The 277,332-nt window shown below is 42.1% G+C and overlaps 2 protein-coding genes and 1 long non-coding RNA gene across 16 annotated transcripts; 2 read left to right on the plus strand and 1 right to left on the minus strand.

Annotated features, from left to right (window-relative positions):
- Positions 1–16,001: 16,001 nt before the first annotated feature.
- Positions 16,002–155,722, plus strand: MARCHF8 (membrane associated ring-CH-type finger 8). 13 transcript variants are annotated; one of them, XM_017962767.3, is made up of 9 exons: positions 16,002–16,148; positions 19,858–19,908; positions 69,827–70,006; positions 114,713–114,763; positions 146,034–146,122; positions 146,366–147,211; positions 148,946–149,126; positions 151,083–151,230; positions 151,805–155,722. In XM_017962767.3, exons 3-9 carry the CDS (start codon positions 69,905–69,907, stop codon positions 152,107–152,109), a joined length of 1,722 nt encoding a protein of 573 aa, XP_017818256.1. In that variant the 5' UTR covers positions 16,002–16,148; positions 19,858–19,908; positions 69,827–69,904; the 3' UTR covers positions 152,110–155,722. The 13 variants fall into 13 exon arrangements, with proteins under 13 accessions (XP_017818256.1, XP_017818255.1, XP_017818261.1 ...); XM_017962768.3 differs by lacking the exon at positions 16,002–16,148 and adding an exon at positions 16,156–16,650; XM_017962766.3 differs by lacking the exon at positions 19,858–19,908.
- Positions 155,723–167,519: 11,797 nt separating this feature from the next.
- LOC108587581 lies at positions 167,520–168,174 on the plus strand. The gene is made up of 2 exons (XR_001906306.3): positions 167,520–167,856; positions 167,996–168,174. It is a non-coding gene; the product is annotated as an uncharacterized LOC108587581 (long non-coding RNA).
- On the minus strand, positions 168,052–228,766 carry ALOX5 (arachidonate 5-lipoxygenase). 2 transcript variants are annotated; one of them, XM_021943220.2, is made up of 14 exons: positions 228,510–228,766; positions 219,943–220,141; positions 215,308–215,389; positions 199,929–200,051; positions 190,474–190,580; positions 189,471–189,643; positions 185,656–185,802; positions 173,512–173,715; positions 172,715–172,801; positions 170,948–171,126; positions 170,628–170,749; positions 170,337–170,437; positions 169,880–170,050; positions 168,052–168,335 (listed from the first exon to the last, which is right to left on the minus strand). In XM_021943220.2, exons 1-14 carry the CDS (start codon positions 228,657–228,659, stop codon positions 168,324–168,326), a joined length of 1,857 nt encoding a protein of 618 aa, XP_021798912.1. In that variant the 5' UTR covers positions 228,660–228,766; the 3' UTR covers positions 168,052–168,323. The 2 variants fall into 2 exon arrangements, with proteins under 2 accessions (XP_021798912.1, XP_003903645.1); XM_003903596.2 differs by having other exon boundaries at positions 168,052–168,661.
- Positions 228,767–277,332: the final 48,566 nt, after the last annotated feature.

A 277,332-nucleotide genomic window follows, 5' to 3' on the forward strand; every position in this document is an offset into this window, starting at 1 on the left:
CAGTATATTTTAGACATTATTTTATTCTACTCTACTATTAAAAATGAGGAATTAGCTTAACAACACATTACCCCAATACTTCCTAATTTTTATCAGTGTATTACTGTGTTCAGGCTGCCATAACAAAATAACACAACCTACAGAAATTTTTCTGAGAGTTCTATAAGCTAGAAGTCTCAGATCAAGGTCCAACAGGGTCAGTTTCTGGTGAAGGCTCTCTTCCTGGCTTGCAGATAGCTGCCTTCTTGCTATGTCCTCACATGGCCTTTTCTCATTGTGTACACACAAAGCGGGTTGTAGGTGGGAGAAGAGCATGAGTGCTATCTGGTGTCTCTTCTTAAAAGGACACTAGTCTTGTCAGATCAGGGCCCCACCCTTATTACCTAATTTAATCTTAATTGCTGTCTTAATCCAAATGTAGCCACACTGGGGGTTAGGGCCTCAAAATGGGAATTTTGAAGTGGGGAGTACATGCATTCAGTCTATAACATACTGGCTGTGGCCTGCCAAAATCTATGTTCTTGTCACATGTAGATATATTCCATTCTATCCCAAGAACACTAAAAGCCTTAACTTGTTTAAATATCAACTCTAAAGTCTAAAATCCAAAGCCTAATTTAAGCATAAATCAGGTATGGCCAAGACTTCTGGTACCATTCAGTCTGAGGCAAAATTCCTCTCCAGCTGTGAACCTGTGAAACCAGACAGTATGCTCTTCCAAAACACAATGATGAGATGGGCATAGGAAAGACATTCCATCTCAGAAAGGAGAAAAAAGAAAGAAAAAAAGGATGACAAGTCCCAAGCAAGTCCCCAAACCTGGCAAGGCAAATCCCATTAGCTCTTAAGGCTGTAGAATTATTCTTTTTGGTTTGATGCAATGCTCTCCAGGCCCACTTGGGTGGCATTGTCACCCTTATGGCACTGGGCCTCAGCCTTGTCCCTGAGACACTGGTCAGTAGGATCCTAGCCTCCCATGAATGAAAAGGCCTCATCCTTTGAAATGGAGGAGGAAGTAGCCCTGCCTCTTAGGCCTGTGGTGACAGTGGCAGGCTGTGGTTCGCGGACAATATTTGAATCACTTTTGGGGCCATTCTTCACTTTTTAAAAGGGTAGCTCATGCTCATAGCCAGATAGCTCTGTTGTCTGTTTCTGTAGAATCTGAGAAGTCCTATAGCTTTCTTTCATTCCATTCTGATTTTCCTGTCCCCTTTAGTCCCAGCTGGCAGTATCTCTGTTGGTACAATCCCATCTCTATTCTTGGCTTCTGCTCAGGTGGCTGATTAAATCTGTGGTTCATACCCACACTAATGTTATCAAATGGTTGTTCAACCACACCTTTAATGTTCTCTTCAAAACAAGCTTTCTCATTTCTTTGAAATGTGGATAGGCTGAGAATTTTCTATATCTTCAAGTTCTAGTTTCTTTTTGCTTAAAATTCCTTCAGTTTATCTTCTTGCATTTTAAGTGGTAGAGAAACCAAGTTGCTCCTTCAATATTTTGCTTAGAAATCTCTTTAGCTAAATTTAGATCCAGTTTCATTGCTCACAATTTCCGCCTTCCACAAAACACTAGAACACAACTCAGCTAAGTTATTTCCATTTTATAACAAGAATCTCCTTTGTTTCTATTAACCTGTTCTGCATTTCTACCTAAGACTTCACCAGATCGGGCCTTTAAAGTCCATCATGCCCATGAACATTCTGTTGATGATGATATATATATTCTGTAAGAATACAGAGGCTTTCTCTCTGGCTCTCCTCTTTTCTTTCTGAGTCCTTGTAAGAGTTACCTTTAATCCAATCACCTGTTGGACCACAGCTATCAACAGTCCTTCAGGACACTATAGACTATCTTTTTTTAGCATGCATGTTAAAACTACTCCAGCCTCTCACCATTACCCAGTTCCAAAGCCACTTCCATATTTTTAGGTATTTGTTAAGAAATACCACACTTTTTGGTACCAAAATCTGTATTTATCTGCTCAGGCTGCCACAACAAAATATAGTTGGTCCTCCATATCTAAGGGTTCCACATCCATAGATTCAACCAACTGGGGATAAAAATATTTCCGTTAAAAAAGGATATATTTGCATCTATGTTGAACATGTACAGACTTTTTTCCCCTCTCATTCTCTAAATAAGGCAGTGTAATTACAAGAGGATGTGCAGCAGGGTGGGGGCAGTGGGGAGAGAGCAAGCTCTTCAGTGTTCTTTCTTATAAGGATATCAGTCCTATTCGATTAGGGCTCTACTCTCATGACCTCTTTAGCCTTAATTACTTTCTTACTCCAAATACAGCCACACACGGGTTAGGGCCTCAACATAGGAATTTGGGAGAGGGGGGACACATACATTCAGTCCATAAGTCAGTTATTTCAAATTCCCTACTTTACTGCAGTTAGACTAGTCCATGTTACCACAGCTTTTACCTGAGCTATTGCAATAGGTTCCTAACTAGGCTCCCTGAATTACTTCTATGCCCTTTACAGCCTGTTTCTATACTTAGCCAGAGTGAGCTTACAGAAACAAAACTTTGAGCACATCAGTGTTTGAAATATTTCAGTGACTTCCTTTGTTCTTAGGATAGACTCTGTGTTACTCTGTTTGGCCTGCTATAACAGAATGCTATAAAAACTACAGAAATGTATTTCTTACAGTTCTGGAGATTGGGAAGTCCAGTATCAAGGCACTAGCAGATCTGTTGTCTGGTGAGGGCCTACTTCTTCATCGGTGACCATATTTTCATTGTGTCCACGTGGTGGAAGGCACAAGGGGCCTCCCTCTTGGGTCTCTTTTATAAGGGCTCTAATCCCATTAATGAAAGCTCTGCTGTGATTACCTAATCACTTCCCTAAGGCCCCATCTCAAAATACCATCACACTGGGAATTAGATTTCACCCTAATGAATTCAGTGAATTTTAGGAAGACATAAACATTCAGTCTATGGCAGAGCCAAATCTTTAAACTTTCCTCTTCCTAGTAAGGCTTCTTTGGTGTAGCCCATTCTTACTTCTCCAGCCTCATCTTGCACTATGTCCCTAGGTTTCCTGGGATTTGCCTAGATTCACTTTCTTTTAGCTTTTCCAGCCTGTTTTCTCTTGTTAACACCCACTCTTCTTTCAGATGTCAAATCCATCATTACTTCCTGAAGGAAGCCTGCTAGGATATATTCCTATCTAGGTCAGTGCCCTTCCTCTTGATACCATTTTCCTTCCCTGAAAGGAAATCCACAACAGGTTTAATTGTGTGAGCCTTTGAGTCGCACAAGATGGCAAGTCCATGAGAGCAGGAATTGCTCTCCTGCCCATCTATCCATCCTTGTTCCCAAGCCATCACCAGGCATTGTGCTTAAGCCCTCAAAAAATATTTGTTGAATGAATGAAAATGTTTTTAAGAATGTACTGAGTCTCGGCTGGGTGTGGTGGCTCACGCCCATAATCCCAGCACTTTGGGAGGCAGAGGCAGGTAGATCCCCTGAGGTCAGGCGTTCGAGACCAGCCTGGCCAATGTGGTGAAACACCGTCTCTACTAGAAATACAAAAATTAGCCAGGCGTGGTGGTGGGTGCCTGTAATCCCAGCTACTCAGGAGGCTGAGGCAGGAGAATCACTTGAACCCGGAAGGCGGAGATTGCAGTGAGCCAAGATCATGCCACTGCCCTCTAGCCTGGGCAACAGAGCGGGACTCCATCTAAAAAAAAAAAAAAAGAGCCAGGCGCCGTGGCTCACGCCTGTAATCCCAGCACTTTGGGAGGCCGAGGTGGGTGGATCACAAGGTCAGGAGTTCAAGACCAGCCTGGCCAGCATGATGAAACCCCATCTCTACTAAAAATATAAAAAATTAGCCAGGCGTGGTGGTGTGCACCTGTAATCCCAGCTACTTGGGAGGCTGAGGCAGGAGAATTGCTTGAACCCAGGAGGTGGAGGTTGCAGTGAGCTGAGATCATAAGAAGACTCCATCTCAAAAAAAAAAAGAAAAAAGAAAAAAAGAATGTGCTAAGTCTTTTTAGTGATCTATCCACTTTAAGTAGTATCTGTTAGCCCTAAAGCATATTACATTCTATTAACTTATAGCCTTTTCTGCCTTGTTTTTAGAATTGACTTAAAATCTGACACTAATAAAGTTAAAATATTACATTTTTAGAAATATTTACTGAAGATCTAATTAGTATGAGAGTATGATATCTTTTCTGTAATCCAAGATCACTAAACCTGTGATAGGCAAAGGTTCATTTTCTAAACAGAGAGATAAAACTGATTCCCCTTAAATTCCTTCATTTGCCTAAAATTATGCCATAGTTTATTTTGCTTTTTAATTTCTTTTTATTGTGAAGCTCATGGGTTTTTGTTTTCCCGTTACTTTTCTTGTTTATTAATGTCATAGGAAAAATATAACTGGATCTTATCATCAGATTAAGACTGTCCCTATTAAGGCTACTAATCATATAATTAATATATTGAGAATTATTATTCTTGAAGACATTTTTCACATAATCATTTGACTTTTGTCTTAATTTAGTATTCTTATAATTTATTTTGAAATACTTTCAACTTTATACAAAAGTTATAAGTGTAGAAAAAGAACTTTCTTGGTTCCCAGCTACTAATATTTCACCATATTTGCACTCTCTGTCAACACATGTTTAGCAATTACCATTAGCCTTTTTCTGAACCGTTTGAGAGTAAGATGCAGACATCATGCCCATCCATCTGTATTTCTAGTATGTGTTTTCCCTGAACAAGGACACACTCTTACCTAACTCCTCCTTTCTTTCTCTTTCCCCTTCCTTCCCTTTCCCTTCCCCCTCCCCCTTCCCCCTTTTCCCTCCCCCATTTAGTCCCCTGGGGACTGGCTTTTGTTTATAATTTCTCATATCCTCCTCCACTCCTCAAGTTCCCTCTCTACCAGCCTCAGAGTACCCTTCTTTTGCAGACTTGGGGGTTGGGAGGTAGAGTGGGATCCCAGTTTTGGGGAGAAGAGGGTCTCCCTTAGGTGACATTGAGCTTTGACTTGTGTCTCCCTGGCTTTGGGAAGCCATGGGAATCAAAATCACACTACTTGGTTTGTCACATGCACATAGGACACAGGATTTCAGTGCTCTACCATTTTGGATGCATACTTTCACTTAGATTTTATCCCAGTGATTCTTGAGAGTTGTCCCAGTTCTTTGATTCTTTAAGCATACATACTTTTAAATTTTTTTATCCAGCATTTTCAGTTTGAGGAGTAGCCCAATTAACCTATTCAGCCTTATTCCTAGAAACAGATGTTTTATTTTAGTTGAATTTTTTCCAATTCATTCTCTTGGATTCTTTGTCAGTCATAATTTCTTTCTTTTATACTGTTGACTTTTCTCAAATGTTTGAGAATTTTGTACACAGCAAGGAAGTAAGAATATGACCGATTAGCATGGGTGGGGCCTAAGGATAAGACTGGAAGTATTGCTTAACTTATATATACTTGGTAACTATGCTTTATTTGGTAATCTTTTGCAAATTTATTCATTCAGATGTTTATGGAGTGCTTCCCAGGTGCATGGGACTGTAATTAGTGTTTGGAATATAGTAGTAAATTAGACAGGTGGAGTTTACATTGCAATATAGGCAGGCTTTAAACAACTAAGTGTGTCATTATATAATTATAATTTTGATAAATATTATAAAGGGGAAGTATGTGGAGCTATGCAAGTATGCAAGACAGGCACCTGACCTAGTACAGGACTCTTGAAGTTGAAACTTCTGAAAGAGTAATGAAAATTAGCTAGGAAAGTGGTAAGGGAGGTGATGGGAGAGAGGCCTAGGAGAAAAAATATATATGGCCGGCCCTTCGTATCTGTATTAGTCTGTTTTCACACTGCTGATAAAGACATACCCAAGACTGGGCAATTTACAAAAGAAAGAGGTTTATTGGACTTACAGTTTCACGTGGTTGGGGAGGCCTCACAATCATGATGGAAGGTGAAAGCCACCTCTCATATGGCAGCAGACAAGAGAAGAAGTGTTTGTGGAGGGAAATGCCCATTTTTATTCATTTATTATTCTTATTTTTGAGATGGAGTCTTACTCTGTCACCCAGGTTAGAGTGCGGCGGCACAATCTCAGCTCACTGCAACCTCCCCCTCCAAGATTCAAGTGATTCTCCCGCCTCAGCCCCTCGAGTATCTGGGACTACAGGCATGTGCCACCATGCCTGGCTAACTTTTTTGTACTTTTAGTAGAGACCAGGTTTTCCCATGTTGGCCAGGCTGGTCTCAAACTCCTGACCTCAAGTGATCTCCCCACCTTGGCCTCCCAAAGTGCTGGGATTATAGGCGTGAGCTACCACACCTGGCCAAAACTCCCATTTTTAAACCATCAGATCTTGTGAAACTTACTATCATGAGAACAGCAAGGGAAAGACCTGCCCCCATGATTCAGTTATCTCCTACAAGGTACCTCCAACAACACATGGGAATTATGGGAGCTACTAGATAAGATTTGGGTGGGGACACAGAGCCAAATCATATCTGTATCCATGGGTTCCATGTTCATGGATTCAACCAAGGATTGAAAATATTCGAAAAAATAGATGGTTGCATCTGTACTGAACATGTATAGAATTTTCTTGTCATTATTCCCTAAACAACACAGTATAACAACTATTTACATAGCACTTATGCTGTATGAGGTATTATATGTAATCTAGAGAAGATTTAAGTTATACAGGAGGATGTTTGTAGGTTGTGCAAATACTATACCATTTTATATAAGAGACTTAAGCATCTGTGGATTTTGGTATCTGTAGGGGATCCTGGAGCCAATTGCTGACAGATACCAAGGGACAACTGTATATTCTGAAGGACTTTTTCCTAGTCAAACTTTATTCTCTTTATTTAGGAATGGGTGCCCTGCTGAGAGACTTCAGCCTATACTTCATTGATCAGAATCTGTTAAAAGGGTAGCCTTTCCATTATAGCAGTTTCAATCAAGGGAGAACAAGTTTGGAAAAAAAGATTGAGCTAATGATCTACAATATCTGCTACAGAAGATGATTTGATTCCAAAAGAGTATTTAAGGTTTGTTGAGATAGAAGGAAAATGTAAAGAACAAAATCCTAATGAAGAGAATGTAGGAACACTAAATCAGCCCAAAAACTCATATCCAATTTGCCCAAGAAAGAAATGAAACATTTTATTAAATGCATAGAATAGAAAAAAAAAGAATAAGGTTGAGGTTTTAGTCTATATAGTATTTTAAAATTATAATCATATCTTTAGTATTTAATGATATTCAGTTCTACTTTACCACAACTAATATCAATAGAATTACTTATAAAACAAAGACCTTGAGGGGAGAAAAGGTTGATAAAGGATAGAATAAATACTAATAGACTTTAGTCTTTAATAAAAAGAAACAATTACAGATAGGATTAAAAAAATAAAATCTGGTACCTTGCTGCCTGTAAGAAACACCTGAAGTAGAAAGATACAGACAAATAATAGGCTAATCTTTTACTGTTAGCTCATTTCTTTGTACTGGTAAATCATGTTTTATTATGTGAATATATTTCGTTGTGATGTCAGCTGAGAGGACCTAGACACAACCATATCCTAGCAGCAATGAGCACAGGTAGTGCCCATATCTTACTTTCTAATACCATTCTCTAAAGAGGGCACATGGCTCCTTGGAGAGATGCCTGCTTGTGGAACTGGGGCAGGACTTTTTTTTTTTTTTTTTTTTTCTTTTTTGAGATGGAGTCTCACTCTTGTTGCCCAGGCTGGAGTGCAATGGCGTGAACTTGTCTCACTGCAACCTCCACCTCCTGGGTTCAAGCAATTCTCCTGCCTCAGCCTCCCGAGTAGCTGGGATTTCAGGCATCCGCCACCATGCCTGGCTAGTTTTTTTGTATTTTTAGTATAGACAGGGTTTCAACATGTTGTCCAGGCTGGTCTTGAACTCCTGACCTCAGGTGATCTGCCCGCCTTGGCCTCCTAAAGTGTTGGGATTACAGGCATGAGCCACCGCGCGCGGCCAAAAAAATATGTCTTAAAGTGCCAAAGAGTAAAGAAGTACTGAAAAAAAACCCCAAGATAGCAAAAAGTTACAAGAACGATGGGGTGTGCCAGGGGGACACAGGAACCAAATGAAAGCATTCTCAATGGCTAAATCTAAAACAATTTGAGCAACAAAATACAGTAGTATTGGTTTATAACTCAGTATAAAATAAATATCCATGATTCTATACTGATATAAATAAATAGATTAATAAATAAGGGAGAAGGGCCGTATTCTCCACACAGAAGAATTCTGTAGATACTCCACTTCCAAGGAGGAGGAGGAGAAACGCCTCAAGCCTTAGGTGTGGGCTATGCATAATGACTTTCTTCCAAGGAGTCCAGTCTGGAAATGGGGAAGAGTAACTTTATTTTATTTTTTTTTATTTATTTTTTTGAGACGGAGTCTTGCTCTTTGCAAAGATAGTTGAGCTCCCATACATCTCACACCCACTCTCCCCTATGAACATCTTACGTTACTATGGTATACTTGTTACAATTAATGAACCAATAATGAGACATTATTTAAAGTCCATGCTTTCTTCAGATTCCCTCAGCTTTCCTTTTTCTGTTTCAGGACCCCATCCAGGGTACCACATGGTATCTGTCAGCATGTCCCCGTACTCTTGGCTGTGACAGTTTCTCAGACTTTCTTTCTTTTCGATAACCTTGACAGTGTTGAGAAGTACTGGTCAGGTATTGTGTAGAATGTGCCTCAATGGACAGTGTCTAATGTTTTCCTCATGGTTACACTGGGGTTGTGGGTTTTGAGAGGAAGACTACTGAAGTGTCATTCTCACTAATGGTATCAAGTGAACACACTAGCAACATGATTTATGCCTGCTGATGTTGACCTTCACTACCTGGCTGAGGAGTTTGTCAGGTCTCTCCATTATAAAGTTACTCTTTTCCAGCCGGGTGCGGTGGCTCACGCCTGTAATCCCAGCACTTTGGGAGGCCGTGGCGGGCAGATCACGAGGTCAGGAGATGGAGACCATCCTGACTAACATGGTGAAACCCTGTCTCTACTAAAAAATACAAAAAATTAGCCAGGCGTAGTGGCGGGCGCCTGTAGTCCCAGCTACTTGGGAGGCTGACGCAGGAGAATGGCATGAACCCGGGAGGTGGAGCTTGCAGTGAGCCGAGATTGCGCCACTGCACTCTATCCTGGGCGACAGAGCGAGGCTCCATCTCAAAATAAAATAAAATAAAATAAAGTAGTACCTATTAAGTTGTTGAGAGCACCATCAAAGCTGTCATTACTAAAATATTTATACTGCTATATTCTTTGTTCCAGAAAGGATTGAATATGGAAATGTCCATGTTACCAAGAGAGAAAAACTATAATCTAAAACGAGAAAAGACGTCAGAAAACCAAAATAAAGGAGGAAATGGAAATTAGGAAAAAAGTGAATACTGGAAATTGAATAAAATTGCAGTTGTCCTGAGATATTTCAACCAAATTCACATCAACCTTACCTTAAGAAAGAAAAGCAAACTTGCAAAATTATAAATGAAAATAAAGTTCAATGCAGAGGAGTCTAAAAATTTATTAGAGAAAGTTAGCAAAATGAATACAGCCCCAGAAAGATTTTCTTTGAACTTTTTCATTAAAATACAGTATTCAGTCATTTAATAGATATTGATTGAGCCTCTGGTAGGTGTCAGGCTCAATTAAATACTGTGGATACAGTGTTGGAACTAAACATCCTTGCTTTCATCACACACTTACATTCTAGAGGAAATAAACAAAACAAATATGCCAGATGGTGTTAGGATTCTGCATTCATTTGTAGGACTGCCGTAACAAAGTATCACAGACTGAGTGGCTTCAGAGACAAATTAATTTACTCACATTTTTGGAGGCTGTAACTCTAAGATCAAGGTGTCAGAAGAGCTGGTTTCTTCCGAAGCCGCCTTGCCTTGCAGATGACCGTCTTCTCCTTGTGTGCTCTCATAGTCTTTCCTCTGTGTGTGTTTGCGTCCTAATCTCCGGGTTTTTTTTTGTTGTTGTTGGTTGTTGTTTTTGAGATGGAGCCTTGCTCTGCCGCTCAGGCTGGAGGGCAAAGGTGCTATCTTGACTCACTGCAACCTCCGCCTCCCAGGTTCAAGTGATTCTCCTGCTTCAGCCTCCTGAGTAGCTGGGATCACAGGTGTACTCCACCACACCTGGCTAATTTTTGTATTTTTGGTAGAGATGGGGTTTCATCATATTGGTTAGGCTGGTCTCGAACTCTTGACCTCGTGATCCATCTACCTCGGCCTCTTTAAAGTGCTGGGATTACAGGGATGAGCCACCGCACCCGACCTAATCGCCTCTCCTTCTGAAGACATCTGTCATATTGGATTAGGGCCCACTCTGATCTCCTTTTTTAATCTCCTCTTTAAGGACCCTATCTCAAAATGCAGTCACTTTCTGAGATCTGGAAGTTAGGACTTCAACAAATGAATTTTGGGGGTGGAGGGACATAATTTAGACCGTATCAGATAATACATTATGCTGCTGTAACAAATGAATCCCCAAAGCTCAGTGATTTAACACAACAAAGTTTATTTTTCCACCATGGAAAACTCACTGAGCCAGGCAACTTCCCAGGACAGCTGACCTAGTCAGTGACTCAGTGATTCAGGCTGTGTCCACTCTGTGACTTCGCCACTGCAACATGTGGTGTAGATCACTGCAGCAGGCCATTGGTTATAGGGCCTGACCCAATTGCAAGGGTTATATGAAGGGGGCTGGTAGCAAATAGATATTTTTAATTTGCTATAAATATCTCTGCCAGAGATGGCAATAAGTGCTAATAACAAAAACCAAGCAGGGAAAGGTGACATTGATAGGAGTGCTGTTTCACAAAGAAAGGTCAAAGGCAACCTGAGAAAGTCACATTTAAAGAAGCCACAAAGGAAGTGAGGAAATGGAAGGAAATGTTCTACTCTTGAGGAAAGTAAGGAACAGCAAGGAAGCCAGGTGGCTAGAGCAAAGCAAGTAAGAGGACGATGAGAAGTAGGGGCTAGATCATGCAGGACTTTAGAGCCAAGCACTTTTGGATTTTATTCTGAATTGGGAAAATATTGGGGTTGACATGCTCTGACTTAGGTTTTGAAAAGTCATTTTGGTGATTGTGTAGAAAAAAAAAAAAAAGACTGTAAGGAGGCAAGGATGGCAGTCGAGAGAAATATACAGCAGTCACCCACGTGGGAGGTCCTAGGGCTGGGTTTGGCTGGGCTGTAGCACGCTCCTGGATGATAGTTACATGCTCTCCTCCTTTCTCAAACCACCAGCACCTCTCTCCCTCTCCTCACACTCAGCTTTTATTTTATTAAACTATCAACAATCAGTAGAGAAATTCCACATGCATCCGTTACAGAAACATCAGGGGTTCTGTCTAAGTCTTGCAGCTCACTGCTGAGGAAGAAGAGTTTAATCACGTGTTTCAGCCAAGGAGATGGGGAGGTCAGTCTCAAATCCATCTCCCTGACTGACTAAAATTTAGAGTTTATATAGCAGGGAAGAAGTATAACAATGTGTTAGAAAACAGGAACTACGCAGGGGTAAGGAAATAAAAGTAAAGGCCTGGCATCTCATTGTCTGAATGTGGTGATCTGGTAAGTTTCAGTTCTTTGATACTTTTTGAGAGGCCAGGGGTCCTTCCCGAGAAAGGAACTCAGATAAAACAAATGTAAGTTTTGAGCTTTAAGAAAAGAAGGGTCATTTTCTATGTTTGGCCAAAAGAACTGTCTGTGGGGCTACTGGGTCAGTTTCATGTTCAACAACAAATCTACCAAGCTGTCTGTATCTGTGGCCAGCCATTCCTTTTCTCTTGTTTCTTCCTTATCTTAGGATGACTCCTCCAATCTACTCAAGATTTTCCTTCCTACAGTTGTCACTCTCTTGTACATCCAGTTACTACAGCATTTGTATTAGCATATAAATATTTAAACAGAAAACCTCAATCCCACATCTCTTACCTGCTATGATCCTATTTCCCTGCTCTCCTTTACAGGAAGAGAACAATGCTTGTATTTACTTGTCGGCACCATCTATTATCTCAAGAATCAGGCTTTTAACCCTACCACTTTATCTTAATTGCTCCGTTCCCAAGGTCTCAGTGATCTCTACACTGCCAGTTCAGAGGTCAATCCTCATCTGACTCAGCCTCTCAGTGCAAATGACACCTTCAGGCACTTCTCTCTTGAAACATTTTCTTCACTTGATCAGGACTCCTCTGTTCCAGTTCTCCTCTTACCTCTGTTTGCTTCTTCTCAGTTTCCTTCTTATCTCTACAGTGCCACATGTCTAGCCTTTCAGTCTCTTTTGCTGCAATTATGCAATTCAGACTTGTGAAAGTCCTAGATCAGTGATTTTCAATGATTTTCAAACTGTAGGCCACAAATGTTACTGGGTTAAAAAAAATCAATAGAGTTGGGAGTGAAAAATTTAAACAGAAGAAATCATGCATCACACGTAGGAATGGTAAATTTGTTTCTGGAAACTTTTAAATTATATACATGTATTCGGTTAATATGTAAAATGTATTTTGTATTTTGGGTTGAGGTCAAAGATACGAAAATTACTGCTCTGTGTGATCGCATCCAATCGTGGCTTTTTGAATACCACTGCCTAATCTTCAATTTATATCGCTGTATCTCTCCTCTGAATTCCAGTCCGGTGAACTGGAGTCTGGTGAAACTGTATCTTTATAAAGGTTATTAATAAAAAGGAAAAAGTCTTATATCAAGGCAAAAAAAAAAAAAAAAAAAAGGCATTTAGATTTGGGACCAGGAAACGTGAATTCAAAGTTGGCTCTACCACATACATAGCTTTTCAACACTTTAGTAGGTTATTGCTAGTTTCTTCCTTTGTTTGCAAGCTCCCCATTAGTCCTTACATTCATCTATTCTAGTGGGAACACTAGTATATCTGCTGTATTAGATTGGGTGCCATTATACAGCCATGCACTGTATATTTGTCATACATAACACATTTTATTTTTTGCAATGAAACTCTTTAAAGAACTAGAACATGGCTGGGCGCAGTGGCTCACACTTGTAGTCCCAGCGGGAGATGAAGCTGGCTGGAGTTCCTGGGTCCAGTAGGGACTTGGAGAACTTTTTTGTGTCTAGCTAAAGGATTGTAAATGCACCAATCAGCACTCTGTAAAAGGGACCATTCAGCACTCTGTAAAATAGGCCAATCAGCACTCTGTAAAATGGACCAATCAGGATGTGGGTGGGGATACATAAGGGAATAAAAGCTGGCCACCCCTGCCAGCAGAAGCAACCTGCTGGCCTCCCTCTTCCACAGTGTGGAAGCTTTGTTGTTTTGCTCTTCACAATAAATTTTGCTGCCGCTCACTCTTTGGGTCCGTGCCACCTTTAAGAGCTGTAACACTCACCACGGAGATCCGTGGCTTCATTCTTGAAGTCAGCGAGACCAAGAACCCACTGAAAGGAACCAACTCTGGGCACACCAGCACTTTGGGAGGCCAAGGTGGGCAGATCACCAGCGGTCAGGAGTTCGAGACCAGCCTGGCCAACATGGTGAAACCCTATCTCTACTAAAAATGCCAAAAATTAGCTGGGTGTGGTGGTGGGCACCTGTAATCCCAGTTATTCAGGAGGCTGTGACAGGAGAATTGCTTGAACCTGGTAGGTGGAGGTTGTAGTGAGCTGAGGTCGCATCATTGCACTCTAGCCTGGGCAATAAGAGCAAAACTCATCTCAAAACAAAAACACCACACACACAAACTAGAACAGGGTTGAATGGGTTCATGTATTTAACCATTTGGTGGGGAGTCAGTGTGACTGGCTCTGGAGATAACACTGGTCACTTGGCTGAAGCCTGAATTCTTATCTCTTCATGTCCCACAAACTCTAAGAGAGGGTAGGTAATTTCCCTATGTGGGTTAAGGCTAAGGAAAGGCAGTGTATTAGGAGTCCCCATTAACACAAGCAGGGAGGATTTGGAATTAAGCTGTTGCCACAAGGCCAGGATGCCTCTTGGAGTGAGCACCTGGTGCCCTGTGAGCAATTCCCTTACTGGCTGCTTTACATTCTGAGTGCAACGGTTTCATCCCAATTGTGCTTTGTTTCCTTGCTGGCAATCCCTTCCTTTTTTTGGAGACGGCGTCTCACTCTGTCACCCAGGCTGGCGTGCAGTGGCATGATCTTGGCTCACTGCAGCATCTGCCTCCGAGGTTCAAGCGTTTCTCCTGTCTCAGCCTCCCGAGTAGCTGGGATTACAGATGCCCGCCACCATGCCTGGCTAATTTTTGTATTTTTAGTAAGGAGGAGGTTTCATATTGGCCAGGCCATGTTGGCCAGGCTGGTCTTGAACTCCTGAGCTCAGGTGATCTGCCTGCCTCAGCCTCCCAAAGTGCTAGGATTACAGATGTGAGCCCCCACACCTGGCGGGCAATCCCTTCTTGAACAGCACTCCAGGTGGCAAGAATCTGGACCCAGGACCTGGACATGTTCAAGTTGTCAGCTCCCTTTCCCTCAGGACTCTGACCTCCTATACTAATACCCCGTTGGCAAAGACCATATATGGTTAATATTTACCCAGCACTGTATGTGTTGGGCACTTAAAAGTGTTATACAGGCATTACCTCATTTTGTCTCATAACCACTCTATTCAGTAGATGTCTTTTAGATAGCTGAAGAGAGGCTCGGAAAGGTTAAGAAAATTGCCTAGACAGTAGTGGCTGATCCAGGACTCACCCTATCTTTGCCTGCATGAGTACTGCTTATCAGCCCTGCTTAGCTCACAGATCCCTGTTAAACTACGAAGGTTCTGCCGCTTCCTGCAGAAGGATGATAGGATTCCATATCCATAGATCAGTCAACCAATTCTTTTGCTCACCAAGCCTGGTCTAGGCATCAGCTATACCAATGGAAGATATTGGTACTGCCTTCATGGAACACCTGCTGCCAGAAGCAGTAGAGTCAACCAGATTCTGGCAACCGGCCTTGATAACCTATTTTCCATAGTAAACGACAAATGGAGAAAATTCATCATTTTCTGTTCTTTGTAATACTGTATTCTAAGTGTGTTATAGAAATGAAGATGTTTTGAGCTTGCTGATCCAGAGGATATTTTGAGCACACTGTTTTGAACCTGACAATCTGCTCTTTACTTAGCCAACAATGCAAAGTGGTCAGAATTGTAGGGAAGAATTGATTAGCTATATGATAGATCACTCCTGGACAACAGAACAACTGTGGAATATTTGAGAGGATTTGCTTATAATTCACTCATGAATTTACTAAGAAATACAAATTAGTCACATTTTATGCATTATTATGGGACAAATAAAATTAGCAGTGGTTGAAACTATTTCTGGGAAGTTTGATCTAGGAAAATTGGGATTTGGTAGACAATGATGAAAGTGACAGAGGAATAATAAACTAAGTTTTACGTGGACAAAAGATGAATGCCGAATCAAATATTTAGACCTGTATGTACACAAAGATGATTTCTGATAAAAATTAAAATACAATTTAAAAGTAGGAAGTCGTATAAACCTCTTTCACATGCTTTCTCTGGCTCAGAGGGCTATGCTATGGGCATCTATCTTTCAGTCCAGATTACAGAGCGAAAGCAAACAAAAATCTGTCAAGGCAAAAACCATTACTACTTATTCCTTCGCTTTCCCTCCCGTTTGATAGCCCCAGGTAAGAAAGTATTTTCCACTTTCTTCTCCAAGTACAACATCCTTTTGCCAGACAAAATTTCCTTTTCCTTCCAAAACACTAGTATTAATAACACATGTAGTCAGGCCCACGACACACTAAACGACAAAGGCAGAGCTGGGGAAGTCTTCGGTTCCAAGCCTGGTGGGTCCTCGCCTGGGCACAGCGAAGGGGTGGAAGCACAGAGGTGTCGCGCAGCCGGCCCCCAGCGCGCTGTGGCCACCCGGGGAACGCCTCCACCCAACCCGGCCGGACACGTGACGCCCGCGTCACGTGACCTGCCAGTCGGCGTCCTCACGCGGAGGGGCGTAGGGTGTAAACAGGCAACGCGCTGGCGGATGTTCGGACCTGCTGCGTCCGCGTCTCGGGCATGCTGGAGGAGGGCCGGGGCGGTTGCGCCGCCAGCTCAGAGCCCACCTGAGGTAACTCTTGGGGCTTCTAGGATCCACTCTTCCACGCCGCTCGCAGCCGTCCCTGCTGGCCGCCAATAAGGGCGGCCGAGCCCCCGGCCCGGGCAGGGGGTGTGGCTGACGGCCGCCCGGTCCGCGACAGGTGGGCTGCCAAGGCCCCGGCCCTGCGCTGCCCCTGGGCTGGGGGCCCGGCGTGGAGCACGCGAAGAGGCAGCGCGACTCGGGGCCGTGGGTCCTTCTGCCCTGGTGCTGGCGTCTGCTCCTGGGGCCGGGCCGAGTCGAACCAGGAACCGCAGAAGCAGTCTGCGCCAAGGGCCCTAGGCCGGACGCCCGGGGTGCCAGGTCTTTTCCCTGACGGGCTGTGAGACCTTGAGCCCGTCAGTCGTCGTCCTTGGCCTGAGTTTGCACATCTGTAAAATGGAAGCTCGGAGTAGTAATCCGTGAGGACCTTCCACGTCTGATGTGTGATCTTGAGAGATCTGCGTACATTCGGGGTGCCAGAAGGAAAGCATAGGTAGCTGTTTTGTCCTTTAGTTGCTAACTTTTCGTTGATCTTTAAATCTGTTTTCATCTTAAATGATTCGGATTCCTGTTCACCTGGCTGAAGTTTTTAATAGAAAACTTATTGGGTGGGGGTTATAATGGTTTATGTTACCGTTTTCATGTTTCTTTAATGCAACAAAACCTTTTTTTTCTTAAAATCTATTTGGAAGCCCAGATTGTAAAAATAAATGGAACCCTTTTCTGCCTCATTATCACTATTCTCACGACCCACCCCCGCGCTAACTACCCTTAAGGACCCATGGAAGTCATAGGTTGAGGAGCTCCGTATGGAGTTGAGGAAATGTTTTGTGTATTTTTTAATTTGATAGGATCTGGAAAATGAATTCTTTGCATATGTGGAGTTTTCTGTTATCTTTCTCCTTATTTTGTTCGATTACATGCTATGTAATTACAGAGACAATTAGCATAACCCTCACATACCTTTTTTGGCCCCGAAATTTCTGATAAAGACGTTTCTCGTTCCATCTTTCCTTGCATCCCAGTCCCTGGGGAAGCAAGTGTATGTTTATAATAGTGAGACTTCATGCCTCATTGCTGATTTAGTTGCTCAGATACAGAATGGGAATGGAAGACTTTTGAGACCTACCGGATAGGTTAGGACATATCAGAAAAACATGAAAACTCTAAAAAATATGAAAACTGAAGGAGTATATGAACTCAAGTCGTTGAGAGTCATGGAATAATGTGAACATGCCCTCGTGTGAAATCTTGAGACCCTGGAGCAAGAGAATTTTGGATTTTGAGAAAATTGAGTTTAAGAGAAAAAGATGTTCTGTTTCATATGGTGAGTGAACATGTAAACAGTATGAGGTGGTAGTGTGTAGACAAAATTTTCAGGATTTTTTTTTTTTTAAAGAGTAACACATAGTTTCCTAATGGATTTTGGAGACTATGGTTTTAAGAGATGTACTGAAACTTGAAGTTTAATGTTAAAAGAGGGAAACGATACCCTTTTACAGCTTGTCTGCTTATTGCTTCTGTGAGTTGAGCAAGAATTGGAAGTGGAATGGACTATAAGTGATACCCAAGGTGACCTAGTGGAAAGGTTTTCTCTTTTCAAAGCCAACTTACTTCCCTGATCTTTGGCTTAAGCTTAAGCAAGTCATTTCCTTTCTTTGGTTCTCAGTTTCTGCTGCAAAATGAGGAAACTGGATTGATTACTATTCTACCTTTTGGCTCCAGCTAGGTTTGCCAGATAAAACACAGGATGCCTAGTTGATACGAATTTCAGATAAAGTGAATACATTTTTACTATAAATACTACATGGGGGCATACTTGCACTAAAAAAATGATTCGTTGTTTGTCTGAAATTAAAGTTTAACTGGGCTTGCTGTATTTATATTTGCTAAATCTGGCAGCCTTAGCTCCAACATTTTTGTTTCCTTTAAATTAGTGCCAGCTCAAAGCAGAGCTGGGAATGAATTGATTTAAGCAGCCAGGAAACGCTAATTGTTGTCAGTAGTAGCGTCTGGTTCTGGAAGAATGTCGTTGATTCACTTGTGGTTTCTTTTTCCCTTATGTAGCAGTTCCATTTCTACCATAATCACATAATGTTTAGGTTTATACCTTTGGTGGTAAGTAGTTTAAAATATCTGAAAGCAAGTTAAAAATATTGCTGAAATTTCTAAAAGTGGCTTCATTTTTTTGAGCCTTGAAATGGTATGTGCTTCCCCCCGCGCCCCCCCCCCCCCGTAAAAGATGCTTTACAACCCTACCTGTTCCCCAGGTTTGTGGTTGATTAGAAGACATTTTCTAAAGCCGTGGACTGTTCTGATGCCAAGTAATCAGGAAGTTCTTCTTATGCCTTCTAATTTTGTCCCCTGTGAATATGGAGTATGGAAAATTATCAGTATATACAGTATAAACATTTTATATTTTATCTGACAGTTGTCAGCTTTGTCTTTGCTGTATTGAAGGATTTTCAATTTTGAAATTCTTTTTCAAGAAGTGTAATTTTAAACTTTTCATTTTTTTTTTTTTTAATAACTAGACCAGATCCAATTTCTTAACTCACTTGGAAATGCCTGAATTTTCTAATTCATTTATTCAATCAATAGTCAATAAAAAATTTGCTTTTGGAGAGTCAGTTTGATGATGTGACCAGTGTTCTAGTTCTCCAGGTGTTTATTTCTGATAGAGGAGTTAAAAAATGTAATCTGAGGATAATATGATGAAGGCTTTGAAGAGGTACAAGTGCTATGGAAATTGAGAGGAAGGATGTGTGCTCTTCAGATTGATATATTGAAGAGAAAAACTCTGGAAGAGGTAGAAGTGGATTCAGGACCTGGGGGTAAAGGTGGGATCAGAAAGACAGAGGTGGACACAACGGTGGAAAAAAGCGGAATAAAGGCAGGGAATCTGTCTTCTCAGTTCTACAAAACATACGCTTTGTTGGATTTAAAATACTTTACAATATTGTGTGTGTGGTTTTTGGTTCACTGTGATGTTCTCATCTGCTTTATATTTGCTTTGAACTGCTTTGGTGTCTTTCTGTATTAAAAAGACCTTCAGTTGTCAGTGAAGCTCTTTGAAAAAGTGTTTATTAAATGTGTCACGCGTATAAAAGTATGTATTGAAAAAATAGAACATTACCAATAGCCTTGAAACCTCCTGTGTACTTCTTCCTTCCTCTCAAAAGTAACCAGCATGCTGAATTCTGTGTCTATCATTTCTTTATTTCTTTACTTTCTTTTTTTTTTTTTTTTGAGACAGAGTTTTGCTCTGTCACTCAGGTTGGATGGAGTACAGTGACGCCCTCTTGGCTCATTGCAACTCTGCCTCTTGGGTTGAAGCGATTCTCCTGCCTCAGCCTCCCGAGTAGCTGGGACTATGGGCATGTGCCACCATGCCCTATTAATTTTTGTATTTCTGTAGAGACAGGCTTTCACCATGTTGGCCAGAATGGTCTCAAACTCCTGACCTCAAGTGATCTGCCTGCCTCAGCCTCCCAAAGTGCTGGGATTGCAGGTGTGAGCCACTGCACCTGGCCTGCTTTCTTGATAATGTTATTTTACTTTATACATGTATATCCCCCCAAAATACTGTTTGCTTATGCATATTTTTAAACTTTATATAAATGGCATCATGCTATATGGATTTTTTTTCCTGCAACTTTTAAAATTAGTTACTAAGTTTCATCCATGTTTTTCTTCAAAGGTAAGAATTTCTCTGGAATATACGTCTAGGATTGGAGTAGTTGTTTGTCAGGTGCGTACACCAGTAACTTTACTAAATACAAATTGCTTTCCAATGTAGTTGTACTGTTTTACTGTCCTATAAGCAGTGTGAGAGTTCCTGTTTTTATCCTGTCTACGTGCTCCCCAGTGTTTGGTATGAGAAACCGTGTATCTATTAAAGGTCTAGTATCCAGAGTATTTAAGGAACTCTTATACTTCAGTCATAAAAGGAAAAATAACTAAAAAAAATGGACAAAGGATTTGAGTAGACAGTTTTTCAGACAAGACATACAAATAGCCAGTAAGCACATGAAAAGATGTTTTACATCATTAGTCACCATGTAAATGGAAATCAGAACCACAGTAAAATACCATGTCACACCAACTAAGTAACTAAGACGGTTACTAAGTGACCGTCTAAGTAACCATCTTAGTAAACTAAGATGGCTATGTATAATAAAAAAGACAGGTAATAATAAGTGTTGGTGACGTGGAGAAATTGGAATCTACATGTTGGAATGTAAAGTGGAGCAACTGCTTTGAGAAACAGTCTGGCAGTTCTTGAAATGGCTAAATATGGGATAAGGCATGACAAAGCAGTTCCACTCCTAGGTATATACCCAAGAGAAATGAAAACATATCTATGCAAAAATTTGTATGTACATGTTCACAGTAGCAGTAGCCATAGTAGCCAAAATGTTGAAACAACTCAAACATACATCAACTGATGAATGGTTTAAATAATGTGGTTTATCCATGCAGTGGACTATTATTCAGGAATAAAAAGGAATTAAATACTGACTCATGCTACAAATGGATGAACTTTGAAAACTTTCTAAGTGATAAAGTCACAAAAGGCCACAAATTGTGTGATTACAGGTATATGGAATGTCCAGAATACAAATATAGACTCAGATAATAGAGTACTGGTTACCTAGAACTGGTGTTGGGGTAGGGGTTGGGGAAAAATGGGTTTGACTGCTAAAGAGGACTGAGTTTCTTTCTGGGGTGATGAAAATATTCTAAAATTGATTATGGTGATGGTTGTACAATTCTGTGCATTTGCTAAAAACTATTGAATTGCGCACCTGCAAAAAAGCCATTGATGGAAAGAAGGAAATTTTTTTTAACAAAGATGCCATGTTTTATGCCTCCTGGAGAATCCCAGGTGGTAGGGACTGAGACTTGCCTATAGCCATGTGAGTGAGATGGAAAGCATATCCTTTTCATACATAGAGGCCTTCAGAGGATCCCACAGCTTGGCCAGCAGCTTGAGTGCAACCCCCTGATAGACTTTGACCCAGAAGTACCCAGCTAAGCTGTGCCTAGATTTCTGGCCTGTGGTAACTGTGAATAAATGTCCATTGTTTTAAACTACTGAGTTTTGGGGTAACTTGTATGCAGTATTAAATCACTCATACGTAAGTAGCAGCATTGCAATATGTTTTTTTTAAAATTTTAGTTTTCTGGAAAACTGTGGTGGCTAAATTACTAAATTATAGTATAATGGATTCTTTTTTTTTTTTTTTGAAACAGTCTTGCTCTGTGGTCCATGCTGGAGTGCAGTGGTGCAATCTCGGCTCACTGCAAGCTCCACCTCCTGTGTTCACGCCATTCTTCTGCCTCAGCCTTCCGAGTAGCCTTCTACAGGTGCCCGCCACCGTGCCCTGCTAATTTTTTGTATTTTTAGTAGAGACGGGGTTTCACTGTGTTAGCCAGGATGGTCTCAATCTCTTGACCTCGTGATCCACCTGCCTCGGCCTACCAAAGTGCTGGGATTACAGGCGTGAGCCACCGCGCCCGGCCTATAATGGATTCTTTCGTTCCTTATTTTGTTAACCACAATTCATAACCAATAGGCAATGATACACACATTTATTGAGATATCGTGTAAATTATTGGGGATAAATTATACTTAAAATGGCTAAAATTCCTTTTATTACAATTTTGAAAGTGTGTTATCTCTGTATAATACATTACAAGTCTTTATCAACCAAAACAGGCAATTTTAAGACAATATAGCAGTACATAACATTTCACATATTGTCATGGTTTTCTGGTAACTGTTTTATATTTAAAACTTATAAGTGGTATTAATATGTTGGAAGATTTACTTATGACTTCAGAAAAGGCACTCAAAAAAGAATCATCGAGGCAAAACTACAGTCTCATAGAAGCCAACCCATTCTTGTAGGAACTATATGAAAGGAGGTTAAAAAGATTTTTGTTCTTTTCCTTTGAATATTTCTGTTCTTCAGTTGAAGAAATGTTGTATGACCATATGGATAAGGAAAGCATTTCGAAATTTCATTTAAGAAATGAAGAGATGTGGCCGGGCGCGGTGGCTGAAGCCTGTAATCCCAGCACTTTGGGAGGCCGAGACGGGCGGATCACGAGGTCAGGAGATTGAGACCATCCTGGCTAACACAGTGAAACCCCGTCTCTACTAAAAAATACAAAAAACTAGCCGGGCGCGGTGGCGGGCGCCTGTAGTCCCAGCTACTCAGGAGGCTGAGGCAGGAGAATGGCGTCAACCCGGGAGGCGGAGCTTGCAGTGAGCTGAGATCCGGCCACTGCACTCCAGCCTGGGCGGCAGAGCGAGACTCCGTCTCAAAAAAAAAAAAAAAAAAAAAAGAAATGAAGAGATGTTTTCAAAGTTTGTAAGGATTTTCTCCTTTTTTTCTTACCTTTGACAAAATGAAAAAAATATATTTATTAGCATGTAAGGATAGCTGAAATGTTATGTGAAAAAAAGCCTGCTGAATTTTCTCCTGTGTTTTATTCTAGAGGTTTTATAGTTTTAGCTCCAATATTAAGGTTCATGATCAATTTTTAGGGGTTAATAGAGTGTTTGGTATGAGCTATGGCTCTAGGTTCTTTATTTTCCTTTATGAATAAACAATTTTTTAATTTTAATTTTAATTTTATTTTTTTGCCTGAGGAGGCCTTGGGCTTAAGTTAGCTGGTCTAATATACATTTTTAAATATCATTTGTTGAAAAGGTAATTCTTTCCCTATTGAGTTTCTTCCCCTTTCTCTATCCTTTGCCCATTGAGTTCTGTTGGCATTTTTGTTGAAAGTAAACTGGTGATGTATGTGTGGATCTGCTTTTGGACTCTCTCCTGTTGCTTTTGCTGTCTGTTCTTATGTCGGTACCACATTGTCTTTATTTCTATAACTTTATGTAAAGGTTGAAATTGGTTAGTATAAATCCTCCAATTTTGTTCTTTATTTTCAAAAATTTTCTGGGTATCTAGGTCCTTTGTGTTTTCAAAAGTATTTTAAAATCAGCTTGTTAGTTTAAAAAAAAAAAAAAAGAACAACTTGGGGTTTCAATTGGGATTGCCTTGACTCTGTAGATCAGTTTATGGAGAATTGCTATTTTAATGTCATTGAACCTTCCACTACATGAACATGTTATAGCTCTCCATTTATTTAGTTCTTTAATTTCTTGCAACATGTTTTTTAGTTTTGCAGTGTACAGGTCCTGTGCATATTTTGTTGAATTTATATCTTAATATCTTACATTTTTAATGCCATTGTAAATGGGATTAAAAATTCATTTCTCAAGTATTCCTTGCTAATATGTAAAAATACAGCTGTTTTTGTATATTGTCTTTGTGTCTTGTAGCCTTTCTAAATCCACTTACTAGTTCTGGTAGTCTTTTGGTTGGATTTTCTCCACATACAGTCATTGAATAAAGACAGTTTTACATTTTCCTTTCTAATATGTGCTTTCTGTTTCTTTTTTTGCCTTATTACACTTGTGAGGACCTCAAGTCCAATATTATGATAGAAGTGGTGAGAGCAGATATCCATGTTTTGTGGTCAATTTGAGGGAGAAACCATTTAGTCTTATATATGGTACAAAAAGCACTAACTACAACATTTTAAAAATGTTAAATTGGACTCAATAAAATTAAATTTTTATTGACTCAATAAAATTAAAATTTTATTACTCAATAAAATTAAATCTCCTGCACTTTAGGAGACATTGTTAAGGAAAAGAAACAGTATACTATAGACTGGGAGCAAATGCTGACAATTTATATATCTGACAAAGGACTTTTACCCAGCATTATATAAAAAACTTCAATAAATTAGTAAGAAGTTAGAGAGCTCAAATGGCAAAATTGGTAAAAAAAAAAATTGTGGAGCAACTTATCAAAAGAAGGTATTTGAAATTCTAGTAGACATATTAAAAATTCTCAACATATTTATTTATTAAAGGAAATTATAATTATGAACAACTTTTTGCCTACAAGAATGGTCAAAATGAAAAAGACTAACAATACCAAGCGTTGGTGAGGACGTAGAGCAATCAGAATTTTACATAAATTGCTGATAGGAGTGTACAGGCACTTTGGAAAACTGTTTAACAGTTTCCTATTAACTTAAACTTGCACTTACTGTATGACCTAGACATTACACCCCTGGGTATAAAATAAAACCTTAAATTCACAAATGACTTGTACAACAATACTCAGTGCTCAACACTGGAAACAGTATAGTCTATCAACAAGTCTGCAATGGACTATTACTCAGGAGAAAAAAGGAATGAATTGCACAGTGTCACTCTATGAAATTAAAAACATTATATTGAGCAAAAGAAGCCAGACAAAAGACTACATTCTGTATGATTTGATTCATATGTAATTCTAGAACCACCAAAACATTAAGAAAGCAGATTAGTGGTTGCCTGAGGTTATAGGTAGGGGTGGGGATTGACTGCAGAGGAGCAGAAGATAACTTTCTATGGTGATGGAATTACTTTGTATTTTGATTGGGTGGTGGTTATACTAAATATACACTTTTTATACACTTTTGTCAGAACTTAACATTGTACTTAAGATGGGTGCATTTTATTTTATGTAAATTATGTCTTAATATAGTTGTTTTTCAAAAGGGTCTAAACATTTATAGACAGAACATATACCTATGTATATATATATATACTGAGATTTTATGTAAAATATTTAAATGTATGTATACTCATAGGAAATGCCTAAAAGGATGTTAAGCAAATTGTTACTGATTATGTCTAGGTGGTGAGAATTTTAGGTGATTAAAAAAATGATTGGACTTTTTATATTATTTGAATTAGTCCTTTCAATGAACACATCTTTGCAAAAGAAAAGAAAAAAGTTTTTTTTTGTTATATAGACGTTTGATTATCTAGATTTTTTTTCAAATATTGAGTAGATATCACAATATTTATAAATTTTGTATAGAATGTAAGTGCTGTTATTTTGTGTGTTTTTTTTTTTTTTTTTTTGAGACGGAGTCTTGCTCTGTCACCCAGGCTGGAGTGCAGTGGCGCCATCTCTGCTCACTGCAAGCTCCACCTCCAGGGTTCACGCCATTCTCCTGCCTCAGCCTCCTGAGTAGCTAGGACTACAGGCACCCGCCACCATGCCCGGCTAATTTTTTGTATGTTTAGTAGAGACGAGGTTTCACCGTGTTAGCCAGGATGGTCTCGATTCTCTGAGCTTGTGATACATCCGCCTCGGCCTCCCAAAGTGCTGGGATTACAGGCGTGAGCCACCACGCCTGGCCAAGTGCTGTTACTTTGTAATCACCAGTTAGGAACAATCTACATTACTTTTGATGCCCTTGGTCTCTCTTCTCTGATCCCATTCTGTTATGTCCCCAGAGACATAACTGCTACCCTGAATTTTGTTTTTATTGTTTAATTGCTATAGTTTTATCACATTTGTATCTTGAAGATGTGTTGTTTTGCCCTGCATGCGTTGAACTTTATAACTAGAATTGTATTGTGTGTGTACTTTCATTTGCTTTTTTATTCTGTATAATGTGAGATTTGAGACTCATTCGTATTTTTGTATGGCTGTAGTTCATTGGTATCTCCTTGTCTTATTGTGTTACATTATGAATATTCCACAATTAGTCCTTTGTAGTATGATGAATGACTGGATTGTCAATTTTTTTTAAATCTGTCATGAGCAATGGTGATGTGAACATTGTGCATGTCTTTTTGTGCTCTTGGGTAAGAGTTTCTCTTTGTTTATGGTCAGGTGTATAGCTGCTGGGTTGTAGGATAATGCATTTCTTCAACTTTTCTAGAAGTGGTAGTTTTCTGTTGCTATATAACAAATTACCACAAACTTAGAGGCTTAAAACAACACTATAGGTCAAAAGTGCAGTAGGCTTGGCTGGGTTATCTGCTATGGGTTTTATGAGGCTGAAATCAAGTTGTCAGTAGGGCTGCATTCTTTTCTACAGGCTCTGGAGAGAAATCAACTCCCACACTTATTTGGGTTGTTGGTAGAATTCAGTTCATATGGTTGTAGGACTAAGGTCCATGTGTCCTTGCTGGATGTCAGCTGGTGGTCATTCTCAGCTTCTACAGGCCACACGTTCCTTGCCTTGTGACCCTCTTTCTTTCTTCGTCTTCTAAGCTGGCAGTAGGAGGTTGAATCTCTCTCATGCTTTGAATCTCTCTAATATTTTTTTCCTTTTCTAGATGGAGACCATTCTCTACTTTTAAGGACTCATATGATTTGATTGGGTCCACTGGGATAATCTAGATTACTCTTTCTATTTTATCTCCATGGTCGTTTCACAGCTATACTCAAATTAGTATTTGAATAACCAGGGGCAGGAATCTTGGGGGACTATCTTTAGATTTCTGACTACCACTCTATATAATACGTTGTTTTCCGCAGTGGTGGTGGCAGTATACATTTACCTTAGCAGACATTGGAGTTCTTGTTCCGTGTCATTAATATTGTCACTCAATATTGTCTGATATTTAGGCTGAGAAGTGGTATCTCATGGTGTTTTTAATCTATGGGTCCATATTTATAAGTAAAGACAGTTTTTTGTTGTTGCTTTTTAAAAAGTTTTACATAAATAATTTTATTCTGTATGTACTCTCTAACATATGAGGTTTTCCCTCAGATTTGTGCTTTTGTGGTTTGAGTTTTAATAACTACTGTATGGTGTTTTATTGTATGAATAGATCACAATTGGTTCATTCTTTCATTGATGAAAATTTAGATTGTTTCTTAGTTCTCCTTGTGAATGTGTGAGAGAATTTCTTGAAGATATATATAAAGACTGCATATATATTGGTAAAATCTAGAAGTGAAAATCATGTGCATCTTTCCTGTTCTACTGTATAGAGAGACTTACAAAAAGTAGATTCTTTCCTTCCCTCCATTCTTTTTTGCTTTCTTTTGTTACTACTTTTATTCAATCTGACAAGCAGATGTCTTTGTTTTCTTTAAAGGAGCTTACACAGGTAATATTACAATGCTAAAAAATTCAAATACTGTAAGTACATAAAGAAAAAGTCTCATCTGGTTATACTGGGTATTTTAATAAAAGTGGGATCATACTACATATATTTTGAAGTATGCTTTTTCACCTAGATCAGTACATACAGATCTGCATTCTCCCTTTTAATAATTATGTACTATTCCTTTGCCGGTTGACTTTTGTTTACTATTCTGTACTTAGTACCTAGCAATCAATAAATTTTTGTGGGATGAATGAAGAATATACGGGTACATATATTTGTGAATTATTCAACCCTTCCCCTGTTAGTGGATATTTAGTGTGCTCTGATTTGTATTTTTAAAAATGGTGTCACAGTGATCATTCTTGTATATATGTTTTTGAACATTTATGGATGTATTCTTACAGTCTAGAGCCCTAGAAGTGGAATTGCCTGGTCAAAGGGGATTTAAATTGGATAGTTGGTTGTCCCATTTTCTTTTCAATCTGTACTCCGACTAATGGTGTTTTGGTGCTCTTTCCCCTGTTCACCTGCCTACAACATTATCTATTACCAAACCCTTATTTTTCTGTATCTTAAAATTAATGTTGAAATTTTTATCAAAATAATACTTGGACACTTTAAAAATAGGGAGCATAAAGTCTTACAATGAAAAATAGAGGCAAACTTTTCTTGTTACAGTACCTATTTTTAATATTTCTAAACATGTTATTCCACTGTTATTTATTTATCCACTTTAAATGTTATGCATTGCCTTCTTATTTTGATAGTTGAGGATTTGGACATCTTAAACTCCTCATTTGCCTTTTCCCACTCTGACTATGGTTACATCCCTATTTTTAGTGAAATCAATAAGAAATATTTAGTGACAACTATTCATCTGCAAATCAGGTAGTAGTCTGTGACTACATTTCCTTTCTTATGTAATTTTTAAGTTAAATTACCTAGTTTTTTTCACCTGCATCACTTTTTAATACAGATTCTTGCTAGATGGATCATCTTTTCTCTCAGTCTGTATATTTTCATAAAACAAAAACTGTCAGTCCTTTCACACAACATCTGTACAACTTGGTGTACAGTTCTGAGGGGCAAAAGAGTTAGGAAACTTGAATTCTGCTCCTGACTTTTCTGAATAGCTTGACCTCTGACAAGCAGCCTTGCTTCTCTCTGCCTTGTTTACTCATTTTTAAAAATGGAATTAGGTTTGAACTGGCTGGTCTCTGATTCCTCTCAGTTCTGCCATTCTGGTGTTTTTGGTCTCCTGTTGAATCTTAATTGTATCACTTAAGTAGCTAACTGTAACAGCTTGTGGGGAGAGTGCATTTTATAACTTGGAGAAGAAAAAGGCTTGGGTGAGAAAGACAAGATAATATGGAAACTTGAAGGGCTGCTGTATAGAGAATAATTAGGCTCGTTTCACGTGATTCAAAACTAATACCTGTAGTTGAACGGGAGGTTCTCTTGATTCAGCGTAACAGACACACTCTTAACAGTTAATTCCTGTCCAACATTGAAGTGGGCCACCCTAAGTGATGGGTATTTCCTGACACTGAAAGGACAGAGGTCAAGGTAGATAGGCAAAATGATGCTTTAGAGACAGGTTGAAGTTATTTAAGCCCCAGCCAGCCAGGGATACTACCAGACGACTTCTCTAACCTTCTGGCCTCCCACAGGTGGAAATCAATGGCATAAGGTTGTTAAAATAATTTTAAAAAACCTATTATGGCTTGACTCATTCGTCATAACTTTAACCAAATTTTAATAATGATGATTCATACACTTTTTTAAAAAATTTGCATTTTTTTTTTTTTTGGTTGAAATGCCTAAGTAGTGTTCTTAGTTTTGAAATGTTACTCTTCTAAGTCTTGTGTAGTTCTTGATGATTCATCTGGGAAAGCAGCCCTTTTCTTCTTTTTGAGTGATCTTTGAAAACTTGACACTTCGCCTTAAACTAAGCTGGGAACTTTGAGTTTGAGTTTTTAGGTCCTGTTGAGATACACAACTAAATTTGTCATTGACTGTGTGTGTTGCCAAGTTTTCTGGAGATGTTTACCAGTCTGGGCAATTTTGATAGTATTATCTTACAGTTTTTGCTGTGAAGCAGTCTTTAAATATAAGATATTTATAGGAGCAAGCCTTTGGGGGAAAAAAGCTTTCTTACTAGTTTTATTAAATTAATTAATTAATTACAATGCCCTCATTCCCAATTCTTGAGGTAGAATTTTGGTCACCTTAGCATCTGAGTGAGGAGGTAATGTGTGTGTTTACATTTCCTGAACTACCTCAGGTCTCCTCTAACCACTGGGTGTCTTGTTCCTGCTGAATTGTACTGTACAGTAGACTCTACTGTACTAGTGAATGCATCAGTCTGTGGTAGGATTTCTTGACCTTAACTCTGTTGAGAGTTGGGGTTGGATAATTCTTTGTTGTGGGGAACTGTTCTTTGTATTGTAGGATGTTTAGTTGCATCCCTGGCCTCTTCCTACTAGGCGCCATTAGCACCCCCACAGTTGTGGCAATTAAAAATATCTCCAAGACACTGGCAAAATCCCCTGGGGTGATAAATTGCTCCTGTTGACAACCACAGACTTACGAATGCCGCTCAGTTGGCCCTCTGCCACGGTTAAGGTTTTCCTACTCTTGTCTGGTTTCTCCATGTTCCCAGCCTTGCTCACAGCCTCCTCTCGCCTGACTGTGCTCTGCTCAGCTAATTAGGCAGAAGTTGCCAAGTAGAAGGTGGAATCAGTGGGGAATAGGGCGGAGCTGGAGTCAGGTATGGCCTTGGGTAGTGGCTGAGCACTGCAGCACACAGATGGGTGTGTGTGAGTGTGTGTGTGTGTGTGTGTTTTTTTTTTTGTGGTAGCTAAGATTAGACTGCTAAAGCAAATGTTCTTTGACTTGAAAATAAACCAACGACATCACTGGTGGTCCTAGCGCACAGTACTAATCAGGTATGTGGTATCTTTATATTGTCTCAAGCCTGCCTTGGATTCTGTTGTTAACGAAAGAAAGCTCCAAGCATGTTTCCTCCTTAATGTTTTTATTTGAAAGAAGCAGAGAAAAGTGAAACCTGTTCTTGACGAACTTCATGTTCAATATAGTTTCAATTTTCAGGTGACTTAAATAGCTAGATCCATTTTTTGCATGTATGAAATGAGGTGGGAGAGTTTGTAAATTTGAAGCAGCAGATGTTTACTGAATGCAGCCAGGTATGATACTATGGCCTCAAGAAATACTTGGAGTGCACAGGGAGTGAGACAGGCACCATCATGTAAGCAGTGGTAGTTCACAGGTGGTGAGGGGTAAGATCTCATAAACTGGAGACTGGGATAAGTGTTCACATTCCCTGCTTATATTCATTTTCAAACAGTCACTGTTTATAATATGTCTGTTCTGAGCTTTATGAATTTTTTTTTTTTTTTTACTTAAGATCATCCTAACTGCCCATTTTGTAAACTTTATTCTCTTAACATTTATTATGTCATATTTTCTGATTTTAAATAACTTTTAATGACTGCATATTGCATTTTGTGGTTATATCCTAAGTGGTTTACTTAATGATTTCTGTATTGTTTAACATGGATTGTTTTAAAGAGTTTTGCTATTACAGTTATCATTTGATGAATATCTTCAGCATAAATTTTAGTCCACAGTTTAGATTATTTCTTTCAGATAGTGTTATTAACTAGAATGGTGTGGATTTTTTTTTTTGGGAGGGGACGGATTCTTGCAGGCTGGAGTGCAGTGGTATGATCGCGGCTCACTGCAACCTCTGCCTCCCGAGTTCAAGCAATTCTCCTGCCTCAGCCTCCCGAGTAGCTGGGATTACAGGTGCCCACCACTGCATCTGGCTAACTTTTGTATTTTTAATAGAGACAGGATTTCACCATGTTGGCCAGGCTGGTCTCGAACTCCTGACCTCAGGTAATCCACCCGCGTCTGCCTCCCAAAGTGCTAGGATTACAGGCGTGAGCCACCGTGCCTGGCCTGGTGTGGATATTTTTAAGGCTGTTGATTCATATTGCTGAACTGCTTTCCTAAAGGATTCTAATTAATGCTTCCACTAGCAAGGTGTTGAGTGGCCATTTTAGGGCATCCTTGCCAGTGTTGATATTTTCTAAAAAGAAAACGTCATCGGTTTAACAGGTGGAAAACATCTCATCTTTCATTGAATTTTTGTTTTTGTTTTCCTTTAAAAGTTCATTAGCTTCTTTTTTGCAATTGACTGTACATGTCCTTTTCCTATTAATCTTTTGGAGGTGTTACAGTGTTTTTTAAAAGCAATTTGCTTTATATAGCTTCTTTATATATGAAGGGTAGGGCTTTTTGTCTATCATTTTTGTAAAAAAACAGCTTACCTAGTTTTCCACTTATGTCTTTTGCTTTATGTGTAACTTACAGAAAAAGTACACAGGCCAGGCGCGGTGGCTCACATTTGTAATCCCAGCACTTTGGGAGGCTGAGGCAGGCTGATCACCTGAGGTCAGGGGTTTAAGACCAGCTTGGCCAACACAGTGAAACCCCATCTCTACTAAAAATACAAAAATTAGCTGGGCATGGTGGCAGGCTCCTGTAATCCCAGCTAGTTGGGAGGCTGGGGCAGGAGAATCGCTTGAACCCCGTAGGTGGAAGTTGCAGTGAACTGAGATTGTGTGTCTCAAAAAAAAAAAAACCACAAAGAGTATAGGGAATTACTACATATTATTTACTAAGATTCACCAGTTGTTTGTATTTTACCTTGTTAGCTTTATCACTCTTTCCCCCTTTCTTTATATGCATATATATAAATGCATTTTTTTGTGATTCATTTGAGTTTAAGTTGTATAGGTCCTAAGAACACTTCAACATGTATTTCTAAGAGCCAGGGTATTCTCTTGTGTAACCACAGTAAAATTACCAGTCAAGGAATTTAACAATTGGTACAGTGTTGTTATTTGATTTATAGTGCAATTTCAATACTATAATGTCCTTTATTGCCCTTTTGTTTTCCATGTCCAGTATCCAGTCCAGAATCACTGTGAAATTAATTGTCATATTTTAGTCTCCTTTAATCTGGAGTACTTTGTTAACCTCTCATTGTCATTCTTGACATTGATCTTTTGGAAGAGTACAGATGAGTTACTTTTTTAGAATGTCCCTCATTTTTTCCTTGTCTGAAGTTTCCTCATGGTTAGATTCAGTTCATGCATTTTATGCAAGGATAACAAAAAGTGATTTTTATTTTTCTCAGTGCAACATATTAGGAGCAACCTGATGTCAGTTTGTTCCAATATTGCTGATAACATCAAACAGTTGGTTAAGTTGGTGTCTGCCAGATTTCTCTACTGCGGTGATACTGTTTTTCTCTTTGAAGTTAATATGTATTGACACTGTGTTAATATCGTGTTCCTCATCAAACTTTCACCCACAAGTTTTAGCCTCCAATGATGACTTTCCAACTGCATGCTTCCTTCTGTAGCTATTGACTGGCATTCTACTCTAAGGAAGACCTTTCCCTCCTCCCTCCACGTCCCATTTATTTATTTGTTCAATTATTTATTTGAATGATTCATGTATGTATTTAGTGGTCTGTAATTCATTACTGTGATTATTTTGATACTAAAATCGTCCCAAATTCGGTATGTGTAAACTCTTTCAGACTGGCTTCTGTGTTCTTTTTATATGTCTCCACAATTCTTTGAGTACTTATTTACCTTCTGGTGCAAAAAGATGCTTTGGGCTCATTGTGTGTGACCCACCCCTCAAATCAGCTTTTCTTTTTATTTATTTATTTTTTGAGAAGGAGTCTTGCCCTGTCCCCCGGCTGGAGTGCAGTGGCGCGATCTGGGCTTACTATGAGCTCTGCCTCCCGGGTTCACGCCATTCTCCTGCCTCAGCCTCCTGACTAGCTGGGACTACAGGTGCCTGCCACTACACTCAGCTAATTTTTTTTTTTTTTTTTAAATTTTTAGTAGAGACGGGGTTTCACTGTGTTAGCCAAGATGGTCTTGATCTCCTGACCTCGTGATCTGCCCGCCTCGGCCTCCCAAAGTGCTGGGATTACAGGCGTGAGCCACCACCGCACCCGGCCTCAAATTAGCTTTTCTTAGAGGAGCGTTGTTACTATTAGTGGGGAATGAATGGTATTTGGAAATCAAGATCTGGATATATGACGTGCTTATTGCAACTGGTGTGTCATTATTTCTAGGCCTACTCAGTGGCCACAGCTAGGATATGTTTGTGTGTGTGTAAATACATATGTGTATATCCATGTTTTAATTTTTTATTAAACAATTTTTTTAGAGATAGGGTCTCTAAAGAGGGAGCTAACTCCCTCCAGCCCTTTTTTTAAATAATATTTTTAATTTTTAATTTTTGTGGGCACATAGTAGGTATGTATATATTTATGAGGTGCATGAGATGTTTTGATACAGGCATGCAATGTGAAATAATCATATCGTGGAGAATAGGGTATCCATCCCCTCATGCATTTATCCTTTGTGTAACAAGCAATCCAATTACACTCTCATTTTAAAATATATGTTATTATTGACTATAGTCATTCTGTTGTTCTATCAAATAGTAGGTCTTATTCATCCTTTCTATTTTTTTTTGTGCCCATTAACCATCCCCACCTTCCCCACAGCCCCCCATTACCCTTCCCAGCCTCCAGTAACCATCTTTCTACTCTCTATGTTCATTAGTTCAATTGTTTTGATTTTTAGATTCCACAAATAAGTGAGAACATGTGATGTTTGTCTTTTTGTGCCTGGCTTATTTCACCCTCTGGCTCTTTTATGAGGTCCCTAATCCCATTCATTAAGGCTGTGCCCTCGTGATTTAATCACCTCGTGAAGTCCTCGAGTCTTAATATTAGCATTGGCAATTTAGTTTCTTTGTTTTTCTTTTCTCTTTTTGTTTAGAGACAGTCTCACTTTATCACCCAGGCTGGAGTGCAGTAGTGCTCACTGCAACCTTGACCTCCTGAGCTCCAGTGATCCTCCCGCCTTAGCTTCCTGCGTAGCTGGGACTTTTAAGCTGGGACGCTTTAAGGTGCATGCTACCATGCCTGGCTAGTTTTTTTTTTAATTTAATTTTTATTTTTAGTAGAGATGAAGCCTCACTGTGTTATGCAGGCTAGTTTTGTGTTCCTGAGCTCAAACAGTTCTTCTGCCTTGGCCTCCCAGAGTGCTAGGATTACAGGCTTGAGCCAGGATACCAGACCGTGATTAAGTTTCAACATGAGAATTTCGGGGGACACATTGATACCCTAGCAACACCTATGTATACACACTTACATATTAACAACTATGATTTCATATTGATTCTATCCGTATTAATCTAACACCATGAGGGGGTGGTACTTCTTGCATCTTCCTTAGGTTGAATTTCGTCAAATGCTTTTCTTGCATCTTGCCCACACTCTGTGCAAATATATGCTATATTTATTTCTAGAAGTTTTATAGTTTTGGCTTTAGGTTTAGATCTATGATCAATCTCAAATTATTTTTTGTCAATAGTTTGAGATAGGGGTTGAAGTTCATCATTTTTCTGTATTGGATACCCAACTGATCTAGCACGGTTTGTTGAAAAGGCTTTTCATTCCCCGTTGAATTGCCTTGATGCCTCCTCTGAAAATCAGTTAACTGTATATGTGTGAGTCTGTTTCTGGACTTTGTATTCTGTTCTCTTGATCTGTTTGTTTGTCTTTAGGGCAGCACAATACTCTCTTGATTATTGTAGCTCTGTAAGAAGCCTTGAAGTCAGATAGTTTAAATCATTCAACTTTGTTCTTTTTCGAGATTGTTTGGCTGTTCTAGGTCCTTTGAATTTTCATATACATTTTAGAATCAAAAGCCTAATTTCTATAAAAGTGCCTGGTGGGAATATAGTTGGAATTGTGATTTGGGCAGAATCAACATCTTGACAGTGTTGAAATTTTCAAATTACAAACATGGTATGTATCTTCATTTACTTAGGTATTTAATTTCAGCAGTGTTTTGTGGTTTTCAGTATATGGGGCTTCCATGTCTTTTGTTAAGTTTATTCTTAAGTAATTTGCTTTTTGGTATTAAGAAATGTTTTTAAAATTTCATTTTGTTGGTGGAAGATAGAAATACAATTGTTCGGCTGGGCGCGGTGGCTCAAGCCTATAATGCCAGCACTTTGGGAGGCCAAGACGGGCGAATCACGAGGTCAGAAGATCGAGACCATCCTGGCTAACATGGTGAAACCCCGTCTCTACTAAAAAATACAAAAAACTAGCCGGGCGAGCTGGCGGGCGCCTGTAGTCCCAGTTACTCGGGAGGCTGAGGCAGGAGAATGGCATGAACCTGGGAGGCGGGGCTTGCAGTGAGCTGAGATCTGGTCACTGCACTCCAACCTGGGGGATGGAGCGAGACTCCTCCTCAAAAAAAAAAAAAAAAAAAAGAAATACAATTGTTCTGTATATTGACCTGCCATCCTGCAACTTTGCCAAACTTACTTAGATGAATCTTGCTAGACTGACATAATTCTTAAGAATTTATTTGTTAACAATTAGCCTCTGAAAAGAAAGTTTTATAACTTCCTTTCAAATATTTATGCATAGTATTTCTTTTCCTTGCCTATTACATTTAATAGGATCTTCTGTATGCTATAATGTTGGATAGACTTGGTGCAATTTCTGTCACCATCTTTGCCATGTTGCCAGTCTTTGAGGGAACGTCCTCAGAATTTCATTATGTTATTTGCTGTAGGTTTATATGATAGAGGAAATTTCTTTCTGTTTGTAGGTGTGCTAAATTTCTTTTTTTTTTTGAACCCAGAATGGATATGGAACTTTGTCAGATGCTTTCATCACAACTGGTATTATGGTAAATGAAATTGCCTTTTATACGTGAATCCAAATTTTATATTCCTGGAGTAAATACTGCAGTATCATGATATATTATTATTATTTTTGTAAGTTACTGATTTTGATCTTTCCATTGTTTTGCTGAGGATGTTTTCATCTGTGTTAATCAACTATGGTCATGTTTTATAGTTTTTTTATAATTAAAAATGTTTTGGTAATGGGTTTATGCAAACCTTCTAAATGAGTTGGGAATTGTTTACTCCTTTATTTTCTTCCACATGTGTCTGATAGACTTCACCAGTGAAACCATCTGAGTTTTGAGTTTTCTTTTTGTAAAAGGGTAGGCTAACCATTTTAACTTACTTAATAGATATATGGCTGTTTAGATTTTAAAAGTTTTATCTTGTGTCAGTTGTGGAAAGTGTTGTGCTTTTCACTCTATTATTAGTGCTGTGTGGTTTATCTTTCCATCCTCTTTATTTTAACCCGTGTCTTTATATTTAAAAGGTATCTCTTGTAGACATAATTGGGTCTTTTTTTTTTCTTCTCCCCAATCTGAAAAAACGGTACATAAAAGAAATCAATATGTCAAAGAGATACTTGCACTCCTATTTTTGTTGCAGCACTTTGCAATAGCTAAGATTTGCCAGCAACCTAAGCGTTCATCAACAGATGAATGGATAAAGAAAATGTGGTACACAGTGGAGTACTTACTATTCAGCCGTCAAAAAGAATGAGATCCAGTCATTTACAGCAATATGGATGGAACTTGAGATCATTATGTTAAGTGAAATAAGCCAGGCACAGAAAGACAAGCCTTGCATGGTCTCACTTATTTGTGGAATCTAAAAATCAAAACAATTGAACTCATGGACGTAGAGAGTAGAAGGGTGGTTACCAGAGGCTAGGAAGGGGAGTGGGGGGCTGAAGGGAAGGTAGTATTGTTAATGGGTACAAAAAAAAAAGAATGAATAAGACCTACTATTTGATAGCACAATAGCGTGGTTATAGTCAATAATAATTGCACATTTTAAAATAACTTAGAGTATAATTGGATTGTTCATAACTCAGAGGATAAACTCTTGAGCGTATGGATACCTTATTCTCCATGATGTACTTATTTCACATTGCTTACCTGTATCAAAACATCTAAAGTACCTCATAAATAGATACACCTACTGTGTACCCACAGAAATTTTAAAAAGGGTTCTTTCCCAGTCTGTTCAGTGCCACATTTTCCACATTTTTATACTTCTATTGGGGTGATTTTGCTGTTTAAAATGACCCCAAATGTAGGGCTGAGGTGCCACCTAGTGATCCCAAGTGCATGAGGCTGTGATGTGCCTATGGAGAAAACACATGTATTAGATAAGCTTCACTCAGACAAGAATTGTAGTGCTGTTGGCCATGAGTTTAATATAAGTAAATTAACAATAGATATTAAATGAAGTGTTTTAAACAAAAACACATACAAAACAAGATTAGGTATTGATCAGTTGACTAAGGTAGCAGGACCAGAGGCTTGCAGGGACTTAATACTATTTTCCCGAGAGCAGTGGTTCCATATTTGGTAACTCAGTGTTCATGATGACTTTATAGAGTATAACTACTATGAATAATGAGAATTCACTGTAGTTGGGTTTAGATCTACTAGTTTACTATTTGTCTTCTGGTGTCCTTTTTTTTTTTTTTTTTTCTGCTACTCTTTTTCTACTTCTTTTTGGGCTGATTGAATGTTTTTTAGTATTCCATTTAATGACTTTTTTTTTTTTTTTGCAGTTGCATCCTTACCCTTGCCTACTTAGAATTAACATACCACTTCTCATAAAATGTAAGAATTGCAATAACACAGTTCCATTCCCTACCCAGTCATTGTGCTGTTGTTGTCATATATATTTATATTTATTTTTGTATTTATGATGTAGGGTCTTACTCTCTCGCCCAGGCTGGAGTGCAGTGTCACAGTCTTGGCATACTGTATCCTCCGCCTCCTAGGTTCAAGCGATCCTCCCACCTCAGCTTCCTAAGTAACTGGGACTACAGGCATGCGCCACTATGCCTGGTTAATTTTTGTGCTTTTTGTAGAGTTGGGGTTTCACCATGTTGCCCAGGCTAGTCTTGAACTCCTAGGCTCAAGTGATTCACCCCCCTTGGCCTCCTAAAGTGCTGGGATTACAGAGGTGACAACCTACTGTCATGTATTTTATGTACACCTACATTATAAGCCCCATGATACAGTGTTATTATTGCTTTCAACAGCCAGTGAGTGTCTTCTAAAGAAATTAAGAGAATAAATTGAAAGATAGTTCTTTACATTTATCCACACATTTAACATTTCCAGTACTTTTTTTTTTTTTTTTTTGGTGGATCCTAATTTTTCTATGTTATCATTTGCTGGGGATTAATTTCCTTAGTTTTTATCAGACCATGTCTTTATTTTGTCTTCACTGTCGAAGGATGTTTTTGCTGCATGTGGAGTTCTGGGCTGATTGTTCTCTTTGAGCATTAAAGATGTTGTTACATTACTTCCTGACTTGTTTTTCCAATTAAAAAAAATCAGTTGGCCGTCGTGTTACTGTTATTGTCATCGTCGTTATTGTTGTTTATTCTTACTTTCAAGATTTTTCTCTTTTTGGTTTTCAGCAGTTTATCTACAGTGTGCTCAGGTGTATTTCTATTTGTATTAATCCTACTTAGTGTTCACTGAGTCTTTTGGATTTATAAGTCAGTATTTTTTGTTAAATTTGGGAAGTTTTTGGTTATTGCATCTTCAGATATTTTCTCTGCTAAAGTTTCACTTTCTTCCCCTCCACCTGCATTTCTGATTATATACATGTCATAATGATTGATATTATCTCAGAAGTTTGTGAGAGTTTGTTCATTTTTCTCCAGTCTTTTTTTCTGTTTTTCAGTGTGGATAATTCCTACTGGTTTGTTTTCCAGTTCATTGACTGTGTCATATTCAATCTACTGTTAAGATCATAGAGTGAATTTTTTGTTTTAATTTTCAAGCTTTTCTGATTTTGAATTTATATTTGTTTCTATTTTATACTTTTTTTTGTTTTTTTTTTTAAATTTTTTGAGATGGAGTCTTAGTCTGTTGCCCAGGCTGGAGTGCAGTGGCACAGTCGGCTCACTGCAGCTTCCGCCTCCCAGGTTCAAGCGATTCTCCTGCTCAGCCTCCTGAGTAGTTGGGATTATAGGTGCCTGCCACCACATCTGGCTGATTTTTGTATTTTTAGTAGAGACAGCGTTTCACCATGTTGGCCAGGCTGGTTTCGAACTCCTGACCTCAGGCAATCGGCCCACCATGGCCTCCTGAAGTGCTGGGATTACAGGCATGAGCCACCACGCCTGGCCACTTTTTATTTCTTTGCTGAGATTTCATACCTGTTCCCTCATTAAGACCATGTGTTGTTAACTTTCTCTTACTTTCAGTGGGTAACAGCTGAAATAAGCCTTATTCTGATATGGTAATTCTCATTTACTTTTGACTGGTGCTTACTTAACCTTTTTAGTCCTCATTTTAAACTTTTTGTGCTATTCATTGGGTATGTCTTATGTAAATAATATGTAACTGAAGTTTATGTTTTATAAAATAATCTTATTTGTCTTTTAATTGGCAAGTTTAATTCATTTACATAGATTATGATTATTGATATATTTGTAATGAATATTTGCCATTTTACTTTGTGCTGGCTGTTTACACTTTCTGTGCTCCTTTTCTTTTTTGTTCTTTTTAAAAATACAATTAAGATTTTTTCACTTGATTTTTTTCTTATGGTATTTTTCCTCTGTATTGGTTTGGAAGTCTTTTTGTGGTTTATTCTTGAGATATTATCATAGAGTTAAATTAACAAAGCTGAATGAACCTTATCTTTTTTTTTTTTTTTTTTGAGACGGAGTCTCGCTCTGTCACCCAGGCTGGAGTGCAGTGGCCGGATCTCTGCTCGCTGCAAGCTCCGCCTCCCGGGTTTACGCCATTCTCCTGGCTCAGCCTCCCGAGTAGCTGGGACTACAGGCGCTCGCCACCTCGCCCGGCTAGTTTTTTGTACTTTTTTTTTTTAGTAGAGACGGGGTTTCACCGTGTTAGCCAGGATGGTCTCGATCTCCTGACCTTGTGATCCGCCCGTCTCGGCCTCCCAAAGTGCTAGGATTACAGGCTTGAGCCACCGCGCCCGGCCAAATGAACCTTATCTTAATTGCCTGCCAAGACAAAGACTTTATCATCTCTCACATATGCAGAGGATTGGTTCCAGGACCCTCGTGTATACTACAGCCTGCATATATTCATATCCTGCTGTTGACCCAGCAGAACCTGCCTTTAAGAAAAATCGGGGCTGGGCACAGTGGCTCACGGCTGTAATTCTAGCCCTTTGGGAGGCCGAGGCAGGAGGATTGCTTGAGGCCAGGAGCTCGAGACGAGCCTGGACAACAAAGTGAGACAGTGTCTCAACAAAAAATAAAAAAATTAGACAGGTATGGTGGTGCAGGCCTGTAGACCCAGCTACTTGGGAAGCTGAGGCAGTAGGATCGCTTGAGCCCAGGAGTTCGAGGCTGCAGTGAGTTATGATGGTGCCACTGCATTCCAGCCTGGGTGGCAGAGTGAGACTCTTGTCTCAGAAGGAAGGGGAAGGAGAGAGGAAGGGAGGGAGGGAGACTTTCTGTATATATGTGGGTTTTGTATCCCTCATCTGTGTTTGGTTTAAAAAAAAAAAAAAAGCCCACCTATAAGTCAGCCTGCACAGTGCAAACCCGTATTGTTCAAAAGGTCAACTGTACTTTAATGACCTCGCCTTCCTCATGCCCTTAGCTTAAACACTAATTTTTGAGATTTTAATTTTCTCACTGTTGTTTAAATCCTGTTGCAAACTATTGTTATTTTTAGCGTAGGGAATGTTTGCTGACAAGTACTTACATGTTTAATACTTGAATGTCATTTCATCTGACATCTCAGATCTCCATTCTGAGCTCATTTTCCATTTTTCTACAGTATATTCTTTTGAAGTTTCTTTTTTTTTTTTTTTTTTTTTTTGAGACAGTGTCTCGCTCTGTCCCCCAGGCTGGAGTACAGTGGCACGATCTCGGCTCACTGCAACCCCCGCCTCCTGGGTTCATGCCATTCTCCTGCCTCAGCCTCCCGAGTAGCTGGGATTATAGGCGCCCGCCACCACGCCCGGCTGATTTTTTGTATTTTTAGTGGAGACGCGGTTTCACCGTGTTAGCCAGGATGGTTTTGATCTCCTGACCTCGTGATCCACTGGCCTCAGCCTCCCAAAGTGCTGGGATTACAGGTGTGAGCCACCGCGCCCGGCCTGAAGTTTCTTTCTTTCTTTTTTTTTTTTTAAATAAACTTATCTAAGCATGAGGTTTCTTTGGTGATCGTCTGCTGGTCATAAACTCTGTTATTTAGCTGGGAATATCTTGATTTCATCTTTGTTCTTGAAGGATAGTTTTGCTGTGCATATGATGGCACTTGACAAGTTTCCTTGACAGTTCGAAGATAATATTCTACTGTCTGCTGGCTTGTTACTGGTGAGAATTCTATAGTCAGAGCTAATTGTAGTAGTCTGTCTTTGCTCTCTGTGCTTTAAAATATTTTCTTTGGCTTTATTTTGCGATTTACCACAATGCCTATGAGTCTAGGGGTGGATTTCTTTTTGCTTATATTGGTAGGTGTACATTATGCTTCTTAAATCTAGATTTGAATCTTGTATCTGTTTTTGAAAATTCTCAGCCCTTACCTCTTCATGTATTGCTTCTCTTCTATTCTCTGTATTGTTTCCCACTAGGACTCAAGTTAGTCATGTATGAGTCCATCTCAGTCTATTCTCAATATCCCTTAATCTCTTTAGTATTTTTTATTTCCCTAACTCTGGGTAATTTCTTCCAATTTGGCATGTAGTTTGGTAATCTGTCTTTAGCTGTGACTAATACGCTGTTTAATTAACTCATTTGGTTTTCATTTTAATACTTAGATTTTTAATTTGTGAAAGCAATGTTTTATTGTTTCAAACTGGCTGTTCTTAGTACTTTGTTGTTTGTTCATTTAAAAATTTCTTTACATAATTTGTTATTTAATAATTTGTTTTGGCTGAGCGTGGTGACTCATGCCTGTAATGCCAGCACTTTGTGAGGCCGAGGTGGGTGGATTACCTGAGGTCAGGAGTTCAAGACCAGCCTGGCCAACATGGTGAAACCCCGTCTCTACTAAAAATACAAAAATTAACCAGGCGTGGTGGCACACGCCTGTAATCCCAGCTACTTGGGAGGCTGAGGCAGAAGAATTGCTTGAGCCCAGGAGACAGAGGTTGCAGTGAGCCGAGATCATGCCACTGCATTCCATCCTGGCCGACAGAGCCAGACTCTGTCTCAAAAAAAAAAAAAAAAAAAAAGTCTGTTTCATAATTACATTATCTGAAATGGTAGTGAAGGCAGTATCTGGTATTTGTTCTTTCTGCTTGCTCTGGCTCATAGAGATGTACTTCTCTATGTATATGGTAATCTTTTTATTGTAAGCGTATTTTTCCAGATCTATTTTCGTTCCTTTTTTGACATATTTTGTTATTACCATATTTGAATGCACTAGACAGGTGCCTTGCCATCATAGAGAACTGAAATTCTTTTCCTGTGTATGGAGATGACATGGTTTTATCATAAAGAACTGGGAAGGGACTGCTACCTTTTTCATACTCCTTTTTCTCTTTGCCTTATTTCCCTTGCATATTTAAATATATCTTATCCTTGTATGTATCTTATACGAGGCTTTTTTGATTTTAAGGAACAGAAACTCACATCAGTGTTCTTTAAGAATAAAGCATTTATTTTCAGATTACAAGGAAACTGGAGTTGAATAGCTGTCAGGATCCAACACAGTTCTAGGGAACAGCTGCACTTACTGCTCATTGCATTTCTGCTGTTCTCTTCATGTCTGCTACACTCTTCCTACGAGGCCAGATGCTGGGTCTGACCCACAGACCCTGGCTGAACGATGGATGAAAAATGCACTCACACGCAGGTATCCAGTGAAAGAACGGGCTAGGGGAGCGGGCTAGGGGACTGGGCCGCTCACAGACCCCGAGAAGGGTGCTGTAAAAAGTCAGCAGCCTCGGCTGTGGCGGGCTGGCACTGCGGGCATTTATTCAGCGCAGATTTAATAACAATGGCTTTGACTCAACACACTTGTGGGTAATCAACATGGTCGCCCTCCCTGGAGAGAGCAGTCCTGTGTGAGGATGATTAAAGGCCAGGTTCTGAGGCCTAAGTAAACTAACTTATCTAAATCAGTTTATTTACATCCCCTTGTTGTCTAACCTAAGCTTTCAGGCACTGGATAAGAGAGTCTGGCTGCCTTCAGCCAAATCCTTTTCCAAAGCTTTTGTAAAACCTCCTGGCCTTCCAAGAAAGTTTGCATCTTTCTACAATTGTTCCTACCACTCTGACCTGTCTTCTACAACCAGAAGGCTTCCTCATGTTCACATTATCTTTTCTCTATTTCATATCTCATTTTTCTGGTTCTCAGCTCCCTCTCACCTCATCCTTGCTTGTGACTATTTGAGGATCTTCCTTCACTCCATGTATTCTTTCAGCTTCACCTCCCTTTTAGTGCCTAATTTGCCAGCTTGCCTAACTAGCCTCTTCCCCAGCCAACAGATTGGCTATCCTTGGAGCAGCTGCCTGTCTCTGTGTTGAGGGGAGGAAGGATTCTGTGTTCAAATCTCACTGCCAAGGCCCCCTCCCTTGGAAGGGTGCTGTGATGTATACTTAGGGTGTATACTTCTAAGGTATTTAAAATTATTTTTGAAGCCACAAAGGTTATAAAAATAAAAGGCCTCTAACTTAGAAAATGAATGACCCAGTTGCAGAAAGATGTTTGGTGAATTAAAAATTTTTATACCATTCATTCTTGTGTGAAAACCATTATGAGTCTAATGCACACTTGGAATTTTTTTTTGTTTATGGGTTTCTAGCCAAGAAGGAAATGCAGGTTTCCAGTTATATTTATGGAGGTTTTAATCTCAAAGATTTAATATTCATGTTTATTGAAATATCAGTATACATAAGAGCATCTTCAATTAAATGAAAACAAATTCTTATGTGTGTGAGTTAGTAATATAAGAAACGGCCAATGAAACCCCATCTCTACTAAAAAATACAAAAATTAGCTGGACGTGGTGGCGCATGCCTATAATCTCAGCTACTCAGGAGGCTGAGGCCGGAGAATCGCTTGAACCTGGGAGGCAGAGGTTGCAGTGAGGCCGAGATTGTGTCACTGCTGTCCAGCCTGGGCAACAGAGTGAGACTCCATCTCAAAAAAAAAAAAAAAAAAAAAAAAAAGGGCCTTAGGGACCATTATATTTCTTAAAAATTCATTATATTGTGTTCTGTATTATAAAGTCAGATCAAAAAATTATAGCACATTTGTGATGGTAGACACTTAACTATCATCTATATACATACCACTGTATAGTTTACAAGTGATTTTCACATTTGTTATGGCATTCATTCTTACCCAGAGCCCTAAGTTGAAAAGCATACAGGCAGGTTAAATTTACAGTATGTTTACTAACTTCTAATTTCTGGATGATGACAGGGCTAAAGTTATTCATTCCTTTCCTAAAATTCATATTCCTCCTGAATAATTGAAATTGGCCTAAATTACTACATTTTAAACTATACCTTTTCTTTTTTTAAAGATGTATTTACTTGGAATATTACTCGGTTTAAAAGGCAAGAATTGTCAAAGCACAAGTGGAACTTTATTATAAATTCTATATTAAATTTTTCTGATTTTACTACATATTTCTTCCCTTTAGGCCTCGATGTGTTCTATTTTATTCAAAATAGAAGTTTGATTTGTGGTACTACATAATTATAAAAAAAATCAGTTAATATTGAAAAGGTGAAAGATCGTTTGTACTTCTACTCCCATTTTCTCTCCGCGTGCTCTCCGGTCTGACCGTTAGTAGCTGGGTGTTACACATAGATATACATATGTGTATTTGTATGTACACACAGCCTGTTAGTGCTGGAGGCAGAACTGAGAGCCACCACCTTGTGCCTGGCACCGGAAGTGCAGCCACTGTTGTAGTGCAAAGGTCATTGTGTTGATAGGGCAACTGTCATGGCTGTGGCCATCAGGATGTTCCTTATTACCCATGCTGCTGTCAGTCCTGTGTCTAACAGCTGCTGCTTTCCATGCTGCTGATTCCTTGAAGTTTTACTGTTCTTCAGAGCCTGTTGAGAATGTCTTTAATTTGATTGTTTTTCTTAGAATGAATCACACAATACCACTCTATCATCCCTTGCTTTTATGTAGGATAGTGTGAATGACAGATACCATGTTGTCCTCCAAGCCACTACTCTGTTCTCATGGTCTGTGGCTTTCTTTAGATTAAACCTGGACTCTTGCTGTAGAATGAGTGTCCATTCCCCAAGATCCCTGCCCCCCTGGAGATTTCTAGGTGCTTTTGGTTAACAGGTTGTTGTCTGCCTTGACCCTGCTAGTATCCTCAGTCATGTACAAAATCTCTGTCTTTCCTGGAGTTGTCCCAGTGCAGACTCAGGCTGGGAGACATGCTTCTGAAGAATAATGTATGAAAGTGATTTTTGAAAAAGAAGTGATTGACTAAGAGTTCATAAGATAATTAGAACTCTAGTAACACATTGAAAAGTATCAGTGATCACTGGTCACTGATACTGATCACTGATATTTCTTACATAATATACTAAGTTACTACCAAATTTATAGCCAAGTCATTTTTTTTGTAGACCTGCATAAGCATATTTAACTAAAAGTCTGTTGAATTTGAGATTTGCATATTGCTTCTCTAGGTACCTGACCTAAGGCCCCTATTAATTTGATTCTATGTGCTTACCAGAGGCCTTTCTATCATTGTTATGGGGCTACCTAAGCAGTGATAAGCCTTTGTTAAATGCAGACATGGAATGAGTCGTTCTGCAGCCCATGCAGCCTCCTCTTAGCTGTGGGCCTGCCTCTTCCTGTCTTGGTTCCTCACTTCCATTTAGAGTGACCCTGAAACCACATTCCAGCCCTATCTTCCTTTCCTCCGCACAGGAGGTCATATGGTCTTCTGTTTACAGTCAGACTTCAGACCTTTCCTATTTTCTTTAAGGACTGGTTGTTTTCCATTTGATGTTATTGTGCTGGTGATCCACAATGTATATTGTCAGAAAATAATACTTTGAATGCTTGTGGTAGCTAGAGGTCTGTGTAGGATAGAGTAGACAATGGGTAGGAAGTATTAAGAATAAACACCTTTTGGGCCAGGCGTGGTGTCTCACACCTGTAATCCAAGCACTTTGGGAGGCCGAGGCGGGTGGATCACCTGAGGTCAGGAGTTCAAGACCAGCCTGGCCAACATGGCGAAATCCCATCTCTACTAAAAATAGAAAAATTAACTGGGTGTGGTGGCACACACCTGTAATCTCAGCTACTCGGGAGGCTGAAGCAAGGAGAATTGCTTGAACCCAGGAGGTGGAGGTTGCAGTGAGCTGAGATTGTGCCATTGCACTCTAGCCCAGGCATCAAGAGTGAAACTCAGTCTCAGAAAAAAAAAGAATAAGCACCTTTTGTTGTTTAATGGTTACAGTTTTAGTTTTGCAAGATGAAAAAAATTCTGGATATCTGTCTCACAATACTGAATGCTGTACACTTACAGATAGTTAATTTGATAAATTTTATGTTTTGTGTTTTTTTTTTTTTTTTTTTTTTTTGAGACGGAGTCTCGCGCTGTGTCACCCAGGCTGGAGTGCAGTGGCGCGATCTCGGCTCACTGCAAGCTCCGCCTCCCAGGTTCAGGCCATTCTCCTGCCTCAGCCTCCAAGTAGCTGGGACTACAGGCGCCCGCCACCACGCCCGGCTAGTTTTTTTTTTGTATTTTTAGTAGAGACGGGGTTTCACCATGTTAGCCAGGATGGTCTCGATCTCCTGACCTCGTGATCCACCCGCCTCGGCCTCCCAAAGTGCTGGGATTACAGGCTTGAGCCACCGCGCCTGGCCTGTTTTGTGTTTTTTACCACAAGAAAAAACAAGCATTTTTTTTTATGGAACATAGACTTAAAAGCTTAAGTACAGGGTTTTGGATTTTTTATCTTTTTAATACTTGGTTCTATTTACTCATCCTTTACTACAAATTGGATCAATAGATTAGGGTTTTGGAAAGTTTAGCAGAGTAGAGAAGTATAGCAAACAGAATTCATTCATTTAACATTTATTGAGCACTTCCTGTGTAGCAGGCCCTGTGCTTTTAGTTGATAATTCAGAGAAATAAGGGACATGACCCCCAGATGCTTCTTGCAGAAAGAACTGGAGAAGCCATTTGTACTTAAAGCAGGAAATCCTGAAAAATTTTGTATGCCATTACCATTTTATTATTAAAGCATACAGACGTACAGTCATACATCAAAGTTTCAAAACTTTTATTATGGAGAATTTAAAACATACACAGAAGTAAAGGAGGAATACAGTGAATCGCCTTGTGCCTGTCACTAGCTGGCATACACTCATAGCCTCTTTTGTTTCTTTATATTCCTCTCCCAGTCCATTTTTGAGGGTACATTCTTGTTCCTTTCATTTTATCTGTAAATATGTTAGTACTTTCAGTGAAAGATAAGGGCTGTTTTTCTTAGAACAAATCACACAATACCACTATCATCCCAGAGTTATTTCACAATTTTGTGTATGTGTTTGTGTGCACTGTGATTTTTTGCATCAGGATCTAAACAAGATCTACACATTACATTCAGTTGATAGGTTTTCTTTAATATCTTTTAAGCTATAGGTTTTCCTTATTTTCTTTTTTCTTTTTTTTTTTTTTTTTTTTTTGAGACGGAGTCTCGCTCTGTCGCCCAGGCTGGAGTGCAGTGGCAGGATCTCAGCTCACAGCAAGCTCCGCCTCCCGGGTTCACGTCATTCTCCTGCCTCAACCTCCCGAGTAACTGGGACTACAGGCGCCCGCCACCTCACCCGGCTAGTTTTTTGTATTTTTTAGTAGAGACGGGGTTTCACCATGTTAGCCAGGATGGTCTTGATCTCCTGACCTCGTGATCCACCCGTCTCGGCCTCCCAAAGTGCTGGGATTACAGGCTTGAGCCACCGCGCCCGGCCTCCTTATTTTCTTTGTTCTTGAAATGTTATTTACTGAAAAAATCATGTCGTTTATCTTGTGTGCTTGCTCATACTATTATATATGAATTTTGCGGAATGACTTTTTTGCTTTGAAACAGTAGTGACCACTTATTCTTCACTTGGATCCATTATTTAATCATGGGCATGCAAGATGTTGCAATTCTTGATGTTGCATCATTCCTTTTTCATTTATTTGCTGGAATACTACTATAGAGAAGTTTCTTTTTACAAACTATTCAGTTACCCAGAGGTATAACTTATACAGGGAAGTCAGGTTAAATGAGTGACTCTTTCTCTTTACTTATAACTCTTGGAGGGTCCCTAGCATTTCCAAAAATGGCCAGTGTTTTTTCCTTTATTTAAAAAAATATCATTATAAACAGATGCTCTTTTCTTTTTCTTTTTCTTTTTTTTTTTTTGAGACAGGGTCTTGCAATGTCCCTCATGCTGGAGTGCAGTGGTGTAATCATGGCTCATTGCAGCCTCAACCTCCTGGGCTCAAGTGATCCTCCTGCCTCAGCCTCCCAAGTAGCTGGGACCACATGCATGCACCACCAAACACAGCTAATTAAAAAAGAAATCATTTTAGGAGAGATGGAATTTCACTATGTTGCCTCTAGGCTGGTCTTACACTTCTGGCCTCAAGAGATTTTCCCACCTCGGCCTCCCAAAGTACTGAGATTACAGGTGTGAGTCATCACGCCCTGCCAACATGTGAATTTAATATGTTTGATGATTTCTTGAGTTCATTGCAGTTATTTTTTAATGAGTTAATTAAATTAATTAATGACAGAGTCTCACTATGTTGCCCAGGCTGGTCTCAAGTGATCCTCTCTCCTTACCCTCCCTGGTAGCTGGGACTATAAGGCACAAACCAGTGTACCCAGCCGCAGGCCGCAGTTGTTCTTATTAATGATCAAATGGTCCCGTTTTTTTTTTGAGACCGAATTTCGCTCTTGTTGCTCAGACTGGAGTGCAATGGCATGATCTCAGCTCACTGCAACCTCTACCTCCCAGGTTCAATCAATTCTCCTCCCTCAGCCTCCTGAGTAGCTGGGATTACAGGCATGCACTACCATGCCCACCTAATTTTGTATTTTGTATGTTTTTTTTTTTTTGAGACAGAGTCTTACTCTGTTGCCCAGGCTGGAATGCAGTGGCGCAGTCTTGGCTCACTGCAGCCTCCACCTCTGGGTTGAAGCGATTCTCTTGCCTCAGCCTCCCAAGTAGCTGGGACAACAGGCATGCACCACCACGCCTGGCTAATTTTTGTATTTTTAATAGATACAGGGTTTCATCACGTTGGCCAGGCTGGTCTTGAATGCCTGACCTCAGACAGTCCACCCACCTTGGCCTTCCAGAGTACTGGGATTACAGGCATGGGCCCTAATTTTGTATTTTTACTAGAGATGGGGTTTCTCCATTTTGGTCAGGCTGGTCTCGAATTCCTGACCTCAGGTGATTCACCTGCCTTGGCCTCCCAAAGAGCTGAGATTACAGGCATGTGCCACTGCACCTGGCCCAAATTGTCCCTTCTTTGGCCAACGGGAGTGCCTTTACATTAGCTCCTGGGTCGTTTTGGCATGAGTGCCTCTGATGGCTTCTTGCTTTCTTGTGTGACAAGATGTCCAGGTTCGTCTTGTACATTAACAGCCATAGATCTGGAATTATCCCTTTCTTCAACCAGCTCTGGTTCCTTTCAGAGGGAAATTGTATTTAGTGACCACAGTCTGGAAACTACAGATTGGTTGTTATTTCTAGGCCTTTTCAGAGGATGGGGCTAGGAAATACGTTGTTTTTAAGGTAAAATATTTTATGAGTTTCATACTGATTTTTCCAATATAAACTTAGGAATAGATGATTTTGTTGAATTTCTTTAATTTTATATTTGTCTCATGCTAAAAATTTTGGTTCTAAATCATATTGATACCATTACTTATCAGTGTTACTACTAACAATATGATTACTGAAAATAGTTTAAGAATTAAAAGCACTTTCCCAAATTCTTTTCATTTTTAGGATAGATTCCTCTAGGGATGTCTGGTAAAACTATTTTAAGTCATTTGAAGTAATTCCTTTTTGTATGATTGTACCACTAATTCAATAAATATTTAGGTTCATTTCATGTTGCTCTTGAATTTTAGAGATGATAGTTTTTCAATTATTTTTTAAACAAGTAATTATGGAAAACATGTACATGGTTCCAGAGCTAAATGTGTAAAACAAGGCAGAATCAGAAAAGTCTAGCTCTGATTGTGGTTCCCTCTATTTTTCTTCCCTACGTTCCATTTAAAACATATGAGCAAGAGTGTGTGTGTGCGCGCACGCGCGCACATTCATGCATGTGCACACACATATAGTTTCTGCCTCCTAATCCCATCTTAGGTGAATGGTAGCTCACTACATATAATTTTCTTCTTGCTTTTTTGTCTTCCTATTATTTCCTGCTGATTATTCCATAGAAGTATATAGGGGCATTCTTTATGCCTTTTTTCTATTTCATTGTGTGAATTTACCATAGTTTATTGTCAGTCCCATATTAATGGACATTTGGATTGTCTTTAGTGTCTTGCTGTTAGAAACAGTGCTGCAGTGAATACCTTGTACATACATACTTAATTTTGTTGTTGTTGTTTTTTAGAGGGATATTTCAGTTTTAAATAAAACAACTTGACTTCAGGAGGTATTCAAGTGTAATGTTACTGCTACTGATGGATTGTTCTGGGAATAGTGGAGGATGCGAAAGGCCAGTCTTGTAATCTAGGGTAGTAATCTTTCTTTGAGTATTATGGGTCCTCTCAGTTCTGTATTATTGTTAAAAGCCACATTTATAGAGTAGCTTTTGTGTTTTCTAGTTTCACTCTGTTTAAGACTTCAGGAACGTTTGAAGCAATCGGAGCATAGAATTCTATCTTTTTTTTTTAAATTAAAAATTTTTTTTGTAGAGATGGGGTCTTGCTGTGTTGCTCAGACTGGTCTCAAACTCCTGGCCTGAAGTGATCCTTCTGCCTCAGCTTCCCAAAGCACTGGGATTACAGGTATGAGCCACTGCACCTGGCCAGAATTCTGGTATTTTAGAATTGTTTTCTAGTCTTTTATAGTTGTTTTATATATACTCAATTTGTCAAAAAATTTTAAGGAAAGTAATATGCCTGTATGGATGCTTTCCAAAGTATTCAACTTAGGTTTTATAGAAATAGTAGCTTCTTACTTTTGTAACCACATTTTTGTCCATTTGTGATCAGTTTACCATTGCAGAATGAGTACAACTGACATAGACAGGTTTGGAGATTAAACAATAGGTTTTTGATAATGTACACAACTCAACTGGTAGTAGCAGAAATATGCACATTGTAAGAGAGTAGCTTAATAAATATGAGCATTCTTTATTTTCTGGGCATTCACTAATATATTTTAAGGGAGGAACGATAGCACCAGTTCACTTCTAAAATTTTCCAGTTCCTAGTAGGAGCCTGGCACTTAGAAGATGCTTGGAAAATGATGGATGAACCAATTCATTGTTTGGGTCAGACTATGAAAATACGTGCTTGTCCATTTGTTTGCTTAGGATAAATGAATGAAATTTTCTAGGTCTTCCCAAAGGGATTTAAAATAAAGTGAAAATCTCTTAAGACGTGGTAGCTGACTTTAAAAACCATTTCCTGATTTACATTTATATTACTTTAAATTTGGTCTTGGGTTATTATTTTGATGATCGACTACAACTTTTTTTGGCTTTTATTATAGTTTTTTCACTAAAAGGTGTTTTCTAGGTGGAGAAAATGAAAAAGAATGGATTCCAGGATCATAAAGTGAATAATAGTTTGTAGTTTTTGTTTTTTTTTTAAACATTCTACCACCTGTGTGCCAGTTAGTAATAAAACTACTAGTTTTTAATAGACATTAACCACCTTTGGGATTTCACCATGGGAAAATGGGAGCAGTATTCCTTTTCTTTCTTCCAGCTTCTTTAGTATATATACATATCACAGTCAGTGGTGCAGAAGGGTTAGGAAACTGGAAGGATACAAGGTTTAGTCATAAGGAAGCGCAAATTAAAGTTCCTGGAATATTTTACCCCTGCTCTGTATGGAACACCTTAGGGAATACTAAGGAAACATGATGGTACAGAAGACTGCAGGGATTGCTAAAAAATATGCAACAGTCCAGGGAGTATATAGCCTTTTAAGTAGGCCAGGCTTTATACCCTGCAAGGAATGATCTAAACTGTGTGATATATTGTGTCAGAGTTCTCCAAAGAAACAAAACCAATAGGGCGTGTGTGTCTGTGTGTGTGTGTGTTTGTGTGTGTGTGTACAGATATACCTGTGTATATATATATAGATAGATAGATAGAGATGGGGGGACAGAGAGATTTGTTTTAAGGAATTGATTCATATGATTGTGGAGACTGACAAGTCTAAAATCTGTAGGGTGGGCTGGCAGGCTGGAGGCTCAGGGAAGAGTTGATTCTGGAGTTGAAGACTGAAGGCAGTCTGCTGGCAGAATTCCCTCTTCTCGGGGAGGTCAGTCATTTTATATTAAGGCCTTCAACTGATTGGTTGAGGCCCACCCACATAGCAGGATGTTTTACTCAGAATCTACCAATTTAGAAGCTGAGTGTGGTGACAGGCACCTCTATTCCCAGATACTTGGGAGGCTGAGGCAAGAGGATCGTTTGAGCCTAGAAGTTCAAGTCCAGCCTGGGCAACATAGTGAAACCCCATCTCCTAAAAAAAAAAAATTGCGTCTCTTAAAAAAATGTTGAACTCAGACCAGGGGCAGTTGACAGAAACTCTTGGTATCCTTTCTGTGTATCTTCCCACTCCCAATCTGTACCATGGTTTTATGCTCCTAATAACAGACTTCCGACTTATGGTAATATTATGTGCATAGGGCCTGGTGAATATTTACTTTCCAGTTGTCAGAAGAATTAGACTAAAACAGTTTTCTTGTGCATATCTGTTTTGAGAAGCAGGTCTGGCATTACTCCCATTGTGTATACATCTAGGAGAGGAAATTTCAGCTGAGTCATGTATTGACTTGAGACCTAGAGCAGGTGGATCACTTGTCCTCTCTGAGTGTTTCCTCGTCTGTAAAATGGGAATAAATCCTGTCCTGCCTTAAAAAAAAGTCTACCAATTTAAATGTTAATCTTATCTAAAAAAATGCCTTCACAGAAACATTCAGAGTAATGTTTGACCAAATATCTGGATATTGTGGCCTAGTCAAGTTGACATGTGAAATTAACCACCACTTATATTGAAAGACTGTTTTTATATGATTAATGTCCACCTGTAAAGAAATTGGGTAAGTGCTATGGGTAGTAAGGAAGGGAAAGGGGAACGTGTTTTGCTTGTAGAGAAGAGATGCTTTGAGGTATGGTCTGAAGGCCAGAGAATTTTGGGCCTGATAGGCAAAGAGGGAAGAACATCCCAAGAAGGTGGGACAGAATGAACAAGGGTAAGGTTGACCATGGCATTTACGGGGGTCCTTGAGAAGATTTGTCCTACCTGGACAGACATATCTCGGATGGTCAGGGGATAAGGTGAGTACTGAGGCAAATCCTGTTCTGGTTTTTCTGGTTTACTGCAGTATGTAGAGAATATGCTTGTTCCGGCCTGAGATGAAAGCTGGCTGGTGCAGAGCAGTGTATGCCATTGTGCTTATATGCTGCGTTGTACAGTGGCATGCTGAGAATTCTTTCTGTAGGAAGCACTTCAAATGGAGTATAATTGCCTTCGATTTTTCTGTTATAAACTTTGGCCACAGTTTCTTCCTCTGTCAACCTACTAAAGATGCTTCACAAGATCCATGTGTTTGTTAAGGAACATAAGATCTTCAAGAAGTATGGATTGCTAGAAGGAATTCTAGTCTCTAAACCTTGGGAATATTTTTGGATCTATTTATTAATGTTGTTCTGTAGTAGAAATAGAGTTGAGCACCTTTTCCCCCATATTACAAAGATCATAATTAACTTTGAATATATAATAGGTATGAAAACAGCTGAAAAAAAATTCTGCTGATAAAAACTATTATTATCAGAGGGAAAAGTAGGGAAAACAATATGTGGTAAATTTTACAAAATGGTTCCTAATGAATCACCACCCCCCCCACCCGTACCACTCCCAGCTCTGCCTGTTTGCAGTGTGACTTCACTTGTTTCTCCCATTGTCTTAGTCCGCGTTGTGCTGCTGTAACAGAGTACCTGAGATGGGGTAATTAAGAAAGTACAGAGATTTAGTTCTCACATTTCTGCAGCCTGGGAAGTCCAAGGTTGAGGGGCTCACATCTGGTGAGGGCTTTCTTGCTGTATCATCCCATAGTAGAAGGCAGATGGGCAAGAGAGCACATTCATGGGACAGAGAGAAGGGAAGGAGGCTGAACTAATTCTTCTATTAGGAACCCACTCCCATGATAACTAACCTACTTCCTCAATAACAACATTAATCCATTAGTGAGGGCAGAGCCCTCATGGCCTAATCACCTCTTACAAGTCCCATCCGTCAACACTGTTGCATTGGGGATTAAGTTTCCAATACATGAACTTGGGGAACACATCCAAACCACAGCACCCATCAAGTGGTAGAGTCTCTTTTCCCCCTTCATGACTTTGGTCTCAATCATGTGACTGGAATGGGACAACAGCGGACACAGTGTAAGCAGGGGCACCATGTGTAGTGGGTGAACTGTCTTGGGATACTGCTGCCACAATGTGAAAAAGCCTAGAAGAAAAGGCCACATGGAGAAGGCCCTGCCTTCCCTGCTGAGCCCAGCGAAGCAGCCTATGTAAGTCAGGTAAGGGCAGCAGAAGAGCTGCCTAGCCAATCCATGGAATTACGAGAAATAGGAAATCATGGATGTTCAAGCAACAAAGTTTTGGGTAGTTTGTTACATAGCAAGAGAAAATGGAACATCTTTTGGTAAGTGGCTGGAATCCATGCCTCCAGTTCTAATCTTGGCTTCATTACTGAGCCTTCAAGGAGGGAGGCAGAAAAGTAAATAGGTTTCTTCTCTAATGGTATGGTGAATACCCAGGGAGAACTCTGGGCTGCTGGAGCCTTGACCTCTCCTTCCCTTTCCTTATCTGTAGGGATCAGACACTGTTCTCTGCAGGGCAAGCACTGAGGAGCTCTTGTAGGAGTTCGAGAAGGTAGACTATTTCTTTTCTTTTTCTTTTCTTCTTTCTTTCTTTCTTCTTTTTTTGAGATGGAGTCTTGCTGTTGTCACCCAGGCTGGAGTGCAATGGCATGATCTTGGGTCACTGCAACCTCCACTTCCCAGGTTCAAGCAATTCTCTTTCCTCAGCCTCCTGAGTAGCTGTGATTACAGGCGCCCCCCCCCCCCCCACACACACACACTTGGCTAATTTTTGCATTTTTAGTAGAGATGGGGTTTCACCATGTTGGACAGGCTGGTCACACGAACTCCTGACCTCAGGTGATCCACCTGCCTCGGCCTCCCGAAGATTATAGGCATGAGCCACCGCACCTAGCCAAAGGCAGACTATTTCTGTGCTTGATGGATTGAAGGTGTTTTTCAACTCCGAAGGCAGTTAGACTCATACTTCTGTTTCTCAGAAGTGAAATACTAAAAGAACTCTAACAAATCTTCTCTTTTCCCTTTTCTTAACTTTGAGTGTTTTCAGTATTTTTGTATTCTATTACCAAGGGAATACTGTGGCTATTCCATAATTTCCGTGAGATGCAAACTCTTTCAGAAAGCCCAGACATTAGTCCAGGCCCTTTGCCCAGTAATCACACCTTGTTTACCTAATTCACATACCTGCCAGAGTGGTTGTACTGAGGTCTTCCCAAGTCGTGGAAGGAGTCCCGATAGCATGCACTGTCTGGAGCTGAGTCCTGCCTGCCCCACATTAGCATCTCACTCACACGCAGCTGTGGTCTCTCTCTGTTAGTCTGGGGATTCTAAATTGCATACACTGCCTTTCAGTCTACAGCCTGACAGCTCTCTCTCAGCCAAGCACTTGCATTTGGACAAGACTTCCAGCTTTAGACTTTGTTGTTTTCCTTAGGGGCCTAGTTTTTATGGAATTTCTTCCTACTGGGTAGCATTGTTGGCACACCTTGAATCCATTCTGCCACTCTTCTTGGCTTCAACCTCTGAGGTTGTGTGTTGGAAATACCTCGCATAGTCTACGAGAATAAAGATGAAAGAACATAAGGATATGGGCTATAGTTTTTAAATGCAGTGTTTCTTTTCTGTGGCTTGTGATACAAATTTGTAAGTGCACTCAAAATGGTACAGTTAAATACCTGCCATGAATTAGACCTGTTTGAGGCATATCTTAGTGCCTTAAAATAACCCACTTTTGAAATATCTAATTTATTATGTTTGCCAAATTTTAGGCAGATATAACCATTGCTTTGGTTAAGTGTCCCTCTGTATAGACAAAAAATACTTCAAATGTGAATTCCATGTTGTCTTCTATATCCATAGGGATTATAATAACTCTTCTTTACTACAACAAAGACGGGAACATATTATGTTTTATCTTAGTCCTTCCCGTAGCAGTGCCACTGTGAAATTAAAAAAAACAAAACCACTACATATTTTAGGTTCACCTGTTAGGTTGCTGCATGCTATCATATTTAGCCAAGCATAAGTTGTGCATTTTTATCCATTCTAACATCTCTGAAAGTGGCACCTTGGAATCCCAGGTTAGTCAGGGGCAGTTATGGTCTAGTTGCATAAAACTTTTTTGTTGGCACCTTCTGTAAGATCAGGCAAATGCTAGCAGCTGAGAGTCCTTGAAATATGGCTGTGAAAACTTGGGCAAGTTGATTAATTTCTTTAAGCCATGCATGAAAGGGGGATAAAATTTTGTTTCTTTCCCTCCTGGCACTGCTGTGAGATTTAAATGAAATATCATGTAAAGTACTACGATTTGCAAGTGTTTTCATCTAGTTTTTTCCTCCAGCATTATTACTCACAGGCAGTATGTTTATACTTTTTAGTTTCTTCAGATACTTTTATCTGTTTAAATCATTTATGTTTTGGATTTTTTTTCCCACTTATCTTCAGCATTGCATATTTATTATTGTTTTAACATTTATTGTACCCTTTATTACCTCTAGTAATGATCTGAATTTTTTTGGTGGGGGACAAGGTCTTACTATGTTGCCCAGGCCAGTCTCGAACTCCTGTCCTGAAGTGGTCCTCCCATCTCAGCTTCCCAAGTAGCTGGGACTACAGGTGCAAGCCACTGCACCTGCTAATGCTCTAAATTACTCTAGGAGAGTTAAAAACTAACGAACTTCAGTCTTTTGTGTCTGGGTAAACTTTAGTCTGTGGGATGTATTTGTCTTATGATTTCTTCACTCTTGGTAATTGTATATATATTTTATGGTAGTTACTTTTTTTTTTTTTTATTTGAGACAGGTTCTCCTTCTGTCACCCAGGCTGGAGTGTAGTTGTACGATCTTGGCTCACTGCAACGTCTGTCCCCTGGGCTCAAGTGATCCTCCCACCTGTCTCCCAAGTAGCTGATACCACAGGCGTGCACCACCACGCCCAGCAAATTTTTTTTTGTATTTTTAGTAGAGATGGAGTCTCACCATGTGGCCCAGGCTGGTCTCAAACTCCTGGAGCTTAAGCGATTCACTCACCTTGGCTTCCTAAAGTGTCAGGATTACAGGTGTGAGCCACCACTCCTGGCCTGCTTTATTCTTGTTGCATTAAAAAATTTCAGTTCATGGCCGGGCTTGGTGGCTCACGCCTGTAATCTCAGCACTTTGGAAGGCCGAGGTGGGCAGATTGCCTGAGGTCAGGAATTCGAGATCAGTCTGGCCAACATGGCTAAACCCCGTCTCTATTAAAAATGCAAAAAATTAGCCAGGCGTGGTGGCATGCGCCTGTAATCCCAGCTACTCAGGAGGCTGAGGCAGGGCAATTGCTTGAACCAGGGAGGTGGAGGTTGCAGTGAGCCGAGATCACACCACAGCACTCAAGCCTGGACAACAGAGAGAGACTCCTTTTCTCAAAACAAAAACAAAAACAAAAGTTAATTTTTATATTTTAAAATTAACTCATTGTTTTTAAAGCTAATAGTTTTAATAGGCCAGCCCACATAACAAAATTTGTATCAGACTTGTTTTTAGTGGGTAACATACGGAGACCTTGTGGTGTTTCTCTGTCATCTTCCCTGAAATTTCTCAGAGCTTTCAAGTTTAATTTTGGTCTTCATTTCAGTAAAAGGCAGGAGCAGAGCAGTCTTTATAGCTTTATAGCTTAAGGTTAGCCTTTTTAACAAGTGGTTAAGTGATAGTGAGACAGAGGGTGAGATGTGATGTGGCAGGGGGAGCCTTCTTTCCTGGGTGAGTGGAGGGAAGAAGGCTTTGAGGTGATACTAGTGCAGTACCATATTTGGGCTCTCGTTTGACTATTTGATAGCAAGCTTCTGTAACTTGTTATTGTGTCCGGAATTGGTGGGTTCTCGGTCTGACTGACTTCAAGAATGAAGCTGCGGACCCTCGCGGTGAGTGTTACAGTTCTTAAAGATGGCGTGTCCGGAGTTTGTTCCTTCAGATGTTCAGATGTGTCTGGAGCTTCTTCCTTCTGGTGGGTTCGTGGTCTTGCTGTCAGGAGTGAAGCTGCAGACATTTGTGGTGTTACAGCTCTTAAAGGCAGCGCATCTGGAGTTGTTTGTTCTTCCTGGTGGTTTCGTGGTCTCACTGGCCTCAGGAGTGAAGCTGCAGACCTTGGAGGTGAGTGTTACAGCTCATAACTGCAGTGTGGACCCAAAGAGTGAGCAGCAGCAGCAGCAAGATTTATTGCAAAGAGCGAAAGAACAAAGCTTCCACAGTGTGGAAGGGGACCTGAGCCGGTTGCGGCTGGTTGGCTGGAGCAGCCTGCTTTTATTCCCTTATCTGGCCCCGCCCACATCCTGCTGATTGGGCCATTTTACAGAGTTGATTGGTCTATTTTACAGAGAGCTGATTGGTCCAGTTTGACAGAGTGCTGATTGGTGCCTTTACAATCCTTGAGGTAGACACAGTCACAGAGTGCTAGTTAGCTAGATACAGGGTACCAGTTGGTGTCTTCACAAACCCTGAGCTAGACACAGAGTGCTGATTGGTGTATTTACAATCCTTGAGCTAAACAGAGTCACAGAGTGCTAGTCCTCCAAGTCTCCACTAGGTTAGCTAGATATAGAGTACCAACTGGTGTGTTCACAAACCTTAAGCTAGACACAGAGTGCTGACTGGTGTATTTACGATCCTCCGGCTACATATAAAAGTTCTCCAAGTCCCCATCCAGTTGAGGAGCCCAGCTGGCTTCACCCAGCGGATCCTGCACCAGGGCTGCAGGCTGAGCTGCCCGCTAGTCCTGAGCCTCGCCTGCACTCCTCAGCCCTTGGGCTGTGGATGGGACTGGGTGCGGTGGAGCAGGGGGCGGTACCTGTGGGGGAGCCCACCACAGCAGGGGGAGGAGCTCAGACATGGCAGATTGCAGGTCTGGAGCCCTGCCCCGTGGGGAGGCACCTAGGGCCTGGCGAGAAATGGCTGGCCAGCAGCGCGGGGGACCTGGCGCAACCTCCGCAGCTGCTGGCCTGGGTGCTAAGCCCCTCACTGCCCTGGGCCAGCGGTGCTGGCGGGCAGCTCCGTGTGCGAGCCCTCCGAGCCGGCCCCCACCCCCACCCCCGAGAGAACTCAAACCGTCCCCCAGCTTAGCCTTCGTTCCCACCTGCTGCATCTCCCTCCACACCTCCCTGCAAGCAGAGGGAAGAGGCTCTGGCCTCAGCCAGCTCAGAGAAGGGCTCCCAGGGTGCTGTGGCGGACTGAAGGGCTCCTCAAGCACCGCCAGAGTGGACCCGAGGCCTGAGGCTGAGGAGGCGCTGAGAGTGAGGGCTGCTAGCACATTGTCACCTCTCACTAACACCAGCAATTGGGTTTTTGACTCAAAGGTTGAAATTTCTCATCTATAACTTAGGAAACTTAAGTTTTCCTCTGTCTTAAAATGCTTTGATCAGTAATTCTAAACTACTTATACTTGTCATCTTTTAAAATTTTTCTTAAAGATACTTAGACTACATTCCGCTGTATTTGAATTCCATTTCAATTTTCAACTAAGTGCAATGTGGTCAATCTGCTGCAGATATTTAAATCAATGGGTTTCTTCCCATTTAAAATGAATTGTACCAGGTTGACAAACATTGAATTTTTGTTAGTTGTTTCCAAATCTCCACTAGGGTACTTAATCAGGATTTGAGACAGAGAATAGTGTTGCTTAATAGTTTGAGTTGCAAATGAAATTCTCAGCCCTTTTTGGCTGCTGTCTCAGAGAGATTGATCCAACCAGCATTTATTGAATAGATCTTATGTGATAGGCCACAGAAAGAGAGATACAAAGGTGAGCGAAATGAGATATGCTGCCTTTGGGGAGCTTACGGCTGAACAGGGGAGAAAGTCGTTAATTAAATAACTCAATAAATGTAACATTCTAACTGTGAACATTGTTAATGAAGTAGAGGTTCTTCATTGATCCTATAAAGAACTATGAATGTGGAATTTCCTCTGTCAGGATGGTCAGATGGTTGAGGAAGAATTAGTTAGCCTAGAAGGGGAAGGAAGAGTGTTGCAGGCAGAGAATACCATATAAATAGGCTGTGGTGGGAAGGTGCTGGGAGGTCTGAGGGGACTGAAGAAACACTGCTGTTGCTGGACTATAGAGAGAGGGGTAGTACAAAATGAGGTGGGATAGACACATAGGGCCTTGTAAGCTGTATTAAATGAGTATCTTGAGGTTTAATTTAGGCACCATAAAATTCACCTGTTACAAGTGTACAATTCAGTGATTAGTAAATTTGAAGCAGTGCGGCATCATTGTAATCCAGTTTGAGACATTTCCTTTGCCCCCAAAGTTCCCTCTTGCCCATTTGCAGGTCATATCATACCCACAACTACACCCACCATGAGGCAATCACTGATCTGCCTTCTCAGCTTTCTCAAGACACTTTATAAAAACAGAATTGTATAATATATAGTCTTTTGTGTCTGACTTGTTTCAATTTGCATAGTCTTTGAGGTTCATCCATGCTGTAGTGTATATGATTGGTTTGTTCCTTTTAATTGCTGAATAGAATTTCATTGTATAGATAAGCCACATTTTTATCTATTCTTTAGTTGGTGGACATTTGGGATATTCCCAGTTTTGGGCTATTACGAGGAATGCCGCTATGCACTTTCATATGTGTGTCTTTTTGTGGACATATGTTTTCATATCTCTTGGATGAATTCCAAGGACTGCAGTTCCTGGGTCATATGATAAGTTTATGTTTAACTTTTCAAGAAACTGCTAGACTGTTTTCCGAGTATCTATACCGCTTTATATTCTCACCAGAAATACGTGAGAGATCTAATTTTTCTATATCAAACAATTAGTATTGACTGTCTTTTTGATTGGAGCCATTCTAGTGTTTTTGGTAGTAGCCATTCTAGGGGGGGTATAGTGGTATATTATTGTGGTTTTAATTTGCAGCATCTTTTCCTGAGTTTATTAGCTATTCATATGTCTTCATTATTTTATTTTATTTTTTTTGAGACAGGGTCTCACGCGGTTGCCCAGAATGGAGTATATTGCTCACTGTAGCCTCGAACTCATGGGCTCAAACCACCCTCTTGCCTCAGCCTCCCGAATGACTAGGACTACAGGCACATATATATGAGAGCCTGGCTGTCATATATCATCTTTGATGAAACGTCTGTTAATATATTTTGTTTATTTTAAAATTATGTTGTTTGTCTTATGTAGGAGTTCTTTATTCTAGATACAAGTCTTTTATCAGATATATGATTGTCAAGTATTTTTTCCCCAGTCGTTGGCTTATCTTTTGTTTTATTAATGGTATCTTTTAAAGTGCAAAAGTTTTGAATTCAATAAAGTCTGATTTATCAATATTTTCTTTTTAAATAACATCTGCAAAGGTGGGCATTCAAGCCAAAGTTATGGATTAAATCACCCAGGAAAAGGGAGCACAGAATGAGAATCAGAGAGGGTTAAATGAAACTTTGAGGAATCTCTGCATACAATGTCATACTATAGGAGATAGATCTGCAGAGGTGGAGATGGAGCAGGAGGAACACTAGGACGGTGTTAGGTCATTTAAGTCAAAAGAGTATTTGAAGACTAGGAAGAGAGTAAAAGTATCAAGTCAAATAACATGAGGGCTGCAAAACAATTTTTAGGCTTAATATGGAGAGCATTGTAGACCTTACTGTACAGAAGCCAGATTGTAGTTAGTTGAAATGTGTATAGAAAGTGAGGAAATGTTGAATGTGAGTGTAGACACCTTTTCCTAGAAAAGTAGTATAGATGGGACAGTAGCGGGATATGAATGAGGAGTCAAGTGAAGTTTTCTTGCTTTCTTTTTCAAATTTTTAATGAGACAAGATAATCTATTTATTATCTAAATAATGATCCAGGAATAATGCCACTTTTGGAAAGTGTGTGGCATTAGGTGTTGATCCATTTAAGGTCACATGAGTCTCATACCTGTTATTCTTTTCATACTTTCTCTCCACTGAGTTCTTCAAAATATCTTCAAAATCTAAAAAATAAAAGTAATATGTGTACTAAAATACATGTAATAAAAGTAATACATTTCATTTTGAAAAATGAATTGTAAGCCCAAACTCTCTTATTCAAAACTCTAGGATTAGAAATATTTTGGAATTTAGAAATTCTTAGGTTTTTAGACAAGTAATCTGCTACATATACTGTAAATTATCAGATACTCCTATCGAGGCTTGGAGTAAGATGCCTTACTCAAATGCGCTATTTCTGCATTGAAGTATATATAATACTTACACTAAGTAGCATAAGTATAGTTTTGAGTAGCTTCCTGTCAGTTCAGATCAGGTTTTGGCCCCAAGGATTTCAATCAAGTTTTTTGTTGTTGTTGTTGTTGTTGAGACGGAGTCTCACTCTGTTGCCCAGGCTGGAGTGCAGTGGGGCGGTCTTGGCTCACTGCAAGCTTTGCCTCCTGGGTTCACACCATTCTCCTGCCTCAGCCTCCCAAGTAGCTGGGATTACAGGTGCCCATCACCATGCCCGGCTAATTTTTTGTGTTTTTAGTAGAGACAGGGTTTCACCATGTTAGCCAGGATAATCTCCATCTCCTGACTTTGTGATCCGCCCGCCTTGGCCTCCCAAAGTGCTGGGATTACAGGCATGAGCCACCGCGCCTGGCCTAGGAGTTCAATTAAGTTTTAGTGTTAATAAGCAAGGGTAGAGTGGTTTTTAAAAATTTTTAATTTTTGATAGTTTTCTGAATTTTAGAACTGTGATTAGGAACTTGATGTACCCAATGTCCTAGAATGAAAAACAGTAGTCCTTTGCTCTGGTCCTCCACAGTCTAAAGCATTGTTGTTGGAATGGGCAGACTCTTCCCCATAGGCAGCCACATGTGTCTTCTGAGAGTTGCTTTCATGTTTTCAAATAATATGTTCATACTGTTTCTTGACTTACAAACATTAGCTATTATCTGTTGACTTCCTTTTTTATCCAACCTTCCCTCTTCCCATCCTCCCAGTTTGGTTATCTCAGTGTTGCTTATATCATCGTAATGTTTACACTGTTGTCCATGTTGAAATTTGTACTGTTCATTTTAAAGCCAAATTATTACATTTTCTTTCTTCTATAGTTTTTGTTGTTGTTAGTATTGCTTTATATTTTCACTTGCATAATTTTTATTATTCATATCGTTAGTTCTTTTTAGGTATCCATGATTGTACGTGTCACTCCATCTTTGCTGTTGAGCTACCATGCCTGCCCCAAGATACAGGTTTTCTTATGTTAGGTATTGATATTGTATTTTAGCATTTATTTGTAGTACGTAATGACATAAATGACTGATTCTCTCCATGTATGTTCATGTGTCTTGATATACTGGTGACTCCCAATATGCATTTGTGAACATGTCTTTGGTTTCTTTCTTTTTTTTTTTTTTTTTTTGAGATGGAGTCTTGCTCTTGTTGCCCAGGCTGGAGTGCAATGGTGCATTCTCCGCTTACTGCAACCTCTGCCTCCCGGGTGCAAGTGATTCTTCTGCCTCAGCCTCCGCAGTAGCTGGGATTACAGGCCGCCACTACCACGCCCAGCTAATTTTTGTATTTTTAGTAGCGACTGGGTTTCACCACATTGGCCAGGCTGGTCTCAAACTCCTGACCTTGTGATCTGCCCGCCTTGGCCTCCCAAAGTGTTGGGATTACATGCGTGAGCCACCGCCTGGCCTATGTCTTTGGTTTCTTAAAGGCATGTGAAGCTCAGTCTGTCCACGTTGAGCTTACCTCCTTCCCCTGCTGCTTTTCTGTGCATCTCTGTCATGTGAGTACACAGCCAGAAACCATGGGACAGTTTAGATCCCTCACTAGGTTATGTTAGTCCTGCTTTTCAAATGACCTCACTTCTCCCTCCATATCCACTGCCTTAAGTCTGGCTTTGATCATTCAGTGCTGATATCTAGAATTGATCTCCTCACTCCTTTTACTGCTTTTTCTCTTTCTGTTTCTGCTAGCTGCTGTGCATGGACTTCTCATTTTTTACATGAAATTTACTCCCTATAAAAACAGGCTTAGCTTCAAGTTGTTGATTCTAACAATGCCAGTCAGGATGTTAAGATACAATTTACAGCAGGGAGGAGCAGGGTGCTGCTGGAGAGTCTGGCACCCTGCAAACAAGGGTACAGTGAGGCATGTGAACTCTTCCTGGGGTGGCCATTCCTCTGAGACGCTGCAGCTGGCATTTGTCTTCTCCTAGCTCCCCGCATTATTTGTCCAAAGCATTGTTGTTGGAATGGGCAGAATCTTCATTTATGTTGATCTCTGGAAAGAGCATAGAACAGTTTGACTGTGAAGCCATACTGGTTGTCTTCAGCATTGGCCTTTCCTACCACTCTCCTTTTAGGAAGGGGATGTCAACCTTGCTTCCTCTCAGAGTCAAGCTGCTTATGTATTGCACATAAATGTTAGAAAGGATTCACGGTCCCAGTTGTATAAATCTGTGTTTGACTGAGGCATAGGAGGTCAGAAAATAGTTCTGGAAAAACAAAGCAAACCTGCAGGTTTTTGTAATGCAGTGAGAGAAATCACTGCAAATGCCTGGGAAAGCCTGCCGGCAGATGTGCTGATGTTAAGAGCACCTATGTTTCACTCTTGTCACCCAGGCTGGATTGCAATGGTATGATCTCGACTCACTGCAACCTCTGCCTCCCGAGTTAAGCAATTCTTCTGCCTCAGTCTCCCAAGCAGCTGGGATTATAGGCACCCACTACCACACCTGGCTAATTTTTGTATTTTTAGTAGAGATGGGGTTTTGCCATGTTGGCTAGGCTAGTCAAGAACTCCTGACCACAGGTGATCCACCCGCCTTGGCCTCCCAAGTGCTGGGATTACAGGCGTGAGCCATCGCACCCAGCCTGGACACAGTCTTATTTGATCTTCACAGAAACCCTGTGAACTGAGTGGACATGATTACCCTTCCCTTTTACAGATGAGGAGACCAAACAGCTTAGAAATGCATCAGTTTGCCCAACATCCACAGTTAGAGCCAGGATTTGAACTTAGGTTTGTGATTGCTGACTTTGTACTCTTTCTATTGCCTTCTCAAAACTGGAAGGGTGAGTGAGATAGGGCAACAGTAGCCATCTCCTACTTAGGAGGCCTACTTAGCATAATTTTTTAAAGGTTCATCCATATTGTGGCATGTGCCAGTACTTTATTTCTTTTTATTGCTGAATATGATTCTGTTGAATGGGTATAGCTTATTTGATTTATCCATTCATCATATGATGGACATTTAGGTTGTTTCCACCTTTTGGCTATTATGAATAATGTGATACATTCATGGACAAGTTTTCGTGTGAGGAAATGTTTGCATTTCTCTTGGATGTGTATACCCTAGGAGTGAAGTTGTTGGGTCATACGATATTTAACATTTTGAGAAAGAGCCAGACTATTTTTCAAAACTGCTACATAGATCCCCACTAGCAGTATATGAGGGTTTCAGTTTCACAACATCCTTGCCAACACTTAACTGTTTGTCTTTAATTATGAACATAATTAAAGTAATATCTGATAGTTTTGATTTGTATTTCCATGATGGCTAATGATGTTGATTAACCCATTTTTCATTGGGTTATTTGTCTTTATTATTATTATTATTATTTTGGTGGAGATGGGGCCTCGGTATGTTTCATACACTGGTTTTGAACTCCTGGCCTGAAGCAGTCCTCCTACCTCAGCCTCCCAAAATGCTGAGATTATAGACGTGAACTACTTGCACCTGGCTTTGCCCTTATGTTATTGAGTCGTAAGAGAGTTCTTTATGTATTCTAGATACAAGTCCCTTATTACATATATGATTTGTAAACTTTTTCTTCTATTCTGTCATTTGTCTTTTACACTTTTTTTTTTTTTAAATAGAGGTTGAGTCTTGCTGTATTGCCCAGGCCATTCTTGAGTTCCTGGCCTCAAGATATTCTCTTGCCTTGGCTTCCCAAAGTTCTGGGATTATAGGTGTGAACCACTATGACTGGCTGTTTTTTCCCTTTCTCAGTGGTGTCTTTTGAAGCACAAAAGTTTTTATTTTGATGATGTGTAGTTTGTCTATTTTTTTCTTTGTGTGAGGAAGAGATCCAAATTTCTTTTGCATGTGGCTATCCAGTTGTCCCAGCACCATTTGTTGAAAACAGTACTCTTTCCCTAAGGAGTGATCTTGGCACCCTTCTTGAAAATCAGCTGACTATAGATACGTGGGTTTATTTCTGAACTCTAAATTCTATTCCATTGATATATCTATTCTTATTCCAGTACCACACAGTCTTAATTACTGTTCCTTTGTCGTAAGTTTTGCAGTCTGGAAATGTGAGCTCTCCAACTTTGTTCTTTTTCGAGATTGTTTTGGCAGATCTGAGTCCCTTGAATTTTATATAAATATTCAAATGAGCTTGCCAAATTTCTGTAAAGAAGTCAGCTCAGTTTTTGATAGAGATTGCTTTGACTCTCTGTATCAACTTGGGAAGAATTGCCATTTTAACAATATTAAGTATTTTGATCCATGAACATGGGGATCCATTTCTAGTTTCCTCAACAACCAGCTTTGGCAGTATCTCTTCTAGATGTGGATGTTCATGTTAGGTGTGCTGTATATTGCAAGTTAGCATTAGTCAAATTGAAGCCCTCATGCCTGGATTGTCAGGCATAGTGCTGAGGTTTAACTGTTACTCTTATGTAAAGATTAATTTAGTTGATATAAAAGATGTCTGGAAATTATGCAAAGAAAATAATGTGAGTAATATATGATTATACTCTTCATGTAAATCTTCACATAAAAAATGGTATGGCCTGTTTTATGGTTTGTTTGTAAACTCATTTTTATCCTAAATATGTCTGGCATAGGAGAGAGATTGTTTCAGGCAAACTTGTAAGTCTGTTGCCTTGTGGTGGTGGTACATATCAGAAGACTAACTTTAGTGGTAGTGAGGAGGGATGTCCTTCAAAACCGCAAAAATTGTGAGACCCTCTCGCATCTGTGTTTCCGTGCCATAAATAGCCCTTCTCAGGCTTGTCATGGGCATGTACCAATGATGTAATAATGATGATTATATGAGAAGCACCACAGGTAGCTACTGGCATGATAGGTATAGGGCTCTGGGTATGGTCAGTTTGACTAAGTATTCCAAGAGGCCCCATGGAGTTTGTCATCTGTAACAGAGGACTTTAGTGCATTAGTGATGAAAAAACTGCTTACCACTGCCTATTGTGATCTCTCAGGGAGTACAAGGCAGCTCCGCAGTAAGTGCCTCTTGTCTTGTGTGATGTGCTTGAATACAAACATTCAGACTGTTTCTTTGGCACAGTAGTGCTCCATCTTCCTCATCAAAGGCTTGAAACAGAGTAGATGGTGTGTGATATCTGGACACTAACATCACCTATTCTGTTTTCCTTTTTTTGTTGTTATTATCAATGATCACTCACCTGCTTACTGTAAAACTAGACTTTATAAACAGATTATTGTTTTAGCTAATTTTCTTCTATGTGTTGATCCCTCCCAGTTTTTGTTCCTTTTTGTTGTTCATTGATTCTAGAGTTGTGTGAAGGAAGCCATTTTGTGAGTCTTGGTGCCCCTCTGCTTGCTTAGGGACACTACCAAGAGTTGGCACCAGTCTTACAAACGCCTGCGTTTGATCCAGAGTAGAGTTTTGGGAGAGGTAGAGTAAGTGACTGCTTATCAAATGTGACCTTGGGGTTGTCAGGCCCTGTTGTTTACCCTGCATTTTCCTACTGCCTCACTTGTCCCCACCCCCTATCCCACCACATGGTTAATAAATGAAAATCTCCAAATTCAAGATTCATTCTTTTGGTTGAAGGCTTCCATTTTCTGTTAAAATTTGAACAAAATGAAACATTTTACTACATTAAATCGTCTGGATAATTTACATTTAACTGGTTTTGTATACAGAGTTGGATAGATCTCAGTTGGTAAGTGGGGAGAGAGAACAACACACAAGTCAATTATTAGACATTTTGGGGGATGCGTAAGAGAAAACCAGAAAAAGGGCAGAGGTACCTGGAATCACTGAAGACATCTTATGCATACACTTTAGGTTATTTTACCTAAAGGCAGCCTTTCTCATGGTTCTCAGGAATGTCATGGTGACCCTTCATATTCTCTAGGAAACCCTTTACAGCAGTATTTGGCAAACTACAGTCTTGTGGGCCAAATCTAGCCTGCTGCCTATTTTTGTAAATAAAGTTTTATTGGTACATAACTACTCTCATTCATTTACACTCTCTCTCTCTCTTTTTTTTTTGAGACGGAGTCTTGCTCTGTTGCCCAGGCTGGAGTACAGTGGTGCGATCTCGGCTCACTGCGAGCTCTGCCTCCTGGGTTTGTGCCATTCTCCTGCCTCAGCCTCCTGAGTAGCTGGGACTACAGGCGCCTGCCACCATGCTAGGCTAATTTTTTGTATTTTTAGTAGAGATGGGGTTTCACCGTGGTAGCCAGGATGGTCTCGATCTCCTAACCTTGTGATTCGCCTGCCTCGGTCGCCCAAAGTGCTGGGATTACAGGCATGAGCCACTGCACTTGGCCCATTTACACACTCTCTATGGGTGCTTTCATGCCACAGTGGCAGAGTTAATTAGCTGGAACAGACTTGGACCACAGTGCCTAAAATGTGTATCTTGCGCTTTATAGGAAATGTTTGCCAACAGCTCATGTAAAGTCTATACTTTTGGAAGGTTAAGTATGGATCATAGATATCTTGAATTTAATTTGGACTTCCTAACCTCTGATCTCACCATTATGTGGACTCACAGGCAGTGGTTTTAAGGAAAGATCACTGCTTATTTCAGGACAAATGCTTGGTCGTGATAAAAAAAGTTTAACTTCAAAAATATTCTTAAAATAAATGGTGTCACTGCTTTGTTTTAAACCTAAGTAGCCAATGGAAGATTAATCTCTGATTATATGTGTACATGATCCACCTGCCTCTTTCAGGTGGTGCCATCTTATTATGAGAAATGTTAGAATTTTCCCCTTAGACATTCATCTTCTATTGTTTTTGAAGACCAAACATTTATGTCACCATAACTTATTTAAATATACATATGAATATAAATATAAAATGGTAAGCTCACTCTTGGAAATTTAAAGTGTTGTAGCTGAGTTATGTTTATTCTCTCTTCATTTTCTCTCAGCTTGAAATCCATGGCCCAAAATGACTCTACCAGTGGAGACTCTCTTCTGTGAAGACAACAACCAGATAGGAGGTTGGGATGAGCATGCCACTGCATCAGATCTCTGCCATTCCATCCCAGGATGCCACCTCTGCTAGAGTCTACAGAAGTAAGACCAAAGAAAAGGAGAGGGAAGAACAGGTACTGGGAGAATATCTTTTTTAGTTTCATTACTTTTATTAAATTTTTATTAAAGATGACCTAGAACAATGCTTAAACTCTAAAGGTCAGGTTTTCTCTGTTAATATACTGATAAGCACACAAATAGTTGTACTCAGAAGGAATTGTCTTTTTGTAGATTTCTAGGTTTTCAGATTTTGGTGTAAACTGTTATGCTTATAAATGGTTATAAATGACTTACCTTCATCGGTTAAATCTGCCTGATTATTTTTGATTAATCACTGTGACTAAGTTCTTTGGATTCTCAGAACATGATGCTGCTAGTTCCCTATTCATTGTAGTGTGAAATTTGGACACCAGATGGCTGGAATTTCTTAATGTGTGTCTTAGTCTGCCCTAGTGGCTGTAACAAAATGCCATAGCCTGGGTGGTTTAAATAACAAGCATTTATTTCTCAGAGTTCTGGAGGCTGGAAGTCTGAGATTAGGGTGCCAGCATGGTTGGATTCTGGTGAGGTCTTACTTCCTGACTTATAAACAGCTGCCTTCTTGCTGTGTCCTCACATGGCATGGAGAGAGGAAGGAAGCAAGCTGTCATGTGGCTGTTCATACAGGAGAACTGATCCCATGGAGAGGGTTCCACCCCTAGGACCTAATTGTCTCCTCCAGGCCCCACCTCCAAATACCATTACATTACGGATTAGAGTTCCAGCATAAAAATTTTGTGGGAAACATAAACATTTAGTCCATAGCAGTGTGTATAAGAGGAAGCTATGCAAACTTGTTTGGAATAGAAAAAGGAAAATGTCCAACGGTGAGGCCAGGAAGGGAGATTCTTTCTGATATACACCCTCACTGCAGGTTTACTGTAGGTGGATATTTAATAAAGCCTTATTGAATTTATCTATTTGATGGGATTTTTAAGGTCTAAATAAATAGCATTAATCAATTATTTGTAGAATGGGGATTTTGATTGGTATTGGGAAGAAAGAGAAACTATTCTGTCTCACCTTAGTGTGGGGATATTTTGAACACCCAGTGGCAGCCTGACAATTCAGGGTGTCATGGAAACAGATGAGGTGGCAGAAGTGGAAGAGCAGTTGAACCAGGAACTTACAGGACCTCATGAGAGCTTCAGCAGCAGTGGCACAGGATGAAAATAGTGGTTGTGTTTCTAGGGTCTCAAATGTGGTATCAGGATTGATTTGAAAGGTAAATTTTTGTCCAGTGGAGCCTATTTGTATTTATGCAGCTTTTCCTGGCACAGGTTCAACCCAAAATCTTTTGCTATGATTTCTGATCCTCCTGTGCTTGGGAGATATTATTCCTTCTGAATCCCGTAAGAAGAGCGAACCCTTGCATTTTACTTAGACGCAAATAATCCACTTGTTTGCTTAGTCTAATCTGTTAACACACCCTCGCTGAAGCCCATAACTGTAATCTTCTACAGAGGGTTGATGACTTTTATACAGTTGTCAATACAGTTGATGAATGACTGAACGAATGAATGAATGAATATGAATTAAGTTTCAGTGATATGGGATCATGTCACTGTGGAGATGATCTATTATTATTATTATTATTTTTTTTTTGAGATGGAGTCTTGCTCTGTCCCCCAGGCTGGAGTGCAGTGGCACGATCTCGGCTCACTGCAAGCTCCACCTCCTGGGTTCACGCCATTCTCTTGCCTCAGCCTCCTGAGTAGCTGGGACTACAGGCACCTGCCACCACGCCCGGCTAATTTTTTGTATTTTTAGTACAGACGGGGTTTCACCGTGTTAGCCAGGATGGTCTTGGTCTCCTGACCTCATGATCCGCCTACCTCAGCCTCCCAAAGTGCTGGGATTACAGGCGTGAGCCACTGCGCCTGGCGAGATGATCTATTATTTCAAATACAGTATGAGAACCTTACAATAGTATACTTTCATTTCTTTCCTTCTGGCCTTTTCATTATTGTCTTTTAATAAATTTTAAACCCTAGAATATATTTTTAAAGAAATACTTTAAATAATTTTCTTTTAAATAATAGTAGATTCATGTACTCAGGTAATTACCATTTCTGGTGTATTTCCATATAACATTTTTCTTTTGTCTAAAGGACTTTAGCATTTCTTACAATGTGAGTTGGCTGACAGTGACTTCTTTCAGCTTTATTTAAAAAATATTTTTTATTTGTTGCTTGCATTCTGAAGTTGTGTTTGTGGATCAGTAGGTTTACAGTTTTTGTAGAATTTGGAGCTTTTTGGCTATTCTTCAGATACTTTTTCTGTCCCCTCATTCTTTATTTGGGGACTCCATTATACACATTGACTGGCTTAAAGTTGTCCACTGCTGCACTTTTAATTTTTTAAGGTTATTTTTTTTCCTGCATTTTATTTTGGATATTCCAATTACTTTGTTTATAATTTCATTAATATTTTCTTTTTCCATATCTACTCTGCCAGTAATTCCATCTTTTGTATTTTTCATCTCAGACATGTTTTTATCACTAGACATTTGGCTTGTATCTTTTTTATATCTTCCATGTCTCTATTCAACTTTTTTAGTATATGAAATAACAGCTATAATGACAGTTTTAGTGCTCTTTTCTGTCATTGCTGGCATGTGTGACTATTCTGAGTTTGCTTTTCTCCCTCACTTGATAACTTCAGTCAGTTTTATTTTCATTTTTGTTATTATTTTTTGGCTTATTTTTGAGTACAGATCTTGCTCTGTTGTCCAGGGTAGCATGCAGTGGCATGATCACAGCACACCGCAGCCACAAACTCCTGGTCTCTAATGATTCTCCTGCCTCAACATCCCAAGTAGCTGGGACTATAGACCAGCTATATGTATATGGCCTGGATAAGTTTTTCTTTCATTTTGTAGATTCCGGGTCTTGTTATTGCACAGGCTGGTCTCAAACTCCTGGGCTTAAGCAGTCCTCCCATCTTGGCCTCCCAAATTGCTGGGACTGCAAGTGTGAGCCACTGCACCTGGCCCAGTTTCGTTTTTAAGTAAAAATTTACTTTAGACTAGTTTTAGATTTATAGAAAAATTGTTAAGCTAGGATGGAGTATTTTCATATACCCAACACCCAGTTTCTCATATTGTTGTTATTTATAGATTTAGTACAAGTGCAGTGTTGTTACACAGATACATTGCATAGTGGTAAATATCACCTTAATAGTGTACATAAACACCCATGAGGTAATTTTTCATCCCTCACCCACTCCCATCCTCCCACCTTTCTGAGTCTCCAGTGTTATTATTTCACTCTGTATGCCCCTGTGTACACATTTTTCAGCTCCCACCTGTAAGTGAGAATATGAGCTATTTGACTTGCTCTTTCTGAGTTATTTCACTTAAGATAGTTACCTCCAGTTCTATCCATGTTGCTGCAAAAAACATGAATTCTTTTTTTTTTTTTTTTATATAGCTGAGTAGTATTCCATGGTGTGGATTACTTTATCCAGTCATCCGTTGATGGACACTTAGATTGATTTTATATTTTTGCTACTGTGAGTAGTCATGCAATAAATATTTGAGTGCAGGTATCTTTTTGATATAATGATTTCTTTCCCTTTGGATAGATCGCCAGTAGTGAGATCACTGGATCAAGTGGTATTTCTATTAGTTCTTTGAGATGTCTCCATATTTTTTTTCCATAGAAGCTGTACTCGTTTACACTCCCAACAACAGTCTATGAACATTCCCTTTTATCTGCATCCTTGCCAACATCTGTTATTGATTTTTTTGACACTTGAATGATAGCCATTCTGACTGGTGTGAAATGGTATTTCATTGCTTTTATTTGCATTTCCCTGGTTATTAGTGATGTTCAACTTTTTAAATGTTTCTTGGCCATTTGTATGTCATCTTTTGCAAAATATGTGTTCATGCCCTTTGCCCATTTTTTAATAAGGTTATTTTTTTCTTGTTGAGTTGAGTTCCTTATAGAGTCTACAGATTAGCCTTTTGTAAGATACATAGTTTACACATATTTTCTCCTGTTCTGTAGATTGTCTGTTTTCTCTATTGATTACTTATTTGCTGTGTAGAAGCTTTTTATTTTAATTAAGTCCCATTTGTCTGTCTGCATTTTTGTAGCTTTCTTTTTGAGGTCCTAGGCATGAATTCTTTGTCTTAGACCAATGTCCAGAAGAGTTTTTCGTGGGTTTTCTTCTAGAATCTTTATAGTTTCAGGTCTTTCAGGTCTTTATACTTTCAGGTTTTTAATCCATCTTGAGTTGATTTTTGTTTATGGTGAGAGATACGGCAACGATGTTAGTATTTTTATAGGAATTGCATTGAATCTGCAAATTTCTTTGGGTAGTATGGTCATTTTAATGATACTGATTCTTCTAACTCATGATCATGTTTGTGTCATATGCGATTTCTTTTATCAATGTTTTGTAGTTTTTCTTGTAAAGATTTTTCACATCCTTGGTTGAGACTATTCCTGGGTATTTTATTATTTTTTGGTAGCTATTGTAAATGGGATTGACTTCTTGGTTTGGTTCTTGATTTGGTTCTCAGCTCGATTATATTATTGTTGTATAGAAATGCTACTGATTCCTCCTCTCAACAAAAAATACAAAAATTAGCTGGGTATGGTGGCACGTGCCTCTAGTCCCAGTAACTTGGGATGGTGAGGTGGGAGGATCACGAGCCCAGGAGGTCGAGGCTGCAGTGAGCTGTGACCGCGCCACTGCACTCCAGCCTGGGTAGCAGAGTGAGACCCTGTTTCAAATACAAACAAACAAACCTCAACTAAACAAAAGAAATACTACTGATTTTTGTAGGTCGATTTTGTATCCTGAAACTCTACTGAATTAATCAAATTTAGGAGTGTTTTGGAGGAGTCTTAGGGCTTTCCAGGTATGAAATGATACCATCAGCAAACAGAGATAGTTTAACTTCCTCTTTTACAATTTAGATGTCTTTTCTTTCTTTCTTTCTCTTGCCTTACTGCTCTGGCCCGATAGGACTTTTAGTACTGTGTTGAATAAGAGTGGCCAGAGTGGAGATCCTTGTCTTGTTCCATTTCTCAAGCGGAATGCTTTCAACCTTTCCCCATTCAGTATGATGTTGGCTGTGGGATTCTTGTATATGGGTTTTATTATTTTGAGGTATGTTCTTACTACACCAAGTTGTTGAGTGATTTTTATCATGAAAGGATGCTGAATTTTATCAAATGCTTTTTCTGTGTCTATCGAGATAATAGTATGGTTTTTGTTTTTAATCCTGTTTATGTGGCAGATCACATTTATTGATTTTTGTGTGTTAAACCATACTTGTATCCCTGGAATATAACCCACTTGATTGTGGTGTACTATCTTTTTTGATGTGCTGTTGGATTTGGTTTGCTAGTATTTTCTTGAGCGTTTTTGCATCTGTTTTCATTAGGGGTATTGATTGATTCTGTTTCTGTTTTTGTGTGTCCTTGCTTGGATTTGTTGTTATGGTGATACTGGCTTCATAGAATGAGTTAGAGAGGATTTTCTTCAATTTGGGGGAACAGTGTCAATAGGATTGGTACCTGTTCTTCTGCTCCTGGTAGAATTTGGCTGTGAATTCATCGGCTCCTGGGGATTTTTGTTGTTGGGAGATTTTTGAAAAATTTTTTATTACTGGTTAAGTCTTCTTACTGGTTATTGGTCTCTTCAGGTTTTCCTTTTCTTCTCGGTTCATTCTTGAGAGGATGTGTGTCTTTAGGAATTTACCCATTTCATCTAGGTTTTCTAGTTCGCGAGTGTAGAGATGTTCATAGTAGACTCTGATAATCTTTTGTATTTTTGTGGTATCATTTGTAATGTCTTTTTCATTTCTGATTGTGCTTATTTGAATTGTCTTTCTTCTTGGTTAGTGTAGCTAGTAGTCTGTCAATTTTGTTTATCTTTTCAGTGAAGCAACTTTTTGTTTCTTTGTCTTTTGGGTTTTTATGAACTGAATTTCACTTAGTTCTGCTCTTCATCATTTCTTTTCTTCTGCTAGCTTTGGTTTGGTTTGTTCTTGTTTTTCTAGTTCCTTGAGGTGCTATGTCAGGTTAGCTTGTGGTCTGTTTTTTTCATTTAGGCATTTAACACTATAAACTTTTCTTTCTTCAATCTGTTTACAGTCAACACTATCAGCTTTTGCTGTATTCCAGAGGTTTTGGTATGTTGTGTCTATACTTTTATTTGTTTAAAAAATTTTTAAACTTCCATCTTAATTTCATCACTGACCCAAAAACCATCCAGGAGCAGGTTAATTTCCATGTATTTGTATAGATTTGAGAGTCCTTCTTGGAATTGACTTTAGGTTTTTTTCACTGTAGTCTGAGAAGCCACTTGAAATGATTTCAGTTTTTTAAAAATTTATTGAGACTTGCTTCATTCCTTAAGATGAGGTCTGTCTTGGAGAATGTTGCACATGCTAATAAGAAGAATGAATATTCCGTGATTGTTGGGTAGCTTGTTGTATAAACATCTGTTAGGTCTATTTGTTCTATAGTCCAAATTAAATCCAGTGGGTTTTTTTTTTTTTTTTTTTTTTTTCTGTCTCAGTGTTCTGTCTAGTGCTGTCAGTGGGGTGTTGAAGTCCCCCCTTGTGCTATGAAGGAATGCCCAAGGCTGGGTAATTTATAAATAAGAGATGTTTATTTGGCTCACCATTCTGTAGACTGTACAAGAAGCACAGTGCTAGCATCTGCTCTGGTGAAGCCTCAGGATACTTTTACTCATGGTGGAAGACAGAGAGGAGCCAGTATATCACTTGACAGTAGAAGGAGCATGACAGAAGGAGGAAGCGCCAGACTCTTTTAAACAACCAGCTTTTGTGTAAACTAATAGAGCGAGAACTCATTCATTACTACAGGGATGACACCAAGCCATTCATGAGGGATCTGCCCCCATGACCCAAACACCTCCCACTAGGACCCACCTCCAACATAGGGTATCACCTTTCAACATGAGATTTGGAGGGGACAAACATCCTATATCTCCCACTATTATTGCATTGCTTTCTAGCTCTTTTCTTAGGTCTAATAGTATTTGCTTTATGAATCTGGGTGTTCTGGTGTTGGGTATATACATATATAAGATTGTTATCCTGTTGAATTGATCTGTTTATTATTATATAATTACTTCTTTTGTCTTCTGTTACTGTTGTTGATTTATATTGTCTGTTTTATCTGATGTAAGTATAGCTACTCCTGCTTGCTTTTGGTTTCTTTTTGTGTGGAATATCTTTTTTCACCCCTTTGCCTTGAGTTGATAAGTATCTTTACAAATTAGATGTTTTTTTTTTTTTTGGTAAGCAGCATATGATTGGATTATAGTTTTAAAATCCATTTAGTGGATCTATATCTTTTTTTTTTTTCTTAAGAGACAGGATCTTGCTCTGTTGCCCAGGTTGGAAACTTGTGGGGTCAAGCGATCCTTCTGCCTCAGTCTCCCATGCAGCTGTTACTACAGGTGTGGCACAATGCCCAGCTAATTAAAAAAAAACTTCGTCACTGTGTTGTTCAGGCTGGTCTTAAGCTCCTGGTCTCGAGTTATCCTTCCCCCTTGGTCTCCCAAGGTGCTAGGATTACAGATGTGAGCCACTGTGCCTGGCCCCAATCTGTATCTTTTAAATGGTGCATTTAATCCATTTACATTCAAAGTTGATATGTGAAGATTTGTTTCTGTCATAATTTGATCTAGTTGCTTTATAGTCTTATGCATGTAGTTGTTTTTTAAGACCTATGAGTTTTATACTTTTGTGTGTTTTATGATGGCAAGTATTAACCTTTCATTTCCATGTTTAGAACTCCCTTGAATGTTTCTTGCAGATCTGGTCTAATGATGACAAATTCCCTTAGTGTTTGTTTGTGTGGGAAAACATTTATTTCTGCTTTATTTATGAAGTTTATTCTAGTTGGATATAAAATTTGTGGTTGACTATTTGCTTTTTTCTTTAAGAAGTCTGAGAATAGTACACCAGTTTCTTCTGGCCTGCAAAGTTTCTGCTGAGAAGTCCACTGTAAGTCTGATGTGACTCTCTTTATAGGTGATTAGGTGCTTTTTTAGGATTTTTCCCTTCACATTGACTTCAGATAGTTTGATGATTATTTTGGTGAAGTCTATCTTGCAATGCATCTACCTGGAGTTCTCTTAATCTCTTGTAGGTGATTGTCTAAATCTGTAGGAAGACTAGGAAAGTTTTCCTTCAATTATTTCCTCAAATAGGTTTTCCAAACTTTTTACTTTTTCTTTTCCCTCAGGAATACCTAGCACTCATAGATTTTCATGTTTTATTTAATCCCATACTTTTTGAGGGCTTTGTTCATTTTTTTAAAATTCTTGTTTCTTTAGTTTGCTCTGACTTTGTTAATGTGAGAGACCTGTCTGCACTCTCTGAGTTTCTTTCTTTTGCCTGGTCCAGTTTATTTTTAAAGCTTTCAACTGTATTTCATAATTTCCTCAATGAATTTTTCATTTTTAGGAGTTCTGTTTTTTCTTTTTAAAGAAAAATCTATTGCTTTGCTAAATTTTCATTAAAATCCTGAATTTTAAAAAATTTCTTTGTGTTGGATTTCAATTTTCTGTTGGATATCATTGAACTTCTTTAAAATCAATTATTTTGAATTATTTATCTGCTGTTACAAAGATCTCATTTTGGTTAGGATCCATTACTAGAGTTAGTGTGATCCTTTGTGGGTGTTGTAACAGTTTTTTCATATGTCCAGAATTATTTGGTTTCTTCTCATCTGGATAAACTATCTTTTTCTTATTTTTGAAATTACTTTTATTTGGACAGGATTCCCCCCCTTGAGGATATGACTATAATTTATGTCGTGTAGGGTCTTCTGACTTTGGTTCTGTGTACTTTCAGATGGCAAAATATTTCCTTGGTTATAGATAGCCTTAGTAGGTTGACTTTCTCAAATGCCAGTTGTAGTAGCAATGTATTGGGTGTATGAGCAGGTTCATAGTCTCCTGCAGAACTAGGGTGGCAGAGGTTTTGATATACTTATTCCTATGCTGTTTGCTTATGTCAGCAAATTTTGTATTGGGTTGTACAATTGGACCTCCAGGCTAATAGGTGGTGCTTGCAGGTAAGAGTAAGCTGAGGTGGCCACAGAAGTGTTTATGCTTGATCTTTTTATTTTTTTTAAAAAAAAACTGTGTCTCACTTTTTCACCCAGGCTAAAGTGCAGTGATGCAATCACAGCTCACTGTACCCTTGACATGGGCTCAAGTGATCCTCCTGCCTCAGCCTTCCGAATCAATGGAACTACAGGCACATGCCACCTTGCCTGGCTAATTTGAAAATTTTTTGCAAAGATGGGGTCTCACTTTGTTGCCCAGGCTGGTCTCAAACTGTTAGCCTCAAGCAATCCTGTGTTGTGGGTCTGCCACCAGGAAGAGTAGGCTCCTCTCAGTGGGAGCAGCTAGGTAGGCATCTGTGGGGGAGGTAGGCAGTTTGTACGGAGTGTGATTTGCTTACATCTCAGTACCACAGCAGCCTGGAGCAGCAGTGATGGTGGTGGCATCATTTGCCCTTTGGGTTGTGTAAAAGTACCTGGCCTTCCCTCTTCCAGCCTGACTTGCTGGCTGATAGCAGCAGCTTCTCAGGGCTCGGAAGCCTGTGTACTCCATGTGAGTTTGAGCAATGCCCCTGTTAGTCTCCAGGTAACTCACTCTGTTAGGCTGGAGACCTGTGAGGGTCAAGGGGGTCTCCCACAGCTAGCATTGCAAAAGTCCATGGTGAGAATATGGAACCCTGGGAGTCTCTCGTCTACCCTTTCCCAGCATCTAGAAGCTTCTTCCATCTCTCAGCAATCCTGACTGAGCACCTGCCTTGCTTCCTTCTCCTTTGTGATCAGTGATTCCTGTTACTTTTCAGTTGAATTCCAGTGTTCTGTTTCAGATTACCTATTTGAAGGGTGAATATCTACTTGCCGGTTTGGAGCTTTCCGTGGAAGAGGCGTGTACTAGCTGCATCTAGTTAGCCATCTTGAACCGAGCTTCCAGTTTCTCATATTATTAACATCTTAAAATAGTGTGCTGCATTCATCACAGTTAGTGAACTAATGTGAATACATTTTAGTCTTAAAGTCCGTACTTTATTCAGATTTCCCTACTTTTTAACTTTTTACTTTTTTTGTTCTAGGATCTCGTCTTAGGATGTAGCATATTACATTTTGTTATTGTATCTCCTTAGGCTCCCCTGGGCTATGACAGTTTCTCAGATTTTCCTTGTTTTAGATTACTTTGACAGTTTTGAATAGTACTGATCAAGTATTTTGTGGAATGTCTTTCTATGGGAATTGTCTGATATTTTCCTCATGACTAGACTAGGGTTATAGGTTTTGGGATGGAAGTCCACAGATACAATGTACCAGTTCATCACAACAAATCAAGTATACTATCAACATGATTTGTGACTGATTTTCTTGACCACCTGGCTGATATAGTGACTCTCAGGTCTCTCCACTATAAAGTTACTCTTTTTCTCCCCTTTTGTACTTTGTTATTTGGAAGGAAGTCACTATGCATAGCCCACTTTAAAGAGCGGGGAGTTGTGCTCTCCCTCCTTGAAGGTGGAGTCTCTACATAAATTATCTGGAATTCTTCTACATGTCTGGAACCCAAGTTGTAAGATTGTCCAAAAAACCCATTTTTCGACTTTCTGCCCTGTACTCCTTGATAATGAGATCCTGAAAGAAATGATCTGTATCCCAGGATTCCTGAAAGGTGATAGGCAAGAAGGTAATTCAGTGATCAATTTATTTTAAAGTAAGGTACATAGAAAATAAAAGTGGTATTTTATATATTTATAAACAGTCCTATTTTGGCCCTGTTGTCCTACTACTGAGGTTAAAAGGAGATTTTACCATGCAGCATCAGGATGATGGTCATGTAAACACATTTCATATTTGCCCTAAAAATACATGAATGTTGACAGATCATACTGTATTCATTTGTACCTAACATCTTTTGAAAAAATGACCTCACAATGTTCAAGTGATAACAATATTTTTAGACAGAATCACCACACTTTTACTATTAAAAATTATTCTCTTTTCTCTATTAGATAAATTCTTCCCTTTTAAATAATAAAAACCTAATATAAGGAACCTGGAGAAAACCTCTTGAGTTTTAACATTGCAGTATCTCCAGAGCCATATGGGCAAACTCCCAGTTTAATGCTTGAACCTACTCTGTATTATCATGGCCAGTTTGTTTTTAGGGCACCATTAGGGCATCAGCCCTGATGCTAACCCACTACTTCCAAAGACAGTTGCTTTGTGTCTTTTTTTTTTTTTTTCCGCTACCAGAGATTTGAGATCCAGTATAAGAATAAACTGTCTATAGCTTTCTCTTACTGACACTTTTACTTTTTGCTTCCAGGAATTGCCAGTCTTATCTGCAGGATAAAAATCCCTTATGCCACGTACTATTAGTTGAGTCTCTCAACATTCTAGTTACTGTCTTTTAGACCATTTCTAGCTTTTTTATAGAAGTATGTTTACATGAAGAGATGAATATGCATCTTTAAAATAAACCTGTTGCAGATTACTGTCTGGTTAGGGATCACCATCTGTGAGATCATTTGTGTGGCTTCTTGAATCATCCATCTACCTTACCTGCAAGGGCCGCAAGAGATTAATATGCTCATACTTGGAAACCAGAATTTCTTTGTCACCTGTTTACCTCTCCTTGGTCCCTGGAGTGATTCTTTCACTTCTGCTTCCAAGCATGTATTTCCTGTTTGGTAATCACAGCTATCACTGAAACCCCTTGGGACTATCTCCTAGTTGGCTCAAACATGTATACAAAGTTGTAGCATGCTTAACATTTAAGAACCAAAGATGACTTCTTTACTAAATGGTCATTTTCTGCTTTGTAAGCTTGTTTTCTTTGAGAATAAAGGTAAGTTTTGATGTTTTTCTAGAGATTAAAAAAGAGCATGCTATTATAAAACATTAAATTCAAGTTGACCCATTTGAACGGCTACATCTACATTTTCTTTTGCATATGTAGATTTTTGAAGCTTAAATGCAGATAAAATTATGTGCAGCTTTGAGGTCCTGCAATTTTAAATATTCTTAGTAAAAAACCAACAATATCAATTCCAGCTATTTTATATATTAGCAGCTTACCTATCTCAGCATAAAACTTGAGAACTGGTAATGGTTTGCTGTTTATTTATTTAGAGTTTAGAGATGGAAGGAATGCACAGAATAACTGTAGTTGTCCTCTGTGGATGTTGGTCTAGTGATAGTTTGCTAATTAAGAGTTCACATAATCTAGGTAAAACCAAGAGTCTTGTCTGGTTATGTGGTAAGTGAAGCATTTGCAGTTGATTTCAGTATGTTGCATATAAGTTGAGTCAAGGTGGTGTATGAATACGCTTGTCTAGGTATCACTGTAGGACTTGATGATTGTAATTTTTTGGTTGTCACTACTGTCTTGTAGCTGTCCTGTGTGAATTGGACAGCTAGGTGGCAGATAATTTTTCAGATTTTCTATCAGTAACTTGAAAATAAGAAAACCACTCAAATATATTTATTTATTTTTCACTCTTTGTTTTTTTTTATTTAGTTTAGAGACCGGGTCCCACTCTCACAGGCTGGACTGCAGTGGATGATCATAGCTCACTGCAGCCTTGAACTGCTGGGCTCAAGTGATCCTCCCATCCCAGCCTCCTGAATAGCTGGGACTATAGGCATACGCCATCACGCCTGGCTAAATTTTTTATTTTGAAGAGATGAGATCTTGCTGTGTTGCCAAGACTGGCCTCAAACTCCTGGCCTCCAGCCACCCTCCCACCTTGGCGTCCAAAGTGTTGGGATTGTAGGTGTAAATCACCCTACTGGGCCCCTAATTTATTTCTTAATGCAGAGATGGCAGTAAATAATACTACAGTCCTAGTATCCTGTAATCATTGTTAACGGCTTTCGATATGTGATGTTATTGAGATGACTTCCTTATTTTACACATGAATAAAACAGCTCCAAAGATAAATGCCTTATTCATGGTTACCTGACTGTATATTTTTTTCCACATTGTTTTGTTTCCTCTAAAAAAAATGATTGCACATGAATATGGTCTGCACACACATATTTTTTCATTCATCTGTGCATCAAATAGTTTTGTGTTTTTAAGAGACAGGGGTCTCATTCTGTTGCCCAAGTTGAAGTGCGGGGGTGCAATTATAGCTCACTTGGGAGGCCAAGTGTTGGGATTATAGACACGAGCCATCACACCTGGCTTGGAATGTTTCATATCTTCCATACCACTTTTGCATAGGGAATGAACTGTCATCCCTTTCATCCAGTCATCCTAATGCTGAATTTGTGTGTTTTTCATGTTTGTTTCTGAAGAACTCAATTTACCACAGTTCAGAAGCCTGTTTTTTTAAAAGCAGAGTAGGGGACTGCTGTTGGATTCACACTGTTCAGGTAATACGTGAACAGCAGTTGAGTTACAGGGACATCTTAATAGCATCTTTTGCCTCAGGGCTTTGGTTTTAAGTTAGGCTTAGGCTGATTAAGGTATAGTGTTTATGTATTACTAGCTATGTACGTAATTAGCACTTCTAAGCAGAGTCATACACCCACATTGGGAAAGATGTGCTCAATTGATTTGTATTACACCCCAGGATTGTTAACCAAGGTGTGTAGATGTCTGTTCCCTGAGAGGAAAGGTCTTTTCACCTAATTAGCAGTGTAACCTTGGGTTCTTACTGAACTTGGAGGAGACTGCTTATTTTATGGAAAGTGGTGGAGATGAAATGGTTACTTTGTGGTTACTCTCACAGTGTGTCCACTCCCAGGTAGTGTCCTTCTGGCCTCAGTGGCCCTCCCACACCAACCCACTGAGAGTTGTCACGCCAAATCTAACAGTCACAAGGCTAGCATCTTTTACCAACAAAACTTTGATAAAAACTGAAAATATTATTTTGTAAAATTAATATGAAGAGTTTTTTGGGGGAAATTTGAACTTTGAACTGCTGGCTTTGAAAAGTTGTTTATCATTAAAAACAGAGAAATGTGGGAGGACTATTTTAGATTATAAAAAACTAAAAAGACAACCAGTGTAATATGTGTACCTTGATGGAACCTGTTAGAAAACATAAATAACTGTAAGTTGTGTTTTTTGGACAACTGGGAAAGCTGAATATTTTCTATATATTAGATAATGATAGAATTATGGTTAATTTTATGCATCAGAATATGTGTATCAGAAAAGGAAAAAGTAAATGGGCAAATTTTATAACAGTTGATGCTTCTAGGTGAAGGATAGACAGGTATTCATTATACTATTCTTTTAGCTTTTCTGTAGATTTAAAGTTTTTCAAATCAAAAGTTTTGGGAAATAAAAGAATATGCTTGCCAAATGTGAGCTGAAGAAAGAGTCGCAGTAGACAATAGTAAACAGCAAATTATATGAAACAATTTAAAGGCCAATGGGCAAGTTATCTCACACTTCCTAGGTATTCATATAATTTTAAATCTGATTCTAAATTTTTTGTTATCTTATGTAAACATTGGTTTGCGCCATGTCTGGGAGGCACAGGCAGACTTTCCAAAAGGAGCAGAAGCATGGGCAGTTTTAAGGAATCCATTTTCAGATCTTTACCTTCCGCATACACTTGAGCCTAAAACTGTTCATGCACCCACATTTCTGAGCAGCGAGTTTTCCACTCTGAAGAAGGAAAGGCCCCTACATTTTACTATGTCCCTTAATTTTACTGCGCTGCATTGTCCTAGGGAATAAAAATCAGGTCATCAAACGAAGGAATACTTGGAATTATTGGTTTTGGGTAATCTTTTTACTGATTAATCAAATCATGATATACCTGCCTAGGCAATTTATCTTTTCCTGTCTTATTCAATAGGCTTCAAAACAAAGATATTTGGGCACATTCTGGATTCAGATATATTGTAGGTAGATTGATAAAAGTGACTTCATTCCCCATCAATTGTTCTTCAATGAAGAACTTTTGGGGGAAAGACCCTTAAAAGCAAAGCAGAATGAGTTTCAAGTGATGAAAATAGTTTTCTAAAAAATGTAACGTAATTAAAGATAAGTTGATTTTTTTTTTAGCTGTTCACAGGTTTAGTTGCTAGGATGGGTAATTAGAAAGCAATATACCTTTGAACAGCAACTTTTCAAGATATTACAGATAAGAGAGTTAAAAATATGTGATTTTTGTGATTTCTTGCATTTGAAATGTGTATCATTCAACAAAGTAGTTAGTGCTTTTTATCAAATCATATGAAATATTCCAATTATATTTAATCCTCATAAAATATTTTGTATTTCTATCTCCTAATAAAAAATATAATTATATTCTTGCTGTCAGACTGATTTGTTTTTAGAAGTACAGTAATTGCAGCAGGTTTTAAGCTCACTTGGTATTTGCTTCATGCCCCCTCGTGTAGCGGAATGGAATTTGTAGGCTAGGTAAGTGCTTAGAACATAACAAAAGTGCCTGATGGAGTCCCCCAGAAATCTGGTGACTAGCCCAGGCCAGAATTGTACTTGTCACCTATTTTAGACCCTTGTCCAATTCTAACTCTCAAGACTGACTTTGCTTTGCCCTGAACCACACATACCTTTATACAATTTATCCTGGCCAGCACTACTTCAGCATTGATTTTTTTTTTCCCCAGTATGAAAGGAACTTAATTTGATATTATTTAGCTTAAATGATGCTATATACTATGTCAAGTATTCACAGATGGCTTAAATGCTTAAGAATGTTTATTACTGTGAATACTGTTTTTTACTGTATTTAAGTAGGCCAACATACAGTATTTATAAATTGCCTCTATAACTCATATTTATGGATTAAAATTTTTTTATTTCAAATAATGGCTAACACTTACATATCATTTACTGTGAGCCAGGCACTGTCCCAAGAACTTCCCGTATGTTAACTCACTAAATGGAATCCTCACTGCAACCCTTTGAAGTAGGCATTACTGTTGTTGTCATGATCACTTTATGGATTGATTTGGAAGCTGAGAATCAAAAAGGTTGGGTATGTGGTAACTGATGGAGGTGGGATTTGAGTCTTGGGTCACTGTTGCTGAGTTTGCGTAGTTCTCATCACCTGGGCAGTGAGTGGTGTACTCCAGGTGCTGTTGTCCTCCTCAGGTGAAGGAGAGCTGCTGCTCTTATTTGTTCATGACATTCCCTCTGAGTCACCTGGGCTAGAAAGTAGGGAGCTCCCTTTGCTGTCTTTGCTCTTAACGCCCCACTCATCAATAAGTTTTACTGATTCCACCTCTGAAATGTTTTCTTTGTCCGTCCTTCCTCTCTGCCCTGGTGCTACTGCCCTATTTCAGGCAGCTGTGTAGGTCAGGGGTTGGCAAATCATAGCCTATGGTCCAAATCCAGCCACTGCTGTTTTTTATGACTTGCCAGCTAAAAATGGTTTTTACATTTTTAAATGGTTGGAAAAAAGTCAAGAGATTAATATTTTATGATACATGAAAATGATATGAAGTCAAAATTTCAGTTTTCATAAATACAGTGTTATTGGAATAGAGCCATGCTCATTTCCTTGTGACTACTTTTGTCTGACAATGGCAGAATTGAGTAGTGTAATAGAGAATATGACTTTCAAAGCATAAAATATTTACTCTCTGGCTCTTTGCAGAAAAAGTTTGCTGACCCTTGGTCTAGATTATTGCAGTAGTCTACTTACTGACTTCCCAAACCTTCCCTTATGTCTCCTTCCTTTCTGTTCTCATTTTGGTTGGATGGGTGGTAGTGGGAGGATATGAGAAACTAACATCTATATCTCTGATATGGTATTTATTTGATTTTGCCACATAGTCATACCTGTTAGTTGTTTATATATTTCTTTCATGTAATAGAGTAGGAACTCCTTATTGTACGGATATCTTATTTGTGAACAAAGGGATGGTATCCACATGATACCCATGCTTGATTGAAGATTTATTCAATCCTTTATGAATGGCACTTTAAATTTTTACTCACATATTTTATATTTTCATTGTAAGAGCAGATCAAAAAAGACAGCAGTTGGTAAAATCTGTCAGAAGTTTTTTTGTGTGTGCAGACACCCTTCCAGCATATCTTTGAGAACTTTTACAGTGGTGGGATCCTTGTTACTTATTTTGTAACACTGACAAAAGAAGTGTTACGAAGGTGTTACTAGGTTCTCTGACAAGTACAGTGGTTTAAAAGCTAAGCCATTTTGATTAGTATATAACACATGCTTTATTAGAACCATTCTGGCCTAGAGCAATGATAGGATACTGGTAGCTTTGGGAGTGCTCTTGAAAGTTACAAGAGGGCTCTGGAACCATACCAGTGTCCAAGGGTTATAGTTTGCTGCTAAACTGAGATCAGCAGGATTGGCATTACAGAGATAATGTGGAAACGGATTTCCATTCCACAGGACACTCCCTTGGGCAATCTGTTAGGAGTTGAGGAAGTCCCAATATTCTGGAAGGACCAGACAGATATACAGTAAAGGCCAGAGCAAACTGGATGTCTCGTCTAGAGTATTAGGCAATGTTTGAGGAGGCAGGTTTTGAAGATCATGGAAAGCAAAAGTTCTTCAGGTCAGAGTCTTTAGAGCAAGTGGTCTAGGCAGGGAAAATCCGTGAATGAGTGAACTGCAGGCAGGTAGGTTGATACTTTCCTACTGCCTCAAGGACATACCGTTGTTGTCTTAAGAGTTCTGAGGTCTTGATTGTAATGTCAGCAGTGCGAGAATACACACGTCATCAAGCTGCAAACTGCATTCTGTGTCATCGGAGCTCTCTTTTCTGTATTGATGTGGCACTGTGATCATAGAATCACAGATATTTGGGGGGCTGTCCAACTTTAGTGCAGAGTTCTTCTGAAGGTTGGAAGGACTTGCCTGATAATCATCACCTTGGTTTCATTGGTAATTCTTATGAAAGGCTGCCCCTCTAGTCATCAGGCCTCTTACCTCAGACAATCAAGAGCAACCAGAATTCTTTATGAGACACCTGGGATATGATGTGTGCTCATCACCTTTTGTATTAGCTGCCAGGAAGGCTAGTCTCTGGGAGAAGTACCTGATAATGCAAAAAAATTAAGTTTTAACTTAAAATATTCAAGAAACATAGATTGTTAAGATCATGATTATCTTAAAATTGGAGGGTTACTTTATCACTTATAATTAATATTGCCTAGCAGTCCCTTATGTTTGTTTGCCATTTGTCATGAAAAAACATTGCAAATCCTTGCCCATGTTATATATTTAAGATTTGTTCACCCAGACATCAGTCTGCTAAGGAGGACATGGAGAATATAGACTTTCATCAAGGTATACAAGAAAATGTTAAGGACACTATATTCCAGAGTCTTTTTTTCTGAAGTTTTAGTAACAGCAGTTATAAGCCCTTATGTTAGGCTGTCTTGTTGCTGTAAAGAAATACCTGAGACTGGTTAATTCATAAAGAAGAGGTTTAATTGCCTCATGGTTCTGTAGGCTGTACAGGAAGCATGACACTGGCATCTATTCAGCTTCTGGTGAGGCCTTGGGCTGCTTACAGAAGGCAGAGGGAGAGTGTTGTCTCACATGGTGAGAGCAGGAGCAAGAGGTCGGGGGAGGTGCCACACATTCTTAAATGACCAGATCTCCTGAGAAATCACTGTATCATGAGGACAGCACCAAGGGGATGGTGCTAAAACCCATTTGTGAGGGATCAGCCCGCATGATCCAATCACCTCCCACCAGGCCACACCTCCAACATTGGGAATTAGATTTCAACATGAGATTTGGTAGAGACAAATATCCAAACTATTATATGAGCCCTTTTTATAGAAGAGGTTCTCCTTTTACATTATATTCATATTACTATTCTTGGGATGGGGAATGGAAGGAAGCCCTAAAACATCGGTAGAACTGTTCATGTGTATAGTCCATAAGAAAAGTTTTTAATAACTTGGTTAAGTGCTAGTAGATTCACAACTCTACTGTCAACTAGCTGATACTCCAGGGAAATTTGGTGTCTATGTTTTGACTTGTTCATGTTGTACTACTCACCACTGTTGCCACCATTGTGCCAAACCGTCCTTTTAATTTGCTTTTACAAGCCAGTGTTCCCATACATACTGCAGGCCAAAAAGGATGAGCCTGGCTGTAATAAGGAGATACATATATATATCTTAGCAGAGTGAATAGATTTAGCTGCCTTGGCAGGTGACTGGAGAGCTGTCTGGGAGTGTTGAGAGAAACAGCTGGGGCTGCCATCTTATAGGATTGAGGCTTTGGATTGGGTTGGACTAAATGATCTTTATGTCACTGTTAATTCTGTGGATTTTTTTAAGCACTCTTGGCCACACTTGATTTTTTTTTTGTTTTTTTGTTTTTTTTTTTTTGAGACAAAGTCTCGTTCTGTTACCCAGGCTGGAGCGCAGTGGAGCGATCTCAGTTCATTGCAACCTCCGCCTCCCAGGTTCAAGCGATTCTCCTGTGTCAGCTTCCTAAGTAGCTGGGATTACAGGCGTGCGCCACCATGCCCAGCTAATTTTTGTAATTTTAGTAGAAATGGGGTTTCACTATGTTGGCCAGGCTGGTCTTGAACTCCTGACCTCAGGTAATCCACCCTCCTTGGCCCTCCAAAGTGCTGGGATTACAGGCCTGAGCCATCGTGCCTGGCCCACACTTGATTCTTAGTCAGTTTGAGCTAGGCACGATGGCTCACACCTATAATCCTACCATTTTGGGAGGCCGAGGTAGGAAGATCCCTTGAGGCCAGGAGTTTGAGACCAGCCTGGGCAACATAGCAATACCTTGTCTCTACAAAAAATAATTAGCAAAGTGAAACACACTGGAGATCACTGTTTTAGTGATCTCCTGTGTCTAGGCAGGGAAGGAAGTAGAGAAGACAAGAAGAATAGTGATCAACCTTAGAGCTGATTATCTTCATCAGGAAACTGGGAGTTAGCAGAATGCAGGGCAGAAGAGAACATCAAGGAAATAAGTCTCTTTAGAGAACAGGAAGTGGAAGAAGGGATACATTGTGAGCCTCAGGTGATAGGCCCTCTTATCCTCTCATTCATGGGATGGAATAGGGGAGTGGGTGGTCAGGATTTGGAGAAAAAGGAATGTCACTTCAAAAGGGGAAAAGAACAACTTGGGCTAGACACTTTCTGGTGGACGTGAAATCTCGTAGGACATTGAGGGGATTACAGAATGTTGAGGAAAAGGATATCCCTGAGAGAAGAGAGCAGAGTTAGGGCTTTCAATAGAGACTGGTTCCTTTGTCTCTTTACCACACTCCATGAACTGCCCTCTCCCCAGCACGCCTGCAGAAAGCTGCTTGAATGCGGCACCAGCTCCCAATAGCTGGAAGAGGAAGGGTTCCCCTAGACAACACAGCGTCACACACATACAAGCCAGATCCAATGTCCTTGTGAAGTGGAAGGCAATGGAGGGGACATGGTGAGGCCTCTGTACACATGTCAGGATAGTGAAAGGCTCAGTGTGTGTGGAAGGTTGCAGAGTGTTCTGGAAGAAATCATGATTTCCCTGCAAAAAAGGAAAAGAATTCCCAACTACTGTGGAATAGTATAGTAGAAACTAGAAGTTTATAAAACAAGTTCAGAAGTGATAAAATAACAGAAGGATGTGAAAAGGGAAAATACAAGGCCAAGAAAACACTTAGGGAACTTATTTGTTGCAGAAGAAATAAATTAGAAGCAGCGAGGAACAGAATACTCATGGCTGAAAAATTACCTTACTGACAGCAGAAGCTTGAGATGTTTACAGTGAGTTCAGAAGAAAAACACTGCAGCAGTGAGAAAAAAAGGACGGCTATGAGAAACAGGTGGAGAACATTACAGGTGATTGGACTGCCTACAGGTGCAGCTGAGATGATACTATTATGGGCCTTCCCTTCTCTGGTTGAAGTTTGTCTTGGAATGATGATTTTAAGTTGCAGAAAATTGACTTCTTTAGATATGATTCATTTGAAAATATGTAAGCTTGGACAAATTGGTGAAAATGAATATTCATGTACTTCCTAGAAGAATACCAATGAGACAAACGATTTATTTATAGCCTGAGACCAGGAAAATTCCCTCTTGAAGCGGTTCCTGGCATTGATACGCAGAGCTCCCCTCCCCCACCCTGTGATGATGGTCTGCAGGAACTGATCTTTTGCTAAATGTAAATACTGACCTGCTGATCGCAGGGCAAGCATTTTGCTGCTCTTTCTGCATCCAGAACTCATTATGTAGGGTGGATTTTATGGAGAAAAAAATTTTTGTTTCGTTCTGTCAGACATCTGTGGTTAATCATTTACCTTTACTACATTAAAAAAATATTACAAGTAAGTCTGGGTGGCAGGTTAGCATACAGGAAGAGCAAACAGATCCTGTAACATTTACTGTCATTGACGGGAAACTGAACTTTCATTCCTTGTATGGCACCAAGTAAGTCTTAGAATCTTTACATTGCAGATTGCTATGGAGAGACTATAGGCAGAGGCGAAATTGGTTGCTGGAAAGGACTTGTCATGAATTATTCATTCACTTCCTCGTTCCTTGAAAATCAGCTGGAGGAAGTAGTCCAGTTGGATGGCAGAAGTGGTATGCTGCGACAGCCAGCCATGTGCCGCTGCTGGCAGCTGTAGGGTGATAGCTGCTGTGCAGGCAGCACCCGTCCCCTGGTGTCAAGCACAGGGACCATGCTGTGGGGAAGCGCTGCACTGAGCACACACCAATGCATTATTGTTGGAAAATGAAGCTTCAGGTAGGAGACGTGCCCTGTCAGCTGTGCCTGGTTTCTCACTGATTCAGGGATGCCATTAGGCTTTATGGAACAGATGTGTAGAACCTGGAGTTGCTCAAGGATGCCTCACTCTTGAGGTTCCCAGCCAGAAAAACTTAACAGTTTAATTTTAATTTCATTTTCAAAGATATACTTTGTTTCTAACAAAACTGTTTCTTGAAATTGCGAAAAGTATTCTTAAGCCAGTAAGCATTTAAATATATAAATTATAGCATTTTAAAATGTATTATCTTATTCTTGATGTAAAAATTTTTTTTTTCATTGATATAATATTGCACACTTAAATTATGGAGTTATGGCTTTGAAAAACCCCGAGAAAGACAACTGAGTTCATAATTAGAATGAACACAGCTTCAGGCTCTATTGCTGTTTTCTAGAGGAAGTATTGTTTTCAGAAGCCACTCCAATTCTTTCTGCTGGAGCATTCATTCTGGGAAGATCTTTTAGCTTCTCATAGGATGGAAAAATGCATAGAAGACAGAACAAAAGGTCTTTGTTCTGTTTGGTGGTATTATTTCTCACGTGTGTGTATAAGCCAGACATGTAATTTCATTTGGCAGATCCGTTCCAGTGTTGCCACTCGCTCCCTCTGTCTGATTTTGTGTGGATGCCGTCTCTGTTAACTTTGCTGAGGCTATGAGATGTTCTTGAGCTGTGGGGACATGCAAATAGTAAAGATGAAAAGAGCCAGAGTATTAAGGAATCCAGGCCAAATTGAATATACTGTTTCGTCAGTAAATATATCATTTATAGTTTTAAAAATCTAACAAACATCCCCTGAACACATAAGCTCTGAGCTCTGAGACAACCAGAGAAAATGGACAGTCTCTTTCTACACTGTTTTCATAAGCTCCACAACAGCAGGGATCTTTGTTTTATTCACTCACCATTCCCAGGGGCTGGACCTGTACTTGGCTCATAGTAGGTGGTTAATAAATGTGTTCCTGAATGAGTACATTCTGCACTAAAGACCATTAACTGTCTTTCTAGAAAGGTTACTTGCTAATATAGCACTGTATGAAGTAGTTGCAGTGTTATAATTTCTATAATTTTTACAGCAAATGAATTCTGACTTGTATTGACAGATTATTTCAAGGTTTTTGTGTATTTATTGGATACATTATTTTAAAATGGCAGAAATTTATCTGTTGATTTTACTAATGTATAATGTATAAGATTTTTAAAAAGTCAGCAGTGAATACAAAGACCTTTGTTTTCAGCAAACCATTATTTCATATTCAGAAAATGAAAATGAAAAATACTTAATGGAGAAAGCATTTGAAAAAGATTGTATTCTTTAGTACATTACTAAAAGATTATGATTCTAATCATATGTTATATGTAACTTTTAAAAAGCATTTATCAGTCTATATCAGAAAGGCTTGGGGAACTACAAATCCATTTATTCATAACTTTGGGGGTGAATTTTCAGCTACAGTGTGTAGTGCTAAGCCGGGCAACATATTTCCCATAGACATGTAACTCTCAGAGAAACCAAAGGGGTCATCTTCATTAACTACTCCCCTCCTCCTTCCACTTCCATGTAGTCCACTTTATAGGGAGAAAGCAGAAATCCAGAGACTCTAGATGAATGGCCTAGAACAAATGGGTGGCTGTTATGGTCTTGTGCTCGGTTGTCTCATATTTTCTAGTTGCTTGTTACTTTGTTATTGCCACAATAATGTTTAAAAAAGAAAGCAGTGGTGGAAACAGATAATCACATTACTATAAATTTGGATTATACTATTATACTGAAGACAAATATTGATGCAGTTTGACATTACTTTAAATAAATTACCTTAGTTTGTTGAAATATAGTTTTATAAGAAGTAGATTTTCCTGTCTTAACTTCTGTGATGTAATTGCTTTTTTCCTGAGTTAAAATTGCAGTGACTCAAATATGTACTAAATTTTATTTCAAAATTGAACTTGTAAATACTTGCCATTTTTGTTATTCCTTAAGACGACTTGACTTTTGCTTTTATATTTGAGATAGATGTAGATTATGTCATAATTTTCCTGAATCCATTTTACTAACTGTATTAGTCTGCTTGGGCTGCCATAAGAAAGTACCACAGACTGCATGGCTTAAATAATGGAATTTATTTTCTCAAAGTTCTGGAGGTAGGAAAGTCCAAGATCAGGGTCTGGCAATGTGCAGTTTCTGGCGGGGGCTTCTCTTGCTGGCCTGCAGACAGCTGCCTTCTCTCTATGACCTCACATGGCCTTCTCTCTGCGCACAAGCTAAAAGCATCTGCAAGCTGAATAATTCTAGTTTCCAATCTCCTGATGTTAGAATTTGTTTAAAAATTTGAGAGACTGTACTGCTCTCTCCCATTCCATCTTCTCCCTAGCCTATGCTTCAAGTCAGGCATGTATGAGATGTTTAGTCTTCTTTCCCCAGAATCACTGGTTACAGGTGATGTTCAGCTGGGCACAGCAAGAGTGTTAAAAGTTCCTTAAAGTTCTTAAGTTTACTGTGCTGCACGTTTTCTTTAGGAATTTCAGATTGGATTTTTTAAAGCCTCTTGTTACTAGTGATCTTAAGGCTAGGAAGCCATACCAATAACTCTATATCAGATTTCACCTGTTTTATTTATAAGAATTCCTCATTTCTTGAGGTCCCTAAAATATCCTAAGACTCCTGGGCCTCCCAGGAAGTGGCTTTTCTTACTCATTTGCAAGGCTGGGAACTCTGTAAGCCAGTTTTTCCAAAGAAGGCTTTGTAAGCATGATTCTGTAAAGTCAATCTTGGTTCCTTAGTTCCAGAACACTTTCCTTAAAAGTGTTTAGTCATATTTGATTGAATGAGCATCATTTTCAAATGTGAGTTTAGTTGCAAAACACGTATTTCGACTTAAGTCCTAGTAAAAAGGAGGAGAGATTCTTATTTAATCTATGCAAATAACTTTATTGTCCTGAAAATAGATATTTATTAAGTTTCTGAACTTTGGAGGGCTCAAGCAGGGAGAATAAGATGTTTACAAGTGTTTCATTTCAGTATACAAAAGCACAGTCTACTCAATTATGAGTTATAGATAGCTTTAAGAAGAAAGAGAAAAGGCTTCGTTATATGTCTGGAAAATACATTTGAACAGTATCAACAATATTCCAGACAAAAACTACAGTCATCCCTCATTAGCTCATTCAGCCATATCTACTTAATTTTTGTTCCACTGGATGTGGGGTTAGTAGTATTATCAACCAATTGGCTTCCTCATAAAAGTCCTGGAATTTCTAACTTAGGCCACTGGTATGTTCTGAAAGTTGTTTAAGCAATATCCTTAGAAGCCTGTACCCCGAAGTACCTGGCATAGTCCTTTTCCATGGGTTCTGATTCCTTCTAGCCTGTAGCTGATTGAAAAGGCTCTGAGGGAAGCATCAGAGTAAAACAGCAACAAATAGGTGTCTGTGGATAAAAACACTTAAAATGGCTGCAGTTAATTTTTTACTGATCATTTTCAAAAAATAAAGGATCTGATGAGAGTTTATTTCGAGAAAAATGTAACTGACAAGGAAATCTGGTTTCTGCGACATGCAAGACAAGATAATAAAGTCAATCAAAAAATTTTAGGCAATTTAAAATGTAATAATGAACTCTATAAAGGATGTAATAAACGTTATATCTGATTTATAAAAGCAGATGAGCATAAACTTTACAGAGAAATGAATCTTGAAATATAGCAATAATCCTAGATATTATGTACCAATAATGTATCCAGAATATCAACTGAAAAGATCTAGTAAGTCTGGAGTAGGTCCTAAGCTTCTGTATATTAATGAAACTCCATCTCCGTAGTAAATTATGTGAATCCCTAATTGAAAACCCCTGGCCCAGAAGATGATGCATTCACGTTTAAAAAGTGAAGTTGTAACCAAGTTAACATTTTAAAACATAAGACTGATAACAGCTTTACAGTGCAGAGTGTCAGGGCTTTGATAAATAGACACTAATCATGACAGTGAAAGCATTGACAAATCTCTTCTGATTTGCTAATTCCTCCCATGCAATTTCATCAATAATAACAAACACAATTATTTCCAGTACCTTTTTTTTTTTTTTTTTTTTTACTGTGAAAGAATAAATTTTTGTCATCTTTCATGGGCCCTTTTAGAAATCTCAGAGTTTTAGGCTCAAAAGTATCTCAAATTTATTTTATTTTACATTTAGGATTTGAATTTGTAAAGACATAAATGAAAAGTTATCAGGAGATTTCAACACTTAGGAATCAGATCACAGGTGCCTGAGAAATACTTGCCTACTCATTTCAAAGGACATCCAAATATTTGAAAATAAACTGAAGGTTACATGATTATAAAGCATTTGACTCTTTCATAAGTGAGAAATATTTAATCAAGGACATCGTACAATCAATGTGAAAAGCACCGAAAACTATTTTGGTAAAGCACAGAATCTTTGTTATGTAGACAGCAGATATCTTACAATCTCTTACTAAGGGCAGATCAATAATCGAAGAAAATTTTCTAATTTCTTTCTTTTTTTTTTTTTTGAGACGGAGTCTTGCTATGTCACCCAGGCTGGAGTGCAGTGGCCTGATCTCAGCTCACTGCAAGCTCCGCCTCCCAGGTTTACGCCATTCTCCTGCCTCAGCCTCCCGAGTAGCTGGCGCCCGCCACCTTGCCTGGCTAGTTTTATTTATTTATTTATTTTTTGTATTTTTTAGTAGAGATGGGGTTTCACCATGGAACATTTTCTAATTTCAACTGAGAAAACCAAACTCCAGTTTTGTATCAGTGTAATATTTGATACTACAGGAACTACAAGCACTTTTATAAAATCTTAGGAATTAGCCCATCAGAACTGAGCTAATATTGGCCAAGGCAACTAAAATCATCTTTTCTCAAATCTTCTACAACTTTCTCTATCAATTTAAGTTTTGTCCTTCACAGCTGATGTAGTTTCGGTATTTGTGCCCTCCAAATTTCATATTGAAATGTTATCCCCAGTGTTGGAGGTAGGGCCTGCTGAGAGGGGTTTGGGTCATAGAGGCGGATCCCTCATGAATGGCTTAATGCCCTCTGGGTAATGCATGAATTCTCACTTAGTTGCTGTGAGATCAGATTATTAAGAAGAGCCTGACACCTCCTTACTTGCTCTCTTGACCTTTCGTCCTTCCTCTCACCTTGTAATCTCTGTTTTCCTTAAGATCACTGGTAACAAGAGGTACATCCTGTACCATGAATGGGAAGCTTTTTGAGTGTCTCTCCAGAGGCAGATCCTGGCACCATTCTTCTTGTATAGCCTGCAGAACCATGAGCCAAATAATCCTCTTTTCTTTATAAATTACCCAGCCTGAGGTATTCCTTTATAGTAATGCAAACAGACTGAGACAACCCTCTTTCTCATTCTGGAACAACCAGCCCTTTTGTTTTAGGACAAAACTATTTTTTTTCCCCTTAATAAACAAAACCTATTGTACTACCTTACACATAGTGTTGTACCTGCCTGCCACCATTGTTCTAGTAGTCTCATTCACATGTTATTGATAACTTTTAGCCAAAGTAACTTCTATTACACAGAGAAAACTAGGGAATGGATAAGTGTGAGCTGTTGCATGCCACTGTTTTAGCAAACTGGCAGAGCTAACATCCAGAGCTAACACAACTTTAACTGTGTGTGTACACTTTCATTGTGTACAAGTCTCAGAGTGGCAAACATGAACACATTTAACTGATTAAAAAAGCCAAAGACATAGCCTCTTTGTAGCATATAACAATAAGAAACTAGTGTATTTGTGAGATCTCTGAGCCCAGGCCTGCACGTATGCACCCAGATCGCCTGAAGCAACTGAAGAATCACAAAAGAAGTGAAAAATTTCCACTACCTACCCAAATCCTATAAAACTGCCCCATGCCTAACTCCCTTTGCTGGCTCTCTTTTTAGACTCAGCCCATCTGCACCCAGGTGATTAAAAAGCTTTATTGCTCACACAAAGCCTGTTTGGTGGTCTCTTCACATGGACACACGTGACAATATTAACTTAAATTTATGCTTAGTTGTAAATGTCTCAGCATTCAGTCTTACTTAGAAATGATCTTGGTATTGAGTGCATATTCATTAGTTAATTCAAATTAATACCAGTTCAAGTTTTTAAGTTTCGTAAAGATCTTGGAAATTTGTCTTCAAGCTGATATATTGCAAGACATAATTACTGTTGAAATACAAGGTCATCAGAATAATGATTTTGTTTGGTTGAACACAAATTTGCCTTTTCCATAATCTTAAACATTAAGTAGAAGTAATGCTAGTTTATTCAATCAGTAAACCTGTATAGGTTTGTGAATGACATACTCAAATAGAATAAAAATCTATGCTTATACTTAATATTGATAAATCAGTAAAGATACAACTGTTTTTATTAAACTGTAAATATTAAACTGGTCCCATTTCCAAAGATTTGCTTTTTTTATGTGAACTTGATTTCTTAACACAGCTCAATAATTGGTTTCTTGAAAGTGTTAGATCTTCAACTTCCTTATTTTCTGGGAAATTTAGGAATATTCTGTTTATATATGTACTTGTTTACCTCTATGAGTAAATCAGAATATATTACTTTAAGAGATTTCATAATGTAATAGATGTTATAATCTAATTTGTTAATCCCATTCTGAGGTAGAAAATTATTGCACCTTCACGCAATGAAAGACAGCAGCCTTTCTGAATTACACAGACACGCAGATGCAGAAAGAGTTTATGACTTCAATTCTGAAATTTCAACTCTGGGGCCATGGCAAATACAGAATTAGAAAACTCATCAGTCCGTGTCAAAGAGCTGCTCTCTTCCCAGTGAGCATGAATTCTTAATTGATTCGTGGTGAGAACAAATAGACAAACAGAAAAAACTAACAAACCAGACTATAGTTGCTCACCCATTAACCCATTCACAAAGATTAGAGATTTTTATATAGTGGCCAGACCATAAAACCAAATCCCCATTGGGAAATAATCTGTTGGAGGTCCCAAATTTCACAGCCATGTGGTTTGAATAGGATAGAATCACCTGCAGCTCTAGGAGATGTCTCTAATTGGCCTGAAGCAATTAATGTTATCCTGTTCTTCAAGCAGTCACTGTGGGAAAAAGTAGGGGTAGAATGTTGCTGGGAAACAGAAGTTTTCTGGCTCAAACAGAAACTAGATCACATCTGGCAATTAATTACAAGCCTGTGGTATTGATTAAAAACAAATAAACGGATAGCAACTTAACTGTAACAGAATTTGGCGATAGCAACTGGGTAGTTGGAAGTAACACACCATACTATGTGAAATTGGCTTCATAGATACAAGTGAAGTCAGGCAGTCTCTTGCCACAGGGATTGTTTTAGGATAGTGTCTACCCCTAGGACTGGGACTGGGGACCCAATCCTACTGAAAGTCAATGCTGAGAAATTCAGTGCTCTTCAGGGGAAGGTAAAGGAGAGAATAGTGTTGGAAACTCTGATTTGTGATATGGAGAAACTGAGCCATGGAGGGAGCCATCAAGGCAGGTCTTGATCCTGGGCTGTGAAGTAGGCAATCCTTGTTTCTTCTTCAGGAGTAGCTGTATTAATAGTATGTCTTAGTTTTTGAACAGTGAGATCTTGATGAAAGGCAAGAAGGCGTAAGTGCTTAATTGTATATATAATTAACAGCTCAAAAGCAATGAAACAAAATGTATGTCTCTTATAAAAGTAGAAATGCAGAATGTAGAGCCACCTTTGTAGAATGTCAGAATTGTTAGTGATCTCTGGCCACTCAGTATAAGCCCCTACTCAAGATGAAGAGGGACACAGTAAGTGCTAAAAGTGACAGTATTTTCACCAAATTGGCATATTTTTCTTTTAAACATGCCAGATACATGAACATGATGAATCTTGACATCCTTAACTATGATTATAGCCATTAGTATCCTCTTTAAATTTAGGAAACACCATCTAGAAAGAAAATTGGCTATATTTATTCACCATGTTTACAGTATAAGAATGAAATTCATACTGTATGGTGTTTTGTTGTTAGATTCTGAGTGTCCATTTACTTAAATTTCCAATATCCAGTGCTAGCTTTGTGCTAATGGCTTGTAATTAGATAGCTGGTGTCCTGTATTGATTAGCTTATATAGAAAACACACTGGAGTTATTTACTCAAGGTGTATAGCACAGTGTTTTATATATCATAGGTTATTTTTTGGAGTTTAGTTTTTTTGAGATGGAGTTTTGCTCTTGTTGCCCAGGCTGGAGTGCAATGGTGCGATCTCAGCTCACCGCAACCTCTGCCTCCTGGGTTCAAGCGATTCTCCTGTCTCAGCCTCCCAAGTAGCTTGGATTACAGGCATGTGCCACCTTGCCACCTAATTTTGTATTTTTAATAGAGAGGGGTTTCTACATGTTGGTCAGGCTAGTCTTGAACTCCCAACCTTAGGTGATCTGCCCGCCTTGGCCTCCCAAAGTGCTGGCATTACAGGAGTGAGCCACTGTGCCAGGCCAGATCTTAGTGTTTTTCAGACGTTGAGATACAGCTTTCATACCATTAAATCACCCTTTTAAAGTGCCCAATTAGTAGATTTTTAGTGTATTCATAAGTTTGTACAGCTGCCACCACTGTGCTAGTCCAGAACATTTTCATCACCCCGAAATGAAACCCTCTATCCATTAGCAGTTACTCCCCATTTTCCCATCCACGCAATCCTTGGCAACTGCGAATTTACTTTTTGTCTTTGTGGATTTGCCTATTTTGGACGTTTTATATAGATGGAATCATACAATATATGATCTTTTGCTACTGGCTTCTTTCACATAGCATAGTGTTTTCAAGGTTCATTCATATTATATGTATCAGTACTTATATCCTTTTAATGACTGAATGATATTCCATTGTATGGATAATACCACATTTTGTCTCTCCGTTTATGTGTTGATGGACGTTTGAGTTGTTTCTACCTTTTGGATATTTTTATTTGTGTTTGCTTGGTATATATTTTCCCATTCCTTTATTTTATACTACCTATATCAATGAAGTGAGTTTCCTATAGATAACATATAATTGGTTGTTTTTTAAAAAGTCAGTTCTCCACATTTGTGTCTTGTAATTGCAGTGTTTATGTACACTTAATTGCTATGTTTATCTGTTTGGAGTTTGACTGTCTCTTTGCTTTTTTAAAAATGAGTTACAAAATACATCTCAGAGTCTATTTAGAATCAATATTTTGCTACTTCAATTGCAGTGTAGAAACTTTACTCTAATATGGAAAATATACCACAACTTTCACTTTCCCCCTTTCTGTTATAGTTATCTTACATTCTACATTGCATACTTTCAAAGCCCCTCATAGGATGTATTATTATTATTATTATTATTATTATTATTATTATTTGCTTTCAGCCATCAAATGTAAAGAATCAAGAGAAAAAGAATAGTCAATTGTTTTTGTCTGAATGCTTAGCCTTTCTGTTGCTCTTTCTTTATTGCTGATATTACACATTGTTTTCTGGTATCATTTTCCTTCCATGTGATGAATTTCTTTTAAGCAGATCTGTTGGTTGCTAATCTTGTTACTGTTTGTCTGTGACTGTCTTCATTTCCCTTCATTCCTGAAATATATTTTCACCACATATTTAATTTTGGGTAAACACTTCTCTTTTGTCAATATTTGAAAAATGATGTTACTTCTGACTGCTGATCTTGAGGGTTTCCTGATGAGCAAGACACAGTCATTTGACTCATTATCCCTCTGTAAGTAATGTATCCTTTTTCTCTCTCTACTTTCCAGATTTCTTCTTGTCTTCATTAATTTGACTATGGTATGCCTGGGCACAGGTTTCTTGTAGTTCATTCAGTTTTTTGAATGCATAGGTTTATGTCCTTCTCCAAACTTGGGAAAATTTTAACAAGTATTTCTTCAAATATTTGCCAGCACCGTACTTTCTCCTTTATTGTTTGAAATAATTTGTAGCCATTTGGGATTGGCTTTTAAAATTAAGTGTAATTCTCTGGAGATTTCTTCCGGATTTGTGTTTATATCAATAGTTTGTTCCTTTTTACTGCTGGAGTAGTTTTCCATGGCATGCATGGACCACAGTTTTCTAACCGTTTACCTGTTGAAGGACATTTGTTTGAACAAAGCTGCTATAGACACCTATAAGTTTTTATGTGAACATGTGTTTTCATTTCTCCAAGGTAAATCTTCAGGAGAGCAATAGCTATTTCATGTTTAATGTTTAAAGAAACTTCCAAAATTTTTTCCAGGGTAACTGTCATTTTGTTTTCCTGCAAGCAATATATAAGTGATCTAGTTTCTCTGTATCCTCATCAACATTTGGTGATGTCATTATTTTAAAAAAAAATTTAGCCGTTCTGATAGGTGTGTAGTAATATCTCATTGTGATTTTTAATTCCATTTATCTAATGGCCAATGATGCTGTACATCTTCTCATGTGCTGATTTGCCATCTGAGTATCATATTCATTAAAATGTCCCTTATATCTTTTGCCTATTTTCTAATTGGATTTTTTAAAGTGTTCAGGTCTAAGAATTCTTTCTATATTCTAAATACTAGTCCTTAATTGGATATTCATTTGCAAATATTTTCTCCCAGGCTATAGCTTTTATTTTCAGCCTTTTAACAGGGTCTTTCATGGAGCAAACGTTTCTAATTTTGATGAAGTTTAATTGGTCAGTTTCTTAAATGGATGCTGCTTGGGTGTCTAGTGTGAGAACTCTTTGCCCAGCCTTAAATCCTGAAGATTTTCTCCTATTTTAAAAATGTTTTATGATTTTAGATTATACATTAAGTCCCTTAACTATTTTGAGTTAATTTTTATATAAGTTTGAGATTCAAGTCAAAGTTTATTGCTTTGTTCCAGGATCATTTGTTGAAAATGCTCTTTCCTCTATTGAATTGCTTTCTTAAGAATCAGTTGGGCATATTGTATGGGTTGATTTCTGGATTCTCTATCCTGTTCCATATGGTTATGTCTGGTTCTTCACTAGTACCACACAGTAGTGATTACTCTGGCTATATATTAGTTCTTGAAATTGGATGGATGGATTTCTCCCAGTTTTTTATTCTTTTAGGATTCTTTAGGATTGTTTTAAGTATTTTAGTTCCTTTGCCTATCCATATAAATCTTAGAATAACCTGTCTATATCTGGAAAAAAAAAACTTGCTAGAATTTTGATAGGAATTATGTTTAAGCTGTTTATCAGTTTGGGGAAGAGTTGTCAGCTTTCATTATGTTGAATTTTTCATTCCAGGAACAGTATGTCTTTTTATATGTTGAGGTCATTTTTGATCAATTTTTTTTGCAGTGTCAGCAGTCAGATTCATGTTTTGCTTGATGTGCACCTAAATACTTCAGGTTTTTTAAAGTGGCTGTATAATAGTAATTGTGAGTTCTTTTGTTCATTACTATGTGTGTGTGTGTCATATATGTATATATACACACATATATATATAACAATGCAGCTAATTTTCATGTGTCTATTTTGTATCCTCTGACTTTGCTGGACTCATTCTAGGACTTTGTTGTTGCTACTTATTGTTGATTCCTTAGGATTTTCTACATAAGCATTCATGTCATTTGCAGATAGAGATTTTTATGTCTTTCATTCTGATATATATGCCTTTTATTTCCTTTATTTTCCTAATTGTGGTGGCTAGAACTTTTGGCACTGCGATGAATAAGAATAGTAGAAAACATTCAAGAAACTGGGAATAGATGGAAACTACCTCAACATAATAAAGGCCATATATGAAAAGTCTGCAGCTGACATAGTCATTGGCAAAAATCTGAAAAATTTTCCTCTAAGATCAGGATCAAGATAAGGTTGCCTGGTTTTGCCACAGCTGTTCAACACATTACTGGAAATCCTAGCCAGAGCAATTAGGCAAGGAAAAGAGGTAAAAAGCATCAAAATTGGAAAGAAGTAAAATTATCTCTCTTTACCTATGACACAATTTTTTATATAGAAAACCCTAAAGATTCCATGCAAAACAAAAAACCAGACTAAATGAATTCAGCAAAGTTTCAAGTTATAAAATCAACACACACACGAATCAGCTGTGTTTCTATATACTAATAATGAGCAATCCAAAAAGGATATTGAGAAAACAGTCCTATTTACAACGGCATCAAAATGCATAAAATATTTAGGAATAAACTTAACCAAAGTGGTAAAGACTTATACACAGAAAACTACAATATATTGATGAAAGAAATTAAAGAAGACATAAAATAAATGGGAAGACATCCTGTGTTTATTGAAAAACTTAATATTGTTAAAATGACAGTACTGCCCAAATCAATCTGTATATTCAGTATAATCCTTATCAAAATCTCAGTGAATTTTGTTTTACGGAAATAGAAAAATCTGTCCTATTAATTTATATGGAATCACAAGGGATCCTGAATAGCCAAAACAATCTTGAACAAAAAGAACAAAGTGATGGTTTGATGCTTCCTGACTTCAAAACTTACTACAAAGCTACAGTAAACAAGTTAGTGTGGTACTGGCATAAGATAGACATAGAAACCAATGGAATAGAATAGAGAGCCCCAGAAATAAAGCCTCACATATTTGACCAAATGATTTCCCACAATGGCGCCAAGACTAGTCAGTGAGGAAAGGGCAATCTTTTCAACAAATAATATTGGTGGGGGATGGCAGGGGTCTGGATATTAAGATGCAAAAGAATACAATTGGACCCTTACTTTACACCATGTAGAAAGATGAACTCAAAATGGATCTAAGACTTAAAATTATAAAATTCTTAAAAGAAAACATAGGGAAAGAAGCTTCTTGACATTGGATTTGGCAAAAATTTCTTGGATAGGACACCCAAAAGCAAAGGCAACAGAAGTGAAAATAGAGAAATTAGACTACATCAAAATTTAAAACTTTTGGGCATCAAAGAATACAGTAGACAGGGTGGAAAGGCCACTTAGGGAATGGGAGACGATATTTACAAATCATGTGTCTGATAAAGGGATAATATCTAGAATATATAAAGAACTTCTACCTCTCAACAACAACAAATAATCTGATTCTAAAATGCTTGAATAGACACTTTTCCAAAGAAAATATACAGATGACTGGTAGGCATATGAAAAGATGGTCAACATCACTGATAATTAGGGAAATACACATCAAAACCACAGTGAGATATCACTTTACAACCATCAAGGATGGCTGTTATATATATTTTAAAAATGTGTTGAGGATCTGAACAAAGTGGAACCTGATTGTGCACTGCTCATAGGAATGTAAAATAGTGCAACCACAATGGAAAACAGTATGGGAGTTCCTCAAAAAGTAAAAGATAATTATTACTGTATGACCCAGCAGTTCCACTTCTGGGTATATACCCAGAAGAATTGAAAGCCAGGTCTCAAAGAGATATTTGTATACCTGTGTTCATAGCAACATTATTTACAGTGCCAAAGGGTGGAAGCAATACAAGTGTCCATCAAAGGTTGAATGAATAAATAAAATATGGTACATTTATTGCATATAGTTTCATATTTGTCTTAAAAAGAAATGGATTCTGGCCAGGCACAGTGGCTCATGCCAGTTGTCCTAGCACTTTGGGAGGCCGAGGAGGGAGGATCGCCTGAGGTCAGGAGTTTGAGACCAGCCTGGCCAACATGGTGAAATGCCATCTCTACTAAAAATACAAAAATTATCTAGAGTAGTCAGAATCATAGAAACAAAGTAAAAATTTTTAAAAATATTTTGGGGGTAGGAAGATATAGGGAATTGTTTAATGAGTATAGAGTTTCAGTTTTTGAAAGATGAAAAAGTTCTGTAGATTGTACAACAATGTGAATATACTTAGTACTGAACTGTACACTTAAAATGGTTAAGATGGTGAATTTTGTATTATGCATACTTGATATGATGGTGTATTTACATTATGTGTATTTTGCCACAATTAAAATTTTAAAAAGAAATGGTGAAAGCAGATATAATTGTTGTTATAATTTAGGGAGTAAGCATTCAGTCTTTCACCATTAGGTATAATGTTACCTGTAGTTTTTTAGTAGATGTTTGTATTAGTCTCTTCAGGCTGCTGTAACAAAATACCACAGGCTGGGTGGCTTAAATAACAGAAATTTAATTTCTCACATTTTTGGAGACAAGAAGTCCAAAATCACGTTGCCAGAAAATTTGGTTTCTGGTAGGCCTTTCTTTCTGACTTACATATGACTGCATTTTCTCTGTACCTTTCTTTAACCTTGTCATTTACAGCTGTAAATATCCCCCTAAGCACTATTTTAGTTCCATTGTGTAAGTGTGGTATTTTGTGACTTCATTTTTATTAATCTCAAATAAATTTCCTAGTTTTGTTTTGGTGAGTTCTTTTTTGACCTACCAGTTATTTCAGATTTCGTTGTTTGATTTCCACATTTGTGAATTTGGTAATTTCTCTCTGCTGTTGATAAACAATAACATTGAACTCTAAAGTTTAACTCTGTTGTAGCCAGAATCATATTTTATATGATTTGAGCCCTGTTACATTTACTGATGTTTGTTTTGTGGACTACTATATAGTCTGTCGTGGAGACTGTTCCATGTGCACTTGAGAAGAATGTATATTCTGTTGTTGGGTTTTGTATTCTATGGATGTCTGTTAGGTCAAGTTGGTTTAGTGCTGTTCAAGTCTTTTACATAGCTTGGCTGTTCATTGTTGAAAGCAGTATTTTGAAGTCTGCAAGTATTCATCTGTTTTTCACTCAACTCTGTCAGTTCTTGCTTTGTGGTTTTCATGTTAGGTGCTTATATATTTATAAATATTATACCTTCATGATGGTTGACCTTATCATAGTAAAAGTCCCTCTTTAGCTCTAGTAAAATTTTCCTAAGTCTTTTTTATCTGATATTAATATAATGACTGCCCCTTTTTATGGTGGTGGTTTTTGTGCTATGTGCTTTTCTGCTGCTTTTACTGTAATCCTGCTTATAATTTTGAGTCTTAATTGTGTCTCCTGAACTTAGAATACAACTGGATTTTGTGTTTTTGTACATCCTGACAACCTTCTGTTGATTGGTTAATCCATTTGCAGTTCATGCTATTATTGATATGGTTTGATTTGTCTGCCATTTTACTTTTTGTTTTCTATGTGTCTTGCCATTTTTGTTCCTTTTTCCTTTATTGCTTTCTTTTGCATTATTTTGTATTGTAATATTTTAATTCCTTAAATGATTTTTAAAAAATTATTTCTAATGCTATTTAAAAATTATTTTCTTAATGGTTGTTTGAGGGTTTACAATATATATGTATTTTTCTAACAGACTTTTCAGATTCATATTGATTTAATTCCTGTAAGACATAAAATGATTCCTCCTATGTACCTCTGTTTCTTTGCTAATAATTGTTTATACATATCTTTATATGTTACAAACCCAACAATAATTGTTTATACATATCTTTATATGTTACAAACCCAACAATACATTGTAGCAGTTATTTATATAACTGTCTTTCAAAGACATAAAGGAGAGTGTTATATGTTTATACAGTTTGTTATTTTAAACTTAGCACTCCTTATTATCTTCATTTGTTTCAGTGTATTTGAGATTCTATGTGATGTCGTTTCCTTATGCCAAGCTTTCCTAGTAAAAGTCCCTCTTTATCTCTGGTAAAATTTTCTGAATTCTGTTTTGTCTGATATTAGTATAATGATGACAGCTTTGTACCCACCTATCTCTTATTTTTAAATACATTACATTTCTTTATGTTATAGGTTTAACAATACAGTTATATACATAGTTTTTATATAATTGCTTTTTAAATTATTTAAGAAAGGAATATATATATATGCATTTATTTTGTCTTTTGTAGTTACACAGTTACTTTTGACTACTGTTTGGCAGTACATGCTTTCAACTCAAAAAACTTCCTTTAGTATTTCTTTTCAGGTGTATCCACTTGCAATGAATTCTCTGAGTTTCTGTTTATGAATGCATTTTTCATCTTCATTTTTGAAGATAGTTTTGCTGAATATAATTATCTTGGTTCACTTTTTTTTTCTTTCAGTTCTTTTTTTTTTTTTTGACATGGAGTCTCGCTCTGTCTCCCAGGCTGGAGTACAGTGGCGCGATCTCGGCTCACTGCAAGCCCTGCCTCCCGGGTTCAAGCCATTCTCCTGCCTCAGCCTCCCAAGTAGCTGGGACTACAGGCACACACCACCACACCCAGCTAAATTTTTTTTGTATTTTTAGTAGAGATGGGGTTTCACCGTGTTAGCCAGGATGGTCTCGATCTGACCTCATGATCCACCACCTCAGCCTCCCGAAGTGCTGGGATTACAGGCGTGAGCCACCGCGCCCAGCCTTTCTTTCAGTTTTTTATGTGCTTCCACTGTCTCTGGCCTCCCTGTTTCTGAGGATAAGTCAGCTGTTAATCTTTTTGTGGTTCCCATGTACTATGGAGAATGTGATGTGTTATTTATTTCCTGCTGCTTTTGGTTTTTCTTTTCTCCCCTCACCTCTCCTCTCTCCTCTCTCCCCTCTCCTCTCCTTTCTTCTCTTTTGTTTTTTTCTCTTTTCTCTTTTTTTTCCTTTCCTTTCTCCTCTCCTCTCCTTTCCACATTCTTCTCTTTTGTTTTTTTCTCTTTTCTCTTTTTTTTCCTTTTCTTTCTCAGCCCTCCCCTCCCCTCCTCCCCTTCCCACCTTCCTGCCTGCCTCCCCTCTCCTCCCCTCCCCTCCCTTGCTAACAAATTAAGAGATAAGAAAGCTTGTGATAATGTTTGTGCAGATGGGAGTGTCTTTTCTTCTTCTTCATGGCCATAAAGGTCCTCCTGGACAGGGGAATTATGGTAGGTTTACTCTCGATCTCCTTCCTGGGAGTAAACCCTTGAAGAGGGAATTTGTGGCAGCCTCATTTGTCACAGTTTCTGTTTTTAATCATATAAGGGAAGTATGGAGAAGGCTTCTTCCTGCATTCATTGAATATCAGATGTCTTCAGCTTCAAATCATGATTATATCAACTCTGAGTTTTGAATGGGTCCTCACAAAAGCAACAGATCAGAAGAGATTTAACACAAAAACAGATGCAGGAATCTAGCTGTCTTCTATTAAACAATGAGATTTACAGAAATGTACAAGAGTACCACTCTGCTCACTAATTTTTGTTTTTTTGAGAAAATAGTTAACTTCATTGAAATGTTACTTATATTTACCAGGTTTATTGCTAATGCTAAATGAATTAAGAGATATATTTTTTACACTGTTAATTTTAATTTCTAATATGGCAAATATCCATAGATAAAACCTTACATAATCCAAAGGTTTTGGGAGTCCTTAATCTTTTTTTTTTTTTTTTTTTTTTTTTTTTTTGAGATGGAGTTTTGCTCTTGTTGCCCAGGTTGGAGTGCAGTGGCGTGATCTTGGCTCACTGCAACCTCCGCCTTTCAGGTTCAAGTGATTCTCCTGCCTCAGCCTCCCAAGTTGCTGGCATTACAGGCATACGCCACCACACCCAGCTAATTTTTGTATTTCTAGTAGAGATGGTGTTTCACCATGTTGGCCAGGCTGGTCTCGAACTCCTGAACTCAGGTGGTCCTCCCACCTCGGCCTCCCAAGTGCTGGGATTACAGGTGTAAGTCACCATGCCTGGCCCTTAATCATTTTTTACAGGATAAAGGGGACCTGAGACGAAAAGATTTCAGACTTCTAGTAACTTCTTCATAGTCCCAAAGTGAATTGCTTTACTTCCTGGTATAACGTCTATTTTCCAGGTGGTTGAGGGAGGAGGAATTGCAGAGAAATGGGCAATGGCAATATCAGGAAAGCAAAATGTTTTCCCAGGAAATCTTTAGTTAATTTCTTTCAAAAGAACTTTTTATATATTTAATATTTTTCCTTAACTGCAAAGTAGTGTGGGAAAGTGAGAACTTTTAACTGGGTTTGTTGCTGCTCAGGACAAAGTCAGGGTTCTTTTGGTGGGGACAAAGGGAAATGGGTATTGAGTATGCAGTTAGCAGTGTTCATTGCCCACATATTTTGTTTGTTTTTTAAGGACCAGTCCTGGTCAGAGTTTCAGGAAAACCCCACATGATGAAGTCCTATTGTTTGACTCTTTCATACAGAATCCGAAAAAGTTGCTTAGGCATCTCACCTCATTGTCTTCTTGATAATTATTGGTTTCTGCTTTCCAGGGTGTATTTGGTTTATGTGAGTTTTATGCCTTGACTCTATATCCACAAGTACATTCTGTTGGAGCCGCATGTGGACTTGCAAAGCATCATTGACAGCACTGATTAAATTGTAAAGTGTGCCTTATTCTTCAGCATAGCTTCTCTTTGTGATTTGGTAGCTTCTTACATTAAGAAAACTTTGTTTTCTCACACCCTCAGACTCAGTCTTTCCCAATCTGTATCGCTGTGTTTCCTGATTGATTTATTTCTACTAACTCTATTGTGGGCTCATAGCCATCTTTTACGTAGGAATTTACTTTTAAAATAGTCATGATTTGCTTTTTAAAACATGAGTCATAATTTGGATGCAGTAGTATGCCTGTAGTCTCAGCTACTTGGTAGGTTGAGGTGGGAGGATCACTTGAGCCCAGGAATTAGAGACTGTAGTATGACATGATGGTACCCATGAATAGCCACTGCCCTCCAGCCTGGACAACATGGAAAAACCTTGTCTTAAAAACAAACAAACGAAACTCATAGCCTTTATTGATTTTTCTGGTTCAGGATTTGGAATGAAAACTTGCACCCCAGACTGTGGTCTGGGGACAGCAGCATGGGAGTCACCTGGGAGCTTTTTGGAAATGCAGAAATCTCAATCCACCCTAGATCTAACAAACCACAATCTACATTTTAGCAAGATCCCTAAATGATTAAGTGTCCAGAGTTGGAGAAGCACTGGCTAAGGAGAAAACAGATGAAATCTAGAGGGCATGGGGCTGTGTTCTGAGGAGCTCTTATGTTTAATGTAGATGTAAAGAGCCCACCAGAGGGATGTGGAGATGAAAGCCAGGGAAGTGTGTGGCATCTCCTAGTACCTTTTCTGAGGAAGGAAGGGAGATGCAGCGAGGCTTCCATCTCTCGTGGGGTCACAAGATGGTGGTATCCAGTAAGCAGTGACTGAATGTGTTAAAGAGCTATAAATAATTTGCCAAGGTTTTTATTACTTGGGCATTAAAGCTTAGTTTGGGCTTGAACTGGAACTTTTTTCTCTTTGGTATGTCTAATTCCACTTCTTTACATCGTTGTTTGGCAAACTTTACTTCTCATTCAGAAGCAAGATACCATTCTGACTGTAGGGCAGAGTGGGGTCATACTTGTATGTGCTTCTTTTATGTCGTTCTTAAGCTCTTCCCTAGTTTGGACGTTTCTCACCAAAACACTTTTTCAGAGGAGTTCAGTAGTAATACATGTTGAGCGTCCCTAATCCAAAAACTCGAAATCCAGCATGCTTCAAAATCTGAAACTTTGGAATGCCAGCATGACACTCAAAGTAAATGCTCATTGTCACCTTTCAGATTTTGAATTCTCAGATTTGGGATGCTCCACCGGTAAGTATAATGCAAATATTCTAAAGTCCAAAAAACTCAGAAATATGAAACACTTCTGGTTCCAAGCATTTCACATAAGGGATTCTCAATATTATCATTGGCACATGGTTAGGAGTGAGATTTTTGTCCATATTCTGTGCCTGACACAGTTTGTTTGCACATAGTAGTTGCATAGTAAATAAGTGTGGAAAGAGGGACTGATTTGAATGAGTCTTGGGATTTGCTTTCTGGAAAATATCTCTGTTGTCTTGAACTATATATTTTAAGTCCAAATAAATGGACATTTAAAGAGCAGTGTTTAGGCTGGGTGCAGTGGCTCACGCCTGTAATCCCAGCACTTTGGGAGGCCAAGGCGGGCAGATCACGAGGTCAGGAGATCGAGACCATCCTGGCTAACACGGTGAAACCCCGTCTCTACTAACAATACAAAAAATTAGCTGGGCGTGGTTGCGGGTGCCTGTAGTCCCAGCTACTTGGGAGGCTGAGGCAGGAGAACGGCGTGAACCCGGGAGGCGGAGCATGCAGTGAGCCGATATGGCATCACTGTACTCCAGCCTGGGCAACAGAGTGAGACTCTGTCTCAAAAAACAAAAAAAGCAGTGTTTATTGGGGGAAAATAAAAGATGGTCTGCTGGAACTGAACTGTTGAGATCCTACCAAGTAGTGGATTTTGTCAAATATTGACAGGTTTCAGGCTTTACAACATCTGTGTTTTCTGGGGCTTGTTACTTGTTTGGTTTTACCAATGTAAAATATGAATTGTTCTAACAAGAAAACAAAATAAGAGCTTGCATTATCAAATTTATTTCTTAAAGGGTAAGGAACAGCTTTAGCTCTCAATCTGGATTTATAATGTTAGCTTAGCAGGTAGGTCTCCCTCACCCCAATATCCATTCTCTGTTGAATAATTAATGTCAGAAAGGTCTGAGGATATGATTTATTGCTTCTCTTAGTATTTCTCTGTAGATTTCCAGATGGTGTCAAACCAACCATTCCTTGTGAGATAGTAAGTAATGTGGCAGTGGTTATAATTGGCTTTCTGTATAGATAATCCAAGGCCTGTGGTATCTTTGTTTTAACTTAGTAGACTGCACTAGAAGTTAATAGTAAGTCACCAGTAGCTTGGACTTAAAATTGAGACTCACAGCAGTGCCCTGTGTTTACCTATAAGTACATTCTTGACTAATGAATGAAACTCAGATTACTTGTTCTCTGGACAGGGGGCTTTCATTCCCAGTGAATGAATGTGTGAATAACATGATTGAATTAAATTGCTAGCTAAACTTGGTCCTTTTTTTTTTTTTTTTTTTTTGAGAAGGAGTCTTGCTCTGTCGCCCAGGCTGGAGTGCAGTACAGTGGCGCTATCTCAGCTCACTGCAACCTCCGCCTCCCAGTTTCAGGTGATTCTCCTGCCTCAGCCTCCTAAGTAGCTGGGATTATAGGTGCGCGCCACCATGTCTCGCTAATTTTTGTATTTTTAGTAGAGACGGGGTTTCACCATGTTGGTCAGGCTGGTCTCGAACTCCTGACCTCGGGCAGTCTGCCCGCCTCAGCCTCCCAGAGTGAAACTTGGTCTTTTAGAAGCATTCTTTGGTGACATTCTCCCAACAACAATTTGAGCATACTTTATGATTTACTAATTGACTGCCTTAAGATGAAGAAACAGGTCAAGTATGGTGGCTCATGCCTGTAATTCCAGTCCTTTGAGAAGCTAAGATGGGAGAATTACTTGAGGCCAGGAGTTCAAGACCAGCCTGGGCAGCATAGCGAGACCCTGTCTCTACAAAAAATACTTAGACGTGGTGGCACATACCTGTAGTCCTAGCTACTCAGGAGGTTGAGGCGGGAGGATCACTTGAGCCCAGGAGGTTGAGGCTTCAGTGAGCCATGATTGTGATTGTGCCACTACACTCTAGCCTGGGCGACAGAGTGATCCCTGTCTCTACACAAAATATTTAGTCAGGCAGGATACTAAAATACTAAAAAATATTTGATAGTCCCAGTTCCTCGGGAGGCTGAGGCAGGAGGATCACTTGAGCCCAAGAGGTCAAGGCTGCAGTGAACCATGATCATGCCACTGCACTCCCAGCCTAGGGAATAGAGCAAGGAAATACAAGTAAGATCTTCTCTTCTTTAGGCAGTAGTTTTTGTTACTTATTTGGGTTTAGAGCAAGAATGAGTAGATGCAGGAAAATGGCTTTATTTTTAAAAATCAGATTTATGTTTAGAATGTTCACTTTTTTTTTTTTTAAGTTGTAGGATGGAAGATGATCATAGTTGTTTGAGGGTTGCCATAACAAAGTGCCATACAGAAGGTGGCTTAAGCAACAGAAATTTATTTTCTTATAGTCTGGAGGCTGGAAGTCCAAGATCAAGGTGACAGCAGGGCTGGTTTCTCCTTGGCTTGTAGATGGCCGTCTTCTCCCTCTGTGTTCACATTGTCTTTTATCTGTGTGTGTCTGTGTCATAATCTCCTCTTCTTACAAGGACACCAGTCCTATTGGATTAGAGTCCACTAGGATTAGAGTCACCTCCTGAGTAGCTGGGACTACTATTGACGTCATATAAACTTAATTACATCTTTAAAGGCCCTATTCCAAATAATTATGTTCTGAGGAACAATTTTAGGACATCAACATCTAAATTTTCACAGAAGGGAGGGGAATACACAGTGTAGCCTATGATAGTTGTGTATCAGGGAGGTCAACCTAAAGGTAAAAAGGCCAGGTGGGACGTTTTTCTTCAAGAATTCTAGCTGAGAAATGAAGAGAATCTAAACTAAAGCATTGACAATAAAAATGAAAATGAGTTGTGATTGAGAGGAGGAAGAATTTGATACAAGACTATGTGACTGAATGTGGAGGGGCATGAGAGGAAGGAGGCTAGCGTGGCTCCCAGATTTCCCTGCTCCAGGAGGAGGAACTGAGTTGAAGGAGATGTGAGCTGTGTGATGTCCCTATTGAGTATTCAGCACTTTGTTAGCCAGACACCCCAGGGCTGGTCAGCCGTCCCACTTTCTTTGCTCTTTCACAGTGGCTCCTCGACTGTGTCACATACAACTGAGCATGCAGCCTCTCCACTTGAAATGTGTCTTAAGACATTTATCACCATCTGAACCTCCACATGAAGTGTGACTTAAGACACTTAATACTATCTTATTTTAACAGCGAATTCTAAACTCTTATTTTTTCCTTATAATAAAAAAATTAAATCTTTTAAATAAAAAGTTAAATCCTTTAGGACAGGGACTATTGTTTAATTCATTTTGCCCAAATGTGCAATATTTACTGCCTGGCTACATACATCTAGTATATAGTAGGTTGTGCTTTGCAAATTCTAGTTCAGGGAATGATTTGTCAGTAGGGTTGTTATGATCAATTACTTGTTCTTTGCATATTTTAATCAAAGATTGATAATTAAAACCTGTTTGATTTTCTTGCAGAATGAGAAGACTTTGGGACATTCCATGAGTCATTCAAGCAACATTTCTAAGGTAGCGTGCCACTGAAAAATGTTATTTATTACCTTGAGGCTTTTGTGTTCTTACGCCTTACATGTGTTCATACTCTTTTTTTTGAAAAGACATCAGAGTTCTCAATACATTTCTATAATCTGTTCTGGGACCATAAGAGGTATGTGGCAGTTACGTTTTTCTGGTAAGGCAATTTTGAGTGTGTGTAGGGGGGAGTGATTTCTAGGAGAAAATTCCATTTTTTCCAGAAAACCATATACTTTAAGGCAGAAGAAATCTCAGGCACGGGAGAGTCTGTTGCCACAATTAGGAATATATTTGACTGAAAGTAACAAAAAGCTAAATATGTGACTTAAATAATTATGGATTTATGTGGTTCAGTTGACAAGGTGTCTAGAGGTGGGTGGTCCAGGGCTGACTTGCTCACAGATTGTAGTGTACCCAATTCTGTGGCTGTTCAGGGCGCCACTATGTAACCCGCACGGACCTAGGGGCACTGAACAAGGGGCAAACGCAGGAATAAAAGACAAGAGACAAAAGTTTATATTTGGAAAAAGGGGGCACCTTGGCTCTAGTGGACAAGGGCCCTGAGCTTTACACAGCCCTCCGTATTTATTAGTCAAAACAGATAGTGAGAATGGGGGTGGAAGAAGTGGTCAGCTGCTCAGTCTAGAGTAGGCTTGCAAGACTGCATTCCTCAAACAACAGCCTCTAGATGTCGCTGTAGCTAACCTCGGCTCCAGGAAGTGATTGCCTCTGCCAAACCTTCTGTCAGCAGGAGCAGTCAGCAGGGGCAGTCGTGAGTTTACTCATATCCTGCATTCGTGATAAACGGTTTGCTGTTTGATCATATAGCCTCCAGTGGGATGCTGAGTTGGTCACGTCCCATGGGCCTTCGGCTCCCTGCAACAGATGTTGCCAGGGACTCAAGCTCTTTCCTCTCTGTGCTACCTCCTACTTGACAGATGGTCTCACAGTGAGAGCTGGACCTTCAGGCATTGTGGTTGTGGCCTTGGCAGGAATTAGAGGAATGATCAAGGATTAAGAGGTCTGTTAGCTGAGAGTCACCATTTTCAGCAGGAAGGCAAAAGTTTTCTCAGAAGTCCCACCTGGCCGCCTGAAATCTGCTTACATCTCCCTGGCCAGAACTGGATCACAGGCCACCTCTAGCTGGAAGGCAGCTAGGGAAAGGAGGGCTTGGGAAGTGAATCAGCCATCCAACAGCATCTGCTCACCTGTAGTGTGGTCACTTTAGCCCACCAGCAGCACACTGGGTGCCAGGGTATGACCTAGGAACCAGCAGAGTGTATCTGATGCAGTGCACTTGCTCCCAGGCTGCGCTCCTCTCACAGCCCAGACATTGACTCTGGCCAACTCCTTTGCCATACAGTTAATGGCCATGAAAGTTCTTTGCAAGGGTGAACCTTTTCCCCATGTTTTTGGCATGTGGCCAAACACAACATAGATTCAGCTGGGAGGATTTGAACAAGTGACAAAATCTGTCTGCTGTCTCAGGCCTCCTAGATACTCTGAAATCAACAGTTACATTATATGCCATTTTAATGTACTGACTACACATATGTTTTCATTCAGGTCACCTTATTTTTTAAAACTAAAAGTAAACTCTGGCAACCCTTCTTAAGACATTCATCTGTTCTTAGGCATATTTGTAATCTAATTATATTATTTTTCCACTTAATTTTGCATTAAAAATAGGAATACCTTTCACAAAATATTTTTTCCCATCCAACCTCCATTTCTTTTCTTTTGCTGTTCCTTTGGTCAGGAATGCTGCAGTGCTAGAACTATGCAGTGGTAAACCATTGCTGCCCATTTTTGCACCTTTCAAAGGAGCTGATCAGTGTCTAAGCATGGAGAAAAGTGAGAAGGTGCAGCTGCAGATGGACTGTTTGCTTAAGTTGAATTAAACGTGTTAAAAAACACTCAGTAGCACATATTGCCTTGCCCTAGTAGCTAGTAGCCAAGGGCAGTTCTGAAGGAGGACATCTTATGCCTTAAATATGTACCTGTTCGTTCATGGATTTCAGTCACATTTTATTTAAAGGAAACTTCTTCCCATAGTTTAAAAAAAAAAAAAAAACCGTTTGCAAACCACCGTCTTAAAAAGTCTAGAGGAAAGGCTATCATCTTGGCTTGGGTTGTGGGTATTTTGAACTTTGTAAGGGTTTTGGAGTTAACATGGATGATGACTTACTAGCCATGTGATTTTGAAAAAGGACATCTCTCTGAACTTTAATTTAGTTATCAGTAAAAGTAGGGTAAGCCAGGCACAGTGACTCATACCTGTAATCCCAGCACTTTGGGAAGCCGAGGCGGGCAGATCACCAGAGGTCAGGAGTTTGAGACCAGTCTGGCCAACATGACGAATCCCCATCTCTACTAAAAATACAAAAAATAGCCAGGCGTGGTAGTGCACACCTGCAATCCCAGCTACTTGGGAGGCTGAGGCAGGAGAATCGCTTGAACCCAGGAGGCGGAGGTTGCAGTGAACTGAGATCGTGCCATTGCACTCCAGCCTAGGCAACAAGAGCAAAACTCTGTCTCCAAAAAAAAAAAAAAAAAAAAAAAGGTAGGGTAATAATATAACCTTCAGGGTTGTTCTGAGTCTTGGGATTAATGTTTGCATGGAGCCATGGGGCAGCTCACCTATTAAACTGAGCCAGCAAACCTGACTCTTGTCAAACTTTGTTGAATCCTGGTGATGTTAGGTTGATTGGGCCAGGATAGTTCATTTAATGGTAGCTTTATTATTTATTGCTGAACAATAGAGAACCATATATTATTTTTTCCTTCTTACATATTTTTTTTTTTTTTTGGACAGAGTCTCGCTCTGTCGCCCAGGCTGGAGTGCCATGGCACAATCTTGGCTCACTGCAGCCTCCGCCTCCTGGATTTAAGCAATTCTCCTTCCTCAGCCTCCTGAATAGCTGGGATTACAGGTGCATGCCACCACGCCCAGCTAATTTTTGTATTTTCAGTAGAGATGGGGTTTCACTATGTTGGTCAGGCTGGTCTCAAACTCCTGACCTCGTGATCCACCCACCTTGGCCTCCCAAAGTTCTGGGATTACAGGTGTGAGCCACTGTGCCCAGCCCCTTCTTGCATACATTTTTACTGTGTGCTGTTTGTGACTGGACACTTACTGTGTCCAATGAGTTCCAGGATGCTTACTAGAGTCATTGGAGAGAATCTGAGTGGCGTGAGCCTTTAGAACATTTGATTACTCACAGAACTTCCTGGTTAACCTGTCAACATGAAATTCTTTTGCTAAGTGTACCCCTTTGTAACGAAGATAGTTAGCATGCTGTATAAGGTGGTTAGGCATGAACCAGTTCAGTGGGATTGAGGAAGGGAGGGCAGGCCCCCTGTGGAAGATAACTGTTTTTGAGAAGTCAGTTTTTTTTAATTGGAGTATTTATTAAATGAACCTGCTGTTTGAACCCAGTTTTAGGCCGTGACATGTAAAATCGTATCTTCAGAATAGCAGACACACTCTTGAGATTAAAGGAGGCCACAATGTGGACATACTTTATGCTACCTGAAATCCCCGTTGTCTCTGTCAGGAGACTTTTTCTGCTGACTCTTAGACCCCAGCCATGGTCAGCACATTAGCCAGTCACTGCAGTCTGCTTTATGCTTCTGCAGTTCATCTCTTGCTGGCATAAATTTAGAGGCTGAAAAGAGGTAAAAAATAAACCTTTAATCCTGCCTCCTAGTATTCCATCTAGATTTTGTTACAGAGTGTCTCAGTGTGTATTGCAAGCATATTGACTTTAAAAACCAGGCTCCATTTTCAAAGAAGGAAGCAGGTAGGTTGGATGGGATGTTTATGAGGCTGCTAGGTCTGTGGTGGCTTGCCTCTCTTCAAAATGGGCAGCTGGATTTGATCCCCTTAAAGAGTTAATAAAAGAAGCATATTGGGATATTTAAGCAATTACAATGGCGAAGTCTTCACCCAATACTTATTTTGTATTGATAGTACAATGTTAATGGATATCATTTGTTGAGCCTCTGTTACCAAGGGGTTTCATGAAATTTGTCACCTCCAATTAACGTCCTAAGGGGTCCAAAGACACCTTTTCCTTTTATTTTTCGAGATTGCACTTATCACTGCCTGGGTTTTCATGAATTTTTTTCCACTGCACCTTCACCCCACATATAACCTCCACGAGTGTAGAGCCATGCTCTGTTTACCCCTAAATCTGCAGAGCCAGTGATGGGATGGAGCCCTGGAGGTTGTCAGTACATGTTGAGTGAATGTTTGCATGGTGTTCTGCTAGACACTTGATACCCAGCCTATTGTTCATCCCTCTTCATCATCCCAGCCACTTCCCAGGCCCGGCCTCCTAAACTCCTGCAGTAGCTTCTCAAGAATCTATCACAAACCATCTAGCACCCAGCAGCCAGTAAATAGAATCCTAATGCTTCTGTTTTCAATTCTTCAGTGTTTCTGATTACACTACCGTGAGCTATCAGATCTAAGGTGACCTGGGCCTGGCCACTTGGAACCTGATCCTGTACAATATCCCCTTGGTCATGATCTAGGTATGGTGACTACCTTGACGATTTTCAAACAAGCCAAATTCCTACCTGCGCACCTTTGCACATGCTGTTCTGTCCGAGAGGCCTCTCCCAATCTTACCCCTTTTTTGCATGAATGGCTAATATTCCTAACTCATTTCTCCTTCAGTTCTTAGCTTCTTTAGAGTCGCTTACCCTTGACACCCTCCCCTTAATCTAAATTTTATCACTCATTTGGATTTTGTTATTCTTTTTCTTCATAGCACTTATCACAGTTTGTAATGATAGCAATGTGTAGAATATCTTGTATTTTTAGAAGCAGCAGAATGTCCTCCCTGGGAAAAAAATCTGTTTAATTGACTGAGTGCTTGGAGAAGTTTGAGGCAGTTTGAGTCACACAGGTGACATGCTTATACAAAGACGACAGGCACTGGAATGCAGCCCCCATGAAATCCCCATGCATCTTGCCCAGACCTTCACCTCACTGCAGGGTCCTTGACCATGTGGGCCAGCTGAGCCGTTCTGGAGGATGTTCCCCAGATCCCCAGTCCACACTCAATCCTCACCCTATGTACTTCCCTTGCTGCTGTTTGCTTAATCATTTTCTAAAGAACAGACTCAAAGTTTTATATTATTGTGTAGTATCTGAGATCACATTTGATTGGTTTTCTTTTTTTAGTTTATTTGTACATGTTTATGGGGTACCTCTGATATTTTGTTACATGCGTAGACGATATAATGATCAAGTCAGGGTATTTGGGGTGTCCCTCACTGGAATATTGATCATGTTTATGTGTCGGAAACATTTTAAGCCTCTCTTCTAGTTATTTTGAAGTATATAATATATTGTTAACTGTAGTCACCCTACTCTGTTGTTATCGAACATTAGAACTTATTGTGACTATCTAACTGTATTTTTGTACCCATTAACCAACCTTTCTTTATCCCTCACTCCTCGCTCCATGCACACCCTTCCCAGCCTCTGGTACCTATAATTCTACTTTCTACCTCCATGAGATCAAATTTTTTAGCTCCCACATGTGAGTGAGAACATGTAATATTTGTCTTTCTGTGTCTGGCTTATTTCACTTAACATAATGACCTCCATCCATGTTGCTACAGATGACATGATTTCATTCTTTTTGTATGGCTGAATAGTATTTCATTCTGTATATAAGTCACAAATTCTTTACCTGTTTGTCCGTTGATGGACACTTAAGCTGATTCCATATCTTTTGCGAATAGTGCTACGATAAACATGGGAGTACAGATATCTCTTTGATAATACTAATGTATTTTCCTCTGTGGAAATACTCTGTTGTGAAATACTCTGGGGAAATACTCTGTTGTGAGATTGCTGTATTATATAGTAGTTCTATTTTTAGTTTTTTGAAGAATTCCCATACTATTTTTCATACTGGCTGTACTAATTTACATTCCCACCAACAATACATAAGAGTTTCCTTTTCTCTGCATCTTCATCAACATCTGTTATTCCCTGATGATTAGTGATGCTGAGCAGTTTTTCAGGCAGCTGTGGTCATTTATATGCCTTTTTTTGAGAACTGTCTGGTCGTGTCCTTTGCCCAGTTTTTAATGGAATTGTTTGTGTTTTTAATGTTGTTTGAGTTTCTTACATATTCTGTATGTTAGTCCCTTGTTCGATGGGTAGTTTGCACATATTTTCTCCCATTCAACAGGTTGTGTCTTCACTCTGTTGATTGTTTTCCTATGCCGCGCAGAAGCTTTTCAGTTTAATAGAGTCCCTTTTGTCTGTTTTTGGTTTTGTTGCCTATGCTTTTGAGGTCTTAGCCATAAAATCATTGCCTAGATCAGTGTCTTGAAGTGTACTCCCTGTGGTTTCTTCTAATAGTTTTACAGTTTCAGGTCTTATGTTTGAGTGTTTAATCCATCTTGATTTGATTTTTGTGTGTGATGAGAGAAAGGACTTCAGTTTCATTCATCTGCGTATGGATCTCTAATTTTCCCAGCACCGTTTATTGAGAGGGTGCCCTTTCCCTAATGCATGTTCTTGGTACCTTTGTTGAAAATCAGTTCGCAGTAAATACATGGATTTATTTCTGTGTTGTGATTTTATTCCATCGTTCTGTGTATCTGGGTTTTGTTGTTGTTGTTTGTTTGTTTTTTGAGACAGAGTCTTGCTCTGTCACCCAGGCTGGAGTGCAGTGGCACTATCTTGGCTGACTGCACCCTCTGCCTCCTGGGTTCAAGCAGTTCTCCCTGCCTCAGCCCCCTGATTAGCTGGGATTACAGGTGGTAATTACAGGTGGGATTACCACCAAGCCTGGCTAATTTTTGTATTTTTAGTAGAGATGGGGTTTCACCATGTTGGCCAGGCTGGTCTTGAACTCCTGATGTCAGGTGATCCACCTGCCTTGGCCTCCCAAAGTGCTGGGATTACAGGTGTGAGCCAGCACTCCTGGCCTGTATCTGTTTTTATAACAACACCATGCTTATTTTGGTTTCTATAGCCTTGTAATATCCTTTGAAGTCAGGCAGTATGATCCTTTCAGCTTTGTTTGTTTTTATTAGGATTGTTTTGGCTATTTATGCTCTTTTTTAGTTCCGTATGGTTTTAGGATTGTTTTTTCTGTTTCTGTGTAAAATGACATTGACATTTTTATAGCGATTGCATTGAATCTGTAGATTGCTTTGAGTAGTATGGTCATTTTAATGACATTAATTCTTTTGATCTGTAGACATGGGATATCTTTCAATTTGCTCGTGTCCTCTTCAGCTTCTTTCATCAGTGTTCTGTAGTTTTTCTTGCAAGGTCTTTGACCTCTTTGATTAAATTGATTTCTAGGTATTTTATTTTGTATAGCTATTTTATTTTATTTTATTTTATTTATTTATTTTATTATACTTTAAGTTCTAGGGTACATGTGCATAACGTGCAGGTTTGTTACATATGTATACTTGTGCCATGTTGGCGTGCTGCACCCATCAACTCGTCAGCACCCATCAACTCGTCATTTACATCAGGTATAACACCCAATGCAATCCCTCTCCCCTACCGCCTCCCCATGATAGGCCCCAGTGTGTGATGTTCCCCTTCCCGAGTCCAAGTGATCTCATTGTTCAGTTCCCACCTATGAGTGAGAACATGCGGTGTTTGGTTTTCTGTTCTTGCGATAGTTTGCTGAGAATGATGGTTTCCAGCTGCAGCCATGTCCCTACAAAGGACACAAACTCATCTTTTTTTATGGCTGCATAGTATTCCATGGTATATATGTGCCACATTTTCTTAATCCAGTCTGTCACTGATGGACATTTGGGTTGATTCCAAGTCTTTGCTATTGTGAATAGTGCCGCAGTAAACATACGTGTGCATGTGTCTTTATAGCAGCATAATTTATAATCCTTTGGGTATATCCCCAGTAATGGGATGGCTGGGTCATATGGTACTTCTAGTTCTAGATCCTTGAGGAATCGCCATACTGTTTTCCATAATGGTTGAACTAGCTTGCAATCCCACCAACAGTGTAAAAGTGTTCCTATTTCTCCATATCCTCTCCAGCACCTGTTGTTTCCTGACTTTTTAATGATTGCCATTCTAACTGGTGTGAAATGGTATCTCATTGTGGTTTTGATTTGCATTTCTCTGATGGCCAGTGATGATGAGCATTTTTTCATGTGCCTGTTGGCTGTATGAATGTCCTCTTTTGAGAAATGTCTGTTCATATCCTTTGCCCACTTTTTGATGGGGTTGTTTGGTTTTTTCTGTAAATTTGTTTGAGTTCTTTGTAGGTTCTGGATATTAGCCCTTTGTCTGATGAGTAGATTGCAAAAATGTTCTCCCATTCTGTAGGTTGCCTGTTCACTCTGATGGTAGTTTCTTTTGCTGTGCAGAAGCTCTTTAGTTTAATTAGATCCCATTTGTCAATTTTGGCTTTTGTTGCCATTGCTTTTGGTGTTTTAGACATGAAGTCCTTGCCCATGCCTATGTCCTGAATGGTATTACCTAGGTTTTCTTCTAGGGTTTTTATGGTATTAGGTCTAACATTTAAGTCTCTAATCCATCTTGAATTAATTTTCGTATAAGGAGTAAGGAAAGGATCCAGTTTCAGCTTTCTACTTATGGCTAGCCAATTTTCCCAGCACCATTTATTAAATAGGGAATCCTTTCCCCATTTCTTGTTTTTGTCAGGTTTGTCAAAGATCAGATGGCTGTAGATGTATGGTATTATTTCTGAGGACTCTGTTCTGTTCCATTGGTCTATATCTCTGTTTTGGTACCAGTACCATGCTGTTCTGGTTACTGTAGCCTTGTAGTATAGTTTGAAGTCAGGTAGCGTGATGCCTCCAGCTTTGTTCTTTTGACTTAGGATTGTCTTGGAGATGTGTGCTCTTTTTTGGTTCCATAAGAACTTTAAAGCAGTTTTTTCCAATTCTGTGAAGAAAGTCATTGGTAGCTTGATGGGGATGGCATTGAATCTATAAATTACCTTGGGCAGTATGGCCATTTTCATGATACTGATTCTTCCTATCCATGAGCATGGTATGTTCTTCCATTTGTTTGTATCCTCTTTTATTTCACTGAGCAGTGGTTTGTAGTTCTCCTTGAAGAGGTCCTTTACATCCCTTGTAAGTTGGATTCCTAGGTATTTTATCCTCTTTGAAGCAACTGTGAATGGAAGTTCATTCATGATTTAGCTCTCTGTTTGTCTGTTACTGGTGTATAAGAATGCTTGTGATTTTTGCACATTAATTTTGTATCCTGAGACTTTGCTGAAGTTTCTTATCAGCTTAAGGAGATTTTGGGCTGAGACAATGGGGTTTTCTAAATATACAATCATGTCATCTGCAAACAGGGACAATTTGACTTCTTCTTTTCCTAACTGAATACCCCTGATTTCTTTCTCTTGCCTGATTGCCCTAGCCAGAACTTCCAACACTATGTTGAGTAGGAGTGGTGAGAGAGGGCATCCCTGTCTTGTGCCAGTTTTCAAAGGGAATTTTTCCAGTTTTTGCCCATTCAGTATGATATTGGCTGTAGGTTTGTCATAAATAGCTCTTATGATTTTGAGATACGTTTCATCAATACCGAATTTATTGAGAATTTTTAGCATGAAGGGCTGTTGAATTTTGTCAAAGGCCTTTTCTGCATCTATTGAGATAATCATGTGGTTTTTGTCTTTGGTTCTGTTTATATGCTGGATTACGTTTATTGATTTGCGTATGTTGAACCAGCCTTGCATCCCAGGGATGAAACCGACTTGATCATGGTGGATAAGCTTTTTGATGTGCTGCTGGATCCGGTTTGCCAGTATTTTCTTGAGGATTTTTGCATCGATGTTCATCAGGGATATTGGTCTAAAATTCTCTTTTTTTGTTGTGTCTCTGCCAGGCTTTGGTATCAGGATGATGTTGGCCTCATAAAATGAGTTCGGGAGGATTCCCTCTTTTTCTATTGATTGGAATAGTTTCAGAAGGAATGGTACGAGCTCCTCCTTGTACCTCTGGTAGAATTCAGCTGTGAATCCATCTGGTCCTGGACGTTTGTTGGTTGGGAGGCTATTAATTATTGCCTGAATTTCAGAGCCTGTTATTGGTCTATTCAGGGATTCAGCTTCTTCCTGGTTTAGTATTGGGAGAGTGTAAGTGTCCAGGAAATTATCCATTTCTTCTAGATTTTCTAGTTTATTTGCATAGAGGTGTTTATAGTATTCTCTGATGGTAGTTTGTATTTCTATGGGGTCGGTGGTGATATCCCCTTTATCATTTTTTATTGCGTCTATTTGATTCTTCTCTCTTTTCTTCTTTATTAGTCTTGCTAGCGGTCTATCAATTTTGTTGATCTTTTCAAAAAACCAACTCCTGGATTCATTGATTTTTTGGAGGGTTTTTTTGTGTCTCTATGTCCTTCAGTTCTGCTCTGATCTTAGTTATTTCTTGCCTTCTGCTAGCTTTTGCATGTGTTTGCTCTTGCTTCTCTAGTTCTTTTAATTGTGGTGTTAGAGTGTCAATTTTAGATCTTTCCAGCTTTCTCTTGTGGGCATTTAGTGCTATAAGTTTCCCTCTACACACTGCTTTGAATGTGTCCTAGAGATTCTGGTATGTTGTATCTTTGTTCTCATTGGTTTCAAAGAACATCTTTATTTCTGCCTTCATTTCATTGTGTACCCAGTAGTCATTTAGGAGCAGGTTATTCAGTTTCCATGTAGTTGAGCGGTTTTGATTGAGTTTCTTAGTCCTGAGTTCTAGTTTGATTGCACTGTGGTCTGAGAGACAGTTTGTTATAATTTCTGTTCTTGTACATTTGCTGAGGAGTGCTTTACTTCCAATTATGTGGTCAATTTTGGAATAAGTGTGATGTGGTGCTGAGAAGAATGTATATTCTGTTGATTTGGGGTGGAGAGTTCTGTAGATGTCTATTAGGTCTGCTTGCTGCAGAGATGAGTTCAATTCCTGGATATCCTTGTTAACTTTCTGTCTCGTTGATCTGTCTAATGTTGACAGTGGGGTGTTGAAGTCTCCCATTATTATTGTATGGGAGTCTAAGTCTCTTTGTAAGTCTCTAAGGACTTGCTTTATAAAAGAATCTGGGTGCTCCTGTATTGGGTGCATATATATTTAGGATAGTTAGCTCTTCCTGTTCAATTGATCCCTTTACCATTATGTAATGGCCTTCTTTGTCTCTTTTGCTCTTTGATGGTTTCAAGTCTGTTTCATCAGAGACTAGTATTGCAACCCCTGCTTTTTTTTGTTCTCCATTTGCTTGGTAGATCTTCCTCCATCCCTTTATTTTGAGCCTATGTATGTCTCTGCGTGTGAGGTGGGCCTCCTGAATACAGCAGACTGATGGGTCTTGACTCTTTATCCAGTTTGCCAGTCTGTGTCTTTTAATTGGAGCATTTAGTCCATTTACATTTAAAGTTAATATTGTTATGTGTGAACTTGATCCTGCCATTATGATATTAACTGGTTATTTTGCTCATTAGTTGATGCAGTTTCTTCCTAGCCTCGATGGTCTTTACATTTTGGCATGTTTTTGCAATGGCTGGTACCGGTTGTTCCTTTCCATGTTGAGTGCTTCCTTCAGGGTGTCTTGTAAGGCAGGCCTGGTGGTGACAAAATCTCTAAGCATTTGCTTATCTGTAAAGGATTTTATTTCTCCTTCACTTATGAAACTTAGTTTTGCTGGATATGAAATTCTGGGTTTAAAATTCTTTTCTTTAAGAATGTTGAATATTGGCCCCCACTCTCTTCTGGCTTGTAGAGTTTCTGCCGAGAGATCTGCTGTGAGTCTGATGGGCTTCCCTTTGTGGGTAACCCGACCTTTCTCTCTGGCTGCCCTTAAGATTTTTTTTTTCATTTCAGCTTTGGTGAATCTGGCAATTATGTGTCTTGGAGTTGCTCTTCTCGAGGAGTATCTTTGTGGCGTTCTCTGTATTTCCTGAATTTGAATGTTGGCCTGTCCTACTAGGTTGGGGAAGTTCTCCTGTATGATATCCTGAAGAGTGTTTTCCAACTTGGTTCCATTTTCCCCCTCACTTTCAGGCACCCCAATCAGACGTAGATTTGGTCTTTTTACATAATCCCATACTTCTTGCAGGCTTTGTTCATTTCTTTTTCTTCTTTTTTCTTTAGATTTCTCTTCTCGCTTCATTTCATTCATTTGATCCTCAATCGCTGATACTCTTTCTTCCAGTTGATTGAGTCAGTTATTGAAGCTTGTGCATTTGTCACTTATTTCTCATGTCATGGTTTTCATCTCTGTCTGTTCGTTTATGGCCTTCTCTGCATTAATTATTGTGGTTATCAGTTCTTCCACTCTTTTTTCAAGATTTTTAGTTTCTTTGCGCTGGGTACGTAATTCCTCCTTTAGCTCTGAGAAGTTTGATGGACTGAAGCCTTCTTCTCTCATCTCATCAAAGTCATTCTCCGTCCAGCTTTGATCCGTTGCTGGCGATGAGCTGCGTTCCTTTGGAGGGGGAGGTGCGCTCTTATTTTTTGAATTTCCAGCTTTTCTGCCCTGCTTTTTCCCCATCTTTGTGGTTTTATCTGCCTCTGGTCTTTGATGATGGTGATGTACTGATGGGGTTTTGGTGTGGGTGTCCTTCCTGTTTGTTAGTTTTCTTTCTAACAGTCAGGACCCTCAGCTGTAGGTCTGTTGAAGATTGCTTGAGGTCCACTCCAGACCCTGTTTGCCTGGGTGTCAGCAGCAGAGGCTGCAGAAGATAGAATACTGCTGAACAGCGAGTGTACCTGTCTGATTCTTGCTTTGCAAGCTTCCTCTTACGGGTGTACTCCACCGTGTGAGGTGTAGGGTGTGGGTCTGCCGCTAGTGAAGGATGTCTCCCAGTTAGGCTACTCAGGGGTCAGGGACCCGCTTGAGCAGGCAGTCTGTCCGTTCTCAGATCTCAACCTCCGTGTTGGGAGATCCACTGCTCTCTTCAAAGCTGTCAGACAGAGTCGCTTGCGTCTGCAGAGGTTTCTGCTGCTCTTGTTGTTGTTGTTGTTGTTTAGCTGTGCCCTGTCCCCAGAGGTGGAGTCTGCAGAGACTGGCAGGCCTCCTTGAGCTGCTGTGAGCTCCACCCAGTTTGATCTTCCCAGGGCTTTGTTTACCTACTTAAGCCTCAGCAATGGCGGGCACCCCTCCCCCAGCCTCGCTGCTGCCTTGCGATTAGATCGCAGACTGCTGTGCTAGCAATAAGGAAGGCTCCGTGGGCATAGGACCCTCCCGGCCAGGTGTGGGATATAATCTCCTGGTGTGCCCGTTTGCTTAAAGCGCAGTATTGGGGTGGGAGTTACCCGATTTTCCAGGTATGTGTCTCAGTTCCCCTGGCTAGGAAAAGGGATTCCCTTCCGCCTTTCACTTCCGAGGTGAGGCGATGCCTCGCCCTGCTTCAGCTCTCGCTGGTCGGGCTGCAACAACTGACCAGCACTGATTGTCCGGCACTCCCCAGTGAGATGAACCCAGTACCTCAGTTGATAATGCAGAAATCACCTGTCTTCTGTGTCGCTCGCGCTGGGAGCTGGAGACTGGACCTGTTCCTATTCGGCCATCTTGCTCCACCCCCTGTATAGCTATTTTAAATGGGATTGCCTTTTTCATTTCTTTCTCCACTAGTTCATTATTGGTACATAGAAACACTACTGATTTTTGTATGTTTATTTTTGTATCCTATAACTTTTCTGAATTTATCAGATCTAAATTTTCTAATGGAGCCTTTAGATTTTTCTAGGTATAAAATCATATCATCTGCAAAAAGGGACAAATTAACTTACTTTTTTCCAATTTGAATGCCTTTTATTTCTTTCTCTTGACTGATTGCTCTGACTGGGACTTCCAGTACTGTGTTGAACAGGAGTGGTGAAAGTGGGTGTATTAGTCTGTTTTCACGCTGCTGATAAACACATACCTGAGACTGGGTAATTTTTAAAGAAAAAGAGGTGTAATCAACTCACAGTTCCATGTAGCTAGGGAGGCCTCACAATCATGGCAGAAGGCGAAAGGCACGTCTTACATGGCAGCAGACAAGGGAGAAATGAGAACCAAGCGAAAGAGGTTTCCCCTTATAAAACTATCAGATGTCTTGAGACTTACTCACTACCACAAGAACAGTATGGGGGAAACCACCCCCATGATTCGGTTATCCGCCACTGGGTCCCTCCCATGACACATGGGAATTATGGGAGCTACAATTCAAAAAGATTTGGTGGGGACACAGCCAAACTATATCACTCTGCCCTTGGCCTCTCCCAAATCTCATGTCCTCACATTTCAAAACCACCCATGCCTTCCCAACAGTCCCCCAAAGTCCTAACTCATTTCAGCATTAACTCAAAAGTCCATGGTCCAAAGTCTCATCTGAGACAAGGCAACTGCCCTCCACCTGTGAGCCTGTAAAATCAAAACTGAGTTAGTTACTTTCTAGATACAATGGGGGCACAGGCATTGGATAAATACACCCATTCCAAATGGGAGAAACTGGCCAAAACAAAGGGGCTGAAGGCCCCATGCAAGTCCAGAATCCAATGGGTCAGTCCATTCTTAAAGCTCCAAAATGATCTCCTTTGACTCCATGTCTCACATCCAGGTCATGCTGACACAAGAGGTGGGCTCCCACTGCCTTTGGCAACTCTGTCCCTGTAGCTTTGCAGGGTATAACCCCTCTCCTGACTGCTTTCATGAGCTGGCATTGAGTGTCTGCAGCTTTTCCAGGTGCACAGTGCAAGCTGTTAGTAGATATACCATTCTGGAGTCGGGAGGATGGTGGCCCTCTTCTCACAGCTCCACTAAGCAGTGCCCCAGTGGGGACTGTGTGTGGTGGCTTGCAACCCACATTTCCCTTTCACACTGCTCTAGCAGAGGTTCTCCATGAGGGCTCCATCCTTGCAGCATATCAGTGCCTGAACATCCAGACATTTTCATACATTCTCTGAAATCTAGGCGGAGGTTCCCAAATCTCAATTCTTGACATTTGTGTACCTGCAGGCTCAACACTACATGGAAGCTGCCAAGGCTTGGGGCTTGCACCCTCTGAAGCCATGGCCTGAACTATACCCTGGCTGCTTGTAACCTTTGGTTAGAGTGGCTGGGATGCAGGGCACCGAGTCTCTAGGCTGCACACAGCAAGGGGGCCCTGGGCCCAGCCCTTGAAACCATTTTTTTTCCTCGTAGGCCTCTGGGCCTGTGATGGGATTGGCTGCCACACAGATCTCTGACATGCCCTTGAGACATTTTCCCCATTGAGTTGGTGATTAACATTTGGCTGTTCGTTACTTATGCAAGTTTCCACACCTGGCTTGAATTTCTCCTCAGAAAATGGGTTTTTCTTTTCTTTTTTATCTTTTTTTTTTTTTTTTTTTTTTGAGATGGAGTCTTGCTCTGTCGCCCCGGCAGGAGTGCAGTGGTGCGATCTCAGCTCACTGTAAACTCTGCCTCCCGGATGGGTTCACACCATTCTCCTGCCTCAGCCTCCTGAGTAGCTGGGACTACAGGTGCCCACCACCATGCTGGCTAATTTTTTGTGTTTTTAGTAGAGATGGGGTTTCATCATGTTAGCCAGGATGGTCTCGATCTCCTGACCTCGTGATACGCCTGCCTCAGCCTCCCAAAGTGCTGGGATTACAGGCGTGAGCCACTGTGCCCAGCCTGGGTTTTTCTTTTCTATCGCATCATCAGGCCACAAATTTTCTGCTTTTATTCTCTGTTTCTCTGAGAATGCTTTTAAAACTTTTTAAAACTGAATGTTCTTAACAGTACCCAAGTCACTTCCTGAATGCTTTGGTGCTTAGAAATTTCTTCTGCCAGATACCCTAAATCATCTCCCTCAAGTTCAAAGTTCCACACATCAGGGGCAAAATGCTGCCAGTCTCTGCTAAAACATAGCAAGAGTCACCTTTACTCCAGTTTGCAACAAGTTTCTCCTCTCCATCTGAGACCACCCCAGCCTGGATTTCATTGTCCATATCATGATCAACATTTTGGTCAAAGCCATTCAACAAGTGTCTAGGAAGTTCCAAACTTACCCACATTTTCCTGTCTTCTTCTGAGCCCTCCAAATCGTTCCAACTTCTGCCTGTTACCAAGATCCAAAGTCGCTTCCACATTTTCAGCCATCTTTATAGCAGCACCTCACTTACTGGTACCAATTTACTGTATTAGTTTGTTATCACACTGCTGATAAAGACATACCCAAGACTGGGTAATTTTTAAAGTGAAAGAGGTTTAATGGACTCACAGTTCCACATGGCTGGGGAGGCCTCACAATCATGGGGGACGATTAAAGGCATGTCTTACTTACATCACGGCAGACAAGGGAGAAATGAGAACCAAGTGAAAGGGGCTTCCCCTTACAAAAAAAAAAAAAAAAAAATCATCAGATTTCATGAGACTTATTCACTACCATGAGAACAGTATGGGGGAAACTGCACCTATGATTCAGTTATCTCCCACTGAGTCCCTGCCACAACATGTGGGAATTATGGGAGCCACAATTGAAGATGAGATTTGGGTGGAGACCCAGCCAAACCCTATCAGTGGGCATTCTTGTCTTGTTACAGTTCTTAGAGGGAAGGCTTTCTTTCACTTTTCCCCCATTCAGATTTATGTTAGCTGTGGGTTTGTCATATATGGCCTTTATTAATATTGTGGTATTTCTTTCTTTGCCTAGTTTGTTGAGAGTTTTTATCATGAAGGAATGTTGAATTTATCAAATGCTTTTTCTGTTTCTATTGAGACGATCATATGATTTTATCCTTCATTCTGTTTACGTGATGTATCACATTTATTGATTTGCATGTGATGAAATACCCGTTGCATCCTTGGGATAAATTCCCTTAATCATGTACTGTCTTTTTGATGTGCAATTGGATTTGCTTTACTAGTATTTTGTTAAGGATTTTTGCATCTATGCCTATCAGGGATATCGGCCTGTAGTTTTCTTTTTTGTCGTGTCCTTGTCTGGTTTTGGTGTCAGCATAATGCTGGTAGAATGAGTTAAAGAGAATTCTCTCTTTCAATTTTTTGGAATAGATAGAAGAATTTTTCTTCTTTGAAAGTTTGGTAGAATTTGGCAGTGAAGCCATCCAATCCTGGACTTTTTGTTGTTAGGAGGCTTTTTATTACTCTTTAAATCTCATTACTTCTTATTGATCTGTCCAAGTTTTCTGTTTCTTCCAGATCAATCATGGTAGGTTATGTGTTTATCCATTTCCTCTAGGTTTTCCAGTTTGATAGCATATAGTTCATAATAGTCTCTGATGATCTCTTGTATTTCTGTGTTATCATTTGTAATGTCTCCTTTTTCATTTCAGATTTTATTTAGGTCTTCTGCCTTTTTTTATTCGTTAGTCTAGCTAGTCTATCAATTTTAGTTTTTCAAAAAATTAATTTTTTGTTTCATTGATCCTTTTGTATGTTTTTTGGCCCCTGTTTAGTTTAGTTCTCCTCTAATGTTTATTATTTCTTTCCTTTTACTAATTTTGGATTTGGTTTTTTATTGGATTTCTAGATCCTTGAGGTGCATCCTTTGATTGTTTGAAATTTTTCTACTTTTTTGATGTAGGTGTTTATTGCTATGGACTTCCCTGTTAGCACTGCTTTTGCTGTATCCCATAGGTTTTGGTATGTTTTATTTCAATTTTTATTTAAGATATTTTTATGTTTTCTCCTTAATTTCTTCCTTCACCCAGTGGTCATTGAGGAGCATGTTGTTTAATTTCCATGTAATTGTACAGTTTCTAGTTGATTTCTAGTTTTATACCATTGTGGTCTGAGAAACATACTTGACTTGATTTCAGTTTTTAAAAACTTCGTTGAGACTTATTTGTGTCCTAACGTATGGCCTATCCTGAAGAATGGTCTGTGTGCTGAGAAATGTGTATTCTGTAGTTGTTGGATGAAACGTTCTGTAACTGTTAAGTCCATTGTCCTAACACGCAGTTTAAATGTAATGTTTGTTCATTTTCTGCCTAGATGATCTGTCTAATGATGGGAGTGGGGTGTTGAAGTCCCCAACTATTGTGTATTGAAGTCTGTCTCTCCCTTTAGATTTAATAATATTTGCTTTATACATCTGGGTGCTCTGGTGTAGGGTGCAGATATGTGTAGAAGTGTTATAGCCTCTTGATGAATTCATTCCTTTATTATATAATGACTTCTCTTTGTCTGTTTTTACGTTTTTGACTTAAAGTCTGTTTTATCTGATACAGGTATAGCTAGTCCTACTTGCTTTTGGTTTTTATTTGCATAGAATATCTTTTTTCATCCCTGTACTTTCAGTCTATATGTATCTGTACAGGTGCGATGAGTTTCTTGCATGCGGCATATAGTTGAGTAATGTTTTTTTAAATCCATTCAGCCAGTCTTTATCTTTCAAGTGGAAAGTTTAATTCATTTACATTCAGGGTTATTATTGATATATGAGGGCTTATTCCTCTGACTTTATTAAATAATTTCTGGTTTTGTATATCCTTTGTTCCTTCTTTCTTATTGTTTATCATTGTGGTTTGGTAGGTTTCTGTAGTGGTAACATTTGAGTCCTTTCTCTTCCTTATTTGTGTGTTTGCTGTACCAGTAGGTCTTATACTTTGGTATGTTTCATGATGGCAGATACTGTTCTTGTGCTTCCATGTGTAGGATTCCCTTAAACATTTCTTATAGGACCAATCTAGTGGTGAATTCCCTCAGCTTTTGCTTGTCTGAGAAGGACTTTATTTCTTCTCATTTATGAGTGATAACTTGGCTGGGTATAGTATCTTTGGCTGGCTTTTTTTTTCTTTCATTACTTTGAATATATCATCCCCTTCTCTCCTGGCCTGTAAGGCTTCTGCTGACAAGTCTCCTGTTGGTCTGATGGGGGTCCACTTATAAATGACTAGATGTTTTTTTCTTGCTGTTTTTAGGCTTCTCTATTTGTCTTTGACTTCTGACTGTTTGACTATAACGTGCTCTGGAGGAGACCTTGAATTATATTTGGGTATCTCTGAGCTTCTTATATCTAGAGGTCTAAATGTTTTGCAAGATTTGGGAAGTTTGCAGCTATTATTTTGTTAGATATTCCATTTTTTTGTTTTCTGTTTGTCTTCTGAGACACTGAAAATTTGAATATTTGGTCATTTTATGGTGTCCCATATGTCATGTATGCTTTGTTCATTCTTTTCTATTCCTTTTTTAATTTCATTTTTGTCTTACTGGATTATTTCAAAAGACCTGTCTTCAAGTTCTGAAATTATTTCTTTTACTTGATCTATTTGTTGAGTATTTCAAGTGTATTTTGTATTTCAGGTAATGAATTTTTCAGTTCCAGAATTTCTGTTTGGTTCTTTTTTATAATGTATTTTTGGAAAATGTTTCATTCATATCCTGAATTGCATTTCTCATTTCTTTGTATTGTTTTTCTGTATTCCTGTGTATCTCACTGAGCTTCTGGATCTTGCTCTGTTGCCCAGGCAGGAGTGTAGTGGTGTGATCGTAGCTCACTGCAGCTTCCAGTTCCTGTGCTCAAGCATTCCTCCCACCTCAACCTCCTGAGTAGCTGGGCCTACAGTCACACATCACCATGCCCAGCTAATTTTTATTTTTATTTTTTATAGAGACGAGGTCTTGCTGTGTTGCTCAGACTGGTCTCGAACTCCTAGCCTCAAGCAATCCTCCTGCCTGGGGCTCCCAAAGTACTGGGATTACAGGTGAAAGCCACCATGCCCAGTGTTCACTGAGTTTTAATATCATTATTTTGAATTCTGTTTTTGGGATTTCATAAATTTCTTTTTGAATTGGAATCTACTGCTAGAGAATTAATGTGTTCCTTTATGGGTGTCATATTTCCTTGATTTTTCATTTCTTGTGTCCTTATGTTAATCTCTGCACATCTGGTGTAACAGTCTCTTACTAGTTTTCTTAATTTGCTGTTGTAGGAGAGGAGTTTTTCCTGAGGGTGTGTCTGTGGTGTTGGTTATGCAGGGCACTTTAGCTTTGATTCTCATTGTGTGTAGTAGTGTAGTCGTGGTATTATTTCTTTGGCTATGAATCATGTCAGTGGTGTCTGTGATTTCCTCAGTATCTTAGGGTATGGTGGAGGCTGTAGTGAAGTTTTGCTGGGGACAGGGATACCAGGTTGGCCTGTCCTTGTTCCCAGTGGTGGCAGTAGTGGGGTGAGTATGCCTGCCCTTGGGCCTCAGTGCAGTTTATACTGGCACCAGTGTTAGCGGGTCAGATGGGTTAGTTTTGGGGGGCCTCCATTTAGCTTGCTCAAATGCTGGTAGTGGCAGTGGCGAGCTGGGTGGGTGGGTGAATTCTTGGGCCCCTGGGCAGCAGGCATGATATGGGTGATGGCAGCAGCAGTGGCAGGACAACCCTCTGGCTCCCAAGCAGTTTGCACTGATGTCGGCAGTGGCTGTGATGGGCTGGGTGAACCAGTCTTCAGGCCCAAATGTGTACTCAATTGGGTGCTAGATGTGGTGGTAATGGTAGGTTGGGTGTGCCTGACCTCAGATGCCCAAGCAGAATGCTCAGGTTCCAATAGTGGTGGAATGGGCTGGGCAGTCCCCAGGCCCCAGGATGGTTTACTCAGAAACTGGGTAGGACGTACTTCAGTCCACCCAGGGATGCATTCAGGCTCTAGCAGTGTTGGGCAGGGACTGGGTGATTCCAAGGCCCTGGCAGAATGCTCCGGTGGAGGCAGCAATGGCTGTACTGCAGTGCTACTACTGGGGAGAGTGGGGTTGCTTTCAGTGGCAGTAGCTGTATGGTAGTGGCTGGGGAGTGCACACTTTGCTCACTTTGTCCTTGGCGCTTGTGAAAACGTGCAGTGGTTTCACCGCTGGGGGGCGGCAGGGTCTTTGCCAAGTGGCTTGCCCTTCATCCCTGGCAGCAGCAGCTAGCTGCTGCGATGGTTGTGGTGAGGAATGTTAGTGGGGTTCCAGGAATGTGGAGAAGCAGGGATTGTTGGGCCCCCAGCAGGATGCAGTCTCCCGAGGGTTGGGCTCTCAGTATGGTGTCTTCTTGCAGCTGCCTTGGACTCCAGGGGTGTGTGGGACCCAGCATGAGCTCTCTCCCTGGAGCAATGCCTTCTCTTCATCTCCAGGAAGCTCCCTCTGTTAGCCTCAAGGCCTGTGAGGGTCTAGGGCTCTGTCATGGCTGGGATTACAGGAGTGCATGGTGGGAATGTGGACCGCAGGAGATCACTCGCTTCCCCTTTCCCCACACTGGGGGACCTCTCAGCTGCCTTGCCTGACTTCCCTTTCCTTGCGTGCTCTAGGTGTTTTCTGTCACTTCTCTGTTGAATGCATGTTCTGTCTTAGATGATCTATTCGAAGTCTGATTCTTCCTGGCTATTTTGGTTCTTCTTTATAGAGGAGGTAGGTACCAGATGTCTCTGGTCAGCCATCTTGAAGCCCCTCCTCTAGACTTTGATTGTTTAGCTTTTTAATGTGAAAATATAACTATTAAAAAACATGTTCTTCAGTGTATCACCTAAACTCATTGTGACAGCTCTTTGTGAGATAGAGCTCTGACAGAGACGGGTATTCAGGAGGCTGTGTGTTAGAGAGAAGGGAGGGGTGGGGATGGGGCAAGCCCACTTTCCATTTCTGCTGTGAGCCTTTGCCTATCAAGGGGCCATTGTCTCAGGGGTACCAGGAAGCCATAGAGCATGGCTGGCAGGGGTGATGCACAGTGTACTGGGCATGGCCTCAGGGTGGACTAAGATGACGTGAGGTGACTGCCTATTCAGGACGTTGTGTCCTGTGCCACCACTGCCCCCAGCTGCAGGCTGTCTTACCATTTGACAATACATCTCATCTCTAACATGGAGACAAGGAGGCCATGCAGAGTTTACGAGGATTGCACGCATTCAGATTTTGTCCAGCACCTAACTGTGTGCCAGAAATTGTGCTTTGAATGCTGAACCAAACAGCAGAGGGAAGTACGCAGACCTCTCCATACGATACCTTGGATGGAGAGAATTCCTACAAACGAAACAGTAAGGAGCTTAGGTAGAGAATTACCGGGAACCCAAGTTGAAGGGCTGCTCAGAGAAGATGTGGCTCAGGAGAGGACATGTAAAGCAGATGTGAGGGGTGGAAAGGAGCCAACCAGGATGAGGTTAAACTGTAGTAGAAAGATCATTTGTCACCTGCTTGGAAAATTGTGGGTGCCTGTAACCACAAGATTGTGTTGGCTGTGGCTATTCGTGTGAGTACTTTGACCTAAAATCCTTTAGAGGCCGATTGAAATTCCCTGAGGAGGCTTATACCCACTCTATTCAGCTGGAATTTCTTTAATACCAGGAATTGGCCTAGGCTAGGCTAATCATAGGGGCTGGACTTCTTGGAGCCTCTCTTGATGCCTCTCAGAGGAAGATTGTGGTGCAAAAAGGGCAGTACATAGACACAATGTAATTTTACAGCCAGGGAAGCCTTGTCATTCAACCCTGGGAATCAGACTTGGTCCAGGTGACACAATTTCTTGAGCAAGTTCATGATTGGCAGCACTTACCCCAGGGAGAAGGCAGTGGAAGCCCGTAGCACAGGCATCTCTCCCCCAGCCCACCAGCCAGCCCAGCTCTGTAGGCTCTGGCAGTTGCTCAAGACTGGGGCCTTGCAGACTGTGATATGTACCTCTTGTTAATCAAATATTCCTGGGTCAAATCAGACTGGACATGTTTAATGAGCACTTAAAATGATTGCTCTATTGCTTGGCAAGCACATCTCAATGAATTTGAGCACTGGCCCTTCTAGGCCTCCTGAATATTTTCTGGTTGTTGTTGCCATTAGACAGGGATGAGATACAGCAGAATGTCACATATCAGATGGACATTCCTTACAGGGAATTCTTGCTGACCCACTTTTACTACACGAGGGCAGGCCTGGATGTGATTGTCAAGACCAGGGTTTGCTTCTTTCTGTTTCTGAATGCAGAGTTGACCAGTGACACACTCAGGTTACTCAGACCTTACGGATTACAAATAAGGCAAAATGTTCTTTATTAATTTATTCTGAAGAAAACAGCTGTCCCAAAACAGGATACTTATTCCTAAGTGACAAAAACAAGGGAATGAATTGGAGGAGTTGCATGGCATCAGTTGGTCTCAGCACTGCTGAGCCTCACTTGAATCCCTGACAGAGCACTGAGGCAGTTGTTTCTGTTCAGCTTCCCTTTTGCAAAATTTCTGACTGTCTTTGCAGTACTTTTTCATCTGACTGGTTACAGTTTAGTTTTTGGCTGAAGTTTGGTTCAGTCTCCTGAAGGTGGAAGAGGGGCAGGTTTAAAACAATTTCCCAATTATACTAAGATTATATGCATTTTTGACTCTCATTCTCCCACAAGCATACAGTGGAGTTTCCAGAAGCTAAGCAACCTGCAAGATAGCATCTTCCTTAGCTGGTGGAATATGTTCCTGTGTTTTAAGATGTTCTAATATAGCAAAGATGGAGAGATGGAACCTGTATAAACAAAAGCTCTTTGTGGGGGCCTCAGTAATTTTTAAGAGTGTTAAGGAGGTCCTGTGGCCAACAAGTTTGAGAATCTCTGTTGTAGAGGCACAGTCTCCCCAGAGGGTAGCTGTTTAGTTCATTGAGCAAATGTGCCCTAAACACCTACTGTGTACCAGACCAATCAGCAACAGCTTCTAAGTTAACATATCCCAGTAACATCTTCTCATAAACCTTGATAGGTGCAATGAAAGAAATGAACAGGGTATGAGGATATCATAACAGGGATGAAAAGCCCTTTCTAAGGAGAAACCTGAGGAGGGGCCAGTCATGCTGGGTTGGGATGTGGGAGTGTTCCTGGGAGGAGGAGGAGGGGTGGGAAAGGCCACCAGTTGCTGGGAAAGGAGGGCCTAGGTCGAGAGGAAGTGAGGGTCATCTTTCCTGCCTGCCATGTTTTTGTCAGTAGTATGCTCCGTGGCTCAGGGTTCACTCTTAGAGCTCTGTGCATCTTGGTTCAGGGCTAGCCAGATGAGTAGCCTGAGCAGAAGCTGTTTTCTTCCCAGGTGGGTGGACAGTGGTCACCTTGGTTGGAATGAGGCGTTTTGTAGCAGACATGAGACCTGCAGGTTTACTTTCTAGGTCATCAAGAGTCAAGAGTGGTAGTCACATGGAAGTCTTGCTCCACACTGGAGGTGTGCCTGGAGTGGTGTATGCTGCATTTCTGCATCTCCTCTGACTTATTTGATCCTGGTAGCAGCCCTGTAGATTGTTGACCTCATTTTTTAAATGATTAAACTCCTGCTCGGTAGTGTGCTCAGTGGACTGGCCCCAGGACATAGAGGGGAGACTTTGGGGTCAAAAGCCAGTGCTTTGGCCACTGCCCCAGAATTCTCTCAGAGGAAATATTTTATTGCCTCTTGGCAATGAAAATGTATTTTGACTATATTTGAAAAGGTCAATATTTAAAGGAAATCAACAGTAGTAAAGGGTCCTTTTGAGTGATAAGTAACTCACAGCCCCTTTCACCATGTTATTTCTGGTGATTTTGAATTTTTATATGGTTACATCTTTAGTTTCTGGGACTGTGAAGCCACCTTTGCTCAGAAATCATTGTCTTCAATGTAATTTATTGAAAACAAATTATATTTGCAAGATCCTCAGCTGTAGCATGGAGGAAGCCAGCCCTGAAAAAGCAGCTTCAGCTGTGGCCTTCTGTCCCCTCCACCAGTGCTGTAATATATGCCCCTCTTTGTTCTGGGGATTTATTGCTACTCAAGTATTCTAACTCCCTTTAAAAGGCCACTATAGAAAAGAATTCCATGTTAATGCTACTTGCTAAGCAATGCTAATGAGAGTCATTTATAATGGAAATCATTAGCATTCAGTAGTTTTTATTGTACATGCTTCTCTGTGAATCGTATATTGTATATACTTACTTTTTTAATGGTCAGTTTTAATTAATTGCCTTTGTGAAAGCTTGTTCTTGGCACAGCCCTTCATATGCCAACATGTATTTATCAGAGCAAGCCACAGAAAAGCCACAGAATGGCCTCTTTTCTTTTAATTGTGGCTCATTTTTGAAGTTGAATACAACTGGATATTTATTTATTGAAAGCAGAGTTACTCATAATGAAGCATTGGTTTGACGGAGTAACTTCTGTGCTAAGCAGAAAGTTTGGTAAGATGTAATCTCAGTCTGCACAGTGCGGTATGTAAACACCAAGTGAGTTTATTTGGCTCTGTGGTATGAAGTCAGGCCTGCTGAGTTGGCAGTTAGGAGCAGATCCCTATCTCTTAGTTTGGAAGTGGGAAGGCAGTAACCGCTAGCAACCTCATGAGCAGGAAGCACAAATAAAAAAGTGATCTGGTGAGCAAGATTTCTAAAATGGTCCCCAAAAATGTCCCCACAATTGCCTGGAACCTGGGAATGCATTGCTATTATTACTCCTATGATCATGTTGTGTTGTGTGGCACAGTTGACCTTAAAATGAGGGAGATTATTTGGGGTTATAGATATGGGCCCAATGGAATCCCGTGAGTGCTTAAAAAGCAGAGAACGTTCTCTGGTGGCAGAAAGGGAAGTCAGAGAGATTGATAGCACAAGTGGGCTTTGAAGATGGGAGGGGTCATGTGACTGCAGATGCATGTGGCCTGCCCCAGGTGGAGTCAGCCAGCAGACCGGCCCTCAGTCCTCAAGCTTCAGGGAGCTGTGTTCTGCCAACAACTCGAGAGAATGTGTAAACGCAGTTCTCCCGAGGCCTCCAGGAAGGAGGGAGACTGACCAGAGCAGAGAATCTCAGCATGCGCTAGTCTATGGGAACTGTGAAGTGATACATTTGTGTAGTTTTAAGCCACTAAGTTTTGTTTACAGAACAACACACCCCTTATATGGGTGGCAAATGCTTTCCATGTAGAGGAAAACCTCCTTTCTAGAGATCTGTAAGAGCCATTTGCTTCTAGAGCCTCTGGGCCAACAGCCAACATGATCTCTTGATTTAGCCACCTTCTTCTTTTCTTTCTTTTGATAGTTTGTATTTTCTGTGTAGAAATACAGTCAGGCAGTGACTTTCAAGTGACTTTGACCATGATCCAAAGTAAGAAGCAGCTTTTATATTGAAACCCAGTTCACTTTTACATACACATCTGAGAGACAGAATTACCTCAGAAGACTTTATCCATTTTATGTCAGATGCATTCTGGCATATTCTATTTTATTGTACTTTTAAAAACATAGGTCGTCACTCACTACATTGATTTCTTTACCTGTCATCCCAAAGTTGGAAAGTCATTGCAGTTGGTTGTGCTTCTGCAGTTTTGTTTTACTTTTTTAAATCATCAATCACATGTTATTTTAAAAATGAATTTCTGTTTGGGAAATGTTGCTCAGTGTAAAGTAGCGTTATGGTTTTGTGGGTCTCTGTGACAAGTCCATGTCCCTCCATCCAGGTTCCCTCGTCTCCGTCCTGGGTAGTCTGTGCAACCCGAGCACAGATGGCAGTGGTGCCTCTCTCTGCTTCTTTAACTTTGTGTGTTCATTACTGGACATAATGAGAACTTTTCCCATTTTTTTAATGACTGCTGGTATTTCTTTTTGTAGATGGAACAGTGTTGCCTCAGCTCCAAGGTGATGGGCATTTAGGGTGATTCCAGCCCTTTGCTGTCACAAACTAGTGTAGTGTACAAACCTCTTCCCACAGGTGTGTGAGAATGAATTCCTAAAAGAATTGCCAAGACAAAGTATATGTGTCTTTGTTTTCCTGAGGGCAGTTGTCATCCTGAGGAGGTTTACCATTTGCTTTCCCACCAGCAATGTATAAGCATACCTGCTTCCCAACACTTCTGCCAACACATATTATTTGATTAATTTTCTTGGCTGATGATGGTATCTCATTGTAGTTTTAATTTGTATTTCTCATTGTGAGAGAAGTGAAGCATCTTTTCATGTTTTGAGAGCCGTGTGTGCATCTTTTCCCATTGTTTCTGCTAAGTCATTGATTTGCAGTACTGAAATTGGTGATCAGTTGTAACCATGAGCTCTTCTGGCCTCTTAACCTTCCTTATCCAGCCCCTCTTCACGTTCCTCCTTGCCTAAAAACAAGCTCACTCAAACAGATCATTCCTGTGACCCTCTCCCTTTTGAGATAAATCAGATGGGCAAATCTGCTTTTGTTAGGCGTCTGAGACCCAAATGTTTAAAAGTAGCTTTGCTGATAAGTGAAAAGAAGGCCCAGTCGAGGGTTGCACAGAAAATGAGGGGCGTGGGTAATAGAGGAGGCTGGGCAGTAACCTGGCAGAAGGCACCAGAGGCCAAGGAAGGCGCGCTGGTGTTCTGCAGTGAGAAGGATGTGTGCGATATCAGCTGGGTAAGCACACTGCTATAGCTGCTCCAGTGACAGCAGGCACTCTCAGAAGGGAACTGAGAAAAGGGGAATGCCAGTTTTTGCCAAGGATATATGGAAAGGTTTTTTTTCCCCATATATTCTTTGGCAACCTTGTTAAAGTCATTTAAAACTGTGAATTTGATAAGAAAGCCAGCCACTAAGAGACTTGGATATAGCAAAACAAATTGTCGAAAAGTATTTATCATTTCTAAGAAATAAAATAAACTGGTATTTAGGCTTGGATAGAAATCCAGAGGTTTGTTTTGGCATAATTAATTACAACATCTTAAGAAGGGGGGATTTTTAGAAGAATTTTTTTTTTTTTTGTAGTGAGATTGCTTTATATTCCTTTTCATGACTGAAAAGTCTGTCATTTGGCAACCCACAAAAAACTTCAGGAACAGAGGGCCTAAGTTTTCTTGAAACATTTGGATTTTTGCATGATGAACATTTGCACTTTTATTAGTAATTGTTGAGTCGTGTGTGGTCTGATCGTATGGAGAGGAGAGTGTAGGTGTTCTCCGGAGTTTTGTATGGTACAGGTGGCTGAGGCTAGTACTGCCCCCAGCTCCCACATGCCACACTGCCTGCTGCTTTCAGAAAGAGCAGAACAGGCTGGTCCTGTCCCATCTAGTAAGGTCCTGTCCCATCTAGTAAGGTCCTGTCCTACAGAGCGCCTAAGAGGAGATTGCTGGCCTTTGACTACACTGGCTTCCAGAATCTGACCATGGAACCATATTTGAAGCTGTCAGCTTCATTTTGTTGTTGATCAGCCAGTCTTTTAGATCTTTGTTCGTTGATAGATTTCTCTCAGCTCTGTAGCAGCAACAAATAAAGCTCTTTAAAATTGTTTTCTTGACCATTCTGCATATGGATTGGTTCTGACCTTTGAAATGTTTGCTGTTCTTTAGATAGTGACAGAAGGAGCCTCTTCTGGGAGCTGTGGTGACCCCACAAATCTCACTGGTTTTCTTGCTTTTATTGGAGGAGTTAGCATTTGTTGAAGTTTATATTTATGTAAAATAACAGTAAGTAGATTTTTAAATTTTTCTTAAAATTTTATGATCTAATAAGAAGAGAGACTGTCGTTGGGAGGCTTGATGAGGATTGGACTGGACATACCTGCTGAGAGTATCCTGTAATGTTTTCATAAGATTGGAAAGGGTGAAATGAGAGCAGAAATGTAGGCAGAGGATGCCAAGGCTGTTTCCTGTTTCCTATGTAAAATTGAGCAGGGCAGAATCTCCCCAGCCCTCCCTGAACTCTTTTCCTCCTTGGGTCTGCTCTTACTGTCACGCTGGCCTTGACATCTGCTACAAGTGCACACACACGGGGAATCACACAGGGAAATGAACATACGTCCTGCCATGTGTGTGCCTGGCATGGCTGCTTCCTAGATCCAGGCTTTGTTCTGTTACGAGGCTCTGCCCCTCCTACCGTCAGGCCTGGCTCCTCATCATGGGCATGCAAGAATGGAATCGTTATCCCAGAGTACACTTTTTGACATGGATTACTTGTAGTTTAGTACTGGAGTTCAGAACTTTAGTTTCCCATCAGAAACCTGCCTCTTCTCAGGACACTGACCGTGATTGGGCACGATTTGTCAGATGAGACCCCACCTCCTCCCACAGGGTTTGCCTTCCCTTCAGAATACAGGAAAGTACATGTGGTTTCCAGAGGACCATGCTCTTATCTTAGAGGTACTTTCCTCTGCTGCCATCCCTTGAAGGGAGGGGGCTTCCTTCAATACCTCAGTTCCAGGGACTATGCTTGACCCAGCAATACAGAGGAAGAAGCGACCTCATAGCAATGAGGGGCAAGCATGTTGATATTGGTGGGTATTTCTTCCTCAAAGTCTATATGGGGACAGATGATGAAGACACTCACTTCTCTGCGATACACCATGATCAGGCTGTGGTCTTCATGACACATTTCAGCCTTGCCTATGTGTGTTGAACAGAGCTGGTCATCCTCAGAAGTAACAGAAGAGAGCAATAAGTACAGGAAGACTTTCAGTCCCAGAATAGTATTAGGACTAAATGTCAGAGAAGAGGGGAACTGTAGGAGTTTGGGGACCTTAGCATGGATACCCTCTCAGTCTGCTCCCTTGTGGTATAAACAGTAAAGCCCATGATACTAAAAGGCCTTGAGTGCTCATCTCCGGGGCAGGTGGAGCCAGTGATGGGTGCCCCGAGTGGAGGATGCTGGAGAAAGAGGACAGTGTCTAAGGCAGTTGAAGAAAGAGGACAATGGCTTATGCAGTCAGGCCTAGAGGATGCAAGGGATGTCACAGCATAGTGTCCATAGGCATCCCGAGATGTCTCTCATTTTGTTTTAGGAAGAATATTGACAAAGGTAGTGATGGGAGGGTTATTTCAAGGATGCTGTTTTCATGTGTCCAAGTAAACTTTAGATTCCTAAGAACTTTGACCTCTAATGCCTTTAAAGACTGTATACCCCATGCCCGTATGCATATTCAGTTAGAAAATAAACGTAGATTATTTGGTGAATTCAAAGATGTGCTTATGGAGTGGCACAGCGTGATCTCAGCGTACACTGAAGCATGCTGACGAGGAGCTTCTTGGATCTTGTTTCTTCAGGTAGACTTGGATTAAAGTGGTGTTGAATCTCTGCACTGGGAGTGGGAGCAGCCATGGGGTGGGTGCCTTAATCCGAGTGCTTTCCTGGCTCTCTCCAGCTGCTTCATTTGCTGTGAGGGGTAGGAGGAGGAGGAGTTTCCGGGCAATGGCTATATCTGTTCTGGTTGCTGACCAAGGTTGGGGGTCCCATAGGTGGAGTTCCAGGATGAGAGTGCACCCTTGGGGATGGCACTTAGAGTGGGGACTAGGCCTCAGTCGGGGAATGGTGGGCCAGGGTGGAGCTCCTTTGTATCAAGGAGTCAGGGCCAAGGGCCATGCAGGTGGGCCTGCAGAAGGTAGGTGGTGATACAGCGTTTCCAGTGATAACAGACTCATGGCACTGTTTTCCTGGGGCTGTTGGGGTTGCATGGAGCAGATTCTCACTCAGGCTCACTGTCTTAAGGAGGGACAAATGCTTTTTTATGAATATGCATAGGTCTGTGGGGCTGTGGAGCCTGGGAAATCTGAGGCTGGCGTGGAAGTCTGGGGCCCTCTAGCGGTGGTGGCACATCTTCAGCTCAGTGCCACGCACTGTCCCTATTTCTCTCTGTCCATTTCTGTCCTCACTGCAGTGCTTCCTTTCCTTCCTAGATTTTTTCTCTAAGTTTGACTATTCACCACCTCAGAGGCTGTATTCTATCCCATGACCTCTTGCTGTACTTCTTTCAAATCTAAATTTTCTTGATTATTTTTCTTAATTTACAGTTTCAAGATTAGACCTATTGGGAGCATTCTGTGCTCTACCTCCGCCCCTGGTTGAGCTATGGATTGGTGTCCCCCAATGTCAGGTGGTCTGGACTCCGTTTTATATGAAGAGCTGTGGCAGGGCAGTGAGGTTTTGTGGAACACAGGGAGCATCTGGCACTGTGCATGAGGTTGTGAGGTGGGAGAGAGCTCTTAAATCTACCAGCCTTGGTGATCTCCGGAACTAGGAGAGAGTGCTGGGGAAGCCAGTGCTGGCAGGCCTGGGGCCTCATATTTCTTTGGCATTTGTATGATAACTTGTAGTACTTGGTGTCTTGACTTATGTATGAACTAATTCAATTTAGATGCTTAGAAAATAAATGGCCACTGGACCTGCAGGAGATTAGTAGTGGTGTTCCATAGCCTCAGACATTTCTTACACTTTTATCCACAGATAGGAAAAAAATAGCGATATTTGATTTGTTTTGCCAAGGCTTAGAGGGATCTAATTTGTGTTACTCATTGAGCAGCGGGAAACAGCAGACATTTCTAGGGTTCCTACCTGTCACCGTTCAGGAGACAGTGCACACAGTCCCCTTGGCTCTTCCCTGAACACTGACCAGAGGTCTGTCATTGCAGGCTGGGAGTCCTCCGTCAGCATCAGAGCCGGCTCCGGTGTCATCCTTCTCTCGCACTTCTATCACGCCATCCAGCCAGGACATCTGCAGGTAACACTCTGCTTCAGATGCTGCCATGATCAGTGTGTAGCCAGAAATAAGCATTAGTGTCTGTAGGTCCTTGAATTTCCATTTGCTTATTCAGTGTGCCTTTGGTCTAAACAGTTGGCCCAGTTTTATGTGTGGTTTGCTCACCAAGTTATCCATGCTAGTCTCATTTCTTCACTATGATGTCTATTCTCTTTTAAAATTGTTTTTACTTTCTGTGCTTTTATCCCACTGTTCTGCATGCAGTTCCAGTGCAGTGTTTTCTGAGTATTGTCACCACAGTTCCGTGCAGTCTGCTGTTGTCTTGAAAGCTCCTCACTGCCAGAGTTCTCTGACACAAGGGTTCACTGTGACAGTTATCTGTAAGGATGCGTCACAGGCATCAGAGAGAAATTCCTTTGGTTCAGAATGGGTCCAGGCCTTGAAGCCTGCTAAGAATACCAAAGCCAGAAGAACACTGAAGTTCTCAAGGTCCCTCAATGATGTGGGTGAGAAGGCGCAGGATACTTCAGAAAGTTTTGCCTATGTGGAAAGAACTTGTTCTGAAAGAAAATTAATACTCCCTCAAGATCCATGTCTCAGAACTAACAGGTTTCATCATAAAGAAAAAAGAACCGTGAACCACAAACCTCTTGGCAATTCCAAACATTCTTGTGTTTCATGCCTTTCTGCCAGTCGCTCAACTGCCTCAGAGGTGGAAGCTGGCAAACGGGGCAGGCCCGGCCTGCTGCTGGAAGAGAAGGCAGATGGCGAGGCCACGTCCCGAAGCCGGCGACTGCTCCGGTACCTGTTCTCACTCTCGCACGGCTCGAGCGCCAGCAGCCTGCACAGGTTCCATGAGCTGGAGAGTTGTGCCACTCGCCTGCACACTGCCAAGTCCTCCAGCGGGCTGGCAGGGAGTATGGGCTTCTGCTCTGACGAGATGGGAGATGACGATGTCTTTGAGGACAGCACATCTGCAAAACTGAAGAGTAGGGTTCTTCGGGCGCCTCTCTGCTCCACGGAAAAGGACAGCGACCTGGATTGTCCTTCTCCCTTCTCTGAAAAATTACCCCCCATATCTCCTGTGTCCACATCAGGGGATGTCTGCAGGTTGGTTTGCCAGGAAGTGCCATTCTAGCCATCTCTGCTCTCATCGGGAGCCTCATCTTGCTTTAATATGTGAAGTTTCAGGAAAATGAAGTAATAGGAAGTTGTAACCAGTTGTGGGTTGATTGTTTTCTCCAGAAGAATGGAGTATCAGTATCATTTGAAAAAATTTTTATGATGTGAGTCCCAAGATAGTTTCACAAATAGTAAAAGAGGAAGAAGCTGGCTGGGCGTGGTGGCTCACGCTTGTAATCCCAGCACTTTGGGAGGCTGAGGCGGGTGGATCACCTGAGGTCAGGAGTTTGAGACCAGCCTGGCCAACATGGCGAAACCCCGTCTCTACTAAAAATACAAAAATTAGCCGGGCGTGGTGGTGGGCGCCTGTAATCCCAGCTACTCAGGAGGCTGAGGCAGGAGAATTGCTTGAACCCAGGAGGCGGAGGTTGCAGTGAGCTGAGATTGCACCACTGCACTCCAGCCTGGGCAACAAGAGTGAAACTCCGTCTAAAAAAACAACAAAAAAAAAAAAAAAGAGGAAGAAGCTACACATATTAAAGGCCAAGCTGACTCTTCTAAACTAAAAATAAGTAGACTTTGCATGAAGAAACTGGAAGAAAGAAACTAGTATCTCCAGCTTTCCAGCCTGATGGTCCAGATTTTAAGCATTGTTGCATCTCCCAGCCTCTTTTTTAACCCTTGCTCCCCACCCACCCCCAAAAGGTGTGTGGGGACTGGCTGTTCTCCAGTAGCTCCTTCCTTCCTTCCTTTTAACTGGGGTGTAGCCAACCTATGTCCCGTCCTAATTCTGTTTCCCCCCTTTGTCTTCCCTTATGCAGCATCCTTGTCTGGCCTCCATAATTCACTTTTTGTCATGACTCTTGTGCCCTCCTCATTCTGACCTTTCCCCAGTCTCCACTCCTTAGTGCCAACTGTCATCATTTCTAACATTTGGATCAGAGACCCCCTCACTAAAACAAACAGCCTGAGAGCCTGGCTCCTTCCAGAGAACGGGTGCCCCAAACTGTTCTCTAGCTGCTGGAAAAGACCCCTCTGTTTCTTAAAAGCCTGTTAAGTTCCTTCAGGCTAATAGCTACATCTTGGTGCATAATTCCTGGAAATACAGAGTGCTTTCAAGTTAATTTCTCACTTACTGCTGTTAGTAGTCCCAAGAAAAAGAGATGAAATTGCAGCATCTTGTAATGGTAAGTGTTTTAGGTCTAGGAGAGGTACTGTGATATTTGTTTACTTCCTGAGAGACGACAGAAATACATAGTTGTGGGGTATGAAGGTAAATTCAGTGATAATAGCTAAAAAGCAAATATCATTTAAAGTCACTAGTATTTTTAGAAGTTGGAATGCTGGTTTTATTTTACATAGAAATTTTTCCTCTAATTATTTTACCATCTTATGTTCTCAAAAATGATTCTATGTTGCTTTAAATTCACCTTTCAGTGAAGTTCTCATGTCATATCAAAAAATGACTGCTTTGTCATTTCTTACATCATTTTTTCCTTTCTGTTGCCAAATGCCCTCCAGACTTTCCATGTTGGTGCGGTAAGCTAGAAATTTTTAGTTTGTAGTGATTGTTTTCATTTGTGTTTCTATGTTTTTGTGCCCGTAGTCACTTCTGTAATGTTTGTTTCTGAGTTTCCTTTGGGGGGATTGACCTGCCACTGAAGCATCAGCTTCCCTGTCATGGGACTCTCCTTGGAATGACGGGTTTTCCTTCCACTATAGGATCTGCCACTGTGAAGGAGATGATGAGAGCCCCCTGATCACCCCCTGCCACTGCACAGGAAGCCTCCACTTCGTGCACCAGGCCTGCCTGCAGCAGTGGATCAAGAGCTCTGACACGCGCTGCTGCGAGCTCTGCAAGTATGAGTTCATCATGGAGACCAAGCTGAAACCGCTGAGAAAAGTACGTGGGAGGAAGGGATGCTTCACCCTTCCTGAAACCAGTGACCCCCAGAGAGCTGGTGTCTCAGGTTATGAGGTCATGGCTTGCCTACGTTCATTTCCTTAAAAAGTTGGGGCTGGTGCTTACATCTGCATTGTAGAGATTGTTGTTTCTTGTGCCGATTTTCAAGTCCCCCTCCTCAGGAAGAAGCTCTTTCTGACCATTCATAATCCTTCTTTTCCCTTCAAAGTAAGACTGCTTGCTTGTCGGTGTCAGTCATCTAGCCTTTGACCACAGACTGTTTGTGACATATCTTAGGACCTAATTTTATACGTACTAACTGTTGACGTCCTGCCTTTCTGATTAGGACTGTCTGTTGGAGATTAGTATCTCCTCAGCACCCAGCACAGTGTAGTACACAGTAAATTTATTTGTATACACCCATAAGTATTTGCTGGATGGGAGCGTGAGTAGGTGGATAGGGAAAAGAAAGAAAGCACAAACGTTGCAAGATGTGCAGCTGTCTTCAGAAAGGACCCACAGGCGTTGTATGACACGCAGCTCTCTGGAGACCCATGTCGCTGTGCCCTCTGAGAGGAGCTTTGTCCAAAGCACTGGCTTTCTATTTAAATGTTGACTGTTTCATACATCTCTCTAGATGCCCAGCACAAACAGTTTTGTCTGGAAGAATAAAAGACTGTTCCTATCCCAGAACATTAATATATAAATTGCAAGATAAGTCACATCATCAAGTACTAGCCAATTAAATACTAAACGATGTGCTGGTAGAGCATATCAGTCATTCAGAAAAGGAAATGCTCGTTATAGGCTAGAGTGCTGGGGAAGTGGAGCGATGGTAGCCTCACAGGGTGTTTGGGTTTTAGAGCAGTTCTTGAAGGATTACTAGGATTTGCAGGCAGAGTGAAAGGAGTTTAGAGAGGTCAAGCTGTCTGTGGAGTAAAGCATACCCTAGAAAGGTGAGGGTGAGCATTAACAGGGTGTCAAGCTACGTGTGTTGTAGGAGTAGCAGGAAGCATGGGGCACTGAGGCACTGACTCTGTGTTATAGGTAGGAAGACCAGGGAACTTGCTAGTGTATAAAATCCCAGCAGAAAACAACCAGATGTTAGAGAAGGCTTGTGCAAACTGCTTAAAAAGTTTTGCCCAGTAGAAGCCTTGTAATTTATTGGGTGCCTACTCTATGCTAATCTCTCAATATAGGAAGTCTTTTAGGCTCTATTTTCAACTACCCTGCATAGACCCATCTGGAAAGAGCCTGTGACTAGGGTTGGCAAAGGATATGTGCAGAGTGTTTACACATTGTTCTTTCTCTCTACCTTTATGTGTTTTCTCCCGATTCGGAAACCAGTAAATGAAAAAGAAAGTCTGGCTATTTGGAGTAAATTAATGAGCTCCTAGAGGAGATGGGACTAGCAGAGTCTGCTTGTACCAGGAACTCTTAGCGTCGATTTTGAGCTGTTGCTGCCAAAGTAGCAAGGACCAAAGAGTGAGCGTCTTCTGCCATTCACCTTCACAATGTAGTGTGACCCATCTGCTAGTGTGTTGTGGCATCATCAACCCTCTTCTTCCGCTCGTCCATGCCAGTCAGCGCATCAGGGAGACTTAAAACATAGCACCTGGGTCCTGGGCCAACATACTGTTTTCATTAGGACTGAAATCATAGAATTCTTTATCAGGCCATTTTTTGTCTGCTTGCAAGAATAAGCAGACAAGGGGATTTTTGATGGTAGTTCAACATTCATCTTGATCGCGGCTTCTTTTCATCGCATAGAACGTTGGCTGCACCTGGTACCTGGTTGAAGCCAAGTGGTTTTAGGAGAACAAACTTGTGGGAATGCATCTAGTTTGGGAAGGGAGAAGTGGGGCGGAAAGCCAATCTTACCTGCCTACAATGCTCTCACCCCACCGGAGCCCTTTTCCAGAAGCCTGAGCCTCACACTTTGTGTTGTTTTTCTAGTGGGAGAAGTTGCAGATGACGTCCAGCGAGCGCAGGAAGATCATGTGCTCAGTGACATTCCACATCATTGCTATCACATGTGTGGTCTGGTCCTTATATGTGCTCATTGACCGTACCACCGAGGAGATCAAGCAGGGGCAGGCAACAGGTGAGTTCTCAGGCTGAAGAGCAAGCTCAGCACAGGGGCCAGGATAGCTCACAGGAGTCCTGGGGTCAGAGGATTTTCCAGTCAGGCAAAAACGTCTGGGTTTCTGGAGGAGGGACATCAGTTAGAAGGCAGCATACCCCTTTTTGGCATTTCTTTTGCTGTGGTGGTAGTTTTTGAAACCCAGTCAGGAGAGTTCATATTCTGGAACATGAGAATCTGCAAACTGCGTCCTGGAAAAGCAGGAAGTAGCTGGGCACTGTCTTCCACTCTTCTTTGACTAAGCAACATTGGATGAGTTGTGAATCCATTGGTCAGTTGTGCAGTCTTGTAGTCCCAGATACTTAGGAGGCTGAGGAATGGAGGATTGCTGGGGGCTCAGGAGTTCAAGGCTGTAGTGTGCCATGATCACACCTGTGAATAGCCACTGCGCTCCAGCCTGGGGAACATATAGCAAGACTGCATCTCTTAAACAACCACAACAACAGAATCAGTTATTATGGGAAGTTCAGAAGTTGTGTTTTTCTTTACTTCAGATCTTAAATAAAATCTAATAGGCTGAGTTTTTCCCTTCCAGGAATCCTAGAATGGCCCTTTTGGACTAAATTGGTGGTTGTGGCCATCGGCTTCACCGGAGGACTTCTTTTTATGTATGTTCAGTGTAACGTGTATGTGCAATTGTGGAAGAGACTCAAGGCCTATAATAGAGTGATCTATGTTCAAAACTGTCCAGAAACAAGCAAAAAGAATATTTTTGAAAAATCTCCACTAGCAGAGCCCAACTTTGAAAATAAACATGGACGTGGAATCTGTTATTCCGACACAAACTCTTCTTGTTGCACAGAGCCTGAAGACACTGGAGCAGAAATCATTCACGTCTGATTGTGTGTGGGTTGTCATTTTCCTGGACATCCATGAAGAGCCGAAGGAAATTGTTTACTGCCAATTGTATACCTTTCTTATGTCCTTTAATAGCATAGACTGGACAGGTGACTATAGTGGCTTCTCTTTTTCTAAACCTTCCGTAGTCTCCTAGAAAATCCTCCTGTGGGCCGGGCATACCTGGGTACTGCCTCTGCCTGGCAGCTCTGTGGGAAGGTGGAAGACCCCACGATGACCTGATGGGGAGCCAGCAGAGTTCCTGCCCATGGTCTTGAGCAGAATGAGAGAATAAAATGCCAATCCCAAGGGAAGAGCAGGAGCAGGGGCGCCCAGGCCCTGATCCGCAGCTGCCTCCAGCTTGCAGCAGTCCCCAGCCTGGAGCAGAGCATTGGGGAATGTCTAGCCACGATGAGAGGATTCCCTCTGCACCACGGTGAACCCCAGGAGATGGTATTGAAACAGACCCCCAAACATAGACTCCTGCCCGCCCTTTGCCGATGCAGCCTCCTCCATGCTCTTGAGCAGGTGGGGCTGTGGTGCTCTGTGATGGCGCGTGATTCACTGAGCAAACAGCACTTTACAGAAGAAAATCTTTATTTTGTAATATGTGTGTCCAGTGGGATTGACACTCAAAAAAAGTCTCATTTAAAAATCTTTCCTTCCTTACCTTTGTATCTCCTTTACATCATGAGAGATCAAAAACCCGTTTTGCCTTATATATGCTAAGAAGCGTGGCATTTGTTTTGTTCATAAAATAGATATCATGACTTTAAGACAGGACAAGCAGGCTAGAGGCTTTTTAAATCACAGATCTCATGGGAATTAATGGATGCTAAATGGCAATTAAAGCCTGATTCCTATGCTTTTGGGCCTGTTTTATGACAAGGTGTTATTTCATAGACCTGCCCTGTATGTTTCTTTTTTGTCAACACTGAAAAAGAACAGTTTATGAGATGTAAATGGAAAGAGAGGAAGTGAATAATGATAACAAAACTGAATATTTTAAAAATATTCCTTTATAGTTAAATCTCTCCAGTTGGTGCTGGCTTCACATTGAAAGAGCAGCCATGTGCCACCCTGGCTGGGGTGTGTGTACTGCAGGTTCTCTCTTGCGTGCAAGATGAGCGGTGGCCCACCATGCGGTTTCTGCTCGGGGAGGTTCTGTGGAGTCACTGCCAGGGCCACGAGGCAGGCGGGCTGGCTCTGGGACGAGGGCCAGGTGTGAGCAAACTGCCAGGGTCTGCTGTGCCACTGTTCCCTGGCCACATGCCCGCCAGCTGTTGCCTTAACCGGACTGAACAGACAGGATCGTTCGGGGCCCTTGGCCCCACTCTCAGTCCATTCTGTCATCAGGGATTACCACCTGTACCATTTTCATAAAACAAAACCAAAATCACTACCATCAAATGGCCTTGTCCTTCTAAAAAGTCTGCTTAAAGTTATGTTTTTAAAACCCAGTTTCCTAGTTCCAGGCAAATAGTTACCTCTGGGAAAGTTGCCGGGGGGCCTGAAACCCAATGTAAGTAGCTCAGATGCTTCCTTTCCAGGCCACTCTCTCACCCAGCCTGCAGGGAGGAGATGGCAGATGCTGGGGGTCCTGCCTTCAGTCTCTCTGGGCCTTAGGTGTTTCGTTTGTCCTGCTAAGGGGATGAAGCAGGCACAAGGTGATTTATATGCCTTTCAGAGTGAAAGCCCTGGAGTTCGTTTTGAAGGCCAGGAGGCTGAAGGATCTCCAAGCTATGATGTGGGCTTAAAAGTAGCAGGCTTTATCCTTTTGTCTTCTCCAAGCCAGTGTCTGATTCCTTGGCAGCACAGGTCTTAGTCTGTGGAGTGGCTCTGCTGTGGCCTTCCTCTGGCCAGGCAGGCACTGTCCAGCCATAGCCAGCTCCTGAAAATAGGGCAGCCTCCCCTTTCTCCCAGGCCACATCCAGCCCATGCCTATGTTCACTGTGCCCTGAAGTGCAATTACCCATACCCCTTCTCAGCCTGGGGACCCTAGGCAACCACAGACTGTCCACTCAGGGGAGCTGAATCCCAGGTCAGCCCTGCCAGTGTCCCTTAGGAACTGCCCAGGCAAGGCCCCTGGTTTTGTGTACTTGTTCCTGCCACCCAGCAGTAAATGGATGTTTCAGGTGAAGACCAGGATAGATTTCCTAAGTGTGAATCCCCAGTTCACAAATGGAACCCCTTATGCTGAACTTGAAAAGCACCAAGACATCCTGTAGATAGGAAAGTAGGTAGGGACAGCCCCTGGGCAGCCCACCCAGTGTAGCTGGCACCCCACTATGGCAAAGGTGCCTTGATAACTGAGCCCTGTACCCCTCCCATGCCCAACCAGATTCTCATGGGAAGCCCTCTCCCTTCTTTTCTGCCTAACACCATCTCATCATTTCTGGCCTCACTGTGGACAGTCCACACACATTCTTCTTTCCCCTCCTGGTGGGGCACATGGCCACCCCCTTGCCTTTTCTTTTCTTGAAGGTTCTAGTTCAGCTCCTGATTCATCAGACCCTTCTAGCCCCCTGCGTCTAGCAGTGAAGCATGAAGCCTGGCGGGGATGTGGTACTCCTGTCTGGTGTGGCCACCGGCTCTGCCAGTGTTCCTGTAGCCTCGGAAAACTTGCTCTCTCGATTCTTTTGGGTGCTGTGTACTCACCAGCTTCCCCCCCACCCCCCATTCTGCACCTGGCTTTAGTGAAAGGATGGCATTTGGTTGACCCATATAGAAACCCAGAATGAGGTCTCAGGGCCAGGAGGCCTGGTACTTGTAGGCCAGGAAAGGGGAAGAGGCAAGTGTCTGGGGTATCACTAGCCAGCCCTCTCTGATTTGGCCTCTACTCCCCATAAGTCATAGTACCATAAGTAGGCTTCTGGCCTCAGCAATTTGGTCTTTGTGCCCAAGTTTATTGTGAGGATTTCCTGAAAACTTTATAAAAGGTCTCTTCCTACTCCAGGCCTCTAATGTTTTTCCCCTTTTTGCTTCAGTCCACTCGCAGTCGTGTAGGCCTAGTTTTCAAACCTGCACATGTGTCCTACCTGGCCACAGGCATGCAGGCCTCAGGTAGCTGGGCCAGTTTGGGAGCCTCAGGTGATGTCTGCATGATCTGGGGCTGCCTCTGTACCCCTGGTGTGGGCTTCAGGGTTGGAGAAGGGCTGGGACCAACCGGGTGAGATCCACACGGCTCTGGATGTGGCTAGAGGCAAATACGCGCTTGAATTGCTTTCCCTTTTGAATCTGGTATGAAACATGCAGTTTCCATTTCTAGCCCAAGGAAAGACCAAAACATAGGGAACTAAAAGCATTTATCTTTGTCTTGGAAGTAGCTGTTGAAGTTGTGCAGTTGATCAATGCAAAGTTAGATGCAATGTTTATAGAAATTGATTGGTAAACCAAATTTACACTGGCATGTGTGGTGTAGTTTCTAAAAGGCACTTCACATTTGAAATTTTTCTTACCTTAGAAAGTTTCTAGTGATCTAAATGTCTAGTTTTGTATTCTTTTGTGTATGTTCACTGGTTCTCAGTATTACCACTTGAAAAATTCTCTGTACAGGGGGGTTTGTGCTATACACTGGGACGTCTCATTGCAGCAATAAAGCCTTTCTTACAAAGGAGTTTTGCCATGGGAGTGTTTTCCTGCAGGGAGACTGGGGATGTTGGCAGGCACTCCAGTTCCCTGACCCCCTTTCCAGGGTTGTCTGGCTTGCACATCCAGAAATAATATGTGGCTCCTGGAGGTATCTATTTTCCTCAGCCTCCCTCAGACACGTGTGTCGGGGGTGGCCCGGCGGTGTCTGGTTGAGTGTGTGGGATGGGAGTGAAAACAGGCATTTCTCACAGGTGTGCTTGCTTCAGACACCCAGACCCTACCTACGCTCACCACCCTGAGGGAAGATAGACTTGAGTCTGTGTCACCACATGACCGCGGAGCACTTGATTAAGAAGCAGCCTTATCCATAGAAACTCGCTACTGACCCACAGCCCAGCTGAGAAAGCACCAGGGAGACCAGCAGGGTTGCCGGTGACAGCTCTGCCACACTGCATCCCCTGACTCTGGCAAGGCCTCTGAGGGAAGGCAGTGCCACGATCCTCAGAGAGCAAACTGCCCACAGGGCTGGGAGTGCTGAGGGCTGGTTGCAGCTTCCCTACCACATGCGTGGCCAGGGTCAGGGGTTGCGCGAGGTGAGGGGAGGGAAGCCAGGCTTGCCCGGATGTGCTGCTGCCTCAGAGGTGATCCACAGAACTCTTCCATTCTGGGCTGCCAGCTGACTTGGGAGCTAGACACAAGGCTGCTTTGCAGAGCCGTGGTCACAGCTGTCCCGAGGAGTGGAGGCCTGTGGCTCCAGGTGGGGGACAGGCCCGCAGAGCTGCTGAGCCTGTGTAGGAAGGACTGTGCTTATGGCCAAGAGGAGGTGGGATGGCCCCTGAGCTCTGTGCTGAGAAGGGTGGAACTGAAAGAGGAACCTGCCCCTGTAAGGTGAGGGCGGTGGCTCTCAGGGGGAGCCACTATGCTTTTGGGGAATTTTGGGAGTTTTTCTGAAAGCACACCCGACAGGGTCTGGGTGCGGGCAGGCTTGAGAGGATGTAACCGGCCACACTGATGGGGTACCCTGCCGCGAGGGACTCCCCACAGTCTGTGTCGGGATAGTAAACTGCTCAAAAGCAGCTTTCTGTTTTTGTCAATAAACTTTATTAGCAAACAGCCATGTGCATTCACTTAACATATTATCTACGGTTGATTCACTGCTACAGTGGGCCAAGTTGAATCGTTGGGACAGATTGTATGGCCTACAAAGCCTACAGTATTTACCGTGTGCCCCTTTGTAGGAAAAGCTTGCCAACTCTTTGTCAATGTGAAGGATGTCCCTAGAGTTGCTGGTGCACAGCCTGTGTGATACCTTGATAACAGAGGCGTTGAGTCACTGTCCAGGGCCTTGGAAGTGCCACTGTGACCTACAATCCTGCCACACCTCTGAGTTGGTTGGCCTCGAGAAAGCCAAGAGGCAAGTCCTCACCACTGGGGTATCAGGCTGGTGGGAGGCACATGATCCCTGGGGTTCACCTCGAGCTCAACCAGATGACCAGGGAATGCAGCTGGCTTTTCTTTGGAGAAGAGGGAGTCTCTGATGAAGCATTAAGGAGAGCTTCTGTAAGGTAAAATCAGTACAGCAGAGGGAAAGGCCTATGACAAACCTGTCAGCATGGTGATTAAAAAAAAAGAGATTGGGCCGGGCGCGGTGGCTCAAGCCTGTAATCCCAGCACTTCGGGAGGCCGAGACGGGCAGATCACGAGTTCAGGAGATCGAGACCATCCTGGCTAACACGGTGAAACCCCGTCTCTACTAAAAATACAAAAAAAAATTAGCCGGGCGAGGTGGCGGGCGCCTGTACTCCCAGCTACTCGGGAGGCTGAGGCAGGAGAATGGCGTGAACCCGGGAGGCGGGGCTTGCAGTGAGCTGAGATCCGGCCACTGCACTCCAGCCTGGGCAACAGAGCCAGACTCCGTCTCAAAAAAAAAAAAAAAAAAAAAAGATTGAAAATCAACCTGGTTCCTTTCCCAGGGAAAGGCCCCTTGGACAGTCAGGGGCAGAGGCCCTGTTACAAGGTCCTGCTCCCAGAGCCACAGCTATGCAGTTGAAGGCATCACGCTCATATAGGTAAATACATAGAAAGTACTGTGTGTGTGTGTGTGTGTGTGTGTGTGTATGATGTATTTTGCTTACTGCATTTACACATTACATCACTTTGTAGCTTGCTTTTTTCATCTAACAACCAGTTTATTTTCTATGTTAGAACACAGGCACCTACCTTATTCTTTCTAACTCATGCAGGATTTCTTTAAATCCTCCTGGATATAGATTTTTAGGTTGTTTACTAATTTTCGATATTAGAAATAAGGCTGCAGTCCACATCCATGTCATTTATTTTGGTACACTTGGGGGTGTGTGAGGGAGGGAGGGGCACTTCTGAAGATAGATTTCTAAAAGTAGAAAAAGGGTAGATGCATTTGATCTTCTGAGTTGCAAAACTGATCTCTAAAATGATTCACTTACCTTCCTACAGTGAGAATGAATCTTTCTTGAGCCACATCACAAGTGTTATTTTTAAAGTTGTTCCTAAAATGATTGTTACTCCTTTGTATGTCACTGAAGTTTTACTCTCCGTTTCTCAGATATATGAAATTGAGCATTGCTTGTTTACTGCCTATTTACTCCTGTCCCTACACATGTAGAGCCCCCCAATTATCAATGTCCCCCCCCACAGTGGTGCATTTATTACAATCCATGAGCCTACACTGACTCATCCTCATCCAAAGTCCATAGTTCAAGGTTCACTCTTGGTGTTCTACATTCTGTGAATCTGGACATGTATCCAACACTATAGTGTCATACAGAGTTGTGTTACTGCCCTAAAAATCCTCTGTGCCCTGCCTATTCATCCCTCCCACTGCCCTAGCCCCTGGCAGTCTTTTTACTGTCTCCACAGTTTTGCCTTTTCTGCAATGTTGTATCTTTGGAATCTTATAATATGCACCCTTTTCAGAGGGACTTATTTTAGTGATGCACACTTAAGTTTCTTCCACGTCTTTTCATGGCTTGATAGCTCATTTCTCTTTAGTACTGAATAATATTTCCATTGTCTGGATATACCAGTTTATTTATTTACTCACCTACCAAAGGGCATCTTTGGTTGCTTCCAAGTTTTGACAATTATGAACAAAGCTGCTCTAGACATCCATATGAAGGTTTTTGTGGGGACGTAAGTAAATACCAAAGAGTGCGATTGCTGGATGATGTGGTAAGAGTATATTTAGTTTTGTAAGAAACTGCCAAGTTGTCTTTCTAAGTGGCTCTACCGTTTTGCATTCTCTCCAGTTCCTATTGCTCCACATCCTCCTCCATGTTTGGTGCTGTCAGTATTCTCAATTTTGGCCATTCTAATATGTATTTAGTGGTATCTCGTTATTGTTCTAATTTGCATTTCCCTGATAACATATAATGTGCGGCTTTTTTTTTTTTTTTTTTTTTGAGATGGAGTTTCACTCTTGTTGCCCAGGCTGGAGTGCAATGGCGCAATCTTGGCTCACTGCAACCTCCACCTCCCAGGTTCAAGCGATTCTCCTGCCTCAGCCTCCCAAGTAGCTGGGATGACAGGCATGCACCATCATGCCTGGCTAATTTTATATTTTTAGTAGAGACAGGTTTTTCCATGTTGGACAAAGCTGGTCTCAAACTCTCAACCTCAGATGATCCGCCCACCTCGACCTCCCAAAGTGCTGGGATTACAGGCGTGAGCCACCACGCCCCCAGCTGTGCAGCTTCTTTTCACATACTTACTTGCCATTTGTAGATCTTCTTTTGTTTGTTAAAGTCTTTGGCCCATTGTTCAATCAGATTGTTTCCTTACTGTTAAGTTTAAGAGGGCTTTGTATATTTTAAGTAACAGTCTTTTATCAGTTGTGTCTTTGCAAATATTTCCTCCCTCTCCTAATGTGGTCTTTTGCAGAGCAGAAGGTTTTAATTTTAATTAAGACTAACTTACCAATTCTTTTTTTCATGGACCATGTTTTTGGTGTTATATCTAAGAAGTCATAGCCATACCTAGGTCATCTAGGTTTTATCCTATGTTATGGGAGTTTTATAGTTTTGAATTTTACATTTAGATCTATAATCCATTTTGAGTTAATTTTTGTGAAGAGCATAAGGTCTGTATCTAGATTCATGCTTGTTTGTTTTTGCATGTAGATATCCAGTTGTTCCTGCACCATTTGTTGAAAAGGCAATCTTTGCTCCATTGTAGTCTGTGCTACTTTGTCAAAGATCAGTTGACTGTATTTATGAAGGTCTATTTCTGGGCTTTCTATTCTGTTCCATTGATCTATTTGTCTATTCTTTCACCAGTATGGCACTATTTTGATTACTGTAGCTTTATAGTAAGTCTTGGAGCTGGGTAGTATCCATTTTCCAAATTTGTTGTTTTCCTACTATATTGTTGTGTTAGCTGTTCTGGGTCTTTTGCTTCCGTATCTAAACTTTAGAGTAAGTTTGTCAACATCCACAACATAACTTGCCGAAATTTTGGTTAGGATTGCATTAAATCTATAAGTCAAGTTTTGAAGAACTGACATCTTGACAATATTGAGTCTTTCTGGGGAATATTTACTTATATCTGTTTATTTAGTTTCTCTTTGATTTCTGTCATCAGGGTTGCAGTTTTCCTCATAAAGATCTTGTATGTATTTTATTAGATTTAAACCTAAGTATGTATTTTTGGAATGTTAATGTAAACAGTACTTTGTTTTGAATTTCAATTTCCACTTGTTCATTACTGGTGAATAAGAGAGTGACTGACTTTTGTATATTAACCTTGTATCTTACAACCTTACTGTAACCACTTATTAGTTCCTAGGAGTTTATTTGTCCATTCTTTTGGATTTTCTACATAGATGAGCATGTCATCTGTTTTATTTCTTACTTCCCATTACGTATACCTTTCATCTCCTTTTCTTGTCTTACTGCATTAGGTAGGATTTCATGGTTTTTCAACATTTTATTATAAAAATTTTTAAACATAAAAAAGTTTAACTACATAGTAAGAATATATATAAACCCTAGAATCTACAATTAACATTGTTATCTGTATGCTTTACCACAGATTTCCATCTATTAATCACTCTATTCACCCATCAACTTAGGTTTTTATGTATTTCAGAGTCAACTGCAGCCATAATTATACTTCACCACAAAAGTTTCAGCATGCATATCATTCACTAGAGTTCAGTATTTGCTCATGGTTCTTTTTGATTTTGGGTTAATATTTACATACGGTGAAATGCATACATCTGAAGTGTACCATTTGATGACTATTGATAAATGTATCTATCTAGGTAACCTAAACCCCTATCCAAATATAGAACATTATCCCAATCCTGAAAACTTCTTGTTTTTTTTTTTTTGGAGACGAAGTCTTGCTCTTGTCCACCAGGCTGGAGTGCGATGGCACGATCTCGGCCCATTGCAGCCTCCGCCTGGGTTCAAGCGATTCTCCTGCCTCTGCCTCTCGAGTAGCTGGGATTACAGGCACCTACAACCACTCCCGGCTAATTTTTGTATTTTTAGTAGAGATGGGGTTTCACCGTTTTGACCAGGCTGGTCTCAAACTCCTGACCTCAGGTGATCTGCCTGCCTCAGCCTCCCAAAGTGCTGGGATTACAGGCATGAGCCTCTGTATCTGGCCCCTGAAAACTTCTTAATGCTGCTTTCTAGTCCACCCCTGTCCCCATCCCCACTCCCACCAAAATCAAACCCTGTTCTTCTTTCTTTCCCACCAGAGATTGGTTTTAGCCTGCTCCCAAACGTAATTGTAAGTCATACAGTATATACACTCTTTTGTGTAATGATTTTTTTCAGTCAGCATGTTTTTGAAATTCATCCATGCTATTGTATCAGTTATCTTGTTCCTTTTTATTGTTGAATAATACTCCATCGCATGACTGTACCTTTCTTCATCCGTTTTCTTATTACTAGATACTTCAACTATTTCCAGTTTTTTTGGCTATTATGAAGTGGTAAGAATATTTTTGTGGACATATGTTTTTATTTCTCTTAATTACCTGGGAATGGAATGCTGTTTCAGAGAGGGTAGGGATAAGTTTAGCTTTATAATAAACTGTGAGATGTTTTTCCAAAGCAGGAGCACCATTTTACATTCCCACCAACACTGTGTGAAGGTTCAGTTACTCCATATCCTTCCATACATTTGGTGTTGTCAATCATGACCTTTTTTTGACATTCTGGATATAGATTAGTAGTTGTAGTAGTAGTCTAGATTTGTAGTTGTATTTCATTGTGATTTTAATTTGCATTTTTTTAACGACTAATGATGTTGAGCATCTTTCCATGTACTTATTTGCCATTTGCAAGTCTTATCTGTTTCTTTATATCAAGGGCCAGAAAATGCCAGCCCACTGACCAAATGTAGTCCATGGCCTGTTTTTGTAAGGCTCTTGAGGTAGGTTGTTTTAAAAATGGCGATCATTAAAAAGGCAACAACAGATGCCGGCGAGGCTGTAGAGAAATAGGAACACTTTTACCCTGTTGGTGGGAGTGTAAGTTAGTTCAGCCATTGTGGAAGATGGTGTGGTGATTCCTCCAGGATTTAGAACTAGGAATACCATTTGACCCAACAATCCCATTACTGGGTATATCCCCAAAGGATTTTAAATTATTCTACTATGAAGACATGCACTCGTATGTTTATTGCAGCACTAATTACAATAGCAAAGACTTGGAACCAACCCAAATGCCCATTAATGATAGACTGGATAAAGAAAATGTGGCACATACACACCGTGGAACACTATGCAGCCATAAGAAAGAATGAGTTCATGTCCTTTTCAGGGACACAGATGAAGCTGGAAGCCATCATTCTCAGCGAACTAACACAGGAAAAGAAAACCAAACACTGCATGTTCTCACTTATGAGTGGAAGTTGAACAATGAGAACACATGGACACAGGAAGGGGAACATCACACACTGGGGCCTGTCGGGGTTTGGGGGGCAAGTGGGGGAAGAGCATTAGGACAAATGCCTAATCCATGTGGGGCTTAAAACCCTAGATGAGGGGTTGATAGGTGCAGCAAACCACCATGGCACATGTATACCTATGTAACAAAGCTGCACCTTCTGCACATGTATCCCAGAACTTAAAGTAAAAAAAAAAAAAAAAAAAAAAAGAATATGACAACAAATTGTATGTGGCCTGAGAAACCTTAAATATCTGACAGAAAAAAATTCTGCTTCTATTATGCATTTATAGTGTATATCTTACATATAGCATATTGTTGGGCATTAATTTTTAAAATGCATTATGATAATCTCTTTTAGTTTTGAGTTTTTAGTCCATTAACATTTGATGGGCCAGGTGTGATGGCTTATGCCTGTAGTCCTAGCACTTTGGGTGGCTGAGGTGGGAGGATCACTTGAGCCTAGGAGTTGGAAACCAGCTTAGGCAACATAGGGAGACCCTGTTTCTACAAAAACTAAATTAAAAATTTTAAAACATTTGATATCATTATTGATAAGGCTAGAATTATGTCTACGATTTTATTATTTGATTTTTGTTTTTACCTCTGTTTTTATTTCTCTGTTCCTTTTTCCCGTCTTCATTATTTATGAATTTTTAGAATTCCATTTTAAGTCCTTGATTGCTTTTTATCTATATTGCTTTAAATTATTTTTAGTGGTTGCTCTAGGGATTATAATCTAACTCTCTAAATTTTTACAAACTACCTAGAATTAATACTGTACCATGTAAAATGTAGAAACCATGTAACAGAGTAAGTCCGTTTACTACCCATTGTCTTTTATGCCATCTTCATGTGTATTATATTTACATGCATTATAAATAATGACAATATTATAATACTTGCTTTAAATAGTTATATATATATTAAAGAAATTAAGAAGGGGAAAAGTCTTTTGCATTTTCCAAATATCTACCACTTCTGGTTTTATTCATTCCTTCCTGAGGATCTGAGTTTCCATCTAGCATTTCCCTTCAGCCTGAAGAATTTCCTATAGCATGTTTTTGTGGTGCAGATCTGTTGGTGACAGATTCTCTTAGTTCTATGTTACCTGAAATTTTTGTTTTCATACTTGAAGGATATTTTTGCTGGTTACAGAATTCTGTGTTGGTAAATTTTTTTTCTTTTAATGCTTTAAAAATACTGTTCTACTATATTTTGGCCCCACACAGTTTCTGATTAAAAGTTAGCTGTAGGGCTGGGTGCGGTGGTGCATGCCTGTAATCCCAGCACTCTGGGAGGCCAAGGCAGGTGGATCACCTGAGGTCAAAAGTTCAAGACCAGCCTGACCAACATGGTGAAACCCTTCCTCTACTAACTACAAAAAATTAGCCGGGTATGGTGGCGCATGCCTGTAATCCCAGCTATTTGGGAGGCTGAGGCAGGAGAATCGCTTGAACCCAGGAGGCAGAGGTTGCAATGAGCCGAGATCCACCATTGCACTCCAGCCTGGGCAACAAGAGCAAAACTCTGTCTAGAAAATAAATAAATAAATAAAAGTTAGCTGTAATTCACGTTTTTGTTATACTCTATGTGTTATGTTTTGCTGCCTTTGAGATTTTTCTCTTTAATTCTGGTTTTGAGCAGTTTAACTCTGAATTATGTAGGTATGGTTTTCTTTGTATTTATTTTAGTTGGGTTTGGCTGAACTTCTTGAAGCTTTAAATTGACATCTTTCACTAAATTCAGGGAAATTTTGGCCTTGGTCTCCTCAGATATTTGTTCTGCCTCATTCTCTTTCATCTTCCCTCTCCGAAGACTTCAATTATATGTATGCCAGTTGTTTTGATATTGCCTCATAGATCTCTGTGGCTCTGTTTATTTAAAAAAATTATCTCTGTACTTCTGACTGGATCATTTCTATTGCTGTATCTTCAAGTTCACTTTCTCTTTACCCCGTCATCTCTGCTCTGTTATTCAGTTATTTTTTCAGTCCACTTATTTTTTTCCTCTGATATTTTTTAGTTCTAGGATTTTCATCTTCTTTTCCTTCTTATGACGCATAATTTATTGTTGATATTTCCAACCCTTTCATAAATTGGAGCATATTTCCTTTAACTCACTGAGCACAAATAGGAAAACTAAAATAATTGTCTGCTAATTCCAACATCATCTTGGGATTGGTCTCTGTTAACTATCTTTTCCTTTGAGAATAGGTAACATTTTCCTAATTCTTTCTATGTTGAGTAATTTTGGATTATGTTCTGGCTATTATGAATGTTATTTTGTAGAGATTCTTATATTATTATATTCTTCCAAAGAGTGTTGATGTTTCTCTTTTTCTTTTTCTTTTCTTTTTCTTTTTTTCCTTTTTTGAGATTGAGTTTCACTCTGTTGCCCAGGCTGGGGTGCAGTGGTGTGATCTCGGCTCACTGCCACCTCCGCCTCACAGGTTCAAGTGATTTTTTGGCCTCAGCTTCCTGAGTAGCTGGGACTACAGGCATGCACCACCATGCCTGGCTTTTTTTTTAGACAGAGTCTCGCTGTGTTGCTCAGGCTGGAGTGCAGTGGCACAATCTTGGCTCACTGCAACCTCCGCCTCCCAGGTTCAAGCAATTCTCCTGCCTCAGCTTCCCAAGTAGTCACCAGCTAATTTTTGCATTTTTAGTAGAGACAGGGTTTCACCATGTTGGCCAGGATGGTCTCAGTCTCTTGACCTTGTGATCCACCCGCCTCAGCCTCCCAAAGTGCTGGGATTACAGGCTTGAGCCACCACGCCTGGCCTCGTGGCTAATTTTTGTATTTTTAGTAGAGATGGGGTTTCACCATGTTGGTCAGACTGGTCTCGAACTCCTGACCTCAAGTGATCTGCCTACCTTGGCCTCCCAAAGTGCTGGGATTACAGTCGTGAGCCATCGTGCCCGCCCGTGATTTTTTTATTCAAGCAAGCAATTAACTTAGTTGATCTCAAACTGCAAACTATTTGAAAGTTCAAATATCACTTTGGTTGTGTTATGATGTGAATGCATGTGTCCTTCCAAAAATCATGTGCTGGAACTTAAACCCCAAGGTGATGGCCTTAGGAGGAGGGGCCTTTTGGGAAATGATTAATTTATGAGGGTTCTGCCCTGATGAATGGATTGATGTCCTTACAAAAGAGGCTTTAGAGAATGTTCGCCCTTTTTTGCCCTTCTGCTGGGTGAGGACACAGCATGGAGGGCACCCTCGTGGGAGCAGACACTGATCCCTCCCTTACCAGACACCAAAACTGCTAGTGCCTCATCTTTTTTTTTTTTTTTTTTTTTTTTTTTTTTTTGAGATGGAGTCTCGCTCTGTCACCCAGGCTGGAGTGCAGTGGCCGGATCTCAGCTCACTGCAAGCTCTGCCTCCCGAGTTCACGCCATTCTCCTGCCTCAGCCTCCCGAGTAGCTGGGACTACAGGCGCCTGCCACCTCGCCCGGCTAAGTTTTTTTGTATTTTTAGTAGAGATGGGGTTTCACTGTGTTAGCCAGGATGGTCTCGATCTCCTGACCTCGTGATCCGCCCGTCTCGGCCTCCCAAAGTGCTGGGATTACAGGCTTGAGCCACCGCGCCCGGCCTAGTGCCTCATCTTAGACTTCCACCCTCCAGAACTGTGAGGAATCAATTTCTGTTCTGTATAAATGACCCAGTCTGAGGTATTTTATTATAGCAGCACAAACAAAGTAAGACAGGCTGTTTTATCCTAAATTGGGCTGTTTGTAGTTTGCCTTATGTACACGTATCTTAGGGGTCATCCAGAGGTTTAGACAGAGTCTATGCACAGAATTTGGGATTCTCGCTCTCCTGTGGTAGCAGTGGGGCTGTGCTACTCAGATACCCTGCCCCAGGGAACCAGAAGGACCAGCTGCAGAGAACATAATTGACTGAGGATCTCAGCTGCCACACGTTTGGATCCACTGTGGGGTTCATGCCAAACCATAACTGTCATTTCTGCCAGACGTAAGATTTCTGTAATGGTGACTTTGAGGACTCTTCATTAGCTGGCATGAGACTTTCAGAGGTGATCTGCCGTCTGAAGCCTTTCCAACCCAATCCTCCTGTCTCTCTTTTGCTCATGTCAGACCTGCTTCACCACCCCTGCCTACTCCTATTCATTTCTCCTCTCTCCTTGACCACACAGCCTTGTTCTAAAAGCTGGTATGTTCATTCTCACAGTGGCATGGAGCTGAATGCCTCGACCATGGCTATACGTTTATGTCACCTGTCCCCGAAGATCATTCATAAGTGTGGTGGGCAATTCTCCAAGGGATGGCAGGGAGGCTGTGGCATTAAGGGGCTGGACCTCAGTCTCTAGTACCCACTCCAATAGTCAGGTCTCCTCAGAAGGCCTTGTGGCTTCAGGAACGCAGGCATACCTCCCCTCATGCCATGCTGGCCCTGTAGAAGCCTTTACCCAGACACTGAGCTGCTGGCCTGCCACACTGGAAGCACCTTCCAGAGACATGGGAGACCCTGACGACATGATTCTGAAGCCAGGGGCTGGAGGGCTGGGAGTTGGGCATGTGAGCACAAGGGGAGAATGGGTCACCATGCCCAGGCTCAGAGCTGGCTCTGCTATTTGGGCCTGGGGAAAGAGAATGCATTTTTATTTATTTACTTTATTTATTATTTGAGACAGAGTCTCACTCTATTGCCCAGGCTGGAGTGCAGTGATGCGACATCCACTCACTGCAACCTCTGTCTCCCAGGTTCAAGCAATTTTCCTGCCTCAGCCTCCCGAGTAGCTGGGATTACAGGTATCTGCTACTATGCCCGGCTAATTTTTGTATTTTCAGTAGAGATGGGGTTTCACCATGTTGGCCAGGCTGGTCTCGAATTCTGACCTCAAATGATCCACCCACCTTGGCCTCCCAAAGTGCTGGGATTACAGGCGTGAGCCACCGTGCCCTGCCCATTTTTATTTTTTATGTCATGTTAAGAACCCTGCCTCAGGAAAAAATAAACCCCCAGCTCCCAAGACAATCCCTAATATCCATTAGCGAGGTGCCATGCCAGGAGGAAAAGAAGGGAACAGCTGAGTGCTGGTGCCTTATGCCAGCCCTGGGGCATAGACATAAATAAAGTGGGTTTTCTGTCCTTCCAGGGGCTCCTATCCCAAGGGAGAGACCACAGAGAGGGCAACAACAGAGGTTCTGACAAATCCGGGGAAGAGACAGGAACCAAGGATGCCTTCCCAGAGGTGCTGGCATTTGGGATGTGTTCCAAAGAGAGCAGATACTGCTTGGGGGAAAAAGCACCTTCTATCCAGACTTGGGTGGGGAGGCTTTTGCCTTGATAAAATCACGGTGACTATGGCTCTTTTTTTTCTCTTGGTGTAGGAGATGGCAATGAGCTGTTTGGGGTGACTGGAACATAGCACGTGGAACAAGACCTGTTTTAAATGAACCACTTTATTTTTATGGCAACCAATTCTTAATTCATTCAATAATAATTGAATTGGGTACCCACTATGTGCAAGGAATTGGACTAAGCACAAATAAAACAGAAAATAATCATCCAATGTCTCCAACAAGAACAGACATCTATCAGTGGTCGTGATGTGTTATTGCTGCTTGGTGTGGAAATGCTGAGCTGGGTGTGGACAGGACACTGTGCAGTCCTGCTCTGCGTAGAATGGGTTCCTATGGTGTTTACACTTTGCTCAATCTATGGGGTTCCCTGAAGATCAAAGAATAAACAGAAAGGTACTAGCCTCGGAAGAAGAGACGTGACTGCCAAGAGGCCTGGCCAGACAGCCTGCCAGGCAGGCTGGAGTCCGGCTGGCTGGGGCAGCTGGCCTTCCCATAGTGAGACTGGCAGTGTGCTCAGATGGCCACACTGTTTGGAATCCGATCTGGAGACAAGTAGTAATATGGCAGCTGCTTCTTCTTGTTGCGCTCAGCAATCACGCTGACAATGGCCTCGAGGTTCTTGCGGAATCGGGCTATAGCCTCCTTCACAGGCTTCTCGATAAAATGCTCTTCTGGGTACATGCCCAGGAACAACTGAGGGCCCAGACATGGTTACACACATAGGTCAATCTGCTACCCGTGTAAACTGACAGGCCTGTCTCATCCCAAGGGGCCAGCCACCCTTCGGGAGATGAAGGAGGGAGCATCTAGTCGCCTGCCCATATTCACCCTCTGCTGCCTGACAAGAGGGCCTTGGGAAGGCAAGTGTGGTCGCCTCCTATCTGCTTCCCTAAGGAAGGCTCCAGAGCTGGGCTTCATGGATAAGTGGGAAAATAACTGCCTGCTGCCAGATGGTTACAAGATGATGCAGATGAAGCTGGAGGGTGCTGGTGGTTGCAGCCATGGTATCCTGCTCTCTCGGGCCACCCCTATGCAGCACTCCCACCTCCCATCAGGGGCGCTGGGGCCAGTGCTGGCCTCTCCAGCCCAGGAAGGCAGAAGGCAGGCCAGGGAGCCTGAAGGGGTGGCTGCCCTGTTGGGGTGCTGTGCTTATTTGCATGCTCACACAGATGTCTGCGGGGTAGAGCTAGACATCATTTTAAAAAACTACTGTATTGGATTAAGATCACAAAGCTTCTGAGCTGGAAAGGTCCAAGAAACATAGGCTACTGATAATGGGATTTGGATTTAGTCTGTGGAGGGCAATTCAGTCTCAATATTCTTTGACCAAGGAATTTGTCTGCTAGGAATGTGTCCGGTCATACTGAACACGTGTGCAAAGGCACAAAAACAAGGATGTCCAGTGAGGGACCAACACATTAGCCGGGAACAACTCAGAGGCCCAGCAGTCTGGAGCAGGTTGGACCCGAGCGGCCATTCTGTGCAGTACTGAGCTACCCCAAAGCGAGTGCATCCACCAAGACACACCAGATTCGGTTGTTAGATTAAATGAGATGCACATGTCCTGAAGGAACCCAGGAAACTGTTGGTCATTCCTTCTGGAGTACCAGGGAAAAACACATGTGCAAGAGCTTTGTCAATAGCTGGGGGGAGGGGGTGTCACACACGACCCTCTGGTGACAGTGAGCAGAGCCTGGGCTGTGTGCTCTCCTGCCGTGCCCACCCTGAGCTCTGTCCACGCTCAGGCCGGGAGACCTGGTGGCAGCTGCAGCCCTCTGGGCCCTTCCAGCCTTGGAAGTCAGGATTTCTGGCTCCAAGTGAGCCCTGACGCCCGAGTCACAAAGCACTGAGGCTGAGGAACCGGTTAACCTGGGGTGACCTGGGTCTGTGCCCCACCCTGCCCAGCCTCACCTCGTTTTCCTGGAACTGGCTCAGCGCCCACACTGCACCCAGATGCCAACAGGAGCGACCGCGGTCCGGCAGCGTGTCCACGATCTGCTCAATGGTCACCACGCCCTTGGCAGTTGGCGGCGGGGCTCGCATGGTTGGGGGAGCATTGGGGATCCAGGAGCACCAGTCGTACTGAGGAGACGACCGCCAGCGAGCGTGGGCACCCCCGAAACCCTGCTGCCCAGCTGCCCCCTGGGCCCCGTCCTCCCCGTGCCCCCCAACTCCAGCGGGCCCTTCAGCCCATCCATCCTCTTCCCCCGCGGCCAGCGCCCTCGGCTGCGCGGGCAGAATCCATCCTGCAAGTCCCATGCCAGACCCCGAGGCTGCTCGAGGGTGCGGTACCCGTGCAAAGCTGGGGCGGGGGAGGAGGCAGCGGCCCTGGGGAATGAGCTCTGCCCAGCGGGCGGGCCCCGCCTACCTGGCCGAAGTTGACCGCGGCGTGCTGGGCGGAGGCAGTGAAGATCACCACGGTCAGGTACTCCGACAGCTGCTCCCGGCTCTTGACCGACTTGGGGAAGCCTAGGGCGGAACCACCGGCGGGTTGAGGCCCAGTCCCTGGGGACCCCGGGGCCCGGCGCCCACCCCGTGCCCGGTCTCCCTGCCCCGACGCCGGAGGGCCCGCTGGGCAGGACACCCTGGAGGGGCGGCGGCTGCGCCCGCGCTGCCGACTGCGGGGGAGCCGGGTCCGGAGACGTCCCTGAGGCCCTACCTGAGGACTTGCGGCCCCGCATGCCGTACACGTAGACGTCGTTCACGAAGTCCTGCAGCTCCGGGTCCTCCTCCACCACCTGGTCGCTCTCGTAGTAGATGCCCACCACCTCGGCCGTGAACCTGGCTCAGGGGGCGCAGCCGGGGTGAGCGATCCAGCCAGGTCTGCGGAGCGGTGCCCGGCGGCAACCCCCTCACGGACGCTGGGCACCCTCCACCCCTTCCCCATTCAGCGCCAGCAGCCCGGGGCCAGGCCCGCCCCAGGCAGTCAGGCAGGGGGCCCGGCTCCTCCCCCAAGACCACCGCCCAGCAGGCGCTCACATCCTAATGGCTTCCCACACCAGGAGCCCGTCGTCTCGGTAGAAGTAGTAGGGGATGTCCTCTTTACTCTCCATGCCCCGGGCCTTGATGGCCTCGGGAAAGCACAGGGAGGCGTAGGTCAGGTCCTTCATGGCCCTCTGCACCATCTGCACGTGCCCACCGCCCCCTGTGGCGTTGGCCTGGAGTGGGAGGTAGAGTGCCCTGAGCGGGTGGCTCCTCCCACAGCTGTCCAGACCCATCCCTGAGGAAATGTGCCAGGGAGACGAGGAGGCCAGGCAGGCAGAGGGGCAAACTCTTCTTCTGTGAGATGGGGGAGGGATGTTTCATGCAGAGAATGACAAGGGCAGCGGGTGGAGAGGTGACAGGGAGGAGCCTCCCGCCCAATCCAATGCAAGGGACTGAACCGTGGGGCTGCAGAGTGCAGGAGGGAAGGGTGCGCTCCCAGCCACAGGAGGGCAGCAGGCGTGGGCAGGTGTGTGGGGGACCCCAGCACCAGCGGGCCTGGGCTGTGAAGTCTGCTCTAGTGCTGAGCACAGGACCCTCAGTCATTTGCTCTCAGTGACCCTCAGTTTCCAGGCCCCATGCAACTCTGTTGAGGGCCTGTTGTGTGCTCAGGTGAGGGCTGGAGAGACCCACAAGGAGGGATCCTGGTCCTGATCCCGGCTGCTGACCGATGCAGACACACTCACAAGCTGACTGGCATACATGTGTACACCTGCACACACACATGCAAATACACCCAGGGGGCTGGGCTGTTGGTGCCACAGAAGGTTTGAAGACGGACTTGGGTGCTGGGGTGCCAGAGACTGGTCCATGGTGGGCATTCAGCCCAAGCAGAACCAACCAGAGCTGCCCTCCAGCACTTTCTGTTTGGATGCGGCCGGGAGATAATGGCCACATGGGAACCTGAGGTAGAGCTACTATGATGAGGTCCTGCGCCCTCTCCCATGGGGGCCTGTCTGCAGCAGGAGAGTGTGATGCCAACACAGGTGAAAGAGAGAGAAAGGGGGAGCCAGTGTGCCTATACCCTGGGGCATTGCTTGAGTCCCTGGATCCATTTCTGGCTGAGGCCCCGGCCCCTCTATTGTGTCCAGGTATTTGAGATAAGGCATGTCTTGTCCAGTTGCAGCTGGTTTGAGTTGGATTTTGTCATTTGCAACCCAAACAGTGTTTCAACTTCAGTGGCCTGGTCACTAATGGGCTGGGGAAAGGAGGAAGGTTGGGGCAAGGGCCCATGTGAGAGTCCAAGCTTGGTAAGGCTACAGGGGGCTCAAAACGAGGTGGGGTGCTGTCTGAGGGATGCGAGGGTTGGGCAGGGCCTGGAAGCCCTGATGCAGGAGACAGTGGGTTGGGAGGGTTGCGACCGGGGAAGCAGAGTGCTGGGGAGGTCCGAGTCAGGGTGGCAGGGGTGTGGCAGATTAAGAGGCAGACACAGGTTCCTGGTGTGTAGGAGGTCAGGGGGCCATAAGGAGTGTGTTCCAGAGGGGGTTCTACACCCAGGTCCCAGAGGCTGGGAGAGGGGAGGAGTGGGAGGAGGGGACCGGGAGCCATCAGCGAGAAGGAAGAGCTGGTGGTGCACCTGGAGGAGTGCTCCTGGCTGAGTGGCAGGGGCTGGAGACATCAGGAGGATGCTGGACCCAGTGCTCTGAGCAAACTCCAGCTTTTACCCTTCCAGGCCTCCTGAAAGGGCGTCTAGATATCAAATAGGGAGTGAAGGTGGCCAGGCTTGGCTCTTCCAGGCAACAAGTAGGGTAGGAGGGCACCCACCTTGTCAAAGAGGCCACACTCACAGATGAGCTGCTCACGGGCCTTGGTGTTGATAGCGATGGTGTATCTCACGTGTGCCACCAGCAGCTGGGGAGGGGAGAGGAGGAGGCCTCAGAGGGGGCCCAACCAGGTGACCTGGTGCCCTAGGGACCTGCAGCTCCCCCACCCAGGCCTGCCTTACAGGATGATGCTGGGCGCAGGGAGGAAGTGAAGGCTGGGTGCTGATCTTTTGGCTAAGTGCTGGAAGCCTGCACTCCTCTGATGCTTACTAAGCATGATAATGATTCAGATAGTCCTGGCCAGCACTTGTACAATGCTTACCTCTTTGCTCCCTGAGTTCACTGTTTTAATCCTGACCATCATTCTGTAAGGCAGCTGTACTATTTGACCTGTTTTACTGGTGAGGAAACTGAGGCACACAGGAGTACTTTTAGCCTGCAGTCACCCCAACAGCCAGTGCTTGTAAGATTCGGGAACAGGGAAGGAGAGTGATGGCAGGGGCGGCCATCAGCACCAGCCGAGGATCACTGTGAACTCATTTGCCTTTTCCAACTCTACTGGCTGGCCAGCGAGGCGCCTGTGTCAGGCCCACACCCTGGCCTCGTTGTCCTGGGGAACAGCAGGCTCCCAGCTGTTTTCTTCCTTTGGGGACATTACTGACTCTGAGAACATCTCTCCAGGGGTCCCTTTCTGCCACCCACTCCCAGCCACAGGTCCCCCTGTGGGATGTCAGCGATCCCTCCCACTCCACATCTCAGATGCCCTCCCATAGCAGGTGGGGCAGTAGCTGGCTGTACCTTGAAAATGGGGTGCACGGCAGGCAGCTGGCGGTACATCGCAATGCCAAAAACCTCAGACACCAGATGTGTTCGCAGAAGGTGGGTGATGGTCTGGTGGACATGGAAGTCACTGGAACGCACCCAGATTTTGGCCAAAAGCCAGTCGTATTTTGCATCCGAAGGGAGGAAAATAGGGTTCTCATCTCCCGGGATTTGGCTGAGCTGATACATCGGGGCAAAGGAAACACACGGCTGTATTTCACTTCAGATTATAGTTGTTGGAGAACTTCGCCTCTTGGGAAGTTCCAGAAGTATCTGAATTTCTTTAACAGTGACTTTGGAATCAGAAGAGCCTGGAGGGGGTAAAGGGCCCTGGGGTGAAGTTTCCTCTCCCAGCCATATTACTTACAACCTGCATGACTCTGGATGACACACTGGGCTTTCTAAGCTCCGGCTTCAGCATCTGTCATGTGGGGACAGTGATCCCTAGGCTCGCAGTTACTGTGGGAATAGCCTCAGGAGCTGGCAGCATGGAAGGAGCGGGTAGGCAGAGGGCCCAGCAGCGGAGGGGATCCCTGCCCCCTTTCCCTCCTTGCCCTGCTCCCTCTTCTACTGCCTCTCATTGATCTTCCATACTTTCCTCCCTCTCCTCTTCCCTGAAATGCTGGTGCTCCCCAGGGTCTGCCCTGGTGCTCCTGTCTTCTTTTCTTGCCCTAAATCAGCTTGTCCTGTCCAAAGGCTTGGGCCTTCCTGGTGCTGAGCCTCCCAGATCAGGGTCTGCAGCTTGAGCTCTGCCTGGAGCCCACACCTGTGCCCAGGCGCCTCCTGTAGCAGAGGCTGGGCCTGTCTTCCCTTTCCAGTTTCCACTCCATACTGGGACAAGGTGAGTTTTTTTCTTTTCCAAAATGCAAATCATGTCACGTTAACTGCCTCCTCAATCACCTCTTAATGCCAGAAAATAAAATCCCCAAGCTCTGTGGTGACCTGGTTTGCTGATGCCTCTGCACACACAGCTTCACCTTCCTGCCCCTACCCTGGCCCCCATCCCCAGGTCCCTCCACGCCAGCAGCCCCAGGCATCGCCACCTTACTGAGAGCCCAGCACAGCCTCAGAACCTGACAGTGAGCTCTCACAGGAGCCTGAAGCAGGTGCTGGCATTGCCCATTTTCAGATGAAGACATGAGGTATTGGAGGGATTGACAGAAAGAATGAGGGGGGTGGCAGGGCTGCAGCCAAGAGTGACCAGGAAGGGGCGTGGCCAGACTTTAGGTGCTGGGAAAGCACAGTGGCCATGGCTGGGGAGGGAGAACTGTCCCAGAGCACACAGCTGTGTCACTTGCTATAAGTATTGTGGAAAGTGGGGTCCTTGGGCGTCTCTCCTTGGAAAACAGTGCTGTCCAATAGACATATAATGCTACCCACACATGGAATTGTATGTATTCAGGAAGCCATATTAATAAAAGTAAAAGGAAAGAGGTGAAATGCAGGTTAATACAATTTTATTTTACCCAATATATCCAGAATATTATCACTTCAACATGAAACCAATCTAAAACTATTAAATGAGATATTTCACATTCCCCACCTCCTTATTCTAAGTCTTAAAAATCAGGTGTGAACTTTGCACTTGCAGCAGGTCTTGGTTTAGATGAGCCAAATCCCAAATGCTCCAGAGCCCTGGTGGTCAGTGACTCTACCCTGGTCAGAGAGACCCCAGCAGCCCCAGAACTCTCTGAGGACCAAGGAAGGGGGAGGGAGGAGGGACAGCAGAGTGTGACTTGCACACTAGGCGTGCCTGTCTGTTTATACATGAGATTAGTTGACTGCTTTTAAATATCAGACAGTTTCACATAAAAATTTGAATGACCTAGTTTTCCTGAAAAATTAGAAGGTCTCAGAACTCTGCACCCATGTTCTCACAGAACTACACTCTTGTCCCTTTTCTACAGTCCCAGCTGTCAGGGTCCCCACTGCCACACCCATTTACATGAGCTGCCTGGGCCACTGATACCTGATCTGTGCCCTAGAGTGCTGGGCTGCCTGGCATGCTCTGAGACACTCTCTGACATGTTCCCACATGCTCTGACATGTTCCTGATGGCTCTGGGACACTGATATGTTCCTGACATCTTCTGGGGCTAAGGAGCCCCCTGTTGTGTGCTAGGGGCTTTACCCATATTATCTCACTTAATCCTCACTTTGACCCTGTAAGGCAGGTATTCCTTGCTGTACCCATTTTACATGGGGGGAAATTGAGGCTCCAGCTGGTTAAGCAGCTCTCCCAAGTCACACAGTAGGTAAAGAGCTGAGCCAGCAACATGATATTTAACAGGCAAAAATTGAAAGCATTCCCCCTAAAAACTGGAACAATGCAAGAATGTCCACTCTCACCCCTCCTATTAATAGAGTACTGGAAGTCCTATTCAGAGCGATTAGGCAAGAGAAAGAAATAAAAGGCATCCAAACAAACAAACAAACAAAAGTCAAATTATCTTTGTTCATCCATGATGTGATTCTACACCTAGAAAACCCTGAAGATTCCTCCAAAAGACTCCTAGGTTTGATAAACAACTTCAGTAAAGTCTCAGTGTTATAAGTAAAATGCTTATGAGAAACAGAATGCTTGTTCCTTGGTACTGCAAGGAAAAATCAGCATTTAGACAAAAAGTTTTTTTTAGCAAGGCAATTTTACTTTCTGCAGAAAGGGTGCTCCTCGCAGATGGAACAACGGTGAGAGCACACCTGAATAATGGAGAGAAGCAATTTTTATTCCTTACGCAGCTTGTCCCTGCTACTGTGTCCTGTCTCCACTGGCTGGAGCCAGACCTCACAATCTAAACTAAAACCCGACTGGCTAATAACTTAAAACTTTTCTAAACAGGTAAAAAGCAATGGAAAGACAAAGGAAAAGAGGAAGTTGCTTATGAAAGGACTTAGAAAAGTAGTGACATTCCCAAATAAGGAAGGGGCATAGGCTGCAAACTGGGACATGCCTGTGAGCACGTCCAGCGCAAATATCTTGGTTAAAGTACAAAGACATAGAATGTACTCATTCCCTTATATCTCACAGCTATATATGATAGGGCTTAATAAAAAGTTATTAGCACAAAGCAAAAAGGCTTTAAAAAAGTTAGTCTTTGGAAAAAACTATTATTTCTTACATTTATGATTTATTCTTTAACAAAAAATACCTTTAAAAAACCTTTTGACTTTCTACACTTAAGATACAAAATCAATGTACAAAAATCAGTAGCGTTTCTTTTTATTTGAGACAGAGTCTCATTCTATCACCCAGGCTGGAGTGCAGTGGTGCGATCTCAGCTCTCTGCAACCTCCACCTCCCAGGTTCAAGCAATTCTCCTGCCTCAGCCTCCTGGGTAGCTGGGATTACGGGCATGTGCTACCACACCTGGCTAATTTTTGTATTTTCAGTAGAGATGGGGTTTCACCGTGTTGGCCAGGCTGGTCTCGAACTCGTGACCTCAGGTGATCTGCCCACCTCGGCATCCCAAAGTACTGGGATTACAGGCATGAGCCACCGTGCCTGGCCTAAAAATCAGTAGCATTTCTATGCACCAACAATGTTCAGGCTGAGAACCATATCAGGAATGTGATCTCAGTTACAATAGTCTCCTACACACAAAATAAAATACCAAAGAGTACATCCAACCAAGAAGGTGAAAAAGTTCTACAAAGAGAACTATAAAACACTGATGAAAGAAATCATAGATGACACAAAAAAATGGAAAAACATCCCATGCTAATGGGTTGGAGGAACCAATATCATTAAAATGGCCATACTGCCCAAAGCAATCTACAGATAGAATGCAATTCCTATCAAATTATCAACATCATTTTTCACAGAATTAGAAAAAAAATCCTACAATTCACACAGAACCAAAAAATAGCCTGAATAGCCAAAGCAATCCTAGACAAAAAAAACAAAGCTAGAGGCATCACATTACCTGACTTCAAACTATACTATAAGACTATAATAACCAAAACAGCATGGTATACTGTGTGCCAAAAATAGGCACACAGATCAATGGAACAGAACAGAGAACCCAGAAATAAAGCCATGTACCTGCAACCAACTGATTTTTGACAAAATCAACAAAAATAAACAATAAGGAAAGGACATCCTATTCAATAAATGGTGTTGGAAAAACTGGCTACCTATATGCAGAAGAATGACACTGGGCCCCTTCCTCCCACCATATACAAAATTTACCTCTTGATGGATTACAGACTTAAATGTAAGACTTCAAACTTTAAAAATTCTAGAAGAAAACCTAGGAAAAAATCTTATGGACATTTCCTAGGCAAAGAATTTATGATTAGACCTCAAAGGCATATGCAACAAAAACACAAATTGACAAATGAGACTTAATCAAATTAAAGAGCTTCTGCACAGAAAAACAAACTATCAACAGAGTAAACCGACAACCTACAGAATGGGAGAAAATATTTGCAAACTATGCATCTACAAATGACTAATACCCAGAATCTATAAGGGAGCTTAAGAAAAAACCCCACCATTAAAAAGTGGGCAAAGGACAGGAACAGACATTTCTCAAAAGAAGACATACAAGTGGCCAACACACACATGAAAAAATGCTCAACATCACTAATCATCAGAGAAATGCAAATTAAAACCACAAAGAGATACCAGTCAGAATGGCTATTATTAAAATGTAAAAAAAGGATAGATGTTAGCAGGATATAGATAAAAGGGAATGCTTACACACTGTAGGTGGCAGTGTAAATTACTTGCATCCCTGTGGAAAGCAGTTTGGAGATCTTGCAAAGAACTGCAAATAGAATTACCATTCAACCCAGCAACCCCATTACTGTGTACCTACCCAAAGGAAAAGAAATTGTTTTACCAAAAGGACACATGCACACGTATGTTTACTGCAGCACTGTTCACAACATCAAAATCATGTAATCAACCTAGGTGCGCATCGATAGTGGCACCAGATAAAGAAAATGTGGTATGTGTACTCCATGGAATACAACATAGCCATAAAAAAGAATGAAATCATGTCCTTTGCAGCAACATGGGTGCAGTTTAGGATTGGCACTTAGGCCATAATCCTAAGTGAATTAACCCAGAAACAGAAAATCGAATACTGTATGTTCTTATTTATAAGTGGGAGCTAAGCATTGCCTACACATGGACATAAAAGTGGGAACAGAAGACACTGGGGACTCCAAGAAGGGGAGGGAGGGAGGGAGGGAGGAAAGGGTTGAAAAACTAGGTATTGGGTACTATTCTCAGTATTTGAGTGATGGGTTCAGTAGAAGCCTAAACCCCAGCATTATGCAATATAACCATGTAACACACCTGCACATGTACCTCCTGAATCTAAAATTATATATATATATATATATATATAAACTGTTCTGACCAGTAAAAAAAGAGCTGAATGAGGATGGGCCCGGTGCTCTGCCTATTTCAGCCCATCACTCTGCCTTCCACCTCTTCACCTCCTGGCCCAGCCGGGCCTCACCTGCCCATCCCCTTGAGCTCTTGTACTACTGAGCTGGGCCTTCCCAAACCCATCCTTCACATCCTCCCACTCCTGTCCAGGATCTTGGCCTGCCATGGGATGCCAGAACTTGCCCTGAGCAATTCGTGTTTCTTAAATTTGTTTTTTGGGTAAGGAAGTAGCTTTAGGTTTCTGATTAGAAAAGAATATGTGCTTATTATAAAAAGAAATTCGAGTCATGACAGGAGAGCCTGAGAAAGAAAACATCATCTTCCAGCCCCCCGTGATAACCACTAAATTCTGGGGAGCCTCCTTTCATAGGTCTTTGCATGTGTGCACATTGATCTGTCCAATTTTCCATCAACTGAATACGATTATAATCAATATCTGTCTCTTTGTTTTGCTCACCTGTCCCCCACCGGGCCATTACCGTGTTCCTACCTGGTGACACCACGTCCGTATGTTCCCATGCCGGCACAGTAGGCCTGCTGCATCCTTGCATTCATTTTACATAAGTCAGACCATGCCCATTGCCTCAGCAGTTTGAAGGAGCTATTTGTATATGACAGATATGTATTCTTTATTGGTCCTTTGTGTCTTGTTTTTCCACTTCATTAACTCATTGTGGGGACCCCTCCAAGTCAGCTGGGAGGGAACTAAAGCATTCCTTTCAAAGATGCTGCAATGTTTTATGGTGAGGACATGGAAGGGCTCACTCACTCAATCCTCTTCTGCCGTCAGACTGTTTTCAATTTTTTTTCCCCATCACAAACTATGCTCCTGCTGCTACCCACATTTGTGCTTTCATTTCTGCTGAGTGGCTGCTAGCGAAGGCTGAGCCTTCGGGGTGTGGGGGTGTTTTCTTTGAGTAGACACTGCCTGCCCTACTGTTCCTCGGACAGGTTCACTTTGCTGGTGCACACCTGTTCAGTGCTACTGGCTGTCAGACACTTAAACAATAAAGTCCCCTCCAGTGCCCCTCCAACTGAGATGGAGCAGGGGCCTCCTCTTAGGGCACCGTAGCCCCCTAGCCTCCCAACAAGGCATAGAAATGAAAGAAAATTCTGAGTTCCTTCAAGGGAAATTCCAGGCACCCAGCTAGCCCTGAGAAGTAAATGAGCAACTTGACAAGCAAGAGGATAACAGCAGCCTAAAACAACAGCCAAGGAAGCCAGAGTCCTGGGGTGTTTGGTTCCCTCTGGAAATTAAAGAGAACACCTGAACTCGTGACTCTGAGTTGTTTTTCAGAAACCCGGATCCCCACCAAACAGATCCACTGGTACAGAGACCTCAGAGAAGAGGGAGCTGAGGACTGAACTCTGAGCGCGGCTCTCTGTTCTAAGTATCTTCCTGGGGGGCCTGGGGGAAGTCCTGCCTACAAGCCACAGCTAACATTCCTTTCTGGTAACTCAAAATTTTAAACAAAACTTCTCTTCCTTAACCAACCGCAAAACAACAAATTTTTGAATCTACCTATGACCTGGAAGCCCACCCCACTTCAAGATATCCTGCCCTTTTAGGCTAAAACCAATGTGTGCCCTCCAAGTATTGATTAATGATTTTGCCTGTTAACTTCTGCTTTCCTGAAATTTACACCGCCTTTAAAAACGCTTACCTGCAAGCCATCAGGGAGTTCCCGTCTTAAGAGGGAGTTGCCCAATTCTCCTTTTTTGGTCCCCGCAATAAATGCCTTGTGTTCTAGATTCTATCCCAATCTGTGTTTTGTTTTGCTGCACTGGGCAAGCAGACCCCAGTCCAGCTCGGTAACACAACTGTCCTCACCACGACAGCCCCAACCCCAGGATCCTCTGACCGCCCACTCCAACGTGCACCTGGTACAGCAGGTACTGTGGGATCTGCTCCGGTGCTGGCCCAAGCTCTGACCTTGGGCTGCCCAGGCCCACCAGTTATCCCGTGAACACTGCCAGGCTGCAGCAATTCATGGGCAGTGCATGGGGCTCTATCCTTGCTGGTGTTTGGGAGTTACCCCTTTGTTTTTCCAACCAGACAGGTTAGAAATGATATCTTGTTGTTAACTTTCATTTGCATTTCCCTAACTACAGGTGAATTTACGAGTTTTTCCATATGCTGGTTGCCCATTTACATTTCTTCTTTTGTGAATTGCCTGTCCATATTCTCTGACCATTTTTCCACTGGAGTATTTGTATTTTCCTGCCAATATAAAGGAGCTAATTGTATGTCATAGATAGGCATTTCTTAGCTGTCATGTCTGTTACAGTTATTCCCCTCAATCTCTATTTTGCTTTTTGGCTTTGTTTATGGTTTATTTTATCATTCAAGTTTTAAAACATTACACAATCAAATATGCTTAGCTTTCCCCTTATAACTTCTTGGTTTCCTTTTCCTTCTAAAAGTCTTCTGAGTCTCCGCGTCGTTTTTCTAAATTCATTTACTTTTTTCATTTTAATTTTTATTTCATCTGAATTTCTTTTTTTCTTTTTCTTCTAAGCAGCTCTACATGATGAGATTTATTTTTGTAAATGGCATGACAGAGTAGTCCAACTTAATTTTCTTCTTATGCAAAGTGTGATAGCACCATTAAAATAATACCCCCTTTTCACTGAGTTGAAAAACCTCCATTGTGATACATTAAATTCCTCTGTAGGGGAGTCTATTTCTGGATCTTACTCTATACTGTCCCCCAGTTCTCTCTGTTTTCAAGCACAGCTTAACGGTAACCTTACAAATCCAGCAAGGAAAGTGTTCCCTCTGTGTTTTCTTTTCTTTTTTCTTTTTTTTTTTTTTAAAGGCAGGGTGTCACTCTTTGCCCAGTGTGGAGTGCAGTGGAGCTTTCATGGCTCACTGCAGCCTGAACTCCTGGACTCAAGCCATCTTCCCACCTCAGCCTCCTGAGCAGTTGGGATCACAGGTATGCACCACCATACTTAATTTTTTCTATTAAATTTTCTTTTCTTTTTTTTTTTTTAGACTTGGTTGCCCTGCCTCTCTATGTGGTTTTCATTTTTTTCAAAAAATTTTTGACTATGCCAGATTTCTTTTTCCACATGAATCTTTCAATTTTTAAATTGTTTTCTCTCCTTTTTAGTTCCTCTTCACTTCCACCACACCTCCACCAAGAAAGATAAAAAATTCTGGCTGAAATTTTACTTGAAAGTGCATTAAGTTTTTATAATAGAATTTGGTAGAACTGACATTATGATGATATACAGTTTCCTCCCCAATATCAAATCACTGTTAAGAGTTCATTGTATATCCTTTAAAATAACTTCATAGTTGGCCAGGTGCGGTAGCTCACACACTTTGGGAGGCTGAGGCAGGCGAATCACAAGGTCAGGAGTTCCAGACCAGCCTGGCCAACATGGTGAAACACCATCTCTACTAAAAATACAAAAAATTAGCTGGGCATGGTAATCCCAGCTACTTGGGAGGCTGAGGCAGGATCATTGCTTGAACCCGGGAGGCAGAGGTTGCAGTGAGCCGAGATCATGCCGCTGCACTCCAACCTGGGTGACAGAGCGAGACTTCATCTCAAAATAACAATAATAATAATAATAATAATAATAATAATAATAATAATAGCTTTATAGTTTTTCCTTATATGGACGTTATATTTTATCGTTGGTATGGAGAAAGGCTATTTTTTTTGAGAAATATATTTATCTAAACTCTTTGCCAAATGAACTTATTAATCTAGTAGCTTTTTAAAAAATTAGAATCTTTTATGTTTTCTAGGTCTACCATAGCATTACCAGAAAGGATAATGTTCCCTATTCTTTGACAATACGCTTATTGATTGTTTTCCTGTTTTATCATGTGGTATGACCTCTAAAATAATGTCAAATAAAAACAGCGATATCAGCATTCTTATTTATTATTTTAATGGAAATGGCATTAGAGTTGCAGCTTTTTGATGTTAGCTATCTTTATCATATAAAGTAAGGTTCCTCCTATTAATTTTTATTTGTTGTGGCTATTAAATGTTATTAAATTCACTTTTAGTGTGAATTGATATAATCATAAACTTTATCCTTACTGGTGTAATAAATTATGGTGGTAGCTCTCTTGACATTGAAATATCTGGAATAAGCCCTACTTGGTTATTACATATAGTCATTTAATACACTGCTGCACTCACTTTGTTAATATCACCCTTAGATTTCTCTTCAATCTTTATTTAATACTTAGATTGGTCTTCAGCCGTCTTTTGAAGTCTGCCTGTATCCAGTTTCAGAACTAAGCTTACGCCAGCTTTATAGGATCAATTTGGGGCTGATAAAGAGCCCTGGAAATGTTGGCTGTCTAGTAGCTGGGTGAGACTCAGCTGCTCGCCATGTGGGTCTGTTTCCAATCACTATATGGAAATTGGCCTATTTTCTACAATTTCTTCTAATTTATCTTTTCCTAGGTTTTTTTTTTTTTTTTTTTTTTGAGACGGAGTCTCGCTCTGTCGCCCAGGCTGGAGTGCAGTGGCGCGATCTCGGCTCACTGCAAGCTCCACCTCCTGGGTTCACGCCATTCTCCCGCCTCAGCCTCCGAGTAGCTGGGACTACAGGCGCCCGCCACCACGCCCGGCTAGTTTTTTTTTTTTTGTATTTTTAGTAGAGACGGGGTTTCACCATGTTAGCCAGGATGGTCTCGATCTCCTGACCTCGTGATCCACCCGCCTCGGCCTCCCAAAGTGCTGGGATTACAGGCTTGAGCCACCGCGCCCGGCTTTTTCCTAGGTTTTTAATCCATTTCCTCTAGTTTTTCAAATGTGTTGCTATATTACTCTCATTTAAAAAAGTATATAATCATAATTACTCTTTTTTAAGAGACGGGGTCTTGCTATGTTGCTCAGGCTAGAGTGCCGTGGCTATTCACAGGTGTGATCATAGCACACTACAGCTTCAAGTGAGCCTCCTGCCTCAGCCTCCCACGTAGCTGGGACTACAGTTGTGCACCACCATGGTGCACGACAATGTAATTACTCTTTTTATGACTCCTTTTTTATTCCGAATCTTGAATATGTTTTTTTTCTCTCTCTCTCTCTTTTTTTCCGTCAGCCTCATGAGGAGGTTATTATTATTATTTTTTGGACCTTTCAAAGAACTAGATCTTGGATTTACTATCCTCTGACTTTCATTTGCTTGGGTCTTTATAGTTTGCAAAGTTTCCATTTTCAGAAGAAGAAAGAGACCCAGGAACAGTCTGTGGCTTTCTCAAGGTCCCACATCCTGTTAGCAAGTGGCTGAGCTGGAATTTAAGCTAGGCCCCTGACTCCAGGCTGCTCCAAGAGGTCTCTGAGAAAAGCTTTTGAAGGCACCATCGGTGGTGCCTGGGATCTCTGGGGATCTTGCAGGAATTTCATCTTCTTTTAGGTCACCTGTCCCTTTACCTACTGCTTCAGTTCCTTTGGCATAGGGCTTCTCTCTAGTAACAGACGGGAAGCTCCTCTGAGGGCACATGCCCCTGGGAGACCGTGGGAAGCCTGGAATCTAGAGAATCAGATGACCTGGCTTGAATCCTAGCTCTGTGGCTGGCAGTGGGCACCTGTCCCTCAGTTTCCTTATCTGGGTAAAGTGATCAACATCAATAGAGCCCACTACCTGGGAGGGTTGTGGTGATGATTACACAAATAAAGATAGGTTATCTAAAACCCCAGTGGTTAAGTGTGCTTCAGAATCCAGAATTTTTAGGATTTTAGCAGTGGGTATACTTCATTATGTGCCATACCCCCTCCCACCCCAGGTCGAGGGCAACGTACTATTTTACAATCAAACAGAGCAGTATTTCTGCAGTGATCCACATGCCTATCACATTGAATGGGAAAAAGGCTCTAAATAACCTCACCTATTGCTTCAAAGAAGGTTTGTTCACAAACAATGAATTTGCTGCACAGTTTTGAAACATGCAGCAGTTTTTAGATTCTTTAGATTTAGAATCGAGGGTGAGGGATTGTGGACTGTGCAGGTTAACCCGTAGGATAGCCTTGGCATGTGGCTGGTGCCTGACCTATCCAGCTGCTACTGTGTCCACAGCTCCCAAGGTCCAGTTCATGGATATTATTTGCTGAATGCTCATCTGCCAGTCTCCCACGGCATCCCCTGTGCAGTTCTTTCCTACCCCCAGGGACCTATGCCCAGTCCAGTCCTGGCCTTGGTCCCTGCTGTCTGCACACCAGCTCCCAGCCTGGCAGTAGGCTGGTGCCAGGAACAGGTGGAGACAAAGCCTTGTGCCCACCTGCTTTTCATCCAGGGTCTCCCTCTTCCTCCTCCCTCATCTCAGGTGGACGTAAAAACTCACATCATTATCAAAGGTGGCATACCAGGACTGGCCTGGCTCCTGGCCCCAGTGCCCATGGTGCCCCTCAGTGGTTTTGGTCTCCAGCTCAGCCCACAGCTTCACCTGCCTGGCCCCTGGCAGCACCTTGATTGGGGGCCCTTGGTCAGGGCGCTGGGTGGAGAGTGAAGAATATCATCCCAGGGCAGGTCCTCCACAGTGTGCCTCGACCGGCCAGGGGCTTCTCAAGTGTGCCTTGGGGAGTACAGCCCTCTCCGCCCTATGGACAGCCCACCTCAGGGCCGGCAGGAAGCCCTAGTGTCTTTCAAGACATAGCTTCCCGAGCTGGAGTGTGAATGGAGCCACCCAGGAGCCCTGGATCGCGGAGGACTGAGCTGCTCAGAAAGGTGTGCCTGGAGGCAGCTTACCTGGATGGCAATGGGGACGATCTTGTTGGCCAGGTTCTTATACAGCAAGCAGATGGGAGCGGCCAGGAACTGGAGTGTGCAGGGGTCTGTTTTGTTGGCATCGATGCCATCCAGTAGCTCAAAGTCCACGATGAAAATGTTCCCTTGCTGCAGGAGGCAGAGAGATGTGTCCAAATCAGGCTCAGCAGATGGGCCAAAAATCAGGCCTAGGAAAGAGTGATGACCTCTGGGGCCCCCTCTCCCTTTCCTGCGACTCAGCGGACTTTAGAATGTGTCAAAGGCTGATTGATTCACATGGTGGGTGTTCACAGGTTATGGTAGTTCGGGGTAAGGTGAAGGAATGGCAGCAGCTCACTCTGCATTTGTAGTGTCGGAAACCTGCTTGACTGGCAGGAAAGATGAGAGACCGCCCTGAGTGTCAGATTATAAGAAGAAAGGAGAGGTTAGGTGAAATAGATGCGACCAGTTAAATGTCAAAAAATGATGCTGCTGGACTCTATACAGAGGTCAAAACTGGGCGAACTCAACCCCAGTCAGAGCCAGGACAGGGATCTCCCTTGGGAGGAAGAGACAGGAAGCGGGGCAGGGCTGTCCACCGGGTCGGGTAGGGAGGCTGCAGGGGAACGGGGAGGGGGTTCTGCACGGGCAGGGGAATCTACAGGGGTTGAGGGGGGTCTCCAGGAGGTAGGGAAGGTCTGAGGGGGCGGGAATGAGCGTATGGCGGGAGAGGGGCTGCAGAAGCAGAGGGGGAAGGGGCAGTGGCTGGGCAGGTGGGGGTGGTCTGCAGGGTTGGCCTGTTGTGCCCTGGTCTGAGACTGGCGACACGGCGGGATATTGGTGTAAATTCGTCGGGCTTGCTGACCCTCGGATCCGTGCCCTTTTCTGTAGGAATTAACACCCCTCGACACACAACGAGCATGCCCATGAAATGGGAGGCGGGCGACCGCTGGGAGCCGCGCAGTGGGTCCGGCAGAGGGGCCCCTAGGAAGGCCAGGTGCAGGGCTGCTGTGCAGCGCTTAGGCCGGGGGTATGGCCGCTCCTTCTGAAGCCTTTTCTGTTTCCTGAGTGATGAAGGAAAGGGTGAGGGTCCCGACTGCGGAGAGGTCGGGGTCTACTCCGCCTGGAGACACCCAGAGCGCCCCGCTACAGCTTCACTGATCGCGCCCGCGCACAGGACCCCCGGGCTGCTCGGCGGCACGCAGGACTGAAGCCACCCACCCAGGACGAAGCCACCCACCCAGGACGGCGGGAGCTCGGAGCCTGGCCACCGCCCTCCTCCTTTGTGTCGTTTGACACCAGGGATGAGCTCTGAGCATCTGTCGCGATGGCGGGGGTGGGGGGGGAGTGGGGGGGACCGGGGGGCGGGGGGAGCGGGGAAACGGGGACTTTTCCCGCGGAGGCGCTCAGGGCACCTTGTGTTGGGGAGGGAGGCAGGTGGAGACCCTCGGGCTGGTCGGGCACATTGGTGTCTTGCCTTCTAGGACCACGGCTGGACAGCTGGACTTTGAGAGCTGAAATGACCATCAGACTCTACCCAGAAGGAATGGCTGCTAATCCAATCTTGAGACCACCCAGGCTGGTGAACCTGATACTGGGAACAGGAGGCCTGGGATTTGGGGCCACAGATTGCAGCATTTCTCTGTTATTCCAGGTCTCCCTTGCATCTTTCTGAAAAACGAGGGGCAGGCCTATCTCTCAGTTCTGACGTTTTAGGATTCTGCTGCTGACACTGGAGTTCTTGCCTGTCTAGCGTCCCTGTCCCCTCTGGGTCTCCATTCTCCTGGCCGTGGGCACAGGCTCACAGAATCAGTGAGGCCCGAGGATGGCCTAAGACATCTGCTGGGAGTGTTAGGAAACAGGGTCTTTCTTGCTGGGAGTGGGTGGTGTTTGCTAAGCTGGTGGAAGGTAAATCTGAAGCTGCTGGCGATCATTCTTTACCTCCAGGTAAGGAAACCCTCCTGAGGAAAAATCCACCAGAGGCAGAGGATTGAGACATGGAGAGAGAGAGACAGTGCAGGGGATGATCTGAGCCCTGGTCTGGTCCCAAATGAGTTAGCATTGCTTTTTACTGTTGCCTGAGCCAATAGAGTTCTTGGATTAAACCAGATGGAGTTGATTTTTGTAATCTGAAACCAAAGAATCCAAATACAAAGACTAAGAACTCAAACAAACTTGAGCTGTAACACTGAATCAATACCAACAACAGGGATACGATTTCCCTCTTCATGTTCCAGAAAATAACTGCACATTTTACAAAACAATGTAGGCATTTTTAGTAGGCCACAAGCTTGCTGTAGATCACTAAGGTGCTGCCAGATGGGCAGCATGAATGACTGTGGGGATTAAGAATCATGCTGGTGTGTAGGAGATGGGAAGGTGTGTGTGTGTTAAGAGTCTAGTCAGTGTCCCAGCTACTCGGGAGGCTAAGGTAGGAGAATGGCCTAAACCCGGGAGGCGGAGCTTGCAGTGAGCTGAGATCTGGCCACTGCACTCCAGCCTGGGCGACAGAGGGAGACTCCGTCTCAAACAAAACCAAAACAAAACAAACCAAAACAAAACAAAAAAGCGTCTAGTCAGTGAGGGGTAGGTCAGCTCAAAGGAAAGGCGACCCATAACCCACGTGCCCTGGAGGTGGCCAGGACTCCCTGTGGGAGGCTGTTGCCCTGCCCAAGTGCTGAGGACGGCGACTCCTTGGCTGCTGGGTGCACAGATGGCTGCTCAGAGTCTTCCAGTTCTAGGATTCTATATGGCTTAATCTCTATGATCTCTGACTTGAAGTTTGAAACCTACAGCCACCGAATCAATGTTACTAAGTCTAGCAATTCAGTCCACTCAGGAACACAGATGCTGTCTCAGTGTATGGGGGATTGTAACTGCCAGCTGTTCCCATGACCAGGAAGTGTTCTGGCTGGGTGCAGGAGGAGGAGGTTAGGAAGCGCTGCCTGCACTGGGGCAGGAGACTTGTCCAGGGACTTCAGCTGGGTGGGTGGCCCTCTAGATTCAGATGGGCCAGGTACTGGGGCTGTAGGTTTATCTCTAAAGGGCACCAACCATCCCTCTCCAACTAGGGCTCCAGGGTAAGCTGAGCTTAAAAGACTGGAAGCAGCAGAGGCCACCTGGACACCTGGGGACAGGCAGCAGGGCCTGGGTGGCAGAAGGCCCCATCACACTGGTTCCATGGGGAAGAGGCAGGCTGATGGGCTAGCACCTGTTGCTGAGCCCCACCAGATTCAGATGGAGCTGGTTTGAACTTCTGTCTCAAGACTAGGTCAGCCTTGCAGCCGGAGGCAGCTGAGTCTGCAGGTGAGGGTGGGAAGGAGGGTGCGACAGGAGCACGGGCAGCAGCATTTCTAACGAGAAAGTCAAACATTCTGTTGGGTTTCTCCTCGTGCCCCTTTTTTATTCTCACACAAGATCTACTTCTTTCTCCAGTGTTCTCCCCTTTGCAAGGTGGGTGACAACTGATGACTGTGTATATAAAGCACCTGTCACAATGCCTGTCCCACCACAGGCCCCTAATCAAGGATAGCTCCTGTAATTATTGATACTGATAGTGAAAATATTGACATTATGTTCCCAGACTCGAACATCATGGAGAAACACTCCCCGCAGTTCCTCCTCTGATATTGTACAAGACAGTCTGCATAATGCCCAGGACCCTGGCTGACACTGCTGCCAGGAAAAGGAAGCGGCTGCTCCAGGCCAGATGGGCCTGCAGTTAGTGTCTTGGGGGCCTATGAGCACTGGTCAGGAGGAAGTGGCTTCCACCTGACAGACTGTGACCTTGGCCACTTCCCCAGCCCATCAACCCCTACCTGGACCTCCTGCTCCAAGCTGAGCTGTCGCTCCAGGCTGCACTCCACCATCTCCGTGGTCACCGGGAACTTCTCCGGCAGCTCTGTGCAGCGCCGGATCAACACAGGGTTGCAGCCATTCAGGAACTGGTAGCCAAACATCAGGTCTTCCTGCCAGTGATTCATGACCCGCTCTACCAGGAGAGAAGCGAGACCCACCCTGAGCTCTGAGCAGAGGGCAGCCAGGGCCGTGGCCCTCCTGACCTCACCTGACCTCTGCAGAGCAGAGTCCCTGCTTGGTCTCCTCCCCCAAGTGCTCCCTGGATGGACACAGCTCCAACTGCTGTCCCCTGCCCATCACTGGGTCAGGCTGTGGCACCATCTCATCATCCCTGAGCTGGCCCTTAGTGGCTCAGAAGCCTCCCGGGGCACCCATCTCTCATGAACTCAGGTACTTCAGCCCAGCATGGATAGTCCAGGATGAAAGGAGGAGGGGTGTGGAGGAGAGTCCCTGGGGACAGTTTTCCAAGTTTGGTTCCCCATGTCCTGATTTCGGCACCTCTTCTTGTCCAGCCATTCCTGCCTCCTTAACGTCCTTCCCATGCCATGACTGGCCACCATAAAGCTAGTGCTCTCACCAAACACATCCTTATCCAAAGGAACCCAAAGTTGCTTTCGTGTAAATGCCTAAAACACAAGCCAAGTTCTGCCTTTGCTCTGGTCAGAAGCACAAATGATTGATTTGTGCCAAGAAAAAGTTCTGATACTTTTCAGACTTTGATGGTGAAATGAGGTCGAGGGTGCTGGAGCTTGAATATCTGAGGAGGAGAAACCTCTGCGCACAAGTGTGACCACACTGATGCAAAAGCTGTGGAGTGTAGGGGGTGCCGGCCAGGGTGGCATGGTGGCAGCAAGGCCCCCATGCTGCAGCAGGCAGGAAAGCCCTTGTCAATTTCGCGGTCTCAGACAGAAGAGCAGCATCCCCTGTCCCCAGCACCACTAGAGCCCCCAGAGGCACACTCACCAGAAATAGTGTTGCTGATCTTGACGAAGATTTTCTCAAAGTCGGCAAAGTCATTCCAGGAAGACTGGAACATGTGCATGAAGCGGTTGATGAACAGGTTCTCCATCCTGCAGACCAGGAGAGAGGTCACCTTGTACACACCAGCCATGCCTCCCTCTGCAGAGCCCCTTCACAGTGAGCTCTCAGGGGTCCCCACAACACACCCCCCCACGGCCCCAGGCAGCTCTGCAGAGACAGGTGATTGGCTTTTCAGAACCAGGACAGAAACTGGCATCTATACGGGATGCTGTTCCTACTGCACCTCACCTGTCGAAGAGATAGGCCAGTACCCTCCAGAATAGCCTACAGTGCCTTGAATTCCATTCAGACATGTGTTCATTCATTCATTCATTCACTCGTCAGGGACTTGCTGTCCCCCACTCAGTGGGCCAGTCCCTGAGAAAGCTTCCAGGAACAGAGATCCAGCTGCTCTACTGTGTTGCCTGGATTTTGGGGAGACGAACAGTTCAATTGACTTGAAAACTCATTTATTTTCTGCTAAATGGCTCCATGCTTGGTGCTGAGGACAGAAGTTTCCAAATGCTCACTGCACAAGATGAGAAAATAGAAACCCAAGGCCAGAGCTTGCTAAATTCAGAATGCAGGCTGCAGGTACCAAGGAGTGAGATGTGTGTGTGAGCAACCCCCAGGGCTTCCTGGAGGAGGCAGGGTGTGGGATGGGTCCAGGAAAGCTGGAAAAGAGGGGAGAGGCTTCCCAGGCTTCCTCCATAACCCTGCAGGGTGCAGCACAGGAGTGTGGGAATGCTGCCCAGTGTTCACCATGACACAGGCTGCCTCAGTTTCTCTCTCTGGCACACAAAAGACTGAGATTAACAAGTTAGCCTGTTTCCTCCCCACTGTCAGTGCTCGATCACTGCCCACTCTTCAGCCTTGACTCTGGCTGCCCCTCAGAGCTCAGGCCTTTGCCTTGGGCCTTTGCACATCTGTTTCCTTCAGGCTGGAATGCTCGGTGCCCCTTTCTTTTCTGCTGTGGACTAAATTGTGCCCCCCAAATTCACATGTTGAAGCCCTGACCCCCAGTATGATGGCATTAGGAGGTGGGGCCTTTGGGAGGTGATTAGGGTTAGATGAGGTCACGAGGGTGGGGCACCCATGATGGGATTAGCGTCCTCCTAAGAAAAGGAAGGCACCAGAAGGCTTATTCATGCCCTGTCCCCATCTCTCCTCTGCCACGTGACCATACTATGGGAACACAGAGAGACATCTGCAAGCTGGGAAGAGGGCCCTCACCAGCAAGTGGATTGGCTGGCACCCTGATCTTGGACTTCTAGCCTCCAGACCTGTGAGAGACAAATGTCTGCAGTTTAAGCCATCTGGTCTGTGGTATTTTGATGTGGCTGTCCCAATAGGCTACGCCATTCTCCTACTGCGCATATGGGGTGAGTGTGTCTGGAGGGCTCCCTGGAGTGATGCTGTCTCTGTTCATTTCCTCTGCAGCTCTTACTGCAGCTTAGGTGCAAACTCATGTGTATGAATTGGTGCCCACTGCCCTATGCATGCTGAGGGCACAGTCATGCCTGCACTTTACTCAGCATTGAGCCCAGGCCTCCTAGTGTCCAGAGGGGCTCATGCAGCATCGCCTCGTGGACGAAAAGGTGACCTCACCCTGGTGCAGGGGATTGTGCCCGGGGCATTCCTCCAGTGGCTCCTCTTCCCGCCCACCCCCGAGGAGGCAGCCCTACGTGGCCAGGATCCCCCACTTCTCAGGTGGAGTGTGGCTGGGTCTGAGCTGTAGACACACACACCTTGTCATGGGGAAATCTGGGGAGTCAGGGACCTCCCCACATCCTCCTGATCCAGCAGAATCAGAGAATGGAGGCTGGGGAGAGCCTGGCTGATGGGACACAGGGCTTGGGGACATCCCAGCTCTGTCGTACCAGGGGAATTACCCTGTGACCATGCATGAAGGCAGCAAACTGGAGCAATCACACGGGAGAACTCTTAGGATAAGCAGGAGACACTGGGGGTCTGTCCTGCTTGCCCTGCCAGGCCTAGGGGCGCATCCGGGCAGAACAGCAATCCCCTTCCATCCTTCCTTAGCTTAGCAAATGCTTCTCTCCTTTGTCCTGGCTACCCTGGGTCTCCGAGGAGGCCATGATGCTCAGGAGAGGGTACTGGGACCACAAGGCTGGAAGCCTTTGTGAGTACTGCCTTTTTCTCCTCATGTGTCAGGACAAAAAAGCAGCCTGCAGGTGGCCAAGAGGGTGCACTGCTGGAAGTTGCCATGGCACAGTCTGGGCGGTGTGGCCGGCTTTGTGATGGGCTGCATACAGTAGGTGCTCAGTGCTACAGCAACCTGGAGCTGTCGAATAATGCCAGCATCATCTTCCAGTCCTTCTGGTACCTTCTTCACTTGGATCCAGCTCCTCGTGGGGAAGGAGGGGCTTTTACCCAGATTCTTGCTGCAGCCTTCCAGGGAGGCTGCTGTGGCCTCACCAAGGCTACGACCAGCAGCCAGGCACCGGAATACCCAGAGAAGCTTCTTTCAGCCTTGCTGCCTCCTTCCTCCCCCAGCACCTCTTGTCAGCTGAGTGTCCTGGGCTAGGAACGCTTGTCAAACTAGAGGAGTAAGCCTCACTGTAGCATCTGGTGTCAGTCTGGGTGGGGAAAAGAACTTATTTCTGGGAGATGAGAGTCCTTCCCAAGCCCCGAGAGCACTGTAGGGCCTGAAGATGGCCCAGCACCAGATGGTGCTCCAGAAAGAGGCCCTGTGCTGGGGCGCCTGAGGTCCCGGGTGGTTGCTCACCCCTGTTCTTTGGAGGAACCAGGAGTGAGTCACCATCTCCCCAGCTGGGTCTGTTTGACCTCAAAACAGGAGGTTTGCTCTGAAAACAGGGTGGATGTGGCAGTTTTCAGAGGAAGCCACAGATCCAGGAAGAAGTGGAGTTAGGAGGAACATATTTGCGTGTCATCTAGAGGCAAAATATTTCTATATCCTTACAGATAACTGGAATATTCAGGGCTTCAAAGATCCGCTTTTGTAAAAAGAAGGAACCTGCAGGCCAGAGAGGGCACCAGGTAAGGTCACACAGGCAGGTAACAGCCACCTTGATCACCTGGTCTCGGGGTGGTGACCAAGCTTTCTCCTGCACCTTCAGCTTTCTCCTGTGCCAAACTGTGGCCCAAACTGAGCACCAGCTGTTGGTCGCGTGCCAGGTGAGCCCCACCCCTCACCCCTACTTCTCCCAGGACCGGCCTCATTTCTCTACTGTTCCGCCTCACTCGAGGGAAACTCTCTCAATTTCCTTTAACGAGGCCATGGAGGTTCACCTGCCCTCTGTCTCCCTGCTCTTTCCTTCTGCTAACAGCTTTTCCATTTTTCATGCCACAGTTGTGCTGTGCAGGGCGGGGGCAAAGCCTGCTGAGGAGGGCTGGCCCCCTTCCAGGCACAGCAGGTGGCTAGGAGGAACTGCGTGCCAGAGTTACTCAGAAGCGGCGAGGAAACCAAGCTGTCCCCAGCCAGAGGTTTAACAGGGACGGCCTCCTCGGTGATTTCAGCCACGAGTTTCAGTTTCCTGCCAGTGGGCACTGAGTTTAACCCACACTAGGGGGTGAGTGTAGCCATCCAGATTTTAACAAGGGCCCCAGGGGATTCTGACGCAAGCTATACTTTGACAACCACCGCTGAAGAGGTTGCAATGTTTTCCAAATTAATTTGACTACAGAACAGATCGTTTTTGTTGAGGGAAACATGACTTCATGTTTTGTATTAACTCTTCGTCTTATTTTATGACGCCTTTTTAACAACAATATGATGCTACCTTAGCAAATAACATTGAAATTTTCTAGCCTTGTCTAAATTTTAGATGGAATTCCCCCCTACATTTTCCAAACAAATTTATTTTACAATGGGACACATCTCTGATCTCACAACAAAATTTAATGAAAGTCAGTACGTTTTATAGGCATCAGTTAATAGGAGGGGATTATTTTGAAAATTTCCAAGGATTTCAGAGGTTTCAGGGTAGCATTTGGGAAGTTAAGTGGGAGAATTCTACTTGTGTCACAGGAAAAGCGGTTCCTATGAGTGCTTTGGTGACGGGGCCAAATGGTTTCTGAGCTGGGATGACGATAAGAGGGGATGGGGTCTTCTTCCCATATACAAACCCACGCTTTGCTTTCCAATGCCAGGCCAGCAGGCTCCCTCCTCTTCCCGCCTCTCTTTCCTTCGCCATCACTTCTCCCGACACCCAGCCTGGGCCCTCACCCTTCCTGGTGCTTGTGAGTCCCTCCCTTCCTCCACAGGCACTCTGCCCTTCCACTGAGCTCAGGGCCCTTATCTCCTGGCCTGGCCCCTCTGCAGCCTTCCTTGCCTGGGGGACTATCGCTCCTTCCCTGCACCCCTGGTGCCTTTTGTTTTTGTCTTTTGAGACAGGGTCTCACTCTGTTGTCCAGGCGGGAGTTCAGTGGTGCAGATCACTGCAGCTTCCACCTCCCCGGCTCAAACGGTCCTCCCGCTTGGGCCTTCTCGAACACTGGGATTACAGGCGTGAGCCTCCGCATCCACTCCCTACCCCTCATCCCCCTTCAGGACGCTGCCATCCATGTAGCTGGGTCGCCTGGAGCACAGGGCATGTGGCCAGCCTGTGGGGCTGGGGCAGGGCCGGTAGGAGGGGCTGCCCTCAGAGCGCAGCCCCCAGGCCTCTGCCTGCCCCCAGGTCCCCTCTCCCCCGTCCTTTACCAGGAGTCCTTCGTCAGCTTCTCCGCTCAGCCACGCTGCACAGCTCCCTCAACCCAACTCCTGGACTCAACTTCGCCCCAGCCTCCTTCGTGCCCAGCGTCCCTTGTAAATGACCCCCCGGGCCTGGTGCCCCGCATTCTCTCTCGGCCTCTCCCCAGTGGCCTGCTCTTCGCCCGCCGGCGCACGCCCGACCTCCCTGCCTCTCTCTGTGCCTTCACCTGACCGCAAAGGCGGCCAGGGCAACCTCCGCGCGGCTTGACTGTCACGGCTCCCTATTTATCCCTGGACGTGGGAAACTCGGGCTCATAGCGCCTCTACTTACACTGCGGCACAGACTGGCGCTTCCTATGCCGCCTTCACCGGAAGACACCCCTGGCGTCCTGGGGTGAGGGCGGCTCCATCCGCGACCCTTTCCGGAGCTGCTCCCGCCCATTCTCATAGAGGGAAATAGCAGGGCGTGTGAGTCCCCCACCCCTGGCCCCCACCTTTCCAGGACCGGCCGCCTATCTGCACTGTCCCGCCCCACTAGGAAGGAAACTCTCTTTCTCAATTTCCTTTAACGGGGACATTGTCTTTTCAGCCCTGCCACCCCCTGCAATCGTCTTCCAGGCTGCAAACAGGCTGTGGGGTGGTGAACACATCAACTGCTCTTCCCTCCACACCACCAGGAAATTTCGCAAACCACTTGGCTCTCGGCGGCCTGGCCTCGCCACACCTGTGCCCACAGTCTCTCTCCGCTGCAGTCCCCTGTGCCATTCTCCAGGTCCCACGTACCTCTGCCTGGGCCCAGTAAGGCCTGGACAGATGGCCCACGGCTGCAAAGCCTTCCTGGGCCCCATCAGAGAGAACGCCCAGGTGGAGCGAGGGTCCCCTGCCCACCCCGCAAGCGCAGGGGCCCTTCCAAGAGTGCAGCCCTAGGCCGGTGTGTGATGGTGGAGATGGGGTCCCAGAGGGACCGAACCAAGAATGGAGAAGACTAAGGCTGTCTTTAGGGAGAAACTTCTCTGAGGGTCTGATGTATGCGGTCCCATTTTAATCTAACAACAACCCTGAGGAGGAGCCGGGGCCGAGTCTCATTGTTCATTTGAGGACACTGATGCTCAGGGAACTTAGATGACTTCCCTAGGGTCCCCCCCACCCTCACCGGCCCAGAGCCCTCTCCCAGGCACCCCTCATCCCCACAATGGCTCCTCTAAGCTGCTTCCTTGTGGTGCAGCCCCCTTGGCTCAGCTCCTCAAATGCAGGGACACCTCTTCTCTCCCCAGCAGACCTTAAGGGTCTCCATCCACTGTACTGGCACAGAGGCGGTGCTCAGAGGCGGGGCTAAGCTTACTGTACAGCCTGCTGTGCCAAGAGGCGCAGAAGGGCGCCTTTCAGGATTCCTTTGCTCTTCTCCTGTCAATAGGCCATCACTCAAGGGGCTAAGTGACAGGACGATGTGGAGAAACGTGGGCTGCAGCACTTCTGGGGCCGAGGGCAGGGTGGGCGGCACTGGGGAGCACAGGGGAGGGGACCTCACTGAGGCCAGGGGCTTCTAGAAGCTTCTGCAAGAAGGGGCTCCTCACCCATGTCTTAGCCAAGAAGTGGGGCAGGCGGGTGTGGCACAGGAAACAGCCAGGTCAGAGACTAGAGGTGCTCTGCAAAGCCCTGCTGGATCCCCATGGTGGAGCGTCCTATGCATGTAGGACCCGAGAGACTGCAGGGGCGGGCACGTTCCTACTGATGTGTCTCCATTTCTGGGCAGAGACATCTGGGCTCTCACCTGCAGCTGAGCCAACCAAGAAATTATATTTACTTTTTAGAGCGAGCCTCCAACAAGTTATACATGCACTTGAGAATGAGCCCTCCCCCTGTCTTGAGAGATGGAGTCCAGGGAGGCAGCTGGAAAGATGCTCCTGCCCTCACTCAGGAGAGATGGTGGAGCTGGGAGAGGAGGAAGCACTCCCTGGGACCCAGCAGATGGACTTGACTCAGCAAATAGATGCAACCTTATGTGGGGGGTGGGGAGGCCCAGGGAGGCATACAGGCCAGTGGTCTTAATCCAGGCTATATACTGGAATCCCCCAGTAGCCCTAAAATATAACTGTGCTGGACTGCCCCTCCTTCCACGGTTTGTGCAGAGTGGGCAGTATAGAGTCTGTAACACTAAACACACAGGATTGAGAACCACATATCTAGGCTGTTAGCCGTGATGGGGATACATGAAAAGGAGGTGCACACATACCTCCTATACCATAGGATAGGCACTCATTAAATGCTGTTAAAATGGAGCGTGACCCAGTTGGCACTCAGGGGCACTCAGGGGCCAGCTGGGTCACACTTTCATTTTAATAGGATTTAATGAGCACCTATCTGTGACAGCTGCTAAGATACAGAGGCTCCTGAGACACAGAGATGAAAATGACCTTCAGAAACACTGAGCAGACATAAGAAAGGCAGTCTGGCCTTCACTTTCACTCCACCATTCATTCATCCATCCATCCATCCATCCATCCATCCATCCATCCATCTCTCTGTCTACACTTCCATCCACCCACCATCCATTCGCCATCAATCCATCAATCCATCCATCCACCCATCTGTCCATCCATTCATCTCAGTATCCATCCATCCATCCATCCATCCATCCATCCATCCACCCACCATCCATGAATCCATCCATCCATATATCAATTTCTCATCTATCCCTCCATCCATCCACCATCTACCTCTTCTTCCCTCCTTCCTCCTTACCTTCATCCATCCATTCATCATCCATCTCTCAATCCATCCATCTGCTTGTCCATCTGTTTGATTGTCCATTCATCCTGTATTCCTCCATTCCCTCCTCCACCATTACTAAGCCCAGGTGGCACTACTCTCCACCTTACTACCTCACCATCCTTACCATCCTCTCCAAACTGTCTCTTTCATAGGGGCCTTCTGTCCTGCTTGTCCCATCCTGGTCTGGGACCTACCCCACTAAAGCTACATGGCTTTGATCAGCAATCCCAATCCCAGAGTAGGGGAAGGGAAGTGAGCCCTTAACTTCCATGATGTTTCCAGGGAGATGTTGGGTACTGCTGCATTACCAATCCAGATGCTTGGTTTTACTTTTTCTCTCTAGGAGACCCTGATTGTGGTAGGAGAAAAATGCTCCAGCTTTGGACACAAACAGACCTAGATTCAAATCCTGGTTTTGCCAATTTCTGCCTAAATGACTTTAGGCAAACTCCTTGACCTTGACCCTTGAAGACTCAGTTTCCTCACCTAGAAATGGTCAATAATATTATTTACCTCCCAGGATGGCCATGAAGCTTAAAATAGATTATTGTACCCCCCAAAACACCTACAAAGTGTTTAGAATAAATAATGTTATTTTAAGCTTTGAAGACTGGCTGAGTTCTCAGCCCCGTCTACCTGCTAGGTATGCAGACCCAAGGCCAGGGTCCCACCCTCGTAGACTGTCATCTGTAGGTGTGGGGTTGGCCTGGCACTGGGAGGTGCTAATGCTCCTCAGAGGATTCTAGGTATAAGAGGAAATGAAAATCTTTGGACCCCAATTCACTCTGCCAAAAGGGAAAAATTAAGCTGAAAGCTGAGTCATGCAAGGAACTAAGATAGCTACAGATAAAAGGTAAAAACCCCCACAGGTAGCTCTCAGTGTTCACCTTATCAAGTGCTGATGTACTGAGTGCAAGAGGAATACATAACTGACTATTCCCCTACCTGCTCCTTTTCCTTTGCAACATGTGGATTCAGTAATGTGACTATGCTGACTATCCCTTTCTTCCCTCCAGCCTGCTTTTCTCCTTTAAATATTGATGCCCTTAAAGGCATCTTTGGAAAAAGGCAAAGACCACCAATTGTTCCTGTGGATTTGTGTTCCTTTTTTCCATGTATGTCTTTAACCTTAGCAAAATAAACCTCTAAATTGATTGAAACCTGTCTCACATACTTTTTGGATTACATAAGGGTTAGTCCAGTTTCAGAACCATGGATTTAGGGTTTACCAAACTGACATGATTTTTACAATTCCCTACAAGGTCAATGTGCAGATTTAAAGACCCCCTCCTCTACCCCTGGGGTAGGGTCAGGGGATCCATATGTTTAACAAGCAGCCTGGAGTCTCCTGATAGCCTGGGCAAGCTTTAAAAAGCCCTACAGACATTCAGATGAAACAAAGGTGCACAGAACCCATATTTCTGCCACTTATTAGCTGGGGGCCTTGGGCAAGGAAGGTACTCGACCTCTGTATTCCTCAGTTCCTCAACTGTTAAATGGAGACAATGACTGTGACTCCCTCGTGGGGTTGTAATGGAGGAACCAGGGACGTATGTCATGGGATCAGCACTGGCATTTTGGCCATTCTCACCATAGCACCTGCCATCTTGGTGACAGCCTGGACACAAAGCCTTCACACCTTTGAAGTGGCCATAGAGGGGATGAGATGTGGACAGGGAAGAGGCATTCCAACTAAAGACGCCTGCTTTGGGCCAAAAACACATGTATGTCTGGTGTCTGGAGTCCTCTAGGTTGTGACTTTTTTAGATACTGGTTGTCCTGCAATTGTGCATTGAGAATCCACTCTATGGCCAACATATCATCAAAGCATTTGGCTCAGCTAGGCTGTTCCCCCAACCCAAGGGCCCCATCAGGAAAGGAGTGAGGGTCCCACCCCCAGCACCAGCCACTGGAGGGGCTGCCCAGAGTCCCTCAGTTCTCGTAAACTTACGCTTTGGAGTAATTCAGAACAAAGTCCACTCCTTTTTCACTATCAAACTGGATATCACGGGGTAAATCCTTGTGGCATTTGGCATCGATGCTCAAGGGAAAGCCAGGGCTCCACTCCATCCATCTGAGCATGAGAAAGGAGAAGAAATTGGGTTAAATGCCGGCCTTTGGTCTGCCCCTTCAGCTGAGGGCTGCCCACACTGTCAGACGGTGTTACACAGGAAGATTGATGTACCCACAATTAAAGTCAACACATCACAGGCTGACCCTGTGTCCAGTAAGCTTCTGGGACCTCTTCCAAAGTCCAGCGGCACCAACTTTGCTGTGCCCTGAGCATCAGAGTGGGAACCCTGAGACTGAGCTTACAGTGGTACAGGTGCACACTACTGCATAAAAAGTTCTAAAGGTAGTCTAGGGAGACCTCACTTACTAGAGGTGACACTGAACAGCAGAGGCCTGCCTTGCCAGTCACTGGAGGTAGAAGGCGTTAAGGCTGCCCAGCCACGCCCAACCTGGACGTCCACCATTCTGCCAGCTTGGTCAGTGTGTGCCCTGGACTGCGTGCATGTCCTGCATGTGGCATTTGGGGAAATGGGACAGTTCTTATGCCTTCACAATAGGACGACAAGGCAGCAGGTGGCCTGGGAGAGGGACCCAGACACAGACGGCTAAAGGCTTCCCTCTCTCACCTGCTGGCTAACAGCAGGTTTAGAGATTATTACAATCAAAACAGCTTCCCCAAAGACAAGCCATGCACTGCATCCAATAAACATGCTCAGATCCTGGCATCCTTGAAACTTATCCTGTGGCATTGGGCATTTGCGTTTTCAAAAATGTTTATTTTGCTTTTCTTTTTGTTTACTTATTGACTAAACTTAAGCTGTGAAAATGTCAGAGGTGTTTGAACCACAGCAACTCCATCTTGAGTAGGGGCTGGGTAAAATAAGGCTGAGACCTACTGGGCAACATTCTCAGGAGGTTAGGCATTCTAAGTCACAGGATGAGATAGGACGTTGATGCAAGATATAGGGCACAAAGACCTCGCTGATAAAACGGGTTGTGATAAAGAAGTCGGCCGAAACCCAATGAAACTAAGATGGTGATGAAAGTGACCTACGGTCATCCTCACTACTCATTATATGCTAATTATAATGCATTAGCATGCTAAAAGACACTCCCACCAGTGCCATGACAGTTTACAAATGCCATGGCAATGTCAGGAAGTTACCCCATATGGTCTAAAAAAGGGAGGAACCCTCAGTTCCTGGAATTGCCCACCCCTTTCCTGGAAAACTCATGAATAATCCACCCATTGTTTAGCACATGATCAAGAAGTAACTATAAGTATGCTCAGTCAAGCAGCCCACGCTACTGCTCTGCCTGTGGAGTGGCCATTCTTTATTGCTTTACACTCTTAATAAACTTGCTGTCTTCCACAATGGTTGAACTAGTTTACAGTCCCACCAACAGTGTAAAAGTGTTCCTATTTCTCCACATCCTCTCCAGCACCTGCTGTTTCCTGACTTTTTAATGATCGCCATTCTGACTGGCATGACATGGTATCTCATTGTGGTTTTGATTTGCATTTCTCTGATGGCCAGTGATGATGAGCATTTTTTCATGTGTCTGTTGGCTGCATAAATATCTTCTTTTGAGAAGTGTCTGTTCATATCGTTTGCCCACTTTTTGATAGGGTTGCTTGTTTTTTCTTGTAAATTTGTTTGAGTTCTTTGTAGATTCTGGATATTAGTCCTTTGTCAGACGAGTAGATTGCAAAAATTTTCTCCCATTCTGTAGGTTGCCTGTTCACTCTGATGGTAGTTTCTTTTGCTGTGCAGAATCTCTTTAGTTTAATTAGATCCCATTTGTCAATTTTGGCTTTTGTTGCCATTGCTTTTGGTGTTTTAGACATGAAGTCTTTGCCCATGCCTATGTCCTGAATGGTATTACCTAGGTTTTCTTCTAGGATTTCTATGGTTTTACATCTAATATTTAAGTCTTTGATCCATCTTGAATTAATTTTTGTATAAGGTGTAAGGAAGGGATCCATTTTTAGCATTCTACATATGGCTAGCCAGTTTTCCCAGGACCATTTATTAAATAGGGAATCCTTTCCCCATTTCTTGTTTTTGTCAAGTTTGTCAAAGATCAGATGGCTGTAGATGTGTGGTATTATTTCTGAGAACTCTGTTCTGTTCCATTGGTCTATATCTCTGTTTTGGTACCAGTACCATGCTGTTTTGGTTACTGTAGCCTTGTAGTATAGTTTGAAGTCAGGTAGCGTGATGCCTCCAGCTTTGTTCTTTTGGCTTAGGATTGACTTGGCAATGCGGGCTCTTTTTTGGTTCCATATGAACTTTAAAGTAGTTTTTTCCAGTTCTGTGAAGAAAGTCATTGAATCTATAAATTACCTTGGGGAAGGCATTGAATCTATAAATTACCTTGAGCAGTATGGCCATTTTCATGATATTGATTCTTCCTATCCATGAGCATTGAATGTTCTTCCATTTGTTTTTGTCCTCTTTTATTTCACTGAGCAGTGGTTGGTAGTTCTCCTTGAAGAGGTCCTTCACATACCTTGTAAGTTGGATTCCTAGGTATTTTATTCAGCTCAGAGTGACTTTGATGCTGCCTTGTAGTTGGACAGGATTTATGGGCAGAAAAAGGAACCTGATGTACAGAAAATGGAAATGAGGTACAGAAAGAGCCAGATTGGTGATGGCTCAGCATTTGCCTTACTTGAGCCCAGTTTGAACAGCTGGCCACTGTGAGTGGCTGAAGTCTGGCTGCTGTGATTGGCTGAGACTTGGTTACTTGCTATGAGAGTAGGTGACAGTCTGTTTACATGTCCAGTTAGGTTACAGTTCACTATGTACAGAGAAACTTTTAGGCTGAATTTAAAATATGTAAGGAGAAAGGTTTAAACTAAACTCATTAACACCTAGAAGAGAGAAGGTGTTCATTCAATAACTTAATTATGGAGCACCTACTACGTGCCAGGAAGTGCTTTGTGCAAAATAGAAGAACATGTAACCCCAATACAGGGCAAAACTACAAAGAAATGGAAGCCATAAATGAAACCATGAGAAACATATAAACCAAAAATAAAATTCTAAGCCCTGCAACTGACTGATGGACCCTTCCCTTGGCCAAGGGCATTTCAAAGTTAACCTGAAAAATTAGTTCAGGCCATAATAGGGATGGGTGGCTAAACATGCCTCATTGTACTCTCTTCTTTCCTGGAATTCAGGCACAGCTGATCAGCATTCACATCAACACAGAGATGTTAAGTCTGATAGAACAGACTCTTTAAGATTGATAAGAAACATTTACAGTTGATTCTACCTGAAGCCTGCTATCTGGAGGCTTCATCTGCATGATAAAAACTTTGTTTCCACAACCCCTTATCTTAACCTAGACATTCCAAATTTTTAGATAATAATTCTTTTAAACAGTTGCCAATCCGAAAATCTTTGAATCTGCCTCTGACCTGGAAGCTCCCCTCCCCCAAGTTGTCTCACCTTTCCAAATTGAACCACTGTCCATCTTACATGAGACTGATGTCTTATGTCTGTCTAAAATGTATAAAACCAAGCTGTACCCCAACCACCTTGGGTGCATGTTCTCAGGATCTGCTGGGGCTGCATCATGGGCCATTGGTCAGTCATATTTGGCTCAGAATAAATCTTTTCAAATACTTCACAGAGTGTGACTCTTTTCATTAACAGACATGAAAGCCAGATACAGATGTAATAAGCAAGGAGGAAGAGCTCCAAAAGGAGAGAGAGTAATATATGGAGAAGTGAAAAAAATCAAAGAAATAAAAGAACTTCCTTAAGTTGAAAAATACTTCAATATCTTAAGTCTGTGAAAGGAAATTAAATTTTAGGACCCCAGACTCATTTAGCCAAAGGGAAATGTCGAGCTGGGAACTATGTCATGCAAACCTGCCTCCCCCTTTTGGTTCCTAAATAAGATGGCTATGATGAAAAGCTACATGTCTCCACCGTATTTTGCTCACAAGGAAATTCCTAGTGAACTGTTAAAATTTCACCATGGCAATGCAAATTGATCGCTTATCTTTACAAGCGCAGTCACCCACCAGATACAAATGCATATCTGATTGTTCCCCTGCCCTATTTTGTCTATTTTCTCTTATGTAAAATGCAGATTCCCTGCATTTTTCCTCTGCCCCATTTGTTTATATCATCTTATGTTAAAAAATGCAGATTCACTGAGCCAGACAAAGGCATGAATGACTATTTTTCCCTGCCCTGCTCTTACATGAAAATTGTGTACTTCTCAATATCCCGCCCTTTCCCCTTTAAATTTGGAGCCCTCAAAATCATCTTCAGAGAAAGACATAGAGCTGTCTCCCAGGCATGCATCCTTAACTTTCGCAAATAAGTCTCCTAAAATGATTGAGACTCGTCTCATCATTTTTCTCAATGACAAGTCTTAGGTGGAAAAAAAAAAAAAGGAAAAAGATACATCTAGGTGTATACTGATTAAAATTTAAAATGTCCAAGAGACAGGAGAACATGAGCGAAAGAGAGAGAGAAGGAAAGAGATGCAGAGAGTGAACGAGAGAGGAAGAAAGTGGGGGAGGGAGGGAGATAGAAACTCTAGGAAAAGAAACAATCAAACTATCATTATATTTCTCCTTTGTCATTCTGAAAATGGGAAGAATGAAGTGTATACAGACTTTTTTTAGATCTTCATCTAAGCCTCTCATATTGTCATCAATGAAGGCAGGGGAATTTGTTTTGAGGGGATGGGTGGGGGGACAGGAGGACAAGCACAGACTCAGATCTTACACTACACATGAACCTTCTGAGGAAATTAATTGAACGCGTTCAGCTGAACAAAAATTAAATTAGAATGAATCAATAAACTCCTAAATACAGCAAAGAATATTCATTATAAAACTACAGCAAATATAATAGTAAACAAAGAAACAAAAATATGAGAGCGATGTTCATCCCTACCACCACTACTTGTTTTGAGAATTCCAGCCATGCAATAAGAAAAGAATATCAGTCATGTAGATAATGGAAAGTAAGAGACAAAATTATTATCATTTAGATAATACGAGCACATTAACTAACCAGGCTCACTAACAATAAACAAACAAGAATAAGTGATTAGAACCAATGAAAGAATTCAGTAAGAGACCAATGTACAGTAAATGTAAGAAACAAGTAATTTACATTTATCCCAGCAACATTTTTGCAAACAGAAAAATATCCTGCTCAGAACAGCAAATGCTACATGTAGAGTAGCTAGAAAGGTGAAGGACCTGCATGAAGAAAACTAGAAATTCTATGGAAAGACATGACACAGGATCTAAAGAGGAGGAAAGACATGCTGTGTTCTTAGATAGAAAGACTGAATCTCACTAAAATGCCGACACATAACACAGTTATGTGAAATTCAAAGTAATTCTCATTATGAAAATCTTAAGAAAGAACAGTGAGATATGAAACAGACATTAACATTTATTAGAAAGTTATGATAACCAAAAAATGGTGCTGGGGTCTGAAGTAGAAAAATAGGCTAACACATGAAGTGCAGAAACAGAGCCAGAAACTATGTGTACATAATACAAAACTCGCCAACACTTATCCAGTGCTTTCTATGTGCCAAATACTATTCTCTGTGTTTTCATGGTTTAACTTATTATCTCAAAATCCCTAAAAGGAAGGCACTGTTATTTCCCCCATTTTATAGCTGAGGGAACTGAGGCACAGACAGATTAAACAACTTTCACAGGACCGGAGAAAGTGCCGGTAAGTGTGAGTTGAGCCCAGACACTCAACTCCAGAGCTCATGACTGCCATCCTATGCCAGCTTGTACTGTGGGTGTCATCATCCCTGTCATCCAAGTCAGGAGGAAGAACATCATCCCTGTCATCCAAGTCAGGAAGGAATGCTACCAAGAGAGTTCCACCCCTACTTTGCAGCATGTATGAAAACATGTGGCAGGAGTGGGGCATGGTGGTGCACCATGCTACTTGGTGCTCCCCACCATGCTACTTACACTCCCCAGCTACTTGGGAGGCTGGGGTGGGAGGATGGATTGAGCCTGGGAGTTTGAGGCTGCAGTGAACCGTGATCATGCCACTGCACTCCAGCCTAGGAAACAGAGCAAGACTCTGCCTCAAAAAAAAAAAAAAAAACCCAGAAAATAAAAAAAGGTAGATGAATGAAAGGTGCAAAGTCAAAGAGGAAATTATAAAAGTATTAGACGAAATTACAGGGGAAGTATTTGTGTAACACTGGGGTGGAGAGGGCTTTCTTAAGCAAAGTAGGAAACCCAAAAGTTATAGATGTAAACAATACATAGTTAATAAAATAAAGAACCAAAATCTCCTGTGGTAAAAGCAACAGAAGACAAATAATAAATGCTATACATATGTAACAAACGGTTACTATCCTGATATAGAAAGAGCTCCTTTAGATTAATAATTGAAAGAACAATAGGGAAAAAAAAGCTTATAAATAGGCAATGCAGTGATGCTTAACTTATTAGTGGTCAGGGGTTTTTTGCAGATTAAAACAACCACAAGGTCTTAGGTGTTTGTAGACTGTCAAACAAGGTCATCGGGTACTGATAAATGTATGGGTGGGTAAAAGTATCTTTTCATACACAGTTGGTAGGACTGCAAATTACTATACAATTTTGTGAAACGATTTTTGTTGGTATTTCTTAAAATGAAAAAAATGCTGATTTGTTCCAGCAATCTGCGTTCTGGAAATGGATCTGCCAGTAACTAAAGCACCAGTACATCAAGATGTTTGTACAAGATTGGTTCTGACAGCATTGTTTGTACTGCAAGTACCCAAAACAAACAGACACACTTACAAATGGGAAATGAACTGAATGTCAGTGAATAGGGGAATGGCTGAGTAAATTATGGTGCATTCCCAGAAGGCAAGAAATAAGTAGCAGTTTAAGAAGAGGAAAATAAATGAGATACTATTTCACACACAAGAATGAAAACATCTGATGATGCGAAGTGTTGATGATGCAGGGAAATAGTGAATCTCAGAAACAGTTGCTGGGGTGTCCACTGGCAGAATGCCTTTGGAAAACAATCAGCAATATCTAGAAAGCTTAAAAACACATGTGGTCTGCAACCCTGCAACTCTACTTCTTGGAATATTCCCTACAGTAACTCTTCCATGAGAGCACAGAGAGATGTGTGAGAAAGTTCACTGTAGCTTGGTTTGTAACAGCTAGAAATTAAAGACAGCCCGCATGCCCATCAGCAGGAGAGCGGATGAGCACGTGGGTTATTCAGATACTGATGTTCCATGAAGAAGTTAACTGCATGAACCACATCTGTCCGTGTCAACCAGATCCTCTTCAATACGTAATGATGAGTGAAAAGTGCAGGTCACAGAATGATTAGATTAAATTACATCGATTAACAAACACCCACACTTTGCCATTTACTGCCGTGTATGAGTGTGCATGTAACACAGACAGATGCGGTCACAGTGGGAGAGCACAGGCTGTGGGCTATGACCTGGGTCTGCTTCTCCTTCTCCCTGTGTGGCTGAGTGAGTAAGGAGGGCCGGCGAGAAGCACCAGCTTTCTGACATAGTGGGGACTATTCTTAGTCATTGCTTTACTTCCAAACTCTGATCTAGAAGCCTGAGAAATCTTGTGAGAAAGAGGAACTCCAGGATTGTGCAGACAGTGCAAAGTTCAGTGTTTCCTGAACGGAAGCAAAGGAGGGTTTCTGAAAAGGACAGATGAGTGGAAGGAGGAAGAAAAAAATGATTAAATCTTAGAAAGGGGGAAACTATCTCACCAGAAGCCCCCTGCTGCAACATTGTGATAATGTTAAGCAGCTCCCAGAGAATTGGGCTAGTTTGTGTTATCTTAGATGAGTAGATAGCAAAGTTTAATTAGATTTCCCCACTAATTCATACTAAAGTGTCAATGGCTTATAACAAAGTAAACGAATTTTACAGGTATTTTATCTTAACCCAGATTCACAGGCCAGAAGTACTCCGAGAACTGGCTGCAGGGGCTTTGCCAGAGGTGGCTGAAACAGCGAGGGAAGTCGAGGAAGAAGCATCAAAACAACAGCCCTTTGGGATGGGAGGCAGAGCTCAAGTACAATGTATGCACTGCACCAGGTACGAAAGTCTGGAAACACATCATATGGTGCCTGAGCTGAGAGGCTTGTGCACAAATACTCTAAAACAAATCACACATTTATATACCCTTAACATGACCCACAGCACAGCAGGTTACTCTCCCACACTTGACACTAATGGCATATAAGTTTTATTTTTGATTTTTCAATGGGGAAATAGAATATATAAAATATGTATGGATATGTATATATGCACACACACACTCACACATGCAGAAAAATGTACAAAACACCTGTACGACCACCATCCAGGTCAAAAATCAGAACGTTGTCCGTACCCTCACCCCCTACCTTTCCCAATCAACCCTCCTTCCACCCCCGGTAATCACCATCGTCAGCTTTATGATAATCATTTTCGTGTTATTGTTTAAGGTTCCGCTTCGACACACCTCCCTAAACAATTTAATTCCAAAGTTATGAATTGGCCAGACATGCTCCTGGCTTCTTTTCTTCCACACCGCGTCGGTGAGGTTTGTCCATGTTAGCAGCAGTTTGTTGATTTTCCTTGTTGTGTAGAAGTTTCCTTGACAATTTATTTACCTATTCTACTGCTGTTGGACATTGAGCTGTTGCCATTTTTTGGCCATCATGAGTAATGCTGTTGTGAGTATCCAGGCGCACATGCACACAAATTTGGATCCCACTATAGGATTTTCAGTTTTACTAGATATTGCTAAATTGTTTTCCACGGAGGTCATATCAATTTGTCCTCCTGCTGGGCAGTACGTGAGTGTTCCCAGCCCTCTGGATCTTCTTTAATACTCAGGTGTTGTCAGTTGTTGAAGTGTTGCCCATCTGGGGGGCATGTGTGTGGTAGTAGCAGCAGTTCACTGTGATCTTCTGATTCCTAATGAAGCTGAACACCTTTTGTATACTTGCTGCTTATATTTTGTACAGTGAGTACTCAAACCTCTTGCCCATTTTCTAGCGAATGACACTCCCCTTCTTAAAGATTTGCAGGTCCTTCACATGCTAGGAATAACTCTCGTCAGTCACTCCATGACTTGCCTTCTCTCTCTCCTGGTGTCTTTCAATGAACAGAGTGTCCTTAACGTACCAATCTTTTCCTTTGTGTTTAACACATTCTGAGCCTTGTTTGAAAAATCCTTTTAGCTTGAGACCTGGAAGAATAATCATCTGTAGTCTAAATGTCTTACAGTTTTGTCTTTAACTTTTCAGTCTAATCAACCCCAAGCTGAGTCTCCTGAATGGCAAGAGGTGGAGTCCGATTTCTTCTCCTTCTCCTTCAGCCCTCCGTGCTGGCAGGCCCCTGTCCTCACGATGCACGTCTAGTGGCCCAGTGCCACCCATCAGCCGAGCCCTCCATAACAGACTCAGTAACCACATACGTGAGGCTGTTTCTTGTTTCTTTATTCTGTTTCATGGAATGTTTTTGATGAAAAGGGGGATGGAGCTAAAGATAGTTTTGAGGATGGGGCAATTGTGTTCTTGGTGTGGGATTTCTCACCCCTTGACAGGGTGGCTGGGCATAGGGGAAGAAGGAGCTACAGGGCTGAGAGATGCTGTTGCAACTTAGAAAAATTAAGAAAAATGAAGATACTGCTCAGCTATGGCAAGTGTTTGGTGAAACAGGGACCCTTACATGGCTCATGAAAACTGGTTAAAGATTTTTGAGGAGAAATTTGTTAATGTATACTAATAACTTTTACTATTTGGTAATGTCACATCTGGGCATCTATCCTAGGAAAATACTTAATAATGCATACAAATTTCACATACAAGGGTTTTCACATTGCTTATAAGAATATAAAAATTAGAAACCTCCTAAATGTCCAGGGAGGCCGGGTGTTTAAGTGAATGATGAGGCATTCATTCAATGGAATATTACATAGAAACTAGAATAATGTTTATGAGGAGATTTTGAAAATATGGGAAAATGATTTTGCTATACTGCTAAAGTGCAGCAAGGAGGATGCAAAGTGGTATATATAGCACAATCCCACTTTTAAAAAGTGAATAAGACAAAGTGAAAACAACTAAACATGAATTATAGGTATTTTTCTGCTTCTATATTATTTTCCTTCTTTTACTTTTTTGAGTTAAAGAAAACAACCCAGATATACTACATATTCCTTGTAAGAAGTTCAACTATTGAGGAATATGTAGAAAAGTATCACAATATTGGCTCCCAAAGGCCCCTCTGCAGCCCAGGTAACTTCACTGTCCATACAGAATGATTCCTTCCACTTCCTTCCCTTGGAAGGAGACACAGACTCAAATGTTTCCAGGGGCCAAAGCAGGAAATGAAATGAGAGAAAACCTTGATATAGACAACAGACAGGTGCGGCCTGGGGAAGCCTGAAGAATATCTCTGTTTACTCAAAAGTCAACAATGATCCACCAAACACTTGTAGAGGCTGGATACAGCCCATCAGCCACCCATTTCCAGAGGAGTACTCTGTAATGTGTTATTATTATTATCTTCCAAAAAGCTTTATTGAGATACATTTACATACCATTAAATTCACCCCTTAAAAGTATGCTATTGAAAGATTTTAATGTATTTGCAGAGTTGTATGTGTAACCATCATTATAACCTAATTTTGAAATAATCTCATCCCCAAAGGACACCTTGAACCCATTAACACTCACTCCTTGTTCCCCCTCCCCAACTCCTAGTCCTAGGTAACTACTCACCTACTAATCTGACCCTGTGGGTTTGCCTATTCTGGACATTTCATACAGATAGAATCATACAATATGGGGTCTTCCGTAAGTGAGTTTTCCATTTAGCATATTTTTGAAGTTCATTCAGTGTTTGGCATGTATCTGTAGTTCATTTCATTCCTTTTTTTTTCTATTTGAAATGGAGTCTTGCTCTGTCGCCTAGGCTGGAGTGCAGCATGGGAATCTAGGCTCACTGCAACCTCCGCCTCCCGGGTTCAAGTGATTGTCCTGCCTTAGACTCCCAAGCAGCTGGGATTACAGGTGCGCACCACCACGCCCGGCTAATTTTTGTATTTTTGTAGACACAGGGTTTCCCCATGTTGGCCAGGCTGGTCTCAAACTCCTGACCTCAAGAGATCTGCCCATCTCAGCCTCCCAAAGTGCTAGGATTACAGGTGTGAGCCTCCGTGCCCAGCATTCATTCCTTTTTAATGCCAAAAAATATCCCATTGTATGGATAAACTATATTTTGTTTATTCATTCCTCAGTTAATGGAATTTAGCTTGTTTCTACTTTTTGGCTATTGTGAACAATGGTGCTATAAATACATGTGTACAAGTTTTTGTATAGATGTATGGTTTCATTATTCTTGGGTAGAGGACTAGGAGTAGAATTGCTGGGTCATATTGTAGCTGGGTTTAAGATTTTGAGGAACCACTAAACTGTTATCTGAAGTGGCTGCGTCATCTTACATTCCAGTAGCAGCATCAGGGTTCCAGTTTCTCCACATCCTTGGCAGCACTTGTTACTATCTGTCTTTTTTATTCTAACCATTTTAGTGGGTGTGAAATTGTATCTTGTGGTTTTGATTTGAAATTTCCTGATGATTAATAATGTTGAGCATATTTTCACATGCTTATTGGAGATTCACAAATTTTCTCTGGAGAACTATTTAATTAAATGCTTTGTTAATTTTTAAACTGGGTTATTCATACAGGATATTTTTAAATTGAGTTGTCAGAATTCTTTATATATTCTGGATACAAGTCCCTTATCAGACATATGATTTAGATATTTTCTCCATTCTGTGGGTTGCCTTTTCACTTTATTGATGATGTCTTTTGAAGTATAGATCTTTTACATTTTAATGACGTCTAACTTGGCTACTTTCTTTTGCTGCCTGCGTTCTTGGTGCCATATCTAAGAGGCTTTGCTGAACCCAAGATTATGAAGACTTACTCGTATGTTTTCTTCCAAGAGTGTTATGTTGCTAGCCCTTAGTTTTAGATCTATAATCCGTTTTGAATTTTTAAATTTCTCTAGCAGCGTTATTGAAATATGTCACATACTATAAAATTTATCCATTTAAAGTGTTCAATTCAAGGATGTTTAGTATTAATTTTTACACAATGGACAACCATCAGTTGTAGAACATTTTCATCCCCCGCAAAAGGAACACTGTATCCATTAGCTGTCACTCCCATGACCACTTCCTCACTCCCTGCCCCTAGACAACCAGTAATCTACTTTCTGTCTGTACAGATTTTTCTCTTCCAGAAATTTCATATAAAAGGAATCATACAATATATGATCTTTTGTGACTGGTTTCTTTCACTTAGCATAATGTTTTCGAGATTCATCCATGTTGTAGCAAGTGTCAGTATTTCATTCTTTTTTCATGGTCAAATTATATAGATATATTATATTTTATCCATTCATCCATTAACAGACATTTGGGTTGTGTACACCTTTTGATAGTTACAAGCAATGCTGCTATAATCATCAATGTACAAGTTTTTGTGTGAGCATATGTTTCCATTTCTGTTGGGAATATGCTTAAGAGTGGAAATGCTGTCATATTGTAACTCTCTGTTGAACAGTTAGGAGCTAGCAGACTCTTTTCCACGCAGCTGTGCCATTTTACATTCCTACCAGCAGTGTATGAGGGTTCTGATTTTTCCACATCCTTGTCAACACTTGTTCTTGTCTGACTTTTTGATTCTAGCCATCCTAGTGAGTATCAAGTGGTATCTCATTGTGGTGTTGATTTGCATTTCCTAGATGACTAATGGGTCCTTGGAGAAATATCTATTCAGATCCTCACTCATTTTTTTCATTTTTTAATTGGGCTATTTGTCTTTACTGAGTTTAAGAGTTCTTTATAAATTCTGGATGGAAGGCCCTTATCAGATATACAATTTGTAAATATTTCTTCCATTCTGTGGTTCGTCTTTTCACTTTCTTGATGGTGTCCTTTGAAACATAAAGGTTTGCAAATTTGATGACATCATTTTATCTATTTTTCTTTTGTTGCTGATGCTTTTGGTGTCATATAAAGGGTCCTTTGTCAAATCCAAAATTATGAAGGTTTACTCCTGTGTTTTCTTAAAAGAGTTTTATAGTTTTAGCTGTTACATTTAGGTAGGTATTTGATTGACTTTGTGTTAATTTATGTATATGGTGTGAGCTAAGGATCCAACTTCATTCTTTTGTATGTGGCTATACAGTTTTGCTAGGGACATTTTTTGAAAAGACTATTGTTTCTCTGTTAAATTGTCTTGCTACTTCTGTCAAAAATTAATTGGCCATAAGTGTAAGGGCTTATTTCTGGACTCTCAAGTCTATTTCATTGATCCATATATCTATCCTTATGCCAATATCACATTGTCTTGAATACCATAGCTGTGTAGTAATTTTGATATTGAGAAGTGCAAGTCCTCCATTTTTGTTTTCTTTTTATCAGGATTGTTTTGGCTATTCTGGATCTCTTCCATTTCCATATGAATTTTAGGAACACTTTGTCAATTTCTGCCAAGAAATCAGCTAGAATTTTGATAAGGGTTGTGTTGAACTTGCACATTACTTTGTTATGTAAGTACAGGTTATTACTTTTTTAAAATTGCTATTTTAACAAAATTAAGTCCTCTGATTCATGAACATGAAATGTCTTTCAATCTATTTAGATCATTTTTAATTATGTTAAACAATGTTTTGTAGTTTCATTGTACAAGTCTCAGACTACTTTGTTAAATTTATTCATAAATGTTTATTGTTTTGATGCTATTGTAAATTGAACATTTTTTTACTTTTATTTTCACATCGTTGGTTGTTAATATACAGAAAAACAATTGATCATCTTGTATCTTGCAACCTTGCTTGTTTATTAGTTCTAATAGTTTCTTTTGGTGAATGCCTTCAGATTTTCTATATATAAGATCATGTTATTTGTAAATTGTGATAGTTTTACTTACTGTACTCCAGTGTGGGTGCCTTTACTTATCTTTTACTTCCCTAACTGACCTGGCTAGACCCTCCAGTACAATGTTGAATAGAAGTAGCAAAAGTGAACATCCTTATCCTGTTTCTGGATTCAATCTTTCATCATGAAGTATAACGTTAACCATGAATTTTCTTTTTTTTCTTTGCTCTGTCACCATGCCGGAGTGCAATAGCATGATCTCAGCTCACTGCAACCTCTGCCTCCTGCATTCAAGTGATTCTCCTGCCTCAGCCTCCTGAGTAGCTGGGACTACAAGCGTATGCCACCACACCCAGCCACTTTTTGTATTTTTAGTATAGATGGGGTTTCACCATGTTGGCCAGGATGGTCTCAATCTCTTGACTTCGTGATCTGCCCACCTCGGCCTCCCAAAGTGCTGGGATTACAGGCGTGAGTCACCGCACCCAGCCTAATTGTGAATTTTCAAACCTTTATCAGGTTGAGGACACTCTCTTCAATTCCTATTTTTTGAGTGTTTTATCATGAATGGGTGTTGATTTTGTCAAATGCCTTTTTTTGTATGTCTATTGAAATGATTATGTACTTTGTTTTGTTCTTTACTCTATTTATATGGTGTATTCAATTAATAGATTAATAGATTTTTGGATGTTAAACCAACTTTGCATTCCTGGACTAAATCCCACATGTTCATATTGTTTAATGCCTTTTATATATTGCTGAGTTAGGTTTGCTAGTATTTCGTTGAAAATGTTTATATCTATATTGCTAAGGGATATTGGTTTATAGTTTTCTTGTGATGCCTTTAGTTTTGGTATAATACTGGTATGAGACAATGAGTTGGGAAGTGTTCCTGCTATTTCATAAAAGAGTTTATGCAAGACTGGTATTAATTATTTAAATGTTTGATGGAATTAGCCAGTGAAGTTATCTGGGTCTGGGCTTTTAATAGTTTGAATCCTCTGGTCAGTTGGCCGAAGAGTTGTCAATTTTGTTGCTGATCACATATCACTTTTATAATTGAATTGTTATAAGAAGACATAAGAAGTAAGAGGCAACTCCCACAATGGAGAACATTAAGATACACTCAAGCTTTTCTGCCCACTCTTCCTACATGCCAATATGATTGATTCAAAGTTTCATTACTCTCCTCTCCATCTCTCGTCTGGAGTTGTAGGTAAGGTGAAGTTTGGGGATTGTGCAGCCATACTGGGAGTTGGTGCCTTGGTGACTTTCCAGCAGTGACAGGCCATACGCCATGAAAAGGGTTTATTTCATACCATGCACTTGAGCTAGAAGAAATCACAGCCCCCGTGACCACCTGATCTGATGTCATAACTCACCGATACTGTTTTTGCCGTGTTTCCAGTTCTTTACGTCGGTGTTGCTTGAGAATGTGTATTTGGTCATCTCGGGCCAACTTTGCTGTAAAGAAAGAACAGCATGAGAGGAGCCTTAGGAAGAACAATAACAATGCCCAATGCACATGTGCTTGGACTTGGGTTCCATCACTGAAGCTGTGTGACCAAGAGTTGCCCTGACCCCTTCACATGTAAAATGGAGATGATAATGCCTACTTCTCCGGGTCATGGTGTGCATTTGGGGAGAAAATGCAGGAAAGCCCTCCACACAGCACCTGGCATGCAGCAAATGCCAATGGATGGAAACAATGACCATTATCATGCCTATAGTCATCACTGGCCTGAGGGTTCTGCTCCTCCCTCTAAGCCTGGCTCTGAGAGCATCTTATCTCTCAGCGTGTCTCTCACTGCAGGAGTTGGAGCAGGTAGCTAAGGGCAGGGCTGCTTCTCAGAGCCTTTACAGCAGACCAGGTCATATCATGACCACTCTTTAAACTATTGCTTAAGGCCAAGCCTGTGAATGCAGCCCATAGAGCTGTGAGTAGGGGGAACCCAGATCTCCTGAAAACAGATCCTGGAATAGTTACTGTAGCTCTCATGGTGAAGCATTACGTTTTAAAACTTTCTTTTCAACACAGATTGATATTTTTGTAAAATATAATAACAATTAATTACTAGAAAAAATGAAAATGAAATTTACAAAACCCAAAGATATTCAAAATGCAAGTCATTTTTTTTCTGATTAAGTACAAAAGTCATAAAATTGTTCTGTTAACTTGCTTTAAAAGTTTCCAAAACCCCTACTCTGAGTCTTTGTATTTTATTTTGTATTTATTTTATTTTGTATTTATTTTATTTTTTTTTAGAGACAGGGTCTCCCTCCGTCTCCCAGGCTAGAGTGCAGTGGCATGATCATAGCTCCCTGGAGCCTTGAACTTCAGGACTCAAGTGGTTCCCCAACCTCAGCCTTCTGAGTAGTTGGGACTACAGGCACACACCACCACACCTGGTTAATTTTTTTTTTTTTTTTTTTGAGATGGGATCTTGCTCTATCACCCAGGCTGGAGTGCAGTGGCCCCATCTCAGTTCACTGCAAGCTCCGCCTCCCGAGTTCACGCCATTCTCCTTCCTCAGCCTCCCGAGTAGCTGGAACTGCAGGTGCCCCACCACGCCCGGCTAATTTTTTGTATTTTTAGTAGACACGGGGTTTCACTGTGTTAGCCAGGATAGTCTCGATCTCCTGAGCTCGTGATCCGCCCACCTTGGCCCCTGGCTAATTTTCAATTTTTTTTTTTTTGTAGAGATGGGGTCTCTCTACGTTGCCCAGGCTTGTGTCAAAATCCTAGACTCAAACAGTCCTCTCGCCTTGGCCACCCAAAGTGCTGGAACTATAGGCTTCAACTTCTGTACTGATCTAACTGCAGACCTGGACCCAGTTCTCAGATGACACCCAGGCCACACTCTGAGCTGTCCACCCCATAGCACTTCCAGGCTGAGGCAACTTCATCCTTGAGCTTGGAACTGGGGCCCAAAAAGGAATATTAGCGGGATACCTCTGCATTCTCCCCTGGGGATGTAAGGCCAGCCAAGAGGGGAGGCTTGAGGCCACGGAAGGCAAGGTGAGTATTAATAGTGACAATAACTGTTATCATTGGCTATGGGGGTAATTCTGGAGGCACTCAACATTCATCATCTCTTATATACCTTAAGGAACCAGCTAATCTCTTGGGTACCTCGACTCTGAGGTGCTGGATCTCTTCAGTTTCACTGGTATGAATAAGTCAGTACATACACAATTGCAACATGCCAAGTTTAAAAAAGAGAATGGTCCTTCTCCCCTGGCCCCAAAGGTGTTTGAAGAATCTACCCAATGGCTGATGAAGTTCTGGGAGTATGACAGGATGAGAAAGCCTGGACTGATGGCAGAAGAGCTCAGCAGGGCAGGTTCCAAGGACTGACACAGTGCCTTAATGAAACTGTCCCTTCACACAGATGCTCTGGATCCATGGGGCCACAGTAATGGCCCTCTGACATTCATGTTCACCCAAGGTGTAGTGGTGAAATATTAGATTTAAGGGGTGATCATATGGTGAGTAATTGAATCACTTGTAGGTTGGCCCCCCCTCATTTCCAGGTTGTTCAAGGGATTGGTTGTTGTGCCATGTGGTGGATTAATAATCGGCCACAGCTGGGCGTGGTGGCTCACGACTGTAATCCTAGCAATTTGGGAGGCCAAGGCAAATGGATCACCTGAGGTCAGGAGTTCCAGACCACCCTGGCCAACATGGCAAAACCCTATCTCTAGTAAAAATACAAAAATTAGCCAGGCATGGTGGCTGGAGCCTGTAATTCCAGCTACCTGGGAGGCTGAGGCAGGAGAATCGCTTGAACCTGGGAGGCAGAGGTTGCAGTGAGCTGAGATCGTGCCACTGCCTTCCAGCTTGGGCAACAGAGCGAGACTTTGTCTCAAAATAATAATAATAATAATAACAACAATAATAATAGGCCACAAATTCTTTGACATTCCTTCCATTGAGAGATGGGGGGTCTGCATCCCCTCCTCTGGAGTCTGGGTGGGCTCTGTGACTGCTTGGACCAGTAGAATATGGTGGAAGTTACAGTGTGCCAGTTTCTAGGCCCAAGCCTGAAGAGACTGGCAGTTTCAACTTTCTGTCTCTTAGAAAACTTGCTCTTGGAAGCCAGCCATCATGTAAGAAATGCAAGCACCCAGAGGACACTATTCTGTGAGAAGCCTTAAAGAATGAGAATCCATATGGACAGAGAGGCCAAGGAGCCTAGAGAGAAGAAGCCCCAGTTCCCTAAGCTGATGCTACATGGCCACAGATGAACCGCCCAGTGAAGCCTTTCCCAAATTCCTGACCTGCAAGAGCATGAACAAAATTAAATGGCTATTTAAAACTACCAAGGAGGTTGGTTTTACAGCAGTAGAGAGAGTGAAAATTGCTGGACAGCTTCTCTATGCTTACCTTCCAACCAGTGCTAAAGTGGTTGGAATGAGATGCCTCAATGGGCTTCCCACTGGGAACTCTGACCAGAAAGGAGGGAATATATAGAGCAAGGAGAGGCCAATTACTCCCCAGCACCTTTCTACTGAGGGCCGCAGCTCCTCCAAGGGTACTGTCTCCAGGATACTTCTGGATTACTCCCACAACCTTCTCCCTCCACCTGCATCAGGACTAGTGGTGCTGATGGCCCCGCACTCTGCATGGTCCCTCTGCGCATGGGCCCACACCTTTGTGAGGCCCCTTTCTTAAACCCTCATCCTAGTGTACCATCTGTTTTTTGCCGAGATGAGCTGAAGGGTCTGCAGGAAGAAGGGCTTCATAACTGAGACCTTGGGTAGATGGGCAGGAGGGAGTTTCAGAGCCAGCATTTTCTAACTACCAGAAAAGGAGAAGTGCCCTCTCCACAACTTTCCACATTCTGACGACCACAAGAATAAATGAACTTTGTGATTTTTTTCCTGTCATTAGGTAGGCGGACAAAAATCCTCTTATCTCCGTGTTCAGAAATATTCTAGAAATTTGGTTTCTTAAGTCAAACTCCACATCAGAAACGATGGGATGTGGCCTGGTAGCTTAAGAACAGCAGGTACATAATAACATTTTTATCCTTTGTCTCAGTTTTCTTAGCTATATAATGGGGGTAATAGTCATTTCTTCCTACCCACCCCACCAAACTTCTGTGAAAAACACACTAGCTACAGGAAACTTGGCAAAGAGGAAGAGTTCGACGCTGTCACGGCAGAAGCAGTGGCTTCCTCTTACTATTACAGTGGCTGCCTGGCCTTTGAAGGCTTATCTTTCCAGGTTTAAACTGAGAGCAAGCAGAAGGGTTATGACTTGAAGTGAGGTAGGATTTTGCCAGGCACACTAGGAGGCTGGGTGTGCAAGGCGGTTCATTCAGGGAGAGTGGCCTTGGCTGACCTTGATGCCTGCTTCTCTCTCTGATGCTCTGTACCAGGTCAGCTGTGTGTTCCTTACAAAGAATGGCCTCCTGACTGGGATCTGACTAAGGGGAGCAGATTTGAGGTTCTTCTCTCTTTCAGCAAAAAGTGAGACTTGGGGTTGAAGAACTGGTAACTTTGATTTACAGGCCTGTCCATCGCCCCTCGGAGCTGGCACTTGGGGTGCTCCTTGTCCACCCCTTCACTCCCCAGGCCCACAAGGGCACCCCGAGCTTGCCTGAGCCCTACTGTGATCTCAGAGAGGGCAGGCTATGAACCTAGAAAGTGATGTCACACCCTGGCAACTGGAGAAGTGCCCCTCCAGGGGCATGTCCCATAGCTATCTGCCTCAGTGGACCTTAGTTACCCACTGACAAAAAGGGAGGCACAACCCTCCCCTGTAGAACTGTAGCACAGAGTGAGGACATGATGGCAGTGAGGCCTAGGGCCACCTGCTCCACCCTCAGGGGCTTGGATGAATCCCAAAGAAAGTCACGCCTCCTGCAGGTGCGTCGAGACACAGGGCAGAGCCCTCCCACTTCTCGCCCCTACACAGCAGTGTCATTCCTCCTATGACTACAGTGCTTTGAGGACAGGAAGAACTTTCGGTTCTCGGGAAGCCCGGGGCAGAAGGGGCCTGAGCTGCTCACCGCGTCCATCCCTCAGGACTACCTCGCCATCACCGGTGATCCAGCGGTAGCAGGGGAACTCGATGTAGTCCCCGTGGGGCGTCTTCAGCGTGATGTACTTCAGGTACCAGTCGTCATGCAGCCAGTACTTGCGCTTCTCGATTTTGACCAGCTGGATCTCGCCCAGTTCCTCATCCACAGTCACGTCGTATGAATCCACCTGGGAAGGAGAACAGGCAATCAGGCCATGTGTGGTCTCCTGAGCCTTTGTTCTGAAGGTATTAAGAATTTGTCACCCCAAAGTATACTGCTCTGGCACAGGGACTATGTTGAATGAAAAGCACTTATAAAAACAGCAGGTGCAAGATCACTGTGACATTCGTGCTGTTTCTTAGAAGCAGGAGATGAAAGTCCCCTGTGAAAGATGTCCTCCCTACACCAAAAGGAAAGTAACACTCTTTTCATCAAGTTTGGGAAGCTGAAGCCAAAAGAAATCCAAACAAACAGATTTTGTACAACGTGCCCTGACCTCCCGAGTCACTTCTCTGCCCAATTACCTGCCCTAGCCCAAGCCCCTTGGCCTTATCACCTTTCACAACTAATCATCCAATGCAGTATCTAAGGGGGATTGCCTCTAACTGCTTCTTGGGGTCTTCATCTTTTTAAGAGGGCTCCCATGCCACGTACAACTTGTATTAAAGAAATCTGTATGCTTTTGCCCATGAATCTGTCTTATGCCGATTCTCAGGCCTAGCCAAAATGGGAAGAGGTAGAGTTCTGCCTCCACTAAAGTTCATGGAGCCAAGATGCTTCATGAACACCTTAAATGAACTCCTGAATTCATTTAGTCAAGGCATTCACTGAAGGCCTGCCCCTGAGAAGGCTCAGTGCTAAGACCCAGGCAGGTGGCAGAAATGGACAAGTCCTAGGCCCTACTCTTGAGGAGAGAGAATCCAGTGAGTCAGGACAGTGCCGTGCTGCTCAGAGGGCAACGTCTGCTGTCTGCACTTAGCTCAGGCTGGAGGATAGGGAGACGCCCAGGCTCATGCCTGCACCTGTGAGGCTGTGACCAGTGAGGGTCCGCAGTTGCCCCTACATGGGACAGCCTTGTGGGAGGCCTTTACAACTGGTGATGGGCTTGCTGAAAGTGGATCTCCACAACGACGCTGGGAGTGCAGGGGAGTTATGACCCCTTCCACAGATGAAGACAGCGAGGCTCAGTGACTCCCACCTCTTCCACTCAGAGCAGAGCTGGAGCCCCGCCCCAGGCCTTTCCATCACAGCCACTTCCTCTCCTTCCAGTTATCAGTGTGGCTAATAAGTGAGTGAAAATGGTGAGGCTTAGATACAGGGAACTTGCATGGATTTGAGTCCTCCTGGGACACCTGCAGTTCACAGCCACATGGTGATGCCTAGAGAACAGTGAGATCAAGCGGCTCCGGCTGCACCTGTGGTATTACTGGTGGCAGGGTGAGACTGGCCTTGCAACTAGAAGGCGCCACCCCAGGCTGTGTACAGTGCTGCTGCCTAGGCCTCCGGGACAAGGCTGCTTGGCCTCCTCCCTGCCAGGCTCCTGCTTCCAGGACATGAGTGGCTCTGAGGCAGCAGCCATAGCTTCTAGAGGGCTTGTGTCTCTGCAGCAATGGATGGCAAACAGGAAGGTGGGATGAGAGGCTCAGGCATTGCATTACATGTTCTGATGACCAGCAGGTTTGGAAAGCCCTGGACTTGATGCCCTCCAAGGCATTTTCTTTTTTATTTTGAGGTGGAGTCTCACTGTGTTGCTCAGGCTGGAGTACAGTGTCTCGATCGCGGCTCACTGCAACCTCCACTTCCAAGGTTCAAGTGATTCTTCTGCCTCAGACTCCCAAGTAGCTGGGACTACAGGCACCTGCTACCACATCTGGCTAAGTTTTGCATTTTTAGTAGAGACAGGGTTTCACCATGTTGGCCAGGCTGGTCTTGAACTCCTGACCTCAAGTGATCCACATGCCTCGGCCTCCCAAAGTGCTGGGATTACAGTCATGAGCCACTGTGCCTGGCCCCTCCAAGGCACTTTCTAAGTCAGATTCATCAACCCTTGAGCTTTATCCAAGGCAGCAGAACCTAGACTTCTCAGCACGATGGCAAAGTGGAAGGGGCAAGGGGTATCATCCTTTGTCTGAGCCCAGGCATCCCCATTCCATGCCCTGCCTCCAAGCTGCCAGGAGGACCCCTGGAGAGCTTCCTAAGAGGAATGGGAAGTCAAGTGTTTTCCGCAAACCTCTTGGCTCTGAACGCTGTGAGCAGTTTGGGGTGGCTGACACTGAGGCCAGACGCTTGTGGTCAGAAAGCGGAAGCTTCCTCCCTGTGCTCTGTGGTTTAGGCCAGAGGTCCTAGGAACAGTTTCTGATGGCAGAGGAACCAGGCCCACGTGCTGGGATGACATGTCTTGGATCCAGCCACATGTGGACCAGCCTCGGCCCCACGAGAATGCCCCTCCTGCAGGCAGAGTACCAGCCTCACCTGTCACCTCTGAGAAAGAGCCTTCCTGCCACAGCTCATCCTCAGGAGAGCAGGGCCACAGACAGGGCCTCGCCCATCATGGGCAGGGCGGGCAGATTCTGATGGGACAGGAGTCTCAGCATCTCAGGGGCTCAGGCCCATCTGGAGGAGTAGAGTGGGGGCTGAGTGGCCCAGGACTGGACACGCATTGGGCCTGCCCCACGCCAGGCCCTGCACGCCACAGGGATTTATGGAGACCTCAGCTGCAGGTTGTGAGCCAAGACAGAGATTCCTGATCCCACTAACGAGTGGGAAGAGGGCAGTGAGGGGCAGAAAGCTGGGTGGGCCCTGGGGTCTGGAGCTCTGAATTCACATCCCAGCTTCAGGCAACTAGCTGGATGGCACATTGCTTCATTCTCTGAAGCTGTTTCTTCATCTACCCAAGGATGATAACCCCTCACTTACAGGACCATTGAGAAAACGAAGTGACACCGTCCTGGGTGGCCTCCTTTCTCCAGAGGCACAGGCCACTGGTTGTGTGTGTCAGAACCACCGGTGCCCCTTCCCGAATCCAGCAGGTTGCAGGACACCAGGCCCTGCACTGCCTGTGAGCTAGCACGGGCCCCTGCGTTGCAGCCCCTTCGTGACTACATGTGCCAATCCAAGTAACCAGAGCACACATGGGAGGAGGAAACTGAACCTGTGACCTCAAACCCCTTTGCTCAAAGCCCAGAAGGAACTCCTGAAAGGGTGGAGACAGGGCTGTGAGGACAGAGGGAGAGTGGGAGGCATTCTGAGTGCTGGTGGGGCAGGCAGAGCAAGTTCATGTGCAGTGAGGACTGAGGGGCGGCCACCAGAGGCCTGGGCCTGGGCCAGAGTGTGGCTGCTGCAGGGGAAGTGGCTTTCCTGTGGCTCTGAGGGGCTGGAGAGGGAGGAAGGTGTCCCTGGGGGATAGATGCCAGGAAAGCTGGAGGAGGGGCAGGAGAAGCTGAAGGGGACACTCTCATAGGAGGGAGGCGCCCAGTACCTTGGACTAAGAGGAGAGGCAGATGGGCCGAGGAGGCATTCCAGGACTGCACAGGTCCCACAGGGAGAGCCTGTTGTCTGCCTGGGGGTGATGACCCACACGAAGAGACTGAGCAGCTTCTCTGAAGAAGCGGACAGTGGGGCGACCCTCCAGCACATCTGTGGTGCAGTCACAGGGGACTGGGACACTCCTGGCCCCCTGCTCTATCCACACCTGCAGGCACCTGGTGGAGAGCCCCGAGTTTCACTTGGAGTAAAATCACTAGGCAGATTTACGATGACTCCATCTGCCATCTGACGGGGCCTTCCACATCAGGAGGGGGCCAGGCCTGCAGTCTGGCTGGTCTATGGCCAGCCCAGCCACTTTCCTGGTGCTGGCTTCAGGCCTGAATGTGATAAGAGGTGAACAAGAGGCGGAGGGCTCCAGCCTCGACCCAACTCAGGAAGTAAAATACAAAGCTTGGTGGCTGTGGTTCCAACATCCCAGGGGGTACTACTGGAAGAATGACAGATAGAGAAAGGCCTCCCTCCAGGAAAATACAGGGTCACATGTGTCAAACTGCTAAGTAAGGTCTTTGGAAGGTGTGTGGAACTACAGTGCCCATCTTCCTCCCTCCTCTGTGGGCCAAGTACACTGGGCTGATGCTGTATTTGTCTATTAGATGTGACACATTAAATTCTCAGGTGACACATTGAATTATGGTGGGCGCTATCAACAGTGGACACCCCCCAACAGGCCCTTAGGAAGCACTGGACCTGGGAATGGCCGAGCAGGTGACTGTCCTGCTTTATAGATAGAAACTGAGGCTCAGAGACCAAAGGTGGCCTCAAGATCAGAACCTACACCTGTGTGATGGCCAAGCCCAGGTTCCTCCCACAGTTCCCCAAGGCCACATCTTGAGAAAAGCCCTGAACCAGAAGCTAGAAGGCCTAGCTTTGAGCCCTGGTTCGTACACTGGATGGAGTATAAAGGGGCAATGCGGAGTGGCATGGAAGGACAGTGTAAAAGTTCATAAGAGAGGGTATTTGAGGCAGCTTTTGGGGGCTGATCAGATTTCAGAGGGGAGGTTAGCAGGAGGACGGGCATGGGTAGGACATTTCAGATGTGGGGAACTGGGAGGGCAGGGTCCCCAGGGGAATTCACACGTGGGAGGAGGAAGGCTGGGCACAGTTTCTGGGGACAGAAGTGGGTGGCGTGGTGGTGCAGATGCTGGAGAGAGACAAGGGAACACCTGCAACTCACCGGCCTCCTTTCACAAGGGGCCACTTTGCTGATTTTGCTTATTGCTTTTAACTTTTTATTGGATATGTAGTTTTAAAGCTTTTGAATATTTCAGCAAAGTGTGAGTTGGTCAGTTTTCATGTGAGCTTTCTATCAGCATTTTAGGAAAGTTTTCATCTGCCTTTCATCAGATTTCTGCTGTTGCTGGGACAGGGAAATGGATCTCTCTGCGGAAGCAAGGATGTGTGCCCCAGCTCCAGGCTACCCATATTGGAGGGGGACCAATGAGGGGCTTGTGGGAGGAGGAGGCTGTAGAACAGAGAGGAAGACTGGGGGTCAGATAAAACAGAGACTCGGGATGAGAGAGGAGGAGGTTATGGGGAAGAGTTGAGGAGAGCAAGGGATGGAGAGATGGATGGGGACAGTGGATAGGGAGACCAAGGGGCAGAGAAGGGGAAAATGTGGGACAGAGAGCCGGAGATTGAGGGAGCAGAGAAGGGGCCTCCGAGAGGTGGCTGGAAGACAGTGTAGAGGAAAATTCAGAGCAGAAGAGAAGGGAGAGTTGTAAGGCAGAGAGCAGAAATGGGGAGCATTGAGGGGACTGGGAACAGGGGAAGGAAGAGGAGGCAAAAGAGGGGGCAGAATGTAGGGAAAAGATGGCTCAGAGGGGAAGACTGGGAGATGAGAGAGGGATTGAGGGTCATAACAAAGAAATATTTATGCTCCACTAATATATTTCCATTCACAAGAAAGAGATTCTAGAATTAATTTTTCATGAATGTTAGAATACTCACTGACTATATTTAAGAAGCATGTATCGTTATAAGACTTTTCTACACTTGTTGAACACATTCAAGTATCATATATTAAACACCACCCTATTACCCTCAGCTTTCTTTAAAGTACTAGCACGGAATGAAATGGGCCAACTAAGATTTCTCAGAAATCTTCAGATCTGTTACAGTCATCGTATCCAATCTGAATTACTTTAAATTTACAGAGTTAAAGAAACAAATCAACTTGTTAAATTTGCCTAGACTTGGGTTAGCCTCTGGAAATAAGGCCATTCTGTGTAGGATCCTGGCTTTCTCCAGCAGACAGTGGGAAGCCAAGGAAGACACAACTGTTTATAGGATAATCCCACCTGCAAAGAGCTTGATTCCCAGTCCTGACTGAACCACTATGCAGAACTCTGATGAGAATAACAAGGGACTTGTGACTCACTTTTATCAAGGAAAAAATCAGTCCTGTTCATTATTCGACTGAACTATGCCCTAGAGGAGGGGGATGTGGACCTGCCAATAACTTGGAAATGATTGAATTGTGTGGCAATACCTTTATTGTTATTGCTATCATTACTACTGTTAACAATACAGATTTTAACACTTTTCCCTGTAAAATGGGATAACCTTCTCTTCTCAGCAAGTACCTCCTCTAGGGTTTTTCTTTTACCTTTACCCAAAAAGGATGATTGTCTTTACAGATACCAAGCTGGGAGAATGAGGAAGTAGTTTTGGGCTGGGCAAGAGAAAGTGTGGAGTAACTTTGCATCAACAGGAACTTTCTCAAAAGCTGAATTTTTCAAGGAAACTTTCAGCCTTAGCTGGTTCCCCACCCTGCGGTAGCCCCCACCCCCATCCCCCCCACCCCCTGATTTAGAGCCCTCTCAACCCAATGGAAATGTGACATGCAAACCTCTCCTGCAATTTGCACCCGGGATTCCGGCTGAGGTGTTTAATTATAATGTCATTTGAATGACTTCTCAGGGTGGGGAAGACAGACCCAGAGAGGGAGATAGTAGACAAAACAGTGCCTTCACTCTTCGTCCGAAGAGCCCGCTATGGCCATGTTAGGGTGTCCCCTCCAGGGGGAAAGTACGCACGGGGTGCCCGTGCCACGCAGTGTGAGCACACCGATGGCCTGTGCTTCTAGAACCTTATGATGTGTGGAGGAGAATGGGGAGGGGAAAGCACTTACAAAGGGGAAGTAGTCTGTATCCTGTCCTTCTCCCCTAGGTGTGGGGGAATCCATGAAATAACGGAAGTAAATGAAGGTGCATCAGAAATGTCAGAGCGAGCCATCACCCTAAATGGATGACACATTAACTCCAAGGCACAGCAGTCCTCAGGGCCAGTTCCCTGACTGGGGCAACTAAGCAACTGAAGGTTGCTCTTGTACTCAACGCCTAACTCTTCTTGAAGGGAGCTCAAGCCAGGTTGCTAACGACCTTGGCTGAGGACCATGTCGTGCTACAGCGAGGGTCTGAGGCTCCTGGATAGGAATCGAACCCATGGAGAGGTTGGAATCCATAAAAAGAATCATTTTTACTTACTTCAGGCTCTGCACACCTAAAAGATGGCAAATTTTATCCAAGAATAATCAGTTGAAACATGAATTTGCCAGTTGTATTTGTCCATCATGAGCAATTTCATACAGTTTGATCAAATAGTAAACTAAATGGTGAGAAGGCAGCTTGGTAAAGTCTAAATCTTTTTGGTCCAGTTAGGAGCTGGGGTGGGGGTGGAAGGGAACTGATATTCCCTGTGCACATGCAGTATGTCTGGGACTATTACCAGTCATTTATGGAGCGCTTCCTCTGCCAGGTACTGAAGTAGGCATTTCTGGGTTTTTTTTGTTTTTTGTTTTTTGTTTTTTTTTGAGACGGAGTCTCACTTTGTCGCCCAGGCTGGAGTGCAGTGGCACCATCTCGGCTCACTGCAAGCTCCGCCTCCTGGGTTCACGCCATTCTCCTGCCTCAGCCTCTGAGTAGCTGGGACTACAGGCGTGCACCACCACGCCCGGCTAATTTTTTGTATTTTTAGTACAGACGGGGTTTCATCGTGTTAGCCAGGATGGTCTCGATCTCCTGAGCTCGTGATCCGTCCGCCTCGGCCTCCCAAAGTGCTGGGATTACAGGCGTAGGCATTTCATTAAAGGCTCAGTGAGAACTGCGACCTGCCCATGCTCGTGGAGAAGAGTCGTGGGGCTGGAATTCAGGTCCAGATCAGCATTAGGAACTAGCTTCCAAACGCTGAGGGCTCCCCCGAGTCCTCACACCTAGCGGGGAAGTGTTCCCTGGTGTACATTCTGCTGGGAGGGAGTGCAGCCCCTCCATTTAAGAAAGGCCTCTCCTCGCCTGGGTTCTGTTCCTTCCCTTTAATTTTCTCTGGGGCCTGTCCTGAGAATGTAAGCTGCCCAGGTGCTGTCTGAGCCACCAGATGGGCCTGGGCTCACCCACGACTCATGGACCAGACTGAAGTCAACCCTCCACTTTACAGCTGGGGAAACTGAGGCCCAGACTAAAGGTAGAGTGAGCTGGTGGTCATGTCTGGACGAAACTCAGGCCTCTGGACCCGCTGACCTGCACCCTCCCCCACGGCTCACAGCAGGCTGCTCTGAGGTGCCCTCAGAGTTCTGTGAGCATGACCCCTCTGCCTCTCCCTCCCAGTGCCACCTGCGGAAGGAGCCTGAGGAAGCGGTGGCACAAGAAATGCGGACCAGTGAAGGGGGCTCCAGAGCCTCCCAACCCAGATCTTGAAGTGGAGAGGAAACCTTGGGCCTTCTCCTCCCAGGGGAGACGTCTGCGGCGCCCTGCAGACTGCACGCGGGAAGTCTCCCGTTTCCCACGCGGGTCGCGGCCGCAGTCAGGGGTCCTGGACGCTTCCCCACCGGGGTACCTACCGGCCGCTGGGAGCCCAGGGCGCGCCCCACCGCCGTTCTACCCGCCCCGACGGGGTCCTAGACACCCCCACCCCTGTCCGGGCCGCCCCGACGGGCCCTCAGCGCCCCCGCCCAGGCCTCTGCGGTCCAAACCGGGTCCCGGACGCCCCCCAGCCCGCGCCCCGCCCGCGCTCACCGCGCCGCGCTCGAAGTCGTTGTAGAAGGGCTTGTCCAGCAGGTGCTTCTCGCTGCAGCCCGCCGAGCCCAGGAGGCTGAGGTAGATGTAGTCGTCAGTGCCGGCAAACCACTGGCTGCCAGTGGCCACGGTGACCGTGTAGGAGGGCATGGCACTGGCCGCGGGCGCAGCGAGCGCGGGGAGCCTCGGCTCGGCTGTCCAGGCGTCCGAATCTGGCGCCGCAGCCTCCTCCCACCACTGGTCGGGGCCCAGGTCCCGGCCCCGCCCCGGCCTGGCCCCCGGCTCCCGGCCGCCCCCGCCCGGGCCCCCACAGTACTTCCCTCCTACCCTTCACGTGGCGCCGACTGCGCTGGACCTCGCCTTGGACTGGGCAGGGGGCCTCGCTCCTGGGTCTCTCCTCCTCAGCAAGGTGTCTGTATCTGCAGCCAGGGGACTGGGGCAACCTCGGCTGCCATCCCTCATCCATTCGTTCACTCGGTCTCTCCTGCATTGTTTCCACCCTTTGTCCTGCCTGCCTGCCTTGGCTTCGCCTGTAGGCGCTGGGGTGGAGCTGCAGGGATCCCCTAGAAATCTAGCCGCAGCCTCTGCTCTCCGAAAGTTCTCAGTGCCACGCCGCGGTATTTAGAGCAGGGGTGCTCCGGGAGTCTGTAGGGGAAGAGCGACCCATGGGGGAATCAGGAGGGCTTCCTGGAGGAGGCCACCCCAGCGCTGATACAAAGTTTGGATTCTGGAGCACAGAGGCTCCCTCAGCGCCGGCGTCCTCACTGGCTGGACCTGCGGCTTCTGGCCGGGGGACAGGCGGTCCCCGAGACCGCGCCCAGGCCGGGAGATGGTCATTGCTCGCAGGAGGCAAGCTGGACGGGGTCACCACACCTGGACGTGCGAGGCTGTCTAGGGGAGGCCAGGGATCACGGGTCGGCTCTCTAAATCGCGGCAGGCAAATGCTTGGAAGGGGTGTGGAATATGGAGAAGGTTTTGCGCGCCCCTGGGCGGCTTCCCGCGCCTGGGGCCTGACCCCCAGGTCCCCGCCCACTCCCGGCTCCCGCCTTCCCCATCCCAGTCGGCAGCGCAGGGTCTGACGGGCACACACTCAATCGCGTGTAACGATCTCGGCTAAGTTTAAACACGAGCGCACCATGCGTAGGGCGGCCGGGATGTGAAATTCCCAAAGGCGGCTGCCTACGCTCTCACCAACGCTTCATGTCTGTGAAGCAGCAGAGTCCCTGTAGCGTCTCCTCATGCTATCTTGGTTTTGTGCACCTGGCAAATGGCGTTGAACATATTTTCAGATGCTTATTGGCTATATCTTTGGAGAGATGTATATTAAGATACTTGAGTCTTTGGAAAATTAGGCTATTTATCTTTTTTTTTTTACCATTGAATTGCATTATTTATGTATCCTAGATAGAAGTCTCTGATCGGATATATGACTTACAGGCATTTTTATTGCTTCTGCGGGTTGTGTTTTCACTTTCTTGATGATATTTGAAGCACAAAAATATTTAAGTCCAATTTCTTTTGTGATTTTGGGGTCATATCTAAGAAGCCACTGCCTACAATAAGATCTTAAAGATTTACTCGTACGTTTTCCTCTAGGATTATTATAATTTTAGCTTTTCATTTACATCCGTGATCCGTTTTAAGTTAGTTGTTATGCATGCTGTGATAGAGGAATTCAAATTCATTGTGTTGCATGTGCATGTCCGGTTGTCCATGCATCATTTGTTGAATTCATTATTCTTTTCCCATTGCGTTGTCTTGACACCTTATTAAAAAGTAATTCATTATAAACATAACGGTTTATTTCTGGACATTCGATTCTAGTCCATTGATCTGTAATGTACATGCTATACAGTGCGACACTACTCGATTACCTCAGTGTTATAGTAAGTTTTGAAATTGGAAAATGTTAATCCACCAACGCTGTTCTTTATTTTTCAATATTGTTTTGGTTATTCTGGATCCTTTGAGATTCCTTATAAATTATAGAATCAGCTCGTCAATTTCAGCCAAAAAGCAAGCTGGGATATCGATAGGGGTTGAGGTGAAGCTACAGATCAATTTGGGGAATATTGTCACTTTAACAATATTAAGTCTTCTGATCCAAAGAATATGTTCCAGTTTATTTAAATATTATCTTTCCCTCCCCTCCCCTCCCCTCCCTTTCCCTCCCCTCTCTTTCCCTCCCCTCCGCTCCCCTTCCCTTCCCTTCTGTTCCCTTCCCTTCCCTTTCTTTCCTTTTTTTTTTTTTCCGAGATGGAGTCTCCCTCTGTTGCCCAGGCTGAAGCGCAATGGTGCAATCTCGGCTCACTACAACCTCTGCTTCCCGAGTTCAAGTGATCAATTTACTTAAATCTTTTCTGATTTATTTCAAAATATTTTGTAGTTTTCAGTGCACTCTTTTTATTTCTAAATAATTTATTTTTGATACTATTGTAAAGAGAATTTTAATTCATTTTGGGATTGTTAATTGCTAGTGTATAGAAAAACACTTGATTTTTGTACATTCATTTTATATTCTGCAAACTTGCTGAACTTGTTTATTAGTTCTAATGGTTTGTGCGTATGCACATGTGCATGTTTTCTATATGCAAGATCATGTCATGAGCGAGTAGAGATAGTTTTACTTCTTCTTTTATCTGGAAGACTTTTATTTCTTTTTCATGGATAATTGCCCTAGCCAGAACCTCAGTACAAGGTAAAATGGAAGTGGCAAAAGTAGGCATCTTTGTCTTGTTCCTGGTTCAAGAGGTGAACGCCCAGCCTTTCACTATTAAGTCTGATGTCGGCTGGGGGTTTTCACAGGTGTCATCTATCAGGTTGCGGGAGTTCCCTTTTATTCCTTTTGTTTTAAAGTGTTTTTATCATGAAAGGATACTGACTCTTATCAAAATAGTTTCCTGTATCAGTTGAGATATGCAATTTTTCCTGTATGCTATATTAATATTATGATTATTTTTATTTAAAAATATTTGATTGACAAATAAAAATTTCTATTTCAAGGAGTAAAATGTGATGATTTGATATATTTATATATTGAATGCTGATTGTGACAGTCAAATTAACATATCCATCACCATCTATAGTTACCGTTTGTGCGTGTGTTTTTGTAGGGGGTGCTGGGGATGCTTAAAATCTGCTCTTATCCAATTTAAAGGAATAACACAGTTATAAACTATAGTCACCATGCTGTACATTTGATCCCCAGAACTTATTCATCTTTTTTTTTTTTTTTTTTTGAGACAGGGTTTCACTCTGTCACCCAGGCTGCAATGCAGTGGCACAATTTTGGCTGACTGCAGCCTTGACTCTCTAGTTTCAAATGATCCTCCCATCTCAGCCACCTGAATAGCTGGGACTACAGTATGTGCCACCACTCCCAGCTAATTCTTTTATTTTTTGTAGAGACGAGGTCTCACTTTCTTGCCTAGGCTGGTCTCAAGCAATCCCTCCGCCTCAGCCTTCCAAAGTGTTGGGATTACCAACATGAGCCAATTCACCTGGCCTTCATCTTATAACTGAAAGTTTATACTCTTTGCCCAACATTTTCTTTGTTCCCCACATCCCCTACCTCCTGATAAATACTGTTCTACTTTATAGGTCTTCAAGTTTGAAATTTTTAGATTCCACATGTAAGTGAGATCATACAATATTTGTCTTTCTGTTTCTGGCTTATTTCACTTAGCATAATGTCCTCTGGGTTCATTCATATTGTCACAAATGGCAGGGTTTCCTTCTTTGTTATGGCTGAAAAATAGTCCATTGCGTATGTATAAATGCACACACACACCCACACACACCAACCACATTTTCTTTATCCATTGGCAGACATTTAGATTTTTTCATTATCTTAGCTACTGGGAATAAAGCTGCAGTAAACATGGAAGTACAGATATCTCTTTGACATAGTGATTTGATTCCTTTAGATGTGCATTCATAAGTGGAATTGCTAGATTGTATGGTAGTTCTATTTTTATTTTTTGAGGAACCTCCATTCTATTTTCCATAATGGCGTTGCAATTTACATTTCTACCAACAGTGTACAAGGGTTCTTTTTTCTCCATGCCCTTGCCAATATTCATTGTCTCTTGCATTTTTCATAATAGCTTTCCTAACGGGTGTGGGGTGATATCTCATTGTGGTTTTGATTTGCATTTCCCTGATGATTAGTGATGTTGAACGTCTTCTCCTACACTCGTTGGCCATCTGTGTGTCTTCTTTGAAAAAATGTCTATTCAGGCCCTTTGTCCATTATAAAACAGGTTATTACTTTTTTGCTATTAAGATATGTGAGTTCCTTACATACTTTGCATATTTTGAGATTAACTTCTTATCAGGTATATGGTTTGCAAATATTTCCCTCCATTCTGTAGGTTGCCTTTTCATGTTGTTGACTTTCTTTTGCCATGCAGAAGCTTTTTAGTTTGATGTAGTCCTACTTGTTTATTTTTTCAAAAGTCTGTGCTTTTGGTGTAATATCCCAAAAAATTATCGTCAAGGCGAATGTCAAGGAGCTTTTCCCCTATGTTTCCCTCTAGGAGTTTTTGGTTTCAGATCTTACATTTAAGTCTTTAATTCATTTCAAGTTAATTTCTGTATATTAACTTGGGTCCAGTTTTGTATATTAAAAGGGTCTAATTTTATTCTTTTGTATGTGGACATGCAGTTTTCCCAACACCACTTATTGAAGAGATGAGATTATTATTAATTTTATTTATAGCTATTGCAAATGGGAAATGGGATTACTTCCTTGATTTCCTTTTCAGATTGTTTGCTGTTGGCATATAGAAATGCTATGGATTTTGTATGTTAACTTTGTATCGCGAAACTTTACTGAATTTATCAGTTCTAGTCTTTTTTTTATGGAGTCTTTAGGTTTTTTCCAAACAGATCATACTATCTGCGAACAAGGGTAATTCAACTTTTCTCTTCCCAGTTTGGATGCCCTTTATTTCTGTCTCTTGTCTGTTCTAGCTAGGACTTTCAGTACTATGTTCCACTAACACTGATGAAAATCAGCATCCTTGTCTTGTTCCAGATCTTAGAGGAAAGGCTTTCGGTTTCTCCCCATTTAGTATGATTCTAGCTGTAAGTCTGTCATATATGTCTGTTTATTATGTTGAGGTATGTTCCTTCTATCTCCAGTTTTTTTGAGGGTTTTTGTCATGAAGAGATGTTGAATTCTCTCAAGTACTTTTACAGCATCAATTAACATGACCATATGGTTTTTCTTCTTCATTCTGTTGATATGATATGTTACATTGATTGATTTGTATATGTTGAACCATACTTGCATCCCTGGGATAAATCCCATTTGGTCGTAATGAATGATTTTTAATGTGTTGTTGAGTTCAGTTTGCTAGCATTTTTTAAGGATTTCTGCATGAATATTCATGTGAGATATTGGCCTATAGTTTTCTTTTTTTGATGTGCCTTTGGTTTTGATATTGGAGCAGTAACAGCCTAATAGAATAAGTTTGGAAATATTCCCTCCTCTTCTATTTTTTGGAATAGTTTGAGTAGGATTGGGATTAGTTCTTCTTTAAGTGTTTGATAGAATTCAGCAGTGAAGCCATTGGGTCTCAGGCTTTTCTTTGTTGGGAGAATTTTTATTATGGCTTTGATCTTGTTACTTGTTTTTGGTCTGTTCAGATTTTGAATTTCTTCATGGTTGAATCTTGGTAGGTTGTGTGTGTCTAGGAACTTATCCATTTCTTCAAGATTTTCCAATTTTTGGTATATAGTTGCTCACAGTAGCCACTAATGATCCTTTGAATTTCTGCAGTATCAGTTATAATGTCTGCTTTTTCATCTCTGTTTTTATTTTTTGGATCTTTTCTTTTTCTTAGTCTGGCTAAATGTTTGTCACTTTTGTTTATCTTTTTAAAAAACCAATGTTTCATTTTTGTTGATCTTTTGTATTGTTTTCTTCATTTCAATTTTATGTATTTCTTTTTTGGGGGTTGGGAAGTTTAGAGAATGGATTGGTAGAGAAGTTTAATGGTATACTTCACTGATGCTTAAAAATTGTACAGTCTAACAAGTGATCTCACTCTTTCTAAACTGCATTCTACTATCCTGATGTGAAAAAGGGAAATGGAAACTTTTTCACAGAATTGAAATTTAGATAAGAAAATCTAAACTTAAGGTTGCTATTTTTGCTATTTACTATTGTGATGTGGTGTTACCCTGGCACCATGGAAAGTGAAAAATTGAAAGCCATCTGCTCCCCAGCCACTCCTAATGTTGGAAGGGGATTTATTTTAACAATTTGGTGTATATACCTGAATACTTTCCATGTGTATCCAGACACATATGTGCACAGGTAGAGTTATATTAGTTATACTCATCTATAATTTGCTAGTAACATTTTCTTTTTTTAATTTTTTATTTTTATTATACTTTAAGTTCTAGGGTACCTGTGCACAACGTGCAGGTTTCTTACATAGGTATACATGTGCCATGTTGGTTTGTTGCATCCATCAACTCGTCATTTACATTAGGTGTTTCTCCTAATGCTATCCCTCCCCCAGCCCACCACCCACCAACAGGCCCTGGTGTGTGATGTTCCCTGCCCTGTGTCCAAGTGTTCTCATTGTTCAGTTCCCACCTATGAGTGAGAACATGCGGTGTTTGGTTTTCTGTCCTTGTCATAGTTTGCTGAGAATGATGGTTTCCAGCTTCATCTATGTCCCTGCAAAGGACATGAACTCATCCTTTTTTATGGCTGCATAGTATTCCATGGTGTATATGTGCCACATTTTCTTAATCCAATCTATCATTGATGGACATCTGGGTTTGTTAGAAGTCTTTGCTATTGTGAATAGTGCCACAACAAACATATGTGTGCATATGTCTTTATAGTTGCACCATTTATAATCCTTTTGGTATACACCCCATAATGGGATGGCTGGGTCAAATGGTATTTCTAATTCTAGATCCTTGAGGAATCGGCACACTGTCGTCCACAATGATTGAACTACTTTACACTCCCACCAACAGTGGAAAAGCATTCCTATTTCTCCACGTCCCCTCCAGCATCTGTTGTTTCCTGACTTTTTAATGATCACTATTCTAACTGTTATGAGATGGTATCTCATTGTGGTTTTGATTTGCATTTCTCTGATGACCAGTGATGATGAACATTTTTTCCCGTGTCTGTTGGCTGCATAAATGTCTTCTTTTGAGAAGTGTCTGTTCTTATACTTTGTCCACTTTTTGATAGGATTGTTTTTTTCTTGTAAATTTGTTTAGGCTCTTTGTAGATTCTGGATATTAGCCCTTTGTCAGATGGGTAGATTGCAAAAATTTTTTCCCATTCTGTATGTTGCCTGTTCACTCTGATGGTAGTTCCTTTTGCTGTGCAGAAGCTCTTTAGTTTAATTAGATCCTGTTTGTCAATGTTGGCTTTTGTTGCCATTGCTTTTGGTGTTTTAGTCGTGAAGTCTTTGCCCATGCCTATGTCCTGAATGGTATTGCCTAGGTTTTCTTCTAGGGTTTTATGGTTAAATGGTCTTACATTTAAGTCTTTAATCCTTCTTGAACTAATTTTTGTATAAGATGTAAGGAAGGGATCCAGTTTCAGCTTTCTACATATGGTTAACCTGTTTTCCCAGCACCATTTATTAAATAGGGAATCCTTTCCCCATTTCTTGTTTTTGTCAGGTTTGTCAAAGGTCAGATTGTTGTAGATGTGTGGTGTTATTTCTGAGGCCTCTGTTCTTTTCCATTGGTCTATATATCTGTTTTGGTACCAGTACCATGCTGTTTTTGTTACTGTAGCCTGGTAGTATAGTTTGAAGTCAAGTAGTGTGATGCCTCCAACTTTGTTCTTTTTGCTTAGGATTGTCTTGGTTATGCGGGCTCTTTTTTGGTTCCATATGAACTTTAAAGTAGTTTTTCCCAATTCTGTGAAGAAAGTCATTGGTAACTTGATGGGGCTGCCATTGAATCTATAAATTACCTTGGGCAGTATGGCCATTTTCATGATATTGATTCTTCCTATCCATTAGCATGGAATGCTCTCCCATTTGTTTGTGTCCTCTTTTATTTCATTGAACAGTTGTTTGTAGTTGTCCTTGAAGAGTTCCTTCACATCCCTTGTAAGTTGGATTCCTAGGTATTTTATTCTCTTTGCAGCAACTGTGAATGGGTGTTCACTCATGATTTGGCTCTCTGTTTGTCTGTTATTGGTGTATAGGAATACTTGTGATGCTTGAACATTGATTTTGTATCCTGAGACTTTGCTGAAGTTCTTTATCAGCTTAAGGAGATTTTGGGCTGAGACGATGGGGTTTTCTGAATATACAATCATGTCATCTGCAAACAGAGACAATTTGACTTCTTCTTTTCCTAATTGAATACCCTTTATTTCTTTCTGTTGTCTGATTGCCCTGGCCAGATCTTCCAATACTATGTTGAATAGGAGTGGTGAGAGAGGGCATCCTTGTCTTATGCCAGTTTTCAAAGGGAATGCTTCCAATTTTTGCCCATTCAGCATGATATTGGCTGTGGGTTTCTCACAAATAGTTCTTATTATTTTGAGATACGTCCCATCAATACATAGTTTATTGAGAGTTTTTAGCATGAAGGGCTCTTGGATTTTGTCAAAGGTCTTTTCTGCATCTATTGAGATAATCATGTAGTTTTTGTCATTGGTTCTGTTTACGTGATGGATTACATTTATTGATTTGTGTGTGTTGAACCAGCCTTGCATCCCAGGGATGAAGCCTACTGGATTGTGGTGGATAAGTTTTTTGATGTGCTACTGGATGCGGTTTGCCAGTATTTTTTCTTTTTCTCTTTTTTTTTTTTTTTTTTTTTTTTTGAGACGGAGTCTCACTCTGTTCCCCAGGCTGGAGTGCAGTGGCACAATCTTGGCTCACTGCAAGCTCTGCCTCCTGGGTTCACACCATTCTCCTGCCTCAGCCTCCCAAGTAGCTGGGACTATAGGCGCCTGCCACCACGCCTGGCTAATTTTTTGTGTTTTTAGTAGAGACGGGGTTTCACCGTGTTAGCCAGGATGATCTCGATCTCCTGACCTTGTGATCCGCCCACCTCGGCCTCCCAAAGTGCTGGGATTACAGGCGTGAGCCACTGTACCTGGTCGGGTTTGCCAGTATTTTGTTGAGGATTTTTGCATCGATATTCATCAGGGATATTAGTCTAAAGTTCTCTTTTTTTGTTGTGTCTCTGCCAGGCTTTGGTATCAGGATGATGCTGGCCTCATAAAATGAGTTAGGGAGGATTCCCTTTTTTGCTATTGATTGGAATAGTTTCAGAAGGAATGGTACCAGCTCCTCTTTGTACCTCTGGTAGAATTCGGCTGTAAATCCATCTGGTCCTGGAATTTTTTGGTTAGTAGGCTATTAATTATTGCCTCAATTTCATAGCTTGTTATTGGTCTATTTAGAGATTCTACTTCTTCCTGTTTAGTCTTGGGAGGGTGTATGTGTCCAGGAATTTACCCATTTCTTCTAGATTTTCTATTGAATTGTGTAGAGGTGTTTATAGTATTCTCTAATGGTAGTTAGTTTTTCTGCGGGATCAATGGTGATATCCCCTTTATCTTTTTTTATTGTATCTATTTGATTCTTCTCTCTTTTCTTCTTTGTTAGTCTTGCTAGTGGTCTATCAATTTTGTTGATCTTTTCAAAAACCAGCTCCTGGATTCATTGATTTTTTTGAAGGGTTTTTGTGTCTCTATATCCTTCAATTCGACTCTGATCTTAGTTATTTCTTGCCTTCTGCTAGCTTTTGAATGTGTTGCTCTTGCTTCTCTAGTTCTTTTCGTTGTGATGTTAGGTGTCAATTTTAGTTCTTTCCTGCTTTCTCTTGTGGGCTTTTAGTGCTATAAATTTCCCTCTACACACTGCTTTAAATGTGACCCAGAGATTCTGGTGCGTTGTGTCTTTGTTCTCATTGGTTTCAAAGAACATCTTTATTTCTGCTTTCATTTTGTTATTTACCCAGTAGTCACTCAGGAGCACTTTGTTCAGTTTCCACGTAGTTGTGCAGTTTTGAGTGAGTTTTTTAATCCTGGGTTCTAATTTGTTTGCACTGTGGTCTGAGAGACAGTTTGTTGTGATTTCTGTTCTTTTACATTTGCTGAGGAGTGTTTTACTTCCAACTATGTGGTCAATTTTGGAATAAGTGCGATGTGGTGCTGAGAAGAATGTATATTCTGTTGATTTGGGGTGTAGAGTTCTCTAGCTGTCTATTAGGTCTGCTCGGTGCAGAGCTGAGTTCAATTACTGGATATCCTTGTTAACCTTCTGTCTCGTTGGTCTGCCTAATATTGACAGTGGGGTGTTAAAGTCTCCCATTATTATTGTGTGGGAGTCTACATCTCTTTGTAGGTCTCTAAGGACTAGCTTTATGAATCTGGGTGCTCCTGTATTGGGTGCATATATATTTAGGATAGTTAGTTCTTCTTGTTGCATTGATCCCTTTACCATTATGTAATGGCTTTCTTTGTCTCTTTTGATCTTTGTTGGTTTAAAGTCTGTTTTATCAGAGACTAGGATTGCAACCCTTGCTTTTTTTTTTTTTTTTTTTGCTTTCCATTTGCTTGGTGGATCTTCCTCTATCCCTTTATTTTGAGCCTATGTGTGTCTCTGCATGTGAGATGGGTCTCCTGAATACAGCACACTGATGGGTCTTGACTCTATCCAATTTACTCATCTGTGTCTTTTAATTGAGGCCTTTAGCCCATTTACATTTAAGGTTAATATTGTTATGTGTGAACTTGATCCTGTCATTATGATATTAGCTGGTTATTTTGCCTGTTAATTGTTGCAGTTTCTTCATAGCATCGATGGTCTTTACAATTTGGCATGTTTTTGCAGTGGCTGGTACCGGTTGTTCCTTTCCATGTTTAGTGCTTCCTTCAGGAGCTCTTTTAATTCAGGCCTGATGGTGACAAAATCTCTCACATTTGCTTTTCTGTGAAGGATTTTATTTCTTCTTGGCTTATGAAACTTAGTTTGGCTGGATATGAAATTCTGGGTTGAAAATTATTTTCTTTAAGAATGTTGAATATTGGCCCCTACTCTCTTCTGATTTATAGGGTGTCTCTCGAGAGATCCACTGTTAGCCTGATGGGTTTCCCTTTGTGGGTAACCCGACATTTCTCTCTGGCTGCTCTTAACATTTTTTTCCTTCATTTCAACCTTGGTGAATCTGACAATTATGTGTCTTGGTCTTGGAGTTGCTCTTCTTGAGGAGTATCTTTGTGGTGTTCTCTGTATTTCTTGAGTTTGAATGTTGGCTTGCCTTGCTAGTTTGGGGAAGTTCTCCTGGATAATATTCTGAAGAGTGTTTTCCAACTTGATTTCATTCTCTCCATCACTTTCAGGTACACCAATCAAACGTAGTTTTGGTCTTTTCACATAGTCTTACATTTCTTGGAGGCACTTTTCATTTCTTTTTATTCTTTTTTTCTCTAATCTTGTCTTCTTGCTTTATTTTGTTAATTTGATCTTCGATCACTGATATCCTTTCTTCCACTTGATTTAATCAGGTATTGAAGGTTGTGCATGCATCACGAAGTCCTTGTGCCATGGTTTTCAGCTCCACCAGGTCATGTAAGTTCTTCTCTATGCTGTTTATTCTAGTTAGCCAATCGTCTAACCTTTTTTCAAGGTTTTTAGCTTCCTTGTGATGGGTTAGAACATGCTCCTTTAGCTCGGAGTAGTTTGTTATTACCAACCTTCTGAAGCCTAATTCTGCCAACTTGTCAAAATCACTCTCCATCCAGCTTCGTTCCATTGCTGGCAAGGAGTTGTGATCCTTTGGAGGAGAAGTGGTGCTCAGTTTTTAGAATTTTCAGGTTTCTGCTCTGGTTTCTCCCCATCTTTATGGTTTTATCTACCTTTGGTCTTTGATGTTGGTGACTACAGATGAGGTTTTGGTGTGGATGTCCTTTTGTCGATGCTGATGCTATTCCTTTCTGTCACTTTTCCTTCTAACAGTCAGGTCCCTTAGCTGCAGGTCTGTTGGAGTTTGCTAGAGGTCCATTCCAGACCCTGTTTGCCTGGGTATCACCAGCAGAGGCTGCAGAACAGCAAATATTGCAGAAGAGCAAATATTGCTTCCTGATCCTTCCTCTGGAAGCTTCGTCCCAGAGTGGCACCCACCTGTATGAAGTGTCTGTCGGCCCCTACTGGGAGGTGTCTCTCAGTTAGGCTACATGGAGTTTAGTGACCCACTTGAGGAGGCAGTCTGTCTGTTCTCAGAGCTCAAACTCCATGCTGGGAGAACCACTGCTCTCTTCAGAGCTGTCAGACAGGGAAGTTTAAGTCTGCAGTTGTCTGCTGCCTTTTTTCAATTATGCCCTGCCCACAGAGGTAGAGTCTACAGAGGCAGTAGGCCTTGCTGAGCTGCAGTGGGCTCTGCCCAGTTTGAGCTTCCTGACCACTTTGTTTACCTACTCAAGCCTCAGCAATGGTGCACGCACCTCCCTGCACCCAGCTACAGCCTTGCAGGTTGATCTCAAATTGCTGCGCTAGCAGTGAACAAGGTTCCATGGGCAGGGACCTCCTGAGCTAGGCTTGGGAGAGAATCTCTTGGTCTACTGGTTGCTAAGACTGTGGGAAAAGCGTAGTATTTGGGTGGGAGAGAACTAGTTTTCCAGGTACAGTCTGTCATGGCTTCCCTTGGCTAGGAAAGGGAAATCCCCTGACTGCTTGTGCTTCCTGGGTGAGGCGACACCCCACCCTGCTTCATGTCACCCTCCATGGGCTGCATCCACTGTTCAATCATTCCCAATGAGATGAACCAGGTACCTCAGTTGGAAATGTAGAAATCACCTATCTTCTGTGTCAGTCACACTGGGAGCTACAGACCGCAGCTGTTCCTATTTGGCCATCTTGGAACAGAAGTCTAATTTTATTTATTTCTACTCTAATATTTATTATTTCTTTTCTTCTACTAATTTTGGGTTTGGTTTACTCTTGCCTTTTTACTTCTTTAATATGCATCATCAGGTTATTCACTTGAAGTTTTTCTTCCTTTCTGATGTAGGCCCTTATCTGGAACTATCACCCTTGGTACTGCTTTTGCTGTATCCCATAGGTTTTGGTGCATTATGTTTCCATTGTCATTTGTTTTTAGAAAATTTTTAATTCATTTCTTAATTTCTTCATTGACCCACTTATCATTTAGGAGCATATTGTTTAATTTCCATGTTTTTGTGTAATTTCCAAAATTCCCCTTGTTATTGATTTCTAGTTTTATTCCACTGTGATCAGAGAAGGTGCTTGATATTATTTCAGTTTTTTGAATGTTTTGAGATTTGTTTCATGACCTAACATATGGCCTCTTCTTGAGAATGATGTATGTGCTGAGGAGACAAATGTGTTTTCTGCAACCTTCGGATGAAATATTCTGTAAATACTTATTAGGTCCATTTGGTCTATAGTGCAGATTACATCTGATGTTTCCTTGTTGATTTTCTGTCTGGAAGATCTGTCCAATGCTGAAAGTGGAGTGTTGAAATCTACAACTATTATTGTATTGGGGTCTATCTTTCTTTAGCTCTAATAATATTTGTTTTATTTATCTGGGTGCTCCAGTGTTGAGTGCATGTATATTTACAATTGTTATATCTTCTTGCTCAACTGATCCCTTTATCATTATATAGTGACCTTTTTTGTCTGTTCTTAACCATTTTTGTCTTGAAATCTATTTAGTCTGATAAAGGTATAGCTAATCCTGTTCTTTTTTGGTTTCCATTGTCATGAAGTATCATTTCCCATGTCTTTATTTTCAGTCTGTGTATTGTTATAAGTGAAGTTTGTTTCTTGTAGGTAACAGATCATTGGGTCCTTTTTTAAAAAATCCATTCAACCACTCTATATCTTTTTATTGGAGAGTATGGTCCATTTACATTCAATATTATTATTGACAAATAAGGACTTACGCTTGCCATTTTGTTATTTATTTTCTGGTTGTTTTGTGATCTTCTCTCCCATCTTTTCTTACTTCCTGTCTCCCTTTTAGTGAAAGTAATTTTTTTGGTGGTATGTTTTAATTTCTTGCTCTTCACTATTTATGTATCCATTGTATGTTTTTACATTTGAGGTTACTATGAGGCTTGCAAATACTATCTTATAGCCCATTATTTTATGCTGATGAAAACAACACTGATTGCATAAACAAACAAATACACAATCAAGCAAAATGAAACTTAAAAAACCTCTACATTTTAACTTTGTTTACATGCTTTTAAGCTTTCTGTTATTTTTATATCTTATTATAGTATCTAAGTCTTGAAAAGCTGTTGTAATTTTTTAATCAGTTCATCTTTTCCTGTTTCTACTTATGATATAAGTGGTTTACACACCATAATCACGGTGTTATAATGTTCTGTGTTTTTTGAGGACTTACTATTGTCAGTGAGTTTTGTACCTTCAGATGATTTCCTGTTGCTCATTAATGTTCTTTCTTTCAGATTGAACTCCTTTAGTATTTCTTGTAAGACAGGTTTGGTGTTGATGAAATTCCTCAGTTTATTTGATTATTTTTCCTTCTAGTGCAAATCTATTGTTCATTTCCTCTAGCAAAAATTTCTTGTTGTTGCTATTTTACTTTTAAACCAAGAATTTCCATTTGGTTAATTAACTTTTGAAATAAATATTTTTAATCTATTATTGATATTTTTGAATTGATAAGAAATTATCATCATACCATCCTTTATTTTTTAAACACATTTTCTTTTAGTTTTTGAACATATTGATAATAATTACTTTGAGGTTTTTTTTCTGCTATGTCTGACATCTTGGCACTCACAAAGGCAGTTTCTCTTGCTTGCCTTTTTTCTGGCATATGGCTCTGTTTTTTCCATATCTCTGCTTAACTCATAATTTTTTTGTTCAAAAATATGTTCTAGCCAGTTGCAATACTCATTTCTGCCCCCCTCACTATGTTACTGTTGTTTAATTGTTTATTTGTTTAATGGCCTGACCAGACTATATAGTGAAGCCAATTTCCTCCACAATTTGTGGCCTCCGATGTTCCTGAGGGGGTCACAGCACTGGGCACATTTTCTCTCAAATTGGAATTACAGCGCCTTTAGCAGTGCTCTCTTTGACTTTCTCTTTCAATGATCTGTTCAGTTGTTTTCCTCTTTTGGTATCATGCCCAGCTGTTAACCTCCAGCAATTGCCAGATAATTGCTCTCTTGTTTTTGACAGCTTTTTAGGGACATACATTGCTTCACAGTCTGATCCAAATATATTTCACTTCCTTTGCAGGAGCAGTTTTTCAGACAAGACTTTGATGTTTGCTTTAACCTCAGGAAGGCCCTTCTTAGCTGTCTCTTTCTTTGATTTTTATTGTATATTTCTAGCTGGTTTATGGTTTAGTTTGTTGCTTTCATTAAGCTGCCATTAACCTATTAATTGCTTACCACCAAAACATTCATTGTTTTTGACAGTGCCCTTAGGCTTGAACTTCCGCATGTTCTGTTGCAAATAAAGTCTGTCCCTTTAGGGAGACCTAGAGACTTTTCTTATTATGGCCTACCTCTCCCTCTAGGCAGGTCCTCTACTCCCCCTACTGCCTCTACTGCCACTACTCTGCAGGTAGTGTTGGGGACAGTGTCATGCTTTTCTCAGATGTCTTCCCTTCTCTATGGATGGGGCACTGGATTGGGCAATAATTTCTGTTTTTCTTTCTTTTCTGGAATGGAAGCTTCACTCCTGCCATGGAATCTCTGTCCTATGAGTATAGTGAAGCGAGGACATTCAGCATTAGTACTCTTGGCCTGTGGCACTGGGGATAGAATTTATGCCTTAATAGTAGAGGCTGAGTGGAAGAAGGAAGCCTCAGATTTTCGGTCAAACTTTCTTGGAATAGAATTTCTGCAACGTAGAGCCCGAGATGGGCTTGGGAAGTGCTGGTAGTCTGCCCTAGATTGGGAGCTGAGGGGAAAGGGCACCCTGTCTTTTTTGCTGCACATCTCTGGAGCAGGGTTTCTGTTTCATTGAACTGATTGCAGGAAAGGGAGGAAATGAACATAGCTTAAACACCATAGACTCTCACTCCTCTCACTGAAATTGGTAGGCTTTCTTGGTTTTCTTCATTCGCTGTCTGCCCTTAGAACAATTTCCATATACTCTAACATTTTAAAATTTTGTTTGTTTTTAATTTTCACCAGTTATGGTTGTTTTACTCTGGAGAGTATCTGCAGAGCTCTTCAGGTTGTCATTCTGTAAGTGCTTCTCTCATACTTGATTTCCAACACCTGAAGAGTGAATTCCCTTTTTCAAATGAAATCTTACAAGGAAACAGATAAAAGTGGAGACATACTAGTTGAACATAAAGTGAACTAACACAGCACAGGGCTGGAAGTTCTGACTGATTGACTTTTTTCTTGTTGTTGTTCCATGTTCTCCTTCACCCTCATCCTCCAAGCCCTAGATGTAGATGAGAACACTGCTGGAGAATCATTTACCTTTGGGATGAAGTGGATCAGGTCCACTCAGATAATACAGAATCATGTCCTTTAAATAGAGTCAACTGATTGTAGAGGTTAATTGCAATTAGAAAATACCTTCACAGCAATACCTAGATCAGTGCTTGGTTGAATAGTTGAGTACTATAGCCTGGCTAAGCTGATGAGCAAAACTGACAATCACACCATGCTTCAGCCACTGTGAGGAGCTTTAATCATGGTTTTTCCTGAGCAGTTTACATCTTCTCATTCCCATGAAATCTTGGCACATTTCCTTCCCTTCACCTGGACTGCTGTTATCCTCCTCCTCTGTGTCCTAGGTTCCTCCTGCACAAATGTTGCTTCTTCCATGGAGCCCTCCTTGACTCCTTCAGGCAGAGTGAGTTGCTCCTTTTCTGAGCTCCCACAACCTTTGTTTAAACCCATATTTTGGCCCATCATCACTCGTCCCACCAGTATTTGCTTCTGTCTCCATTCCCCCACCATGTTCTGAGCTAACTGAGGGCAGGGACTGTATTATATGTATTTCTTGATCTCCAGCCTGATGCCAGGAGAAAAGAAGCTGTAAATGTATCCTGGTAGGTAGGTTAAGTTTGCAAGGAGCCTGCAACTTGCTATGAAACTATGGTTTTGTGGTTGGCAAAGCAAACACACAGCCTAAGGCTAAGCTCAAGAGAGCAACCCTAACTTCCCCCCAGCTGACCGCATGATCTCCTGACTCATGGAGTGGAACTTGTGGCATGTCCACAGGAAGCCCTGGAGCCACTGCCCCCATGACAGCAGCAGGACAAATGTACTTCTTCAGCAGGACAAAATAGTGCTGGTCCTTTTGCTAGTCAGGAAAGTGACTTTCCTGATTGTCACTTTCCTCCAAGGGTATCTTGTGTGACTACATCTTCTTTTGGCCAGCTCCAAACATTTATAGCCTATTTCAGTTTCTTCTGGCCTATTTGCCTAATGAAACAGAATTACGCCCTGTCTACCACTAAGCACTACAAAGAAAAACGTATTTGTTGGGGATTTAGAGAAAGAAAGGTTAAGAAATCAATTGTCAAGACCCTATTTTCCCAACTCTACCCTAGGACAGAGGAAGCTCATAGCTCTGACAGACTTCTCCTTAGGATGAATGTTGACAGCTCCCCCCAGGCCACTCCTTGTTTAGTTTTCATTCATTCTATCCCAGGAAGAATCAGAGGAAGACGGATACATCTTAAGATGTCTCTGTAACTTTGTAAGGATCCTGCTGAAAAGATATTGATGAAATGTTGATTGCAGCTTCTTTTTAAAACATTTTTATTTTTATTGATACATAATATTTGTACATATTTAAGGGGTATATGTGGTATTTTGTTACATGCATAGAATGTGTAATGATCAAGTCAGGGTATTTAGGGTATCCATTACCTCAAGGTTTTATCATTTCTATGTGTTGGGAACATTTCAAATCTTCCAGTCTAACTATTTTGGAGTATACAATATATTACTGTTAACTATGGTTTCCCTACTCTGCTGTCAAACATTAGAACTTATGCCTTCTGTCTAACTGTATGTTTGTACACATTAAGCAACCTGTCTCAACACCCCCATCCCACAACTGTTCCCAGTCTCTGATAACCATCATTCTATTCTCCATGAAGTGCACATTTTTAGTTCCCACATGAGTAAGAATATGCAACAGTTGTGTTTCTATGCCTGGTTTATTTCCCTCCAGTTCCATTCATGTTGCTTATTGCGGCTTCTTGAGTCTGAGGTCAGAGCTGAGTCATTTTTGGGTGAGTTTCCCCCCATCCTCCTCCCCCTTGTACCTTTCAGAGCAAGACCAGGCTTTTACCCATTGGCTCCTTTCCCTCTCTGCAAGGCTATGTCATCAGAAGTAGGCAGGGCAACCAACGCTACTTTTCCATGGTGTGTGCTTTCCTAAGTAGATTTATCATCCATGGCTCATTTCAACTACTCTATTGCACTTAGAATGTTAAGGAGCATTCTTCTCATTGGAACTTCTTGACTAAGTGCAAAGATACACTTCAATCCATGATGCACACAAGACTCAAATAGGCTTGATGTATTTTGTGATTAGTGTGAACTCAATTCCTGTTTTTTCAAAAGGGAGACCAATTCTCATACTCATCTTGAAACCCATCTGACATTGCTCCTCCCAAGATTAGATAATCACGACAGAGCATCTCTACAAGCCCTAACTGAACACCCATAAGAGAAATAATTCCATCCAAGTCTGAGTGTGGGTCTCTCCCCAGAGGTCCACCCTAACTCCCTGCATGAAAGAGCCACTGGTTATTCTCCTCCCTTCATGCTCTGGGAGCTTCTTCATTGCACTCACCACCACCTAGCACTGTTTTTGTCTCTTCCTGTTTGCTGCCTGTGTCTCCCACTAGGGGCTGAGCGATGTGTGATGTGATCTTCTCAGTTTTGTTCACTTTTACATGTTATCCCCACAACAAGGTTTCTGGTGAGGCATGGGTGGGAAAAAGGGAAATAATAACTTCTTTCTTTCTTCCCTCCCTTCCTTCCTTCTTCCCTTCCTCCCTCCCTCCCTCCCTCCCTCTCTCTCTCTTTCTTCTTTCTTTCTTTCTTTCTTTCTTTCTTTCTTTCTTTCTTTCTTTCTTTCTTTCTTTCTTTCTTTCTTCTTTCGTCTCCTTCCTTCCTTCCTTCCTTCCTTCCTTCCTTCCTTCCTTCCTTCCTTCCCTCGCTCTCTCTCTCTCTTTCTTTTTTTTGACAGAGTTTCACTCTTGTTGCCCAGGCTGGAGTGCAATGGAGCAATCTAGGCTCACTGCAACCCCCACCTCCCAGGTTCAAGTGATTCTCCTGTCTCAGCCTACCGAGTAGCTGGGATTACAGGCGCATGCCACCACACCTGGCTAATTTTTGTATTTTTAGTAGAGACGGGGTTTCACCATGTTGACCAGGTGATCTTGAACTCCTGACCTCAGATGATCCGCCTGCCTTGGCCTCCCTAAGTGCTGGAATTACAGGCATGAGCCACCGCACCTGGCTGGGAGCTAACAATTTCTTAAGCACTCTGTGCTAAGACATTTTACATACTGTAGCTCGTTCATTCTTACAACAGCCCTGCGAGGTGACTATCATTACTCAGTTTTATAGAGAAGGAAACCCAACTTCCAACATCTCCTAAATAGCACCTGTGCGTTTGAATGTTTCAAGTCTGTGAGGAGTGCAATCAGTAGCCAAGAAAGTGTCACTTAGAAAGAAAAAGGCTTAAAGAAGGAAAATACTCCGGGATGATGAAAATCTAATACCTAAAGATGTCAATTGTGGATGTGATGTTAACTAACCTTTATTGGGCTTCATGCTGTTGGGCACTGCATTGGGCACCTTATTTGGGTAGATATTATTCTCATCCCCATTTAACAAATGGAGAAACCAAGATAAACAGGGATCAAGTAACATTCCCAATGTCACATAACTAGTACTGATGAAGCTGGGATTTGAATCTTGGTCCTCTAACTTCAGGGCCCAGATTCTAAACAAAGACGTGGGGAAAAGGGGAGGTGTAACTTGTAAAATGAATGAAAAAGAATGCTTTCCTTTCAAGTGTTAGATTTAGGGTTCAAGCATTTTTGATCCGTGAGACTAATTATAATAGCATCAACTAATTTGCATGACACTTCTTACATTGCCAAGCATTTTCTCACCTGCAAGTTTGTGGTAATCCTTATGTGGCTTTGAGATGACTTTGAGAAATAGGAGAAGTCAGTGTTCATTGCTTTTCTCAATTGACAGTTGGGAAAGAGAAGCTCAGAAAGTTAAAGTGACCAATATTTACATAACAAGTGTATTCCACAGTGAGTCTATTCCATGAGGCTCACTTATCCAGGACTGTAGGGTGGTGGAATTTCACACAGCCTATAGCCCTGGATAAGTGCCAGAATGCCAGTTTTTCATGTCTGGAACTAAAGGTTCTTCTTAGGGAGGAGGAAGAGGGAGGCCTGAGGTCAAAAGTGGGTGGCAAGGTTGAGCCTTGCTCCTCTTCACCCAGTCTTGGGGACAGCAGTTTACATCTTTGGTCTCAGTAGGCTGATGTGGCCATAGCCCTGAGTTTCTGAGCTGATGGCAAAGTTAAAAGCTACTCCTAGTAAGAGTGGTGGAGTGGAGGGAGGAGCACAATCAGGAGACTGGTCCTCCTGATTTTCATCTCAACAGTGGGCTCCCAAATGTAGCAAAATGGAGGGTGACTCTAGAATGAGGCCACCTTTATCATGTGGCTGGAGGTCTCCTCGATACCCCAGACGGCTGCCAGAGGTGTCAGAAATGTCTCTGAAGCTTCCTGCGTTTTGAGAAGAAGCTGACTTTATTACTAACCACTCAGCGCTTAGAACTGGATTTGCACATAGTAGGTGATTAATAAATGTTGACTTGATTAATTTATTTCTTGCTTAAATCCTGATTTTTGTAATCAGGCAAGCCTTTTTGTCCTTTGATTATTTTGCATTTTGTTCCCTCTCATTTAATCTTGTCTAATAAACTCAAGTATTTTACTTGCGGAGTAGTTAGCTGACAACAGGGCAGCTAAGTCTCTGTATCAGCCTTGTGACTCAGTTCACGGATGTTCAAGGCATCCTCCATGCATGAGCTATCTGCCTCCAGACTTCCTTTTAAATTTCATTTTCTTTTTAAAATACTTAATTGACAAATAAAATTATATATATTTAATGTGTACAATGTGATGATTTGGTATACATATACACTGTATACTGATCACTGTAGTGTTTACTTGAAATTTGATAGGATTTCAAGTGTCCTTAACACACACACACACATGCATACACACACATACACACACACAAGTGATAACTCTGGGTGGTAATGGATGTGTTCATCAATTTGATTGTGGTAATCAGTATACAATGAATGCATATATTAAATAATCATACTGAATCCAGATCTTAATGCTGAAGGACACCATTTCTCATTAAAAGGACCCAGGGCTCCTTGGAAAAATGGTTGTTTTCAGGTCTAGGGCAGGAAATCTTCAAGATGAGTCGAACTTCACATGGAATCAGAAAGAAAGGAAGCTGTCTGGCTATTGGGATTGTATCAAAGACTCGTAGGCCAACTGCAAGAGGCTCCTACAGGGTCAATTTGGGCGTCAAAAGAATAATAACTAAAATGAGTAAAAACATATGGAATACATTAAACCTCATGTGTTCATAATGATACAAAAATTTTTTTAAAAGCTTGTTGGTCACATTTGGAGATTGCTAAAGCAACTCTGAACACAGGTGAATAAAGGAAAATAAAATAAAGCAAATTATCACCAGTTTTTACAGTGCTCTAAAATAAAACATAGATGCTTAGAGACTCAGTGCTAGTCCAGAACTCTTCCTAGGACCACAAGGAGCACAGGAATTTGAGGTCCTAGGACAGAAGGAACTGTGAGGATAGCTCAGTCTCACTGTCTGGTATGTTAATCTCTCCTATAAAATCTCCAGTAGGGTTCTGCCTAGAACATACTTGAACACTGCTTGGGATGGGAAGTTTACCATCCATAGGTGACCCATCACCTCTCTGATTTGATCTGAGTATTTGGAAGCCTTTTTTTTATAGTGACCCCAATATGTCCCTCTGAAGCTTTCACTCATTGCTCCTAATTAATTAGACCTTTAAAGCCATATGCACTCACAAAACTAGCTCATAGACTTCATCAAGACCCATGGCTTTTTACTGACTTGTGTATAGAGATTGCTCAAGTAAGACTTTGGGCTCTGGCATCAGCCATCACTTGGGTTCAAATCCTAGGCACCCTAGCCTGTGTCCTTGGGAAAGTTGTTTAACCACTGCAAGCCTTGTTTTCTTCATCTGTAAAATGGGGATAATTTCTATGTTGTAGGCTTGTTATAAGGAGAAGGTACATGCAGAGTACATGTTACAGAGCCTGCACACTGCAAACTCTTAAGAAATGCTTGTTTTATGTCATTAAATATTGCATAGATATAATTTTTATAAAATATGTGTACAGCATGAATGTAACAATAGAATGAATAACTGTATTCAACAGCCAGCTTAGGAATACAACATTAACAATACCTTTGAAGGGCTCTGGTCCCCTCCTGGTCCATCACCTTTCCTTTCCTTAAGTAACCATGATATTGAACTTTGTATCAATCATTCCCTTGATTTTCTTTGTAGTGTTATCTCATATGGGTTCCTGATTAATGTTTTATTCAGTTTTACATGATTTTTACTTTTTCTTAAATGGACTCATACTATGTTTTTTCCTGTAACTTTCCTTCCTTAACGTAAATCCTGATGTCTGTTCATGTTCAGGCTTGTAAACTATACTTCTTTTTCTGTATAATCAACTCTACAATTGGCCAGTGATGATGAGACCACCATTCAATACCTGTTATAACACGACAAAGCTGAATTTATTGCTTCTTATTGTAAGATAGAGCTATGCTTGTTAGACACAGTTGCCAGAGCAGAGCAGACAGCTGATGAAACTTCTGTGGGATTTGTGGGAGGCATAGAGCTCAGTGATTGGTGGACTTTCAGAGGCAGTTGCAGGTGATGCCATCTGCAGATAGGTGAGCCTGCTATTGATTGGTTGGCACTCAGAGGTGTGTTTACTGGTAAGTCCATCCTTGACTGGCTGGCATCCAGGAGGGCAGGACTGACACTGAATGATAGACTTACAAAAGGTGTTCACTGGGACGCTGATCAATTGAACAGATTTAAAACTGGTTTTGGTGGCTATTTGTTACCAAGGCTATAGAAAAACAGTCCTTTTCTAAGTTTGTGACAGTATTTTCAGTCTCATAATATTCTAAAAAATGAATATATACTAGCATAATATCCCTTCCCCAGTTGATTTTTTAATTTGCTATGTTGATCAATACTGCTGTGAATATTCTTGTTCAAGTCTCTTAGCATATGTGTACAAGAGATTCTGAAGGTGTACATCTAGAAGTGAATTGCAGGGTCAAAGAGCATGCATATCGTTAACATTATTAGATGATGCTAATAGATTTATGCTCACAACAGCAGCGTATAAGAGTCTGACTTCTCCACATTTTCAACAATATCAGATTGTCAGATTTGATGTCCTCTACCCAAATCTGGTGGGAGTAAAATGACATCACAGTTTGGCATTAATTTATCTTTTGATAATTAGTGATGTAATTGAGAAACTTCATTCATTTAATGGTTGTTTAGATCTCCTCTTTCAACTCTTATGCCTGTCTTTCTACTGTCTTTTAAAAAACTAATTTTAATGATTATCAGATACATTCTAGATATGAATATTTTGTTGGCAATATGTGTTTTAAGAGCTTCCTCTTGTTTGAGGCTTTATATTTTTATGCTCTGACACTTTATTTTTTGATAAGGATATTTTCTCAATTTTAATGTAGTCAGATTCTCCAATATTTTCCTCTCTGGTTTTGACTTATTTTGGTCTCAAGGTGACTTCCCCTACCCCAGGGACTTAAAGATATTCTCCTATATTATGTTATAAAAAGTTATAATTTTCATCGTTTAAAATTTAAAATTGCAATTTATTTTTATATATGGTATGAAGTAGGGGACTGAATTTCATTTCCATACAGATTGATGCCAACTGTCTCAACACAATATGAGTAATAAATCCTTTTTCTCACTGACTAGCCATGCCAAATCTGTAATAAATAGAGCTACACAGTCTCTTCTTGTGAAATCAAAAACAGAAGAAAACTTTAGTGAACCCAAAGGTTAGAAAAAGATTTTTATATATGAAATTAAAAGTGCAATCCATAAAAGAAAAAGAATAAATATTGAATGAAAAAGAATAAATATTGGATTTCATCAAAATAATGTCTGTGAAAAACAGACATTGAGAAATTGTTAAGACAATGAAAAGACAAGCCCCAGACAGGAAGACCGTATTTGCAAATCATATCAAAAAAAGACTTGTGGGCCAGGTGCGATGGCTCATGCCTGTAATTCCAGCACTTTGAGAGGTCAAGGCGGGCAGAGCACGAGGTCAGGAGATCAAGACCATCCTGGATAACACTGTGAAATCCTGTCTCTACTAAAAATACAAAAAATTAGCTGGGAGAGGTGGTGGGCCGCCTATAGTCCCAGCTACTCAGGAGGCTGAGGCAGGAGAATGGTGTGAACCTGGGAGGTGGAGCTTGAAGTGAGCAGAGATCGTGCCCTTGCACTCCAGCCTGGGAAACAGTGCAAGACTCCGTCTCAAACAAACAAACAAACAAACAAAACATGTTACAGGATAGAGACAGAAAAATCTCCAGAGAAATAAAGAGGATAAATGAAAAACAATCACTACTTCTGGAAATGAAGGACACACTTAGAGAGTGCAACATACACTGGAAAGTCTGAACAATAGAATCAAACAGGTAGAAGAAAGAACTTCAGATCTTGAAGACAAGACTTTCAAATTAACCCATAAAGAAAAAAGAATTTTAAAAATGAATGACATCTCCAGGAAGTTTGGGATTATGTTAAACAATCAAACCTAAGAATGATGTGTGTTCCGAAGGAAGAAGAGAAATCTAAAGTTTGGAAAGTATATTTGAGGGAATAATTTAGAGAAATTTCCCTGGCCTTGCTAGAGATCTAGACATCCAAATACAAGAAGCTCAAAGAACACCCGAGAAATTAATCGCAAAAAGACCATCATCTAGGCGCGTAGTCAACAGGTATCTAAAGTTAAGACAAAGGAAAGAATCTTAAGAGCTGTGAGGCAAAAGCATCAGGTAACCTATAAAGGAAAACCTATGAGATTAACATCAGATTTCTCAGCAGAAGCCCTACCAACTAAAAGGGATTGATGTCCTATCTTTAGCTTCCTTATACAACTACCAGCCAAGAATTTTGAATCCAGTGAAACTAAGCTTCATAAATCAAGGAAAGGAAACGAAGCTTCATAAATCAAGGAAAGATGTAGTGTTTTTCAGACAAATAAATGCTGAGAGAATTCACCACTACCAAGCTAGCATTACAGGAATTGCTAAAAGGAACTCTAAGTCTTGAAACAAATCCTTGAAACACACCAAAATAGAACTTCCTTAAGGCATAAATCTCACGGTGAGAGGTGACAATGTGCTAACAGCCCTCACTCTCAGTGCCTCCTCGGCCTCGGTGTCCACTCTGGTGGCACTTGAGGAGCCCTTCAGCCTGCCACCGTATCGTGGGAGCCCCTCTCTGGGCTGGCTGAGGCCGGAACTGCCTCCCTCTGCTTGCCGGGAGGTGTGGAGGGAAAGTCTCCAGGGCCACACACAGAGCGGCAGGCCTGCACCCCTGGCCCAGGGCAGTGAGGGGCTTAGCACCTGGGCCAACAGCTGCCAAGGTTGCGCAGGGTCCCCCAATAGTGCTGGCCTGCCAGCCCTGCACTCAAATGCTGCACTCAAATTCTGGCCCGGCCTTAGCTGCCTCCCCAGGGGGCAGGGCTCAGGACCTGCAGGGGGCCATGTCTGAGCTCCCCCACTTCCCTGGGCTCCCACGTGGCTGGAGACTCCCTCAGGGGGCTGTCCCCTGCTCCATGGCACCGGGTTCCATCCACAGCCCAAGGGCTGAGGAGTGCAGGATTGGCTGGGGACTGGCGGACAACTCCACCTGCAGCCCTGGTGCAGGACCCACTAGGTGAAGCCAGCTGGGCTCCTGAGCCAGATGGAGACTTGGAGAACTTTTATATCTAGCTGGGGGATTGTATGTGCACCAATCAGCACTCTGTATCTAGCTAATCTGGTGGGGACTTGGAGAACTTTTATGTCTACCTAGAGAATCGTAACTATACCAATCAGCACTCTGTGTCTAGCTCAAGATTTGTAAATACACCAATCAATACTCTGTGTCTAGCTCAAGGTTTGTAAATACACCAACTGGTACTCTGTATCTAGCTAACTCTGTGTCTAGCTAACCTAGTGGGGACTTGGAGAACTTTTCCGTCTAGCACTCTGTGTCTAGCACAAGGATTGTAAACACACCAATCAGCACTCTGTGTCTAGCTCAGGGTTTGTAAATACACCAATCAGTACTCTGTGTCTAGCTCAAGGTTTGTAAATACACCAATCTAGCTAACTCTGTGTCTAGCTAACTTAGTGGGGACTTGGAGAACTTGTCTGTCTAGCACTCTGTGTCTAGCTCAAGGATTGTAAACGCATCTATCAGCACTCCTCAAAATGGACCAATCAGCTCTCTGTAAAATGGACCAATCAACAGGATGTGGGTGGGGTCAGATAAGGGAATAAAAGCAGGCTGCCCGAGCCAACCATCGCAACCCACTGGGTTCCCCTTCCACACTGTGAAAGCTTTTTTCTTTTGTTCTTTGTGATAAATCTTGCTGCAGCTCACTCTTTGGGTCCATGCTGCCTTTATGAGCTGTAACAGTCACCGCAAAGGTCTGCAGCTTCACTCCTGAAGCCAAGGAGACCATGAACCCACCGGGAAGAATGAACAATTCCAGACGTGCTGCCTTTAAGAGCTGTAACACTCACCATGAAGGTCTGTGGCGTCTCTCCTGACAGTGAGACCATTAATCCACCAGAAGGAAGAAGCTCCAGACACATCTGAATGTCTGAAGGAACAAACTCCGGACACACCATCTTTAAGAGCTATAACACTCACCATGAGGGTCCATGGCTTCATTCTTGAAGTCGGTGAGACCAAGAACCCACCAATTCTGGACACAATGGGACCTACAAGACAATAACACAATAATAATAATAATAAACCAACCAAGAACAACAAGGTATTCAGGAAACTAGCACAATAAAGGGAATAGCTCACTTCTCGATACTAAGGCTGAATGTAAATGGCCTGCATGCGCCACTTAAGAGATACAGAATAGCCGAATGGATAAGAATTTTACCAACCAAGTGTCTACTGTCTTCAAGAGACTTTCCTAACACATAAGGATTTATATAAACTCAAGGTAAAGGGATGGGAAAAGATATTCCATGCAAATGCACACCAAAAGCAAGCAATAGTAGCTATTCTTATATCACATACAAAAAAGCAGCAACAATTAAAAACAACAAAGAGACTGGGCAGTGACTCACGCCTGTAATCCCAGCACTTTGAGAGGCCGAGGCGGGTGGATCATGAGGTCAGGAGATAGAGACCGTCCTGGCTAACTCAGTGAAACCCCGTCTCTACTAAAAATACAAATAATTAGCCAGGAATGGTGGCACGCACCTGTAGTCCCAGCTATTTGGAAGGCTGAGGCGGGAGAATCTCTTGAACGCGGGAGGCAGAGGTTGTAGTGAGCCGACACTGGGCCACTACATTCCAGCCTGGGTGACAAAGTGAGACTCCATCTCAAAAACAAAACAAAAAACAAATGAAAAAACAAACAACAAACAACAACAAAGAGGGACCTTATATAGTGAATAGTCCAGTAGGAAAATATATGTGCACCTAACACCAGAGCTCCCAAATTTATAAAACAGTTACTATTAGACCTAAGAAATTAGCAATACAATAATAGTGGGGGACTTCAATAGTCCACTGACAGCACTAGACAGGTCATCAACACAGAAGTAAACAAAGAAACAATGGACTTAAACTATAATCTAGAACAAATGAACAGATATTTATAGAATATTCTACTCAACAGCTGCAGACTATACATTCTATTCATCAGCACAAGGAACATTCTCCAAGACAGACCATATGATAGGTCACAAAACAAGTCTCAATAAACTTAAGAAAGTTGAAATTATATCAAGTACTCTCTCAGACTGCAGTGGAATAAAATTGGAAATCAACTTCAAAGGAAACCCTGAAAACCATGCAAATACATGGAAATTAAGTAACCTGCTCCTGAATGATCATTGGGTCAACAATGAAATCAAGATGGAAATTAAAAAATTCTTTGAACTGAATGGTAATAGTGACACAACGTACCAAAACTTCTGGGGTACAGCAAAAGTAGTGCTAAGAGGAAAGTTCATGGCATTGAATGCCTAGGTCAAAAAGTCTGACAGAGCACAAATAGACAATCTAAGGTCACACCTCAAGGAACAAGAGAAAGGAGAACAAATGAAACCCAAACCCAGCAGAAGGAAAGAAATAACAAAGATTAGAGCAGAACTAAATGAAATTGAAACAAAAAATTTACAAAAGAAAAATGAAACAAAAAGCTGATTGTCTGAAAAAATTAAACAAAATTGATAGATCATTAGCAAGATTCACCAAGAAAAGAGAGAATATCCACATAACCTCAATTAAAAACTACATGACATATTACAATCGATACCACAGAAATACAAAAGATCACTCAAGGCTACTATGAACACCTTTGTGTGCACCAACTAAAAAACCTAGAGGAGATGGATAAATTCCTGGAAATATAAAACACCCCTAAAGTAAACCAGGAAGAAATAGAAACTCTGAACAGACCAATAACAAATAGCGAGATTTAAATGGTAATTTAAAAATTGCCAACAAAAAGAAAACCCAGAAGCAGAGAGATTCGCAGCTGAGTTCTATCAGATATTCAAAGAAGAATTGGTACCAATCCTATTGACACTATTCTAAAAGATAGAGAAAGAGGAAATTCTCCTTAAATCATTCTATGAAGCCAGTATCACCCAATACCAAAATCAAGAAGGGACATAACAAGAAAAGAAAACTACAGACAATATCCTTGATGAACATAGAGGAAAAATCATCAACAAAATACTAGCTAATAAAATCCAATAGCATATCAAAAAAAAAAAAAAATCCACCATGGTCCAGTGGGTTTCATACCAGGGATGCAGGAATGACTTAACATATGCAAGTCAATAAATGTGATACACCACATAAACAGGATTAGAAACAAAAATTGCATGATCATCTCAATAGATGCAGAAAAAAATAATTGACAAAACCCAGCATCCTTTCATAATTAAAACCTTCAGCAAAATAGAAATAGAAGGGGCATACCTTTTGGTAATAAAAGCCATCTATGACAAACCCACAACCAACATTATACTGAATGGAGAAAAGTTGAAAGCATTCCCCCTGAGAACTGGAACGAGACAAGGATGCCCACTCTCACCATTTCTATTCAACATTGTACTGGAAGTCCTAGCCAGACCAATCAGAAAAGAGAAGGAAATAAAGGACATTCAAATTGGTAAAGAGGAAGTTAAACTGTTGCTGTTTGCAGATGATATGATTGTATATCTAGAAAACCCTAAAGACTTATCCAAAAAGCTTTGAGAACTGATAAATGAAATTGGTAAAGTTTCAGAATATAAAATTAATGTACACAGATCAGTAGCATTGCTATACACCAACAGCAACCAGGTGGATAAGCAAATCAAGAAGTAAACTCCTTTTACAGTAGCTGTGAAAAAAATAAAATACTTAGGAATATACCTAACCAAGGAGGTGAAAAACCTCTACAAGGATAACTACAAAGCACTGCTGAAAGAAATCATAGATGACACAAACAGATGGAAACACATCCCATGCTCATGGATGGGTAGAATTAATATTGCCAAAATGACCACACTGCCAAAAGCAATCTACAAATTCAATGCAATTCCCATCACAATACCACCATCATCCTTCACAGAACTAGAAAAAGCAATCCTGAAATTCATATGGAACCAAAAAACAGCCCATATAGCCAAAGCAAGACTAAGCAAAAAGAACAAATCTGGAGGCATTGCATTACCTGACTTCAAACTATACTATAAGGCCATAGTCACCCAAACAGTTTGATACTAGTATAAAAACAGACACATAGACCAGTGGAACAGAATGGAGAACACAGAAATAAAGCCAAATAATTACAGCCAACTAATCGTCTACAAAACAAACAAAAACATAAAGTGGGGAAAGAACACCCTATTCAACAAACAGTGCTGGGATAATTGGCAAGCCACATGTAGATGAATGAAACTGGATCCTCATCTCTCACCTTATACAAATATCAACTCAAGATGGATCAAAGACTTAAATTTAAGATCTGAAACCATAAAAATTCTGGAAAGTAACATCAGAAAAACCCTTCGAGACATTGGCTTAGGCAAACACTTCATGAGCAAGAACCCAAAAGCAATTGCAACAAAAACAAAGATAAATAGATGGGACTTAAACTAAAAAGCTTCTGCACAGCAAAAGAAATAATCAGTAAAAAGACAACACACAGAGTGGGAGAAAATCTTCACAAACTATGCATCCAACAAAAGACTAATATCCAGAATCTACAAGCAACTCAATCAAATCAACAAGAAAACAAACAATCTCATCAAAAAGTGGGCTAAGGACATGCATAGACAATTCTCAAAAGAAGATATGCAAATGGCCAACAAATATATGAAAAATGCTTGACATCACCAATGATCAGGGAAATGCAAATCAAAACCACCTTACTCCTGCAAGAGTGGCACTAACCAAAAAAATAAAAAATAAAAAAATAGATGCTGGTGTGGATGTGGTGAAAAGGAAACATTTTTATACTGCTGGGGAAATATAAATTAGTACAACCACTGTGGAAAACAGTGTGGAGATTCCTTAAAGAACTGCAAGTACATCTAGCATTTGATCCAGCAATCCCACTGCTGGGTATCTATCCAAAGCAAAAGAAGTCATTGTATGAAAAACACACTTGCATATTCATGTTGATAGCAACACAATTCGTAACTGCAAAAATATAGAATCTGCCCAAATGCCCATCAATCAGCAAGTGAATAAAAAGATGTGTTACATATATACCATGGGATACTACTCAGACATTAAAAAGCTAATGAAATAATGGCATTCCCAGCCACCTGGGTGTGATTGGAGACCATTATTCTAAGTGAAGTAACTCAGGAATGAAAAACCAAACATTGTATGTTCTCACCCATAGGTGGGAGCTAAGCTATGAGGACACAAAGGCATAAGAATGACACAATGGGCTTTGGGTACTTGGGGGAAAGTGTGAGAGGGGTTGAGGGATAAAAGACTACACAATGGGTACAATGGACACTGCATGGGTGAGGCGGGTGCATCAAAATCTGAGAAATCACCACTAAGAATCTATCTGTGTAACAAAACACCACCTGTTCCCCCAAAACCTATGGAAATAAAAAATTAAAATAAAAAATACCATTCTTAGGAAATCTCCTTTATATCTATTAAAATATTAAGTAGAAATAGAAATCAGCATATGGAAACAATTTTTATTTGTGATTATCTAACTTCAGAGTTTAAATTAAAACAACAACAACAAAATGATATCAATCTTTTTGGAAGTATTTCCTCTGAAGTTAAAACAGATGCATTTCTAACCTGGAAATAGGAGCTAAAGGCGCATAATGGTTAAGGATTAAATAATAAAGAAATGTAATCTTTAAAATAGGTTATCAATCAGGAAATAACCAAGTAGTTGATAACATAAGTCCACCAGAAAAAAATGCTTAATTTGTTTATGTTATTTTCATTAACAATAGGAAGTAGGTAAGCAAATAACTTAGATCCTATCTTCTTGATTTTTTGGAAGAAATCACACAAATGTGGTTTGATATCTTCCTCCCCGATACACTCACCCCTTCCATAGTATATATGGCCCAATATACAATCTTCCATCATTTAATTATTAAGTGCATTTTGGTAAATAGTAATTAATTCTGCTGAATCCTTTTTATGGCTAGAGATGAAGTGAAATGAAAAGAGTGTAAATGAATATATTTTGATAAATTCAAGCACATGGGTTTTATCAGGAGGAAGAATAAAAATTCAGTAAGTGATTTTATAATTAAAATAGATTGTTATCAACACATGGGATACTGAGGGAGAAGATAGTTATGCATACCAAACAAAATGTGACCTTCAGAAAACAGAGGTTTCCACCTTGCTGGAGACGTGCAGAGAGGTTAAGTGAGCTCCACTAGAGACTCTCCACTGGAAATTCTGTTGACCGCACACCACTGGACTGGGGAAAAATGGTTCTCTAAAGCCTTCTGTTCCAAGGCTATGCAATGCACTTTTTAAAAGACATGGTATCTTCATTCTGCACATAGTCTCCCTCGGGTCCTGGTGGACGTGCTTGTTCCACACAGTGGAGATGAGCAGGTTCAGGAGCGGAGTCACCACCATGTTCACAAGAGCAGCCTCTCTGTTGGAGTCCAACCTGTCCATTTGCTTTGGCTTCACATATATGAAGACATAGCTGCCATACACTAGAGAGAGGACAATGAGGTGAGAGGAGCAGGTGGAGAAAGCTTTCTGCCACTCCTTGGCTGATGGGAGCCATACAATTATGTTTACTATGTTACCATATGCAGTGGTGGTTATAATGAGGGAGTAAAAAGAATGAACAAAATGAAGCCAAAGGCCAACATCTCAATAGATCTGGTGTCAGAACAGGAGAGTTGGATCAGAGGGCCGAGGTCACAGAAGAAGTGAGGGATGACATGGGGTCCGCAGAAAGACAACTGGGAAACCTTCACCACGAGACCAGTGATGAGAGTGAAGTCCATGACAAAGCAGGCAGTGAGCAGGAGGAAGCAAGTCCTCAGGCTCATGATGGTGGGGTCATGCAGAGGCTTGTAAATGGTCAGGCACTGATCCAGAGACATCACAGCTGTGAGGAGGAAGCCTGTTGCTCCCAGAAGCACAAAAACCAAGGCTTGTATGGAACAGGCAGCAAAGGAAATTGTTTGCCTGACTAAAAGAAAGATGACCAGCAACTTTGGAATAACAGCACTTCTGAAGCAACACTCAAAGAAGAAGAAAATGCTGAAGGACCAGAGGACCTTCCCCTGGTGCTGGACAGCAGGGGACCCAACCTTGGTGAATTCCTGGACAGTTGTCCCATTTCTCACTTGCATGGGCATCTCTTTCCACAGCAGCAACACGCACTGGTCTTAACCTACAAGAAAGAGATATAGGGAACATGGAGTTTCTAGGGGAGCACAAGATCAGGTCATCTAACTGCCTGAGGAGAAGACTGGAGAGAATAGCAGAGTGGACCAGCAAGTTGGTGCACACATCAGAAAGACCTGAGTTCAACACTAGTTCTACCTCCGGAGAGCTGGGTAATCTTTGGAAAGTTAACCTGTGTCAACTTCACCCTCTGTAAAATGAAGACAATGATAGGACCTAAATGCTAATATTGTGAGTATTAAAGCATGTAACTATTTGAAAAGTGATATGAACGTTATCTACGTGATCCTCAAAGTCTACTGTAATATTATGATCATTGTCATATTGCTAAGTATAGTGTATTCAGTAGACAGGGTTATCAACATCTGCATAGTTATAAAACATTTTATTGTGTTTACATACAGTTTGTAAATAAAACATAACAGCAATTTTATTAATATTCTCTTGAACAATACTTTTTAAATTGTACAATAATTCTTTGGTCCAAATCCTTATCAACATGACTTCTTGAAGAGTTTACTAATGTTTAGTACAAAGCTGGTGACTTAAATTCAGTATTTCTATCACTCTCCACCATAATCATGAATGTCAGGTTGCACCTACCCCTTCTTCCACAGAAGTAGAAACTGAGGCTTAGAGAGTATCAAAAAAGTTAAGTTACACAGCCAGGAAATACAGAGCTTGGATTTGGCCAAGCCTGCTCACATCCAAAGCCCCTGCTATTTCCAAACGCTATGGCAATTTTTTTTTTTTCAACAGTGCCCAGGCTGGAGTTCAGTGGCACAATCATGGCTCAATGCAGCCTCAACCTCCTGGGTTCAAGCAGTCCTCCTCCCTCAGCCCCCCGTGTAGCTGCGACTACAGGCACACATCACCATGGCTGGTCAAAATATTTTTAATAGGAACAAATCTATTGTTGACATTCTCTCAAACTTAAATGACAGTTAAACTTAATTTATTTTACTTTTACCCATCCCTCAGATAATTTTTTTTTTTTTTTTTTTTTTTTTGAGATGGAGTCTCGCTCTGTTGCCCGGGGTGGAGTGCAGTGGCCGGATCTCAGCTCACTGCAAGTTCTGCCTCCCGGGTTTACGCCATTCTCCTGCCTCAGCCTCCCGAGTAGCTGCGATGACAGGTGCAAGCCACTGTGCCTAGTTTAGATAATATTATGGATGAGTTACTGACCTACGAATAACACAGATTTTAGAGATTATCTATTTTAGCACAACCACGTTACAGAAGCAATCTGAGATCATCTGAGACATGGTAGGGGTTCAAGGGAGGTGGGTAGCTCCCTGACATGGTATGAACTGTAAATCTAGGATTAACTGTGTGGTGTTCTGAGGCTGCATGCTGGCATATCAGGGATGGGGAGTTCACAGGATTAGCCCAGTTAGGAAGGACATTCCAGGGAGCTGGCACCACCCCTCTTATACATCAAAGTTCAATGAACCTTCTTCCCTCTTTAGTCCCCTTAATAGAGTGTTCCTTTCATGATGGCTATTGGGAGCAAGCCCCCAAAATCTGGCCATTAACTGGCCCCAAACTGGCCATAAACAAAATCTCTGCAGCACTGTGACATGTTCATAATGGCCCTAATGCCCAAGCTGGAAGGTTGTGGGTTTACGGGAATGAGGGCAAGGAACACCTGGCCCACCCAGGGTGGAAAACCACTTAAAGGCATTCTTAAGCCACAAACAACAGCATGAGCGATTTATGCCTTAAGGGTATGTTCCTGCTGCAGTTAACTAGCCCAACCTATTTCTTTAATGCAGCCCATCCCTTCATTTCCCATAAGGGATACTTTAATTTAATATCTGTAGAAACAATACTAATGACTGGTTGGCTGTTAATAAATATGTGGGTAAATCTCTGTTCGGGGCTCTCAGCTCTGAAGGCTGTGAGACCCCTGATTTCCCACTTCACACCTCTATATTTCTCTGTGTGTGTCTTTAATTCCTCTAGCACCACTGGGTTAGGGTTTACCCAACCGAGCTGGTCTCAGCAACTGCCTTGGGCTCTAGCACCTCAATACTAAGCTAGGGTCTGTAGTCTGGAATGCAACTCTGCTAACCTGCTTTGGATAAGCATTCTCAGAATGTGCTGCTCAGGCCACCAAAGCCCTCACCCCCAAGCCACAGGGCCCACAGAGCACCTTGAAGGAGCCTCAGCTTCTGCTCTAGGTGACAGCAGGGCACGATGTTTTCTGCTAAGATCTTTCAAAGAAATTACACAGCTTACTTTCCTGAGGATTTTAAAATTCCAATTTGAATGCTGCTACTGACTTGAGGTAAAATGCAGAGTGAAATTTTCGGCATTTCATATGATTTTTATTATTTCTTAATTAAATGAGACACTGAGATGTACCACCAGAAATAGTCACAGCCACTATGGATTCTAAGTAATGGAAGGATAGAAATTAAAGCTACAAATATTGTCATTTGGTTAAAGGACATATAGTTGTAGCCATGAAGAATGGGGCTAAATGAATGGGAGAGCAGCGGAAGGATGGTCCAACTCAGCTACTACATACTAGCTCCTAGAGATGCTTTGAATCTAGAACCACTCTCCACCTTCAGTGTCCATGAGGACCAGACCTGTTTTGACCCTTGTTTTTGTTTTCACTCATGTTTCAAGGTTATTATGCATGAGCTACCACCTGTGAAAATAAAACTCCCTCTTGGCCAAGGTTGACTGAACTTCTATTGGCTTCAAAATGAAGAGTCAAACTAAGACAGATGTGAGGAGAAAGCAGAGATGAGCCTTCCCAGCTCCTCTGTGTTTGGCTGGATGTGTCTTTTCTCATCAGTAGACAGGTTGTACAGAGGTGAGGCACACTACAAGAAGCAGCCAGCCTCTGCCATCCAGCGCATGCTCACTCTGGCAGTGACTTTCTCAATCAGCCTAAGCAAAGGCTCCTCCACTGTAGCTGCACTGGTCCCTTTCCTTCTCTGTCTTGCAGGTGGCCTCAGTAAGGAAGGCAAGACAGAGAGATATCTCTACCAGAGGTTGAGTAGTCTAATCGTATAAACAGATTGAAAAACTCAAGAATTCAGATAGTCCAGTGTACCTCCTCTGGCTCCTGAATCCCGCAGAAGTTGACCTTCCGAAGACAGGACAATGTGGGAAAGTTTGAAACTTCCTGGAGACTTGTTACATGGCTTTGACCAAAAGGCTGATGGTGATATGGACAATAAAGTCCAGGCTGAGGTGGTCTCAGATGGAGATGAGGACATTCTTGGAAACTGAAGCAAAAGTGACTCTTGTTATGCTTTAGCAAAGGGACCGATGGCAGTTTGCCCCTGCCCTAGAGATCTGTGAAACTTTGAACTTGAAAGAGATAATTTAGAGTATCTGGTAGAAGAAATTTCTAAGCAGCAAAGCATTCAAGAGAAAGCAGAGCATAAAAGTTTGGCAAATGTGCAGCCTGATGATGCAATAGAAAAAAAAAAAAACATTTTCTGGGGAGAAATTCAGGCCTGCTGGAGAAACTTGCACAAGCAATGAGGTGCTGAATGTCAATCACCAAGACAATAGGGAAAATGTCTCCAGAGTACATCAAAGACTTTCACAGCAGACCCTCCCATCACAAGCATGGAGGCCTAGGAGGGAAAATGCTTTCCTGTGCCAGGTTCAGGGCCCCCCTGCTATGTGCAGCTTATGGGCTCAATGCCCTGTATCCCAGCTGCTTCAGTTGTGGCTAAAGAGGGCCAAGGTATAGCTCAGGCCACGGCTTCAGAGGGTGCAAGCCCAAAGTCTTGGCAGCTTCCATGTGGTGTTGAGCCTGCGGGTACACAGAAGCCAAGAATTGAGGTTTGGGAACCTCTGCCTAGATTTCAGAGGATGTATGGAAAGAGCTGGTTGTCTAGGCAGAAGTTTGCTGCAGGGGTGCGGCCCTCATGGAGAATCTCTGCCAAGGCAGTGTGGAAGGGAAATATGGGGTGGAAGCCCCCACACAGAGTTCCCACTGGCATACTGCCTAGTGGAGCTATGAGAAGAGGGCCACCATCCTCCAGACCCCAGAATGATAGATTCACACACAGCTTGTAGCATGCACCTGGAAAAGCCACAGATACTCAATGCCAGCCCATAAAAGCAGCCAGGATGGTTGATTTTATGCAGATTTTATGGAGCCTGATTTCCTAAAAAAGCTCACTAATTCAGTGATTACCAATTTATTGACCACAGATTCCCAGGTACCTCAGAAATCACTGAAAGGGTCTCTGTAAGTCCATGGGGTCTCCAGGCATCATCTAGAAACAGTCCTATCTCACACATACAGATATTGCTGTTTTTCAAATGTATGTAGATGAGTTGTAATTTAGGAGTTTTACAGAGTCAACAGGTACTAAAAGTAATACTTCAATCATATTGGAGGTTTATAAAAATGTTTATAATTTTTTATTAAAATGTAGATTAAGTTAGGAAACCACTTCATTAGACCAGTTGTTATCTAGGTCTGAGCCATCCCGTATGGTAGCCACATGTGACTATTCAGAGTTAGAATGAAATTAATTAAAAATTCACTTTCTTCAGTTTCCCTAAGTACATTTTAAGTAACCACATGAGGCTAATGGCTAAATGACCAAAAAGTGCAGATATATAATATTTCCATCCTTGCAGAAATTCATGCTGTTGATGTTGACACTTAAGATGAATAAAAAGTAACTTAACCATGAAATGTAACTTTAGCAGAAGTAAGTCATCTAATTTATAGCATAACAGAGAGAAAAGAAATTGGGGATGATTAATCAGTTTCTACCCTTGTTCGGTGAACAAATACATCATCTCTTCATAAAGAAATAAATGAGATTTATTGGTTTTTTTTTCTGGGTATTGCCTGGATTGTAAATGCTTCTCCCACCTCCTTATCCCAACCTTCTTCCTTGTAGGTTAGTTACTTGTTATTGGCAAATGGCAACTATGGAGACTAGAAGAAACACAGAAAGAAAAATAGTGGGTCCAAAGCTGAAAAGAAAAAGAAGTGGCATCTGCAGGATCTCCAGCTAGGGGATGAAGAAGATGCTGCGAAGAGAAATCCCAAAGCTGTTGCAGTTCAGTCCGCTGTGCAGATGGCTCAATCCTTTCACAGGTGTGTTTAGCTGCAGTCTGGTGCTTCCTCCATTGATTCTTTTTAAATAGTAGGAGCCTTTCACAGGTGACATTTGTATTCACAAGTCTAGTCCAGCTCCAAAGGACAAGGAGATGCATGGTATGTGACTTTTACTAAAATGTGAGAAGCCTTTCCCATAGAAGCTGCCTTGCCTCCAGCATCTGCACACTGGTTGGTGTTTCTTGCCCAGGATAAAAGAATTTACAGAATTTGTTTGTTCCTAAACTTTAAACTGTTTCTATGGTGATAAGTGTGCTTTCCCCCTTGGATATGTTTTACGTAGTTGTAATATAAAATACAAAAATTACAATATTTAATACTAACATAGCTTTATTTAGTGAGTCCTTGTGATATTCTTAGCAGTGTACTTTAAACGTTATTCAACTAAATCCTTCCAGCAGCCTCACCGGAGTAGGAATCATTCTTGCCCTCATTTTATGGATAAGAAAACTGAGGTCAAGAAAACAAGTTACCTCCAATCATATAACCAGTAAGTAGGAGAGCCAAATTTAACTCCAGAGCCTCTGCTCTTATCTGTTATGATGCACTGCTTTGGTATTTACTTTTTGATTTTTTAAAAATTATTAAAATCACTCATAAAACAGTCAGATTTAAGGAGTGTTTAATTTTCAACTCTCTATACTATTGAAGTCATCTTGTTACATCTTTATTAAACAGTAATTATTTGGATAGGGGCCAGAAGTTAACAAGTTAATAACTGACAAGTTAATTATATTTATATATTGTCTGTTGTACTCTCTATAAAATACACTAAAGTACTCATATCTATAAGTATACTAAAAAAAAGTCTACTTACAAGGTTGATACCTTTTACTCTATTTTGAAAGTGAGTTTACTTTTTTTTTTTTTTTAATGAATAGGACTCAGGATTTGAAGACAAAAAACATCATATTCCAGTGGTTGATTGAACTCCACTAGAGCCCCCATCAATAGTGGCAGTGGTGACGGGGCCTCCAAAGTTGGAAAGAGCACTTTGATATAATGCCTCATTCCGAACTTCACCTGGTAGAAGTTGACCGAGATCAGAGGCCTTGTGACAATCGTGTCAGGTAAAAGATGCCAGACACAGAGTTGGCGTGACTGTTGTCATCTGAGGGACATGCGTGTGTTTGTTGTTTACTTGAGGGAGCATGTTAAATATTGTTATATTATGTTACCTCTCTTATACTTTTACTAAGTTGGCTATAGCTTCAGAAAAGGGTAAGTTCCCAGAGATAAGGATGTGATACATATCTTATCCTGACTGCTCTATGGCTTTACCAAGCATGTTCCTTGGAAGGGCCTAGCAGGCCTGGTCACTGTGAACACATCATTTAACAGAGAGCACGCACCTCCTATGTGCCAGGTGCACATGCTTGCCCTTATGAAGCCACATGCTGGTGGCAGTGTGCATTTTCTCTTTTTCCTGTAAGAATTGTCTGCTTTGGGAGATGGTGACCTTTCCAAGTTTGAAGGAAGATGAAATAAACTTCCAGTGGTAGAATGGCAACGCACACTCTGAAATCTCTTGTTATTGCAGTAATATAGTTAGATTGAGGTTTTTCTTTATCTTTGGAGCTTCCATATTTTCTTTTCCTTTTTTTGAGACAGTCTTATGCTGTGGCACAGACTGGAGTGCAGTGGTGGGATTACAGCTCACTGCAGCCTCAACCTCCCAGGCTCAAGCAATCCTCCAACCTTAGCCTCCTGAGTAGTGTATGCCACTATACCTGACTAATTTTTCTTCGCCCCCCCCCCCCTTTTTTTTTGAGACAGAATCTTGCTCTGTTGCTCAGGCTGGAGTGCAGTGGCATGATGTCAGCTCACTGCAACCTCCGTCTCCTGGGTTCAAGCAATTCTCCTGCCTCAGCCTCCTGAGTAGCTGGGATTACAGGCATGCGCCACCATCCCTGGCTAATGTTTGTATTTTTAGTAGAGATGAGGTTTCACCATGTTGGCTAGGCTGGTCTCGAACTCCTGACTTCAAGTGATCCACCTGCCTTGGCCTCCCAAACTGCTGGGATTACAGGCATGAGCTGCTGCACTGCGCCCATCCTCCTTTTTGTTTTTGGTTTTTTTTGGGGGAGATGGGGTTTCCCCATGTGGCCCAGGCTGGTTTCAAAACTCCTGGGCTCAAGGGATCTGCCTGCCTTGGCCTCCCACTGTGCCCAGCCCATATTTTCTTGACCATTTTCTTATAACCTTAATTTAGAAATGATTATCGTTATGAATATTCTGTTACATTATGTTTGAGGATGTTTGTAGCTATAGTGGAAATATGCTAAATTTTGATAGAGGTGAAGACATTGGCCTGCAGCTGAACAGCAAGATCATGGTTATTATGGAGCCTGTCAAGTCAGAATTTTCCCTGTTTGAGCACTTTTATTCATCTGGGTAGACTTTTGATATTATTTAAATTTAGAACACAGCAAGGAAAACAGAATGGAATTTATTTTATTTTACCAGTTTTTGCCTATAAAAATGAACTTCTGGTACACTCCTGTAAACTTACATGATGTTTTACTGGATGCAATTACAAAAATGAAAATTAGCGTTGATGGTTACAGTTTTTTCTGGGTCTTTTTAAAGTAAAGTTTTCATCTTTTCACTTACAGGTAAAAAGTGCAGACTCACCATTATTGAATGTGGGTGTGACATTAACATGATAGTTGATCTGGCTAAAGCAGCAGATCTGGTAAGTCAGCAGGGGCAGCCTGGGGTGCTGATGGAGACTTACAGCGTTGTGATAGGTTATTTACCCTGTGATGAAGGGAAGAGAGTTTTATGATTATTAAAGGAAATATGATCATCATCAGGGATACAGTAGATGTGACTGAATTGATGATATAATAGTAATAAATGTTATTATATTAATAATAAACATGGAATGTGCACAATGACATGTATTCCAAAATCTTAGAGCACATCACGGGATGGAGAAAACCTTTAATGAACACAGCTAATAAGAGCTCATTAATATGTGTACATAGATATGTAAAAATATATCATAGTGTCATTTCTTCTTGGACCCTTCCTGTCACCGTGCTGACTGCTTTCTACTAACTTGGCTTATATAGACCCTTGATACACCCTTGAGATGAGTAGGCATTATCTGTAGCTTACAAAAGATGAAATAGAGGCTCCCAGCAGTTAAGTAACTTGTGTGAGGATGGGACCTTTCTTCTCGATGGTTCCAGAACCTTCATCCTTAATGATAATGCTAAAGTACATGAATTTCCTGAAGAAGTGGTCAGAGTTTATCAATAGGAAATCTAGACAGTACTCAGTGTATGGAAAATGTACACGCTGTTGCATTTATGGAAATGATAATGTTCACTATTCCTGATATTCTATTAACTACTTAGTTTAATCAAAGATGGGCATTTCTGTTTCCATATTTTGTTATTTTTAGTTTATCTATGGAAAGATAAGAACAAAAGTGTATTTAATATTAAAATTACAAGTTTCCAATAATCAATTCTGAAATTATTTTGCATCTTTGAAGTGTCTTAAATTTTAAAAATTGGTCTTATCTGCTTGTATTTTCTTATAGACTACCATTCATTATAATCTTACGGTTTTTTGACTTAATTTTAAACTGGTACCTATTTAAAAAATACTTCTGAGCAATTGAGTTATACAAGTTAACATACAAGATAAGGTTTCCACTGCATACTTCTCAAAAAAAAAAAAGATTTTTTTTTTCTATGAGGATATTGAAACAAGAAGTTGGTTTTCTGTACATATTTAATATATTTCATTGATTATCACTTGCTTCCCATTCTTTGGATGTCAGAGACCTGTTATTTGGCTTAAAAGTACATTGCAGAAAACTTCATTTCTTTAAATTAGGTTTTCTTAGGTAAGGGCCAGGTTAGACCCAGCCTTTTCTGAATTACTTCTCATTCATTAAAATTCTTAAAATGGAAGTTTATATCCTAGTGGACATTGTCTTATGGTTGGCTTTTAGAGCAAGTAAGAGGGTGGTTGTTTCTCTGTCTGGGTGATGCCTGTGTAGTCATTTGATTTAGTCTGGAGTGCGACTTTTCTGTCAAGGACCAGATAGTAAATATTTTCGGCTTTGTGGATCATATCTTTTGCAGCTACTTAGCTCTGCAGTTGTAGTGCACAGGCAGCCATAGACAATATGTAAATGAATTAATGTGGCTGTGTTCCAATAAAACTTTAGTTACAAACACAGGTGATGGGTGGATTTGGCCCGTGGCCAGTTGCCAACCCCTAGTGTAAGTGGTCTGTTTTGGTAGTTTCTTTGAGAAATGATGTGTTCTGTTTGTAGGTACTGATGCTTACAGATGGCAGCTTTGGGTTTGAAATGGAAACGTTTGAGTTTCTAAACATCTGTCAAGTATATGGTTTTCCTAAAATTATGGGAGTCCTCACCCACCTTGACTCCTTCAAGCATAATAAACAACTGAACAAGACGAAGAAGCAATTAAAACACAGGTTCTGGATAGAAGTTTACCCTGTAGGAAGAGAAATAATTGTTGGATACTAAAGTATAATCCTACTAAAACAGACTGAAGAGGCCCAATGCAGTGGTGCATGCCTGTAATCCCAGCACTGTGGTAAGCAGAGGCAGGTGGATCACTTGAGGCCAGGAGTTTTGAGCTCAGCGCAAAATGACCAAACCCTGTCTCTACTGAAAATGCAAAAATTAGTCAGGTGTGGTGGCATGCACCTGTAATCCCAGCTACTCAGGAGGCTGAGACATGGAATTGCTTGAACCTGGGAGGGAGAACGTGCAGTGAGCTGAGATCGTGCCACTGCACTCCAGCATGGATGACAGAGTGAGACTCCATCTCACAAAAAAAAAAAAAAAAAAAAGACTAAAGAGGCATTGCTAAGTCTCTCTAGGATTCGGATTCGGCTCCTGAATTCCCTTTGTGTATGTGTTCACAGTCTCTGGAAGGTTTCCCTCAAGAGGGTGCTTATTCTGGGTCTCTTGGTGTATCTCACTGCTGCACCAGGCAGTGTCTGGCTGTTTTGGGGTCGGGACTTAATAGAGTACATCAGAAGTTTCTGCCAGTTACAGGACCGGGCACTGCCCCTTCCTTTCCATGCTGCTTTGGTCCATCAGCCACAGAAACATTTCTGTGCTCAGATGCCTCACCTCGCTCTTCTCACCATACTTAGACAGATGAACCTGCTCAGCTGCAGAGCACTCTGCCTCTGTGGGATTCTAATAAGTCCTGAAAGAAGCCAGCACGGCTCTGGAAGCCTCAGAACAGTGGCTTTGCTGCAAATCTCCCTTCTTAGGATTGCTTCTTGTAAACAAGAAGAGCTTTTATTTTGTTGCAGTATTGATGAGAATTTAATTGGAATTTAATTTTTAATTTTCCTTTAATGTTTAGGGTGCCAAGCTGTTCTACCTTTCTGGAATGGTGCATGGAGAATATCAAAACCAAGAAATCCACAATCTGGGCCATTTTATTACAGTTGTGAAGTTTAGGCCTCTCACATGGCAAACTTCTCACCCTTATATCCTGGCAGACAGGTAAAAAGCGATTGTAAACTTTTTCTTCCTGGGCCATATATTTCAAAGCTAAACAGACTGGAAAAAGAAGAGTGGTAGGATTTATTTTGTGCCTATTTGAATAGTGGGGGTAGAAGTGTAGTTGATGGAAAATGTCTACTTATGTCATTGCTCAAAGATGCTGTGCCTTTGGGAGTAAATTAATTATAAGATGTTTAGGAGAATGGGAGGACTTGGAAGCATTTAAGGCTACAGGATGTGGCCCCATCCTACGTTCATCCTCAGTTTTCAGTGATGCTGCCTTCGTGCCCGGGTGCTTCTGAGGCCCTGTGTGTGCCTCTTCTTGGCTCCCTTCCTTGTGCTCCTTTCAGCTCGTGGCTCCCTTCTAGCCTGGGAGCATCCCTTTCTCTCCACCTGCCAGAATCCAAACTACAGTAAAATCCCAGAGCATTGTGGCCTCACCCTCCTCCAGAAAGGGATTCTCTTGAATATGTTCCCACTTTCCCTGACTCCCAGGATACTCACACCTCCTGTCTGCGTCTCCTGGAATGAAATGTCACTTTCAGCCCAGAGGACACAGCTGTGTTCCCTGCCCCTTTCCTCCGCTGGATGGTGGAACGGTGCTCTCCTTATTCTTCATTTCTCTTCTAGCTCTCTCTCTAAAATGATGTGCTTAGTGGATACAGAGTGATGAGTCATTGACATAAGGAAAGGGAGGTATAGGAATCCCTTTGGGTATCTACTCTACTGTAAGGATTGAGTTTTATTCTTCTAGAATGGAAGATTTGACAAACCTAGAGGGATATCCAAACAAACATCAAATGTGACCGCAGGTGTCACTTATGGTTATTTTAAGAGGAGCACAATTTGAAAAAATAAAAGCCAAATCTACATGCCAGGTATCTCTTGTTGTGGTAGAAACATACTAGAATTCATACATATGGGATTCTTTGGATGCATGCTATTTCAGAAAACTGAAAAAGGACTCAAACAAGGGAAGATGGCCTTGCTGGAGGTTTTAAAGTAACCTAGCTGTGTGTAGCCTCCTGCAAAGGTGTTACCTAAATCCTCTTTCCTCTGACTCCTTCTTATCTCTAGGAAGTAGAGGGCCACTGTTCCAGTGTGGTACAAATGCCCTTCTTAGTGCTTCTCATGGGTTAAGCCTTGACTATGGCTCTGCTCTTTTAACCCCCCAGCCTACTATGGATACTCTGACTTCTGTCAGCCAGCTTGCTTTGATCCTGTCTTCCAGGGTAGGAGATTTGGGGCCATGAGTGACATCGCTCTCCTTGACCTCCTTGCTCTTCCTGAACAACAAAAGAAGCGCCTGTTTAAATGAGAAGGATATTGGTTTATGCTGCCTCTCTGGGGTTAGTGTAGCTGTATGACAAAGATGTTGGCTCCATGCTGGGCCTTGGTGGTGTCGCTTGGCTCTCTAGGGCTGGGTTTAGGATGGGAGTCATTGTTCTGAACTCTCATTACTCTTTCTGAATCTGTTTTTTAATCACAAAAAGTAAGGTACTCAGCTTTTACTTATTGAAGATTTTTCTCTTGTACTTATAATAAAGGCCCAAATGCATATTGTAAATATATAGGATAAAAATAATACCTTTTTTTTTTTTCATTTTACCAAACAGAAGAGTCCTGTCCTCCAGGCCTCCTTGATCCATGGCCCCAGCGCGGGCCCTGCTGCCATGTGGCGCCTGCACAGCCCATCCCCGTTTCTACAAAATTAGTGTGCTTTCCAGTTCTCATTGGTCCTTTTCTCATTCACAATGGTCTCCTCATTCTGTATTTTAAAGTGGATTTTAAATGTTGATTTCTTAGTTCTGTAGTTGAATTTTATTGAGTTAAAATCAGGGTTATTTAAAGATGTTAGAAAAGCTAGCATTGTTGTAGCACTGGAACTGAGATTTTTCTAGCTAGGTGTTTAGGTTATCAGGTTACATACTCCCTGAAGTTTGGAAAAGTTTAATGGAGATGGGGATCCATTTCAAGCTTTGCTCTAAGGATTTTCTTCTCTGCTTTTTGAGGCATTAAGAAAGGTTCTCAGGAAATGTGTCTAAGATAATTTTGAGAAACTGAGTGAAACCAGTGTCTCTCCAGGATCTTTGTGCTTTCCTCACATGCCTTTTCTTGGTGGCCTTGACAGGACGAGGTGGGGCCCATCCATGAGCTGGTCCAGAGTCTCATCTCCACCATCTCCACCACTGATGCCAAGATGGCTTCAAGTCGGGTGACGCTGTTTGCTGGTTCCAAGCCACTTGGGTCAGAGGATATAGATAATCAAGGAGAAGTCTGCTTTTTTTCTATTTTTAATAAAAAGATACATTTTAGAAGATGTGTAATTCTGCTATCATAACACATTTTGGTGGAATTCATTCTAGGTTGTTTTGGTTTTGTGGGTGTGTGTGTATGTGTCTCTGAGGGCTTTTCACTTACCTGACATTACGAGGGAGTATTTTCTTGAAATAAAATACAGGATGCATTTTTCAACAGACCCCAAATATTCTTCAAATACCACACCATCTTCCATAGATTACTTTTTGTTTTTTTTTTAAGAAACCTAAGGGCACTCCGCTTTCTTTTGGTGGCCAAAACACTAGAACAGTCAGGGAGTTTGTGGCTGTCCAGAAGCCACATGCCTTGTCTCTGAAAGTTTTATTTAGATTATGTTGTATTATCTCCCATGGGTAGGTTTCCATGGATGTGTGGCTTATGTGAATTATTTCTCAGTCTGGGTTGGGAATTTATATACCTTTATACATAGTGGATGTTTGCAAAACATTGGTTTTGTTGGATTGATTGATGATTCCCAGTAAAATTTATCTGAAATTTTTGAGATTACCTAGTATGTAATTTGTTACAGTGTGCATAAACTACCTAGCACGATGCCTGACAGATACGAAGTGTTCGCCGAAAGATCACTCTTTTATAATGAGTGTTGTTATCTACTTTCATTTTTCCATATCCTTTTAGTCATCCTTGTCTACAAGAATACTCTCTTCTAATACAGTTATAGTTAAAATACATAATTTTATTTCTATATTCTGAGCACTTCCTTTTTCTATACAGTCTTCATGTAGTCATCATTTTGTTATTATTGGGATATTCTTTTTTTTTTTTGAGACAAAGTCTCACTTTGTCTCCCAGGCTGGAGTGCAGTGGCGTGATCTTGACTCACTGCAGCCTTGAACTCCCAGGCTCAAGTGATCCTCCCACTCCAGCTCCACAAGTAGCTGGGACTATAGGAGTGTGCCACCACACCTGGCTAATTTTTTAGTTTTTTTCTAGAGACGAGGTCTCACTATGTTGCCCAGGCTGGTCTTGAACTCCTGGGCTCAAGCAATCCTCCCACCTTGGCCTCCCAAAGTCCTGGGATTACAGATGTGAGCCACTATGCCTGGCCTATTATATCTGTATCCTGCCACTATACCTGGCCTATTATTGCTGTATTCTAACTTATCCATCTCTTATGGTATGATTTTTAGTTTTTTTCTAATTTGTGTTTTCATAATTTTACATATCTTGCTATGTTAATTAGCTTTATACAGTTTTCTTTCATCCTGTGATTTTAGCCTCCTGATGATTCTTGTCTGTCAGTTATGGCACTGGTGACTGAAAATGGATGTTCTTCCTCTGTCATTCCTCCTACATTTGTTAGCTGGCATTTTTAACAAAGAGCTTTCACTTCTCCCCTTTATTTCCATATCACTGCTGACTAATATACTTGCATTTTGTTCCATGGGTTATCTTCCATCACTATCATTATTCTTCCTGATGCCTATGCTGTCCCAAATTTGGCCATGGGAGCCTTCAGCCTGTCTCCTGTGTCCTTTCAACTGTCTCTGTTAGTCTTTGAGCATTTCTTACTTTCTGACAAAACAAGAGGATCCAGGCTCATTTTGCCCTTTTCCTGCCTTGGGCCTGGACTCGGCCATTTCTCTTAAGGATCATGTGTTTTTAGCTTAGAAATAAATCAGCTTTCCAAAAGATCTACAAAACACTAACTTCCTTTTTAAGCAATTTTTTTCTAAAATTAGATTTTTTTTTAAAAAAAAGGCTTATTTCTTTATTCTCCCTATAAGTTCTTTTGAAGTATGGTGTTAGGGAGCCATGCCTGAGTTTGTTTATTAAATGTTCCAATTTTTATCAGATCTTTTTTTCCCTATGCTATGTCGTCTTAAACAATTCCTTGACATTTTCTATTTATTTATATTTTCGTTGACTATATTGCCATTTCTAGATTAACTGATTAATGTACAAGTTAAATTATTTTGCATTTCCTTGGCAACATAGGCTGTTGATGTCAAAGGAGGAAAAACAAACGGACTTAAAAACTGGGCGAATGCGTCGGAAAGCCATTTTTGGAGATGAAGATGAATCTGGAGATAGTGATGATGAAGAAGATGATGAAATATCTGAAGATGATGGGTTGGAAAATGGCTCTAGTGATGAGGAAGCAGAAGAGGAGCAAAATGCTGAGATGACTGATCAGTATATGGCTGGTAAGGGCGTCAAATGATGGAAACTTGAAGAGTTGGAAGAAGACAGTGAAATGGATTTGCCAGCATTTGCTGACAGTGACGATGACCTTGAGAGGAGTTCAGCGGAAGAAGGGGAAGCAGAGGAAGCTGATGAAAGCAGTGAAGAAGAGGACTGCACTGCAGGAGAGGGGGGCATTTCAGGATCAAAGGCTGTTGGAGAAGGTAGTAAAGCAGGGCTGTCGCCAGCTAATCGCCAGAGTGACCGTGTGAATCCGAAGTCTTTGCCGATGAAGAAAGCAGCCCTCATGACTTCCGATTCTGGGCATTACACAGCTGAAGAGGCATTTGCATTGGAAGATAAATCTAAAGAAAGCTCCTCGCTCAGTGCAGAGGAAGAGGACTCAGAAAATGACGAGGCTATTAGAAAAAAG

Source organism: Papio anubis, chromosome 11 (genome assembly GCF_008728515.1).
Source record: "Papio anubis isolate 15944 chromosome 11, Panubis1.0, whole genome shotgun sequence".
Classification (NCBI taxonomy): domain Eukaryota; kingdom Metazoa; phylum Chordata; class Mammalia; order Primates; family Cercopithecidae; genus Papio; species Papio anubis.

Excerpts from the sequence above, each read along its gene's own strand:
- ALOX5 (XM_003903596.2), bottom strand. The coding sequence starts at position 228,659 with ATGCCCTCCTACACGGTCACCGTGGCCACTGGCAGCCAGTGGTTTGCC. Across the intron at positions 190,581-199,928 it reads GTTCTGAATTACTCCAAAGC|GATGGAGAACCTGTTCATCA; the intron begins GTAAGTTTACGA and ends CCTGGTCTGCAG. Across the intron at positions 170,750-170,947 it reads GTGTGGGAAGCCATTAGGAT|GTTCACGGCCGAGGTGGTGG; the intron begins GTGAGCGCCTGC and ends CCCCTGAGCCAG.
- MARCHF8 (XM_017962767.3), top strand. The coding sequence starts at position 69,905 with ATGAGCATGCCACTGCATCAGATCTCTGCCATTCCATCCCAGGATGCC. Across the intron at positions 147,212-148,945 it reads ACATCAGGGGATGTCTGCAG|GATCTGCCACTGTGAAGGAG; the intron begins GTTGGTTTGCCA and ends CTTCCACTATAG. Across the intron at positions 151,231-151,804 it reads CAAGCAGGGGCAGGCAACAG|GAATCCTAGAATGGCCCTTT; the intron begins GTGAGTTCTCAG and ends TTTCCCTTCCAG.